Source organism: Stigmatopora nigra, chromosome 10 (genome assembly GCF_051989575.1).
Source record: "Stigmatopora nigra isolate UIUO_SnigA chromosome 10, RoL_Snig_1.1, whole genome shotgun sequence".
In the NCBI taxonomy this organism is placed as follows: domain Eukaryota; kingdom Metazoa; phylum Chordata; class Actinopteri; order Syngnathiformes; family Syngnathidae; genus Stigmatopora; species Stigmatopora nigra.
In genome coordinates this window covers 11,675,351-11,963,708 of record NC_135517.1, presented here as the reverse complement: position 1 = coordinate 11,963,708, position 288,358 = coordinate 11,675,351, and the positions used below count along the sequence as shown (strand labels likewise).

Below are 288,358 nucleotides of genomic sequence, written 5' to 3'. Positions count from 1 at the left end.
TCAATGAGTCTGTAGTATGGTGCTTTACAAATAAAAGACATAATCAGATAGCAACAGACAATAAGAAAATCATCTGGATCAATTTGAAAGAATTTACACATTGCAAGAGCTTTGAAATCTGCTGCTGCTCTTTAATTGTCTGATGACCAAACTTTGAAGTGATCATGCAAAGCCATTTCCGTATGATGTACCTGCCGATAATTGCAAAACGTCTCTATTTTACCTTTAGAATTTGATCAGCAAGGTGAACACATGTTTAATTAAGACAATGACACATCACCTGTGCCTCTAATGCATCGCCCTAATCAATGATGTCATCTTCACGCCCCTATTTTTAGTCAAATCCAGAATCGTTGTGTTTTTGCAGTGTATTTTCACGCTTGCTTCAAATTCTTAGGACACGTGAGGAAATCAAGATGCCCAAGAAGAAAGGTAAAAAGGGCAAACGCGTAGGGGATGACCCCCTGCTGCGCCCGAAGATCATGAGGGAAAAGCTGAAGAAGGAAGATGACTACGCGGCCATCAATGTCGTCAAACTGAATGATACCCATCGCCTGGGCCAGCGCTCCAACCGCTGCGAGGAGATCAAGGAGGAGCTCACGGCGCTTCGGCGTACCTTTGACCGGCGGGACCCCAACCTGAACAGGGCCGTGGAAGGCTTCACATGCAGCTTACAGAAGATGGAGCGCCTCTCGGCGCAGTCGTGGCGGGTGCACCACGAGCATGTGGAGCGTCTGCGTGACATCCAAAAGAAGCGTCTTAAGTTTTTACAGGAGCAATGGGACCTGGGCCAGGACGCCTTTGCCACAAAGTTGGAGCTGCTGAGCCAAAAAATGGCTACTCATTTCCTGCAGTCGCGCATTGGTTTCGAGGAGACCCTGCTCCATCTGGAGCGTCACCACCAGCAAGCCTTGGCGACTATCCACATGCTGTATAGCGAGCCCATAGTGGCCCACTCGGTGTACGAGAAAATAAAAGCCTTTGAGGTAGAGGAGTGCTTTTTGGACCTGAATGTGAAAGTCCTGAAGAACCAGAAAGCTGATAATCGCTACTACTATGATATGGAGAAAGTGGAGGGCATGGAAGACAAGAAAAATGTTTCACTGACCACTGCAAAGAAGAGTGTGGCTCTGTACAACACCATTCTTGAGACTCAGTCTCGTCTGGGGACCATCGAGAAAACCAACTCTGACATGTTGGCTAAGCTGACTGAGGCAAGGAACGACTCCAAGGCAAAGATCCTCATGCTTCTCAACCAAATGGCTGAAAACCGCGTCCCCATCCAGGTCATGATCAAAAAGGCAAGTGTAAACAGCAATGCCGCCGCCAATGGCCTCAAGTTGATCATTGCTAAGGGCGCCCGGCTCCTGAAGGTGGCGGAGATGTGTCGCCATTTAGAAGCGATGCAGAAAGAGGAACTGGGGTTTTCCGAAAAACTCGCCTCAGATTCCGAAACGCAGCTAGCGGAACCGTCGCCCATGTACGAGTTCCCCGAGTTGAGGAAGCGCTACAACAATGCACAGCTACACGGAGATCTCCTCAAGATGCGCTGTGAGCATCTGCAACAGGAGAATCAACAGTTGCAGCTGCTCAAGCAACAACGCTTCCAAGCAAAGACCGTCAACCCGGACACGCACAAGGGACCCCACAATCCCCTGCGGGTCATTATGGCCCCCATTATGGAGGAGAACGCCCCCATACAAAGGCACTCCGTTGTCGAGGGAGTGCGGGCTCTCAAGTTACTTAAGCTCAATAAGTGAATACATTCTGGAGCATTAACTCATTGGCTGTCATTGTTGGCAATTGGCATCCAATCCTTTGGTGTTAGGAACTAACACTTTTACATTTGTTTTGTTACCATAACAAAACTTTTCCCCCAGTAAATTCTAATGGAACATCTTTCATTTTCATAACATCTCTCTCTTATGTCATTAATACTAATATTTTAGTGTGTGTGTTTGTGGGTATAACTGACATCACATTGTTTTTGTGTTTATTCATTTGTCCACTCTCAAATGTCTAAGAAATTCAATGCATACTTAAATATATTACTATAAACATTTTCTTTACATTTATAAAATATATGCACTTAATTTGTTAAATGTTTTGAAATCTTTTAATTTTCTTCCTATTCGTTTTTCTGCAGCGATTGGTTTACGTGTCGAGAGCGACTACTAGTGGTGAAATGAAGAAAAAAACAATGTTTCCCTAGCGAGGCCACCTTTGCCAATTTATAATATATAAATTTTGTAACAATTTGGAAAAGGCAAGAGTGTATGCGTGAAAGGATATTTATTTTTCAAATAAAATTAATTTTCTCTTGATGCAAAGCATCACTGTTACCACTGCATTCCAACTGGAACATTATGTCGCAAGAACCCGTTTCTAGTAGGAACATTTTTTTCGAAACACAGCTGGCGCTTTTGGATCCAATCTTCATGAAACATGCCGAAGTAAGTCGACGTTCTTTATGGGCTAATTCTTAATAATATTACTCCGATCTCTCAATAAACAGGCATTAATATTTATCACCAGTAAAGGTAAAGTCTTGCATATGAAAAAATGAATCAAAGGGTTCCCTTTTTAAAATTCGAGCTTCGTTTCGGCGCCGTCTAGTTTCTGGAATATAGCTTGTTCCAAAGGCATTGAATGGAAACACGTTATTCTTTATATTATAGGAATTGATTAAGACGTGCATAATTTGCTTGCTTCATCGTAGTGTGATCAGATATTAAAGATTTTTGGAATATACGTTCAGTTTTTAATTAGTACTAAGACTGGACCAGAGCAACGTATCTTTTGTGGTTTCAGACGACCTGAATGCAAAAAAAGCCCAAATTACTCCGTTTAGACTGGCACCTTGTCAAAATTAATAAAACGTACACTATAGTAAAATAGTAAATATATTAAAAAAACTAACTGCCTATCATCATACAATGTATGGCATAATTTCAGCACTATTGGGTTAAGTTAAACTGGAGGAGTTGAACACTATAATGGCTTCAGAAAGTAGAGTATAAATAGTGAAGAAAAGTGAGTAATTATTTTTTGTAATGTAATTTCACAGGTTTTACTGTGACTACTGTGACACCTATCTGACACATGATTCGGTAAGTTAAACATCTTGCTTTCCATAAAAATCTATGAATTTTGCACATCTGTTAAATACACTGTTTCTGTTTCTTCAGCCATCGGTGAGGAAAACGCACTGCAGCGGGAGAAAACATAAAGAAAATGTGAAAGATTACTACCAAAAATGGATGGAAGAGCAAGCTCAGAGTTTGATCGACAAAACCAGTAAGGGAATTGGCCCTCCAAGATTCCATTTGTGTCAGGGATGTTTGTATTAGAACAAATATGGAATACCTTTTTTTTTTGCTTCCCAACAGCGGCTGCTTTTCAACAAGGCAAAATACCCCCCACGCCATTCACCGGTGGTCCCCCTCCTGGTAAGGCACCACAATGTTTCTATCACAACTAATTTATTATAATATTACTCAAGTCATACTTGCGTATTTTAAATGTAAAAAAAAAGAAAACAAGTACAGTGGTACCTCTTCATACGTTCTTAATCCTTTTCCGGGACTGAGATTGTATGTCCAGCTTCTCGTAACTCGAGCGAATGTTTCCCATTGAAATGAACTAAAAACAAATTAATTTATTCCAAGCCTCTGAAAAAACACCAAAAACAGGATATTGGATTGGAAAAACATTTTTATTTGTTCTAATTCACCATATGTTGACAAAGTAACAAATAATGAGTGGTTTAATAGTACTAAAATGTGTTTATTGGCACTGCAAACCGTCCGCCCCGTGCTCGTAGATGCATTTTATACATGAAAGAGATGCGGCAAGACAGTGCCAGGGCCACCTGGCTTAGTCGCATCTCTAAATTTTGATCGTATCTAGGGCGAATTATTCGATCAAAATTGTCATCATATTTCGAGTATTTCGTAGGTAGAGCTGATTGTAGGTCGAAGTAGCACTGTATTCTACTCTAATTGCAATGATAGATTTATTTAATTGATCGAATAGTAGATATGACACCAACTGTTTTATTTTTTTACTTTGGAAAATAATGACAATTTCCTAATTCTACATGTCAACTTTATTCCAATCCACTTTTACAGTTAAAATGATTTCAAATTAATCTTTTTCTTGACTGATCACAAATATAATTATGGATTACTCGACTATGAACATGATTGTTTGTGGCCACATTTGTCTGGAATGAAAAGTCTCATTTATTTATCTTGCTTGGACACAGGTGGTCCACCACGTCCAGGCATGCTGCCCACACCACCCATGCCCGGGCCTCCCATGATGCCTATGATGGGACCTCCACCTCATGGAATGATGCCCGGTGGACCTGGTATGACCCCTTCAGTTTCATTCGAGTTGCATTTTTTGAAATTCTTAATTCAGGGAGGTCAATTTAGAGCAACCTGCTCTATTTACATGAAATACTACATGCAGACTGTATAACTTCGTCGTGTTTACAAACAGGAATGCGGCCACCGATGGCAGCGCCCATGCAGATGATGCCCGGACCACCTCACATGATGCGTCATCCTCGACCCATGATGATGCCAGTCAGGCCAGGAATGATGAGACCCGACAGATAAGAGCAGTGTTGTGTATTTTTTGATGCTGCTGTTGAGCATTGTTGCCACAAGGTGAAGCCCGCAGAGTGTGATAACACACCGCCTTCCGTTTTACACTTTTCAACCTTCGTCTACTGTCTGTTGTGTATTTATTCCTAATTATCTTACGATTGATGGTGATAGACGCCCAATCCATCTTGACTGGGACGCCGATTGGCGAGTGAGCCCTCCTAGTTGAAGTGGATTGCTTGTCTGTCGCCACCAATGGCAACCAAGGAATAATAATAATTCATAACAGAAGCACAACCTTGCAGGCTTTTGGTGTTTCCTCACTCTGCAGCTACACCTATTAGAACATTGGACTTATTTTATGATTATTTTGCTTTTTATATTCACTGCTTTGAAAATTAAAGTGGTCAATTAAAACCTTTGCCTGCTAATTGATATCTTACCTGACCAACTTATTTATGTGACAAATCGTTTTTTTTACAAAAGCTTTACTAAACATGGTAATTAAAAAAAAAAACCTTACTAAACATGGTCAATTTTGAAGGAAATAGCCTTACTAACATAGTCTTTTTTTAAGAAAAAGCTTTAATATACATGGTCAATTATTAAAAAAAAACATTTAATTAAAAAATAACCTTACTATACATGGTCATTTAATAAAAATAAAAAGCCATTGCTTAAAGCATACTGTCAAGGCCTTCGAAGTGTTTTTTCCCCTACTAAGTAGTATTTGGCATTCTTTGCGTTTCAAATGTTAAACTTAAACTTTTAATGGAGTCAGATGTCCTGGAATAAAGGTGAGTTGATGTAAAAATGCTACTCAATATTTGTTAAAAAAATGTGTGTACTGACATACTGTTTTATAGCATCAAGCCTACTGAAATGTCGATTCTCCACGTCATCTTCAAAACAGACATTGAGTTGGGAGGACAAACCACCTCGTGGAGCGCGGTAAGTAAGCCACCATCGTATATATATATGTATTTGTATGCATATGTATATATATATGTATTTGTATGTATATATATGTATGTATATATGTGTATATATATGTACATACATGTATATACATGTATGCATTAACATGTACATACATGTACATGTATATACATATATGCATATACATGTACATACAAGCATATACATGTACATGCATGTATTTACATACATGCATATACATGTATATGCATGTACATGTATATACGTGTACATGCATGTACATGTATATACGTGTACATGCATGTACATGTATATACGTGTACATGCATGTACATGTATATGCATGAATGTTAATACATGAATGTACATGTATATACGTGTACATGCATGTACATGTATATACGTGTACATGCATGTACATGTATATACGTGTACATGCATGTACATGTATATGCATGAATGTTAATACATGAATGTACATGTATATACGTGTACATGCATTTATATACATGTACATGCATATACATGGACATGCATATACATGGACATGCATATACATGGACATGCATATACATGTACATGCATATACATGGACATGCATATACATGTACATGCATATACATGTACATGCATATACATGTACATGCATATACATGTACATGCATATACATGTACATGCATATACATGTACATGCATATACATGTACATGCATATACATGTACATGCATATACATGTACATGCATATACATGTACATGCATAAACATGTACATGCATAAACATGTACATGCATATACATGTACATGCATATACATGTACATGCATGTACATGTACGTATATGCACGTACATGTACGTACATGTATATGCATGTGCATGTACGTACATGCACACGTATATACATGTACACGTATATGCACATACATGTACGTACATGTATATGCATATACATGTACGTATATGCACGTACATGTACGTACATGTATATGCATGTGCATGTACGTACATGCACACGTATATACATGTACACGTATATGCACATACATGTACGTACATGTATATGCATGTGCATGTACGTACATGTACACGTATATACATGTACACGTATATACATGTACATGTGTATGTGTATACATGTACATGTGTATGTGTATACATGTACATGTGTATGTGTGTACATGTGTATGTGTATACATGTACATGTTCATGTCTATGTATATACATGTACATGTTCATGTCTATGTATATACATGTACATGTTCATGTCTATGTATGTACATGTTCATGTCTATGTACGTACATGTACATGTCTATGTATATGTACGTACATGTTCATGTCTATGTACGTACATGTTCATGTCTATGTACGTACGTGTTCATGTCTATGTATATGTACGTACATGTTCATGTCTATACATGTGCGTACATGTTCATGTCTATACATGTGCGTACATGTTCATGTCTATACATGTACGTACATGTTCATGTCTATACATGTGCGTACATGTTCATTTATATACATGTGCGTACATGTTCATTTATATACATGTGCGTACATGTTCATTTATATACATGTGCGTACATGTTCATTTATATACATGTGCGTACATGTTCATTTATATACATGTGCGTACATGTTCATTTATATACATGTACGTACATGTGTATGTATATACATGTGTATGTATATACATGTACATGTGTATGTATATACATGTACATGTATATGTATATACATGTATATACATATACATGTACATGTATATACATGTACATGGACATGTATATACATATACATGTATATACATGTACATGTATGTACATGTACATGTATGTATATACATGTATGTATATACATGTATGTATATACATGTATGTATATACATGTATGTATATACATGTATGTATATACATGTATGTATATACATGTATGTATATACATGTATGTATATACATGTATGTATATACATGTATGTATGTATATACATGTATGTATGTATATACATGTATGTATGTATATACATGTATGTATGTATATACATGTATGTATGTATATACATGTATGTATGTATATACATGTATGTATGTATATACATGTATGTATGTATATACATGTATGTATGTATATACATGTATGTATGTATATACATGTATGTATGTATATACATGTATGTATGTATATACATGTATGTATGTATATACATGTATGTATATACATGTATGTATGTATATACATGTATGTATGTATATACATGTATGTATGTATATACATGTATGTATGTATATACGTGTATGTATGTATATACGTGTATGTATGTATATACGTGTATGTATGTATATACGTGTATGTATGTATATACGTGTATGTATGTATATACGTGTATGTATGTATATACGTGTATGTATGTATATACGTGTATGTATGTATATACGTGTATGTATGTATATACGTGTATGTATGTATATACGTGTATGTATGTATATACGTGTATGTATGTATATACGTGTATGTATGTATATACGTGTATGTATGTATATACGTGTATGTATGTATATACGTGTATGTATGTATATACGTGTATGTATGTATATACGTGTATGTATGTATATACGTGTATGTATGTATATACGTGTATGTATGTATATACGTGTATGTATGTATATACGTGTATGTATGTATATACGTGTATGTATGTATATACGTGTATGTATGTATATGTATATACATGTGCATGTATATGTATATACATGTGCATGTATATACATATACATGTGCATGTATATACATATACATGTGCATGTATATACATATACATGTGCATGTATATACATATACATGTGCATGTATATACATATACATGTGCATGTATATACATATACATGTGCATGTATATACATATACATGTGCATGTATATACATACATGTAGATACATGTACATGTTCATGTCTATGTATATAAATGTACATGTATATACATGTACATGTATATACATGTACATTTACATGTATATACATGTACATGTTCATGTCTATGTATATAAATGTACATGTATATACATAATGTATATACATGTACTAGTATATACATATACATGTATATACATGTATATACATGTACATGTTCATGTCTATGTATATACATGTATATACATGTACATGTCTATGTATATACATGTATATACATGTACATGTTCATGTCTATGTATATACATGTACATGTTCATGTCTTTGTATACACATGTATATATACACATGTATATATACACATGTATATATACACATGTATATATATACACATGTATATATATACACATGTATATATATACACATGTATATATATACACATGTATATATATACACATGTATATATACACATGTATATATACACATGTATATATACACATGTATATATACACATGTATATATACACATGTATATATACACATGTATATATACACATGTATATATACACATGTGTATATATACACATGTGTATATATACACGTGTATATATACACATGTGTATATACACATGTGTATATATACACATGTGTATATATACACATGTGTATATATACACATGTGTATATATACACATGTGTATATATACACATGTATGTACATGTATATACATGTATGTACATGTATATACATGTATGTACATGTATGTACATGTATGTACATGTATATACATGTATGTACATGTATGTACATGTATATACATGTATGTACATGTATGTACATGTATGTACATGTACATACATGTATATACATGTACATACATGTACATACATGTACATACATGTACATACATGTACATACATGTACATACATGTACATACATGTACATACATGTACATACATGTACATACATGTACATACATGTACATACATGTACATACATGTACATGTATATACATGTACATACATGTACATGTATATACATGTACATACATGTACATGTATATACATGTACATACATGTACATGTATATACATGTACATACATGTACATGTATATACATGTTTATACATGTACATGTATATACATGTACAAACATGTATATACATGTACATGTATGTACATGTATATACATGTATGTACATGTACATGTATATACATGTATGTACATGTATATACATGTATGTACATGTACATACATGTATATACATGTACGTGTATATACATGTACATGTACATACATGTATGTACATGTACATACATGTATATACATGTACGTGTATATACATGTACGTGCATGTACGTGCATGTACATGTATATACATGTACATGTATATACATGTACATGTATATACATGTACATGTATATACATGTATATACATGTACATGTATATACATGTACATGTATATACATGTACATGTATATACATGTATATACATGTACATGTATATACATGTATATACATGTACATGTATATACATGTATATACATGTACATGTATATACATGTATATACATGCAATGTATATACATGCACATGTATATACATGCAATGTATATACATGCACATGTATATACATGCAATGTATATACATGCACATGTATATACATGTACATGTATATACATGTACATACACGTACATGTATATACATGTACATGTATGTGCATGTACATGTATGTGCATGTACATGTATATGCATGTACATGTATGTGCATGTACATGTATATGCATGTACATGTATATACATGTACATGTATATACATGTACGTGCATGTACATGTATATATTAGTTGCGTTATTTTGCTAGGTAAATGAAGAATCTGCATGTATTTAATTCAAGGACATTTATTTTTCAACACAAAAATGTGCCTTTTCAGTTGGATTCCTGTAAGTCCTCCAGCAACTAGCCCTCAGGAAATGGACAAGAAATCCTCCTTGGCGTTGGAGTTCTGGAAGAGGAAAAAAGTCAAGGGATCAAGTCCAACAATATTATACTGTGACTAATTATGTAAAAAAACTACTGTTAGGTATTTTCAATAAAAAGAATACTTACCAGTGCTGTCTTTCTCATAATATTACTTAGCTACCATTCTCTTTTTTGCTCAGTCAGCAGATTCTATCTCACTGCAAAAGGCAAGCAACAATAATGCCACATGAGGGTTAAAAATTGAATTATTTGACATACTCTGCAATGCTTTTTCTTGTTGTCTGCAGTAAATGACCCAGGTCTTTCACTCTAGTACTCAAGGGCTCCTATCCAGTCTTTTTTCCATGTCTTCATCAACACAAATCAAATAATCAAGTTCTTAGGCAGCTTGCTCATGAGTTAATCATTTGAGTCAGATGTGCCAGGAGATATGGAAAACATACTGGATAGGGGCCCTCAAAGACCAGAGTTGGCGATCACGGGGATGTTGTGTCAAAGACTGACCTATGTCCTACAATGTCCCCATACACCAGTAGTTTCACCGTGTCAGCTTTTTGGGGGATGGTTGTCTTGTCACCTTTCTTTGGCATTTATTCGGTAAACTTGGTAGACCCTGAAGAGAAGAAAGATACAAAATGAGTTGATTAGTATACATTACATCAGGGGTAGGGAACCTATGGCTAAGTAGCCATATAGCTCTTTCCATGGGTGCACATTACTCTCCACTAATCTAAGAGTATATATGCAAATCCCTATTGAGAGAACTGAGTCCTCAACACACCAATAGTAGTGACACTGGTGTTTAACTTCATCTAGCACCACTTTATTCATAATTTAGTTATTCATTAATCTTCTGCATGCATAATCTCATTGATGCTGATTGATTAGCAACAGCATAACAATGTTGTCAAAATAAGACTGTACTTTACATTTTCATATATTTTTACTTTTCAATTCTGAGAATGGGTCTCAAGAAATAACATTATACACTGAATTGTTTATGGATATCTCAGTCAAAAAGGTTCCTGACCCCTGCATTAGATGGAAAATATTAAAATAACCTGAGACACAGGTCCTACCTCATCCAAAACTTCTGCCTTGGCTTCTTTATTGTTGTCAAATTTTGACAGCTTCCGCCGTCTCTGTGGCTTTAAACATCTGCAAAACACCATAGCATGATTATAAAATTGCTTATCTAAACATTTTGATGCAGAAATGACCCACATAATTTAATCCTGGATGAGTTTTTCAGTCAATCATGCAAGATCAATTCATCTTTTTAACAATAAATATTCCCCAAAGTCATTGTTGTTTCAGTTTTTCTCTTACACGGAGGGAAAATATTGTTATTTTCCTATATGTTTAAACTAGAGTAAAAAAATGACACGTGCTATTGTTGAATGAATGTCTTACTTGGGCTTTATCAAGACCACATTTAAAGATAAAAATGATAAGGTCCTAGCACTGAGGTCTTCCTTTAATAAAGTGAAGGGAAAATAAGCCCAGGGTTAAGGTCTATACTTTATAAGTGTACTGTTTATTCCTTGCACTTATGTGGGTGAGTTATCCACATGTTGTTGCTATTAAAACAATTCAATATCAAGCCACTTTGCGTTTTCATTCAAAATTTGAACGCATCAATGAAAAACTATGCTAATCGAATAAGGCCGTCAATACTGAACGCCGATAATTAATTAATACACAAATAGAGAAAAATAGATAAACTCAAAAATGGAAATAAAAACTCACTTTGCTGACAAACAGCTTGTCGTGGCGTCGACAATATGCTCATTTTTGATGTATGCTGGAAGTCTGTGCTCGTTGAGGATCTGAAATACAACGGAATTGTTGCTTTTTAATCATATATATAGAGATCGAGGAAATGCAATGTAGCCAATTGGTTTGCAAACATTTTTCTGTGTGCATCCACGTTAGGGCTACATCACGCCATCGAAGCATGCTCGCGTCAAAAAGCACTCTTAAAATGAGAACTGGAGTTTCGAAATCTCCAAAAGACAACATACCGATTGCACAGGATTGTCCTGTAAGAAGTTTATCAAGTATTTATTCGGTAAATCGCCACTTCTGAGTTGCTCCACTCTCCACACGCATGCTGGTGCAGGCTCATCCGCCATTTTGCAAAATGGCGACGATTCAAACTCCGATCTCGGCCACGCCTATTAAAGATACAGACACACAAAAACATTGTTTTCATAATAACGTGTATTAGTCAATGGCAGGTCGCACATTTCACAACTATACTTCCACGTCTGAATTTACCTAACCCCCAATAACTATTTTATGGCAATGAAGCATTTAATGCAGCTACAGCTGTGACACATAAGAAGCATCAATCATGAACTCATTAAATTGAAATATAGTCATAAAAAAGCCTTACTATACATGATCATTGAAAAAAAAGTACTGTACTATGTCGTTCTATTAAGAAAAGCCTTACTATACTATGTCATTTAAAAAAAAAGCCTTACTATACTATGTCTTTTTTACAAGAAAAATAGCCTTACTATACTATGTCTTTTTTAAAGGAAAAAAGCCTTACTATAATATGTTGTTTTTTTTAATGAAAAAGCCTTACTATACTATGTCGTTTTTAAGAATAAAAGCCATACTGTACTGTCGTTTTTTTTTTTTAAAAAGCCTTACTATACTATTTCATTTTTAAATAAAAAAAGCCTTACTATACTTAGTATAGTAAGGCTTTTTTTATTTAAAAATGAAATAGTATAGTAAGGCTTTTTAAAAAAAAAAAAACGACAGTACAGTATGGCTTTTATTCTTAAAAACGACATAGTATAGTAAGGCTTTTTTTCTTTAAAAACGACATAGTGTAGTAAGGTATTTTCCTTTAAAAAAAAGACATAGTATTACTATGTCTTTTTTTTAAAGGAAAATACCTTACTACACTATGTCGTTTTTAAAGAAAAAAAGCCTTACTATACTATGCCTTTTTTTAATGAAAAAGAGCCTTACTATACTATGTCATTTTTTTAAAGAATGAAAGCCTTACTATACTATGTCATTTTTTTTAAGAATGAAAGCCTTACTGTACTGTTGTTTTTTTTAAGAAAAGCCTTACTATACTATGTCTTTTTTAAAGAAAAAAGCCTTACTATACTATGTCTTTTTTAAAGGAAAAATACCTTACTACACTATGTCATTTTTTAAAGAAAAAAGCCTTACTATACTATGCCTTTTTTTAATGAAAAAGAGCCTTACTATACTATGTCATTTTTTTAAAAGAATGAAAGCCTTACTATACTATGTCATTTTTTGAAGAATGAAAGCCTTATTATACTATGTCATTTTTTTAAGAATGAAAGCCTTACTGTACTGTTGTTTTTTTAAGAAAAGCCTTACTATACTATGTCTTTTTTAAAGAAAAAAGCCTTACTATACTATGTCTTTTTTAAAGGAAAAATACCTTACTACACTATGTCGTTTTTAAAGAAAAAAAGCCTTACTATACTATGCCATTTTTTAATGAAAAAGAGCCTTACTATACTATGTCATTTTTTAAAGAATGAAAGCCTTACTATACTGTCATTTTTTAAAGAAAAAAGCCTTACTATACTATGTCGTTTTTTAAAAGAAAAGCCTTACTATACTATAGTAATAAATACATAATTCTATCAAGCCGACAGCTCTTCCATCCCATCCCACGATGGAATGGTTGGTCAGAAGCGTTGCCTCTTCTCCCAGCACTTTTGTCCAGCTCCAGACCTCCGGCGGAACCAAGGTGTTGCTCCTTCTGCTGCGTTTTGTAACAGCTAGTTCCATGTGTGTGACAGCGTAGGCATGGCTGGCTGGTCTCCCGAAAAAAAAAAAGAAGTGGCCGAAAGATGCCAGGCTAACAGAACAAGGAAAGTTGTAAAAACAGTAAAGTAAAAAGTATAAAGTACAAAGTAAAGTAAAAAGGAATGTATTAGGAAATATTAAAATGTCATTTAAAAAATGATAGAAGGGCTGTAAAACATGAAAAACATAAGAGTCTGACACCCTTGGTGCAGAGCTACTGCCACAGGCACCCGCTTGAACGGCGCCATCTTGGCGAATGAACGTTTGCGTAATAACAGTCACATTTAGCTTTTACACTGGATAAAAGAAATGTATAAAAACAACACAATGCCTTAAGTTCTAAAGGCATACATGAAGAGTTCAGTCTTCAAGTTCACTAAAGCACATTTATAGAAGGTCTGGAAGAACAATAGGTTGAAAAAAAGAAAAGAAAAGGAGTCATTTTGACTCAGGAGCTTCCGTTGAGGCTAGCTGATCCTGATCGACCACACACACAACTCTGGCTTTCACCTTCTTGTTGGAAGATATGATAAAGTAAGGACTGAGAAATGCATAGCAAGACGAGCAGAACACCCTGATGTCCGCCACCACCGGGGACACGTTGGCCTCGGTCAGCATGTAGATCCAAATCACGTTATCGACGCCAAAGAAGAAGACATACAGCACGACCAGGGTGACAACCGTTTTGGCCGCCCTGATCTCTGCCGGATGGGAGCGACGGACACCCCGTACCTGGTGGCTGTGACGATGGAGGAGACGTAAAATGTAACCGCTGGAGACCAACATCAGGGCCACCACAGAGAAATCCCTCCCAGAGACGATGACCCCTTGGACAATGTATAGCATGCTGTCTCGGAAGTCCATGAGGCAGAAACCCAAGTTCAGCGTGAAGGCGGGCACCGTGCTATTAATGTGTGGAGCTGTGGAAAAGAGAAGGGCGGAAATATAGATGACCATGTTCAAAAACCACAGCCCGGCAAAGGTGGGAAGAACCAAGGAAGGGAGGCGAGACTTCATCCAGGAAAAGCGAGAGGTGGAAGGGGCGATGGTCAACGCCTGGAACACACTGAGCGTGCAGGTGAGGCAGATGGACAACGCCCGGCCGACGCGGTAGCCGTAAATTACCAACTTGCAGCTGCTGTCACTCAGCAGCTCGGTGAGCCCGAACACCGTCATGGTCTGGGGAACGCAGCGGATCAGCAGGATCATCAGGTTGGAAAAGGCAAGGTGGCATAGGATCATGTCCACGGGAAGAAGCTTTTGATCGGTGTAGAGGATGTTGGCGTATGCCAGGAGCACCACCGTGTTCCCCAAGATGCCGATTCCTGTTTGCAAGAGGAAGGAAACACCTTCAATGGCCTTACACAGGTCCATCTTAGCTTGACCTGAACCACTTGTTTGACGGAGAAGCACAAATGCTAGAAATGGGCCGCTCAAGAATCTCACGGTTGATACCCTGAAACAATTGATCACCGCCTAAACCATTCTTAGAGGAGGACGGATACAGCACAGAGGCTGTTAACTCTTAAGCAAGACAACACTTATAGCCTCTAACATCCTTGGAGATCTAATTTGGCCAGAGGTTTGGCCAAAAAAAATCCGCACACTGAGAAAAAAACAATTGTCTCTGTGGGAAAGTAGCCTAGGGAATACTATCAATATCCATTTTTTCCAATTTTGAGATTTCTCCCAATGAATTGTATATTATGCAGCACCAAGACTTGATTTAACCAAGGTGAAGACTTTTGGGAGCCAAGGGCAAAGACAACATCGAGAAAGAACCAAGACTGAGTTTTTGGGGAGTCCGAGACATGACGGAGTGAGACTATGTCAATTCCAGAGAAATCCTGAAAATGTTTATGCTTGTCAGTGATTGACAGAAAGATTAGTACCATCATTACCAAGGGCTTCTTTTTACTTTCACATTCCTGATATTGAAGGCTACCATGTGTTAAGTACCAGACCAAAGCAGAACCCCTACTTCCTGGGGTCGAGACCAAGATTAGACCAAGACATTGAAAATGAACTTTTAAGCTGCTCTTGATGTCAAAACATGACCATTTTCTCTCCTGGAGTCAAAGTGGAAGCTGTATTGCAAGACATTTGAACAACCTGGGATTAACAAACAGAAAAAGAGCAGATTTGCGGAGTGTTGAGGGCAATGTATTTCGATTTAAAGGACAGAAATAGCAGAAACACAAAGCTGAGTAGTGTTCAAACAAGTGGCCTAAGCAGACTGCAGCTACCTTGGTGTAAAAAAATAAACTACAAAAAACTTCCTTTTACGGTAAAACCAAAAAAAAAACCAACAGTTTCACATTATAAGAATAGTTACCTGCACACTGGCCCATGCAACCATGTTACGAATACTATAATCACAAAAAAGATACTGCATAATTTAGGAGTTAATTTGCCAAGAAAGTATTTAAAACACTGCAAACTGAAAGACTTACAAAGCTGACAGGCTTGAAATTGTTAACATATTAGCCGCCATTAATAGCAATTACAATAAGTTCATTATAGCTGAGCCTTCTCAGTTAAAATAATTTATTCTAAAATCTCCTAAAGTGTTATAATAGCCAACCCCAAAGGTGATAAGTTAATTGAAGCGAAATAATCGGACTCGTTTAGTGACGCAGAGGACCAAGACAATTAGTGGGATAAGTCATCTGAGGGCCCACTTGGGGACTACCTGTTGTTATTTTTCATTTAAACTTCCACTTAACACGCAATAACACCTAACACGACGAGGTGAATTACATTTCCTTTGCTGATCATTTGTGAAGTGTTTTTTTTTTGTTTAAATGAAGCTTATTTTCTCTTGGGAGCGAGTTGTTATTTTCAAAGTACCAGTACGTTGAGAGCACTCATTAAAATGGCAAGTTCAAGCACGTCCTCCACAGTGGACTGCCATCGCAATAATTACAATCGAGGGTGGCTGATTGATATAAACATGATGCAAGGATGCAAATCATTAGTCGGGAATGTGAAAACTCCCACTTGGGACAACAGCCATTGATTGAGCAAACAGTAAGGAAACGTGTGATGGCCTGTTGCACAAACAAATGAGATCTAGTGTTTTTAAAAATATGAAAAAAATGCCTGCACTTTGCAATTTTTGTATCATTCTAACAGTAATCCCTTGATTTTTGCATTTTCACTACTAAGTGATTTTTTTCTCTATTCTAATTATTATTATTTTTAAGTTCATAAAAATGTGAAAATCCACGCCAAAACTCGTAAGTGGAAGCCACTTTTGCTACTAGGACTCATTTCTGAAAAAAGTTATGATAGGGGTGACCCTACTTCGCAATTTTTCAATGATCGCGGCCGTGTTTGGTCTACATTAACCGCGATATTCGAGGGATTACTGTATTGCAATGCATTGAATCATAGTGCTTTAGCACCACTACAAGCTGATCAGAGATTCTACTCATTTGCTACAGTTGACATTGCGACCATTGACTGGTCATAAGAAGTGTAAATCATTAATTTTATAGACAACTATACCAATATTTCCAGATATTAACAATTCTGGTGTAATTAAATTAAATTGCCTGTTTTATTTATCGTCATTTAGACTGCAAGCTGCACACAAGATATTCTCCAAGAAAACTGTACTTATTTATTTATATACAAACTGTCTAAGAAATAAACATTAAATGCAGGCGTCCACAGCTTGCAGCCTGTAAAAATTCTAACAATAATCCATGGGGTTTTGAAGCAAAGGGAAAAGTAATGTGTTCTCATCTGAAAATGTCAGTATTATGCATTTTCAAGTAAAGCATAAAAGATGGAAAGCAAAATTGTCATGTATTTTGATGTTCTTGAATCATTTCATTAATTGAAATTATTAAAAAAAACAGGATATCTAAAAGATGATGTTGATTGATATCCTGCATTTTGGAATGTCAATCCAGATTGATTACATTTTTATGATAATTCATCCCCTAACCCTAACCCAATTAAAATGGACAGGGAAACTATTACCCCGAACGGTAATTTCAGCCTATTCACCCTACGAGTAATCTTTGTTTCCAACGCATCACTATATCATTTTGACCAAAAAAAAAAAAGAAAAATACTAATGTAGCTTTTTCCAATTATATTCTAGTAGACAACTTGGACAGTTTTTTTAAACAACGTGTTCCTGTCAACTGATAAAATAAGATGCCATCCAACTCTGAAAAGGGGAGGGGGGGGGTCAGGTTCAAATGGATCAAAGCATAAACTTGATGTAACTCAGCAAACATACTGTATAAACAAACCTGTCACTATGATGAATCCGAGGGGACGGAAGCAGTCATCTGCATTGATCTGAAGTAATTGGATGCTCGGGCGACAAGCGGTTATATAGAGGACAAGCATAGGGACTCTTTTAGGAGGGGGTGATACGTCGAGGTCCGGGTAGGTCCTCCTTGTCACTGGCGGCTTTGTCAGCGGATGCGGGGCCGGGACGGATGCATTAGTGGAGTGGGTAACTATGATAATTATAGGAAGGACTACAAAAGACAGCCTTTTTTTTTTAAATTGACGACTAATCGAAAAAATGATTGGGACGGATGCATTGGTGGAGTGGGTAACTATAATAATTATAGGATGGACTACAAAAGACACCCTTTTTTTAAAATTTTAAATTGACGACTAATCGAAGAAATGATTGGGATTTTGTATTTGTTAGAAATATAACAATTTCGTTTTTAAAAATTGTAAATTCCAGACAATTTAAACCAAAGAAGGAACTTTCTTTCCCTGAAATATATACAACTATTGTTGTTATAAAACGTCCTTTTAAAAACAAATATATTTGCCTGAAATTATACACGTACTCTGCTGAAAATACAAGACTCAAAATGTGACAACTAATCATGAACGTTTTTTTTTTTTTTTAGCTGAATGTACATTTCTTTCCTTAGGTACGACTATAATTTTCAATTGCTTCTATTTTGTTCTCAAAATTTTTAATTCTCGGATTGTTACAGATTGAATCTAAAAATGCACATTAATATTCTCCAATTTTAACACTAGTTTTTCTTTTTTAAATATGTTTTTGATTGCTCTATATCCTGATAAAATATTGACACCTTGATCATAAAAATGAGCTTTTGACATAAGGTTCCTTTCTAATGTTGCAGTAATTAAATGTCAACTTCAAAATCCAAAGACTTATTTTAAATGTTAAAAAAAATACTGTTATTTTGTCAAAGAATGCCATCAGAGGAGTTGGTGCGAGGGATGCTGTACCTGTCCTTGACGGTGGTGGGTATCCCCGGTAACCTGGCGGTGATCCTGGCCTTCCTATCGGCGCTCTACCACGACAGACACCTACTGGCAGCCGACGCCATCGTGCTCCACCTGGCCTGCGTCAACTTGAACGTGGTGGCGGTGCGTTGCCTCCTGGAGACCCTGGCGTCCTTCCGCCTGGCCGAAATCTTTGGCGACGCCGGCTGCAAAGGCGTGATCTTCATCTACCGCACATCACGCTCCCTCTCCATCTGGCTCACCTTCGTCCTCAGCGCCTATCAGTGTCTGAGTGTGGCATCCCCCGGGTCATGTTGGGCCAACGTCCGAACCAAGGCCGCTCGCTACTTGGGCCTGGTGTTCCTGGTCCTCTGGTTGATCAACACCTGCATGTCTTCCGCCGCCGTTCTCTTCTCCATCGGGGCCAGGAACGTGTCTGCCTCGGCCCTCCATGGGATCAACGTCCAGTTCTGCATGGTCAACTTCCCGTCAAAGCTCTCTAAGGAGGTCAATGGGGCCTTTCAGGTGGGCCGAGACGTCGTGCCCATGGCTCTGATGACCCTCAGCAGCCTCATCATCCTGCTGTTCCTCTACAAGCACGGCCAACAGGTGAAGGGACTACGCAGCGGCAGCGGGTCACAGCGGAGGGCGGCCAAAGCCGTGGTGACCCTGGTCACTCTGTACGTGGTCCTCTATGGTGTAGACAATGGGCTTTGGGTGTACACGCTCACCTTTAGGAAGACCATGGGAAACTCGCTGGTGTCCGATCTGCGCATCTTCTTCTCGTCGCTCTACGCCGCGCTCAGCCCGCTCGTCATCATCGCGTCCAACAGGAAGGTCAACGGCAGGCTCGGCTGTGGTGTGAGGGTCAAAGTAGTCAAGGAGATGTCCACCAATATGTCCAACATTTCAGAAACTGCAATGGAACGAAAAAGTACGTGAATCAAGTGGAAGGTCTTTGATTTTGTGCTTTGATCCTCATTATAATCACAACGTTTAACAGTCTACTTAAAGTGACGCTGCATGGATAACGATGTCACAGGGGATGTAATTAAACCCATGGAATGCTATGATAGCTCTCTTTTGATGAAAATTGAAAAATATATATTTTGGGTGTGATTTTGTTGAGATAACCCCTTTTTTTTTGATTTTGTGTGTTGGTTCATTAAACCACATATTCATATGAACTGCATATAATGAATTAAAACCTTTGATACTATAAAATGTTCACAAACTTTTTTTTCGTCCCGCTGTACACAGGAAGAATATTATATAATGACTTGACTTTACTTTTAGAAACTAAAACTATTCTTTGACTGTTATGTTACAGCATTAACAAATTGAAAACAATACTACTATTTTACATTCTGCACATCAAATGCAGTACATATCTATCTTTAATTTTGTTATGATTATAGTATGTTTTTATAGAATACATTTGTTTTGTTATATTATGGCAACTTCTGGTAATTTAAAAAAAATAAAAGATTGAAATAAGACTAAACAGTTCAGAAAATGAATGAACAGGGATCGTGTATTTTTTAATATAACTGCAATGCATCTTAAAAGTGTATTTATAAAAAAAGTCAATTTTTCTAAAAATAATTACATTTTGATTAAATAAAAATAATTTTTACTATTTTCTTTCCTTTAGAATTATCAGCAAAAAAATGAAAAGAAAAACTCAATAGGAAATGAATGCATGAATCAGCATGTTTGCATTTTGGCTTATTATCAGCAGGAGGCGACAACCCTCAAGAAACAACAAAAAAAATATCTAAATTGATTCTTGCTGTTTTTTATAAATTTTATTATGACTTTATTTTTTTTAAAGATGTGCACCAAATTAAAGTGCATTAAACTAACTGAAACGATTATTTTCCCCATGAAGTCATTCTTTATTTTTCTCCCTTTCTTTCTATTTTATTGTATTCAAGAATATACATTTATTTGATTTGCTAGCAACGATTCATGATACTTTGCAACCTCCAGTTATATTGCAGGTACTTTTGATATTAAAAAATCTGGGAAAGTATTATCAAGATCAAATATCTTTAATAATAAACTAAAATGACTGCAAACAAATTATTTTCCAATCAATTTGTAGCATTTTAGGAATATAAACAATCAAATTCTCAAATAGATTTTTGGGGGGAATCAGGCAACAGCCACTAGATGGTGTTCAGGCACAGATTTTGATATTTTATCTGTTGCGTCTTCTTCTTCTGATCTTTTCTACATTTTATTTCCTTTCTGACTAAATTGAATTGAAGGATTTTCCTCAACAAGTCGATGGAGTTTTGGCTGTGATCCAAAAATTCCTTTGAGTGCTTGTGCAAAACTGTTACAGACACAAACATAATCATGTATCTCCACACTAAAGAAGTCCCACTTCCCTCCAACTTAATGATCAGCATTGAAAAAAAAAAACAACAACAACCACAAAGCATTCTTCAAGATGACAAGTTCCATGTCTCTTACTCTTCAAACCACTGAAATCTGGTTGGCACAGATAAACAGACTCCGGTGGAATGAAGGATAAAATACATGGAAGATTCGTAGAATTCACGATTCCACCTGCATGACTAAGAACCCCTGTCAAAACAGAATAAAAAAAAACAAACAAACTCATTATTAAAGCATATTTCGTTTACAACATGGTTAAAAACTCCCTTCAAAACTTACCTGGCTGTAAACTACACACAAAAACAACAGTAACAGTATTACACGGCTAGACAAGAGGCTTCTTGGACGACGTCTCAGTAAATCCCGACGGCCGTCTGTTTACCTGTGGCAGGTACGGCCCGTTTTGTCCCCCGCTTCCACCAATGATATGGCGGCAACAAGAGGAAAACCCGCCCCTGAGCTGACCCACACTCCTTCGGTCCTGCCCCAATGAGCCACACCTAAAAGTGTTACTCTGGAACAATCCTGAGTCGATGTGTGGGTATTTTGACATTTCATGGTCAGAAGAGCTGGAAAATGATTGAAAATAGGCAAATTCAGCTCATCTTCAATTAAATTTTAGGGACTACGTGACAATAGAACCTTCAGATACAAGTGGGAAAAGTTTTTGGGGGTACATGTCGACCCCTCTTTGTTTACTGTTTGTACATGGAGACAATATAATAATATCCCCAAGCAAATATTAATTATCCCAAGGAAAGAATGACTCACGATAGTGCAGTACTGACAAGCCCAGTGTGGAGCTAAGAATAGGAGAATGTTTTTCTATAGACAGGTTGTTGCTGTAGAGTTAATAGTTATTATTTTTCAACAAGCAAAAACACAATACAATTTTTTAAAATGAAAATGGCAGATTTTTTTGGAGTGAATTTATCACTACTGTCATTAAAAACTGCATTTCAAATTTTCCAATTAAAATTTTTCTGCTGACAAAATATTTACACTTTTTCTTTTTTAATTATGATTAAATTGTTTTTAATTATGATTAATTATGATTAAAAGCTCAATCAAGTAAATTTGTATTTTTAAAACAACTTTGCCTTTAGTCCAAACTTTTTTCCTCCTCAATATTTATTTATTAAACAAACTTCCTTTTTAATGATCATATTATTTTTTATTAAAGTTGCAAAATTCACTCTTGTAAAATTTTAACATTTATAGCAAATTTCCTTGGTAAAATTAAGCATCACAACTTGCAATAGTTGTTAATATTGTCATTGAAATGTTCTTTTGATAACTAAAATAAGCAATTTTTAAAATGTGTTCTTCTCTGGCATTATTATTATTATCATTATTATCATTATGAGCATCATCAATATTATTATTATTAGTAGTAGTATAGTATTCTTTAGAACTTTATATATCATTGTCCCTTGTAGTACATACTTCTATTGAATGTCATTTTCTGCACCCGTTAGTTACCAAGTACTTACAAAAAAACGACACCAACTTTTTCATAAACATGTTAGCTTTTAAATAAAAGTGAACGCTGGTTTGCAATGGAGAATGTTTTTGAAGCACTTCCTTGTGCGCTTTGACTGTTGACTCGCTTGTCGCGTTGCAACTTGCCTGGAATGCACTGCGAGCTCCATGTCTCTCAGGCAAAGCCAACAACACAGCAACTGGGGGGAAGGGGCTCATTTCATGCCTTTTCTATCGTCACCAAATACCTGCACTTCCACATTGTCGCCTCCCAAATGCCGATAAGCATTAAACAGCAAAAAAAATCTGACATTATGTGGGCATTTTTGCATGAGTAAAACCACCAAGCCACTAACAAACAAGCTTTACAATGTTTGTGATCTATATGAGGACCACACTTGAAGGCCTGGGAGTGGCACCCCGAAGGCCTCGGGGGCTTGGCCGGCTGACAGGTGCGAGCGAGGATGGGGGAGGAGAGTTTGGTGGAGAATTGCAAGAACGGGCATGAGCGTCTTGCCGAAGGAAGGAATCGTGAATCATCGTGAAAGGAGCGCCATAAATGAATTGCCTTGAAAATCCCTCTGAAGCTAGCGCCTGGGTCACTGAGTTGAATATTTCAGTAGAGAAAATTGGCAGTGGTAATCACAAGGGAGGGTTCTCACTGGCGTTTTTGCACATGATCCAAAATGTCCCCGAGGTGCTGTTTTTCTCTACCGCGACTTGTGACTTAATTCGGCAAAACACTTCGATTTTAATCTCCTACAATGATTTTTGCTACATAGACATGATTATCTGACTTGATAAAACATGTATTTTAGCATTGTTTTGTTTGATTTAGTGAATATCAAGTGGTGTGGATTTAAAAGAATCTAAAAACTATACTGTAGCCTGTTGAATTGTGGTTTTTACAAGACAGAGATTATGCTGTGTGAAATAACAATTTTCTTACCTTTCTCAGTTTTGCAAAATGTAGAGATGATTGCCATTCATTGAACTTTGTCCATGGATTTTAAAATTTTCCATTTCCCCTGAAGCAAAAGAAAATACATTTAGTTTTACAAGAGAGAAAAGAACATTTGGAGATACATGCTTTCAAATTCAACTACACTGCTAGAATAGTCTCATTTACATTGTACTCAGATGTACATTGTGCAGGTAAAAAAAATGTATATTTCACAGTTTTTGTTTTTAAAATACAATTTAACACCCCTCTTTGTTTTATGTGTAAGAGGGAGAAAACTTTGAGTGAACATATTATACACACATTTCCCTGTGGTTAATGTATGTAAGCATTTTAGTGTTATTAATGAGATTGAAAAAGGTAGTATAAACCTAATGTATTCTTCCCTTTCAGTGTCAATCATATTTCCCCTTACAGAAACAAATCTTTGCTAGAAAAAATAAGTCAGCTGAACAAAAAAAATCCAATGGAAATTGGAGAACCAAACTTTTAACACTACTAGGCTACTGATGCCACGGAATTTTCCACAAGTGTCTTCTCTCTGAGCCACACTGTGGAATGCAGACAAGACTCAGCAAGTCCAACCGAGAGCGGCATGCGGGCAAGAAGACTTCAAGACATTGCAGCATCACAGAAGGCCCTGGTGTTACACCTCAAGCCTGATGCAGTTGTGTATTTTATGCCTGTGTATACACTATGTACTGCCTTCAGGTCACCTGACTACAGCATCTGAGTTACTGGCGAAAAATCGATTTAAAAAAAAAAGCATGAATTAATCTGCCCAACACTTGTGTGTGGTATTAATTTGTCTGTGAATTGCCGTGTATGGTGTACAGCGACATGTCTTGTCAAAATTATGCAACAGAGGCATGAGTGAATGCAACATCCTTGTTGTGTGTTGAAAGTTAGATTGAAAACCCGAGTGCAAGTTATTACAGAAATCCAGTTTTAGAATTTTTGCGGGAAGTTGTTCAAGGAGAAGACAGGAGACTTCGAAAGAAGACGGGCAAGGAGAGAGAGAGAGAGAGAGAGAGAGAGAGAGAGAGAGAGAGAGAGAGAGAGAGAGAGAGAGAGAGAGAGAATGCCATCTATTTGCGATGAGCGGCGTTGCAATTAGGGAGCATCTTGGGAGTTGAGGCGCTTCCAAGTACTTTAGGGTATTTTAAATGCTTTATAAGTGTTTATTCTGAGTGAGGTTACTTAAAAGATTTAACAATAATTCATGTTTTATGATGCTGACAGTTTAACTCAGGAATGCAGTCATTTCTTTTCTTGACTTGAAAATCAGGAGGTCAACCAGTAAATCTGCAGCTGCGTTATAACGTCCATTTTTATGTCTCGTTGGGCTATCAACATCTCATCAGCCATCAATATTAACACTCACATCTGGCCCAGTCGGCGGGTGGCGAGACCCTTCCACATTCCAGAATACCAACCCGCGGCCAGTCCATTTAAGATCATTAATGGTAGAGGATGGCGGATAATATGACCTCACATCTAACAGAGGCGATTTACTTGACCTCTGTCGCTTTCCAAATGCCTGCGGTGGGTCGCTCGGCGGGAGGTTGTGTGAGGAGGGGTCAGCCTCACAGCTGGGTACTCAAACACTGTCTTTTGCAGAGATTTTTTTGATTCACTGACCTCAGAAAATAGATCTGATGGGTTTGACTTTCGGTTATGTCTGGATTGAGGTACCAAATGTGTGTATGTATAAGCATTACACTAAAACTGTGGACTACAGTGATGAGATAACAATTTTCGTCAGCATATTTTCTTTATCCTCTGCGAAGAACGAAGTATAGTTAACTGAGATTTGTGCACAAGGTATATCGATGCAATTATTCCCTTGTTGATGATGACCAAGGCGAAAATCTGGACCAAAAGCGTAGGCGGCAGGGGGAAAAGAAAAAGTTCATTAAGGGAAGATGGAGTCGAATTAAGCAGAGGGTGAGATGATAATTAGCGCTCATTGATCGAATACTTGCATCTTGGACTTTGAAGGGGAATGGGAGTGAAGGGGTGGGGGGTGGTCTATTGCTATAGCCGGAGACCTCAGTAATTAGACATCTCTTCTTGTGCTGTGAAGGATGTTCCATCCATTAAAAATGGGAAGTGATTGATCAGTGCATTGCTGTTCGAACGCTGGTTGGTAAGTTTGGCAGAAACTCAGTACCGAAATTCATACTTTCTTTGAATAAATCCTTTCCTATTGCCAAGCCACCTTGTGGTGATGTGATTATTTTGCGTGGATTTGTTGGGGGCAGCGTGGCATTCATTTCAATCTGGTGACGGTAGGATTGTGAGTGTGAACGGTCGACTGACAAAGATAAACAGGGATAAAAATGAATTAATTGTATCCTTCAATTCTGGGCTGTTATTGTTTACCAGGACTTCTACCTTTAGATTTAGTAATTTACTACAAAAATAATGTATTGAATAAATAATATGATGATTAAATTCACATTCAACGCCCTGTGAGGAAAATGAATTTCACACCCTTAGAAATAATAATAGTGGCACTTATATTAGTTAATCATTTGGCTTTATATGGAGAACTAACGCCCCCTTGTGGAGTCGCTGCTAGTAGAAAAGCTGCAGCAACATTTTGAATTAAATTCTCCCACTTTTAACAAATTGCTTCAGATGTTGCATAAGCTTGAAATGTGGCCTGCCAGAAGAAACTAGAAGAAAAAAAGCATTTAATACTAGTTTTACATCAATTTAAACCTGTTTTAAAGTGACTTCGGGACACAGGGAGTGAATTCCGACAGATGAAATACTGCAGGAGACATTAACAAGGTGTGCGCGTTCACGAGAAGCAGACAGAACATGGCGAGGGAGCCAAACAGATGAGGACGCAGCATTAAAGAGACACCTCGCCAATGTGAGCATGTGTTCTCCGGAGGCCTTCAATGTGTCATGGGGGCACGTGTGCTATGACACTGCCACTTGCTGCCGCCGCGTGGCAAATGGACTTATTTAAGGCGGTGACAGCAACTAAGGGGGCATTGGTTTCGACCACCGTCGTGAGATTCGAAAGAAGGTTTACAGTAGGTCAGGCTTCTCCGGGAAATTCAGACAAATTAAAAACTGGGGGAAAAATGGAAACCTTTGACATTTATCACATGGGGAGTCCGCAAAGGTCATTGCTTGCTTCCCTTTACTCGCCTCATCCACTCTGGGCGTGTTATTGGCGCAGCAGAGGGGCACCCGAGGGGGGGAGTAAGGAGCCCTGATGTCGTACATTGACAACATAGGTCAGAGATGCGGTTCAAGCAGGATGTGGAGCAGATTGTTTTCTCTCATTTGCACTGACTGTGTTTTTTTATAGTTTTGTTTTGAAGGGGGAGGCCAACTATGTGAGCAAACACTCAATGCATTTAGATTTTTAAGATTTTTCCTCATTTGTCTCTACATTTTTTTCTTCTATGTCACCCTTAATGAGACTAGAGGGAAATAAAAGTAACCTTAACCTCCACATGGACATCACATTTTCATATATTTTTAATGAAGGAATAAAATGACTAAAAATGGGAAATAAATATATATTTCTTGGTAGGTCGATCAACTTCTACATTTCCACATCCACATAGTACAAATTGTTGTATTTCCGTTTAACTACATGACTGCATCTGAGACAGTTAAGATTCCTCTTCTGTTATCTATCAAACAAACTACTTCACAAACATGAAGGGCAGTTTTGACGCTCTGAAACGTACAAATGCTCGCTGTCGCCATAATGCATCATTTCGTGCCACAAACGCCTCAACCTGCATGTCCACTAGACCGCGACCACCTCATCAGAATTTTAATATAATTCCCATCAGTCATGACTGGAACATGTTCAGGCTTTTCCGACGGTGATGATGCAATTTACAATGCGACCTGTCGCTTTCTTGTCAAAATATTAACAACTCCAATAAATCTTTTACCTGCTGGCTCCTTCCAGTTAATGGAAATATAATAGAAAGTAACATGCTGTTCCCCCGATAGTCATATTTCACTAGAAGTTTTCCCCATAAAGTTTTTAAAGTCTACATCATACATTTTAAAACATGCTTACACGAGCAATTTTCTTGTCCTTCTGAAATAATAAAAATAAGTGGAAGAACAACTTAAATGGCCATTCAAGCTGATGCCAAATGTGGAGGAACTGCGTTCATCCCAAAAGGCAAATCCCCCTTTTTGCCTTTTAACATAAGCTTCCTTCATTTCCTGCATATTTGAAGTTCACCAGAAGGAAATGATTTTGCTGTCAAATGTGAATCCCTTGCAACACGCTGTCGGGCGTTTGATATTTCAGGTGGGGTCTCAGTGACATAGAGAGTACAAAAATGTGCCGGGTGGCTGACGGAGTAATTATTTTTCCAGGAAGGAGGAAAAGAGGGACATGCTGTCAGATGTATGCTTTCTTATTTAACACTGACAACCGTGCGAATACTGTATTAAGATTGCATTGCTGAGCGCCGCTGTCCATGGTCCTGAATGTGTTTGCTTTACATGATTGTCTATCATTGAGAATCTGGACTACAAGTATCTCAACACAATATACTTGGAAGTAAATAAACATCAACAATTACAGTCTGGACAATCTGCCAAGTCAAATATTTGGACATCTACCAGTTGTAAGGGAAATTGTTCAATTTTAGTTAGTAACACAGTGGCTGCTATGGACAGCAATTGACGCTTGAATGGTTTGAACTGGGAGCAAGCCAGACTCTTGCCGTTAAAATGGATTGGACCTTCAAAGCGAGCCAGTACATCCCAGTTAAAATGGATTAGATGTGTATCATTGTCAATCCTAGCAAACCAATGAATTGTGTGCTACTTCCAAAAAAAGGTACACAATTTGAAAATGCAATCGAAGTAAAGACAATTTAAATATCTGAAGTGAAGCCATCACAACTGGTGCTTATAAGTTTTCAATCCAAGATCAAAGACGAAATTGGAGGTCCAATCAGTTTTAACTAGGAGCAAGCCAAACCCTCCCAATTAAAAAGGATTGGACGTCTATCACTGTCAATCCTAGTGAAGCAGTGAATTATGTGCGATAGCTAAAAAAAGAGCTACACAATTACAGCATTCAAAAGAAGTGAAAACACTTGAAATCTGTGAAGTGTAAATCTTCCTAAATCCCCTCCAAGACTAAAGATGAATGCCGAAGCACGGTGCTATCCGGCTTCCGAGCTATTTGCGCCGCACATTAAAGCCGAGCGTGTCGGTCGCGGGACGACGAGATGGTGAGGTTTCCCGGCGAGAGGCGCCCTGCTGGGATTTTATCTGTGGCACGCGTGCGGCGGCGAGCAGGCGCCAACCCACCAAAAGACATTTCTGAAGAGCTAATTAACCACACGTGGTTGTCAGCACACCAACTGCAAATTAAAGTCAAATATTTGCAAATTGTATCTCTCACCCCACTTATTTGATTTTTTTAAGCTGGGTATTTTGCACACAGAACACAAAAAGATCCAAGCTGAAATCCTGCAACTAAGATTCAAGCCCAAAGCCCAGGAACAGTGGGGCATGAATGCTAACCACTAGCAAATCATGTATGTACTACCAAGCACTCCATTCCAGCCCACGCTTCAGTTCATTTAGTCTTTTCCTGCTAAATATTCACATTTAGACTACTCCTTTCTCTGACAAGAAAATGCCAATTTACATAGAGCGCAAAATACTGCTTTCATCTAATAAGGCAAATGCAAATGAGCGCCAACAAAGAAGGTCAAACATATTCAGAAGCTTCAGTTTAAAAGAGGGCGAAAATGAGCTGCGGCTTGTACTGCATTTCCATGTGACCTTTAAGTGGACAAATTATAGGAAATTTAAATTGCTTCTTCATGTGATGGCAGTTGTGATTTTTTTCCAGAAAGACATTACAGTCACCAACAAAATCAAGGGGAAAAATTACACAGAATGAGAAGAATAGAAAATTGTATCGGTTAATGCTGTGCAAATTAACAAGTTAATAAGAGTTAATTGCTTATTAATTATAATCACCCATTAAAATCCCAGGCATCAAGGACCCTTTGTTAGGTTGCCAACCAACTGCTTGATGACTCGACCTTCTTGGCTCCTCCCACAAGTGGTGAGCCCAAGCGGGTAAGGGAAAACGCAACTCGTCTTTTGTTCTTGTCTTTTCTATTCTTTCTCTGGTTCCTCACCTAAGAGTTATTTACCATGGGTGACCCTGCTAGGGGCACAAAGCTCTAAAAGAAATAGCTCCTAAGATCATTGGGACTAACAAACCCCCAACCAAGATGGGGGTCTAGGTAACTGACTTAATGTGACAAATTTTTTATACGCCTCAACTTACAATTAAATTGTTAAAAATAATCATGGCCTAACCGTAATATTTTCTTAGTGAGCCAATGGTATTTGACCAAATTACACTTGTTTGGACTGTTAAAATCCATCTAGTTAAGCACTCCAAAAAAGTCATTTAGACACCAGAAGTGGGCCAAACATCTTATACACAGAAGTATTTTGTGGCCTTAACAGAACAAAGTAATAGCAACACGTACTGATGACTGACAGATCAATCGCTCATTATTCCAACCTCAATTCCAAGCATTTTAATTTCCCTCCAAAAAAGCTCAAAGGTACTTATCTTAAAATGTTAATGTATAATGTAGACAACACAAAAGACGCAGTAGGAACAAGAGACGGCATACATTCAGTAATTGTTTTCCCTCTTCTTTCGTTTGATGAATATCTCATTAGAATGTGGCAGAGTTGGATAAAACCAGGTGTTTAGAAGCGATTGTGCAGACAAAAGGAGCATTTGGAGAACCCTCTCCAGGCATTTTCTCCTGTGCTTTGGAGTGAACGGTTTTAATGGCCTTCCTGTGTTATTCTCCAGTGTGTAATGACGGCTTGATTGGGGCTGATGTCTGCTTTCATTGACACACGGCCCACGTGTTGTTATGGTAATTTCCATGCAGTAGATTGCATCTCGCCGGGTGGCTGGCCGTTTCGCTCGGGTGCAGTCCACCCGTAGGGAGAACATCATAATGATAATGAAGCTATAAGAACAATAGTATGGTGTGTAGATACAGTGGGGAAAATACGTATTTAGTCAACCACCAATTGTACAAGTTATCCTACTTGAAAAGATTAGAGAAGCCTGGAATTGTCAACATGGGTAAACTTCAACCATGAAAAACAGAATGTGAAAAAAAACCCTGCAGAAAATCACATTGTTTGACTTTAAAGAATTCATTTGCAAATAATGGTGGGGAATAAGTATAAGCCAAAAGTTAATTTCAGTACTTTGTTATGCACCCTTTGTTGGCAATATAGAGGCCAAATGTTTTCTGTAACTCTTCACAAGCTTTTTACACACATGTTGCTGGTATATTGGCCCATTCCTCCATGCAGATCTCCTCTAGAGCTGTGATGTTTTGGGGCTGTTGTTGAGAAACACAGACTTTCAACTCCCTCCACAGATTTTCTATGGGGTTGACATCTGGAGACTGGCTAGGCCACTCCAGGACTCCTTATTTTCCACACGGAAATAAATTATTTAAAAATCAAACAATGTGATTTTCAGTTTTTTTTCTCTTTCCACATTATGTCTCTCATTGTTGAGGTTTAACCATGTTGACAAATACAGGCCTCTCTAAACTTTTCATGCAGGAAAACTTGCACAATTGGTGGTTGACTAAATACTTATTTGCCCCACTGGACACCGAATAACCACGGCAGTTACCCGAGCAATGAAGGAAGCCGGCGAGTGGTCCCCATCTTACTTCCTTCCAGGCAGGCAATTCAAATTGCTTTACACAGAACATAAACAAGCGAGTAAACAATATAAAGTTGAATGATCACCTCAGCTCTGTGCAATTTACATCCGACGTCCCACCGCAGACTTTTCATTGGTCATCAAGGCCAAGACTTTGACTACCTCTTTGACATCCAATAATGTTGCTGGAGATTGACTTTCGACCTTCATTCTTAATCTTATATGGGTGAGTCTGAACTTACCCCGTAAACCATTTTTTTTGTTAAACGCATCAAATTGAACAAGGGGTTGAAGCGATTACTACTTTACTATGCCGCATCAACATTTAGAGGTTAAATATGATGAATTGTAATTCAGCCCAAAGCATCAAAAGGGAGTTTCCTGAGAAAAACAGCAGAAGTCCTAGTTTTCTTGTTGCAGGGAGTTAGCATTGGTGCGAGGGTCAACAGTTTAATGTGAAAAATGTAGTGACTAACTAATTTCGTTGTGATGGTCTGATTTAATTGCCTTATACCACTTGATGGGTCAACAGGCACTCTAAAGACACAATAATTTGTAAACAAGACATTGAAAAATCAATTTCACATTCTAGATGTCCTTTAAAGAGCTCTTCTTAGAATGCTTTATGCATAGTGTACATCCAACAAGTCAATAGCAAATACACATTCTCTATAGCCACTAATAATTGGGTTGTCTGAAGGTCCTGAGCATCTGCACACAAGAATCCATAATACAGCCCTTTTACTCCAATGAGAGTCACAAAAAGGTCTATAGAATAGAGTTTGACCTTTACTAAATGAATCATGACATCACAAAAAATTCCTATGGGAGTTGAGACAATGAGATTTCATTGATTTGAGTCATCGTTAGATTGAACTCAGTTGTTGTTGTATTTTGTGCATCATAATATACATACATTTATGATCGTTTGTAGGGCTGGAGTACTTTTACTACAGACTCACACTATTTTACCACAAGAATAAGTGAGCTAGCTAAAAAAAAAAGCAGCGACTTTGCTTCGAAGGCACCATTTGTTGTTCCAAAACTTGGATGTACATGACAATTCAACATGATGGGCACCACATCCCACTATATCACAGGGTACAGATATCAAACTAGATGGTCATTTTCCTTTTTACCCCAGAGGAAAATAATGGAAAAAAACTCAGGCAGACCAAAGCACACTTTCTCACTTTGTCAGACAATTTTAGGTGAGCTTTGCTCTCAGAAAAAAGCGGCTCAAGTGTTTTAGTAGGTTGGTTGTGTAGTACGGATTGCACAATTGCATGAGTTTTTACTTAAATGTGGAGATTAATGGAAGTAGTCAGTGAAAATAAATTTCTGAAGTGTTCTTGAGCCAGGGTAGTATTATGCTTTATGAATTAATGCAGTTTTTTTTCATCTATTTTATATTGAAGCCTCACTTGAGGGATCGAAGGACATTCATTCAGTGGTGGGTTTTAGCTGGGTTCTCTTAGCCTTTTGATGATATCATAAAATGTAGATTATGAAGGACTTTCCTTTTTACATTGAGAAATGCACTTAAAAAGTCAGACAATTTATACGTGCAGATTTACTCAAACTGGGGAACTTCACCTTATCCTTCCATTTTTTGGGGTACATGTTGCAGGCAGCTATAAAAAAATGAATAACTATCTTATTAAGTTTTGCAAATGCTTATACTTCATTTACCGTTTACTCATTGTCCCAACTTCTCTTTCACAAGTGTGCACCCTTAACAACGATTCATGGGATTGCACACGGTCTTAAACTACTTCGCCAACTGCTGTGATGCATTTAATCTGACACTGTTACGTTGCCCGTGCACGCCCCACTGACTCGTGCCGGCAGTGAAGAATGGCATTATTATTATTATTGAGTGCGGCTAATAGGAGCGGCGCTCATCCGTCCTAGTGGGCTTACTAACTCCTCCATCAAGGTCTCTTCTGCAGTGCACAAAGCGCTTTAAGTCAGATGGAGGACATCTTCAATCACCCTATAGGCGTAGCAATATGGTTCAGTTTGCATTAGTACGTAAGACATTAAAGAAAATTGAATTTCTAATTGCATGTATATGAATAGTTGGTTCTCAGGTGTGGAACTAATAAAGTCATTCACCACCATTGACGGCGATTTACTAGATAGTCTCTGTTGACATTGCTTAATTTTAGATATAATACTTATTTAATTAATGCTATTGACCTTTTTAACGCATGACTCTGTACCCTGTGATGACATCGCCTGAGCTTGGGCCAACATATCGCCGCCGCCATCTGCTCGGCCCTCGGGGAGTCCTCCGGTCGCCCGCAGCTGCCCGTCTGACATCCTCAACTCTCGTCTATGTTGATAACGAGTGGCCGACAGCTGCCCGATGGACCCCATGAGTCTCTTTACGGAAATTGTATCCTCATCCATCCATCCATCCATCCAACCACGTTTTATAGCACCTGTCCCACCTGGTTTGGGGCGAGACAAGGGGGGTACACCCCAGACTGGTCGCATATAGACAAATAAGCCTTTACACTAACAAGAACGGGCAAACTAGGGACTTTTGTGAACTGGGGATTTAAAATGAAAACCTGAGGATTGTAGGCTGACACACTAACCACGTGTTGCCCAACAACACAATTCCTCCATTCTTGATAATTGCGTGACATTATTCCAAACATGTAATAGATATTAGTACCAATTTTGCACGTTACTGCATGATTAATATTCTGCTCACATCCTGGAATTTTTACTATCCGTGCCTCCACTACGCAGTTACACAAATCAGCCTATAGATAGCACTGTTCCAAAACAATCTCAATTCTGCTTTCGCATATGAAAGAAAACCGAGAGTAAAATGTATTCAAAATTAAAGCCAAGGTTAAAAACATAATTGTTAAAATTGATCAAAAAAACTAATATGAGTAATATTGTCTGTTGATATGAGACTTGCAAAAAATACTATTAAACATTTGTTCTTCATTCACATTGACAAGGTTTAACCATTCAAAAACCATGCTTTTCACACACACAAACGCACGCACACACGGACACACACACACACACACAGACAAACACACGCAGACACATACACGCACTCACACACACTAATGCACATAAAATCCGACTCGTCCAACCATAAAAAATAAGCATTGCGACGCCTCGAAGCACAGCCAGAGGATGACGCCATGGGAGGCGTGCACGTTACGTGAGATGCACATGAACCAAGCCGCGTGTGTGCGCGCACAGAGAGGAGAAAAAGAGAGAGAGACAGAGAGAGAGGGAGAGAGGGAGAGAGAGAAGGATGAAATGTTGGCTACGGGGAGCATGATCAATGCCACAGCTAGGCGGGAGGGTCACTCGTCGGAAGAGAGGAGGATGCTCGCCACTGCGCGCGCCACTTTACCGGGCTGCTGCGCGTAAAAGTCGCCAAGCGTTACCACGCGGGTGCACGCTGACCTGACCGGACCAGACGTCCCCATGCGCGAGTCTCATCATCTTTCAATGTGAGTGCCCCCCTTTTTTTAAAGTTAAGTGTAGATATACATGTATATATGTGTGTGTACATATATATACACATACATATACTAATATATACATATACAAATATATATATATATATATATATATATATATATATATATATATATATATATATATATATATATATATATATATATATATATATATATATATATATATATATATATATATATATATATATATATAATATATATATAATATATATACATATGCATTGAAAAGTTTGGAAAGGGGGAACTGGGCTGGGTTTGGTGATTATCTAGAAGGATTAATCACTGCTGGGCTTTGTGACTGACACTCACTGGGAAGGAGTTAAAAAGCTGGACATGCAGTCGCAGTGCCAAGCTCCACAATGTTGACCAGTGCACGTGTGTGCCATGTTCATTTAGAAGGGATTTGCACCGCTTTGAACTGGTGCTCTCTCTCCTGGGTCGGCCTTATCTGGGCGGCCAGTTGGAGCCGATTCTATTCTTCTTCCTTCTCTTCTTCTTGGACCCCTCAAGAGGGGTTCGAGCTTCTGCTGGGGAGAAGATGGGAAGCTCTGGAGCCTCCGTCGGTGAGGCGCTTTTATCGGGAACTTGCTAATTTTAGAATTCAAATGATTGGAAATGGCCAAGAGAGATGAAGTTGGATTTGGGATGAATTCTGTTCATTGAGGGGAGTTTGAGGATGGATTTGCACTGCGGGTCCAAGTCAACAATTATCATTTCATGGCTATGGGAGAATTTTATGGAGAGGCTGTTTTCCTACATTTCGAGTTACATTTAATCAATACGGCTGTGCTTTACCAGAGACGTTAAAAGGAGAAAAATGCTACAAAATAAATAGAATCTAATTTCAATTTTAATGAGACATAAGTAATCACTTTTAGATGAAATAATTTTTCAAATTTAGAAAAACAATGTCATTATTGTATAGAAATAAAAGCTGCCATTTTTACAAATAAAATAATGAGCTTACCACTTTAACTTATTCATAGTGAGCATTCATTTCCAACCTTTCCTGTTCAATTGGATTGGTGCCTATTGCCATCCGTTGGCCATACATCATTTAAAGAGGTTACAGTTGTCATTTTCACCCAAAAAATATAGGAAGTAGTGGCCTCATTTTAATAAGAAAAAAAACATATATCTATATGTATATATATAAAACCCTTTCTATTTATCCATATGCTGCCATTGACGGTGATAGAGTCCAATTCATTTAAATGGAGAGTTCAAAAGATGTTTTTTCTACCATTTTCACTCCCATGAAAGTTCTAATTCAAAAAACTCCCCATTGCAATCCAAGAACATTTAATTACATTAATTTTTGTTGTTCCGTTAATTAGCGCTGTGCTCATCAATTGTGTTCTTATGAAAGTTACACAATGTACAAGACAAACATCATTCCCAGCTGAGTACACATTGTTTGAATAGAACTGATAACTACCCATCAATTTGCAAAGAACGTCTCGAAAAGAGAGTAAGTGGACGTACATGCAATAAAGAGCAAAGCAATCAAGCATAAAAAACAGCTACTGTTGGATTGCCTATCGATTTCTCAAGGTTTTCTCCCCCCTTGCTGTCATTCCTTTTCCTATTTTTCGTTAATTCCGAGCACACAATTTTGTCCTCCTGACCCTGGAGAAGAAGCTTGATGACTTATGTGGGGGTAAAGTCCTTGAGAACATCTGTCTGTGTCAACCCTGGTGGAGACGCTATCTGTGTTGGCCGTTAACGAGGCCGAAAAACAAAACCAACAGAAAGGAAGCGCCAGATTACGCTCCAGTTCAATCAGTGGCATTGATGCAGTAGTCATTCAAACACGGCGGGGGTAGGTGGGGGGGGTGCGATATGGGTCAGCAGCACAGGCGAGTGCATTAGGGCATCAGGCGAATTAGTGTACGTAACACAATTACATGGTCTATGAGCGCACAGCCTCTGCTACTACTACTACTACTACTATCCGGAGACCCCCCGTCCCACTCTTGCCCTCCGGAGCATCCACACCTCCCCCTAACTACGAGACCGCTGCCCACCGAGAGGCTGATTAAACACGACCGTTACGAGGCTCCAGCCCAAAGAGGAAGAGGAGGAAGAGGAAGAGTGTTGGCGTATTAGCCTAACATTAGGTACGCCTGCCTAATTTCATCGCAGACAATACAGGAGATAGACTTGTTAACAGAAATGTTGGGCGGAGGGAGAATGCTCATGGAATTGTGCCATTTTTTTATGTGCCAGTGTGATTTCAAAGAGTGAGAAAATAGGTTCATTAAAGCAAAATGTTTTTTTTTATGTGAATTATGTTACGTGTAGGCATGGTAAGATTAAGGTTAATTGAATCATCCAAAAGTTTCACAGGCTTTAACTAAACCAGTTTTTTTAACGTGTGACTGACCTCAAGGATGTCTTGGAGAAAATTGCCGCATTCTCATAGTTGGACGTGGACTCCAGATGACAAACGAGGTCCATGGCAGACATTACTATATTTTCACCAATGATTATGGGACTCTGAATCCAGATTGCTGAAAAATACAAAGAAGGAGTAATGTAAATGTTGAACACTACCAGCCCCGTCATTCAAATGTATAGAACTACAATTGTTTTCAATGCAAAATATTAGTTAAGAAACATTTGATAAATCATGTAACACATTTTTACCCCCAGGTTTTATATGATAAATCCTAGTTTGTTCTCATCATACTGTTTTCTTCCTCCAAAGTATTGGGTTTGTAGTCACGATTTTGAAAAATCAAATCCACTTTGTAATTCTTTTATCTACATAATTATTTATAATACACGTACATTGTTGTGGAAGACAAAGAAATGCCATATCCAAAATATTTTCTGCATAACCACCACCACCACCACCACGTAAAATCGGAAATTTTCAAAATCACCTCTAATTGGGCAAAAAACAAATATCTATCTTTGTAATGGCTCATTGTCATTTATTTTGCGAACAAAGGAACACAAATAAAACGATTACAACACAGGGAGAAATAAGTGACACAATGTCATAGAGCCTCTGTTGGGTTTGAGTTGAATAAAGTAAGCTAAAGTAAGAGTGATGCAATATGACTCAAGTATTATTGGACAGGAGGACCATGCTCTTGTTCCATTTCATGCAGTAATCCCGAAACCCACGAACATTGGCTTTCGCAGTTTGTTTTTTAAAGCAGAATCACTCCCACACCACAGGATTCTCTCAAGAGAAATCCGATAATCAGGCCTTAAGAATCCTCAAATTACCTTTCATTATCACATTGTTTGTAACCCACTCGGTGTAGCGTACAAATCTAATACGACAAATGAAAAATGAATCCTAAAAATATTCAATAGTGCAGCCCTAACAAGAATTCATCTCTGACTGCATCAATAAAAGAAAGAATCACTTCCTTTGTAGAGGTACAAATTTTCTTGATCGGAAATGATGAGAGGATGTTGATTTGCTGCGCGGAAGGAAGTAACTCTCCAGGCAGACGAGAGTTTAGAAAGATGGGGAAAAAGATGCTGACAATGACTGGAAGTGGAGGAGGCAGAACAAGAGAGAGGTGGAGACGAATGAGAAAAGGAGGGAACAGCAGGAAGGAGAGAAGTGAATGGGCAACTCACCTGCCAGATGGCTGCTCTGGCTGCTCAGCACGCAGCCAGCCATGCATTCTGACAAAACGTCATCGCCAAACACAATATCCATATTGTCAAGTGTTGTTCGGAGTCAGACAAACAGTGCCATAACTTTGGCGAATGCGTTTCGTGATGGGAAACGAAGAAACAATATGCTCATCATCAGATAAGAAACAAAGTAGAAAACCTAGATAATTTCAAGAGCAACTAGAAGGAAATAGGATGGTGACACAAATATATTTTTTTCCTAAGTATTTCACACAGACTTTGAGTTCATCCCTCGGCGAACGTTTCAACTCGATGAGCAAAAGCGAATAACAGATGCCTGACATCCAAGCTCAAGTTTTTAAATTAAAAAGTAATGTTTTTGGATATTTATGGAATGCAAATATTGGTGCTGTGCAGCTTCTAATAGAAATGGAATCCAAATTCCAGAAATATTTTTCACTTGACGTTTTTTGATCAACTGGCATAGAAGCGCCATTGAGTGATAATAATCATAATAATGACATTTTCCCTGCTTTTCAGTGGCCGTTAGGATATGAAACCCTGTGTGGTGACATTTGAAAACTAATTCCGTCATTTTAGCCACTGGAGTCTCATGAGAATTTAGCCGGATTTTCCCTCAAAGTCATTTTAATAATTGCATTGACTTTAAAGAAATCACTTCTATGATTTGAACTGTGTTGTAAATGTAGCATTTTGAGTGCAAAAAATGCATTCTCATTTGAGCTTAAATTATTTTTTTAAATCCAGAAATAGTTCTGAAAAGATAAATGATTTGGGGATATTTTTAAAAAGACAGTGATTTGCTTGTCCTGTGAACTTAATGAGGATGAAGCGGTTAAGAAAATGAGATAAGATGAGATGAGATTTGCTTGTTTAACCACCTTCTCTAAGTTTCACCGGATTGTACTTTTATTGTCGTCAAAGCCAGTGCATGCATGAGTGAATTTCATATTTATTTTCCATGCTGGCAATCTAAAATTCCAACTATTATTATACCGTTTCTAAAAGTTGAATTTGCACAATGTCTAAGTAAAGCTTACTTTCATTTTTGCAATGCATTAGTTTTATAAGTAGAAGGAGCTTTTTGTGAGGTTAAGAGATCTCCAAACTTTCATCTTTATAAATTATGAATGGACCTCAAATCAATGAAAAATTCAAGACTGCCTTGTAGCCAGGAAAATAAAAGCGACCTAGTGAATGAGCTTGGTTGTCTTTCAGTCTTCACATGATTTGAGGGTTGTTATTGTTTTTTTTAATTTTTTTTTTACATAGGTTCAAGATTTATAAAAGCGAGTCTTTGAAACTTCATAGAAGCATCTTTGTTCAAGAAAATGATAAAAATGTTACACCACTTAGCTCTAGGGGGGCTTTAACATTTAGATCAAATGAGTAATTTGTTATTTACCGTGCCCATGAGGCCATGCTAAAATTTGCTTTGATAGGCTTATGAGAACAACAGGAAACTGTTTTCTTGAAGCAAGAATAATAGTTGGCATTGTTCCTACAGAAATAAAAATCATGACAACATTGTTTTTGGACCCCTCTTAGCATTTTCAATGATCCAACATTACGTTTAGATAACGCCGCCTTAAACGGTCAGATCGATCAGAGGTCTTTCTTGCGTTCCCTTAACAAATTCAGTCTCAGCCAAAAATCAATGGCACACATTCATAAAGCAAACCATCAAAGATTACAGAGAGATGCCTCACAGCTGACCATGGGAGATAGTCACTTCCTCATTAGCAGCCAATCCAGTTGGGATGTCCGCTCCAAGAAGACTACTGACAACTCGGTGACTAAATCCAGCAGGGATTTATTTCAGTCAGTTACTAAATCAAACGTCTGCTCATGTGGGTCCAGCGAATGACAATTTTATTTTTAACAGCTGTGCTTTTCATGAGTTGCCCTTCGAGACTATTGGTCAGGGTCATCCAACTTCCCCAAATTTTAAAGCACTTCAGAGATTTATAGGAGAAAACGTTAGTTTGGGAGTGAAATTAAGGACAATCTGGATTCGGCCGAGCATACCAGAGCGACTGTCAGTGGAGATAATCCGGGTTGATGCGTATATTTGTACAGCCTTCGGATGAGTGGCCGCTGTGGTGGTGTTTGCCATTCGGATTAAATGTTAAAAATGGTTTGGGAGCAGCAGATGTTTAGTGGGAAAGCAAGTATGCACACTATTTGCCAATTTATCTATCCCTAACTTCATAAAATGTCTTATAATATAATAATATCAAACTAGCAAAGTATCACTGGGAAAATATTATAGGAGTATTACATTGTCTTTGGCAGTGACCGCAGTATTGCTAAATGGGTGGGTTAAACTTGGATGTTTACACCTTGATGTTCAGATATGTTGCTATCTTACAGCAGAATCTTTGCTTCAATTATAGTAATGAGATGACTGAACTGCCATTTTGAGACTGGAATCTGTTTGTTTTTAGTATCTTAGCAATATCTGTTTAGTTGGGAATGCATTGTGATACTATTAGTATCCTTAATTAGTGTTGGAAATGTCATGATATGATCATTATCATGGTAAGGGTTCTCAACTCTAGTGTGTTAAGTATATTTCTCAAGCATTTCAGCTACATTACATTTTCGTGCCCCCCAAAATATAGCTATTGTCATGATGTAAAAATAAAATATGGTCACCTGTTCTCTGTCTGATACAGATTCTTTTTAAAACTACTTATCTCAAAGTGATGATCAATGTTGTATTTCCATTGATTGATCTCTAACATCCCAGTAAATGTCTCAATCAGTATTGGGACAAAGACTCAAGATACTCTCACTATTATTGTGATACTATCAGGAAAATTGGTTTTGTGAATTTTGCCTCATGTTATCGTGATACTAATCATAAATTAGCACTTGCTTGCTCTCATTTTTAGTTCCCTAAGTCTCAAAATGATTCATCAGCAGCTGTAGGGTTATAATGTTATAGATTGTAAAGACTCAAAGCCAGCCAACTCCAACCTCCTCTTGTTGGACTTGCAAAACCACACCAAAGAAGAACAAAGCCAAGAAGGTGCACAGAGGTTTCATCAGGATAAGGTGTTTGATTTTGCTTGCGTGTGGCGCTACTGGATTTATGGATTTATGGACATATGCGCGTTGTGGCTTCACGAGGATGCACAACAGCAGCGAGTTTGATTATTTTTCCTCGCTGGGGTGTAGTCGCTGCCAAACGTAATGGATTTCCCCCCGGCAGGCCCCGATGATTTATGCATGCAAAGGCAATGTGGCCCAGCGTGCTCGTAACCGAATCAGTCTGGGTGGAAATGTATCGTTGTTCAACATGAGAGTAGACGGTCAAAAAAAAAAAAAGAAGTAAATCTTAAGTCTCTTAGTCTGAGTAGTGACTGAGCCTAATAAAAATGGCTATTAGAGAGTTGTATTAGTCTAAAGAACGGCTGCTGTAGTTCTCGTCTTCAGATCGAAGAATGAGAGATCACGTTTCAGGATCTTTCTAGGATTACAACGGGATTCTACACCAACGCTATAATGTCCCTGAATTTGTGCACCAGTAAGAATATATTAGGTGTCTTGCGATTGGTAGGCGACAAATACTGCCCAAAAAGTCAGCTCGGATAGAATTCAACATACATATATACGACCCTAGAGAGGCTAAACAGCTTAGAAAATGGAAAAAAAAGGGTTGAAGCTCCAAATCAGATCGTGGGCCCTAAAAATGCCTATTAACAAGTTATAGCTATTCAAAGGACATTTACTGTCATTCTCATCTCCAGGCTGAAGTAGAAGAGTTCATATTTGAAACCCTGGCTTTGCACTCCCTGCAGTGGCAGCGGTTGCAGATCAAGTGTGGCAGGGACCTCCTCGCCTTTGCCTTTTTTGCTCACACTTGTGCACTTAAGAAACATTAAAGATGAGGCACGCGGGGCAGCTGATGCAGCAGGTGATGCATCACCACCACAACCACAAATGCACTTCCTCTCAGTCCTTCCCCTTTGCTGAATTATAGAAGAGTCTCGTTGGGTTTTTTATTACAAAACCGGAGGTCACTTTGACTTTCCATTCTGTCGCTCATCGCGTATGCTAGACGAGGGGCCTCGGCGGATGGAAGAAGCCCGCTTGAGGTCACCATTAACTGAGGAGGGCCGACAATGAGATATATGGATGAGTGAAGAAAGGGACGAGAGAAGAGCCACGCACAGCTAAATCAGACTGCTGCAGCAGCCATGCCCTTCATCTGGCCGCCTTTTCCTAACAGCAATTTCAGATACAGTCCTGTATCTGCATGTATAATGCATGCGGGCACAGATAATGGCATGCTATGCTGGGGGGTAGGAGTTGGGAGGGGCGGGAATGTTGCCGCCTGTGTTGTGGCGATGTGTTGGAATTGTCCCCCCGTGTCACATTTGCCTCGGCCCGGCTCCCTTCGAGCGTTCTCCGCTTATTAGCAGCCGAGCGCGTTGCCATGACATAGTGCCATTTTACCGCTCCCGCCAGACATCCGCTGCTGCTAGTGCGTTGAGATTAGGAGCGAGGGCCGGAGGGTTGGTGGGGGAGCGGAGTGGAGGGAGTGGGGGGCGTTTTTGTGTGTTTGGTGAAGCTCTCATAGTCTGTGCTGACCAATAAAATGCCGCTGCTGGGGACCGAAAAGGCAATCACAGCCTTTATTTGTAGGAGAAAGAGAAGAAAACAAAATCACTGCGGAACATCCAAGTGTGAAAAGCCATAAGCGGATAAAAGACTCTAAGTGCAAATGCATTGTTTCCATCACGTGTCATTAATCTGTTGATGCATGGTTTCAATCGTAAGGTATACTGTTGTTTTGATGAAAATCCTTTACACTAACATGTACGATACTTGTATCATGTTCCAATGATTAAACTTGGATATACATATTGTCACACTCATTCACAGTACCATTAATTTCACAATTTTCAGATGTGTTGGGAAATATTGTAATGTGGAGAGTGGCAAGTATGATTTGTCACTATAGCAATCCCCTGTTCATAACATGTTTTGAATTCCAGACCCGAGCATAGTTGGTGATTGTTTTTGTAAATATTCCGAGCCTTGAACAAATGATTTAATAAACAATAGACTTTGAATTGTAGTGTCACAAAAGATGACAGTACTTCTAGAATCAAAGGCATGCGAAAACTTGCTAAATCTCGCCACAAATATTATGTCCCTGAGTCAGCAAGACGCCATTCTTTTTCCATTCGGCAAAATCCTTGCGAATATGCTTCACTAACCCCAAATGGACCGAATCGTAACTTTCATCTTGAAGGGTTTATTTAGCTGTCTACTCGTTGCTAGGCAGAAGTCTTGGTAGCTGAAAAAATATTTGCATCTAACAACCCGTGCCCACTAAGCCGTTTGATTGACAAACTAGGGTCTGACGGCACAGAGAGCCGACAGGAACAAGAACAAGGCAGACTCTCACGACAGGAATTAATGGGGATTAAGAGGCGCGTCTTTTCATAGACTGTTAATTTCGCAATTGAATCACCACTCTGTATTAAATATAAATTTAACACCCTGCTACCTTCAATGCAGACTGAATGCCGATGAAATGAAAATGAACCATGGACCAAATGTCCTGAATTTCATAGTGCAGCAACAATGCATATACTATATATCCTATGGGGCTGTCTGCAGTGTGGTATTAAAGCTACACATTATGTCCTCTGAGGGTTGTGTGTGTACACATACACAGACTTGTTTGGCCCTGGCAATAAAAGTGATGGATCTTGACAATAATATATATATAAAAAAAAGAAAATGCTAATTTTCTAAACAAACCTGTGTCTTTTGCCTTGATTCAATCTGCCATTCGCTCTAATAAAGACGCCATTTTCATGCCCCAATTCACATAACGCAAACCCAAGAAGGTACCAGTCCGTGCAGTTCTTATACGTAGCCCGCCTCGACCATGTTTGACCTACTTCTGTCGGTGCAACATTGTAAACAGATCTGCTAATTGTCTTCATTTATTCATTTGGAAGTCAAGTTGTGTTGCGGCTGGCAGACTCCCAGCTCGCTCATGTGTAACGTGTACAACCGCTATGCACACACACTCACTAGCGACCGCCATCGTCATGTGTGGATTTTGAGCAAAATCTCAACAGGAATATCCCATTGGGCCGGCATTGCATTCACATTTTATGCAAGCTCAGGCAACCCCAAAACTTTCATGTCAGGAAGAATGCGAGTCCTTTTACTGAAAGTGGACATTCTGGTAAAAAAGATGCCCTAATTGGGCTTGCGACAAGCTTTGGAAAAACTGCAAAGAAATTAAAAACAATTACAAATTCGCAAAGTGATTAACATTTTCTTCCATCAAATTTGAGGACCAAAAATGGGAGTAAATAGCCTAAGAAGATGAGCTGTGTTTACCTATCAAAAGTCCTTAGCCACTATGATTCATTCAAATAAACTGGCGTTTGACCGACATTATTATTTATGGACAATCGCATGGAGTATCTTTTAAACAATGTATAAGTTAGGTTAAAAAAAAGTATAGCATCTCAACTAAAGTCGGTGTTCTTTGCACGCTGGTCAATAAACTCAAATGATCATTATCGGTCTTTGTCTTGCCCATAGTCACTGGGGCAGAAAAGTGAAAAGATAACTCGGCACACAGCGAGACCTTCCATTGACCATTTTGAAAAGTTAAAAACAAGCACTATTGAGTGGGAAAAGGGGCTGTTTTGTGCCCGACCACAACCTTGTAATCATGAAGATACAAGTTGTTGTGATGGTTGTAGTCCGCTCACTTTTCCGCCCCCATGGTCTTTTGTTGTTATTGCTTCGCCCAGCCTCATAAATCGAGGCCAGGTGAAAAAGCTGAGGGGAAAAAAAAGAACTTTTTATTTTTTGCTACTCTGATGCCTATGACACTGACTCGCTTTGTTGACTAAGTGTTTGTCCTAGATGTACTCTACATATTTTAGTTTTGATGTATATCGTTCTAAGTGTCCCACATGGACAAGTATTTGGTCCATTAAAATCGAGTTTAAAGAGACATACAATGCTTTGAGTGAGGGGGAAAAATGATGCACATGAGCTAGCAAACAAACAATGCCTACACCCGCCTTTTTTGAGAACATTTCAGTTAATCCCTAATAGCAGATGGGCCAGAACAAATGAACCCAATGATCCCATTGTTTGAGGAATGATTCACAACAAAGTGTCACAACTGACAACAGTTCACTGAAACCCTGAACTATATATTTGGTGGGTAAGGAAGGGTTGGCATTTGGGTAAGGCTGATCTCTATCCAGGTCGAGGGGGTCGTGCTTGTGGAACACGAGTGGCTTGAACTGTCTCCCTTCCCCCTCTGAGTGATGGCGCCTAGTCCTCCCTAGAGGCATTGGCGAAGCGCGTACTCTTGTCAAACGTCTGGGCCGGAGCGTGTCTGAGTGGCGAAGCGCCATATTCAGGCGGAGATGTGAAGAGCATCTGTGTAATCCAGAGTAAACAGCAAGCGGCATGACTGCCTGCTTTAGACGTGACCAGTGCCGGGCAAGGAAGAATGGATGAAACGACCGCGGCGGCACTTGCCACCAGCGATTCCTATTTTATCTTGTTTTTCTTTTTGTTCTGCTGTTTACTGAATTCTCTGAGGGTTTAAAACGCAAGATGCTCAGCACTGAGTTAACCTCTAGGGGAGCACTGCTACAAGTTGGCCGCTTCACACACTTTATTTCTCAATCTTTGACTTTCTGATGAGTCCATTGCAAACTTAAAAAAAGACACCACCTGGTATAAAAAATGCTATCGCCATCTCAGGGAAACAAAACACATTTTACCAGGCGAAGCAAACTGGAATCTCTCCTACACCCTTGGCCATAACCTGAAAGGGTACTGTCCATGTCCCAGAAACTAGGCTCAACCTCCAGCCCATCGGAGTAGAATCTCTTTAATTTAACCTGTTTTGCATAGTCTCATTTCTTGCAAACTATACACTGCTCATGCTTCTCCTAACGCGTATTGCATCAACAAAGAAATCTGAATGGCTACTTATTGAACTCCTGAATATAAAACAGAGTGTAAACAGTAGCTCAACCCCCATAAAGACAAACAAAGCATTGATGGTACTAGTCCTGCGGCAATGAGTATACAAATATTCATATCAGTATACCGTACTATATTGGTCGCGTACTGATTTCCTGCACACAACCTCCTCTCATAGAAGGACAATCTTGGGACTTGAGTTTTTTTTGTTCGTCTTCTTTTAACAAGCCAACACTACATCGTTTATAGTCACACCAGTTAAGCCAAAGGGCATATAACTGAAAGAGTACCGATGATCCCTTGAGATAGTAAAAGAAATAAGGTAGCAGGCTATCAAATGAAAGTGGTGAGAAATCAACAATGAAGCTGATTCAGATCATCATCTGCCAGCAGCAGCCTTAATACTGTGAACTTTGTAATGCCTGAAAAATTCAAAAGTCAAATGGTTTGGGCCATGTTAAAAGATTATTTGCCGACGTTTATTTTTTTCCAAAGTTCATTAAAATGATGGTTCGTCCTGAGCTTACTTACTCAGCAGATGTGAGCAGGGTAGTTTTCCCACAAAGAGGACATACTAGGTTCGTCAGACCGTAAAAAAGAAAGAAAAAAAAGAACTTAGTCAGGCTTTGGAGGCCAATTACTGGCAGAGGTACCTGGCGAGTGTGCCAAAAAATGAGAGGCGCGCGTGCGGCCTTTAGAGTCACCACAGGGTGAGTGTGGTTGTGACAGATGGACGGGAGGTTCTAGAGGGAGCCCTGCCAGATTAGTGTCGGTCCATTCGCTAAGGTCCTGGATCGTGCTCAACTCAGTGGGACATCCCATTTGACGTTGCATCCTGACCTCCACCCAAACCCTCCCATTTTATCAACATGATTGTCATCATTTAACCTCTACTTAAAACAATAAGTACCACTAAGAAATAGGATTTTGACATCCAATTTTTGAAATAAGAGGTTGGCACATTGAACAAGTGGTTAACCACATCTGCCTCAGAGTTCTAAGATTGAGGGTTCATTACCTGGTGGGTCTGAGTTTGCAAATTCTTCCCGGGCCTGGGTGAGTTTTCTCTGTGTACTCCGGTTTTCCCTAACATCCCAAAACAATGTAGGCTGGTTTCAGTAAAGGCTAGCCAGCATGACAAAAACTGGGAGAAAAATGGGGGTCTCCACCTTTAGGAGCCTGCTGATGCATGATGACACCCCGACAGATTTAGGGTGATGGCATGTTTGGCAATTTATAGTCTGTCTTCCTGGGTAGGCACTTTTATCACCTCTCTTTAATAGACTTTAGTATGGCAACTGTGAATGCCAGTATATCTGCAATGCCCGTCTGTGCAGTCACTCAACATTCATCTTTGTTTGGAGGTTAAAACCTGTTTGAAAGCAAATTAACTCATTTTGCAGCAGACACAGCCAGACCCAAGTATGCTTGTTGATAAGAAAATGTGGGCACATCATTCACTGCCACGTGTCCGATTCATCCGAGCTCATCCCGCTTCTGAGGGGCATTGTTTGCCAGCCCCCTCAGGAGATATCTACATAAAATATGATAATGAAATTAAAACGGGAAGTGCTGGGCTGATGCCGCCTGGTTGGGAATCTTTAATGACTCCCAGCTATCCCTGGAAAGAGGCTGATTAATTTGGGGAATGTCGGCTACAGTGGAGAGTGATTAATTCCTCCTGGATGCAGCTACTTAAGTGAACATGACAGGGTGGTAGGGATAGAAAAAGACAGCCCCGAACATAGACACATGAGGAATATCGGGTTGCTTTAATAAGCAACCAAAAGAGTCGTCAGGCACAGCTAGATTGTGTAATTCCTTTGTTCCACTAACAGGCAAGCATTCGTTTCCCTAAATGGGGTGGTGCATTTTATAAGCCAGCTACGGAAAACATGAAGCTGTGTCTTGTAAATCTGATGAAAAACTCCGAACAAATGATAACTTGTTTCTGTGAGGTATCGTGAGTCTGACAAAGCACAAACAGATGGGAAAACAAGCAAAAGTGCTGATGATAACCTAAGTAGACTTAAAACAAGGTGGGACTTTAGAGCACTTGATAAAAGAAATGTCATAACTCTTTTCTTTCAGAGGAATGTGAGGTTTCCTGGAGAAGGACGACAAGTTCTCTGGCATTCACCTGGCTGACACACAGTCTCTGGAGGTTTGTTGGAGCACCATCTTTCTGGGAGCCCAACGGAAATGGGAACCTGCTTACATAAAAGATGGACTTATAGCTGCTTTGTTAAGGTTCACGGCCATCTGAAGGTCATGTTGCGCTTCGTAGCCCTCGGGTTGATGACGGTTTTCCTCCTGAGTCAAAAGACAGCTGCTGTACAGACTTTTAACATCTTCCAGTCTGAGCAGCGAGAGTGGTCCCTCAACCACCTTGCAGTACATCAGTCCACAGGGGCCCTCTACGTCGGTGCTGTCAACCGCATATACAAACTGACGGCCAACCTCACACTCTTGGTATCCCATGCCACAGGGCCAGAATTTGACAACAAAGCTTGCTACCCTCCTCTGATCGTCCAGCCATGCTCGGAGCCGCTCGCCTCCATGGACAACGTCAACAAGTTGCTGCTCATTGATTACTCCCACAATCGTCTCCTGGCTTGTGGCAGCCTCTACCAAGGTGTTTGCAAGCTTATGAGGCTGGACGACCTGTTCATCCTTGGGGAGCCTACTCATAAGAAAGAACACTACCTATCCAGTGACACCCTAACAGGGACTATGTATGGAGTGGTGGTGCCTTCACTGGCTCAAAATGCCACACTGTATATCGGTACCGCAGTCGGTGGAAAGCAGGACTATTTTCCAACTATCTCCAGCCGCAAGTTGCCCCAGGACCCAGAATCCTCTGCCATGCTCGACTACGAACTTCACACGGATTTTGTATCGTCGCTGATCAAAATCCCCTCAGACACCTTGGCGCTTGTCCCGCATTTTGACATTTACTACATCTATGGCTTTGATAGTGGTCATTATGTCTACTTCATGACTGTCCAGCCCGAAACCCCAGAAAATGGGATGCCGTCCGGGGGTTCCCCTGGTGATCTATTCTACACCTCCCGTATCATCCGCCTCTGCAAAGGTGACAAGAAGTTCCACTCCTATGTGTCGCTTCCTGTGGGCTGCGTCCACCGGGGCGAGGAGTACCGTCTACTGCAAGCTGCATACCTGTCCAAGGCCGGCAGAGTCTTGGCCAAGACACTTAACATTGGCATCCAAGATGATGTGCTCTTTGCCGTGTTCTCCAAGGGCCAGAAGCAGTACCACGACCCATCCGATCACTCTGCACTCTGCGTTTTCACCATCCAAGACATCGACACACGGATCAAGGAGAGGCTGCAGTCTTGCTACCAAGGCGAGGGACACCTGGAGTTACACTGGCTATTAGGGAAGGACGTGCAGTGCACCAAAGCGGTAAGTGGCCATCTCCATTTGGAAATTCCGCGATACAGTAGCACATTAATAAAAAAAATGTTGCAGGCTTTACAGTACATTTACCAAACAACCAGCATTTGCAATTTAAATATTGAACACGGTTGACACTTCTGCTGTTCGGTCCCACCGAAGGGTTAATCAACCCTATGCCACAGGATAATCACTAAAGGTAATCGTTCACAAACAACTGATAATCCGGCTTTTACTAACATTGATCAGAAGGGGAAAACTAGGGGTCAGATTTGTTGATTATTAGTATGTGTAAACCCAGCTTTAGTAGGTTTGATACCTTCAAGTGGCAAATCAACAGAGGACTATGAACCAGCATGAGCACACAGACATAAATGCACTCTTTGTTTAACCAAAATTACGAGTTTTAGTTGTGGAATCCCAAGAGAGCAGAGGGCTTGTAGAAGATTCAGCCCACGGAGCTAATCACAGTGTGCAAGAAGCTTTGATTTCATTTGGGGGGTTTGGCCACCGACGCCCACCTTTCTCTAATCCTCTTCCACTCCCCTCACCCCCGGCGCTCTACTCGTGTCCCTGTCAACACCGCTCAAACCCTCGCGAGGATTCTTCTTCATCTTCAGAAAAAAGTGCCTCTATCGCTCATGTTCGTGACTATGCCTTCAAAAAGCCACAATTATGCATAATGATGCTTTTGCAGGAACGAGCTGAAAGCAATGATGAAAACAATCATATCCATTACCATGCGGTTTCCCAGCATGCCCTTTGATTCTACTATGCTATCAAGCAAATAGGGTGTTATTCAAGTCAAAGCAGCTGAGGCGAGGTGTAACTACATAATAGCACAATAATTAATCTTGCTGTGTCGTTAACCTCGGGGACCAAATAAAACACAATGGCTCGGTCTTGATAACTTATCATTACATCACACGTTTCTCAGTAAAAGAGCTACAATTACTAAATCTAATTGCATGCTTTGTTAAATGTTCTTTAGAGCACAATAGCAGATTTTATTTGTAAAATTAATACATGTTTGTTCTGCCTTATAGAAACAAAAACAAATATCAATCTACAGACGGCATGTTTCCGAGCTATCCAGTGTATTTCAAGACTACTGATGAAATCTTGATTTGGTGTAATAAATTTGAAAATGCCTCAACAAGTTAGTCAATTTGAACAAAATTATTGATTACAGCTGAGTCTAATGAGACCAATCCATTATTGTCATGGAATGCATTCTGCACAAATGCCAGCGGGGGAAATTATTTCAGAATTTTTATAAATAGTGCACTTAATTCAGAAAAAAATTGTAATAGTTGGGTAGTGTTTGTCCACTTGACGTCTAAATGAAAAAGAACATTGAAAGAATAATGTTTTGAATGAATGAGGGGATTCAGCATGAAGTTGTGGACAGTTTATCTACACTTAACTGAAAAACAGCAATGACTCAAAACAATATACAGTAATCCCTCGATTATCATGGTTAATGTAGAGTAGACATGGCCGCGATAATTTAAAAATCGTAAAGTAGGGTCACCCCTATTATAATTACCACAATACATACTTTACTTTTACTTTGTTTTTTGCACAAGTACACAAGTCAATTCATCAAAGTGTATATTTATTGAAAATTACAACTAGAAACATACCAAAAGACTACTAATGTATTAATATCTATTAATCTATATATGGAAACATTAAATACTTTAAATGCTGTACTCACTGAAAAAAATCCTGCACTTGAAATAGCAAAAAAAAATCAGGTTAATGTTTGTAATAATTAAAAAAAAAAAACACGATGATTGTATAATCCAGCCCCCTTTCGGCGAGGTATACAGCTTCGCGTTCGGGATTAAGCAGTTATAAAACCACTCATTATGGAGAGCTTTCGTCATCCAAGCTTTTCGGTTGCTCATCCCGTACACATGCAGCACTGCCTCTTTTTTAATTTTTCGAACCAACCCTTGCTTGCTGAAAATTCACAAAGCTCACTGGTGGCACTGGTGCTTGACTGAGGCTCGCATTCAGAGTCTTTGTTGGTAGCTAAACTATCATACAAGTTCTAGGCCTAGACCAAAGTAGTGAATCCGCGATAAGTGAAGTCACGATAATCAAGGGATTACTGTAGTTGCAATTTAAGATATAGAGAGATGATCAGCCTTCCTTTCTTTATTTTATCATGTATAGTACAATATACTATTGCTACCAATAAACCTATTGCATTCTTCCACAGTTACCAGTATTGTAAAGTAACTTCAACGTTTTTTTTTCAGTTTCCTTGTTCTTTGTTTTAATAGCATATATTTACATGATGAACATACTTTTAAAGGTTTGAGTAAATAACTTCCCACTAAACACGCCTTGTCAGTACATAACAGTAAAAATTGATTTGACTCCAAATTAGGAAATTATGCCAGCAGCTACTTAAGTTGAGCAGCGTGTAAAGCAGAATAAATAACATGATCGCTTTGCATGCAGCATTATTTAATGCTTTACCAGGCATCAAGACATGTCTGGCACTGCTTATTTGTGTGATGTAGCATCAAGTGATCAACAATCACAGAGAACAGGTGCAAAATGTGCACCGCCTCACTCATATTATCATCATGGCAAATTTGCCACCGTTCATAGTCGATAAGCGCGGCTGGCAATTGGCGTTTGAAGTTTCTCTTTCAAAACCCGGGGGGAAAAAGAAAAAAAAAACGTTGCGCTTAACATGGCAGAGCTCGTTTCTTATTCACACGTGTCACTGCTGATTTTTCTTCCATTTTCCCGCTTCACAATTACGCTCTTCTTCCTTCCACACATCTGTCACCCCCAATCCGCTGTTCTTTCACTCTACCGTCGTTTTACGTTTATCTTCCTCTCAAACTAAAATGTGGCTGTTTGAATTATTTCACAGCCATGCTTTTGTTTCTCTGCTCACAGCCCGTCCCCATTGACGACCACTTTTGCGGCTTGGACATAAATCAGCCTTTGGGGGGCTCACAGCTGGTGGCAGGCCGCACGGTTTACAAGGAGAGCCGCGAGAGGCTGACCTCAGTCATCTCTTATATCTACAATGGACACAGCGTGGTCTTCCTAGGCACCAAGAATGGGAGGCTTAAAAAGGTGAGGAAAAACACTATCACTCCTTCAGTTAGAAACATCCAGTCAAGAGAATTTAGAGATTAATTTCAAAAATATTTAGCCCCAATTCAAAACATTTGTGTAACATGTGCACAAGTGCCTTTTATCCTTTGGCATTTGAGTTGATTAACCATTGTTCAATGAGACTAATGAGATTTTTAAGCAGCCACTTATTTATCGCCTTGTTTTGATTAGCCTCCCGGTCACTCTAGACAATTTCTTACATTTCAGAGCGCCGACCATCTCTTTTGGTTTTGTCTATTTAAATAAGGAGCAAGAGTCACGTGCAAATGGAAGGATGTTGCACTAGACTTCAGTTCAGCTAGTTGAAGGGGACTTCTTAAGAAAACATAACTTCTTAAATGTTAGTCTGCATAATGTTGGGTCATTCATTCAACCCAGTTCCCAGTGCAAATAAGGGCCCAGCTCACCATACACCTGCATGCAGTTCCTCAGGAATGTACTTTTAGAACTAAGACCTCCTGAGTGCACCGTTGCAAAATCACATTTAAAAAGTAAAATATGAGCCACCTTAATTCATGGTAAAGAGAGTGCTCCAATGTTGCTCTTTAAAGGAATGAAAATATAAAACGAAGTAATTGTCTTAATAATCAAGCGGAAAATACTACAAATAGAACGCATTCCTCCAAATGGCAAGAACTCCTTAAAGCAGCCCTACAGTCATAATATGACCCCTTTACTGAATGCAGTGCACAGGAAGCTGATTAAGCCCATTGTCCATCACATGTCATTTCAAAAACCCACTGATATTACAATTCTAATCCTTCGGGCTTCGAGCTTTCATCCAAGTCGATAGACTGGATGGCACCTTCCGGGCTTGGCTCCCCGCAGAGGCAAATGACTGAGGAAATGTGGGACTGGAGAGGACTGTTGTGACATTAGCCCAAGGAGGGTTGGGGGGTTCGGTGGGGAGGGGGCCTTATCGGAAGCAGAAGTCTGTCTGATATGTACCAGGGGGTGATTGAAAAAGACAAGCTGAACTGGAGAGAATGGGACAGAAAAAGAGAATGATAAAAAAAGACAAACAAGCAACGGCATGTAATGTCACGGAAGGGAGGAATACAAGCCCAGATGGGTGATGATTCAAAAGAGATAAACAAATTAGCAGAACATAACAAATGGACAAGTTTTGTTGGTTGTTGATTGCTGGAATGCTTTGTCCAAAGTTATATACAGCCCTCGCAAACCTGACTCACAAAAAGTGAGTGCCAAAGAAATGTCGAAATGACTCAGCACTGAGGAATATGGCATAGTATTCACCGGGCTTCATTTTTCACATTTTTATGTTACAGCCATAGTGGCGGAATGAGCTTGTTATATATGTGATGTGTGATGTTCTGAAAAAATATACAATCATTATAACTACACTCATTCTATTCTGAAAAAAAGGAATAATACATTTACATTTAGGGCCAGTTATTTTTTGCGGTCACCCTGTATACACAGTTGACTCTGTAAATTGGGAAAAAATAGTCACTGCGAACCAGAGTCAAATCCCTCCTCTGATTGAAAAACTCAAGTAGACTCCACTGGATTCGGGCAATACATATTGGTCAAGTGGTCGTTTATGAAAATACATGATCAAAGTGACTAATTTCATCAAATAATTTGCTGTGTACAAAAACACTTAATATGTAGCTCAAAAGTAGTTCAGGATGTATACAAGCAGCCTAGCCATTATTGGACAAACTTGTTGTGTGGGTGATTATTATGTAAATGCCACCAGAATGACTTGCTCACAGCCACATGAAATGAGCCAATAAAAAATTTACTCGGGTGTTTAATTTCACACTTAATGGGTGGCCAGGCACTCTAGAGCAGGGGTGGCCAGGTCCACTCTTCAAGAGCCCCTATCAAGTCTGTTTTCCATATTTTCCTCCTCTACCACAGTTGAATCAAATAGTCAACTCCTTAGCAAATTGTCCAGAAACGTAATACCGATTCAGATTATTTGATTCGGAGGTATGTTAGGGTTAGGGGTTAGGGGGTTATGGAAAACAGACCGGATAGGGGCTCTTGAGGACCGGACTTGGCCACCCGTGCTCTAGAGAGCGAGCTCATTGTCTAAGAATAAGTCCAACTTCCCTAATATTTCCTCTCACATAGCATACCAGAATTCAGATTTTCAGCCACATCAACTTTACAATGTTCAGGCAGCTTACCTCCATTTCTTTGTCTTTTAAACCTGCCTCCTCTCGTGTGTATTTTATCTTAAGTGCTCTGAGTGTGAGTCTGTCCAGGCCAACGTGTCCTATTACACCAGCAAAATGTACGATCATGATTCAGACTCCCAGGAGCCCCGGCGGAGCACAGTGGGGGCACCTATTCAGTCTCAATCAATTGGTCCCAAATGGACGGGTTGAGTGGAAATGGGCTGTGACAATAAAAAAACCTCGCCATTGCGTTAGGGTCAACTCAAAGGTCAACCCTGTCACTGGGAGGGTGTACCTGAGTTGAAAGGTCACGTAGGCTAAGCGACAGTCCCTCCATGAAGAGCATATGGATGTATCTATCAACATCTCGCGGCCAAGTCGTTCCGGTTGTGCATAAAGCAGGACATTTCCGTCATCGGGTCATCCTAGATGGTGTTGCATTTGTTTCCTATTTGGGAGCTTGGTAATATGACCCAGTGGGTAAAAAAAGGGGATTGTAATGAGAAGTTACCCATGTGTACAAAGTCTGGCCTGAGAGTAATTTGCAGCACAATGCACTGCAAGGCTTTTATGGGCTTTTGAGTTCCAGAAAAAAACTCAGCCAATTTTGTACTTTGACTGGTTTTCAAGCCCCACATAGTATTGTGTTTTATGACAATGTAAACATAGATCCAACTCATTTGTCATATCTCATCTCATCTCATCTAGAACCAAAATATGTTTCTATTTAATGGCAACACAATGACTCTCAATCTTTGGATTCTATTTGCTGATTTTACCCGTCATCAGCACTGAAATGGTTAAAATGGAAGCCAGTTTGCAAGTCACTAATGTCACTCTTACAACAACTTGTTAACAAAACACTAGTGATATCCATTGGGAATGTGCCAATGATGACTTCACTGATTTAGTTGAACATTAACGATGATTTGGAACAGCTGTAAATGCTGCCGAACACACTGGTGGGAAAACTATGCGCCGGGCGGATGGTCCTTTGGGAAGCAGTGGTTTCCTTTGCTAAATCAGAGCTGAGTGACTAAAAGCACATTTCTTCATGTATTCCTACTGCTACTTGAAACTTAATACTGCAAAAAGCTGACCTATCACTTCATGTGGACTTACTGGACCTGACGTTTGCTTTTTGGGACGGCTTATCCATTTTTAGAGCAATGTTACAAAAAAAATGCTTTTTAGGATGTCCTCTACAAAAAAGGTTGTCAAGTAATTTTCTGTAGCTTGCGTTTGTTAGTATTGCCTCTAGGATGGTCTCACTGGAATGTTGTGCTGGGTTTTTTCAGTCATTGCTTTTGTTGCAATAGATGGCCCGTTATTATTGGTTGTGATGTCACCCCATAATTGCTGCAACCCGACCTGCCTGGGAAGTGATTGCAGCAACACCAGTTAGACAAACTACATGGTTGCTGGTCATGGCTAAAAATGTTCTTCTCATTTTTCGTCTTTCCCAAGTACGACAATTTTAAAATGCAAGTCAGGGTATAATGACATATTTAGTTAGGTTAGCCACAGAATAAATTCAACTTGTAAGTCACGGTACCACTGTGGCCTATTGGTATGGTTAAGAGCATAGTGTTATCAAGTTTTCATTGCTTGTTTGGCCACGCAGTGCGTAAAAACAGACAAAAGAAGAAAAAATCCTGGGTCCATATCCTTCTGAAAGCAACCATGGAATGACTCCATGTCTTAACCTTACCTATGGCGACCTCAGCACATAATGGCCACATAATTGATTTTGGAAGGGGAAAACGTGACGTTGCAGCACAATGAAGCCTGGTTGGACCACCATGACAAGCCGAGCGCGGACCTGCCAATGTATGCTGAGCGTACTAATACGGCCCCATGCTGCTCTTTGTCAAGATGTTCTCAACATTTTCCGACATTGCCGGCTGCCGCAAGCATAGCAATATTTTCAAGCTATCCAAGTTTAATGAGTCTATGGCCGGGTGGATTTGAAAAGCTGTCCTTAACACTCCCGGCAGGTTCTCTCAAAAGCGCACGCACACGAATATAAAGTGATGGATGAAATAAAAATGGATCAGACAATTGTCTTCATTTGAAGCGAGAGCTTGAAATATAAAGCTCATTGAATAGACCGAATCAGTCAAAAGCGGGCTAACGAACTGCTTCCCGGTGTTCGGGATTTTTTTATTTGCTCCTGTTAGTTTTCTGGGAGGAAAAAAAGAAAAGATTGACTTTACTTATACAGCAAATGACCAAGTAACGACTTGTAACTCAAAAACCTCTTCACTTGGTGAAAGTACCATTATATGACATGTACAAAACCTATTTTAATGCTCTCTTTGGCTAACTCAAAAAGCATTGATAAGTGAAGGCACGGTAAACTACCTTGTTGATTCCATAATTGCCTAGGTTAGGCAAGATGCAGGCTTCAGGGGCCAAATGGACAAGATTGAGGACAACGAAGGCAACCCACAGGAGGAAAGGCTTGTGATTATATCAACCCGAGATGATCCAGCCAAGCTGAAATGCGGGCTGCTAATAAAGGAGCCAATTTGTCACAATACGGGAAGGTGTCCATCTCCCCGCTCTCAGCCTTTCATCATCGCTTTCCATCTCCCATGTGCAGTCCCGCTAAAGGGAAGTGCACGAAAGAACCTGAATGCATTGGAGTGAAGGCCGTGCCAAGGAGCGAGTATTGTTTCACTGCCATCATAGGTGGGCCCTGGGAATTTGGCAACAATGGAAGTCAGTGGAGATTTTTTTAGGGGGGGTCTGGTGTGTGGAGTAGAATAGGAAACAGGCAACAGGAAATGCTGGACAGAGAGCATGTGGAAACACAGAGGAGGTATTGGAAGTTGATGAAAGTATTTTGGAAAACTGCCACAAAGCTGAAGGTCAAGACAAACTGACTGCACCATTTTCTATTGAGTGAAGCTCAGCACAAAAAAATAAAACAATAATTGGCCCAAAATGTGTTTCCCCAGTTTGATTGACCATGAGAATCATGGTTTCTGGGCTGTGAATAAAGCATTGTTATTTTCAATCTGCTCAAATTCAGAAAAGGCCCGAATATTGAATGTCCGTGTGTATGTGTGTGTGTCATTGTAATGCAGGAATCTCCATTTCCCACTTAAAACAAACCTCTGGTTTGGTGGAAGGGTGGTTCTTAAATCTTGGTGGCGATATGGTTGTGTTGTATGCTGCTTTTGTGATCCAAAATACCGCACGTGATTATTTATCTTTATCCCTTCGGCATTTATGTTGCTCATTGATAAGTGAGAAATTGCTATGCGTCAAACTTGTTTCAACCAGAACAGTAGGCGGCCTAGCTTTGTGACTGACTCCCATGCCGGGGAAATGATTATCGCCGTGTTATAACATACGTCTCCACCTAAGTGACCTCAGCCTTCCTCATTGTTCATTAGCTTGGCTCTTTTCTCATTAGCATCCGCGTGTCCCTGATGGATATGTGGGTTAATCAATGTGCGCTCTTCTCATCCACGATGAGACCATATGCACAGTTAGTCAACCTTAAAGGTGGCCAGTTGTCTGAAGCTTATGGCGGCATACACCCTATGTCACATTATCAAGTAGACCCTGAGGGAGCATCTGGGGATGCTCGCTGCCATGAGTATTTGCATGAATACTGGTTCGAAACAAGCATTAGTTTCTAAAAAACTATAAATGATTTAACTAATTGAATTACTATACAAGTTCGCTGGAAAAAATCATGTGAAATAAAAAGAAAACACTTGCTGGAAAGAGTTGCTGAACAAAAAGATGGAATCGCAGACTTCCTGCAACTATCAAGCCAAAGGATATCATTTGGCATGAACATCATTTAGGAATAATACCCAAGACTAATACAGGGAGTGTTTAGGAACAACTTGCCCGATTCATCATACCCTTGGAAGGCGTCATTGGCAGGCGACTACATACTTGCTGCTTCCCTTGTGATATCAAACGGCAATAGGGGAGCTTTCGTTTATCCAAGAAGCTACAGCCAAATAGGTTATAATGCCAGCTGTAAAATACTCTGTTCGTTCTTCATGGTTTTAACCAATTGAAAGTGTTGTCCTGGAGTCACAAACAAAGACCAAGACTTCTATCTAAACCGAGGTAAGACCAAGATTTTTGGCTGTCACGAGTAAGACAAAACAAAGACCAAATGTATACATTTGTGTTCAAGTCTATGTGGAAAGAAATGCAAATATAGTTCAAAAATGTGTAGGTCAAGCTAATGCAGCCTCCTGGGTATGGACAGGAACATAGGCAGACAGAGCCTTTTTAATGAGACAGATTGGCAGTGATTGGTCGCACAGAGTGCTTCAGGCCTCCTGGGTCACCATCCTTATGTCTCATTTCTGTCAGCTGTGTTTAGCTCTCAGACAATGAACAGTCACATATGGACTTTTTGAGGCTTGAACAGCTTTTGACAGATAAACATAGTAATCATCTACTTTGGCCTATTTGCATGTGTCCCCTAAAAATCTAAAGCAAAAATTAATTCCAAAATGTATCCCAGGTGTACAAGAGAGATTAAGTTGCTCGTGTGAAGACTGGGAGTCTGAAAACAAAGTTCAAGTGACATCTCAGAAGTCTGGAGCGTGTTTTTTTTGGATAAGAGAGCTAGCCAGTGAACTCTTAAGATGGAGCTTGTTTGCTTAAGGCTCAGGTTGCATTTGTGTTTGTGGAAGCCATGCTAATCGGGTCTCTGTATCTATTACAGGTTTTGCAGTGGAATGTGACTCACAGGAAGGAAGTAGTGGTTATTGGCTTAGACATTACTCATGGATTCAGAATATATAGCCGTCAGCTGTAAGGGACTGGTGAGAGGAATAGGGAAAAGCTCGGCTTAAGTCGAGAATCCGGTTGGATCTGGTGTGGCATCAAGTGGACCACAAAGGTTGAATTTATTAAAAGTGGGGATGTTTGAGTGTAGGTGCGGATTCTTTAGGCTGTATACAATGGCAGGGACAGACAAAATATTGCCAGATATTCTGGTCAAGCTCTATCAATTTCACAGGGGAAATAATCAGGCCTGTACACAATTTAAGGTCTGGTTGTCAACTACGTAAGCAAAGTAATTTTTTGGGATATATTTTTTCATGACTCACTAAACCCCTGGATGGACTTGCATTTGTGTAGAAAATGATACTGAATCGCTGGTTCGAGGCCATTGTCTAGCACAGCAGTAATTTGCAACCTCTATTACACCTCCTACCTGTTATCCCAACACAAGGAAACACATGGCAAGCAGAAAACATATGGATTTTTGTTTTCCAGATCCAAAGAACCACTGATGCCATTAATCATTCATTTCAGTGGATAGGGTTACTATGAGATGCAATATATCTGAGTTTTGACTACATTTTAAACAAAAGAAATACTATGGTGTAAAACAAGTGACTGACACATACAAATAAGGTAGAATTTCAGTAGAGCGTGCACAGCTGCCTGGAAGGTGCTGCGGCATGACGGATTGATGAAGTTTCATGATCCCAGGAGATTCAATCATGTAATCAGCCCGTATTGATTGACTGTCCCTGTTCAGAGAATGCCGCTGTGGCGCAATGCTTGCCAGCCTTGGCAAGCATTCAAAGCCGTGATTCCGGGTGGCTTCAACGCTCATGCTGAGAGTAGCGACATAATCACAATGCAGAAGCCACGCAACACCAAGCACAGTTGTCAGACTTTTTGTATTTCTTCTAATTAAAATATCTGAGAAATTAATGTGTCTTCACTGTAATTGCATTAAACGGTTAATGATCCAGCCTGTAGTGAATTTAAATAGGGCTTTAACCCGAGTTTGCATTGCTAATGAGGTTCTTGGTTACATTAATCAAGATTCAGTCTCAGAAGACAGTGGTGGAAGTAGTAATGTGCAATTGAATCAATTTTTAAGGTACTTTGGAATCTCATTTCTTATAGAATTTGTATTGTTTTTTTTTTGGGGGGGGGGGGGGGGGGGGTTATCTACTGGAGGTTGGATGGCAAAGCCTTCAATTAACTACATCTGTTCTATGAACCAAAAGGCACACTTGAATCCAAACAGCTTGCTTATTTTAGGCCAAGAAAAATAAGGTTTGAAGGAATTCGACGCAGCAATCATTTGTTTGCTTGACTAACGATTCAACTTATTGATTCCATTTATGTCTCAATTGACTGATGACACATCATGCAAGAAATGGGTTTTGGTTCTGAACTTTTTCGATATTGCGTCAAGGCAGAAGCTATCTAAAGTTTGACAATAGGATAGCAGCTAGGGAGACTTTCAACACTTTTAGCTTTAGTTTCATCAAAGGAGAATTATTTTAGATGGACAGCAGAAACATCTTTTTTCATATCATACCATAAAATACAACCCTGGACTGAAGCACTTTTACAACCTATTGAATCACTAATTCAAAAAGCTAAGCTTTAGTAATAAACCTACCTCTAATTTGAAACGCCAATCATGAGCTCTCAATTGGAACTAACATTTTTAAATAATTTCAATTCAATTTTAAATCTAGCATGTCAAATCCAGTTTAATGTGCTTGAATGCTTTGTCAAATCTCATCAGATCAGGTGGTAATTAGGTATGCACATGTAGGCTCTTACTATAAACATCTGGTGTGAAGAGACTACATTTTCAATACCCTCTCACAAGCTTGTTGGGTGACAAGAGTTTTGTTTCCATTATTTTGCAGATCCGCGTGGACGGACTGTTGGACGCTGGAGTCTTGTATGAGACGGTGACTGTGACAACAGACAACACCCCCATCCTACGAGACATGGCTTTCTCGTTGGACAAGACCTCACTCTATGTCATGTCTGACAATCAGGTAAGACAGAAAACATCCAAACTGATAAATCATCTGGAGAGCATTGGGGCCTGAAAACACAGTCAAAGCCTTCGTAGAAACACTGCAAACTACTTTCGATTTGCGAAAAGCCTTGAAAAAGAGATTGCAGAATCTCTTGGAGTTGCTTTTTTTCCAGTGACTGAACATCAATCAGCTTATTAGGTCCCTCGGCATAGCCCATCATATCACCAACTTTTCTATGTGCGTTTCGAGGTACAAGTTTATGAATTTTAGATAAAGAGATTCCTTTAGATTCCTAAACTGGAAATTTGAGGAACAAAACACATGAAAAATTCTAAGGAGACTTCACTGAAGCTGTATCCTCGCTCTCATATTTGAATAGCCCAATATGGAAGAAACTTCCTTTAAAATATACCCAGTTGTGCAGTGAACATTGCAAATTAACTTGAGGAAAACAAATGTGTAGATGAGCACAAAGACAACCCAGAAATGGGAATTTATTTACAATCCTCCCACCTGGGGGAAAGATGTGCTGCATGCAGGGTGGGCTGAAGAAAGAATTGTCGAGGATCTAGGCCAGGGGTGGCCAACCAGTCAGAGACCAAGAGCCACATTTTTAACTGTGTTACCGCAAAGAGCCACATTTTTTACTGTGTTACCGCAAAGAGCCACATCACACAGATTTATTGTAAATGTCACACACCAGCATAGTAATGACATAAATTGACTCCTACAGTACTAACAGCACAGGCCAGTCATTATCAACAATGAACATTGTGTGCACTGTCTCACACAGACAAACTCTCAGTTCAACCAAGTCCACAAACAAAAATATAACAATTTACAATAGCGTTTTTCTTTTTCTATGCATGTTACTTAGTAGGACTTCTGTCATAAAATCAGAGCCTATTTTTGCGCAACGTTCGCTCCTTGTGAGCTGTCATTTATTATGAATGGCTTTTAACTAGCGCGTCCACCACGTGGGTGTACACCTCGCTCTCCTATTGGCTGCTCCCGGCTGAGCACTCTCGCCTTGGTCTGCCTCGCAGGAGGTGTGGCTTTTTCAGCCGACGCTCGATCTTTGAGATACTTTTTGTGTGCGCGACGCTGTTCATTGTCGCTTCTGGTTCACGGGAGCTCTCCCACTCTGTTAAAAACGTTTACTTAAATGACCTTGCTCCTACTGGGAAACTTTGAGGTATTTTCATCCCGAGCACATGCGCATTGGACGAAAATACCGTATTGAACTCAAGCGAAGCGCACACGCAAATAAAACACAAATACAAACTTTGATATGGACGTAAGAGCCGCATGAAACCGGGCAAAGAGCCGCATGCGGCTCGCGAGCCGCGGGTTGGCCACCCCTGATCTAGGCTGTTCGTTGAGGGATGGTCTTCTGTTCTAATTACTTATCCATGCGGATCGACTTAAGAGCGCTTGCATCTTTAGTACGCAGCACACACACAGTCGAAAGAAAACTATTACAGGCTTTCTACGTGCAGCTTGTAACACCCTACGACTTTTCCTCACATGGCCTACAATCACGCAGTCGTTTGTTGTTGTAGTCGTGGTCGGACATTGTATATTCCCCGTAGTCGTTGAAGATAAGAGCGAGCAGCAGTAATCACTTTCCCACTGCCATCAAGTGATTATTTGGTGGCTGAATGGCAACGTGAAATAGGATTAAGTTCTGCTGCAGCCTCGAAAAGCTTCATGAGTGCTTTGGAGTCAGAGAAGTGTAGCAAGGGTTCACAGACTTTTTCTGGTCAAGCAACCTCTTAAACGGAGACAACATTTTTCAAGAATGTGACTTTAAAGTATCAAAATGTATTGCAGAGCTTTGCAGAGAGAGTGAAGCTGCGGATGCCAACAGTATTGTGTTGCACCGGGTCTTCTAAAACAAATCGAGGCTGCTCTTCCTTCAGTGTGATAGACTGGAAGAGACAAGACATCACTTATTGATGAGTGTCAGTCGTTCAAGGAGAGATGCAGTCTTCCTTGGAGGAGGTGGGCACAAAGCGCCGACCGCCATGTACAACCAGAAAAAAGAAGCTAGCCAACTTCCCACTTCAACTTTGCCAGCCTTACAAATTTAATCAACCTCACTCTTTGGTATTTTTTTGCGTCTTTAGTATACTTTTAGAATGTAGCCTGCAGTTAAAACTTTATTTTAAACCCTAATTCAGTCCAATTGGAAACACGGCCTTGTCTTGCGTTAAACCCTATTTCAGGGTTCATCTGTAACCTTAAATCATTACATTGGTATAAAATTCCAATTTCAAAACCTGGTTTGAAGCGCCATCCCAGACTTGAAACCCTATGTCACCTTTTCCCTTTAGACTCTCACCACTGCTTGGTTATAGATTCCACAGGGAGAGCGCTTCACTCCTTGATTCCCTTCCACATTTTCCAGCAGAGATGAGAGCTTTCTGATTCCCTGCGAGCCAAACAATGCAGACGGGGAATGAGGAGGGAAGTATGAGCAGATTTGGCTGAGTTCAGCCGACCCTCGTGGAATAACAATGAGATTGCCGTCTCCCGCTGAAAGTTCGCGCGATGATGAAAAGAGAGCGAAAAATGTTCGGTGGGCCCGCGTCGTCGGCCGCAAAAAAAAACATCATCTGGATAGGACTCTCGATACCTTCACGTTGGTTCATCTTATCGCCGTGTGCCTCCAGTTTGATAACTTCAGAATAAAAATAAAAAAAGGACACGATAACCTGGCTGAGTGTCAGTCTGTGTACTATGAAATGATGGCAGACTCCTAAAATCTTAAAGAGGCAAGAAAAGTGCCAGAAGGGTTTTCGGAGGCAATCGTCCCGAGAATCGCTTGGCAAAATGTGAAGTCTGCTGTGTTGTAATGGCATCCATCTGTCCTCTTCTGTCCAACGCTTATAATCCAACTAGCGGAATAAAACTCACAATTTTTCAGTGCATCATCTTTTCTCTTTAAGATTTGTGGTTAGTTAGGAGCCACAGAGGTTGGACAATTAGTATGTGTTTGGCAGTGTAGTCTAGTATTTATTATATAAAATGATCCACATTTTTAGAGTGGACCTTCATTCTTTTATATTACAAAGTTTTATCCTTTTCCATTGGGGACTTAGCCATTATGGGTTCACTATATCCTGCTCTCTTATGTCTTTGCAACCTAAGATCGTGCCAATAAACTGAAACGGGAACAGAAAGTCTGTCACACAACGCCTGTCATCAAATGCTTAGCATCAGCACTTCTCGTAAAAAGATCCGGTGAAGTTGAAATAATGACACTTGCAACACCATCAGTCTTATTACAGGAAGATAAGACTCTACTAAAAGTGAGGTTTAAATTGCCCCTCAAATTTACCAATTTTTTAGAAAGGATCAGAGACAGGATTGTTCATCATTTGCGGGGCTTTTTCTGGGTAATCAGTGTAAAAAGTGACCAAGTGAAGGTCCGCATCTCAGAATAATCAGCCTACTCCTGATTCAGGTCACTTGTGGAACCTCTGTACACACAGTGAAGAAATTATTTCGACTAGTCATAAAATCTCTTCATATTTATCTCTGCAATACATTCATAACTCACTGCCAGCACATGTAAAGGAACTGATACATAAATCAAATGCCGATCTAGTGGACTCAAAGTGGACTACCTCAACACTGCAGCCACTTTCTTTGCATCAATGTAGTAAATTGAGTTAGCAAGTGCAGAGACTTCTTGGTTGGATGCAGTAAGAGGCGACCATTGTGTTCTCCTACAAGCAAAGCTGGTCAAGCAAGCACTGCTTTTATTTAATTTTCTTATTATTCCCTGGCCGAACAGGCAATGCAAGCAATTTCCTGATGTAAGCAATCACAAATGAAGAGTGCATTAGTGTCTCCGGTACGCTAATAGCATAAGTGGGCGCTCTCTAAGGTCCGTGTTGGCAAAATGGATTAGTTCCTGCACACCTCACACAACCACACACACCACATAACTTTATTTCACGACCCATTTGGTTCATTCCATTAACAAAATGAGTTTGCCCCATGGGAGGAGTTTAGAGATTTAAAATCCCAATCTGATGCAGTTGCAATAATACAGTATTTGTTGTGGTTTGGGTCATCAAATAAAGTGAATAAATGAAATATGCAGCATTTAGCAAGGATATGTAGCCTTAAATGATGGTCAATATTATGCTTGTATTCTATACTCTACAGATTAAAAAATATGTAATGTTATAACAAATAAAAAAATGTCATCTAGGTATGCGCTTTTTTTGCCGGATACAACATAATTCATAAAAAAATAATAATTTGGTCAGCTAAGATAAGCAACCCTGTGCCCCAGTTTGAGAACCAATTGTAAAAAATACCATGGGACTCTGATTAGAATCGATTGATTTTCACGAGGTACGGGAACAATGCCAAACGTCGGGCAAGGTCACATTTTTATTTGCAGAAACATCCGGACAAAATAGAAGGTCAACATCAGAATGCAGCAATACCTACAGTGTCGACCTCTGTCAAATATTTTGGTACGCCTGCAGCTTTTGATTTATTATAACTTTTTTCATTTCCTCTATGACAATTGAGGGACCAAGCACAAAAAGCTGTTGAGGAGTCACAACACAGACGAATGACGCACAAATGAATGTGCTGCAGTATAATAGTCCAGCCATGAAAGCGCTATCTGGGGTCTATTAACTTGTGCCTACAATTCCAATGCTCCAGGTGGGTTAAAATGAGATTTTCATTGCTTGGAAAATAAAAACAATTGTCTTCGGTTCTCCTCACTGAATGAGTGCTGTCATTATCCAAAGCACGCTCTCGTTTTACAGCATTTAATGGGCAAGGTCGTGTCAAGTCAAGAATGAGCTCCCTTCCCTGAGGTTAAGAAATTGTAGTTTTGGTTTAACTTACTGTGTGGGTTGCATTTTGTTGGCTACCATGGTTACAGTGCACAATACATGCCAGATTTGACCCGCCGTTGTACATAGTAAATGTGAACCATATAAGTCTTTAGATGTCTCTTTTGTCCTTGACCACCATTATCTTCTGTCTATTAGTTTGTTTTTTTGTTGCATGTCACATGAACACAAGTATCAAGGTTACACTTTTATATTATGAATAGTTCAAATTTTAATGGCTTGGGCATCTGGAATAGCTGCACTAAACAACCAATTAAATGTTTTTCTATATACTTTTAAAAGGGTATCTCTAAGTGAACTATTGTCATACATATTGGCCCCTACACTGAGTTCACTAGGGCACGATTAGATGGTGAGTTGGAGATTACACTTTTTCAACAGTCATGGAAGTAGGGCTGCATTGGAAGTAGGGCTGCATTCATAATCGAAGAGTGGTTATTGTAAAACACCATAACATTATGATTATAACATTTTGGGGAAAAAACAAGCTTTGACATCCAAACAAAATAGCACACTGATTGTTTTGCTGATAATGTCTTATCTGAGCTACTATTTGGAAGAAAACCATTGAATAAGTAAAATGGGAAATAGTAACAAAGAATACTTTAATCATGAATCCGATTTCCTGCTCATCATCTGATTTTAATCTTTGCCAATAAACAACAAACAAACCAGTGAACCCTATAAAACAGAGCTGAGAACGCAGATAAGAAACCAGACTTTTCACACCAGCTTTCTGGTTTTAGGTGGCGCTCGTACCAGTGGAAGCCTGCGAGCAGTATGTTACGTGTGCAGAGTGCCTGAACTCTGGTGACCCTCACTGCGGTTGGTGCGTCCTGTACAACATGTGAGTCTGCAAACACACAAACACCTACGAGTGCTTGCGTGAATACATACCCCCCCCCCCCCCCCCCCCCATGCATGGTGAGTCCAAGGGATTAAGGCAGGGGTGAAATTATTCTACAAAGGATGCAGGTGGAACCTTGCAAATAAGGGGAATATAGTATAGTATAGGCAGGACAATTATTATTTTTTTGGCAGTAGACAAATACAGGTAGAACATGATTTGGCTATCACAGCTGTTATTTCTAATCAACTCTTGTCCCCCTGAATATAACTGAGGCATTTAACAAATCCTGGACCTAAATATAAGACCTTGGATGAAGGCTAAGTCCTTGTCTTAACACAAACAATAGACCACAGACTTAAATTGCAATTCTGGTCCGAGATCTTCGACATATATCTTACCCTAGGCCTAAAAACTAATCCTTGTCCCATATTCTAGACCTTATCCTTGTCTCGACCTTAGTGCTATTTCTAGATAGAGACCTTAGACCCTAACACATTTAGTTCTTTCAGACAACTAGTGCTTGTGTAGTGGGCCAGAGGGGGGCAATTGGGGATTAGCTGGGCCATCACAGCGGGACCTCAGTGTACCCACGGGAACATTTTGGATCCGACAGAGCCAACTTATCTCTCTCATCTTAATTATGTGACCCCCAGGTTAGCTTGCATAATACCTCGATATGGAGCATGGGGATTGAGGAGATTAAACGCCAATGTTTTGCAAGATGGCCCGCAATGTTTGAAGTTGACCTGAGCTGGGAGGGATTTAGCACCGTTTCATGGGGACATGTGTGTCTGTGAGTCCTATCTTGATGAGGATCGGAATCCCTTTAAATTGCAGCTTTAAGTGTTGTACATCACAGCTGACCTCCGTGGAAGAAAATAATGTTTTGTTTTAATCTAAATTAACTTATTTTTTCCCTGCTGCCTTCTGCCATGTCTAATTATATGAATTAATGCTGTCCACTTATCACTAAATTGCTTTGCCGCCATTCCCTTAAGTGAGCCGTGATCCATCACTCGGCAGAACAAGGCCACTTTAACTTTCTGTCAATGAAATACACCCGTTAGGATTTCAAGCAATGCTCAAATAGCTGAGTTTACACCACATGCTAGTGCTAAACGGACAGTTCATATGCCCCATTCCTATTCTTTGTGCTCTCCTTTTTTTTATCAGATATTTTCCATATACAAGTGACAAATAAATTACAAATAGTCAGTCTTCACACTCACATTGACTTGCTCTCTACAATCTGCGTGTTTATGCTCTACTCACATTGATTGGCAGGTGCTCAATAACCACTGGATTCTTATCCGCAATTGGGAGCAGTCGCATTCTGATTTCAACATAGCTATATATCCAATGCCTTTAATCCTATTTCCCATGACTATCCTAATTAGATCAATTAAGAGAAAAGCATAGCATTTATTGTGTTGTCTGACTAATGTATATATAGGCAAACGTAAGCATCAAATGCATTCAAGCACAAGGACTGTTTCACTGTAGTCAGGGTTTAAGCTACACGAGAATCAGGCTTCTGAAAAGCGATCAAGCCCAACTTCTTAGTCCATGTGTCTTAATACAACTGAGACATCTAACCAAGGCCTTGAATGAAAACCTTACACTTAGTTCTTTTTTTGTGGAGCATTTTCTTAGAGGCTAGAATCTGAGATATTGTCTAGAAATGAATGGACACGTGCTGAGAGGACTGCTTAGCGATGATAATGGAACAAATTGCCCCCATCAGACAAATCTTAATGAGTAAAACGGCAACATGAAAAGAGTATTTGGTGTGCGGCACTTCAGCTGATGAGCGGTCGCAGGGTGATGCCGGCTGCTCCTCCTCGCATCCCCTGAGGAGCCCGGCTGCCACAGAGCTATCACCGCTCTTCCATTCTACCCAACCTAACGCCGTGTAATTACAACTGAATGGTCTGAGCTTCGTGAGCACCGTTGGCACCTTCTGGAATCTCATAAATTGGCACCTACCCTGGGCTTTACGCATTATAAACGTGATCATATACAGCAGCAACACGTTAGTCAATGTCCTGATTCAATTGAGCAGTGGAGCTGAGAGATACTTGGTGTGTTTTCAAAATGCTTTCTCATTATCGCCGAACTGGTCTTTTGAATTGAGGGTGCTTTCATGATTTTGGTTAAAAATAAAAACCAATTTCTACAAGTGGAAGTATTCAAAACTGGTTTAGAAAAAAAGAAGAGTACAAAAGTGGGGCACAAAGGTGCTGCAACACAAATGAGTATAGTCCCCAAATGTCTAGATGAAAGTAGGAAGCATAAAATTTCCCAAAACAGTTTGCAAAGATGAACCATTAAGCCAGTACTAGGGATGTATAAAAACATCTGCATTGATTTGTTGGACAGATGCTCAAGGAGAGATCGCTGCCCCAAGGCAGACGAGGCCTACCGCTTTAACAACAACATTGACCGCTGTGTGAAGGTCATCGCTCACCCGGATAGCATCGCCGTATCTGCCCACAGTGTCCCAGTAAGTCTTTCCTCGTTCGACTATGTCCCTCGATTAGTCTTTAGAGCCTGTTTAGCAAACACCTTTGGCGTTTGAATATATAATCTGCACGTCATCTACAGTAAACGCAAAGACTGTCTTAGTTTTCAGACTAATTGACTAGAAAAATTGAAAGCATCAACACAAATACAAGCAAATCTTGCATTTTCGCTTTTGACAGGTTAACACACATACAGTATATTCTATAGTACGACCTCAGATATGACCAATTTAAGATGTTAACTTAATCAGTCAGACAACTTAACATTTCTCATCATCTCCAGGTCTGTCACCTCTCATTCAGTCCTTTGTGAAATACGGCGAGACAAGCTTTCTGACTAATTATGTTGTGTCCGCATTTTTTCTAGCTCCTGCTGGAGGTGAACTATGTCCCAGACCTTTCGGCAGGAATCACATGTTCTTTTGGGCAACAGGCTGAGGTGGAAGGCCACGTCAATGGCAACAGGGTCATGTGTCTGTCCCCAGCAGGGAAGGAAGTCCCACTGATACCAGAAGGGCAAGGTGTGTTTAAAAGAAGTGTTTTCCAATTTGTGAATGAGCAGGAATGAAAATTAAACGGTTGGCTTAAATGTTCAGGAATGGTATTGAGAGGACCTCAGCTTATTGCATTTGATTAGCATTCATCCGCAGAAGCGTCAAATATTGCAAACATTACCCAATCAGTCTACTTTAACTTACATTTAGACAGCCATTCCAGTCAAGATGGATTGGACGTCTATTATTGTTGACCGCAGTGAATGAGTTAAGACGGTACTACTGTGCAGCAAAAGTCTAATAATGTAAAACCATGTGATTGACCTTTTATTCTGTGGTGGTGACATGCTTTTAAAGAAGCTTAACCAACTACTGTGTGTTTGTGTGAACAAATAAGTGCTATGTTTAATGGACTGTAAAAATGGCAACTTGCGAGTGTGCATTTGCGAATATAGAGTCCATAGGATGAAGTTAACTCTCGCTGAATTCACAGTTCAGTGTTGGAGACTCAGAGTTTGGATGTGATACATGACCATGCTATTATTACTAGAGACAGCTATGATTTGTTTGTTTAATATGCAAATAGTTTGTCCTCCGAGTGCACTAATCCTCTCAAGTTTTCACCTTTCAGCAAAAAGCTCTATGAGAAAGGCAGACGGCAGGTGGTTCTTTATAGTGGCAAGATAAAAAAATGAATATTTTGGTTTTCTTTAGGCACTCTCTTTTATCATCTTTTTTTTCCTCTTTTGTATATGTATATCTTAATTCCCTTTTCATCAATCTTCTATCTTTGATCATAATTGTCACATTTTTGTCTAATGCGAGTACATTGTGACCATTTCACATCTACTAAGCTTAGACAGTTGTAAAACATGAGAAAAAAACAAAACCTTCAACAAACTACGATACACACAATTGTGTTGAAGTACTTCTATAAGTATAGTACTCCAAAATAACCATGAATTTCTTGCTGACTTCTCTGCTAATTTTCTATGCATGCTACCATATCCAAACATCTGAATCGTTAAACTTTATGTCCAACAATTAATGAATGTGGCTTACCTCTTTACTGTCAGACTGGGCTGGCGTGGAGTTACGACTGAACTCCAAGGAGACGGGTCAAATGGTTGCCAGCACAGAGGTGAAGTTCTACAACTGCAGTACGCATGACATGTGAGTCCAGCACTTCAGGGTTCAATCACTAGATGGAGAGAGTAGACAAACTCATTTAGGCCATGGATTTAATGATTGTTGCTTAAGAAGTGACTCTTGGATAAACTCGAGCTACATGTGTCAGCATTCATTTTAGCCAACATGGTGCGCTTGTCACTGACTGTTTGTTTGGGATTTTAAATTGGTCGCTGTGTCGCCTATCAGATAGTAATAGAAATAAAGAAAAGCAGTTTTTTAGAATAAGCATATAAATCTTATTTATTTTTGTGTAAATTAACAATTCCCCTGAGCAGTACTCTTTGATTGTTTTGTTTGTTGTAAGATAAGCAATAGTGCTCACTGGTCTTAAGTACCTGGAAGGCAGAACAAGCAATGTAGAAATTTAAAAAAGAGTTTTCCAAATGCTCCATGCAAATAGATAAACACGAGGAGGGACTTGGATTGCTGCCATTACGTTAATAGGATGGCATTAAAGTAAAGTAAAATAGCACCCATGAATGCCATGAAACCACACTGCCTGATGAGGGACAATGGTAACGCATAGTTTTTTGGTGCCAATGCACATTTAGGATAATGCTTATCCCACAGAAATATAACAGCAAATAAGATGTAACTTGTAGTGCATGTACGCAGATTAGTTGGCTATTTGAAGCAGACCAAAACTAATGGGTACCACTGTATAACCTGTTGGAATTTGAGTCAAATACACACAATTCAAACAGAACTTCCATCACTCACTAAATTAACATTAGCCACAAGCTCATAATAGCTCAGATTCTTGAATACAGAACAATGTTAGTATTGGAGGTTGCCTTTGATTGATGAGAGCGTTCTTAGTGAAATTAACCGGCAGTGGCAGAGAGCACACCAGCAATGCTAAAGGGCTCTTTGAGTGCGACATAAATACGCTAATATACCCAATCAAGTCATTAGAGCGAGCAGTCGGGAGCTCATCATACATACACGGCCCTTCATTAGCGTCGCTATGACCCCGACGAACTTCCGTGATGAATATTGCACGTTCACAATGGCTGCTGACCTGCAGCAACCCGTCATTAATAATACCAACGGCACAGCAGCCAGGCAGCTGCGGCCTATTAATACTTCACCTCACCCCACGCGCATAGACACAAAAGAAGTCTCTCTCAGCCTTGTAACCCCCACCTTTTCTGTCTGTACACAGCAAATTTGCAGGTATTCCCATGCTACACTGGCCCCCCTGGCAGATAATGATAATACAATAAATAGCCAGCAGTACATTTATTGGCATTTGTGGCTTGGATGTATAACATTGCAGAGCTGATTGTGTTTTTATTGCAGTCACCCTCAATATTTTTTTATATTTCAAGGTCGAACTCAGAAAAGAAGTCAAACACCTCTTCTAAATTTAATGTAGCAGTTTATGGTAACTTAAGTTAACACGATTTTGTTGTGGGTCAAGATGAACAGAGCGGATTTCTTTGCGGATTGGCCCTTTTTCGACAATTAACTCATTGAGTACCATTGATAGCAATAATTGTCAAATCAATTTGAGCTGAGAGTGCTAGTAGTGCTCATTCAATGGGAGAAAAGGGTATCTGGCAGTGGTCATTTAGAGGCAATAATTAAGCCAAGACACAAGTCTCATACTACTATTAAGGAAATAAACAATATGCCAATCACTGAAAAATATATAAGAAGAAAATGCTTTCCGGCCAAGCTTCATTTAGAGGTATTCACATTGCAGACAGATTTGATGCTTGGATTTTTGCTTCGAAAAAAAGCTACAAACAAAACAAGAATGTTTCCCCCTGTAAGCATTTATAGCAAATTAAAATTCTTTTGAAACAACATAAGAGCAAAAAAGCTCATGTTACATCATCTGCAAGCTTTTGTTGTCTTTCCAAAAAGAAAACTCATTTTCTTCTGCAATCTGCTCCCCTATTCATCATATTATCTGCTTGTCTATTTATTAATCCATCTAGCTCTGTGATGCATTTAACTTGCATTTGTATTATTGTGGGATATTAATTTCTCTCATTTGCACTGTTTTCACTAATGAGTACACTGTCGTGCAGGTGTCTCTCTTGCGTAAACAGCACATTCCGCTGCCACTGGTGTAAATATCGGAACATGTGCACACATGACCCGAGCAGCTGTTCTTTCCAGGAGGGCAGAGTCAACGCATCAGGGGTATGTATGTAGGAGGTATCATTAAAATGCACTGATACTTAATGAAAGCATACGTACTGTCTATATTAGTCCCAATATTTACAAACATCATATTCAGAAATAATGGAAATAAAAGACCTGACAACCGATCCTCATGAATCCCTTCTGAAAACAACACATCCAAAGATAAAAAAAAATATTTACTACCACTGAACAAAAACTATTTTTTGAAAGGATTTCACTAAATATATATTTGGAGAGAGACAGTTTTATAGTATCCAGATTGTATCATTTGAAATGATGAATTTCCAGACATAAACCCAGAAAATGAATCCCCAACTCATACATTTCACAAACATAACTACTTGGATACAAGTGTGGCTTCAATGTGCAGTCAAAACTTGCAGGCAGAACATGTATTATTAGGATTAGAGATGTATTTGTCACTATAATCCCTCAGAGACATACTGAAGTGTGCGTTAATACAGATGATGACAAGCAGACGTCGAGATAGATGACAGTGACAGATTGTTAATATCCTGTGGAGAAACAGTTATGTAAACACATCCCAGAAACGATGAGAGCAGACTGGCAATACATTGACATCATGGACGGATATACAACATCAAGTGGAACCACTTGTTCTCATCTGTTTGATTTAGAAACCTTAGAACCCATTTACAATATAGAGTGGTTTCTTGATGTACAACAGTTCAACTTGCCTACACTTTAACCACGCTTTGAATACACGTGCCAATTCAACTTCTAACTTCATACGTATTTGCCTCTTTCATATTAAGGACTGCCCCCAGCTCCTCAATTCCGGACAAATCCTCATTCCTGCCGGTGAAGTTCGACCCATCACCCTAAGAGCCCGCAATCTCCCGCAGCCACAATCAGGGCAGAGGGGCTACGAGTGCGTGGTGAACGTGCAAGGTGTTGTCCACCGCGTTACGGCTCTGCGCTTCAACAGCACCACCGTGCAATGCCAGAATAGTTCGGTATGGATAGGTTTTTTTTGGATCATTTTTTTATCATAAACTCACTCACATTCAATTCAAGATATATTTTAATATATACAAGACAGGCTCCAGCACCCCTCCAACTTTCAGGAGGTTAAGCAGCATGGAAAATGAATGAAGAAAATACAGAAGAGGCAGAGAAGGACAAAGCTAGAGAGAGAAAAAGAAAGAGTGAGGCAGAGAGAGAGACAGTGGAAAATGAAAAGCAAATAAATATGTTCCTTGTGTTTCACTGAGACCTTGTCATGTAAACTGGTGGTGTCAGAGCTAGGGAGCGAGAGCGATAGGCTGCAGATGAATGCAGGAGATGTCTTCCCTTTGTTGCGCCATTACAATGCGAGGCGTGTCATCTGCGACAATGCATGAAAAGGGCATCGTTCGCCGATGACAGATGGTTAAAAAGCCTCTCATTTCTGCTGCCCTTTCATCCTCGCTTTCCTTCTTTCTGTCCTATTTCCGCTCACGCCCGTTTAATGTTTTTCAGTACATGTACGAGGGCGTGAAGATCAGCGACCTGGCAGTGGAGCTCTCCATCGTGTGGAACGGCAATTTCATCATTGACAACCCCGAGAAGATTAAAGGTGCCTTTCCGCATTCGTCTCAGCCTATGGCCCAGAGGCCAAGGGACTCCATCCACAACAGTGCGGATAGATGGGTCACTGGAGGGCACCTCAAGGCCCAGCTAACGGCTTGCAGGGAAACTTCGCAATACCAATAAGTGCTTATCGAGTAATAGTGGATAGTCATTGGTCTGTCATTGGGGGTGAAAGATGAAGCGCACATTTGTCCAGTTCGGTGACCATGGTTGTACTGTCAGTGTTATCAAGGACAGATAGTTCTGACTTTCAACCAGGTTAGCCTGGCAGGTTGCATACAGTAAGCAGGCATACATCTATCTAAAACTACATAAACTACATAAAACTGAAGGTGATTAAAATCTCCATATTGGTATAAAGTGAGGCAAATAAGTATTTAGTCAACAACCAATTGTGCAAGTCATTCTACTTGAAAAGATTAGAGAGGCCTGTAATTCTCAACCTGGGTAAACCTCAACCATGAGAGACAGAAAGCTGGGATAGGCTCTAGCAGCCCCCGCAACCCTAGTGAGGATCAAAAAATGAGAAGGAAAATGAATGAGGGCAAAAAGGCACTGCGCCGCAAATAGCACTATTACTGTCCTTGTCAGGAAATATATCTGATCTGTTTTTAAAAAGTGACCATATGTATCTCCTACAGTGCATCTGTACAAGTGCAGTGCCCAGCGAGACAGCTGCGGCATGTGCCTACGGGCAGAGAAGAAGTTCCAATGTGGCTGGTGCAGCAGTGAGGGAAGGTGCACCATGAAGCGCCACTGCCCGCCCATCTCGCCGTACGCCAGCCGCTGGCTTGACCTTTCTGCTGCCAATGTCAAGTGCACCAACCCACGCATCACCGAGGTCTGCCTGGCTATTTTGGACTGTTGTTTGTTGAAAACCTGCCAGAGGTATAACATGAGTCTGTAATTTTAGTATTAACCTATTTGAATGGGCCTCTGCGTGTGGCAAATTCGCAAGTCAACTTCAATCTACCATTCGCTGTCTCGATATTCATGTAGATCGGCGAAGCATGACAAAGTTTGGATGAATCTAGCTTAAGTGAATCAATGCCAAAATGTTACCCATTCTTAGGGAATCTCATAAGCATTTTTGCACGTGTGCAATTTGATGAATCTTGCAACTAAACAAGACAGCGGAGGTGGTGCGCAAGGTAAACATCGTGCTTGATAAAGATCAGCGTGTCATGAGCATATGCATTAGCATATTCATGATTAAATATTAAAATCTCCTCACATGACTGCCGGAGCTCATTGGAGCCAGATGAGGAACGGAGAAACTTCAACCTAGTCAGGCGAAAGGCCAGATTATATCATTTGCATCAAGTACTATAGAAGAGAGAATCCATTAGAGAGATGTAACTTCCAGACCCCGAGTTATAGCTATTGTATTGGATCTTATTAGGTTGGGTTTACCTGGATGACAGTTGGGTGAATTCAGGTTGTTTACGAAATGCGTGACAGATCTCACTGTCACAAACCACTGTTTCATCCGCATGAAGATGGCGAACGGGTCATGTGGCGAAGACGCGGCAGAGCTGGCACTTCAAAGAGCTGTGGGCCTTTGATGTCCCACTCGTATTAATAGCATTTGTGAAGGAGGCGCGGTGAAATGAATCGAATATAGTGTTCCTCTGCTGGAAAGCACCGCCTTGGCAAGGCTGCTGATCTGCTTTGCAAGATGCTGAAATGGCTCCAGCTAAGGCGGTTGAGTTAAACATTGGAAAGGACTCCAAAATAATTGAATTAAAGGCGATAAAGTTTGTAAACTTAGCTTTTTAAGAGTTGTATACAAATAGTTGGGTCCCTGGAGTGCTTGCCAAACCTTCAAGTGTGAAATTACAAATCCAAGTAAATCTTTTGGGAGTCTGACACAAGATTGTCTCTGTCTTCCATCCATAGGTTAGCCCAGTTGCCGGACCCCTCGAAGGCGGCACACTAGTCACCATTCAGGGCCTAAACCTCGGCCTGTCTTTCTCTGAGCTGGAGGATAATGTGAAGGTGGCAGGAGTGCAGTGCGTCCCGCAGGAGGAGGGTTACATCACTGCCGAACAGTAAGGGATTTTGTTCTTTTATGGCACGTTTATTAATCGCTTTTGCTTTGAAATAGAATAGTTAGTCATATAGTATTCATATCCTAAATGTACTTTTACCATACAGCTGAAGATTGTTCCAGGCCTAATTGATAGTACAGTATTTGTCTGAAATATACAGACACACTCCATATAAAACTACTACCTACTATGAAGAGCAATGGTAGAAACCTACTATGAAGAGCAAGAGTAGAAGTGTTCACTTGTGTCACACCCATGTGGGGTGTGAGCGTTGTAACATTCTCATTGTTTCAACACGTACAATTTTAGGGCAACCCTGTATTAAAGCACGGCCATAAATCCATGCATTTCTATTTTCTACAGAGTTGTGGGGAGTGTTGTCATAGGTGGGGATTGACTCCATAGAGTCAATGGCGAGAGATGGACGGCGTTTGTGCTAGCTGCTGTTAGGAGGCTGCCGGCTCTGCCGTAATTGAAATGCGCCGCATGTAGCTGACTGGAGGGACAATCTGTTGGCCATGTGTTTTTCTTGCAGCCATGTAATGTGATTGGGCTTACACTGCAATGCTTTCAAATTTCTATTCTTATCTATGTATGTACATTATAAATACATATACATACACACACACAAATATATATATATATATATATATATATATATATATATATATATATATATATATATATATATATATATATATATATATATATATATATATATATATATATATATATATATATATATATATATATATATATATATATATATATATATATATATATATATATATATATATATATATATATATATATATATATATATATACACATACACACACACACACACACAATTCATAGTGCACTGTAAAAGACTGCGCTGTTATGAGACATTAATTTCAACGCAGGGGCACTTATTTAATGGGGTATTCATGGCACGTTTTATCTTATTGACCCAGCAGACAATATGGATTTATTGTGGAAACTCGTACGTTGTCATGACAACTGTAGGTAATGGTGGGCGGTGATGGTGCTGCAGAGGGTGGAGGGGGGATAGTTTATCATCTGAGTTGTGGAGCTGTTTTCCATTAGGAAGAAAGATGGTCTTCTACATTGACCTGCAACTTTTATGAAAGCAGCCTCAATCACAGCAGCCAGCAGCCCCTTGGGAATTAGTGTATTTGTGTGTATTTGGTGTGTTCATCTTTAGACACAAATCTTATTCCGTTTAGTTTGTATTCTTTGGGATGGAAAGCCAAGTTCAAGCTCCTGTTCCTGTGCTATGTTGAGAGTTGGCCAGCTTTATAAATGGTGTGACACTAAGTAAGCCGTGTATAAACACAACATAGAACTGTGCTTGTTGTGAGAATTGACATCCAACTCCAACTGTGCCGCAAAACAAAGGTTTTTGAAACCATGTAACTGTGTTAGTAAATAATAATTACAGTCACACAATAATTAAGGGCACAAAAGATTAGTAAGAATGAAGGATTTTGGTTTAGAAAAAGGCTTAGTAACCAGGGTTGCTTACCAAAAAAAACATAACTAAACACATTGAATGGTGTATTGAGGTACGTGCTTGAATTTCTGTCCATATTTCTGGTTCTGTATACCAGGATCGTGTGCGAGATGGCTGCTGCCACTAAAGGAAGCAAACCGGGCCCAGTCAAGCTTTGTGTGGGTGAATGCAGACCAGAACTACGTGCCCAGTCCAACCAAGTCTACTCCTTTGTGGTAATTCAATGTTCCAATCAATCTCTTCTATCTATAATTATCACATGGAGAAGGTGACAAGAGAAATCTTGATTGGTGAGCTCACAGAGATTGTGAATATTGAGTTGAAGTAATAATAATTATTTAGAGGCATGTCACAGTTCAAACCCGTAGGTCAAAATCACAAATATTTGGGGAGAGATGTATTTTGATTTGTATTTCTCAACAGACCCCTTCATTGCTGGCACTGACCCCAGGCAGAGGGCCCGAGTCTGGGGGTACCAAGGTTACCATCGTTGGAGAGAACCTAGGCGCTGGCAGTTCTGTCACTGTTTACTTTGGCAACCAAACATGCGAGCTGTACAGGTTAGCTAATTACCGACAAATTGCTTGGTGCTTCCTCTATTTTGTTTGCAACAAACCTATATCAGACAAGTAAAAATGAATAAATAATGCAGACATGACGACCTAATTGCAGGGAGTATTGTCATGCGTGTCTATTTAAAGCTAGAAATGCCTGGCAAGGGTGAGGCAAGGAGCCATTAGTTTCAGCTACTTCTAATTACACTATTCCATCCCTAATGTGTCAGTAATGAGGAAATGGTACAGGCTATAATGAACCCTCTGCCCACACAAGTGCCAGGCTTTCTGTCTGTCAAAAGCTGAAGGTTTGCCACAATCAATGAAGGGAATAAATCTCCCTCTTTGCTTTCACCCTCAACAGGAGGACCACATCAGAACTTGTTTGCTTCTCTGCCCCGTCTGTGACTGGAGCAGGGCTGGTGCAAGTCAGTCTGAGAGTGGACCTGGCCAAGGTTCCTGGTAGTCTATCCTTTGAATATATACAAGACCCCACAGTGCAGCGCATTGAACCCCTGTGGAGCATCACAAGGTAACACTAATAAACAAACTAGAGCTTGATGTTGCTGACGAATTAAAAAGAAAACAAAACATATTTCCTCCCTTTTTCCACTGTATTCACTGAAAAAAACAACCTATTTGGAATAGAAGACTGATGAAAGCCTCAGATCTTCACTATCTGAATCGTGACCAAAATGTTAAATGTAGGATGATATTGCTAAGAAATGTAAACAAAAAATAAAAGATAGATGCATGCACCAAGCGATAGAAATCAGGCCTGTAAAACCACAAGTTCAAAATCAGAATTTAACTACTAATGGACTCGTTGAACAGGTTTCTAGTACAATAGATAATTAATTAGAGAAAAAAAGTCATCTTTGTTGCTTTCTTTCGACAATTTATGCTTCAACGACCTTAACTTTAATGTTTTGAGTAAAATGGAAGAAGGTTGGACTTGTTAAAACACCAAATGACATCACCACTATTAATAATAGTTTCAACAACCTTGGATCGTGAATGGAATGGTTTCAGAAGTGACTGACAGTCTTGAGAAAATGAGCGAACACTGGCCTCTGCTAAGATATTAATCACATTTGCTATCTTTTAAAGAGCCAACAGTTGACAACCTTGGATTATGTATTTTCTCCTCATCTCATTCGGGCCGCCCTGGATTATGTATTAAATTAGTGTTTTCGCCAGTTGACAGAAGAAGCTAAAATAACATGTAAGGAGATGTCAATTTAATGGTTTCTTCCATTTCTCTTCCATGCTTTTCGCCTTGGGACCTTTATAGATGTCTTGGTAGATTCATTGAACTCACAAGATTTAGAAAAAGTGTGCACAAAGGGGATTTGCAAGCAGAGCTTGCAGGCAAATCCCTAATTTTGGTTGTATAATGTTTCATGAATGGTTGTAGCTAACACAACTCACGTTTGTGTGCTGAATATGCTTTTAATTAGACAAGCAATGCAAAGTGAGCAAAACGCAAGATAAAAACAGGCCGCGGGGTTGATCAGAGATACAACAACAAATCTCAGTAGTTTTACAGAAATAAAGCAAGAATTTTAATTTCCTATATATTTTATTGAACTTTATCAGCAAGGAGTTTTGCAGAGATGCTATCAAGACATCTCTTCTGGAATCTATAGTCCCATCATGATCCTCTATAAACTGAGCCATAGATTTCGAAACACAAGCAGACAAAGTTTTTGACACACCCTCTGACTGGAAATGTTCAATTTTCCTTTGGGTTTTCACACATTGAGCTGTGAGATTATACCAGTGAACAGGTTATGCAAAACATCATCGAGCATGTTATGCCCGAACCGATTTGTAAACAAGCAGCTCCTGCATAGACGCGACTGAAGACAAAAATAGAAGCCAGCTGCTTTCCCTCATTTGAACCAACATGCCCACCCAATAACAAAGAGCGCAATGCTTTGCCAACTTCTCCAAAGATCTACTCCTGCCACTTGTGAGGAAAACACTGGGCTTGAAAACTTACAAAACCAATCTATACTAACCCTAATTAGCAAAAGACTGCAACCAATAATCACTGTGCTCTCCTCTCACGCAGTGGCCACACTACGTTGACTGTGACGGGCACCAACCTGGATGTTGTGCAGGAGCCACGAGTCAGAGTCAAATATGGCGGCCACGAGTCCGTCAATGTGAGTGTGAGAGTGGCGCGCTGCAGTTAACGCTAATGAAATTGCTTATGTTTGATCAATGATGATCGAATGAGATCTCAAGCTGCGGGAGATTCACTGCGAAGCCTGCCATTTACGCATGATTCGTTAGATCTTATTTGACCTGTGCTGGGTTTTTTTTAATTCATTTTCTCTTTAAATGAATTATTTAACTAATTGGACCCATAACGTGGGTGCAAAACAACATAAGATCCCATAGCTAACGCTGTAACTACATTGCACTTTGCTACTATGTGGATTTAATGCCTGTACATAATTTTTCACTTGAATCATTTCCCATCAAAAGCAAATGCAGTTCTTCCTGGCTTGGCACCAACGGCTCATGGTCTCGATATATGAATTTTCATTGTAGGTTTGATTGGAGGCTTTGTCTGGGTATAAGAGCCTAAACCTAAAAATGTATCATGTATAGACAGTGATCTGCTTGGAGCCAATTAAATGGTGTGTTAATGATGCCTGCCCGAGTTTTGAGCTGCTCAATTAAACTACACATATGACAGAACTCCAGGCAGAACCACGATCTGAGGGAGGCTTATAGTTGACCTTTGACACACATCAACTTCCGAGAAAGGGGTCACTGTTGAATTTAATGAGAGTAGCAGTTCTATCGTAAATATCTAAAAAACAGCGTGGACAGGAGAAAATGCTATGAAATACAATGAAGCCAACTTGAAGCCAATCTTTGCAAAGCCAAGATAACCACCAAAAAAAAATCTAAATAATTCACCCTGCTCAGTTGAAAATGTAGGGTCAGACCGATTTTGAGTAAATTTTAATGAAGAAATAATGAGTTGGTGACAAAGGCACCAGACATCTTTAAGTTCTTAGTTATCAGCAACTGGAGAATGGGCTTTCTGCAAGATAAATATCAATGATGGGTTCAATACACCAATACCTTGAGTAAACAAAAAACATGCTAATTGCCTGATTTTGCACAACACTACCTGCAAAACTAGTTTATTGCGCAAGAATGTCAAGTGTTTCCCCTTACAGTAACTTCATCTTGAATCTATCTTGTGCATAGGTTTGCAAAGTGCTGAATACGACCACCATCAGCTGCTTTGCGCCATCACTGCAGTCTGAGTATAATGGCGGCCAAGTGGAGAGCGTCAAGCATGTTGATGAATTTGGCTTTGTCTTCAACAACGTCCAAGCTCTGCTCACCTACAACAATAGCAGCTTTCTCTACTATCCCAACCCTTACTTGGAACCCCTTAGCCTCTCAGGCATTCTGGAGCAAAAACCTGGTGCACCCATAATCCTAAAAGTAGGTTAACGGTTATTGAAGTGTGCATTCAACGTATACCCTTACTGGTTAAGGAAAACGTTTAATTCGGTGTCAGGTACATACACAATCAATTTGTGTTAGATTAAGGATTTATCATTTATAGCTACGCAGCAATTCTATCAACCAATAAACTATGACTTTGCATGCCATCATACATTGTTTCATCCAGCGACTACAATCTTGTTTGGAAACAGCATTTGGGAGTTTACTTACACACACTGTGTATACTGCAAGGGCATGATGAAGTTGTTAATTTTCCCTTGGTTAAAAATTAAAGTAAGAAAAATGAGGTTTGACCACCCTTTTTGATCAAGCAAAACTGAGGAACAAATATTGAGCTGTTTAATGCTTTTCTCATCAGAAATGACAGCCTATTTTGGTCATGTACTAGTGACGTGTCTTCCAGGGATCAATAAATTTAATCCCATTTCCTCATCTTACATTCATGGTTCAGGCTCAAAGCATCAGAGGCTGCTTCCTCTGTATAGTACATTTCCTCTTACAAAAAGCCTTCTGGTCCAACAACACATGGTTATTTTTTTGGGTCTTGCATCATGTTTTTTGTTTTATAGTTTCATGAATTCAAATTAATCAAATGCTAAACTCTTTGAAAAAAGGATTTAAGGCTTATGTGTTAAAGTAGGACTTTTGAAGGAACTGGAAACACCTGATAATCTGGCAGTACATTCTTCAAGAGAACTGATGAATAGAATTAGCAAACATTTGCATGCTAAGCATTTAATTGAAATTGGCAGACAGTAAACAACATTGAATTCAGGGGGTATTTCACTTTGAAAAATAGGTTTTAAAGAATTAGCCCAGATAAATTATCACAAGGATCATTTATATGCTAATACAATTCAGCAGTAATCAAATTAGCAGCCTGAGGCCATAACTGCTGAAAAGAAATGAAAAATCTAGCTGGTGTTCCGCATCATTCCATTCCCCTCTTCTTCCTGACGCAGGGTCGTAACCTGGTGCCATCGGCTTCAGGCGGTGCCCGGCTGAACTACACTGTGCTCATTGGGGACACCCCCTGCTCCCTCACAGTGTCTGACACCCAGTTACTCTGCGAGCCACCCAACCTCACTGGGCAGCACAAAGTTCTGGTCAGTCTAACGTGTCACTGTCTGTCACTGCATCTGGTTGCTTGAATGCCATGGATGTGGGTCAGTAGGCATTTTCCGTGTTTGTGGGTCGACAAAGAGATTTGTCTCTTGTCATTGTGTGTCATTTACGGTCGGCTAGCCAGCCAATTGCAGCAGCACATTGCCCCACAGAATTATTGACAGGCGTCTTTGCAAAATTTGGGGAGAAAACTTGAAAACCACAAGGGCAACACAATAAATTTGCAGCCAGTTTGAAGTTTTCATACAACTACAAGGACACAGGCTATGCCAAGGATCTTTGGTTGGCTTTTATTTATTTAGCTATAGCATCTTAAATTTTTATCTTTAGAGCGTACTTTCCTTTTTTCCAGATAGCCAATAAAGCAGGTCGAGTTTGTATTCCTTTGAGGTTTCTATTGCTTGCATTTTAAAAAAATAGTCAAATCTGAATTCTTCTGTAAAGGAACAAAATCCACAGTTCATTGTCACCATTACCACAATGTAAATGAGTTTCTCCATATTAATAATGGTTTTTGCAGCTGTGATTAATAGTACAGTATAATATGTTACCTAGATCACAGTATATCTCAGCCCAAATTTGTAAGTGGCAGATAAAAAAGTCTACACGCACGCTAACTCTTCTTTGATTTGCCCAGGTGCAAGTGGGAGGACTTCACATCTCTCCGGGCGAAGTACACATCCGTTCAGACAGCCTACTCACACTGCCTGCCATCATGAGCATCACTGCTGGGGGAGGGCTGCTTCTGGTGGTGGTTGTCATTGTCCTGCTCGCATACAGGCGAAAATCGCACGAGAATGACCTGACATTGAAGAGGCTGCAACTGCAGATGGACAACCTGGAATCTCGTGTTGCTCTGGAGTGCAAGGAGGGTGAGCACTGGCAGTCAAATAAGCTAAGCATCCTTAAATCATCATAAATGCTAAATGTATTTCTGTGCAGCCTTTGCCGAGCTGCAGACGGACATCAATGAGCTGACAAGCGACCTGGATCGAGCTGGCATACCGTACTTGGACTACCGCACTTATGCAATGAGAGTTCTCTTCCCAGGCATCGATGACCACCCTGTGCTCAGAGACCTGGAGGTATATTTTCAAATGCTGCGCATCTCAACCTTAAGGCTATTAAATAACACAGCGAGAGCGAGTGTTCTTGGCAGCAGCTGTCAGAGATCTGTCAAACAGAGCGACGTAAGTCAATGAAGGCTGGCACTTGGAAGTTTGTCTTGGGTTTGATTCATGTTGTAGCACCTGGCAGTTTGCAGCCTCACCCAATCTCAGCAGTTCAGTTTAGTCAAACCGTTCACCGCGACTTCCCCCATCTCTCAAAAATGTTCAAAGGTTAGATTTCGTAGTTATTTTAAGACCGTGATAGATGTATTTTTCGCTAATAAATCCTGTTTAAGCATTTTCAGGAGAAAAGCCAGCAGGTACACTGGGGGAAAATAACTTTATAGGTACCTTTTGATCAAAATGGCTGAGCCCAATATATGTTCATTTAACACATTTAAATAATCTGCCACTGATTTGTTTCTTGGCAACCAGCCCTGGGCGTTACTTAACAGTTTGACGAAAAATCTCCACAACTGGGATCTACATAGTTTTTGCAAATAAATATAAAACAAACATTCACTTCTATTTACACAGTCATTAAATTTCAAGTAGAACACTTTGTCAAGGCACAGTGCGAGACTGCAAATGTGTCTCTATCTTGACTGCAATCTGTTGTGTCTCTCTCCCGAGACAGATTTAAGTTGCGGTGGTATAAATCAAAAGCTTTCCGTTGAAAGCCTTTGCTTTTGTTCCCTCGGTAAAACGATCATGCAATTTCATCTAATGAGCACGATGGGCTGATGCGTGCAGGTGCCGGGGAGCGGACAGGCAAATGTGGAGAAAGCCTTGAAGCAGTTTGCGCAGCTGGTGAACAACAAAGTCTTCCTTCTGACGTTCATTCGCACGCTGGAGCTGCAGCGCTCGTTCTCCATGCGGGACCGTGGCTACATGGCCTCACTCATCATGACGGCGTTGCAGGGGCGATTGGAGTATGCCACCGACATTCTCAAACACCTTCTCTCTGACCTAATAGAGCGCAACCTGGAGAGCAAGAACCACCCCAAGCTGCTCCTGCGCAGGTATAGTGCACTGAGAAGGCACTCTTTAAACAAGACAATTGCACTGACATTTAATGATACACTTTAGAACTTAAAGGACATGCATGAACACGCTAGTTGCCTTTTAAGAGGGAGGACGCGCAAGCCAGCCTTCACCGGGAAGGCAGCACCGGTCTGGTGGAGTAAACAGTAAAAAGGGCTTTTGGTCAGACAGTCTCGCTGATACTCCGCCATTCCGGACAAAGACAAGTCCAAGCCTTTTGTGAGCAGAGACCAAGACATGACAGAAACCAGTCTAAGACTTTTGGAATTTGACTAGACCAAGACCTTCAAAGGTTGGTCTCCAACATTTACAACAATATAGATAACTATTGGCCTCATCTCAGTCCAGCACCTCCCCTTGCAATTCTGACGGATGAGTAACTAGGTCAAATATAAGGCAGACTACTTTCGCTTCAGCAGTGTGAAAAAGCTAGTCGGGAGCCCTAGGCAACCGGGCGCATGAGCAGACAGGTGAAAGACAGCGGCAGTTCCATTGATGGAAAAAGTCAGGGCATACTGGGACAGGATGACAACCTAATGGGGGAGAGCAAGTACAGTGCCAGAACAGTCCTTGTCAATCTTGCTTATCTTCCATGTTCCACTCCTGAAATATTTGCCTGCTTCTTCCATCCCTACCTTTCCTCCTGCCTCTTTGGTTATCACCAACCTGTTTTCCCAGTGGCTAGGCCGGCCTGCTGAATGCTTAATGACTCGTTTCTTGAACACTGACAGTGCCGTCAATCTAAAGGGAACCTCATTAAAAATAAGTAAACACGGTGCAAAGACATCTGGACACATGTTAAAGCAACTGAGTGGTGACACAGCTGTCACTCTTGCAGACAATGGCATTGCAGAGAAGGAAAAGACCACAAGGCAGTTGCTCTTCTGAGGCTCAGCAAGTGGATTTAGGATTCAATTTTCATCCCACAGACTGTGCATGCTGTGTCCATAGGCTTCAACATTGTCAGACTCTTCTTTGTTGATTTATACAAAAAAATAAACCAAGTCAAAGTGCTCAACTGGAAATGACTTTTATCTCTTTGTGCCTCACAGAACTGAGTCGGTGGCAGAGAAGATGCTGACCAACTGGTTTGCATTCTTGCTTCACAAATTTCTCAAGGTAAGACATTTTTTCACTCGGCAAAATTATTTGCCAGTTATTAGAGTAGCATCTGTGATGCTAGGCAATGTGTTAATGTGACGCAACTACTTGCTTCCATTCAACACAAAAATTAGATCAGGTTTTACCAGTCTCAACATATTTTCCCCAAACTAATACACTGCATGAGATTACCAAACTCATCCACTAGGCATAATATGTTTTGTTTATCGCAACGCTGAGAAGCTTATCGTCTCACCTCATCTACCGATTTCTTTCTTTTGTGTTTCTCTCTTTCACATCTTTCTCTGTAATCCACAATGTGGGCGCCTGTCCAAAACAAAAAGGAGTCTGCTGGCGAGCCCCTTTTTATGCTCTTCTGTGCCATCAAACAGCAAATGGAGAAGGGCCCTATCGACGCCATCACTGGCGAGGCGCGTTACTCGCTCAGCGAGGACAAACTCATCCGACAACAGACTGAATATAAAACACTGGTAAGTGAAAAAAATGAGGCAAAGACCCTTCGTTCCCACATCCTAAAAAATAAGCACGGGAGCGGATTGGACACTCTAAATTGCCCCTTGGTATGATTGTGAGGATGAATGGTTGTCTGTCTCCTCTTGCCCTGTGGTAGGCTGACAACTAATTCTAGGTGACCCCGAAAAAAAGTCTTCTCAAACTGAGATTTTTCAATCTTGCAGAATGCATATTGCAATGTATTGGTATTCCCCATAGGTCACGATGTCAGTTTTTTACAACATCGTTCAACCCTACTCCATGCACAACGTACATTTACAAAAAGAATATGAATGGACAGGACGTGACACCGGTGTTAACATATTGAATCCTTGAAGGCTATAACAGAATTTTTGCATTAACCTCTTGTCGATTAAGAGAGCATGACAATGCATTCCTATGATTTTGCGCCATTCGCATTCTTTAGCAGCTAACACTTTGCACAGCATCATTTGCTTTCTCCCACTGAGCTCCTTTCAACATCTTTGAGACTGTGAGGAGAACGGGCGGGAGAGATGGGGGTTGTTTTGTTCGCAGAATGCAAGAGAGTAAGAGGTCATGTCACTCACAAACAAAGAGAAAGAGGAGGCAGGGAATACAGAACAAATTGGCATTTAGTTGATGCAGAATACAGACTATAAAGCACTGTTTCATGAACACCATAATCCACTCCAAACTTTACAGATGGACCCGATAAATGTATTTTTTACATTTTGTATACACAGTGCCAAATTTAAGATGATCTTGGAAACACAAAATAAAACAAGTATAATCATTTTACAGATACTGGATTTAAAGTATCTTAGATTACATGCCCATTGATGTCAATGCAAAGGAGGATAAAAATATGGATACAGATATAAATCAGGTACTAACTGCATCTGCAAATTTGAGTGCAGCGTAAATTTGCAGATTGGATAAGAAATGTAGTAATATGTATTAAAAGGTAGAGACTACAAATCTCAACTAAAGCTAAAGAATAGCACAATAATATAATGTACTACTATTATTGGTGTATCAAGCAAAAAAGAAAAGAAAAATGCTAGAGAAAAAAAGATTGAACACAATCATTACATTTCATTAGAAGTACAAATGTGTCAAATGGATTGAAAATCCACCTTTAGAAATATACTTTGTATTATTATATTAGTAACAAGATTCTTATTAAATATTATACCAGCATGTTCCCTAAACAAAGTATGAACAATAGCAAGCAAGTCTAATAAAAGTGACAAAGGAAACTGCTGCTTTTGATTTGAGTTGGCTGCCAAGGTTAGCGAGCGCTTTGTCTGACATTTCTACAAGAATTCAAATATACACTGACAGTCAGGGCTGTGTTTTTTTTCCTTGAGGAATTAATCTAAGTGGACAAAACAGAAGTCTGTGTTTGCAATGACAATCAAAGAGGATGGAATCATTACAAAAAAATGACTCATAAGTGCCCCAGCAGTTCTGGCAGCCTGATCGGTAATTCACTATTTTTTTTAGCAATGCTGATGGGGTTTGATGGCTCGTTTAATATGAGCCGGCCTGTTTCACACCAGTATAACTAACTTTTTCCAAAGGCTTAAACTTTCCGCTGGTGACAGGATGACACCTCTCTGATCACGGTGTCAGGCAGTCGAAGAGTGTCTCATTACTTGTTTAAAGCCCCTGCCAAAGCTGCATAGCCACATCCCGTAGGTGTGAAATTACATTTCTGCCCCTGAGATCCCCTCTACCGGGATACTCTGGAGAGGACAGCTAATGAAAAGGTCTTAGAGGGTGAGTAACAGCCGCTTCTTTCTCTCCTCTCCTGTATGGCCAGACGCTGATCTGTGTAAACCCCGACAACGAAAATAGCCCAGAAATCGCAGTCAAGGTGCTCAACTGTGACACTATTACCCAAGTAAAAGAGAAGATCCTCGACGCCGTGTACAAGAACATGCCCTGCTCCCAGCGACCACGAGCTAACGACATGGACCTAGGTGAGGTTCATCGAAACTCAGAATTCCACCAAGAGCCTTTGTAATGCTCCGATGACATTACATAAGTTGATCTCAAGAGTGGCATTGATGTTCTTGAGTCCCAACCATGTTATTGCAAAATATTGAGAAATCAAAAGAACAAGGAGTTTGACACCCATGGATGTGAGACCCTAGATAACATTTAACAAGCAAAATATTTTTTTTCTATTCACGACACAGAGTGGCGTCAGGGCAGAACAGCTCGTGTCGTACTTCAAGATGAAGATATAACCACCAAGATTGAGGGTGACTGGAAAAGACTCAACACGCTTCTCCACTATCAGGTGGGCAAAAAATAAGTCACATGAATGTAAAGTATGTACTCTAAAGTACTAACTTTGTTAGGTAGCTGCCAGGTGACCTTCGATGTATTTACTTTAAAATCATTTTAAGTCGTTGCTCATATGATTCATGAAGAATTCATGAAGGACAAAAAGCATTACTCAATTGTATTCATTGCATGCTGACATGTTATTCCTCTGAGCTAAACATAAGTAAAAAGTCAAATGTTCAGCTTTTTTTTGCGTAGGTCGGGAGCCTTGGATGAGGTTTTTTGTTTCTTTGTTGGCCATATTTTGATCTTGACTCACGAATCAAGAGCCAAATGCAGTCAAATGAGCTCAAACGGCAAGAACACGCTAACAGGAGAAGAAATTACTTTTTCTCATCTGGCAAATGCAGTTTTGCTCTTTCAATATTTATCTACCAGGAGAAGAAAATTAGGTTTTATATTTTAATGTATACTATATTATGCATTTATTTGCAAAAATGGAATACACCCAAGTCAACCTTCAAACTAATTTCATTGATATAATAATAATAATTATAATTTATTGTTTTGTTAATCCAATAAAAGACAAATTGGATGTAAATATTGCTGTCAATTAGTTACACATCGAAGCCGAGTATTAAAGTCAGGAATACTTGATTTGTGCCTTTCTTTTGGGGAGGTAGCCTAATGTACGCCTGGTAAAAAAATCAAATGTTTCCTACCTTTGACTGGCCTTCCAGGTGACAGACCGGTGCGTGGTGGCTTTGGTCCCAAGGCAGATGTCATCTTTCAACATTCCGTGCTCGGCCAGTTTTCCGAGGAGTATCAGTAGATATGGTCAGTACTGTAAAAGAAATACAAACACTATTTGTACAATATAAGGGTTTAAGTGGAATTTCTAGTCAAGCAGCTAAATGTCAAGGTTGGTCTGCTATACAAACAACAACATGAAACTGAGGAACGTATATGATTCAAAATCAATGAAGGGGCGCAACAACATGTCCAGCATGGCAGTCAAATCAAGAAATACCATCACTATGTTCACAGTACATTGTCAACCATTCAAAGTTTTACAAATGGGAAGGCACTATAGTCTTTGGGGAACAAAATGCCAACTGCCTATCAAACTCACATTTGACCCTATAGGCATGGACATCCCTTTCCGGTCCACACCCACCAGCCCCGACAGCCCCCATTCCCGTGTGCCAATGTTGACGCCAGATCTAGAAAGTGGGGTCAAAGTTTGGCACTTGGTGAAGAACCATGAGCACGGCGACCAGAAGGAAGGTGACCGAGGCAACAAAATGGTGTCAGAGATTTACCTTACAAGGCTTCTGGCGACAAAGGTAAGTGTCACAAATACTGGCGTTCACAATACACCTACTAATCATTTGCCTTTCATGCATTCATTCATTCATTCTCGGAGCTGCTTATCTTCACAAGGGTTGCTACAATAACAGGCAGTAGTGGGGTACACCCTGAATTGGTTGCCAGCCAATCGCAGGGCACTAGCAACTAACAGGAGACTTAAGAGGAAATAACAACCATGCAAGCACAAACTCATGACTATGAGGCAATGTTGTCTTCAGGGCACGCTGCAGAAATTTGTGGACGACCTGTTCGAGACACTCTTTAGCACAGTGTGCCGGGGCACCGCCCTACCGCTAGCCATCAAATACATGTTTGACTTTCTGGACGAGCAGGCTGACAAACACGGCATCTACGACACAGACGTCCGCCATACCTGGAAGAGCAACTGGTGAGTGGAGTGTTTTTCTGGAGTGAGCTTTCAATCAAATGTCTTTCGTCGAAGCAAAAGTATCAAAATCAGAAGTACCTCTTTGCTGCTGCACTACATAATGATACCGATGTTTACGTTTTAATTATCATTGTTTCCAGCCAATGATGTAGATTTTAAAACACGTTTACATCAACACGGTTCTGATCCTGGTTTGAACTGATCTATTCTACCATTACACTGTCGTTACATTCACTGCTATTTCACATTATACCTTTATTCTCAGCCTTCCCCTGCGCTTCTGGGTGAATGTGATCAAGAACCCGCAGTTTGTCTTTGACATTCACAAGAGCAGCATCACGGACGCCTGCTTGTCTGTGGTGGCCCAAACCTTCATGGATTCTTGCTCTACCTCTGAGCACCGTCTAGGCAAAGATTCACCCTCCACCAAGTTGCTCTACGCCAAGGACATACCGCACTACAAAAGCTGGGTGGAAAGGTAGAATGTTATGTTCCATATGTTGCCCAGCAGTTTGTAAATAAAAATAAAAATAGAAAATGATTCCAAGTTTCAAGGCATATAATTATGACATGCCTAAGGATCATTTGCATTCAACTGTTTCAATTTAAATTAATTAGTCCATGATATACTAAAAATACAACTGTTTACTACCATAGCTGTTAATGAAATGTTTTTTAAACAGGTGGCATATGGTCAAAATCTAAGGTTGCCAACACCTGGACCAGTCAATGCCCAAAATCAAATACAAAAAAAATAATAAAGAAAAAAAAAACGAAAAGGAAATGATTGCATTCTGACAAAACAGAACTCTGTCTAAAATAGCATTGACTCGATCTTATTCTCTCAAACTGTTATTCAATTTCCAATAGCAATACTCTTGAAACCGCTCCCACTTGAGGAAGTCTATTTGCGGTAACACATCAGAAAAGGAAATTGGTGATATTGATTAGAAAACAATCTCCATTCTGCAAAGGAAAACGAATACATTGGTTATATGCTGATACCAACCTATCCAATATCACTACATTTGAGTTATGTTTTGCGTTCTAAAACACCCCAGCGGGGTAAAGTCTTATATGATGTTTCTGATGAAAAAGGTGCACGTGGTTGGTTGACAGCAAAAGGTGCAAATAAAATGCAATTACACACACAAACCCACGTCAAAAAAACTGAAAACACCGATGAGTGGAGTTCCAATCATCCCACTCTAGCGCCTCCAATGTAAATCACCCACTGTGCAATGCTTTTAGTGCTTTGGCCTGATTTGATGGGGAAGATTGGTCATGTGTGATACATAATGTGTGTGTCTCCTCTTGCAGGTACTATGCTGACATTAACCGCCTGCCAGCCATCAGTGATCAGGACATGAATGCCTATCTGGCTGAGCAGGCACGCCTCCACTCCAGCGAGTTCAATGCGCTCAGTGCCCTCCATGAGATCTACAGCTACGTCAGCAAATACAGCCAGGAGGTGAGGACAAAAAACAATGACAATGGAGCTTGTTCACCATTATGTCATCTCTGCAACTTCACACACTGACCTTAAAGCTCAAACATAGTCCAACCTTGGTCAGTACACAAAGGCCATTGACACAGTTTGTCTTATATATAATCAACACTGACTTTACGATGGAATTAGCTTTGGTCGGTGATAAATTAGGGTGCATTTTGACCTGTTTACAAATTCGGGAATTCGGGAGTCAAATCCATTGTTAACCAAGGCGAAGCTGCATAGTGAAAACTACACACAGGTCAACATGGCATTGCCATTGTGAAGCTTTCAAAAGGAATGCTGCTGACTCAAATATGCCTAAATTATTTTCTTTCAGCCCCATTACACTAAATTTTCTCCAATGTCTGAGTCCCAGGTGAAATCAAATTGATTATCTCTGTAAGTAATCGAAATATTTTTGCTAAGATCTACTCCTACTTTGGCAAACCACAAAATTGTATTTATTGTCCAACGTTTTTCAACCCATTGTTTTTAGTACAAATTCAGAAGTAAAATGTTAAGGTGGCAGGACTATAAACAGCAAAAAGTCATCATTTATAAGCCCTACGATGTTTGTAATTCATGTTTAGTAAATCGCTGAAGTGTTTCTGGACTGTCTCCATGGTAGCTCAGCCAATTTACCAATCGGCAAAGCATCCGGTTGTCAATGCCCTGTTGCCTCCCTCAGCCATTGGCTGGACACAACACTGGCTGCAGGCATGTGTGCTCTCAGATAAGAGTTGGCAAATATTTTCAGTGTATTGAATTGAAAAATAAACAAATAAATAAAGCATCATTCAGGCCAAAATGGTAAAAACGATAACAGTGGCAGCTAAGGCAACTAACATTGTGTATGTGACATTCATGTGTGTTAGATCACGGAGGCGCTGGAGCAGGACGAGCAGGCCCAGAAGCAGAAGTTGGCATACAAAGTGGAGCAGATCATCTCAGCCTTGTCTGCCGAGAGCTGAAACACATGCCAACGTACATACGCACACACTCATGCACACATGCTGTACACGCAGACACACAATTTGAGCATATGCTGAGGTGGAAGAGGACAAGTAACGTGCGCACAGCAAGTGCACTCAAATGTGCACGCACCTCATATGTACGCCTGCACACAAACACACAGAGTTTACTGTATGCAGGGAGGCTTTCAAACTTTATGGACCTAATACAAATGACACGCACCAAGACGTGCATACATAAGAAAACACACGAATGGCAGATCATCCCAAAGCATGATGTTTGTATTCAATGCCATTGTTAAGTAACCTGCATTCATTGTATTGCGTGAACTGCTACACCCCGCAAATGAGCGGGGGTGCGCTTCTCGGTGGACCGCTCAAAGAGAGCATGCGGACAATTCATCACCAAAAGATAAAAAAAGAGGTGCTATTATGAGATGAAGGTACAAACGCTACGCGTCATAAGCTGGATTTAACGTTGCCAATAAGTATTTTGCCAACAGCAGGTTCACATTTTCTTAAATCAAATGTGGTCTTTAGTTTTTATCCCATTTTGTAGAAAACAACCTCTTACGTTGGTGAAGCAGCAATTTGTCACCGGCCAATGCCAAGGCACATATAGAAAAAAACATTCACATCAACACATCAACACGATGGAAAATGTGGTTTTCAAAAAACTCAAATGCATGTTTTTGGAATGCAGGAGGGAAAAAAATTGTAAAGGTTGGGTTCATACTTTTTTAAAAAACATCACTGGTTGATTTTCTCTGATCTAATAGTGTAATGCTGTCATTACCAATTAAGTTCATTAGAAAAAAACTCATGCGGTTGGGATTAGTTTATGTATTTATATCCTTTCAATAACACTAATATTGATGGTGTTAATGAGTGGGAAATGAACTTGTAAGTCAGGTGCATAAAACTCAAATGCGCGACTGCAGCTCAGAATGTATAGGGATCAAAGACAAGACGTACTGTTTAAACACTTAACAAAAAAATAAGGACAAAGAATTGAGCATTGTCCAAGATTTCAGCAAATCTCCTGAGGTACAAAAATAAGCAATTCTCCTGGTATATGTACCACACAGCCTCCCTTTCCTGCCTTAAGAAATCCCTTCCTAAGTACTGTTTGTTCAGTTATATTTTAGTTTCAGGTTCCATACATTTAAATTGTGTCAATGAATTATGTCTAGGGCAGCCAAGTGGATGAGTGGTTAGTGTGTCAACCTCATTGGGGGACCTGGGTTCAAATCCAGGTCAGTCCACCCACCTGTGTGGAGTTTGCATGTTCTCCCTGGGCCTTCGTGGGTTTCCCCCAGGAACTACGGTTTCCTCCCATATTCCAAAGACATGCTTGGTGATTGGACACTCTAAATTGCCCCTAGATGAGTGTGGATGTGTGAATGGTTGTTTGTCTCTTTGTGCCCTGTGATTGGCTGGCCACCAATTCAGCTTGGATAGGCTCGGGCATCCCCCCCCCCCCCCACCCCTTGGTTCCCCCCGACCCTAGTAAGGATAGAGCGCTCATGAGATGAGATAAGAATCACATGTAATGCTTTCAGGTTCAATACATTAAAATTTAGTCTTCATGAATTATGTGTAATGCTACTTAACAAGGCCATAGTAGAGATTCAAACCAAGAACCTTAAAAGCTGTGAGTAAAAAATGTCGACCAACAACAAAATGTATTCATGTATGCTTTTCTGCTTTGGTTCAGACCAGAGAACAAAGCCATAAGAGCCATTGTACTCTCAATATTCTCACAATGATATTTCACATTTATATTATCATAGGCTCCAGCACATAAATACATCTATTAAGACATTGTATAGTATGGTACAGAAAGTGCAGTATGAATAGGACATGTGACGTGATCTACAGAGCACTAATTCAGTCATTAGAAGATGAAGCGAGAATAAATTGCACTGAAGGAGGATGTGTCATCAACAATGGTAAAAGGCCCATTGTATAGGCTCTTTCCCTGTTTCATCAGTCATTGTTTACATTGTACTTGAAATGCACCAAGTGTCTCAGACAAGCACACCTGTCGCTCCCGGGAAGTAATTTGGAAAGACTAAGCCGAATGACGGGCCTGCTGTCCGGTTTCTCCGATAAAGCCACTTTAATAAAAGTGACGTGGACAATGGAGCTGGAGAATGTGATGCGATTTTTAATTTTGGAGTTGTATATGAAGTTTAGAGAGCTTGTGCCGGATCTAGGATGATGGCTGGCATGTGTGGTGGGCTCATTAGCCCTATTTTGTGAATTTGATGTTTTGCCACCTGACTGCACTTCACTCGCTTCACATTACGCCCTTCTCCAACTCTGTGTAATACCCTCTTTGATTTTGGACCTGACTGCTGTTGGTCTTTTTTGCTGCTGTATTTATAGAGTGCCATATAGAAACTTATCACGATGAAACTGTCGGTCCAAAGCCCATTTGGGATTTCGGTTTTGTTCATGACGCACCAAACTGTGACAATGGCTAACGTGTCTGTGTGCTTGATCACGCCTTTTCCTGTGGAGGACTTCTCTTTGTCTTTGTTGAAACCCCCTTCAGTTCACTACCAAAAGATAAGAAAAGCCTCCGATTCCTGTTAAATGTTGAAATATGACAAAGGACCCATGTGTTTCCATGTGTGATTTGATAAGTTATAAATGTGTTGTGCAATAAACTGTCATATGGTTTTTTTAACTATATATTATTGTATAAATATTGTATATAAAAAAACACTCCTATTTTGCAAGCAAAAGGTTCACTTTTTACTGTTGTTATACATTAAATTGAACAGCTGACGATACTCATGTTTGCCTGTTTTCTTTTGTACCGATAATTAATAATGAGACTTTGTGTGGCTCCAGTTTTTTTTTACCTAGGTCTACAATGTCTTCTGTGTCTGACTTGCTACTGCAATCAGGGAAATTTCCCAAATATGGGATGAAATAAAGTTCTAATCTAATCTAATCTATTTTAACCTCAAACTCATTATAAAAAGAACAACATACCATAAAACTGACATTGGAAATCTTCTCACCGCCTCTGATTTTTAGCCAGTCTCAAACCAATCTCGGTACTGACTGTCCTATTATTAAAAAAACTCAATGGCAAGCTGATTCACTTGGGGGGGTTATAATTGGGCGTTCATTGAAAAGGCACCACGTGACTGTCATATCTCTTACATGTCCACAAAGCCTTGCAATGACACTCTACTGACATGACGAGAGAATGAGTATGAGATATTGATGCCTTTGGTCTATAATGGGCACTGGGCACAATATTTTAGTTATGATAGGGTAGTAACTACTTAACCCATTCACTGTCATTAACAAATGTAAAAGTTTTAAGACAATGTTTTAAGACATGGAGTTAGATAGTGGAACAAACAGTAATTGTTTTCCAAAAGACAAGAAATACTGCTGCTGACTGGGATTTATTTTGATTACAAACACTTAAGACTGTGCTTAAGGTGTAGCAGTGTCACAACAGAAGAGCAAAGCTTGTAAAACAACAAAGAAATATGCTGTAGAAAATTATTAAATCCCATTGAATTGAAAAACGCCTGCAAGCTTCCTGGAAAAGAAAGGAATAATTTGTTGTACTCCAATTGTTGTGACAATATTTGGTGTGGCATGTGTGCAGCATGGAAGGACTCCTTTGCATTTGCTATAAGGAATTCATTATTTATGTTTATCCCTGAGGGCAAGCAGAGCAGTAGGGGGTGATTGGATGGTTTTGTGCGTATTCAGAACTCCAAACCTGTGTGGATGCAGCTCACGAGATGGAATTTGAATTTTGTGAGTATAAGCCTGCTCACAAAACTACACTATAATACAATACAAAACAAGGAGTGAAAATATGAATTTGACAGGTTGTTGACAATTATTAGCTGGTTCAATGATTGACAGTAGACTTGCATTTCTGCAACCAATTATTGAATCCTTTGCATTAAAATTCACATGTAAAAAATGATTATTTGATTTTATGCATAATGTATTGTAAAAGCTTGACATCGCAACTTTTATTGTGAGAACGGAGGTCTTTTGGAAAACTATGTCTGCAATGAAAGCATGTTTACAATTCAGTATTATTTCTCCTTGACAAGTGAGTTGCGTTTGGAATGTTGTTAGGATATATGGACATAAAAATAACGTAGCCCCAAATGTTTCCCCTATGTGATAAATTGTACGTAAAAGTCAGGTGCACTATTTATCCACCACCAGCAGAGAGAGCTAAAAAATCAGCATCAACAAGTTGATTAATACATTTGCTTTGTTTGCTTGAGCAGCGTTTTCGTAAATGGTCCTTGGGAATTGTGGACAATTCTGGACAACATGATCACTGTGTGTACAAAACAGGCACTGATAAAGACAACTTAAACTATGCAAACACACAGGGCCTAGGCCTTTTTTCATTTTGCCTCTCCTGTACAATCAAGCATTACTACATTCCCTGAAACGTTGCCCGTGCACATCCTGCAGGCTGCTGAGGTCTGCATGCATCAGCCTCCTGCCGTCCTAATTAAATATGCATGCAGCATTATCAGGCTGCACACGATCAAACAGGCAGTACGCCGAGTGAGTGTTTGTTCACGCCTAGGACAGGAGACAGATGTCCAAATCAAGAAACGCAAATCTCTAACGGATCTGCCGTACAACTCCCTCAGTGCTCACAAAGCTGACAATTTGCCCCGTTGGTTTTGTAAATTCATCAGTGATTGTGCTTCATCCTTCACATTTGCCTCGATACATCCTTTGGTCCAGTTCCATTAACAAAATATTTAGTGACGTCATTGTACATTGTCTGGCAAGGGAATTGTAATATTGCATACAGATGCTAGAAATCTAAACACTGTTGATTAAAGAATTCCATTAGGATGGAATGCATCTGTATGGTTGACTACTGCCATCCCGTGGATGAAAAAATTGCTAGTTTGAGGGTGGCTCCAGTTTGAAGCAAGAATGTTTACATTCTCAAGGAGCCCATCTGAGAGGCTGTGTGGCTGTGCCTGTTTTGCAGAGCCTTGTGGAGAGTCCCATAGGTCCTAAATACTGACATAGTCATGATTCACCATGATAAAAGGAACATTCACTCACAAAGTTTATGATGGCTTCACTTCCGTTCTCTGGCTTGCACATTAAAACGGTCATGAAGACATCACCGCTTGGACCAGACAGAGCGGTAATGGTATCCCCCCCAACCCCCCACCCACCCCCCAACACACACACACACTTTGCCCACCCACTTCCCAGATCCCCCCTCATTCCCTCTGGAAATCACTTCAAGAAAGGCACCCTATGAAGAAGCTAATCTAGGAACTCTACGAGATTTACAGCAAAAAATATGAAATTCATTTTTCAATTGTTTTTGCCTGAACAGAAAACAGATTAATAGGTTCAATTAAGCATTAATAAGAGCATTACAGTGGTACGTTATTGTTCTGGGTGGCCAAGTATTTTGCTTTCCACTGAAACATCGCAATGTGAGAGGGTGGCTGTTTTATATCTTTCAATGTAGATTGTCTGCCAGAAGCACTCGAATATTCCGCTTGCAGGTTATTGAGCAAACAATTGAGGAACCAAATAAAATAGTCAAGATTTATATGAGAAGAAAAAGGGCAAAGGAAACTGTATAAAGAGTAGGTACAATGCAGACAAAGTCATTTGGTGACATAAGCCATGAGTTTTTATCTCTTAAGATCGAAAGCCAGTCAGATGTTGTTGTGTGTTGTCTCTTCTACAATCTAGAATCTAGACAATTTGAGTGCTTCTATATGACCTTAAGAGTCTCTAATTGGATATCTCAAGTCCAAACAAAATTAAAACAATAATTCACTGCTGGAGCAATTGCACTTCTGCTTTACTGTGACGACCGAGAGAGTTTGAGGCATGCTTACACACTGTATTGATTTTAAGGAACACAAATTAATGGCCACTACGCATGTGATTCAGAAATGTGTGGCATTATTAGGCCAAGACTAGTGGGACTTGGACAGTCTCTAGTGGTATGCGAGAGAATCACTTTCTAAGTACTTTCAGAATTTGAATAGTCTAACTTTGTCTTTTTTGGCTGTAAATCTACAATGGCAACAAACTTAAAAGAGGAAATTGTATTTCATCCTGTTGTTTAAGATTGTATTGACAATAGTTACTCATAAAACCTATGAATCTGCTCCCATTTATTTATTCTCTAATTGAGAACAGAAGTGAACCCCAAAGAAATAGAGCCCCCTGCAACTGTTTATTTTTGAATCCCTACTGTCCATTGTAATTGTGTAGGCCAGACTTTCAATCTGCTCTGGACTTTTTCATCAAAAGCGCTTCTGTGGCATTTGACCGCATGGCCATGACTTCACTCCCCATGACCCTTGTGATGGTTCACTGGTTGGCATTCCATTTCACATTTTCAACCACTATCCTCTAAAGCCTGGGAGGACCCCAGGAAGACTTAGCACTCATTCATCATCGGCAAAGACCATATTCTAGTTCTGCTTTCAACACATGAAGTGTTATTCCTAATATATTTCAATTAGAATACAGAATTGTATCCAAAGAACACCATACCCACTGTGAAGCATGGGGTTGGAAACATGCTTTGGGTCTATTTTTCAGCAAAGGGACCAGGACGACTGATCTGCGTAAAGAAAAGAATGAATGGGGCCATGTATTGAGAGATTTTGAGTGAAAATCTCCTTCCACCAACAAGGATATTGAAGATAAGACGTGGCTGGGTCTTTCAGCATGACAATATCCCAAACACAGCCAGGGCAACAAAGATTTCAAGGCCCTGGAGTGGCCTACCGACTCTCCAGATCTCAACCCCATAGAAAATCTGTGGAGGGAGTTGAAAGTCCGTGTTGCCCACCTACAGCCCCAAAATGTCATTGCTCTAGAGGAGATATGCATGGAGGAATGGGCCAAAATACCAACAATAGTGTGTAAAAAGCTTGTGAAGAGTTACAGAAAACATTTGGCCTCCTTTGTTGTCAACAAATGTTACATAAAGTATTGAGATAAACTGTTGGTATTGGCCAAATACTTATTTTGCACCATGATGTGCAAATAAATTATTTAAAAATCAAACAATGTGATTTTCTGTTTTTTTTTTCATCCACATTCTGTCTTTCTTTCATGGTTGGGGTTTACCCATGTTGACAATTAGAAGCCTCTTTCATCATTTCAAGTAGGATAACTTGCAAAATTGGTGGTTGACTAAATACTTATTTGCCCCATTGTAGTAGTTCTTGGCAGAGAAAAAACATTGTACACTTCAGAACAAAAGAAGAGGTACGTGTGCGGCATAAAAACAAGCAGTGAAAGTCAAGGAGCAAGCAGGGGGAAAAAGTGACTAGACAACTTACAAAGGTTTAGATTCAGAGTTTTGGCTTCATGTGAACTGAAGTGCAAGCACAAGAGCTCAAATATTTCTCTCGAGACACTTCGTCATTTCATGAGTGCATTTAGTTCATTGTCTTATTATGTGTTTTACGTAACCATGAGGGGTCAACAATAAGATTGGGCTAACGTCCTCTTAAATTGTTACAACTCATCAAAATAAGTGCCACACAGATGCAGAGATCGCAGCTGGTCATAGAAAATGTACAGCAGGAAATTAGAAAAGAGGTTCCATGTTTGAAAACAGATGTATAGAAAAAGGTACTATGGACAAAAAAAAGTCTACACGGTTGTATTCACTATATGCATGTGGTCAACACTAACCATTGTGTATACTTAGGAAAATCCTTCGTGGGGTCGTGTTAAAACTGCACACTGGTTAGGTGACATAGCAATAAAGGCAATCTAATAATTTGGTTAGTCTAACTTAACATACTGACCATGTAAACACCTGACCAATTTCGTAAACTAAAGCATGTGTTTGGACCTCAAGATCTGGCCAGAATCTTCACAATTAGAAATTTTTCTCAATCCTAAAGTTAAGTTATATTTACTACAATCTGACAGGAGGCTGTAGTTTTTAAGAAACAAAGTAACTGCAACTATTAAGTAGGCAATAGACTAATTAAATGTTTTACTGGGGCGATATGACTGATGCTGTCCAGCTGCAGCTGCCATAATCGGCCGCTGCTTCCCTCTCACTCGGGTGGGGGTGGGTGGATGTCGAGCAAAGCTCTTCTAAGTCACGGTGAGAGGCCAATTGGCCGCTTGAAAACCCCACTGTTTGAGCTGGAGTTTGGGGTCTTGGTCTGCTGGGAGAAATGGAGGAGGGGTGGCAGAGGAAATGGGGAGATGGGACGTGGGGGTGACGGCCGGTGGTGTCCGATGTCACAACTGTTTTAAGACAAGATCCCCGTGGTCAGCTTTGACTAATTGTTGTCTAAAAGGGTGGGATATTTTTTAACAAGTCATTTAGCATACTTTCACCAGTGCTTCCAGATGTGTAAGACCATGAGAACTGAGAGACAAATTCTCAGTTCGCAGGAGCGGGTCAAGGAGGTGGGAGTTGGTGGTGGGCTTTCAAGGCCCTCTATGGAAGTGTGAACCATTTAAACGGATCCTGTGGTGTCTTCAATCGTGGTCCTCGGCCACCGATGATTGATGTCCTGTTAGAGGGCAGCTAGCTTCAGGCTACAGAAATGGATTAATAAGATTACCATAACACTGAGTTGCACCTTTGTTAGTAGTGTGATATTGTTCTCGGCAGTCCATCTCTATAACCCTGGAGTATTCCAGTCTTTTGTTAGCAGTCACCTTTCATTGTGTTCTGGATTACTGCCCCCATCAAGCGGGGTTTGCAGGTCAGACGCTCATTTTCTACACCAACAAACAAAAGAATGCCCAACTGTTGAGCAGTTACAATGTCTGTGTATGATAAACGTGATAGGTATTTGCAAATTGTGGTACGTTTTGGAAAGACACTGCATCCTAAAAAAAGAATCTATTCTCTTTCAGCACAACATCTGCCTTGATTCAAGTTGAGGGGTGTGGCCGTAAAGTAAGGGTTAAAGTCACCAGCAGGAAGACGGGTGCAGGGCAGGGCCTCAATGAGGGAGGGAAGGAGAGAGAGGGAGCAAGGGAGGGCTGTATAAAAGTGACAGAACACAAGTGGTGCTTTATCCATCCTGCTACCAGTAAGAGGAAAACTTTTGCTGAACCAGCTTTACTTCCACGTTTCCCTCCATTTTTGACCACAACAGTTGGACGCGTGCACATGGCAGCATCATCTCCACAGAGAACAGGCCCCCTCCTTATCATGCTGGCCTTGGTCTTTCTCCTTACCAGTTCATTTTTGATTGGTGAGTACAGCCTTTAAAAATGACTAAATGGAAGAAAATCGGAGAAAATAGTTGAGCTACAGCGAAAGCTGAGTGTGTGTGGTTGGCAAGGCGGGGGAAAGTTGGAGAAGTTGGAATGGACTTCCAGTTTGAATCCAGGTTTTTAACCCTACAATTTTATGCTGCCTGGAATGCAAACAAAAGATCTCATTCCTGATGTTGGATTACTGTAGAGTTTGCTAAGATTTGGAAAAGTGGTGGTTTTGGGATGTTTTTTCCCCTCCAAATGGGGCTTACCAAGGCAAACAAAGGGATCATTTGAGTTATCACTACAAGACAGACACATTTGAATCCACAATGATTATTTGAAAAATGAACAAATATTCAAGGCTTTTTTCAAAAGTTTGAACTCCTTTCACTATCAATGTTCCTGATTTTAAAAAAAACTCCCTTTTAGAATATAATTGGATGGAACATCAAGTTGTATGTTGAGACTTTCGTCAGCAATGAAAGTTGATTGATAGAGTTGAACTATTTGGAAAATTGGATGAAGCTCAACTGAAAAACTTACATAAATGTCGTTCCAGAAGGATGCACCACCATCTTAATTTATTTTCCTCTTCAGCATTTGAGGGTGATCTCATCAGAGATTTTGTTAAGTGCACACTGAATTTTGACCTATTAACTTTTTGTTCCTAACGCTGCTTCTATTGAGTCCAAATTCTCTGTCGAGCAACATTAATGTTTTCACAGAACCACCACCAAATAAGGAAATAAACACCTTAAGAATAATCAAACCCCTTTGAAAAGGGGTTGCCTCAACTCAGCTCCTGCCAGGTCATTTGATTAAACTCTAGTTCCTACTCATTAATCAAAAGAAGAGCTGGAGGGTTTTTTGCAAATAAAATGTGAGAAAGCCAAGTTTAAATCAGTTTAACTCCTACATACTTTATCACATTGGAGCTGAGACTCAACCGAAGCACTAAGTTGTGGTCTTAAATTAATCACACACTGAATGACTTAATTCAAAACGGGTGTCTTCCACTGCTCATGAGCTCATCCACGGGAAACAAATTGCTAAATAGACATTCTGGAACAGAAACATTTTGCTTTTGAGAGGAAATGTTTTAGTCTATATTAGTTTCACATGCAAAGAAACAGAATAATCTAAAAAGATGAATGCAACTAGGTATAAAACTTCATAAGCATGGCAAATCCCTAAGTCTTACCTTACTTTTGAACTAAATATATGCTTAGTGAGATGGATTAATAAACCCCACTGAATTGTCTAATCGACGGATTAGGCTAGTGCTGCAGCTTACATAAGCAAGAAAGGAGGGTACTAGTCAATGAATGAAATTTATGGACCTTAGAGAGTGCTATGGTTACCGTGACAAATGGTGAGGAGGAGATCTGGTACCATAATGGAGAGACTGCCGAGGGACAATAAAAACATTAAACAGGCTACTTCTTTAAAGAATGGGAATATAAGAAATGGAGATTTCCTATGTTTGGATGGACCACCTAACATATTCCACCAATGAACCACAACAGACTGTAATGTTTGTGTGCACTGTGAAGTGGTTTAGAGTGACTATTTAGCCCGGCTGCTTAACCAGCCCTAGGTAGGAGCTTGTAATTAGGTTGAAAATTGTTTGTGTAGCCACTATACGCAGATGCAGTCTAAGATCAATGTCAAAATACCAGCAATACAGAAATACATTGGGATTACAGTGAGGTACAGATTTTAATTTAGATTTTTCATTCATTCATTCTCTGAATTGCTTATCCTCACAAGGGTGAATGAAACCAGAGCTGCTTTTTTTCTGTTTTCTAACAGTCAAACCCCCACATCCTTTCAATAAGGTGTGGTATGTTAAAGCGTAACTAAAGACTCCTGCCTGTTATTTGGTTGACAAAGTCATCGTCTCAGTGTTAACAACAGCATTGGAATTAACACCATTCCTTATTAACTAATTTGTTGCCGTTGAAGTTGATACACATCCAAACCATTCGAATTGGGAGGGGCTGGCAATGATCATTCACTGGTAGATGACAATGTTAAATTCTTAAAACACAAAAAAAAGTTACAGACTCCTCATATGTAGCCCAAGTGCACTCATGTTGAGAGTCTTAATGGTTTGTTACAGTCAATGTCAAAACTGGATGCATTTCCTAGTGTTCGTTTTTCTGAAAATGTATTATATTTCAAGTTAATTCTGCACCAATCAATAAATAGCCTTAGGCATCAGACACATGCCTAAAATGTCTACCTACACACATTCAAACCAATGTGTACTGGATTGGGGGAGGCTGGGTTACAACAAGAACATGGCAATTGAAAGCAGATGTCACATTTCCTGATTGTGGCGCTCAAAAGCCGTCACAGCACTTTTGATAAGCAGCCCTCGGGGTCGGGTTGGTTGCAGATGGGTGTCACCGGGTGAACTACACGCCGGGCTTGATTGAAACCATGAAAGTTCGTTGTTTTCCTGCCAAGGGGAGAGAATCGGGTGGCTATCAATTGCTCTGACAGGAATGAAGGGGAAGACGATGATGGGTGGGGGGTTCAGCATAGTCAAGATACTGGGGTCAGTAGCTTGTTGTTTCACAGAGGGTAGAATTGCAGTGCGCCCATAACCCAGAGGTACGAAGCTTTGGTGTCAAATTCCTCAGTATACTCTTAACTCTCCAATCCAAGTTCATTTAGAGCATCCAGATATGAAATTACAAAGCAAAATAAGATTTACTACTTATTTGATAGCTATCATCTTGGAAATGATTGGGAAAGATGATACTTAAGATGCTCAGAAAAATCTATTGAGTCTTAAAGTTAAGTGAATCAAAAAGAGAGGCTTAGATGGAAAAGAAAAATCTCTTTGTTGAAAAAGAAGGAAGACTGAATGGCGTTGCAGAATGTTACGCCGATTAGAAAGGGCATCGCAGAACCTAATTGATGTCAGAACATTCACACAGCTTTTGATGCATAGAGAAACCATGTTGTCAATTTTGTTATATATATCTTCAATTGAAAAGGTCAAAGTTTTGACCACTTGTGACCCGCCCTGAAGCATGAAGCAGTGATTTTGAGCAACTATTTTAGGCCATCAGTCACATCTTTTAGCAGCGGTTAATACAAGACCCAGCATGGCCTCTGGACATAGTGTATAAAAACCATCAGTTCACAACATAGGGGTCTTTATTGAAATGGTCACAGTGGGTTACAATAGTTCCAGTGTTGACAATGTGATTTAAAATCACCAAGCAAATAGATTTTGGACACAACTGGCAAACCTAAATGGGCCTAGAAAAATAAGTGGCTTTGTTGCTATAAAATCAGCAAAACCTTCAGGAAGCTGTTAGTCCAATGAAGAATGCAAGTTACACATTATTTGGCACGAGGTAATGCAACGGGGAATAACCCATGTCTAAATGGGAAAAGAAAAAAGAAAGGCCAAGTTTTTGGTAGCTGTGGGAACCGTCCTGGCTTGGTCTTAATTTGGCCCGAGTAGTGAAATAAAGAACATGTGTAGAACAAGGAGATGGATATGGTGCTCCTCCAGAAATGTTGCACTCCCAAACGAAAGAGGTGTGTAACTCAGAAGATGCCTGGGATTAGCAGTGCGTGACTGGGAGAGGGCGAGCAGTCGGCAAGGGGTGTGAAGCCGTCAGGCTTCTAGCCCGCCACATTCCTTCATCCAGAGTCCCAAGAGATGGGGGAAGGAGTGGTGAAGGGGGTCTTCAGTATGGAATATATCCAGACCACAGCAGTCCAGTGAATTGCTGTCTTGTGGGAAAAGTGTTGAAGTCAACAAAAGGGGTCAAGGCTGTTTAGAACCATGATGTTACTGGAGGTTTGTTTGCTTTTGTACAATAGGACACAACTAGTGATCACAAAATGTTCATCCCAAGAAATGGCAGTGAGTTTGGGAGTCTCAAGAGCCACAGTCTTGTTTGAAGCAGAGTACGTTGGAAACTTCAAGGTAGCTCAAAATCCCTTCTGGGTTGCTCGTCAAACAAATTTGTCTGGAAGGCTGTCTCCCAAAGGGAATAATAAAACTACTCTGCTTTAAAAAAATAAAAAAATACATTCAACCTTATGACTACAGAGATGAACAAAAAACGAGAAGTTTCAGTTACATTCTGGGCCACATTTGACTCATTCATTTATAATAAGCACCCTACAACAAAGGGGGTGGTATTCATCAACTCAAATCTACCATCAAAATGTCAATATGGCAGCATGGTGATATTCGTCTCAAAAGTCACACAAACTTAAAACGTCAGACTTATATTTTGCAACATCACTAATGGCAGTTCTGCTCACCCAATAAAAGACAGGCCCACTACACCTCACTGGGATGGAGCAATCAGAGCTGAAAGAACACATTTTATCTTATAAGCACTCAGCTACTTGAGCGAGTCACGTTTGTATAACACAAATGCAAAATTTATGCACAGGCCGTTTTCAAATCTGTCCCTTTTTAGGTAAAATAAACTAGCAGGCCACCCAGAGACAGAAGGAGAATGGCAGCTGTAGACCTATAAAAGATAGACAATCAAGGTCAAGGCATGATCGTCCTCTCATGGATGTAATTGGCACAAGAGTACAACCCCTCCATTTGCAGTTGTCTAACTATGGTTAGCACCTGTGAGATCAATATCTTCCAAAATAACAGTCATGCCATGTAGAAGTTCCAATGGTGATAGAATTCATTTTAAATGATTCTTACCTGGCCTCTCAGTAAAATGGAAAAAGCATATATCGCCGTCAGTACCAGCAAAGGAATTAAAATCAACCTGCATATACTATACAGTAGTTTATGGAAGGGTTTGGTTACTCCTGACTAATTGTATTAGTTTCAGTCATCAATTTGTCTTTCATATGTTTAGCAACTGTTTTGAACAACCAAGGTTGTCATTTTTAATGGAGATTCAAATTAGAACACAAACTGCAATTTATATACATTTTTTTCAAGATTGCATATATCTATCAAAGTCCAAGGGTTGAAAAGTTCACACACCATTTTTTCACATGACATTGATTCATGCTCAAAAAGGCCTGTGTATGTTGCAAAATATAGAACGCACGTGCTCTCCAGAGCAGATCCGTACAATATAATGAGCAGCTGTCATGGACAGTTGCAAATACAAAGCATGCCAAAGGGCTAGATTCGTGGCCTTAACACCTGCTCTCATAAGACACGCAACATGGCACCTGCTTGTCACAATGATATACCTTGTAGGAGCAATGTAAGCAATGTGTCACATCAGTGAATATTATATTCTATAATGAGTAACCAATAGCACCTTAGAGTTTTCATTTTCTCAACATTTATCAAGGACCAACACCATAAAATGTCTGACAAATAGGACGGATAGGTATAATTAGGATTGTGAGCAAAAGCAAGCATGGAATAATTGGCTCATTGACCACGATTGAAGTGATTTCATGAAAAAAACTGCAGAGGACAGAAAACGTTTAATCCAATTAAACAGATTAAATTGTATAAATGTTTTCTGATGTTATATCTAATGCCTCGTGTTAATGAGATAATAGTACTAATGCAATCCTATTTCGGTCCCTAGAGATGTCCAGTATATCACTGGGATTTATGGCAAAAAAACACCATAAATCCAATAGCAAAGAATGCAGCCAGGTTTGTGACAGTTTAAATTTAAGTCAACATCTAACTGATAGCCGCATGTGAACAAAGCGGCAAATAATATGACAATTTACAGAGTGCAGGAAGCAGCAAAAATAACAGTGAGCGAGTGGGTGAGAGTGTAATGAGATCTGCAGAGTTGATGCATTATGGGAATGTTTGGAAAGTGAGGTAATGATGGCGGGGTTTTTGGCAGCACAGCACAAATCTGGGCAACAGGAATGCCTTGTTTTGGTTTGATCGCCGGACCCTCCTCGCTGCAATTTGACCTGTCACGCCAACAAAAGGCTTCAAGCACACTGCCAGCATGTTGTCATTAGGGGTGTGGTTCCAAAAAGATTCAACAAATGCAACGGAAATATCCAAAGTTAGAAATCAAACTCCATTTTAGCTTCCTAAGTTATGAGGGAAGGACTGGAAAATGACATAATGGCCATGTCATAACTCAAAACAGTTGGGAAAGTATATAATGGTGGTTTATCCCTGACCATTCAATCAAGGCATCCCCAACTAAGTAAGAAATTACTTCACAATCTAGTGCCAAATATACAATGAATGCAAATATCATCACACAAGTGTAGAATGCATTTTTCTTCCAGGTTAGGTTTGCCACGGAGAAAACCAAAAACTATCTTTATCGCACATAGAAGCAAATCAAGACTATACAGACCTACCGTTTGATTGACAGAAGCTGCACTTTATCTGCAGTGAAAAGCTTTTTTTTCTGGTAAAAAGCATGCCGCTGTAATAATAAATATTTTCACACTTTGGCATGAGTCCACAAGTTTTGCTTCTGGCATGTTCAGATTTTCCTGGGAAGCACTCAGCGTGTTTCTCAGTGGGAAGTTGGCTGGCAGGGTTATGTCGCCAAGAGAAAAGGTTTATTTGCAGAAGGCTCCAGTGGAGACGTTCTTTTTTTTTTTTACTACACTGCTGCCCATTGATTTAAGGTCTTTCTGGGAGATCCAACTCTCTCCTGGCTTTAAGAGCCAGTATTGTATCTTGCACACCAAGGAATGCAAAGCATCTCATGTAAAATCGCTTTACGGGTCTAATAACGAGATTTAGCAAATTAGTGTACATTAAAACAGACAGTTGTGCTGTTGTAACTCACCATCTCTACCCAGTACCATGTGAGTATTTAAAATTGATCTGGTATGTTCTAAATTATTCTTTACAGCAGGAGTTAGAGCACAAGATGACGTCACCACGGAAAAAGCTACTACAGCGGCGACAGTGGAACAGTTGGAAGGACACATGAGACCAATGACAACTCAAGCGCCTGGTAAATTGGAATTACACTCTGGGAACTCATCTCTCTAGACTAATTCAAGTGTGACCTAAGGTCTTAATGTGGGAAAACATAAGCATAATAAAATGTAAAGCAGTTTACATGCATAACTGCTACAAGTATGCATCAACAACCTCAAAAAGTAGGACCTAGTCCAATATATACAGCACTATATTTCAGTAAAAATGTCAAGATGTGAAGTAAATAATTATGCCTTTTTGCTTCTATTATAAAAACAGACATATTACTGGCTTTGACAGTGAAGTTGAAACATTTACAGGTTAATAAAATTAACTGAATTTTGTCTTCTAATAATAAATGGATGAAAGCAAAAGTCGTATAATTTGGAACTTAAACAATGGCGGCAGTTACAAATACACTGTCCTAAAAAAAATAGCATTTTCAGTCCACTATGCTACTTATTTAAGATTTAACAACCTTATATGAAGCTTTCATAGATTATGGCCTTAGTATGGGGTTGAACATTAGCATTTCTGAACTTTTTTCAATATCAATCTTCTCGTACATATATAATCACCTGGCTCTAACATAAGCACGGCCTCTACCTTTTCTGTTACATTCCCTCCTCAGGAACAAACAATCAACTCTTGGACGTTGTGATGGAAACTCTAAACACCAATGAACAGATTACACAGGCACCATCAATGGGACCAGAGAACAAGAGAGAAGACACACCCGTGTCCGACGAAGACAGCGCTGAAGGAGGACAAGTGATATTAGATGTCTCCGCAGATGAACCGCAAATCCAGGACCAACTGACTGCCGCACCACCTCCCCCGGTGAGAGGTGACGGCGCGAAAAACATTCCGGAGGTGAGATGTCACAACATCAATGTGAACTTCATAGGCAATAAGCCTTTGCTTGAGTTCCCACCTTTGTGCACCCAATAGGGTGATGTGGTATGTGTGGGAAAAGACGCAGTCCAGGATAAAAATGCTGTTAATCTGAAACTCACCCAGTCTTCCAATTGTGTAAGTAAAAGCAGTATATTTCATAAGCACCAACTATTTATCAATTCGACTGGCATATTTCATTTTGTTCAATTTACAGAAAAACACCAAAGTTAGGATTCAAAGCATTCTAGAAGAGTTGTGCGGCGAAGACTGCAAACTCGAGCTCTACCAGGAGGACAACACAGACCAGATACTTGTATCTGGACAGTACGTTGAAGGTCAGATTTGTGGATTTAATGATGATACATAATACATTTGTCTACTTTGGCTGATGCTCAATCTGAACAACAGTGGGAATGGGATTTATGACTTAGGGTGTGCCTCTCTTGTCTTGCAGATGACGTGAAAGGCATGGTCAACAAGTTCAACAATGACAACATCAAAGACAAGGTAAAGAAACCAACAAGAAAAGATCAACAACAAATCCACTTAATGCTCACATCGCTTTCTTTTATTTTGATGATCAGGCTGGTGTGAGAGAGGCTGTACCTCATTGGAGGAAGAACTCTAAACTAGTGCTGGTTTCCCTGCTACTGACTGGCCTGCTGCTGGCTGCTCTGTTGGTTGCCGGTTATTACTTTAAAAGCCACCGCAAAAATTCCAAAGGAGTTCGACTGGTGAGTAGATAAAAGGACAGTGACATTTTTAGAAAACATTGGAGACATGAAAACAGGAAACCAAGAAAAGTAACCTCAAAGTCTGTGAGGTTCCTCTTTAGGTCAAAATACCAAGACCCAAAAGGCACTGGACTTGATGCCTTGCCCAGGTCACTACTACTACTACTACTACTACTACTACTACTACTAGCACTGCACAATGGCGTCCTAATTTGAAAGTGGACTCACAAGCAATTGCACATTACCGTTCTACCAGGTGTTCTGCAGGGCAGATTTCTTAGAGAAACTAAATGTAATCAATTAAGAACAACGTGTGTCCAGCAACACATTTCAAACATTCATCACCAATATCGCAGACAAAAAAATATTACAATATTGAAAGTGCAAATGGATTGTGAATGACATTTATAACTCTCCTGTTGTCAGTTAAACACTAGCAAGGAGATGCTCAACTCAAACCTCCACCATTTAGGAATTTCTTTCCTTTTTAATATTACATCTTGCCATGAGGTGACACATGGTTTCAGTTTGTTTTTCTCACAAGCTCGCGACACCATCTTTTATAAAGAGTTACCACATGGGGTACGCCCATTGGACTATTTTGATGGAACTGCCTTTGTTCAAGGCCCCAGTGACTTCATTCTGCACAACTCCATCCCGAGTATCATGTATCATTGGCGGACGTCTGAACTCATAGAACCAGCCACTCCCCAAAAGTGAACGCCTTAATAAAGAGTTAGTGTAAGGACAGCATGTTAGATGACCTCCCAGTGGACATCATCCCTCTGAGTTCACACAGCTGAAAACCATAAACTTCATTAAGAAAGAATGCTTTTATTTGCTTTGGTACTTTGCCTACACTTGCAAATATATTCTCACTTCACACATTCTTGCCTGATTGAGTGTTCTATTTGAACAGGAAATTTAAACATGTTTCACTTGGTGAGCGGCTTTGCTGTGTGCTTTCCACAGGCTGAGTCTTACCAGGTGGATGAGGAGAACCAGGCCAATACCCTGGTGTCCGTCGCACCACTGCCTCAAGATCCTGTTGACAAACCCGCTGCTGCTAACGGAGAATCTCCACCAGAAAATGGGACCAATCCCGCCCCGACAACTAATGGCCACTCTGCGACCGGCCAGACACCGGTAGCAGACACAGAGATGTGAATCTTGACACCCCCTCATTTTGCCCTCTGACCTTCAACCACTGGTTTTATTCTACAAACAACCACCCTTTTTTGCCTTAAAGGCTTTTTCCATGCTTTGGAGAGAACAAAAGTCTTCCTTCTCTACTAACTCCACCAACTAGGACAATGACGACGTCAGTGAGGTTCATGACATTGATGACAATGCCTGTAATGTGAAAAGTTCCGTCTTTCAAGGGGAGCCTGTGTACGACGTATTTGGGACATAAACTGATCACTGTGGGCCTGCCTTGAATTTGCCTGCACACCCTACCTTTAGACTTGTAGAAAGTTAATTAAAAAATGTCAAATATGTTCCGTTGATCCTTAACATTAACCTTTTTTTTGTCATGAAAAGGTCTAATGGTGCCACATAGACCAGGCTTTATATTCTTGTACGAAGGTTTGATTTGAGATTCACTTAGATTTTTTTTGGTAGTTTTGTTTGTTGTCGTGGTACTTTCCGATCCCATTTTCTTTTCGCCCCGACCTGCTTGAAAGCTCATTAAAACAATCAAGTGTACTTATGGGCCTTCAGCCGATAATAAATGTCACTCAATATTTACTAGGATAAGACAAATTTGCTGCAGTTAAACAAACATTGTTGATAGAAAGATATTGCATCCCCGTAGCAAATGGCAAAAATGTATACTATAATGAAGTGGCATCACAATGAAAATATTCTTTGCAAAAAAACATGAACAAGTTAACCCCTTACAGCAGCCTTCAAGTCAAAATTAAATTGGTAAAAGTATTTTTGACCATTTGTGTTTGCATGATGACTTTCAATAAGACTTGTGTTGTTTTTTTAATTTTATTTTTTACTGACATGTATTGATCTGTTTCCACTTAGTCTGGCCAATTTCAAAATTGATTTTTTTGTTTCTGTTTGAGTGTGTTTGTTTGTTTTTGTTTTTTAATTCGTAATAAAGTGGAAAACCACAATAGTGTCAGTTGTTAACAAGTTACTTCATGTAAACTGCAGCCTTCCTGTGCGGATTTTAGTTTTTGCATTATGATATGATTTGCAGAATTTTACTCACCAGGACCATCCTGAATCCCCCAGTCAGTTTGCTTGAGCCATAGAAGCATTTTTCTGCAAGAAAATTATAATTTTATGCATGGCACCATTTTTACATGCTGCAAAATAGAAATAACACGTGGTCACATCTGTACAGAAAATAATTAAAAATCAACGCAAGTAATACAAAATATATATGCATGCATACTTCGAAGGGTAATTATTTAAATATTATTTGAATAGTTAGCAGTAAATAGTTGGCATCAAAGTTGAAAATATTTGACGCCAAACATTTGGACAACAAATGTCTATTTACGGTACTATTTAGAACTGGATTTATTTTTTTTCTCTCAAAATAACATTAATGGCGAACAATGAGGGAGCGATCAGTTTTCTCATGTATTTTGCTATTTGATATTGTTTGATTTCAAGGAAATTAAACAATAAAACTTACCTGAACCTGCTGAAAGTACGAGGCAGGAAATGAAAATGACATCATTACCTAGCCGGAACGTGCGCGGCGATGCACTGTGTTCACTTGGAAGTGATCCGACTCTTAGAATTCTAATAGAATGACGTACATAAAATGCAAGAGAAATTACCAAACTTTGGAGCCATGTAGTAAGTGTGTTGCCAAATGAGTCATAAATAAGTAAATAAAGTCGTTAATGCTAACCACCCCCAGAGTGGAAAAGGGGAGTACATACATGGTATAATATTATCAGTTAATTTACTATAATAAAGACCAATTTTGGTGAGTACACTGCCCTCTTCTGTGGAAAATAGGGCGTTGCATTAATACAGGCAGTAGCTGCAGGTAGATAATAAATGCGTAGGTTAGTATATAAAACAATATCCAGGTTTTGGAAGTTGTTGGATAGTTGTTAAAGACGGGGACGAATCAATGCAATGTGTTGTTATTTTCTGGCATTTAACTGACACTTTCCAGATGCAGATTTGTTTCTTCTCTGCAGACAAGAAGCCAGTCAATAATGGCGATATTTTTTATGTCATTTGAAATAGGAAAGAAAGCTGTGAGAAATAACAAAACAAAAAATATAATAAAACATATCTAATGTTCTGAAATATTGTCAATCAACGCGCCGTATTTAGCAAAGTAATACTAGTTTGTACCTCTATGTTTCAAACGTCCACTGACGTCACAAATGTCATTGTTGACATTTCCCGTCAGATTGCTTTAATAGTTATGTAAAAGCACTAGGGGACCGATCACGACCAAAGGAGGTGCTTTACGGTAAATCATGGCGCCAATCACCACGTGACTCGAGCGATGTTTGTAAACATGCGTCAGCCACATGTGATTCCGGTGATGACGCCTTGTTTCTCAGAGCTCCCTGCCAATCAGCGCCCGGGGGAGTGTCGGTGGGCGGAACCCTCGTCGCTTGCGCTATGGAAAATTGTTACTGTGGGATACGCCGCAGATAAACGTGCGCTCCCAGGGCCGACGGTGGCGGCAGAGGGGACGATGGGGGAAGGCCTAACCTGCGAGGGGTCGCCGGACGACCAGTGACATCCCACCGGCTTGGAAAGAAAACAACCTCGGCGCCTACCACGTACGTTTATTTCTGTTATTACAATACAAGAGCGTCATCGCGCTGCGTAACACCGCGTCGAGAATACCACTAAAAGTAGTTCCTATAGCTTGCGCGAAGTGCCCCCAATAAAAAAACCGACGCAGCTACAATTTGATTCCCCAAAACGTCATTTTAAATCCAAAATAACTCATTTTTAACACATCGACGCAACAAGAATGCCCACTGCGGGCCTTGAAACCAACAATGTTTTGCCTCGGACTTGACAACAGGTAAACGAAACTGCGTCAGAAGTGTTGAGGGTTGAGATCCAGTGGGAATTTCCACCGGGAAATATATAGCCACATCGCGTCAACTTGTGTGCGCGACTCGGCGTCACAAACTTGACTTGGGGCCCATTCGTGGAGGATGAGAGCGATGTAAACAAAACGCGTAATAGCAAAAAGCCTCGAAATATAGGAATAGGATGCTGCGCAAGAGATTGGGCAGTGCGTAATCAGCGGAACAAGATCGTTCGTCCATGTTACGCAGTTAACAATTGCACAACATTGACGAGTCAACACCATCCCCTTTTACTTCTTACAGCCCAATTAAAGCGGACACGCCATTTTTTAAATCTATAACATGTCTGATTATTTTAGGTATAAAGTCTTCGTTGGAGAGGGGAAGCGTCATAGGCGTGGCGTTTCAGGTGACAACAACATTTTGCTGCGTCATAAGCCGCCGAGAGTTCAACAATAATCTGGCTCCTTTTTAGTGCGCACTTGATATGATGAAATACGTTACAGCTGTGAAGCTCAGGGGGGCGCTGTCGAGTCGCCCCTCGCCTCTCTTCTCCTTACAGAAGGATGCTGGCATTCGATAGCATATGATAAATAAACAGATGGAGACAGAAGCGATGCAGATGATTCCATTCAAAGGGGATGAGTCAGTGGATGTGTTTGATGGGTTGGTGAATCATGTACTTTGGACGTTAGCAAGAGCACAATTCATTGGGGTATTTTTTATGCTAACACCCATGTATAAATACATTAAACGCGGTAAAATATGGGATGTTCAATGGAAAGTCAAAGGTGTCAAAATACAAGTTTAGTAACTTTCAGTGATCATGGCGGCTATGAAAAGAATGCGCTGAGATTGTTGATGTGTACGCAATGTTCCTAAAACAAAAGCAAACATAAAAGGACAAGCTAAATCAACTAAACTGTTGAACAGTGAGTGGTGTTAAGAAACTGATTGAGCTGAATGGCCAATTAAATCTTTGTATATCCCACAGGACTTGATACCAAAATTTACACAGGAGATGGACGGCCCCAGTCGGTAATGTTATGATATCATCCCCACTTTTGCCTATTGGGCTTGACACATTTAATTATCACTGTCAACTCTTCCAATTCAAATAAATGTGATGTGTATCACTGTCAATGGCAGTGAAACATGGTTATTCCCTGCCAGACCTCATTTTCAATGGATTCAACATATGTCACTATCAGCTAGCATTTGTAGCCATTGTTTTTTCCCCCGCATTATTTACACATTGACTGCGTTTGATTGATAAATATATCAATTAATCATATGGACTGGGAAGACATTTGAAATGGAAAAATATACCGTTTTCGCAGAGTTAATCCAACCTTTTTGACTGTGTGACATTATAGATCATGCGGACGATCACGGAAGACGTTCACTCACCTGCCGCTGACTTGTTGGAGAGTGCCAAGATGAATGTGCTTCTTCAAATCTCAGAGGTAAAAATGAAACCGTGCTCACTGTAACAAAAGACAAGCAAGAATGTGATTCATCCAAGACAACAACAGAAAATAATGAGGAGAAAAAATGCAGTCTTTTTTTGGGACCGGTGTACTTTTCGAGGCTGACCAATGCAACAAGTGACCCACTTTCAGGGATAAGGAAGCGTGACCTCAATAGTTATTTTGCCCTCTCACCGCCAAATTAAGAACAGGCCCACTCGCAGAAGTGTCGTGTCATCTTAGGCAGCAGCCCACAGCGATGAGGCTGTTATGATGTATCATTCTAATATGATACATATTTATGAATTTAAGAAAATACTGCCAATTATTTAGTGATTTAGGACTGAAACGGTTAAAGCCATCATCCTCGGGAAAATCTTGGGTAAATGACCAAAGATGGTAGGGTAGTAGGTGAGATATTCTAAAATGAAACCCAGATCTCACTCTACCATGATGATGATGATGGTATATTAATAGAAAAATGAGGCAGCGTTTGTTCATAGGTATCATTAGCAGCTGCCAAAATGGGCTAAAAACAGGAATGGAGCTGAAAGTGTCTCGTTGCCTGAGCTGTTTTTCCCCCTCAACCATAATTAGAGCTTGATCATTGTTGGCGAAAATATCAAGAGGAGAAAGCTCTTGGATCTTAAATTTGGGCGGCTTGGTGGTTGAGTGGTTAGCGCGCTGGCCTCACAGTGGGAGACTCGGGTTAAAATCTAGGTCGATCCACCTGTGTGGGTTTTCTCTGGGTACTCCAGTTTCCTCCCACATTCCAAAGACATACATGGTAGGCTGATTGGACACTCTAAATTGCCCCTATGTATGAGTGTGAATGGTTGTTTGACTCCTTGCTGCCCTGTGATTGGCTGGCTACCAATTCAGGGTGTCCACCGACTCTGGCCCGAAGTCAGCTGGGATAGGCTCCAGCACGCCCCATGATACTAGTGAGGATAAAGCGGAAAACATTTAAACTATAAAACATTGTCAAGTAGGTCTTTTTTTATATGTAATGTCAGACAAACACTTGATGGAAGAAATGCATCACTCTAGATTTGAGAGTTACAGATAAAGGTCATTCTAGCCTTAAGGATTTTTAAAGGGTAAAAGGGTCCCATGACAAAAGGAGGAACCCGCATTAAAGGTTCATTTTCTGAACATTTTAACATTAATCAGAGGATAATTTCAGTCTACTAATTGTAAAGCGCAACCTTTTTCAATACAGAAACACACATTCGTCTGATGAGTTTGCTTCTCTCACGCCTGATAAATTAGGACCTCTAATCTGTAAGAGGATTAGCCACCTACACTGTTTATGTGCACAAACCCATACACATAACCAGGCATTAGGTGTGCCAAGTAATTCGAATGTGACTCAATTCGTGACAATGCGTTTCATCCAATAGCTGTCCATCCAGATCATAGGGCACCTCAGCTAGGAATGGAGTTAACATTTAAGAACAAGAAGTGTGGCTGCTACTTTAAAAGAACAAACAAAATGACAGCAACTAGGAATAATATGATAACATTTGCTTTGGATGATGAAAAACAAAGAAGCGAACATTAGATTAATGATTCAATTTGTCCCGGAAGGACATTGAGGTTTTTTTTGGATTAAGTACTCTGTTATAGTCAGCGTGATCACAACAATCTGGCTTTTTCTGAAATGTAAAACAGCACTTTTGAATGAGGTTTCATGCAAATTTGGAAAAGGACACCCATGTGGAGTAGGTAGTACGTATATTCTATTCCTGAGCAAAGTTGGCTGTACTTTATCTCAGCGCAGTCGCACTTTAACTTTTGCAAGTCTTTTCTGAGCTACCGAGTCTGCTACTGAGCTTGAACATGGCCACAAAACCTCCCAAAAGGTTATCACAGGTCAAACCTCGCTAAAAATCAATATGAACAACCATTTTGTCTCCGACGTAATGCAATATCCCTTTTTACCACGAAGCCATCCAACCAATTCGGCATTAACGAAAACAGCGAAATGGAATATTGATGATATTTCCAAAATAATGGCTGTGCTCTCATTACACGGCTGTCAACAACGGAAGCCCATATTGACAGAACACCGGGAATGAAAGAACAAGCATCTGTCAACGCACACACAGAAAAGATTATTTAATTGGCTGCTATTTACGGGAATAGATGATCAATCCGTTCCGAAATGAAGAACTGCCAATGATTTCGATGAATTTAAAGACAGTAGTGATTTAAAATGTCCATTTGTGTTTGTTTTTCAGAAAAGCAGTTGTCGGGGGCCATTAACAGGTGGTAACCTCCCCAGGGTACCGATTTCAAATGGTGTTTTAGAGTCTAAAATCCCATCTAGCACCATTTGAAATCGGTGTTCTTGAGCAGGAACAATCTTCAAGAAGATACCAAGGATAAATTAGGCAAATTGTGAAGCCTCACCAAGGATGACCGTTTTCCTCTGGTGTTCAGAGTTGCCATCATGTCTAGCACCATTTGAAATCGGTTACAATGGGGAGGAGAGCTCGGCTTTGTGCTTCCTTGTAACGCCAGCAGGGAGCAGCTAAGTGCTAGAATTCATTCAGACTTGCACTTGACATAATGTGCTTGTTTACATTCTATTTTTTTAAACAGTTCAAATGGAAACATTGAATATTACTTCTGTTGTTTTTAAATGACCACTTTGAGCTTATTGTAAACAAAACCAAGTATGTTGAGGTTAATTTAAGTAAAAAAGTGTTGTTTAAGTAATTAAGTACAAAAAATAAGTCCGAGGTAAGTGGTATGCGTTTTTATTTATCACCTATATAAAGGGGGGATTTGTAAATTCTAATTTTTCCCATTTTTTTGTTATAAAATGAAGTTGAAAGTGATCCACAATAAATGCTAAAATGACTTATTTTGTTTATGCTCACTAAAAACATTAAACCAATGATTACCATCATTCACAACTTGTTGATTGATTCATTGTTGCTATATTTCTGGAGACATGTATTTTTAACAACCATGGAAAAATAACAAAAATAGGGAACAAGACATGAGTCAGAAATGAACATGAATCACTTTCTCCCCCGCAATTTAACTTCATCCACTTACACAAACAAATACAACCACCAATGCCACCTCATGCAGAAACTGCCCCCACCCCATTTAAATCAAAAGAAAAAAATCCTAGCAGGAGGTTGACGCCACATGTCGTTGCCATATCAACAGAAACCAGCTCTCAAAAGCCACATTACCCAGTCCATGTGAGTCACAGGGAGTTCCCCAATCAAGCGTGGCCAGGGAAATGTTAGTCAGACTTTTCCCTAAAATACGCATGGTCGTTCGTCTTACCTGACACATTGACTGATGTCCGTCCTCACTGCGAGAACTGTAATCACAGGCAGCCCTATAAATTAAAAAAAAAAGGTTAAAAAAACTTTACTAATCCTAAACTTGTCCCAAGACCTCCAGTAGCAGAGATTTGTTCAAGTTTTTCCTCTTGTATTTGACCTTTACAGCTTGTAACTTGTTGTGTCTTCAACCTAGACATCTAGTCTACGCGATGGAATTCCGTTTTGTTTACCTTTTGTCAAAACGTATCATTTCAGTGTTTGCTCGTGAATGCTCTTCGTCTTATGTCACGGTATCAGGTGCCTGTGAGTCAAGGTAAACATAAAGTACATCAGTGCATTTTTTTTTTTTTTAGGACACCCTCCCACTGGGAAGCACCCTCCTATTAATAAGAATCAATTGTCAGATTTTCTTTCCAATTAAAACAAAAACATCAACTCAAGAGTGGGCTAATGACATGAGTAAAGAATTTCTCCTATGTCCATTTTTGTTATTAATTCCCATTTTTCAGGTTTGTTAACAACAGTCTTTTATGCAAAAATTCAAACATGTTTTACTTTTGAGTTTATAGCACCTGAAATTACCATCATTCACTCCAATTGAATTCCTGTAAAAATGACAGAATAATAGGCCTTTTCAATTTCCTGTTGAGAAAACAGGATGCAGAATGGAAGTAAAAAAAAAAGGAAAAAAGGGTCAGTTGAAGCGTCATTATTCCATTACTGATTTACAGTCACTGTCATTGCGTGTTGACTTTTAAAGAATCACACTTTACAGCCACACCCTAATAAATCATTTTGGGCTGCCATGTTTTCCAAACATTTATAGAAAGAAGAATAACTCCCATATTCAGACTTTCATTGGCTGCGTTAATGGGCAAGATTAATTTTTCCCATTTTTTTTTGACATTTGCATATCTGTAAATCAATCCGTGAATTTCCGTGATTATTTAGTTTTGCTGAGATTGTGCACAAGACACAATCCCAGTGACGATCCTTGTTCTTCCCAATACTATCATTGTGTAACATTTCCAATTCAGTTCTTTTTTTGGATCTATGAGTTGTCTGTGTTGAATGTCTTCATTTAAGCCAACAGCCAGGAGCTGTGAAATGTGTCCAAACTTGTGTTAGGGTGGGGACAGCGACTCACCGATGAAAAGCCAGTGACGTAAAAAAGAGGAAGACACCCCCCTTGATACCGGGCGGAGGAAACACCTTCTTTTGGTCAATCACAATCAATTCATGTTCGCACTTGCAGTGCAGCAATCACATCGAGACAACCATTCTCTTCATCCAAACGAGAATTCCATGTATGGTTTTCCTTTTTCTTCTTTTCTTTTTTTTTGTAAGTAGTTCAATCATTTCCCTAATGGGTCACATCACTATGTGGTCCCAGCGGTGCAAGAACTGCACATAAAACACAGTTTGTGCAAGCCAGCTGGTCTTCTGCGGCAAGCAAACTGCTTTTTAGTGGTGTCCTTTTAATTGCAGCTTAAAATGACTTGTTGAAAAATATGAGTCGCTTTTTCCCCCAAAAAGTTTCCAACATATCACCACCACCCCTCCTTTGGGTGGGGTTACTGTATGTTTCTTAGTTTCAGTATGAAAACATCCCCAAATGCCTCTTGTGTAACACACAAATGAGTGCATATTCTGTCAATGAAGACCTTTTCTATCAATTTGCCAAAAAGGGAAAAAATATGCACTGGTTTAACATAAAACCAGATCTGGAACGTACTTAAAGGTAAAAGGCTTCAGACTATTGTGCATGTATTTGCAATCAGGCATTGAGAAGCTTGAAAATGCTCAACTTGGAATGTAATAGAACCTTATGGATTGGATGTGTGACTCCATTGGTGGCAGCCAATGAGTTAGGCACTCCAATATTTTAGTATTGCACATAAAATATGCAGAAGGTAGCTGGCGTTCTGCATTCCTCAGCATGAAAGTTCTTCATTATCCGTCATGGCCAAGTAAAGGAGGGGGGCTCACAATGAGGGGCAGGAACGTGCACGGCAAAGAATGCAGCTGATTGTGTCTTTTATCAGCCGCCACCACCGTTGGAGTCAACAAACTGAACCACATTGTGGAGAGAATCGTCCGCACCCACTTTCTCACACTAAACACATCAGTCTACTCATTGAAAAAGGTCTGTTTAAGTTATAAATATACAAAAACAAAATAAAAATGACTTGGCAGTAAATAATTACAACTTTGAGGCAAACAAAGTTAAAAAAAAGTGCTTGATCAGTGGACATTCCTTGGAAACCACATTGATATAAAAGAATGATCTGCTTTTGAAGTGCAATATTAGTATTTAAATTCCCCTTTGCCCTTTCTTCCCTTCAGAGGAACTGTTCCAGTGTGATGGCATGTCCTTCCTGGCTTCCCAGATGCTTGTCAGCTGATTTGAATTCTTCTAACTAGAGGGCAGACAATAACAATAACAAATATTGAGAATTCCTCGTCTGCTACTGGAATTGATTAATACACTATGCATAGTTTCACCCTTGGGAACATAATCTGACATCTGATACCTTTTAGTGAGGCGGGCCTCCTACGCATTTTGGAAGATAAACAATTTGGGCTTCAGTTCTTCACTGGTGTTATACGAGCTAAAAAAAAGAAAATACGATAACACACTTGCTCCATTGGAAAGTGTAGTAATATAGCAAATATACATATACATATATACACGCACAAGATACACATGCATAGACACACAATACACGCGTATACACACGATACACATACACACATGCACACACATGAATATTTACACACATATATATATATATATATATATACATATATATATATATATATATATATATATATATATATATATATATATATATATATATATATATATATATATATATATATATATATATATATATATATATATATATATATATATATATATATATATATATATATATATATATATATATATATATATATATATATATATATATATATATATATATATATATATATATATATATATATATATACATATATATATATACATATACATATACACACACATACATAGACAAACTCATATGTAAGTAAATGTAACATACCCTTTCCTTTTGAAGAAATGCCTATGCAGACAGATCGCCCCAATGGATCCAACTGTATACAAGCACAAGTTTTATTTTTCTCAAATCTTACTAAGGGTGTCAGATAATGAGTAGGTTACCTATAGATAGGAACACCACGCCCACTATAACGAGAAGATAATCTGAAAGACAAATGCAGCACATGAAAACAATGTGTGAGATGTAAACATTCAACGTATTGGGACTCAACTCACCAAAGTCCTTGTTGCGATGTCTGGCCTTGTCATGTATTTCTGCAAACAACGGTTGAACAAAACATGTATTCATTCATTCATTTTTCTGAACCGCACTAGGATCGTGGGGGGTGCTAGAGCCCATCCCAGCTGACTTCAGAAGAATTTGAAGTACTTCAGTATTGTGATATATTGTCAGTATTTTGGAATTCCCTATTATTATATAGCATAGTGGGTGAATGCAGGAAAAAGACTTCCATGGTATTAACTAGCATCTAAAAAAAATGTGTGTGCGTTTAGTACCTTGACGCATGGTGACTTCTGGATGGTGCGTGATAATTTTATCTTTGGGAGCTGCTGCCTCTGTGCTTGATGGGCTTGATGTGCTTGCTGTGCTCGTTGGAGAGGCTGACGTCGAAATATCTGGCAATCGTAGAATATTTATAATGTCACTGCTTTGGATTAACATAATTTGTAAATGTTTTTATTTCTTTATTTATTTATTTGTTTAACTTTTGCAATGATCTTTTGTCAAAATAAACCAAGTCAGTTCCAGTGCACACATTTAACTAATACACTACCACTGGAAAAAAAATATAGGGAAATGTGTAATGTTTATGCTTGTTCAATTTGCTCATATTATGGTCACTCTCGTTCCTGCCCTCTACAGGACTGGAGCAGAGCAATATGTACAAAATTGCCATACCTTTGCATTCAGGAGGCGGGGAATCATATCCACCCGTCTCGCTGCATTGGATGGTGGCGTTTCCGGTGAGCACGTAGCCTTTGTCACATTGATACTTGACGCTCTCGCCATAGGTTGGTGGGTCAGATGAAGCCCAGAAATGCATCCCGTTATCCACATTTAAAGGCAACTTGCACTTCCTAACTGATGAATGACAAAAGAAAAAAACAGCTGCTGATGAAAATGACAAGATACTAAAAATGATGTATTTTTGAGTCAAATAAGCAGATAAGAGATAAAGTGGAGAGACTTACTGAGACACTGGCTTTTTCCCACCCACCCATTTCTGTAGCACTGCCAGTAGCTGGTACCCCTCATTTGATAACTGTGAAAACATAAAAAAAAGAAGTGTGTCTGGATTGGAATATATCAAGATTCCATGTGACTTTGTTCATTCAGATTTTCATGAAAGAATCCTACTCAAGTAGGATTCATAGGATTTGTCAGTTAATGTATTTTCGGGGATCCCAAAGTGGAATATTTTCTGTTACATATATTATATTGATTGGGTGAGTTTGAATTGATCAAAAATCAAAACATCACTTATGATCATCATCTTTTAGATTTCCTGTTTTGAATTAAAAGCTTAAAATATCTTAATAAAATAATTATCAAAACATTGCTTGGTATTTTTTTATCACTATACGGGCAACTATAACCTACGTTGTGTCTATATTCTACTATATCAAATAATGTGAGACTGTCATATTTAAAAATGTTGTATCGATTTGATTAAAAATACAGAGATATTTGTCCTCCCCATGTTAACTTACCCTTTCTCGCAGGTGACTTTCGCAACGTCGCCAAAGAGGGTTCCACCAGTGGTGTTAAAGATCATGTTAGGTCGAGGTCGTGGGACTTCACAGTTGAATTCTAGGGTTAAAAAAAAAAAAAAAACAAGGCTGAGTTACTTGTCGAAAAGTCTAATCACTCGTCTTACATTTGTCACTCACTTTCGCAGATGATTTCAATTGGAGTCCAACTGCCATTTTTGCAAAATATGGCATCCGAACTTGGTCTTTTTACAAGACCAATACGACACACTAAGGTGACATTGGTACCTTCTGGAAATTGATTCATCAAGTACACCTCCTCAGCCAACACAGACGTGTTCCCTCTCTGAGGCCTGGGACACTCGGCTAGATGAAAAACAGGCCAGATAGCAAGAAGACATGAATACATGGTACGAATGACTCTAGGAATGATTGGAGGGGAAAAAAAATCTTGAGTTTATTAAACCAAGGAGGGGAACATTTGGGAGAATCTTTTGGAACAGACGCACTGTTGTGGTACCACGAGGATCTGCGCTCTCATCTATTTACAATAAAGGAGTGGATGAAGGGCGGGCGGTCTTGTGGATTTTGATTTGGGAAGAAGGTTTTGTCTGGTTGTTTATGGGCAAACTGTTACCTCAGTGAATGGCCTTGATGGCTAAATACAATGTTATTTTAAGAAAATAAATACCTTGTTATTGAAGACTAGGAAGATTAGGTTTTTATATGTAAAATTGTATTGTGTGTTTTCATTAGCATTTATTCGTTTCATACATTTATTGAAATATTAAAAATATATAAAAAAGACAAATAATTATAATTAAAATAAGTTGTTAATTAAATAATAATAATTTCGATGTACTTCTTTTGTAGTTAGGTTTTGTTCTTAATTAGTACAAATAATCACTTGCTATCTAAAATGTAATGATTTGTATTGTGATATTATATTACAAAGTGTTTGTTGTAACTTAAAGGTTATTTATTTTCAAAGTCGCAGCTATGAACTGCGATGCGCGCTTTGACCATTGTAGTCTGATTGTGATGATTGTAATATATTTTTTTACAGCACAAACCAGCAAAAAACCAAACCACACACAAAAAAAGACATTTCCCCTAAATTATTATTTTCATTATTATTATTATTTTCATTTTGAACCAATAAGACCCTGGCTTTACCTAAACCTCTGTATAATATTTTCCAATATCATCTTTACAATTTTAAAACAATAAAGATCAGAATATGACACCCTCAAATTACCATAATAATTAAATGACCTACCTGCTTTTTTACAGGTGTTGTCTTGTTTCACTTTTTTAATTTGTCAAATGAAAAATAAAATTATTTTTCTATGGGCTCTATTGCTTCTTGATCCTTTTATAAAAATGTAGTTATACACTAATATAGCATTCTGCACATCATAGAAAACATTGAACAATATAATATTTTTCTCTTACCTTCTGATCTCCAAACTAAAGTGTAGGAACAGAAGAAGAAAAGAAGAGATGAGATATTCATGTGTGTTCCATTTGCCAGTCCAAAAATCAGCTTCATGATTGCTAGTAATCGAGGCATGCAATATTCACACTGCAACTTATCCAGCCGGCGAATCAGACAGAGATGCTTGCTCCACGCTCAAGTCCTCCCTAATAAAGGGAGGCGATTCTTTTACCTCAAAGGGACAGGAAGCATGCAAACTCTGCTTTCAAAATAAACCAAAAGGATAAACAGAAGATCATAGTATATGAGCTGTTGTTTTGATCATATTAAAAAAGAATAAAGTGGCTCAGAAAATCAAGAAATACTATTCAATATTGCATATTTACAAAGACATTTGACAGTGACATCAGGAATTAATAAAAATCTATATAATAAAACAGGTTTCCAAAATAAGGCCTGCAGCAAATGATAAAAATATAATTAAATATGTATATACTGTGTTGCACTTCTGATCTACAACATTAGTCACACCAGTCCCCCTCCATTATCTTTACAGGGTAATATTATTCTGGTCAGTCCCACCCAATAAAGATAGTGTTAATCCATGTATGTAGTCTTTTTTTAAACAGAATTGAAACTCAAAATGAATCCAATCCAAATCCAAAGCAGATTTGACACACTGGAAAAACAATTTTAAATAAACATTTGTAATTTAAAAATCTATACATATACACTTCTATAATGTTTCCTCTTGTTTCGGATGTGATTGAAAATGTACTTTTTAATGTCTTGCATACAAAGACTCAATATTGTTGGTCCACCTTTGAATGGTAAACACCAACTAAATCATTTGTCCGTTTCTCATGTGCATGATTAAATTGGTCATGGTGTCTGTTTACAATCATCTGCGATGGTCCAAATTTCACAATCTTTGGTACTAACACAATCCAAAAACTCAGTTTTACTGTATATACTGTATATTCCAGGCAGGAAGTACTTTGACTAAAAGATTTGTACTTGACTTTTCTAAAACCCTAAACAATAGAAATGAAAATACTTTTTTGTGTTTTTTCCCTCTCTTGCATAAGACTTTGCCTTGCATTTGAATTATGGTTAAGAATCTCGGCAGTAAAAACAGATCCCCCTTTCTTGTTTTTACAGGCTTGCATCTGACGCAAGAAAAATGGGTGTGGCCAATGGTGGAAATCATAAAGGGTATTCCTCCTTTGAATAATAAGGCAGGGAAGCCCTTGTTATTCTATACTTGTAATTCAGGATTACACGCATGAACCCCATCATAAAGAGGTCTGCTGAAGAAGTTTGAAAGGATGACAATGGCATTGTTCCGACAGTTATAAGTTTGGGTTATTGTCATGGATACATTCCACAACTGTCAGCAAGAATGGGGCCGGGCCTAATCGGCCAGATGCAGTCTGGTGTGAATTCCAAAGGGAGGTTCTCTACGTCACATCTTATTGTTGACACTTAGGAGACAAGCAACCATGCACGGTATCTCCCTGGCAACAGGGGATCGCATGCTTTGGGGTTGAAGACTCATTTGGAAAATTGAAGGCAAGATTTTTTAGGGGATAGGTTAGAATTTGATTTCATCCCGTATTCGGGAAAATTTCTTGGTCGCAGTAGCAAGACAGACACAAGACACAGAAGACATTGTAGACCTAGGTAAAAAAACTGGAGCCACACAAAGGAGGTCCACAAAGTGGGGGGCCTTCTGCAGACTGAGACTGAGGTTAATCGGGTTAATCGATTCCAAGCAATTAATTGGGGGAACAAAATGGCATAGCAACTGGCATATTTGGCTTACAGTATATAAAAAAGCAGGTGTGAATCTTGAATGTTGCTTCATTTAGCGCAGTATAATTATACTCAAATCTTTGAAATTGTATGTCCAATAGAATTAGGTTTATGATACAGTGGTTGTAAAAAGTCTTAACACACCCCTGTTGATTAATTCCAGGTTTTTTTTTGTTAAATCTTTAACAGTTGTGATGTAAAATAACCTCAAATCTTGGAGTTCCACAAGTTTGCATACCTGCCATAGGAATTAAGGTTTTTTTCTCCCCTCAGATGAAACCTGCAACCATTTAAAGAGGCTCTGGTTAACCCCAAATAACATTCGACATTTCTGGGGATTAAGTGATTTTTAAAAGGTAAACATTCCACCAAAGGCATTTAACCTGGTTACCGACATTCCAAAAAGTTAATGCACACAGATGTTGGATTTGAAAATGGAAAACAGAAAATGAGTGGCAGGGTCTTTTGAGAGCGTTTGCTTGCCACATGTTTAGGGGGGGGTCAAACGTTTAGCTTGTGAAAAATGGCTTCTCATTTTCTGTTTCCATCCTATACCCGAATAAAAAAGGCTTCTGACTTACCGTGGAAAAAATTGTTCTACCTCACTCTACGATGAATACAACCAATAATAGCTTGGTAAGGCTACTCCTCCATGTGGTGCAAAAGATGAACTACAAAAATATTACTTGTATACATATTTCATACTAGGTTTATGCAGTTTAGGAAATATTTTGACCATTGGAATGTTCGACTCTGACCACAATTTTCTAAACGATGTGCAGTTTCATAAAACTGCACTTGAGTAGTCATTGTTAAGAACACAAAGTGACCATTCAAGCGTCTCATTTTCTACTATGTACAGATATGAATGAATGAATGAATGTGTTTCCGAGAACAAAGGTTCTTCTCTTCAAAATCGTGTCAGCTATATATTAAAGTGTGTAAAATTGCACATCCATTGGGGAAATCCCAACTCTACAACTCCAACATAGTAATAGTACTTTTAAAGAAAGCAAAATTAATGTTTAGCCTTGTATTGCATAGACCAATGAAAAGTTAATGAGCCACATCAGTGCTCTAAACTAATTTGATTTGATCTACAAGGCGAAAAGAAACACCCATCCCACATTGGCATTGGAAAAAGTGAGTTACCATGACAACAGGCTTGCCTTTCACAGAGGTTAATGAATTTTTTTTCTTAATAGACGCAAATAACGTCAGTCTAAAGGCTGTCTTCAGTAAAACTTTATTATTCAGTGCATGAACAGAACACCATGTCAAGATCCTTTTTTGAAATATCATTTCAAGCTCATTGGCTGCCAGTGACCATAATAGAATGGATGTCTTTCTCTCTATCTCTCTGTCAATGGCAGCAAACAAGTCAAATATGCTCTTCCCTATTTTTACATAAAAAAATAATGGGGCAATTTCATGAATAGACCTCTTTTTTTTCTATTCCTCTGATCGAGAGGTGAGCGAATATTTAGAAAGGTGCTGTACAATGTACAAACATTTACATCTACGTTTCCTACGCCATGTAGAAGAGAAGCACACAGATTGTTTTTCCTACCAAAGCGATGCAAGGCCACAGCATGATACAAGGATGAGAAAATAAGAGCAAGCGGATAAACAAAATTAAGTGTTTTGTAAGCAGACTGCCCTTTTGCTAGATACTATATTGCACAAAAACGAACTCCAACGTCCTTTCCATCTGGTATTTGCTACAACGCTGAAATTCCCTGAGCCTGAATTGTCGCCATAGTTGACGTGGAGCCGCTTTGACAAAAAAAACGTGAGAAGAATATTAACTTTGGAGTCAAGGACTCTCAGAGAAAATAGAAAAATGAAACATCTAGAACGCATTCAGACTATGTTGAGTTTTAATTCATCTATTTAACAATAAAATATAAATTCTGGTTGAATAAATCTTAAATATAATGTCTTCATTACAGTTCACTTTTGCTTAAACAAAGGACTCAACTCGTTAAGTGTGTTAAGTTAAGAATAATTTATGGAGTGCTGTATTGCACTGCATCCATTTCATAAATAAATCTCATTTAAATACTTCAGAATTGTGCACAATTGCGCAAAAATATTTACTCTTACAGTGCCTTTGACTCTAATAGACGTCCAATCAGATGCCAGCAGTATGTGGCTCTTTTCATTCTTATACTGTGAATTCAAACTAGTTTCTCACTAGAGAGACGTTCAATCCATCTGGACTGTCTCCCATGTCCATATAGATTGGACATCTAGTATTTCAGTCAATAGCAGCCATGTAACTAAAATTTCAATAACCATTAATAGATGACTTGATGAGGCCGCATTAACAAAATGTTAAACACCGAATAATAACACACAGGAATCTCAAAACGTGAGACAAACATTCAAAGCAGTTCTGCGTCAACGCGCGTCTCTTAAAGCTGAAGCAGACGGCCAGAATAAATCGCCGCACAGATGGGGGAAATATGCCAAGTAGTCAAAAAACAGCACATTCCCATCATTCTATTATCTCTATTACCTCTAATATCTCATCAGTAGGGAGCGGCATGACTTACAACTCATACATAGATTGGCATCTTCACCGTAACACGTAATATAATCGCATTGGCAACAAATAACACATTAAATATCTGCAGTTTGTTATGCTACAGGTGGGATAAATGCTGTGCAGTGGAGTTAAGTAGATTCCGTTTTTTTTTTTGCAAAACATGACATGACATTCATAGATAGATTTATATATCTATATATAAATATCTATTAAAATTCACAAGGAGACATGATTGAAGAAACTAAAAACGTTGAATACGGCGGTTTTTATGTGTGACCTCTAAGTGTCAAGACGTACAAAGTTTTCGACGCGAAAGAACACAGGATGCCGCCAAAATGGCTCTAGTAAAAACATGTATTGGCTACATGTGCACGCAGGAGGAGTCCTGGGTTTGACACTGCCCCCATTCCCCCCGTTTGCAATTTTCCGGTTTTATTACTATATGTTTCATTTGTGAGCTGTTCAATTTGACTCAGGTGCTTCTCGAAAAGTGTCATAATAAACTATGACACCTTCCAAAGGCAATGTATATATATATATATATATATATATATATATTGTTTTGGTGATGATGATCGAATTGAATAAACTCTCACATCAAAAACTTTCACCTTTCAAAAATTGTATATTACTATTGTTTTTGTGCTTTACAAACAGAAATACCGTAAACAGCTATGCTGGATTTCAAGTTGCCCGTTTTCAACTACTTTCACTATTTTAAAGATATCATCTCTTCTAAATGAAACATGTCAAAAGGAAAGGGAGTGGCGGCAACTTTCCATAAGTGACCAAACAAAGGTCAGAAGTTAGTTTAATCTAATAAAGGATGGTTGCCGAGGACTTTAAAAAGGCAAATACACCCCATAGCTATTTTCCCATTTTATCATGTCAAATTTTCTTGAATTTGAAGTAGCTATGTCAATATGTTTGGAAACTTGGCTAATAAACGGGACAATCACAAATCCAATATTACCATTTTTGAGTTCGGTGTAATGCTGGAAAATGTTTGACATGTACTATATAGGGTAGTGTTGCTAAAATAGCAGTTAACATGTCTGACTCACCATCAAGGGGACTCAAATCTCGGCTCAGCCTTCCTGTGTTGAATTAACAGTTGTCTGTTGGTGTGCTAATTGGGGGAAAAAGGTAATGGTAATTTAAGAATCAAATCCTACTTGTGGGTCCCTCCATTCGTTGTCATGAATTATTCTGGCGTATGGTTCTTAGATGAATTTAGGAGTAATGGGGGCTACTTTCTTGGAGCAAAAGTCTTATCTCCATAGGTTTGTACGGTCGATAAACGACATGTCAAAAAGCACAAGTTTCTGGTCATTTGAAGGATGCGAATGGGAAAGGGTGAACAGTCTTCAGGTAAATGTGGGGCGACACGGAATGGTCGTCAAAAAGAAGGATCGACTGCATGCAAAATAGAAAAATAGTCCTTGGTGAGCTTCCCTCCTTGCCTTGCATAATGGAGGAGGTGGATGTGATTGGCACAAATTCACATGGAGAGATGTTTGGCCTTTCCAAGAGCAGCGAGTCAATGCAGGGGATTTGGGGGCTGCTACATGCCATAGGTACCCCCCCAAAAAAAGACTGGCAAGGATTATAAAATGGTCATCGGTTAATACTTTTAGTACTTTGGCTGGAAGCGCTCAGAACAAAACAATTGGCGGAGGATGTAGTGTTCTCCTACCAGAAAGGGTGTTGGAGAACCTCGGCCTGGGAGAGGATCCGGGCTTGGCAGGGTACTTTCCATTCCCCGGGGCTAATGGGGGTCCTGGGAGAGACCCTTGGGGTACTGGCGGTCACTGGTTTCGCCGTACTTGGCGTGACAAGGGAATCTTTGAAGTAAATGTCATTCCATGTCTTCCCGTCATCTGCGATTTGGCTGCCGTTGACGTTTCTATGGACGGAGATTCTCTCGCTCGCCCTGCGAGTTTGGGACTTTACCGGAATGGATTTCAAACCAACTCCACTGTCACTTCTTCTGGAGTCTTTGTGTCTCCGGATAGCGTTCGGCCTTGCCCTCTCCCCCAGGCTGAGCGACCGCGTGGGTGCGGGCTTGCCTCCGTGAGACATGGCAACAGGCGCGCCTTTCACAGTCCGTCCAGCCCTTTGAGGCCCGTCTTTGGCTTGGAATTCAGGCCCTCCTGTTTTAGGGCCAATCGTCAGTGTTCCTGGCGTCGTCTGAGTTTTTGCGTCCCATTGCTCGTCCTGCTCCGTTACTGAGCTCAAACCCCGCGGTCCTTGGGGCGAAGACGTACCGCCTAGGCGGCGGGAGTGCTTGGGACCGCCGGAGTGAGGAATGGACTCTAAGATGGCGGTCCCAATGAAGTATGGCGAGGTCAAGGGTGATGTGTCTGAGAAAAACACTTTTCTAGTGGCGCTGGAGGGAGAAATGTGTTTTTCACCTGCGGGAGACCACATATTCGCTAGTCACAATAAAAGTCGTGGCTGAGCAGATTTGAGGGAACATTTCAGAGTAGTCAATAGTAGCTAATACGTTCATGTAAACAAATAAAACACCACCTTATGAATTATCGCATCTCATCTCATTTTCCAAGCCGCTTTATCCTCACTAGGGTCATGGGTGGTGCTGGAGCCTATCCCAGCTGACTTCGGGCCAGAGGTGGGGGACACCCTGAATTGGTGGCCAGCCAATCACAGGGCAACAAGGTGAAAAACAACCATTCAGACTCAAACTCATACCTAAGGGCAATTTAGAGTGTCCAATCAGCCTACCATGCATGTTTTTGGAATGTGGGAGAAAACCAGAGTACCCGGAGAAAACCCACGCAGGGTAAAGTAGAGGACCCTGAAATTTTCACCCGAAAACTGAGCACACCTTTTTTGAGCAGCTAGTGAACCCACATAGGTCTATTAATTCTGAGCTAGCATAATGAGGAAGCAATTACCAAGGTAGAAAGAGAAGATGCCAGGAAAAGGCATGTGAGGATGTTAGTGTTGATGCTCAGTGTAGTAGCAGACTGTAGAAGAAGCTGCACTACCTGCATGAGGAGAAGAAGAAGAAAGAGATTAAGTAGAAAAGTGAGCTGGTTCTCCATTGGCAGAGAGAATTGAGTACAGTTGGCGTCCCGAGACTGAGCTTGCAAACATCGACGGTCATCTTTACGGGAACGAAGGGGGGTGGGTTTACAGAAATGGCGTGATCTGCGGCTTCTCGTAAAAAGTCTCATTTACAAAGCACGGGCGGCCCAATTGCTTGCATAAAAGAAAACAATTTACTCTAGCAATAATGGATGCATTTAAATTACTGAACAAATGGTGGGAAATGAATCGTTTTTTTTTTTTTTTACTATGATTGTTTAACGGTGCAAAAAGAATTCAATTTTAAACACCTTGCTCAAATAGAGGCCTCACTTTTTTCATTAGTTACTTATCAGCTCACACACATTAACAAGAATAATTGCGTGGCTAATTTGCGCTCTGTGGCAAACCAAACGGGCATCTATGTTAATAAAAAATAAAAAAAATAATTTAGCAGTAATGGTAATAATAAAAGCCGCTCTTTCAGCTACAACAAACCAAAAATATGGATCATAATAAGAATACATAATTATGCATATTCAAAAAGTACAGTGAGAAAGAAAAACAACAAATATGTATATGAAGGGATATTAAAAGAGTTGCCTTTTAACAAGCACTTACCACCATCTTGAGTCAGACCGGCGCCTGGTCGGAGCAGCAGCGCCACTTTGCTCCCTCCCCCTTGAATCAGCTCGATGGCGCGCGTGTGCGAAATGCCGCGGGCCGGCTCGCCGTTGATCTCCACAATCTCGTCTCCGACCTAAAACACACACGCCACATGTCGGCCATTTAGGGTACTTCCACACTTTTAACAAGCTTGGTGGCGGAACAAATTCAATTTTTATTCCTAGCCCGAGCTGGCGAGAACCACTAATAGCACATACACATAGCCTGAGGAAGCCTCTATTAATGGAGATGACACAGTAAGTACGTCGATCCGTCATCTCCTAATCACATTTGACGTTCCCACGTGTGCCCGCAGAGCACACAAGATGGATTCCCCACAACGGGCTTCTTTTCTTCTCTCCTCTTTGCTTGTAACAATATGATAATTACCTCTCGGCATGATAATTGCATTAGTTTATGATAGGCTTTGACAAGGGCTCAACATATGTTGGTAACAGGGGTCTGATTGTGGCTTTATACCAAAGGACACAGTGTGAAAACAAAATAAATAGACAACTGCTGTCCTTTGTCAATTAAAAAAAATGTGAATAAAGTCTTGCTGGAGTGGGTTGAAATACCAACACAAAAATACTACAAGAAATAATACAACTCAAAAATAATACACAAATAAGTATGCCTTCACACCAACACAAAGGCAACTAATTACAACTTCAATTATAACAACTAATTTGAAATCGATATAAATGAGATAACCATCGTTTAATATCGTAATTTAGCTTTACATTTTGACTAATTGCCCAAATATTCAATGATTAGTCGATGATTGAAAAGCTTTGCGACTCACGTGAATCCGTCCATCCAGCTCCGCCGGGCCGTCCTCAGCCAGTCTCAGTATGTAAAGACCCATGTTGTACTCTGTTCCCCCCCTTAGGCTAAAGCCAAAGCCTCTGGGACTCCGGTCCAGTTCAACAGTCAGACAACCCTAAAATGCAACATAACAGTACAATGTGTGACTCCAATGTCCCTATGTTGTGGCATCTTTGTAAATGGGCCGACTTCAACACAAATCCTCAGGGTTTAAATTCAAGTGTGACATTTAAAGGTCATTGTCACCTGGTTTGGTCCCGTCACACATAACGCTCCTTGCTCCACCGGGATGTTTTTGTGTTCAGACCAGGAGATGCCATCTCGTTTGTCCTCCAGGTCCAGGTTGAAGCTGTCACACAGACACAAGCGCAAGCACATACATGCACATTGTCAGCTGGACACGGTGTACACGAAAAACGCTGCAGGCGTAACACTGCAAGATCCATTATGCAAAGTGAAGAAAAAACAAATCCAATGCTCGAGGCTCAGTCGGCCAAGGCAAAGCGGTATGGTGGTTTACAGTTGAAATGACAACCCAATTTGTCATTGCCTATGGTTGGAAGTATTTGGCAGATTTGTGCTTGTTATATTTGGAAAAACAAATATTTAAATGTTTTTAAAAAGTGAGAGCTTCTGGAAGGCATCATATTAAATTATTTACCGTTCGTCCTGGAGAGCTGATCGCGATCCTAAGGTTCGGTGCTGAAGAGCTGGACTCTGTCTAGCAGAACTGGCACCAGATGGAGGACCCTTGTACTCTAAAAATATTTGAGATTCTAACAGTTAGTATCGTCAAAGTCATTATTCCAAGTAAGGCTGTCAAAGTTAATTGATTAACAAACAATGAATCGCCGGACCAGGTGACATTCAGTCAAAATGAAACACAAAAGTAAAATAAATATAAACAGACAGATTTTATTCAAGGGGGCAAACCTACCATCCTCAGGGACCACGGTGAGTGTGACCACGTTGCCAGCTTCCTTGATAAGTTGGACAATGTCATTGTGTGAAAGCTCCAGGATGGAACGACCGTTGACGGCCGAGATCCGGTCACCGACGTGGAGCAGGCCGCATCGGTCCGTCGGGCTGCCTTCGATAATGCGGCCAATCTTATGGGGGATCACTGGAGAGGAAGGCGGATAGACTGTTACAAAACATTTAAACTCAGAACAGAAGTAGTATATTAACATGGGTTGGCAGTCAATTGCTGTCGTAACCAATGAGGTAAGAGTTATCAATTGATGGCACACACACTGAATGCTGTTTCAACAATAAAACTGAGTGAGTGACAAGCTCACCTCCGTATGGAGGTCTACTCTTGGACGTGAGGATGACAAATCCAAAGCCCTCGATGTCTTTGCGGTGCAGCGTAATGTCAAAGGACTCGTGATCCAGTGCGCTGGGCATGGGCAATCGAGGTAGTTTGGGGGAGCCGTTCACCAGCGTTGGTGCCCTTTCTTGAGCCTCTTCTTCTGTGCCATCTGGGTGGAATCAAACGATTTCAAAGGGCGAAAGGGTTTATAAAATGACCTATGACCTCCCTCACCTCTGTAGATGACCTTCCTGCGCACGGTCAGCATGACTTGACCATTACGAGCAGCGTTGGTCATGAGGTCGAGCACCTGCTTGTGCGAACGGCCCTTCACCATCACGCCGTCAATGCCGATCAGCTCGTCTCCAGCCCGCAGGCGGCCATCTTTTTCCGCTGCCCCATTTGGCACGATGGCCCCAATATACACCTGGGGGAACACATTCTGGCAGGGGGTTAGCACTTTTCAACCTAACTGTCATTTAGATATCTATCAATAGGAATCTCTTATGACAACTTTTGTCTTTGATTTGAAGTACTTTTTGTCAGTATTTAGATATATTTTGTGAAATACCCATAAACCACATTTGGTGAGTATCTATGTATAACCATACTGTCTTTTAGAGCTTTTATTGATAAATCAATGCAATCAAATTACTTTGATTTTAAACCAAAAATACCAAAACAATAAACAAAAATCTAACTCATAATACCATTTCCCTCAAGTACATGTACATGGATGTTATCATTTTATTGTTTACGTTAATGATCTGCATACTTACTGGCTGCTGTGGACCATCTCCTCCCAGAACACGGAAGCCAAAACCTGTTTCGATGTCCCTCTTGAGGGACACATCAATGTCTTTGGTGTGGGGCTCTGTGGACGTTAAACCGACAAGTCAAAGGCCATGTCTTTTATGCGTGGTATTTAGTTGCCCAAAGTGTAGCAATGGTCTTACGTCTGCTCTCCAGCAGGGCTTTGGATTTCAGATATAACTCAGCAGCATCCCGCTTGGGCGAGTCGCCGGCAGCGCGTAGGGTGCTTGTGTTAGAGTGGTAAGGCAGTGCCTGGGGGGCCGAATCGCCAATTGCGTCCAGGGTTTCCGTACTGGCCATCATTTCCTGTCTCTGCATGGATGACATTTAGACAGATAACGTGCATGTCTTGGGAAAGTGGTGAAAACATGGTAGCCCCATGTGAACCAACTAATCGATGACTTTCGCGATTAGTTGACTAATCATATAGCCAACATATTTAGGTAAAAATAAGCAAAGAAAGGTCTATGGTGGCTGCTCCACTGGAAATTTCAAGATATTTTATTGGCCAGTCCTTGCAAGAATTAAACGTCTACTATTCCCACCAACGGGAACGGATGAATTAAATGCAGCACAGTAAAACCTAACAAACACATTATTTCCTACGGGACTATGTTGAGAATTTTAGAGGACGGCGAACAGCAATGAGCACTAATTATGCTTCACTTTGAAGAGTGCACTGTTGACAGAGGCAATAAAAGGTATTTTATCAGATAAACAAAGTGCACGTTTCACTTTGGTGCAATAGTTAAGAGGGCTCTAAACTGCAGGACTGTAATTTCCCTAAAGATTTCACTTGCCTCTTCATCCCGAAAGATTTTTCTTCTTTTTTTTTTTGTATTCCAAAGTTTTGCTGCATTAATAACGGTACCCTACCCCAAAACGGGGCTCATCCATGCTTCATTAGTACAACAATCCCCTGACAATGGCCGCTAAGATCCCCCAAAAATGAAAGAAGAAGCAATTAAGACTTTTCCAGAGCGAAACAAAAGGAGGCGCGCAGAATTTTAATCAATATTCACGTCACTGTCATTTAATTTGGCGGCATGGAGGGTTATTAGATAAATGGAGGACAACAATGGATATTTAACCCAGTGCTAGAGGAGCCCACTCCCCCCAACCCAAACAAAAACATCTACTCACAGGCTTGAGACTCTTCACAGGCGACGTTTGACCTAAAAGGAGAGAGAGAGAAAAATCTGTCAAGCTCGCTCTCATTCGCCAGATGGCACTGCCTTCCCGAGTGGTCGTGAAAAAGCAGTTCCCACTTTATAGACCCCTTGATGGCTAGAACAAATACACAAGTGAATGAAAATAATGATAATTAAACAAAAAAAATCTATAGAAAAATAAATTGAAAACTACAAAAAATGAGTACCCATAAATCATTTACATTTAAATTGAAAATTAGAATGTGCAAATTATATTAACTAATTAAATCATCTAAGAATTAAAAGTACACTTGGTTAGAAAAAGAAATGTTTTCATTATATAGAAGATAAAAGGAATTTAATGGTTGGCAACAAATACATGGTGCTGCCTTGCGCCTGTAGTTGGCTGGGATAGGCTCCAGCACCCCTTACGGACCTTGTGAAGGAAGATAAGCAGTACGGGAAATGAATGAGTGAAAAATTAATTCACAAATACACTCCTTTTCAATCATTAAAAAACATGTTCACTAGTAATTTAATTATTTACTTTGAGCTGTATAAAAAATATATTTTAGGATTTTCACATTTTTAGCTGTACCTTTAATGTAATTTCTACATTAAGTTTTGTTCTTGATCAATACAATTCTTAAATGTATGCCACCAATGAGTTATGAATTTATGTTAACTCATTGGCTTCCATTGACGACGCGCTGCGTCCGATCCATTAAAAATGGGAAGAATGTCCATCTTCCCAGTTCAAATGGATGGGATGTCAACTAACATTCCCACTGGAACAAAAAGAGTCAAATGTAAATTCAGGCATCCAAGAGTTAAAGATAAATGCACGTAGGAGTAGTAATTTGAGACAGATAGACTGCAAACGCTAACAAGACCCCTGCACATATTAGCGGTGTGCACATTATTCACTGACCGCTAAATCCACCCCTCACTCCTTCTGCTTGTACGCCCACCCCGTTCCATCAAATTGTTCCCTGCAGATCATCTCCTAAAGGCGGCCTTGCTTTGGCATCCCTTCCCGACCCCACTAACTCGATTAAGAAGCCCCAGGGACCTTGTAGTACTGGACTAACACTTGGCGTGACGAGGGGTTAATGGAGCCTGATGGGAAAGTGGAGGAGTAGAGCTGCAAGCAGGAGGTGATAGATGGTGGGGGTGATGGAGAGTAATGGGGTTAACAACTGTGTTTAGCAGATCATGTATGTAATGTAATATAGTGAGAGATTGTTTTAATCAAAAATGGGCAACTTCAAAAACAAATGGATCTTTTTTAGCTGATTTCTCAATCCTTACAAAACTAAGTGAAAGTTTCCAAGGTAAGAGTTTATTCAGAAATCTATTCCAACCAAATTGTCTTCAATGATGCAGTTTTCACTTAAAATGTTTGATGTGACATTCTGTTTTTGTTGTGTAGAATCAAATGTAAAAAAATGGGAAAGAAAAAAAAACCCATTTTGGGGTCTAGAAGAGGTTCTGACAAATTTGGGTCACATCACGGAATTCCATGATAAAATAAGGATCCTCCGTACATGACAAGGGCGTGATTAGGTACGTACAGCAGAACCTAGAGCGACTTTGCCTTTGACAAGGTTTAGCCACGTCTTTTTTGGGAGCCCTACAAGAGCCCTAGAGGTCCACTGCTGATGATCAAAGCAAACCCATTTGAGAATTCCCCGACTCATGCATAGAACCCCCCCGGCTCTCGGAGACGACGGGTGCGTGAAGAAGCTCCTCCCTCTTCCCACAATCACTCTTAAAACAGCTCATCCTCACACTTATGTAATTCCCACTCTCCCCGGGTTGTAACACTGCATTACGCCTTGTTGTAAACACAGAGGGGGGTGGGCCACGGGTTTTGCAATGCTTTTATACACATGCTCCCGATGACTCAATCATTAAATTGTGCTCGGGCAATCGAAAACAAAGAGGCAAAAACATACTTTAAAGTCTTCATAATGACACTAAATGAAATGAAGTATAGCACAGCTAAATTGTTACGTATTTCCAAGAAGGGTTCTAGTTAAAGAGTTCTTTAATGGACAACATACCTCCTCGCAGCACAAGCACGTCGACCTCGCTCCCCACTGGGAAATCTTTGAGGATGTCAACCACCTGTGCGTGGCTCAACGTCTGCACATTCTGCCTGTTGATCTCCTTTATGATGTCACCTTTCTGAAGGCCACGGCACCACTGGGCATCCAGGATCATCTTCACCTTCTGGCCCAGTGGGCAGTCAGCGATGGCGAACCCGAAGCCGCCTGGCCCCTTAATCAACGGCACGCTGACCAACTCCGGTTGCAACATTGCCGTGGCTGACTCGCCCTGCCTGCCGTTGGGCAAGGTGGCCACCACCGGACGACCGCTGGAGTCGGTGGTGACGTAATGGAGCTCCTGCGAGGAGCCGTGCAGGACGTCGCCTTTGACCAAAAGAGGCTGCCCGTTGATGAGCGGCACGGCCGTCACCACCTCGCCGCCATGCAACCCCGCTGAGGTCCGGCCGGTCGGAGGAGGGGGCGGCGGCAGAGGGTCTTCGCTGTCCAGATCTACGTCCGGGGGAAGCGGGTAGCCGCGGCATAGGACCATGTCAACATACTGGTTGACGGGGATGGACTGAAACATCTGCACCACCTCTGGGTGGGTCTTGCCCAGAACGCACAAGCCATTAATCTCCACGATCACATCACCTAAAATGCAAGAAGAGTGAAATCAAACACTCCTTTTGAAATAATCCATGGTTCATCAATATTCTCGTCTGCTATTGCAGTAGCGGCTCCTTCATCGCCTCCCACCGTGGCAAGGTAATGTCAAGTGTTGAGAAGAGCAAGTACAACACAGCGTTAGGCTAATGCTTTTGACGGCGGTCCCATTAATGATCTTAAAAACTGTCGGGGTTTCATATTGCTATGGAGCAAGAACCTGAAGAGTGCTTGTAATTTGACTGAATGTAGAAGCATGTGTTGATTCTAACACTTTCACCTTTGGTTTCATAGCTATCCAAGATTTGAAGAAGACTGATTTTTGGCTATAAAAACCTACAACCCCTACAACCCCAGCTTCAAATACAAGGTTTTATGTGATATCAAATGAGAAAGATAAATCTTTTTAGAAATTGTTTACATCAGTGAGATCTAGAAATAGTACAAAACGAGCGATTTTATCTTCTTGAGTGGGAAAGTAAAAACAACAATGGTCAAAGGTAATGTTACAACACAATTAAAATTAATAATATAAATTGTTTTAACTTATATTGAAAAAAACCCTTGAAGCCCACCAGGCTTATAAATCACTGGGAGAAACCCTGCATCTGCTATTGTACGTAATAGGCTTTTCTTGACACCATTTTACTTTGCGGAATTATTCTTAAGGTTTTTTTATGCCCTGTTTACCTTTTTGTTTCATTTGATTTGTTTGATTTTAATGTCTGTGTAAAAGTTTGCTTGGTTTATGATTTTCTTACCGGATGCCATTTTGTTGTCGTGGGCAGCAGGTCCATCACTGAAGACATTTTTCACTTGCAGAAACTCATCGGTGCGATCCCCTCCGATTATGGTGAAGCCGAAGCCCTGCGAGCTCTTTTTCAGCGCCGTGCGGTACATGTCGCCCTTCAACTGGTTCGGGTTGGCCGTGAAACCTGCTGTGCCGCTTTTACCTAGGGAATAATATTGGAATATATTATTTCCTGTTGGTGGCCTTACATTTTAAGTGTCCAGATGGATTTAGTCCACAAGACTATGTGGAGTAATCGAGACTATAAATGTCAGATAGACTTGTTTTCTTTTGTTAGTGGGTAAACCATCACAATCACGTGAAAATTGGCCAAGTTTTATGTAATATTTGCACAGAGACATAAACATTTTCCCTGTTGAATTTTTAGCGTCCTTTTTTCAGAGTGCTCTGTCAGTTTACGAGCAATGTGTGAGGAATTTAAATGCCCGCGCTCTCATTCTATCAAACGCTTGAGCAGTTAAAAAACATCCAGTGCGGACGTGTGCGGCAGCCGGCGAGACCGCTTTATCGCAGTGGACTTGGGACTCCAGATGTCCGCACGCTGTTGCCGTGCGAATCAAGCGGCGCTCATTTGCATAATCGCATTCAAATTGCTTGATAAACTCAGCGCGGATTTTGTGGTGCTGCCTACTCTGTGAAAATGACAATTTGACCGTCTCTGAGGGAGTGGAGGAGGACAAGAGTTAAATGGTAGAAGTTGGTACTAGGCAGTTATTGTAAAGTGGGTGTCTCAACGTTTGGGGGCAGACATAAAATAAAACATTTTCCCTGCACCTTTCTGTTTCCATCACCACTGTAGGAAGACATTTACCTGACACAATGGTGGCTACTGTGCACTCTTAAAGACACCTTAAAGAGTGAATATAGTCTCCGTTGAGTACGACACTACGATAAACAAATAAATGTGTATACCCTGTACACAAGGCCCAATTTAAACGCTGCAAAGAAGGCTTACGTACACAGGGCTGGATGATACAGTGTGTGGACTGGAATTAAAGCAATTGAATTTATAGCTTACTTGGATGTACCAGTGGTGTATTTTTAAATGTGGAATAGCGGGGAAACGTACAGATGCAATACAACAAGTGGGAAAATATGGATATGTAGAGGTGCAATAGTACAAGAAGAATAATATATATGGACCAGTAGTAGTGGAAGTACATAGAAGAAACGTGTATCTGTATGGAATACTAAATGTAGAACTTTAGAAAAAAATATGCTATTCCTTCTTTGGTCAGTTCCTTTCTGTTGATTACGTGGCGTTTTCGGTTCCCTTCCTATAATTTGGCGTAAAATGAAATAGTAATTGTCGAATAGTCGGGGGATGTGCAGTTGCAATAGTACAAGAATAGTACATATGGAGCTGTGCAAGTGCAGTCATATGTGGAATAGTAGCGGTATGCATGGGTGAAAGTTGAATGCAATAAATAGTACATGCAAAACAATTATGGATTGGTTGAATAGTGCATGTACATGTGGGAGCCAAGTACGATAGCAGAGTGGAACAGTAGGGGAGTGTATAGGTGGAATACTACATTATATAAAGTAGGTATTAGCAAGACTATGTATTGATTTAGTTATAAATGTGCGATAAAACATGTTGGCCATTAGTCAGCAGGAGACACAGAGGATTTATAGGGGATGTGCATGGAGTATATGAGTAAGTGTAGGGATGCACCATTTGGAGACTACTATGTATATGTTTGATAGTGTCCACACATGTCCTGCATGTCCAAATGCAAAGTTTTATAGTAAAGTGTCATTGGTGAGATTGTGATTGCGTCACAGTTGTGCAGTGATGAGCCCGTCAAGTTGCATCGTTGGCAATTGGCAGAGCGAGAGCGCTTTTCATCAGTCCCCACGTACCAGTGTGTGCGAAAGGGTGCGAAAGGGGGATAGCGGCTCGTCTGATTATGCTTGGTCCCATCTGATGTGTTGTTCCGACAGATGTTTTGAGCTGGCTCCGAGCCCAACCCTGTGCCCCCGCATGTATTCACACCCGTGCCGCCTTAATCCCCACATTTGCGAGCAGCCTGTTACAATGTAATCCACCAGACATCCATCCTAATGGACCGCTCCCTGTGTTCAAAGCGACACGGCAGCCTCTCTGTGGTGCGCCAGTCTAAAGAAAATCATTAGCAGGTGTTTGAGACAAACAACTCATTTCAACGAGCTTCTTTTTAGTTAATTGAAGGTCGCTGAACTATGGAAACTTGCCTTCATGACAAAAGTGCCAAAGGTTGATTGGAAGCTGAAAAAGGCTGAAGCAATTAAAGTACAATTAGCGAGAAGAAAATTAATGTTATAGAGCAGCTTAAATGAAATGAGCTTTTTTTGTGGGTTGAGTAGGCAAAATCTTGACTGATATTATTACTGGAAATATACATTGTTTCATTTTCTGTTTCGCTCATCCTCACAAGGGTCATGGGGGTGCTGGACCTTATCCCAAACTACTTTGGACAGTAGGTAGACCCTGAATAAGTATATTGTTCAATTAATTATGAATAAATACGTTAAATTGTTAACTATGTTAATATGGTTATCTTAAACTGTGACTTATTTTCAACATGACCGTTTTACAGTATAACGATTTCCACCATTACCAAATGTTTTCCTGGATTGAACAAACACCCAGAAATCTAAAATTACACAATGAATATGTTTGCCTACTAGCATGAGAGGAGGCAGTCTTCTGGATGGTGGCCATCCCCTGGCTGATCCTTTTCTTAGCCTCCAAGACTGGATTTTCAAACTGGGTTTTCTGATTGATGTGGCTGCAAAAAAACAAGCAAACAACATCTACATGACACACCATATACAATTTATATGCATGCCGAGCACGCTCCCCTGCAGTCGATTCCGTGAAGAATACAAAGCCGACGGCACCCGTAATTATTTATACACACATTAATAACACGGAGCACGTACAACAAGGCATGGCCGCCGACCTCTTTCCTTAATGGGATTCATCCATTTAGTATTGTAGGAAATGACCCCTCCCCCTCCTTTTGCTAAGGGCCTGAATCCCAAGCTAAATTGCCTGTTGGCCCCCCGGCAGAGGAAGCACTAGCTATTGCTCCACAGCGAGCAAACAGTTGTCAAGCTGAAGCTCTCCATCTATCTCACGTCCATTTTACCTGTCCAAACAACATTTCAGCTCTATCGCGGCTATCTTGCCGTCTTCCTGCTGATGGCCGACCAATAAAACGCAGAGTGCTCACTTTTTTTTCTCCCCTACCTAATGTTGGAGGGAAAAAATCTAACAATGTACTCAAAAACCGGTGAAATCATCTCCTGTGCCTTCAAACGTTGTTACAACAGCCAGGAGCATCCCCATTCAAAATGGACGCAATGAGACGCGTGCTGGATTTCTGATGTTTATTTTTAAACATTAACATTCCATGACACACAAACAGGATCACGTGCAGGCTCGCAACGTTGCCGCTGCTGCACAGTAACGACTTTGCAAGGTTTTGAGTCCTCGTGGAATGGAACATTAGTGGAGTACAACTATGTCAATGAAGTGCATCTTATTCTAACGCGAGTATTTTTTTATTTGTATTTGAGTATATGAGGTTCAAGTACAATAATGTGTTTTTTTAGTAGCGCATATATAGTATGCAATATGAGACTCAGCATCCCAAATTTGCTAGTTGCGGTTTTTGGGGGAATGTTGCTATTTGTTAAAGACTCAAGCAAAGCAATTTCCAGTACACAAATATTATTTTCCTGCTGCAAAAGTGTGTTCCTTTACTTTGCACATAGTTTGAATGCTTCATTACAAAAGTCTTATTGTGAGTTTTAGTAACTATAAATGACTAAACTCTACCAGCAAATGTACTGGAATTCACTGTAACATTATGCATTTTAATTAAGTGAGTCTTTTTCATACCCCTAGAGGGAGCCTGTGATCTACTAGTGGTATACTAATCACACTGCAATAAGATAATTCGGAAATATTTTAGTGTTAAATATTACATGTCTAGAAAACACAAATGTACTCATAGTAGCAGTATATGTGAATGTATAGCCTTCCCTTTTATAAAACAAGTGCAGCACTATTACAATAGAAAATGAGGTGGCTGCTTGAAGTTTATATATATTTATACAGAAGTATATTGAATTGAATGCTTTTATGGTGTTTGTGTGTGGCTACACTACTATGCCACGTGGTACACGCCTCCTTTTGAATGTGAACTGCGAGAAAACAATGCACCAGGGCGTACAGTATTACATCATGCTGGGGAATAAGCCATGAATCAATAAGACTTACTCTACATAGTATGTGCCATACTGCGGGTCTTCAATCTCCTCCCAGCCGTAAGGTAACTCTGCAGAGAGAGAGAGAGAAAGGGGGGGAAAGGAGACAAGAGCAAGCGTGTTTAGAAGGCAAGCGTCAACAGGGTCTCGTGTTGTTTGACTTGGAAACATCCCGGGATCATTTAGAGAACATTTGGAGCAAGCCTGCTTGGCTGCAAAGCCCCCGATGAACAGATGAGGTAGAAGAAGGGAACAAAGGAGGGAAAGAGAAAGGAGCTGTTCATGCAAGAGGAAGCTTTTCAGCGAGCTTGCTTCTCCTCACTCTACTGTAATAATCCATTAGGGGGAGGAAAAAAAAAAAACAGGCCGGGAGTGTCCCACTGGTTCAATTCAAGCTTCGGGCGCACTTAGGGCTTCTATTACATCCTCAAAATGTGAGGTCATGATTGAAGTTCATCAAACTGAGCTCAAGAGCAGAAGCTGTTCTTTAGTTGTCTTGTTTGGACTCGTAAACCTGACTGATGAGTTGTTAAACCATTGGTGAAATTTACTGCAATCAACACATGATACAGATTCACCAGCCACTGGCTTTAGGGTAGCACTGTGAATTCATGGTTGGCACTGATGCCTTTTAGTTCCAAGGTACAGGGTTCGACTCTCATATAGGCTTTACAATGTGTCCGGTCTTAGTCAATCAGAGTGGCTTGTCTCATTTCCTTTAAATGTGGCTGACTAAAATGTCTTGACGGAAAAAGGATGCAGCAATCCATTAATGTCTTGAAAATGCATTTGCCAGCATTTTGGCCCGTGGTTGACTAAAACAAAGTGCCATAATTTGGAAAGGAATTTATAAAGGCATACAATTTGGGGGGGGGGGGGGGGTGTAAATGACGTAAAAACACATCTTTAGCGCTAAACGAGTTAGTGGATAAAATAACTCAAAGAGGGATTTCCATGGTGCAGATTTATCAAATAATTGTTATCTACTTTTTGGTAAAAGGTTAATTTGGCCAATGATGACTTTGTGCAAAGACCATTGGTTTGGTCTCAATTTGTTGATGGCAAAAAATAACCAAAACTTCAATAAGAGAATAAATGATGCATACTTTGTGATGTCAGTGATAATGTGGTCGATATATGCAGTACCTCCATCCTCACACTTCTCAGGGGGCTTTGCCTTCTTGGCCAAGCGGGGGTCCAACCACGTGGTCGTCTTAGTGTTGTGACTGAGGGGCACAAAGAGTAGACATTCATAAAAAGAGAAAAATAATCCACCCACAGTAATCCCTCAAATATTACGGGTGATTGTGGACCAGACATAATCGAAAAATTATAACTATAACTATTTTTTCTTCAATGCCGAGTCCTATTAGCAAAAGTGGCATCCACTTACGAGTTTCAGCGTTCTTATGAACTTTAAAATTCTCTTCATAAATGTAAAATAATTGATAGCATAAAAAAAATCGTAAAGTAGTCAATTCCCGATCAGTGAACGATAATCGAGGGATTACTGTTTTTTCTCTGGCATTTCGTGGACGAACTTTATCAACAAACTCACTCAATGAAGTAGACCATGCCCGTCTCGGTGTAGGCCATCTCCCAGTTGAGCGGAAGCGGCTCTAGGCTATCGTCTCTGGGGAGCGAGCTCCAAGTGCGGAAGTCCATGGCGCTGCTGGATTGGGCGTAGCTGGGCACGGCTCGCCTCCATTCCGCCTTGTGGTCTGCGCGGCGTGGATCACAAATACAGGAAATGATGAACAGTTCATTGTACGTACACCCGAAGGCTGCTTTGCATTTACAAGTGCATACAAGTGTTTAAGCTTATATGTGCTGTATGTGAAAAGTCAAGCTTGGGATCTGCAATAGCAGATATGCCACTTCTCCACCAAATTGGCCATTTGAGCCTGGCAAGCCTGCAGACTTACTCAGTATGCGACTTCATTTTAATGAGAAACTACTTGACAATAAACATGAGACACACACTAAAAGCTTTCCTGGTTCCTGTGCAGCCTCCCTCAGATGCGTTTTAAAAGGAGTGTTTTTATGTGGCACACTCACTACAGAGAGGCTACCAAAATGTAAGATGCAACGGGGAGAAAAGAAAAAAAAGGCTGTATTAAGATTGTGTTTTAGGTAACTTAGTTGGACAGAAAACAAGCATCATTTGGAAGAAAAACAAAGAGGGCAAAACCTGTATATGAAATTGCTTCAGACACTGTGGGCAGACATTTGTTGTTTGAATTATTACTGTAATATAACAACATTACAGGCAGTTTCTGACCTGAGCGGAATATAATAATCCTAAAAACATGCGAGTAACAATTTGACGACTTTTTACAAGAAATGTCCATCTCGTAGTGGTAAAATCAACCAATCTGAGCCTCCGATTGTGGTGAAAAGGTCCCTCGGCTTTTTCCTCTGTATATTTAATGCATGTATCAGCATCGATCCTCAGTGCCCAATTACGATTTTTTTTTGTCATGCATAATTAAATAATTGTGGACTTATTATTTGCTGTAGTCTCAGAGTGTCCAGTAGAAGGTTTGTGTACCTTGCTTTTAACAGTTGCCCATTTAGATCAAGCAATTCATTTTGGTACAATTTGCCAGACTTTACAGAAGGGACATGAACAGGTCAGTAGGGGTGAAGGCATGACACTAGCAAGTCAAGAGCTAATATTTTCCACCATGAACCTTCTTCTCAATTCAACCATAACTTTGTCCATCTATGGCCGCCCTGAGCTCAACAGACAACCAGTCAGTGCACAGCTATCGTTTGGTAGCCATAAAAAGCACTCCAGCACTCACGCGGGTGCTATTTTGTTTTGGAGTGTATATTTGGCTTCAAATATGAGCACCTTGTTGGATAAACACACACTGGATTCGTGTGGATCCTCGGTACAGCTGAGTAAGCATCAGCATGAGCGCTCACTGTTCGAACAAGGTAAAAACAAATAGAAAGGATGAAATCTGCTTCTTTCTTTTTTCGCCCTCTGCTTTAAGCCGAATTCCTGTCTGGTCAGTGTGAAGCGCTTTCACCATGTTTAACGATTAAATTGAAGGGATAAAAGGTATGTCATTTTAAAAGGCACCTCTGCAAAGGTTGAAAACGTGGTGCTTATGTTAATATGTACATGCTTCAAACATTCTTTATATTAGCATAAAAGGGTATTTAACTACTGATTGTGTACATTGGTGAGCAGGTCTAGCTTTCACTCAAAGTGCTTAGAAGAACACTTCCAAGGACTTTGAGTGGAGTCATTAGTCCATAGAGGAACACAAGTACGTGTTCAAGAAAAGGTTAAGTGCTCATATTAAAAATAATACCCACCCCACTATTCCATATTTGTATCATGTATGTGCCAAGCAGGTGCTCGCCTTTTGAGTGGCATTTGACTAATTGGCTGTCAAATTCATTTGTGTGGATCGATTCCCTCTTGCAAGAATAAAAAGGATATGATCTCAGATGCCTCTGTTATTGAAAGCTGAACTTTGGAATACTTATTGGTGAACTTATCATTTTGGTCCTTCGAGCCGGATATGAACCAGCAACCTAAGGATCAATCTAGTACACTGACAACAAAAATAAGTTGGTACGTGAGCACCCGCTTTAGCAAATCGGACCCAGCTGTTCAGATCGAGGTCAGACGAAAATGTATTTTACGTCCAAATGTACAATTTCCACAAAAAAAACTCTTTCCCCTGGGATGACGGAGATAGACAGTTAGACTAACGCTGCGTGGCTCCTCCTGGCTGGAGGACGCTTAGAAGACAATATGGTCGCAAAAAGCCCGTTGATTTCGCCTTACGCGGACATACTAGGCAAGCCGTTGACCAGCGGTGGCCTTTCGTCGTCGTCCTCCTCCTCGGGCACGGCGCTGTCCTTGCGGTCCATCTTGCTGACTGACGTGGTGCGCTTGCGGGGGACGTCACCACCAAAGTCCTCGTCAAACAAGACCTGATCCACCAGGTCGGGTTGCACTAAGTTGGGCTCGGCGGGGGGTTTAGGGGTCCCGTAGAAATTGCCTGGACAAAGAGTGAGACAAACATTTAATTTTCAGCTTACAGACCTTTAAAACGACAGATCGCTGTCATTGCCAATGAAAGATAATCCTTCACTGCAAGGTTAAATCAAAGTCTATTGTTGTCAGTGGCTACCGATGAGTTAAATAGAACAAATTCCACTAAAATATGACAAACACCGATTGTGTTAAAAATGTATTGCTATCCCCCTGCCTGACATAATTCAGAAAGCAATACAGTTCAACAGACAGAATTAATCCTATTTATTTTTTCTTGAAAAAGTATTTTTGACCTTGATCAAACAACTTCATCTAAAAGAAAAAATCTTCATGGGAATATAAGGCACTCAGTACAGATGGTGTTAAGATGATTGTATTTTTCAAATAACAAGATTTACAAAAGCTAAGACACGAGCGAGATAGTCTCGTCGCTGGCGCGTCTTCCAAAGCGTGTAAATTTCACGTCTCTTAACCTGCTCCTCCTCACGAGACACGCACCACAGAGCTTTGGTGACTCATGTAACATTAAAATCACTCTTCTTGGTATTTGCCAGCTAATTACACTGTTCATTGAATATGGCAATTAGCTCTCTTCTTCATTTGCCATTTTTCCCTCCTAATGAAGAAAACCATTGTGTTACACGCCATAAATATTGAGTCAGATAACAGGAGTGAGGGGGAGGATTGGAAGAGGGGGGTGTCTGCAGTCTATAAAAATGAGGATGCTTGTCTAAATGACGTGTTGCTGGATGTGTTGAGCTCCATTTATTTGCAGGTAATCCATTTGCAAGGTTGACTATTTCCCTCCCATAAATGACCAGCAAATACGTAACAGTGGGCTTGTGCTTCAATTCCAATTTTTAAGTAGATGAATTAATGAAGAGAGAGCGACACCGTTGGGAAATGCAACATAATTAGCCTCCCGCACCCCAGCCAAAAATCCTGTTTTGCCACAGCTGCACAAAAAGTCAAAGCTTTACATGTACTTAACCAGAACACGCCAACGTCACTGGCCTTTAGGAGCTGCATTTATCACATCTTTTTATAGCTGCTTGTACATTTTATACTGACATCCTTGAAACATTGGCACTTACGTGCTTTCCATTGCCGAGCAGTACGATGAAAGAGGGTGGATGTATGCTCGGGTTCTAGCTTAAATGACAACCTATGGAGACTATTCCATTATTCATTGGCCAATATTGACAATCATAGACGTCCAATTTGTTCGTACTCGCTGAGACGGCAGTGATCATTTGTTATATACAATGAGTTGGACATCTCGGTGAGTAGAAAGGATTAGATTCTCTTTTTTAATCAGAAAAAGTTTCCTATAACTTAATGACTTATTGTTGAGTTTATATTATACATAAATATATAATAATATAAGATACTGTTATATATTATGTCAGTTTAGTTTACAATGACTTTGGTACTTACACATTATTTTTACTTAGTGGCATATTAAATAAATGTTTTTTGAGAAATATCAAGTCACAAATTACATTTAAGGTTAAACATCTTAACATGTTACATAGCAATGATCAAAGATAGACAGAGAGGTTGATATTTTTGCCAAAACGACAAGCTGTGCTGCGACATCATCTCTCAACCGGTGCAGTCACCCTGAAATGGATTGGCTGCTCTAATCTGTCGTATTAGGCCTCTTCTGTGAGACTCATCTCAGTCGAGCTCCTGGCACAAATCTTTTGGTCAAACAGGAGAAGCAATAAAACCATCCAATTGACAGTGCGGCACGATTTTTCCTTTTTCTTTATTTTCTCTTTATTGTGATTCCCAGCCTGCGGTTCCCTGATTTTTCTAGCAGCCGCAAGTCATGGTGTGTCGCTCGCTTGCTAATTATCTGTGGTTACAAATGAAGTTTCCGCAGTCATAGTAGATTGTATGTATAGTATTACCGTCAATGGGAGTAAACAAGTTGCTGGAAACCATGACTGAATGGATGGGAGTAAAGCAACACCTTCCGGTCAATCCAACTTGGGTTTTACGAGATGGTCGCATTTTTCAAAAGGTGTCTTCATTAGCGGGCAAGAAGATGGAAGACGCCGCTAGCTAATTTACCGGTACACGCTGACATTGATCAGTCACGCTACCTGTGTGATTAATCAAGTACTAACGAGTTACACGCGGGGACATCAAATGTTTTCTATAGGTAGAATAAATAGTACTCAGATACATTCAAGATGCAACCAATAATTCCAAGGAGTTCTTGTAGGAAGACTTGGTTTTGCCTGGTTGCCATAGTAACAATGGCTGGACTGACCACTTGGGCGTACTTGGGCGTAGGGAACAAAACACCCCATTAAAGATCGTTCTCACCCTGCATTTAATCATGCCTTGTGGGATACAATGAGGGTCAGCGTGATTAATAAAACAGTGTCGAAGAGGGTATTTAAGAGAAATTATGCGTATGAACGGTGACTATAAAAGCGAACTGGGGTAAAAAAAAGAATGCAGAACATGATCCATTAACATAATGAGCATCCAGGCAAATCACTGGAGACTATTAGCGAGACTATTAGGGATCTCTCCGAGCCCCATTAGGCCGCTACCTTGAGCACAGTTTAGTCAGCGGGAAGCAAAGGCAATTGGTCGGCTACGCCACGAGGGGAGCCATAACCATGTTGACCTGTGACAGAACCCAACTGACCTTGTTTATTTTGCTCTTTTCCACTACACATGAAGCTGAGCTCAAAAAACGGGGAAAGGAGTGAAAGAGGAGAGTGGGAATGGAGAGCACCAGTTTCTTAATGCGATTAATTCCACTCGGCATTGGAGGGCAAGGAGCTCGACGCTTGCAGCTCAAGCTTGTGCTGACTGGCTTTTAGAGGGAGGAAAAAAAGGGTGGATAAGAGATAAAAGGCTTGTTGAAATACAGAACACTGACACCTTCCCTTCTTGAGAATATTTAGTCAAAAGAATACTGTATACCATAAAATTTGGGCTATAGATCGCAGACAAAAAAATTCCCAATGAATGGGAATCGAGCATATTCATATAGACACATATATATGCCAGTGAATGCATAAGTTGTAATGGAGTATAAATTATACAACATTATACATTAAGGTAAGAGGAAAACAGTCAAAATAAGCATCAGTTAATTTTCTGTATTTTTGGGATTAATCTAGGATCTATGGTTAAGTATGCCTAAGTCAGAACTTAGATCCAATTAAAATACTAAAGGACAGGGGTAGGAAACCTATGGCTTGGGAGCTACATGTGGCTCTTTTGATGGGTGCTTATGGCTCTCCGCTAAACTGTGAGCTAAAATCTGGACACTATGACTAGTCGCTTTAATCTTACATTTTTTAAATAACCCTTTCTGCATGCATGCATGCATCCCATTGATTAGCATCAGGTTAACAATTTTGTCAACATAATTCTGGGACTTTTTCTACTTTAAAGGCAGTGAAATAACTACAAAATGCAGGCGTTTATGTATTTTGACTTCTAGTAAATTCTGATTATAGCTCTCAATGAATAACAATTGAAAATATGAATTGTTTCTGGCTCTCTTTGACAAAAATGTTCCGGACCACTAATATAGGATGACTTAAATAAAAAGTTCCATCAAACAGCTTTTTTAACTCCCATTAGTACATGAGGCAAACGGTGGCTCGCATCTTGAAAATTCTGTTCTTATCTCAAGGTACCAGTATGGCCTCCCTCGTTATTGCATCTTCTATGTCGGGTCAAAGTTTTGCTATGCTTGAGCTGGGAGGTGACAGAATACCCACTGGGAGTAGGTGGCAGAAAATTTATCACATAGATCAGAGACTGATGGAGAAAGCTAAGCCGACTAGCTCACAGCCAGCAGTGCACCTTGCCGGTGGCCACACACACACACACACACACACCCACCAACACACAAGGCTTCATACAGCCTTAAGGCGCTTTTCTGGCTGGAGGAGGATTTAGCTTTATCTTTTTAATTCTCCATCATATGGCGAAGAGCGGCGCTCACATGCCGGTGCTGAAAAGGAAGGAGGCGAGACAGTTGGTCCATTCAGGTCGCTCTCCAATTGTCAGAGAGAAAAAGCAAAAGGCTCGCTTTTTTTTGGCCACAGTGTGGATTTGCAACGCCAGAGAATGCACTTTGCTCGATGTGAGTAGGCAGATTATCATGTTATTGCTGTAATCATCACACAATGTAAGCGAAATCCCGTTCTAGCTACCTTCCATGCACCATTTGGCAAGGCCTCTGAATTTAAAGGAAAGTGTCGGTTATACCTCTTTAGCCATGTTGTCACAGACCTATTGTGGGAATTTAGAGTTGTGGAGGCAAGGGAGAGCCTCGTAGCCACCTGGTGTGCGACAGCGTAGCCGGCTGCCGGGAACAGCAGGTCGGCTGGTTTACATAAGGTCATCGTGCAGCGCCACAGCTGCTCAGCACGTTCCCAACAAACACTACGTGAAGGCGAGCCGCCTACCTTAAATGAATCGCTGCATGCTGCACATCAACAAAAGTGTTTCAGAGACGCTGACTAGCTACGTCGACAAAAAGAGTCAAAATGCGAACATACTTCACAGAAGCTAGTCAAACTTGAACAGAACTAAGCTCTACCCGGTATGAGACAGAAAAACGGAGTAGAGTTGTACCTTTTGGACCTGTTAGAATTAACCACTCTTCAACTGTACTCCCTAGTTATTTATAAGTGTGACTGCACTTACCATCGTAGGTGCCACTCTCCAGGAGAAGGCCACTCTCCTCCAGGATCCGGAAGTCTCCCAGGCTGATAAAGTTGTAGTCCACACCGGGCACCTCCCCATCCCGGGGAAGCCTGGTCGTACCTGTGCAGGGGGAACAAAATAAAACAATCGTTCAAATCTGGCATTTAAATTTTGAAACCAACCAGCAACAAGCTCTAATGATACTAAAAGTGAGGTTATCGTTATTGAAATGTTGCACCCGACAGGGACCAAACTCATTGAGCGCAAACCAATCGCCATTGCCAAATTCAATGCAAATCTCCATCACCCAAATGAAGCTTTTATAGCGGATCGCTTCATTCACTTCAAGGCCATCTGAAGGCCAGAGTTGCCATTGAAGCCCCTCACACTTTCATTTCATTCATCATGCCAGATTTATGCTATCTAAAATTCAAACAGGACAATCAGAAAGTGCTAGGAGAAACACATGTCTATAATGAAAAATATCTGACACTATTTTCCAATCTCCGTTTGCATTTCTTAGTAATTATGCAGAGAAACGACCTTGGCCTCCTGTGAACAAAATGTACAGCGAGGGGGGGGATACAGATCCTTCAAACTGGCCTTTAACATCAGCTGTTCAAAACATTGAATAGCATTTCTTGCTCAACTATGACAAAAACAGCTGCAAAAGAGAGAGGAATGAACCCATTAAACTGCAATAATCATTTTCCCATCAATGTTAGCGAAGAACCTAATGTTGGAGGTTTCTGAAAACTGATCACCATCGAAATATCTTGTTATTCTGCTCCTCTGTGAGCAGATCAGAAAACAATTTCTTTCTCACCGGTATATGCATGTTGTTAACTCTTGATTTAATCATGTTGATTCCTAAGCAGCTTCCTTGATACTTTCCAAACTTGCCACAATTAATGGGGAAGCCGAACTGATTGTGGCAGCCTGTTAGCTTATTAAGTAACTTTATGTCACAGTTCCTGTGTTTTAGTTTTGATTTTCCACTATTACATCCCTGCTCTAATTGGACCGTGACGGCTTCTCTGCACCCCGGCAGATGATTAAACGGCCCGTTTGATAGCAAGACAAACATCAGAGAAGCCTTCTTTTAGAGCTTCTTGGAAATTCGCCTTTTGTGTTATCCGAAGCGCTTGACACTACCTCTTGTCATGTGAGAATGCCAACCCGAGCTGCTTCTCATTAGCGACGTGTGACTTACGACTCGCTCTAAAAAAAAAAATAGAATGTACCCCCGTAGCCCAATTACTGGAGCCGCCGTGGCTGCGTACCTGCCAAATATCTCCCTCAACCATTATCTCACCAGGCCAGGGCAATGCTCCACGATGGGCAGCGACGTAATGAGGCCTCGTTCTAGTTGGGTGCTTTGGGCGAATAAGAATGGCACAGGTGTATGCACACTTCACTTCTTTGAAAGGAAAATGTCCCAATGACGAATTTCCGAGACACTTTTCAGATAAATCGTAGATGAAGGACTCTAAAAGAGCAACCTACAAGATTTGCTCAGATATTGAATTGAAGTTGTCCACTTCAATATAGTATATATATTTTTATCTGGGTTGCAGTGCCATTTCTGGCCTCCCATCTTATATATTGCTCCTTTTCACATTTTTTTTCTACCTCATCATATTCATGGCATCACACATGATCTATGGTGTGTTGGTGTGTATATGAGAAATCTCAAGCCGTGTGGAGCTTGTGTCTGATCTCTGCAAGGATCCGGGGGAGCCACTGAGCTCTTAGAAGGCCCGGGAAAAAAAAAAAAAGCTTTCCTGCTTTTGTCCTCTCCGGAATTATGCATCTTTTTTTTTTTAAATGAGATGGAACGTGCCCAAGGAAGGCTTAACACGGGCACACACACACACTTTTTGTCAGACCTTTGCTCTGTGCTTCTCTTTACTCGTTACTTTCTCTGCAATTTACATTCTTAAGTTGTTTTGTTTTCTCAGGCGACTTAGCTTATGGGCTATTAAAGTTTTGTTCTCACAACAGAAACTTGAAATGGATGAAAGGGCCTTTGGAAAAAAATGGGAAAACTAGTGAGAATGACACTTTAAACCCAGCAATTTGGGGCTTTAGCTTTTTTTCTGCATTACATTTTAAAGCAATCTCTTTGTATAGCCGTTGTATTGTCCTACAATAGTGTTTTGCATTGACTCACATTAATCTTAATCATAGTGTTCACATGGCACAATTCAATATTCTATTCCATCATGCTAAAAAACAAATCATTTATGTTTTAACTAAACATTGCAACATAACAAGAGACGTTACAAAAAGAAAATGGACCATTGAGCCCACTCTAGTACTCGTCTATTTTCATTGATAGTATTGATTCATGTCTAAAATGTCTTTTCCTGTGTCTGTATTCTCACCATCTTGCTACTGTGACAATGAAATTTCCCGAATACGGGATGAATAAAGTTATCTAATATCTAATGCAATCTAATTTTACCCAAAACTGATTGAACCAACCTGATGGGCTGATTGTCAAATTTCACATTCAACCACTATTTCTTTTCAGCGTCTACGTTGATTTTTTTTTGCTTTAATGTGGAGCTGCAAGCCGAGCGCTAAACGGCTGCCACCAAGAAATGATGGGTATAAAATAAGGCTGCCCAAAGGTAATTGAAACAGAGGGGAAGGTGAAGAATGAGAACATGCAAGCGTGTGACAGAAGCCACTTCCCGCTTCTCCCGCTCATTACGGCAGTCATTCAAGCCGGGAATTAGGGTCTGACTCGCTGGGGGTCCCTTGATGAACGGCGCCTATGGGCCATAAAACCTCAACAAGCACCAATGCCCAACACGAAAAGGAGAATGGAAAGCGTGTACGCCGTGACACTTGAGGACGTGCTTGTGTATGTGTGAGATTGAGCTGAGAAATGGATCATTTGCTGTGTTTTTGCCTCAGAAAGTGCTTGCTCAACAGCTTTGCCAGAAAAGATACTGCATTATAGCAGATCCTCAGAATTTTAACGTGAATTTCAGAATATTGTTAATGTCGCCTGTCAAACGAATCCTAAAACAAACTAAATTACACTATATATACAAATTATTCAAAACCATGTTTTTTTTTGCCTTAGGAAAGTCAATTCATCTTAACTCTAATGTAAAATGTTTTCTTCACATTCTATTCAGTTCTCCTTTTTCTGGACTGAACCTCATTACAACGTTAACAAGTTAAGAAAACCAGTCTAAAAAAAACCAACTGAAAATGGCATGCTTCTTTGTATACAGCGTACAATGACTTTAGATAAGGCATGATCTGTTTCCGCAAGGTAAAGAAGTTTTAGGGAGGTTGCTGAGATGTCCTTGCAGTGGTTACTATGGTGACAAAGTGCTTGAAGAAAATGCTGCTTGAGAAAGTGACGGTGTTTGAAAGCTGTGAGAGGTATGGGGCTGCATAAATAGCCACGACAAAATGAAAAGGTGACAAACCATTTACGCCATTGGGTTCTACATATTATGCGTTACATGTACAGAATCACAATAACATCTATATACAAAAGACACGGGAAAAAAATCCCCAATTGTATATAAATTGAGTCAGGCTGAAATGCTCGATGAAGTTTAAACTCGACAACCTAAATTTTGACCACAAAAGAACCAGGCTTTACATGTGAAAATCTAAAGGGTTCTTTCTGTGAAATATAACTATAGTAAAACAGCCTATCGAGAATCCAACTGACCTTTTAACTCACCTACCACTCAACTCAAAATCTATAGGTCCAAAATGCAGACATTTAGTTTGAGACAAAAACTATTGTGGCTCTGGGTGGCTAGTAGAAGTAATACGGATTAATTAGGCCAAGCAAGTGAGCCAACTTGTGTCGGACATCAAGGGAAAATCAATCACACGCCTGCCTTGATGGAAACAACCAGTCAAAGTTCAAACAGATCAGTTGAACCAAGATATGTACGTTTTGTTCTGACCCTAAAAGCCAACCATTATTTGTTGGCGATCATTCAAAACCAATTTTGTCCTTGCTTTGACTTTAGAATCAATTTATGAAGGTTTAAAGAGCAGAAAATTGCAAGTGGCAGTAAGTGCAAGGATGCAAAGAAATATAGTTTTTTTTGCAGTAACTTAGGCATAATTAGTTGGATATGATTCAAAATCAATGGTCTTTGCTTCAGAGTTTTTCATTATGATAAAATGAAAACAAAAGAAAGAGTGCCATTATCAATAATTATTGTCTGGGAACTTGTACCTCAGAAATGTTTAATTGTATTCAAAATCCATGATAAATGTTAAAGACTAAAATGGAATTGTAGAGTTGATTCAAAAACTCACAAAAGAGTATTTTTTTCAGATATATTTTTTAAAAGACCAGAAAATCGCAACTGGTGAGTTGCCATTGATTTTAACTCTCAATGCCACCCTTGAAAATGTGTAATTTTGCACCAACCTGTCAAGGTCTGAAAGACATTTGAAAGGAAAAGTTTCATACAGAATTATGACTTACATCCAAAATCACAGTGTCTAACAGTTTCAAAATAAATAACTCTCATTGTTTGGGACAATAGACATCGACAAAGAAACTAATATAATTTTATGATAAAGTAAATGCATTTCCTTATCGGTTATTAAATGTAGTACAAAATGGACGGCTTTCGGCCCTGGTTGAAAGGGCATATTTCCACGTGCTTTATATATTTTAAGACATTAATAAATAATTTCCTAATATTTTCTCTGATTTTGTGTTAGCTCACATCTTTCATACAAAATTGGGAGACCTTGACCAATTTGAAAGGGTTTACTTGATAGTTGTGTGACGACCGTGGAACAAATTAGAGAATTTACATATAAAGTACCTCTACTTACGAGATCTTGAAGTTACAAAAAAGTTAGAGGTACTACTGTAACAGGAAAAGTAGATATTTTGAGTGGTATTACAAGACATCAATAATTCAAGTATAACTGGCATTTCAAGGGATAAAACACTAAGTTATTTAATGTTTGCTCATTTTAAAAGATTCTTTTTTTTTAACTTGTAATTGCCAGCCGTTTGCAGATTATTTTAGCTAACATTTTGTTTGACGAAATCTTAAGAAGAAAAATACCAAATATCTTTAAGCAGAATGAGTGAATAAGGTTGAATTTCATAGTTATAGTTCAAGAGCATTTTAAAGCATTGTTTTATATCCATTTTTATAAACTGTGTAGTATTATTAAATCCCTTCAAATGAGTGTTATTAACAGCACTCTTCTCTGTGGTGTGTCAAATTTACAAGGAATGTTTTTCTTTGCGTTGAGTAGAAAACATTAATGTCAAAATGAAACAAAATACTGATGGGTTAACGGTAGCTTTGTTGTCTTAAAGTGTCCACAACATGTCAAATGTGTCAATGCAGTAAAAGAATTAAAAAACATGCATAAATATGATAGACTATCACTTAGGATAATAATTTGCAGATGACACTCTGCAGACTAATGTGTCGGTTAAATTAACAGCAGGCAAAGTCACCTGAAGCCAAGTATTATGTATCAATTAAAATTGTGTCCAAATTATCAACACATCTCTAAATTGGTTTAGGATTATTCTGTCAGACACAGTGATAAATGGATGGTTTAGGGTTAGGAAAAAAGCACATTTGTAATACTTACAAGGGATTGTGCGCAGGTAAAGGTTGTCCCGTATGATCTGCTGTAGTTTGTGGTCCAACGAGCCCTTCTGAAACTGCAAACTGAGGTAGTGGCGAAGGTCCGTGTTCAATACTTTGCCTGTAGAGAGGAGCGAGACGGACACATAACGGGTCAATACGACACAGTGGCACACCTTCGGAAAAGAGTTCACGGCCAAAAGAGAAATCAATCACAGCCTTGTCGTCTCATCAAGGCATCAGCGGTGTTAAAGATCACGCCATTGATTTGGTGATATCATATCGTTGACTTCCTTTCTGCATGGTTCTCCTAATTGAAAATTCAATGCAGTTCTATGAAAATGATGGAGTGTGGAGAGCTTCTACCTAACAGACGGGAATGTGATTGAAGAGAAATCAACTACAAGTGAAAATATATGTAGGTCATGAGAAATTGTCTGTTTTAGCCATCGAATGGACGCTGATCTCGTTAATAAAAATGTTCCTTCGTGTTCTTGTTGATTGGATCAAGTTAAAAGCGTGACGTGATGGTTACATTTGTGGCCACCTGTTCTTACAATAACATTCAAATATTCAAAAATTTCATTTGTCCACAGAGAAATTTGCTGGAATTTTGTTCTCAGCTGTGATAGGCAAGAAATCACACTTGACTTCTTCTCATTGTTTTAACAAGCTCATGAACAATAGAAAAACTGTGAAGCGTATTAGACTCCTTGATTTTTTCTCTAAAGAAACAGCAAGTTGCTGCAACGATTCGCGAAGCTGCAGGGAGAGGCTTCTAGCTCGTCATGAAGAAAGCAAATCTTTCTCAAGAGGAGATCTGCAATGTCTGCTTGGCCTCTATCGGCATCTCCTGACAGGAAGAAGAAAGCCGCTTTTAAAGCGTTGCATTTTTAGAGAAATATATCAACGCCATTTTCTTTCTCCTTCCCCTTTGCAGACCAAACGTACCTCAGCAGGACTACTGCGCCATCACGTGAATATATCTCAGCAGGACTTAAGATGATGTAGATGTCGTGTACGCTCTGATGAAAACAGCTATGGAAGCTAGATGGAATAATGATGAGCTCTGGGAATAGTTCTATCAGCTTTTTCCACCCTCAAATCCTCTTTGCCACTCCTCATCTTGCGGGAGACATCCCAAAACAGGCCATTATTATGGCAGAAATCCGATTATTTTTGCACTTTAAAATGCTTCCAAATATCGGACGTGGTAGAAACACCCAGCGCGTCCGTAGGCTTCAGAAGTCGCCGCGACCCACGAGAGATGAGCGAGCGATGCTCGGCTCCTCGTTGAAGGCCATCGTCACAGCTGGTCAAGCCGACAAAGGGAAGGGGGGGGGGGGGGTGATATAACTGAGGCCCAATCCTGCAAAGGCATCGTAAAGCTGGCCCAGAAATATTGCTCTTTGTTCCAATTCAGTTTGCACGCATGGGAGTTGATGCATGAAACAAAGCTATTCGAACTTGACACTTTCATCAAGGACTTCTACAAAGTCTGCTTCAAATTGGTCGGGTTCCCTTGTCTCAGGAGCGCCATTTTCGGATGCAACATGACAAGGCGGGGGTTGAAACGTCTTTGTATAGACTTGATTTGAGGCAAAGCTTTAAGTTCTTTTGGCATGTTTCGAGCCCCTGACTATTTTCCGGCTCGTGACTGGTGGGGTTAAACGTGTGTCAGGAAAACTACGTTAGACTTGACATCCTCAATGGATACATCAGAAAATTCAGTACATGTCAGAAAGCTCCTTCAACGTTGACTAGACTGAAGCTTTAATATCTAACTGAATTAAGTATGGAAGCACCTTTGGGTATTTTGCTCGTGTATACATACATAGATACCGCCTTAAATGAAGTTATGAATGTTGATCTGAGCATGATGAAATATGACGGCACAGCTAGAAATAACTCATGAGGGAAAGAAGTCAAAAACAAAGTATGATGAATTTGAAATGATAGGGTGTTTGTGTACATAGGAATTCATTAATACTGTAAAACTGTATATCAAAACATATGGAAACAAATAGATTGCATTGGTGCTCACATAGCTGGACAATTCCTGACTAGCTGCCCTTTTTTTCAATTTTCTAAATGGCTGCATCCTCATTAGGATCACGGGGGTGCTGGAGCCTATCCCAGCTGACTCCAGGCCAGAGGCAGGGGACACCCTGAATCAGTGACCAGCCGATAGCAGGGCACAAGGAGACAGACACACCCATACCTAAAGACAATTTAGAGTGTCCAGTCAGCCTACCATGCATGTTTTTGAAATGTGGGAAGAAAGTGGAGTACCCAGAGGAAAGCCACTTAGGCCCGGAGAGAACATGCAAACTCTATACAGGTGGACCAACCTGGATTTCAACCCAAGACCCCAGAGCTGTGAGGCCGATGTCCTAACCACTCATCCGTCGGGCTGCGAGCCATCATTTGTGAGCCAGAGATATAATAATTGCAACAAAATAAATAAATCGTTTCTTAAATCATCATTCAACTTAGAGGAGCTCCATTGTGTCAAATAATACCCTCTGAACAGCCAAAATCCCATGCTTTGACTAGCTGCTGACAGATTCTAGAAAGGAATGAGCAATAAGTAGCAAATGCCACACAGAATATCACTTTGCATTGTTGGCACATGGTTGTGCAACGTGGCGCCTCGGCGATGATGAGCCGCCAGTTGTTAGCCGTCAAAGTGGCTGCAAAAGAGTGGCATTTGGATGCCACTATGCAAAAAACAAAACCAAAACAATAACAAACAGCACTGCAGCAATGTGTTCCTCCTGCAGTGTGTTGTTGTTGCTGCAATCGCGGTGGCCTGTCAGCGACCGTTAGTGATGCTGTCACATTTCCCGAGTGGACTCGCTCATCTTTTCCCCCGCAGATAACGCCGCTATTGTACCAGACCTCATTTTTCCGCCGACAGTGCCTCAGTGGACTCTGTTGTGGCCATCAGACGCCGTAGCTGTTTGTAGCCTACGTCTTTGAGGCCTGGGCTGAAAGCCAAGATGCCCAATTTAACCAAAAGGGAACAATTACATAAGTGAGTTTGGGTCTACATATATATAACTGAAATTACATTGTGTGTTGTTCTCCTTATTAGGGAGCCAGATGTTTTGAATTATGCTCTTATGAACACACTTAAATGTCTTATTGTCAAATTTGTAATGAGACATTTGAATTTTGGGGGGGAAGATTCAACTGAGGAGTAACAACAAATGAGAATTTAAGTCCAATTCATTTGAACTAGGAGGGCTTGGCAGTGAGTCGCCATGGGTGGCAATAGAAATCCACTCTCTAGATGTCGAGGGTCGAGTGGGTAGAAGGAGTTGACTCATTCACAACTAACTATCTTCAATGAAGAACTCATTTACTGGGCGGCCCGGCGGCTGAGTGATTAGCACATAGACCTCATAGTCAGAGAACTGGGTTCGAATCCAGGTCGGTTCACCTGTGTGAAGTTTGCATGTTCTGCGTGGGTTTTCTCCAGGTAATCTGGTTTCCTCCCACGCTCCATGGTAGGTTGATTGGACACTAAATTGCCGCTAGGTATGAGTGTGAATGGTTGATTTTCTCCTTGTGCCTTGCAGTTGATTTATAGAGTTCAATGCAAACCCCCCCCCCCCCCCCAATTGAATTGGATTTAAAGTCTGTTGACGTCAATAACAACAAATGAGCTAGTGGGTAAATTGTTATAATGATTTTGGCTATTAATAGAGTTTGGCAAGTGAGCATACGCACGGTGTCCGTTACGTCATGAGTGAGGAATTCTCCCTTGAAGCATATACGGCGTCCAGCGGGTGTTCATTATTTGAGTCATCTGCTTGTCACTTAATTACGTGTCCGTGGTGGAAAGGGACTATGCCATCAGCTCCTGCAACATTTTGTAGCACACCGGCTTATTGGGAAAGAAGGACACCACGGGAAGGAATCCTTCTCAATTTGAATCATCACCTCTGCTTTGTATTTTAAATAGAAAAACACCGAAGAACAGCTACTTTAAAAAAAAAGAAAAATTAATCTGCCTTTTGTGATCTGTTACAACATACTTCCATCCCTCATTCTTTGTCTCTTGTACAAAGAAATAAATTACAACTTTCTAAAATCAAGGCATTACTTGTTATTCACCCTCTATGGATATAGGTCAGATAATATATAATTCCTAACGGTAATGAAAAATATTTTTTAATAGTGAACTGTAACTTTAATAGAATAATGATACATAGTACAGTGTAGGAGAAATTCAAGTGTATAGTTTTCACTGTTTGGGATCTCAACGTCAATAAAATGGAACTTTTTTGGACCTACGCATTCATATTTCAATTCAAAAATATGAAATGAGCCTAAGCAACAAAATTTCATGCATCCAAAGCTTCCAATCAAACACTTGCACAGCTGCCTTTTAAATCCCTAATATTCAAGCACTTTCCCCATAGTAAAGTGCATGCAGGTAAACGCTTGGCCAACAACCAACCACTGCCAGCTCCATTGACTCAGCGCCATCCTATTCGCCCGTTTCTCCTCTAACCCAAACCCCCCCCCCCCCCCCCCCCCTTGGCATCCCGCTCTCATCGTCCACATTTCCTCCACCGTAGCCTAACCCCCACGGCCGACCGTGGCCATCTTTAGGGACGAGAATCGCCCCGGGCAGCTTTTTGAGTGACAACTGCATTGCAGCGAGTCCTGTTACAGGGGCTGTTGAGGTGTGGGCGAGGGCCAAGAGCGCCATAAGCCTCGTTTATAATCTCACACCTCAGCCAACACCGTCGAATGGATTCACTTCACTTTATGTAAGCGGCACGCAATGGCGGGTGGCGCATCCTGCAAGGAAAAAGGCCCACTGGACACGCTGCCGCGCACAACTGGCCGATAAAAGCAAACTGGCAGTCATCTGGCACGCTCCAAATCTCCATAAACACACAATTTCACCCTTTTTTAAAAAATCCTGACAAATAGCACCTTTACCTTCACATACCGAAAAATTTTCTATGCACATTGTCAACTTTGACCTTCATTCATGTCATCTTTTTTGTATAAGCGGATAATAACACATTTCCGGCCCAGCGAGTTTACAAGTAGACACTGTGACATCTGCTTTGCACTAAAGTTAACTAACCATATGCTACCTTGAATCTATTCTTCAGCACTGGGGAAATGGCAGCGCAACCTTTCTAAATACAGTTAAAGGTTGCATTAAACTAACAAAAAGGGGCCACTCAAATTTTTTTTTATGGTGAGATCACAATATGAGTTTTAATGGCTTGTGTACAAATAGTTGGAATGATTGAGCAAGATATTCTGTGCTAATTTACATTTCAACCTGGTTTATGCTGGCTAAAGTATGTGCTCAATGTTAAACCCACAGATTGAGTCACAGTGGTCCCACAAATGTACACTAGTTGACTGAAATGGAATTTCTATACGCTGTCCCCACAAATCCCATTTTGTACTGATAAGAGCAATAAAATGTAGAATCTGCCTTTTTTCTGAGTTAAATCCAGATTCACATTAGTAAGCATGGTTTAAAGCTACTATACTTCATTCAAAACAGTGCAACTGAATCTTTTGGAACAGCAACTACACAAAGACTACACAACTACATGCAACACAGAAAAACAAGCAAACCCATAGTGAGATGTGTTGTTTGCAGATGGGTCGTCCTATCCCAAGCTTGTCGCCACATCGTGTCAGCATAAAAGAGAAGTCGTGTTTTTTTCCCCGTTCTTTTAATGCCAACTACAAGCAGGGTTTAATTATTAAACGTGCGAGTTAGAGACAGGAACCGCATTACATATTGAAATGAGGTGGAAGCTGAGCAACACGGTGACAAAAATCCTATCCGCTACCATCTTGTACATGTAATGGTACGACCTCGATACCCATAATGCATCGGAGCCATCTTCCAAAAGTGGGAAAATATCCTAGGAGTGTTGGGAACATCACCTTTAAACCTGTATTTAAGGAATTACTTGAGTTAAACGCTTGCAATTCCTTGCTGAGGAAGTTGCATTTTTAGAAAACGTCTAACTGTTTCATCACATAAGTCAAGCTACGATTTCATTGGGTATTCCGTTTGATGTCTAATGAGTCTGCAACAAAAAAAAAAAAAGAGGCCCGAGTCATTTCAAACCAAAGATATCTGTCGCGAGGCGCTTCCCCATTAATCCGGCCAGCCGAGAGGGAGCGATAAGACGAATATATCGGATTTTATCTCGGGATCAAGCTACAAAAGACTGTCTGTGGCATCCATCTCGCAGGAAGCGGGAAGATTTCATGGCTTCCTATTTTCCTCCAGGTGAGGTGTTTTTCAGAGGCTGATGAGGACGGCGATGCCATCATGCCCGTCATTTTGGAGACAGCCAGTATCTGGCTAGCTCGATTATTAAAAAAAGAAGAAGAAATAAGAGCAAAAGTAATGTGTGAGATACTCCTGTCAGATTTGTTATGTTACAGGTGAGCCACAGCCTATCTCGAGTGAGTTTTTACGAGTTGAAAGATATCTCAGAAATAACACAATTTACTTTACGATCTTACAGATCCCTCTGATGGATTGCAAAAAAACATGATGAAGCTGCCTGCAGTGGCATTTACGATAAAGACAGCTAGAAAGAAGAAAAAAAGTTCAAAAAAGTATTTTAAAAAAACATCACTGGTCTGTATGTCAAATTCAAAATGACTGTCAAAGATAAAAATCAATTTTCCTCACATCGAACTGGGAAAGTTGAGGACTTGTTCACAACAATCAAATTGGAGTTATTTAGCCTATCTACCTTAACTGTTCAAATCCACAAGGCTATAATTGTTAATACTATGTCGTATACCAATGTTAACACTTTCCTACCATTTCAAGTGAATGGAGGTCGTGACTAAATTTCAAGTGAAACAGGGTTTGTTTGCCATCACTAAAGACTCGGTGGATGCAAAAAGGTGCAAGCTCACTGCTTAATTCTCCTCCCTGGGCTACCGGCTCCCTTTTACGTTTTTTTTTTTCTACCTCCTTGTCATAAGAACGTCATTATTGTTGCTACACCAAAATGCAGCTAGCGCGCACTTTCTTCTTGAGTGAACAGAGAGCATTGTGGGGGCATCTTGGGAAAGTGCATCGTGCATTGAAAGAGAAACAGAGCACAGATGTTTAACACACACACATTCACATTATGAATGCAAGACTATTACAAATAAATGAGTGCTCTTGTCAAATGAGTTCACACAATGCAGATTTATGCTCGGTTCAAACTTCGGTTGTGGGAAGGTTACATATATGAAAATATTGAAGCAAAACTGAATTTTTCTGTGATTTTGGGACTATAAATTACACCTGATTATCAATTAAACCAGCCAAACAATGAACAATGACTAGAAATAATCATTTCAGCAATAGTTAACTGAAAGGTGCATTTTGGGGGGAGAATTTTTATTTCATTAGGAACCAATAACAAATTGGTCCCAAATGGACATCAACAGGCTAAAAAACTGGCATCTGTGAACCTATCCTATATATATATAACTCACAGCTAAGTATAAATCGCAGGTGCCCCCAGAAAATAATAATAAAGTGTGTCCATAAAATATGATGAACTATACTTAACACTGGAAACAAGCAATTGTACCTTTGCCCGCTTCCAATGTACAGTAGTCTAACCAGCAAAGACGACACTCCCTGGTAAATAATAGCATTCCACTTCAACTATCATCTACGCTCCGCTTTGCAGTAACGAGAAGCTCATACAGCAGCTCATAACAAAATCGTTAAAGCGGCGGAAGGACATCCCAGTAACTCGCAGGGCACCATCTTAATCCCCTTTTTAATAATCCTTCTGCTTGACAGAAACTGCAGATCAATTTGTAACAATGAAGCCAAAGACTATGCCGCCATTCTCACAGTACGAGAAAAGCAGCTGCTCATAAGACGTACAGTGGCTGCGGAGTTAGTGGATCCACGCTTGGGGATGAAAAGCTCAAGTCCGTCATGAGGCCTTATCGACTTCAAGTGGTTCCAGTCGAGGGGTCTGCAGGGAAGCGGACGGAAATGTGCTTCTAATAGGCAAAAGGCTATGGGAGTTAGTGGGAGAGATTATCAAGTCGGACTGGTTATCAAATCGGCTGGTGAACAGAGCTGCCAACTACTCAGAAATTTCAGGATCTTACCCGGAAATGCAAAGCAAACCAATTTTTTTTTACCTAGGTCTACAATGTCTTGTGTGTCTTGTGTCTGTCTTGCTATTGCAACCAAGAAATTTCTCAAAAACGGGATGAAATAAAGTTCTAATCTAAACTCCGGACAACCACCCTAGAGTCTGCAAATCCACAAAAAAATGTCACTTACATTTTTTTAAGCAACTATTTCGGAAAAGTACCAAATTTCCCAATGAAATGCCTCAAAATTCTGATCATGGCTGCGGCTTCCGCCATCTTTATTCAACTGCACTGTAAACCAGAAGAATTCGGAAACACGAAAGCATTGTGAATCATCCGAGTTACAAGTTCTGACCAATGATTCATCTTGTGCGACTTCAGTGCATATTGATTTTGCATGAATCGCATTCACTCCGGATAAACTCCGGAAATGGGACGAGGGTACTCCTGAAATGGGGTCAACAGGGGTTGGCAGCTCTGCTGGTGACTCTAAGCCTGTACGAATATGATGCGGTAAATACAGGATGTTAAATTCCGTTGCATTTTTCTGGCTTTTCACAGAGCGCGCCCATGGTTGCACGCAGTTTTCGGTATAATTTAAAATGAGATGCCCACGAGGCAAATAGTGAGGCCTTCTATTAGCGAGGTAGAATAAAAGCACACCATTCATTTTGAAGTGAAGGAGGCTCGCTGCGAACAGTAATTGAACTTGAACACTGTGGATGATGCAATCAGTCTTCCTACCTCTACTGTACTTCCCGTCACGTTATGCTCGTAAAGTCATTATGTCTGTCGAAAAGCCCATTACCTCAACCGAGCCTGAAAGAGCCAAAGCGCGAGTTGTAGAATTTTTGGTTTGATTCATTTCTAGCTATTAGGATTGGCTTACTGAGCAGGTGTGGGACCTTGAAAGTTCTTTCTAGATTTTATTAAGGTGCAGATATTACAGGGGGGAATCTTGTGTTACAGCCATCACATGAAAAAAACCCAGACATTTATTGAGGCTGGATAAGATAGCAGGTTAAGTTTTGTCTTGATCTCAGAACATGGCATTGATTTGTAGAGTTCTGTCCAATAGAGTGATGTTTCAAACATGCAGGCCAAATATACCTTACCTTTTATGCATACAAGTATATTGTATATATACATGTATTTATGTATATTTATTAATGTCTAAAATGTATTTTCCTGTGTCTGTATTCTCAGCCACTTGCTACTGTGACAATTTAATTTCCCGAATACTAATCTAATCTAATTTTAGCCACAATGGCAAAATATCCACCTTTATTTTACAAGAAAAAGTCTCCGTTTTTGACTGGTAACTTTTATGTCTTTGTGATTTAGTGTAGAAGACAAAACTGTATAGTTATAAGCGTGAAGTAATGGAAAAATATTGTGGCTGTTACTTTAGAAATGGCTTTTTTTAATGTTGTATTGTGTTTGGTTGAAATTGTGCTCAGATTATTACGGAGAACATGAGCAAAAACTTCCAGAATCAGAGCAAACCTATGGGGTTGTACATCTTTTCTCCAAGTAGGTCTTTCACTAACAGGCTGGCTCATGCATGTTCCTACAAGGAGGATGACACCAGGCCACGAGGGGCATCGGCTCTCAACTCGCCAGTGATACAAAGGCTGGTGTGGATCCGCGTCCACGCGTACTAGTGGTGCAGAAGTCAAATTTGACAAGTCTGCAGCTTTGGTGAATGTAGTTTCCCATGAGAGGGAACAATACTGTCAAGGCTGGAGGGAGGGAGGAAGGGAGATCGGGATAACGTGGGCGGCCGTGACAGCCCGGCTCAGGTGTGCGCGGTGACCCGTTAATAAGATCTCGGATGGATTGTTCGCTGAAAAAGATGGAGATGTGGCGCTAACTCTTTCATGGATCAGGTGCAACACTACAGCGGAGTCAAGCGTGGCATGACACGTGACGGCGTATGTGCGGAAGGAAACCTCATGATTTTGTTGATAAATATACCATTTGATAATACACTTAATCCACCATACTCTGCCAGATATGGACACAGTCAAAATGATAAATACTGAATTAAATTTAGGAAATTGTTGTTCACAGCCACCAAAAACGATCAATGTCCTATTTTGATTAAATGAAAACTAAAAGTGAAAGACAGATGAATCAAATTTCTACTTGAATTTCAATCATGACCCATCATTAGCCAAAATGCTCATATCCACTTGGCATTTTTTCACTCCGATTAGAGGCAACACAAAAGATGAGCTCTGGACGACTCACATTGATTGAAAAATTGCCAACAAATAGCCCAAATTTTCCTCGATTACTCGATAGATTGTTGTGCTCCTCCAGTCAAGTCTGTGCATAATCATTGCAGTCACTCAAATTTGTAGTGGTTGAAAGGCCAGGTGTTAAAAGCATGTTCACATAAAGCCCCTGACCACAAGACTAGAATCTGTTGTTTTACTGTCCACATGGCCCGTTAAACAAGACACGCACGTCCATTACGCTGATCCTACAAGACACACGACCTCAGGTGTTCAGTTGCCATCGCCTCATTTCTCACGCGGACAAATTATGTAACTGATTCGCCATGGCAGAAGTGTCCAAACTTTTTTCTCCGATGACTGCACATCGAAGAAACTGAGGCTGAAAACAGACATTCTTAATTAAAAATTAAATTAAATACAGTTTTAGTATCAACTCATTGACTAGCATTTACTGACATATCTTTTTTTTAGTCTTTAAAATCAAAAGGTGGTTATTGGTGCAAATCTTTGACAAGTCATGTCACAAACACTATGCAGCATTAAAATCAATGTCCATAATCCCTCACATCTCTGTTGTTTAAATGACCTAATCATTCATGCATGTATTCATTGAAATATTTAGGTCCAGCACTGTCTGCTGTTGATTCCAATCACTTTAAAAATGAGAGCTAATGATTGTTTTCAGCTCTCCTAGTTAAAATTGATTGGCCCTCTATCGTCATCAATGCTAGGCCATTTTAATAAATGTCAAAACCAAACATCTTGTTTTATTCCATTTGGTCGCTCTACTGATAATTGCTTACTCGCAAAGGCAAACCCCATCAGTTGTTACTATAGCAACAGTGACATCACATCACGACTACACAAACACAATCGAGTAGAAGAACTACACATGCAAAACTCCCTACGACCCTATGAAAAATAGATTCCGCAGATATTTAATATTGCACATAAAACCACTGTTTGTCCCGTTTTCTATCGCTAGCAATTTAAGGATAGTGCGACAAGCCTTTGAATGACATTACATCTGTGCACTGACCTAAATACATCAGCAAATAACGATTCATTCTGGCCATTTAAGAAATGAAAACCATTTTGCCAAATGGGAAGGTCCAGAGATTAGGTTAAAAAAGTATTATAATAATATTATTATATGAGAATTTATGCATGTGAGTATGTGTTGTTGTACACTTTGGCAATGTACCATAAATGCAGTATTTTGACAATTCAACACTAAATATTTTGTGATGGGTGGCCCGGCAGCTGAGTGGTTGGCCTCACAGCTCTGGGCCCTGTGTTCAAATCCAGGTCGGTCCGCCTGTGTGGAGTTTGCATGTTCTCCCCGGGCCTGTGTGGGTTTCCTCCGGGTACTTGTACTAGTATGACTAAAATGCAATACACTATATTTGGTGTTTTTTTTGTTGAGTACGAGTGGAGTACAACTTTTTGGAGTTTTCATTGACTAGACCCAGTTGTTGTTAGTGCCTAAAATTGAATAACTATCTAAAGACAGTGAAAGACTAAAACGCCAGCCAAAAAAACAACATTGATCAATAGTGACGAATGCAATGGTTGTTAAACACACGAAAAAATCGGCATCAGCACCATACATCCAACAATGAGTCCCAATAAAGCTAAAGATGTTGCATATCAACTGCAAAACTCAACAAGTGCTCCGAGACCCAGCAAATCACTCAGCTTGTGCTTGATAACAGGGATTGTTACAGCCAACTAATTGCCATGCCTAGTGATTATCCTTCGTAAACATAGGAAGAAGCTGTAATTATTCCTTTCAAAGGGAATTTCACATCGCCTACTTCGGGGCGGGGGACGCTTGGTGGCTTTTATATCCGGGAGGTCTGCTGTCAAAGAGGGAGGAAGCATTTTTTTATTATTATTATTTTTTTACCAAAGCTATGATGAAGCTTCATCGACCACAACGCATTGGTGAACATGTGCTATGGAGCAGAAACTAACAATGTACACGAAAGAATGTACACACTGTAATTGTTAAGTCTTCAAATGTTTCCAGCAGTAAACCTGCAGCGGGGGACTGCTGACATGTCTTTATAAATTATAGAGCAGATTGAATGGTAACAAAAAAAGGATGGGGAGGCTACCTGCATGCTTCCTGATGACGAAGGAAATCACACTGTCAAAACACTTGGATCATCAGGGACCACTTTCTCCACCTGACGTGAGACCGCCCTCTCAGAGTTACGATTAATATTTATGGATAGCGAAAAACACGCCAGCGATGGGCACAATAGTTAATTTAATCAAGTGTAAGCGAACTTTCCCCCGCCCGCCCTAAACGCCCACCACCCCTCCAAAAAAAAAAAAAAAATCACACCGCTCTGACAGATAATCCGCTTTCCCGGAAACGCTCGCAACAGGATTAGCCCCCGAAGGGGAGCCGGGATGCATTTTACAGAGGCAAGTGAGGGAAAGCAAACAAAGTGGGAAGCAAACAAGGCGGAATAGAGGAAGTGATCGAGAAGTAAGATATGTATCGAAGAGTAAGAGAAGATAAAAAACACATTAAAACTTCAAGTGCACTCCCTTTGCCAAGGTCAATGTGGCAAATCAAATGTCAACTGTCGCTATGCTGTGAAAAATACAAAAAAATGTAGACTATTAGTAGAAGGTCAAAAATGTACTTGACAATTTTTTTTTCAAAAAGTAAATATTTACCGCAAAATACTTGTGTATAGACGCAATTTTGCGAGACATTCCAACCAAGAGGCATTTCGTGCATGGTGAGGTCACGCCTTAGTAACAATGTGTGCATTGCATCCAAATATGATTTATGGATAAACACTTTCACTTCAATGATTGCATGCTGCAGTTGTGCTTGAGCTTGCTCTTGTAAGCAATATAAGCATTGAGAAAAATCCCATTTTCTATTTTGAGATACGTCTCATGTCATCTTGGGTCATTTTCCATTATAGTGTCATCTTGAATTTATTTTTAAGTCATGACATAGGAATTAATTTTGAATAAGATGACATCTCAAATGCACAATGCGCCTACCTGAACTAGGTGTTATTTATTCCTCACAGGATGTATTTTGAAGTTTGTATTGGTGCAAGAGAATCTTTGAACTGGTTACTTGTGCAACTATAAAAAGGAATGTCAAGTAAAACTCAAGTTACTATGCTGCATTTGCAATAAGCTGAAAGTAATCACAATAAAAATTATACAGCGTGAATGAAATAACATTTGAAGGCCAATTGGGGGATAGACAATAATCATTTATTTAGAATACATTTTTTATCTGATTACACGGGAAAGGTGATATGAATTAAAACGAATTAAACACCACTGTATTTAAGTTTTTTTTTTAAATGTTCGCTTATGCCGATTAAATCGAGGCGCAAACGATAAAATTAAAATAAGTCATAACAACGATTTGGGGCACATTTGAAGGACAGAGAGTTACTATTTTATTTTTCAGACTTTAACCACCTTGATAATTTCCTTTGAGTGGCAGTCAGCTCACCATGCTGTTCCTCATTAGTGTGTCATGAAATTGAGTGCTTCAAAGTTGCCTAAAATAGGAATATATTCACTTTAAAATATGGAATTCTATTTTCTCTTTTACCTCATTTACGGCGTTACCACAATCAATAAGTTACCTTATTTACTGCAAGGCCTAGAAGTAAAAAAAAAATTGGATGTTTGTTGCAGTTAAGGGCAGCAAATGAATTTGGGGGTGTGGCAGAGGAGGGCCTAAAGATCTAGCGCTTGCTTGCTTGATTAAATTCTTCCATTCTCAGCCTAATGCCCCTGCCTTGAATTATTCAATCCAAGTTGGGTGGAGGTGGGTGTGTAGCGGCCAGTTTGCGCATGCTACAAGATGGCTAAGTGTGTTAGCTAAAAAAACATAATGCAAGGAAGCCCGGCCATGCATAATAGAGGGAAAGCCAGGGCTAGTGGGCCCCTTGTCGAGCAGGGCACCATTAGTGGGGAGGAGGGTGGAGGCGTTGGCAAAATGGCCATCATCTTATTCCGGGGCGCACTCGGTTGAAAAGCCAAATTATGGACTGACACGTTTGTATTCATTACCTTTGGATGGAAGACGACAAAAGGATTAGGAAATCATTAAAGGCCACAGAAGAGAAAAAAAATAATGTTTGCCACTAGTACTAGACCAAAATGTCGTGTTAAAATAAAGTGAAAAGATCTCTATCCTAATCTCGAATTGTTCAATCAATTCAGATGTATGCTTCACTGTCACTGCACTTTGAACAATTATTTGGAATCCTTTCTTTGTAGGCAGATAAAAGAAAAGATGGCGGTAGTGGTGTTGGCAAGGGTGCAAGATTGGAGAATACAAACAGACAGTGTGTAAATAAAAGCATTCAAATGGAGCCCCGTTGCTTTTAAGCATGCATGAGCCCGTTTTTGAATTAGTCTCCTTGATCTGGGACAGATGACGGCACGGACAGAATATGAGATGAGGACAACCCAACTCGTTTTTTAAATATTATTCCCCATTGGACTTTGTTCCCTGCTATCTTCAGATGAAAAATTGAACCAGTGATGACCATATGTTACCACAGTGCGATGTCTAATGGTCCTGGAAAGTTAGTATACGATTCTAAAATGTATACAAATATAATCTACAAATCAAATCTGTCGTTTCATCATAGATTCAAAATAATCATAATAATTGGCGATCTATAAATGAATGTTCTCAATTTTTTTTATTGTGAACCGAGTGTTAATTTGACCAATTACATTCAGTATGTAGCTAAATCAATAAGTCAAAATACATATCCTCTCGACTTGTAATAGCCTTGCATCAGTGTGTATTATTAAAAAGTATGCATCTATGTGTATGTGTTCATGATAGGCAGCCACAGGGCTGTGACGCAACATGTCATCTTGTCACAGCACGACACTGATGCCATCAGAAGGGTCCACGGGAGGTAAACATGATGTCATAGTTTACCAAATATTTACTAGAAGCCGATTGAAAGAGGGCGAAATAGATTTTCTTTAGGGCACGAGTACAACTGTGACAAAACATGACAAAGGGCGCAATGAAGGCAGAAAATGGCGACGCGTTTAGAGTAGGGGATCCATTAAAATGATAGCGGGCAATCTGTTGGCAGACAGGAGCGGCGGTCAAAGATGATGGAGGTGCCCCTCGACAAGTGTTTGACAGTCTGTGAGAAATTGAACGAGGGAAGAAAAAAAGCATGTCACCACCCTCAAAGTGGCAGAGAAGAGTTTGTTGGTCCTGCCGAGTTCATTAAGCGTAAGTCTGTCTCGGCAACAACGCTTCTAAAGCGAAACAGGCGGTGGGAGAAGAGAGAGAAGAGACTTGCTTGTTCTCACACTGTGTGTTTGCATCCATGAAAGTGTGTGTGCATGTGTGAGGGAGAGGAGGAGGAAAACAGACACAACAGGATGTGTTTTTCAAGTGCCAGCAGCATCCTTTTTTTCTTTTAAGTAGGGATCAGGTACTTGCGAGACTGACACCCTATTAACTAAAGACTTGGAGTGAAATGTGTGTAGCGTACATTAGCTTGATTAGAGTTAATCACTTTGGATCATTACAGGGTGAATTACGTTGCAATGGATCAAAGTACATTTCTGTGAACAGAATAGTAGCAAATAACAGCAATTCAAGAGCCGTAGAGCCATATTTGTTTGAAGTATTTTGGATATTATACTCTCATCCTCTGCCATGGCTCTTAATTGCAAAGTGGGAAAATGAAAGAAACATTTTACTCTTCCAAGAAGAAGCGCCATAGAAAGTAATTGAGAAGCAGTGATAAAGACATAAGACGCCATCTTACCTCCATATAGATGATAACCTCATATTTTATGTATGAGTAATAAAGTGGAGTGAGGAAGTGATAGTTCAGTCGCATATTATAGTATTTCCAGTTTTGATGGTTTTAAAATCAAAATACTATGCCATTAAGAGTCTATTAACAATTCCCCCACCAATGCCCCAAAAACCAAATGGGCTGCTATTGATGTCCAGAAAACCAAACCACTGCAAGTCTCCATTAACTGAACCCTTTATCACAACATTCTTCTTAGAAAACACTGTGGTGAATAACGACATACTTGAAATAACGTAGCGTTGAACTTTGGCCTGATCCTGTCAACGACCAGGTGTTGACTCTCATCTCTTGGTCTTCTTGATGCCCCCCCGATCCTCTCAAGTTTTATCTTCCTTCCTTTGCGCTAAAAAGACTAATCAGCACAGCGGATGGAGCTGCCACGGGCACTACGAGAACATTTCAACGAAGGGAGATCAATGGACGACATCAAAAGGCACGGTCCACGGCGGCAAAAGGCCCGTGAGATAACGCTTGCTTCTTCCAGTGCATTTTTCATCAGATTATCCGTTGCCGTTCCGCTCGTGGCCATGCTTGGAAGCTTAGGACCACTTTTTAATGAGAGTATTGGATAGCGAATCAGAATCACATGTTCAGCAGCGGGAGATGAACGCACACAGGTGAGTTGTTCTTGGCGTGATTCTGCAAATAGGCGGGCGAGCACTTTTTTTTCCTCCTCTCTACCCCATCTTGCTCGTCCTTTTGGCTCCATTAGAGGTTCATCCATAATAGACGTGCTGCTAATTAAGGGATAGTTTCCTATTCCCAACATGGATGGTAGAGTAAGCTCTTTCACTAAAGGGTGGAGAGCGAGAGGAAGGCGTTGACATGAAGAAAATTCTTAAGGTGCCAAAACCGGGGGAGGATGAATGTGCATTATGGGATTTGGGAGAAGGGTGACCTTTTGGTCCGATGTCCAAGATACGATGGAATGCCACGCATTGCACATGGCGCGTGACATTTTCTTTATCGGTGGGCACATCACCAGACTGGAGAAGTTGAGTTAATAAAGTGCTGCAGATTTTTTTTGTTTTGGCCTTTTTTTTCCATTTCACGTGATGTATCTTTATTACTTCACTCAGTTTTGACTCAAATCTGTGCACCAAAGTATAGCACTTACATGGTACTCACCAGGGATGCTAATTATTTTTGAGAACGAATCCACTCTTTTGCTTTGAAAACTAAGGGAATTATTCTTTAAGACCTAAAAAACAAATGTTGGTAGCTTTAAGCCAGACAATATTTGTGGGCATTGTCTCATCTTAACTTCTCATTGAATAACATAAAGGTCAAATCCACTTTGGCACATAGAGTTGGCAGTTATAATTGGCAAGTTCTTGCGTTTCCAAACAAAACTTTTGAAAATGACAAGAGGCAATTGACTACGACTAGGAAAGCGGCTTGACCACATAGAAACACTCAAAGAGGTTCAATGACCCACTAAGTCTGACTTTGATGACAGCAGGAAGGTCCTGCAGTCGTGTCTGGAAACACTTGGCAGTGAAGCCTTTTGCCCATCCTACAGTTTCCGATCAATTTTTCCTGACAAACAGCTTGAGAAAGCGTCGGCAAGAGAAAAAAACAACAACTGAAAATATCTAACAAACAGCACTTCAATAATTACAAAACATACCAATTTGGTGTTCTACCTAATTAAATTTTGTTGGTCCATCAACGTCAGAGATTATCAATTCATTAAATGGCTTTTAGTCTATTAAAATGGAAAGCCAGTGGACTGCCATTCCCATGGTTACTATAACAACAAAAGAGAAGACAGTTTCGAGCGAGATGCAGACAGCAGGGCCAAGGCACGTCTTTGGTCCCGGAGCGCCTGGCCACGTCATTAATTTTCCTTTCAAAATTAGTAAGGATTGCTATGAATTAAAAAGCCATTTCATGTGCTTGGTTTCGGCCAATCTGCTGGACACCAGATAATAAACACTAACCACCAATTGAAGATAAACCTAGTTCCCAGTTGCATTTGAGTAATTCATTAAAACCAGCCCCAATAAGAGAAGGAGATAGATATCAAGCAGCCGTGATCCTGAAATAGCTTAAAAAAATTGATGGTGTGTCATACTCGTGCGACACACAATTACACCTGTATTACGGCACATAATGGGCAAATAATTTAAGAACACTTTTTTAAAGAAAGGCATCACTTCCATCTACATAGACACGTTACTAACACTAGACGATGTTTTAACGCAAAGTTTCAGTGATTACCTCATTAACCATCATTGACAGAGATCGACGTCAACTACACTGCAACCGAGATGGAAGGCTAACATTAATGGATCATGTTTCACTGCCATTAGCCTCGCTTGATGTCCAATCCAATTTGACAGTGATTGAATGCTCGCAACCAGCCCTCCCAGTCAGATTGGATTGGATATCAAACACCATAAAGCGGCAACCATTGAACTTGGCCCGAGATTCAGATCATTTCCACTGAAAAAAAAACTGTTTAAATCCATCCATGTATTACCATAAACAAAAGGCAGCAAAAAAAGGGGTCTGGTTAACCAGAAGGTTCATCTTTTCAATTAAAAACCTGACGCTGTCTGTAAAACAAACCATTCGTCAAAAGGGTGACACAGCGGCATAAAAGAAAGGTGAGAGAACAAAGTGTGTCAGCAGACGCTTCTGGCTCAACTTGATAAAACAGAAAAGCATGACATCAAAAAGAATATATTCCGGGTCGCCTGGGGGCATTTTCCACAATACTCCAATCGCTCAACTTTTTACCACGGCAAACTGTCACCTAATTCGAGGCAGATTTTCACAGTGTCTTTTATTCATTTGGCCGCTCGACTACAAACACAAGGACTCTCCAGCGGATGAAGAATTTATTCCCGACGCAGACGAGCAGGGTGTCCTCGCCCACGCAGAAGCAAACTCGTCCTTGTCCCCTCTTTGCCACTGAACGAGAGACTAAACTTCTACCTTCTAGTGGCGTACTTCCCGCACCGCCTTCATCACAACGCAGTATGAATATTTCAGGCTTCAATCTCGCAGCCGGATGTCTCGTCACGGAACATCTCCTCCGCCAGCCTACGAGTCTTAAAAGTCTACAAGACGCCAGTTGAGGAAAAGCATCAAAATGACACCTGTTTCAATTCATTCTCTGCCACTGACGATGATAGATGTCTTATCCCTTCAAACTCTGAATTTTTCCATTGAATTAGCATATTTTTTGTCATCCCTCAAACATTATTTTTCTCGTTTTGTGCATGCACATAAATCATTTGACTCAGTTTGCACAAAACATGTGAAAGAGTCGGACTCTCCTCTAGATTGAGCTGCAATTAAAAACAATACACGTCCAATCCACTCCAACTGAGAGCAGTCACTTTCTCATTCGTTCAAGTGCATTGGATATTTATTGCCAACAATGGCAACACCTAATTAAGATGTCAAACATTTTTATAGCTGTACCTAGCTTTGTACTAGCTGTCTTCCAATTCCTTTTGAGGGGTACTGTCCTAATTTTCAATATCTTAAAAAGGGGAGCCCGAGGCGGGAAACTCCTTTCGTAGCATTTTGTTTCACTCAAGTTGAACATCAAGCCTTTAAAGTCCTACGGTGGCTGCCTGACCTACTTATTTATACCACACATACACATTTACCCAGCAATCTATCACATCTCCCTTAGTAAGACATGGCCCCGCTGAGTGTGGGTGTATACCACCTGCAAAGCAACAGATTCCCATATGGCAAAAGACGAAACAACTATGTGCACGGCACCCCCTTTACGCCTGTGTTCTGTTGATGCTGTGAGGCCTCTTGGGAAGAACGCGCTTGCATACACAAACAGATTGTTTGCCTGTCACTTTACTCATGCCTCCTCAGTCATTTCTGAAGGGACACAAAGCATGCTTACTATGGAAATATGATATGAATACATGACTCCCTGTGGTAGATGTTTGTGAAAAATATCTCTGGATTTAAAAAGTGACATTTAAGGACATCCTGTGTCATAGTAAATCATTGGAGGGTTTGGCTTTGGTTACCATGACAACCAGAAGTGGTGCAACAGGGCTGACACAGGCAATCAAGTGCTTCTACTATTGGGAGCAGAACCAAAATGGGGGTGAGTGAGGGGGGAACCGAGGATTTGGGGAAAAAGTGGATGAGTATTTTTACTCATGGGTGCAGCACTTCAAACATTAAATTAAAGGTGAAAGAGTTTTTTAGGGGGGAAAAACAAAAAGAGTATGCTGGTTAATGCACATCAAAAGCCAATCAGTTTGGTAGTAACAAAGTTTATACAAACTTTTCTCATTTGTTCTCCTTCAATTTAAAGAAATATAGCATCAATAAATCTGGAAAAACGCAACAAGGAGTAGAAATAGTAATACAGAAAGGGATGTTTGTATTCCAAGACCCTTAGTTGACATTTTAACCTTCAATTTGATCAGGTATGCCAATGGTTATATTTTAAAATGATCATATTGACAACATTCCAAGGAAATCACAATCCATGGCAACTAATGCACAACTCTGTGTTTATGTAGAAATTTGTGTGTATGCATCCAACAAGACTACAGTTCTGCTTATCGTTGGACTTTGACATAATACATATAGGTCCTTTTGCTTCCTTAATGCAATGTTAAAATAAGTTAGCCAACAGCAGCTAAAATACACGTTGGCGATTGGCCGCTGAATGGGACATTGATGCACAGTAGGGCTAATGAGAGTGTCTAATGGGCCATTGACATTTGTGCTTAATTCACGGTGTCCCACCTGAGCCCAGTGTGGCCTGACAGCTGAGGAAGAGTACGTGTGGATTCAAAATGACATTTTTCTTCACCTATTGCTACCTCAACCTATTTTATCTTCATTTGGACTAAAAGGATGTCAAAGTTTGAGATTGAGGCTTCGGATTTTGCCCGAGGCCTCCAAGGGCCCATTTTCATGTTATGCGTGGGATAGCTATGAAGTATTGAACAAATTAAGTGACTTTTTCTTGCTAAGGTTTGATATTAACTCTGGTTGTAGCACAATGGTGCTGGAGAAATGTAGATTAACATTTCTTCTGATTGACTTTTGAACTCCACTCTCAGCAAAGCCTTCTTGTCAACAACATGCAATACTTCAACGATAAAGTAGCTCATCTTCCTCTTTCTACACCAGACAGACTATAATCTATAATGCATGAAGCCTAGTCCAGTGGCAGCTGCTAGGAAACGAATCATATCCGATATTCTGCAGCAAATACCCTATTAAAACACAGCCAATAATCTTTAAAGCATTCATGTTTGGTACATATGAAGCCAAAAAATGCTATCAAAAGTATTTTATCAGAATTTCATGAAATCCACCCGAACAATGTGAGTAACCGTGACCAGGATAACTGTCATGTTTGTTATTTGATCATACAATAATAGTAACATCTTTTCATCTCGGTGCCATTTAATGGGGAATCGCACTACTCGCCCCCTGCTGATTTTGATTCCCCAAGTTCTTTGAAGGTAAACATTCAAAAAAGTTCTCCAGCCGGAGGCATTTATACACGACCGAATGTGCAAGTGAAATATATGTCAGATTGTTTGAAATGCACAGCAGTGGGCCGCCTCCAAACTCCCCTCCCCATCCTTTTTTTTCTTCTCCCACAACTATGCACAGGAGAACATTGTCAACTTTAAGTAGGTCAAAATTTCTTTAGTACGAGAGCCATGGAGGACAACATTGATGGATGTCAACACCCACATTTGTGTGTGTCACGTGACATAAGGTTGGTCGTTAACGCCATGCCACAAGAACATCTATGTAGGGGGTTACGCTGTGCTCCAACTCACTACACGGTGACATTTAGAGTGATAGTTGCAATTAGAGCTCATTTGAAATACTGTGCTACATTGATGTAAGCATTTCGGGAAGTCAATTTAATAAAATTTCAACATCTAAAGTAAAACGAAACTCTTCAGATAATAAAAACTGCATCAAATAGAGGGTAAATTCAGAGGGTCAAGTCCTAAACTTACACACATCTTCCTGGCTACCAGTAGTTCAAATTTGTCCTCTGTAGAGGACATTTGTAAACCTAAATATCTCTTACCCAATGCATCCAATTGTATCAAATCTAACACATTTGTACTCTATTGAGGACATTCAAAACTTACCAATGATACCAAATATTTTTGCAGTATTCCAAAAATTGGAGAATTTCAAAATAAATGTGATTGGACAACATTTTTTTCCTGGTAGTCAGGAGATTATTAAGGAAAAATTATGATATAACAAGAGGGTCAAGTAATAAACTGGATTTATTAGGTGTATTCATAACCACACCTACTCAAGAATTTCTGTGTTGGGACTGACTAAAGGAGTTTAAAGATTGCCTGTACCTCAAATTTTGACCCCTACTAAAAAAAGTTGGGACACTCAAATATCAAGGTGCCACTGTATTTATCTGTACCGACCTGCAAGTGAACCCCACCCCCCTGCCTCTAGGCTTCCCGCCTACTCCGTGTCACGGCCCCCCCGTCGCAGACGTAAGGGATGCGACTCTGAATTTTATCCGTCTGGACAGGCCGCACATTGAGGTCACGGAGTTCGCCGCCACGCAACGGCGAGGCATAACGTAGCCCGAGGAAAGGCTGCTACAGAGCTCGTCTCAAGCCAGGCGGGGTTTGGAGGTTGGGTTGATCGCCATTGGTTATTGATGGCAAATGTGTGCGACGCAGTGAACTGAGAGAGGAATAGCGGAAAAGGGATCGTTTTAGAGATGAGGTCATCAGTTTATAACAAATTTCTGCTCCTCTGACAATTATGTAACCAAATGTGTATGCAAAGAATTTGGTGGTGCAGTAAATTTAAAGTGATCTATTTACAGTTTTAAAAATTCACCAATCTGGCCATCTGATCCTTCTTAGCTCACTCATTTATTCAAAGTGAAATAAGTGAAGTACTTAGTGTGTGACTCTACTACATAGGTGTAAAGGACAAAAAAACTATTAAAAAAATTACAAAATCTGCCTATGCAAGAGTTAGAAATCATGGTTAGCTCCTTACATTCACTTGAGCAATTTTGTGAGGAAATTTAGCTTATTATACCAGTAGTTTACCATGCCATACTTTTCTCTCACACGAGTCGATTTGTGATGAACAAATGCTACTCTTACTCCATTACTTTGTTACTACTAATTAACATTACACAAGTATTGTTGCAATTAAAAAAAATCACCAAAGATGCTTCAAAAAGAATAATAAAGAAAACAAGTTCAGTTGAAAAGAGGTCAATTCAATCCATGTTGTCTTCCCTCAGACTTCAAATAAGTATGTTACATTCACACATTTATAGAAGGTAGTATGAGTGTGTTTGAAGTGTAGGAGGACGCCCGAGAAATCTGGGAAAGACCCGGTGCGCAAAATCTAGTAGGACGGCAACTAATTAGGCTTATGCTTTTGCTGGCAGGCCAGCGGCTCGTTCGCTCGCACCGCTGCTTGTTGATTTACGCACCGTCCTCAAGGACGATTCCGTTTCCTCTGCTGCCTAGCTGGAAAGAAACCCAAAGCTGGTTTGGTGCCATCTTGTTGGGGAAAGCACGTCTCATTAATGGCATTCCCTTAAAGTTGTCTTGCTAAAAGTCAACAAACTCTGGTTTATTTTGGTTGCTCTTTGGCCTCAAATGGCCTGAGTAGACTTGTTTCTAAAGGCATAATAAAATTGCTCTTAGTTAGGTCACTTGCTTCTAAGTTGTATGAAACAATCTAAATTAAAAAGATGAAAAAAGGAAAATGTATAATTTAATAAGAAAGCAGTATATAAAATTCTAATTTCCTCTCCCATTTTCCGCATTTTCAAGCCTATTAAACAATTTCAATCAAGAAATTAGGAGCGTTTTATTCCATTCAAATACTGTCATGTTATGTGTGTTCCTGTCCAAACTCGATTAAATCTAAATTATGTATAAAAACTGAATGAATTCCATTAAAACGAGGGCAGTGTGAGCATGCAGGAAGTATTTCCAAAAGACCTATGTCCACTATATTTTAAGAAGAGCACCTTAGTTCATGTCCGGGCCGCTTTTATGCGCTGTCACCAACAATAAATGAAATCCCCCGAAAAGCTGAGCAAGGCAAACAAATTCAATAAAGCTTTGTCGCTCAGGCTGTGTGTCATTTAGTGATATTCTCTCTTCTATGCCACTTCTTTCCTCTTCAGATAGAAAAGCATTATGCCACGTTTAATAAATACTTGTCGACCTCTGCTACCGAATGACAAATGTGAATAGCAAACATACAAGTAACGATTTTTAAAATATGTATTTTACTTAAATGGCAACAAATAAAGCAATATTCAGAAGATAAGAAGGTATTTTTGAGTTGTGCTTCCCAAATTCCCCGCAGCCCCAGCCGTCTGTTTGTCATCCTTCACCAACCAGGAAGCAGCTTACTAACCAACAAACAGATGGACACAAAATATGCCTCGCCACCATTTGTTCTACAATGGCTACACATGCACAACATCAACTAATTGGTTGTTGATTAAGCCGCCTGATGGTGTAGAGCTTCACTCGTCTGACTTGGTTCCCGCTAGTGGCGGTATGATTGTGCATTGCGAATGGTCGTCTGTCTCTCTGCATGCCCTACGGCTGACTAGCGACCAGTCTAGGGTGTAGTTTGCCTTTCGCCCCAAGTCAGACGGGATAAGCTTCCGATAACCCTTACAAGGTTGTTGATTAATCATTTCTGGAAGGAATTGAGGTTATATGGAGTGAGCCACTGCGGCATGGTTGGCCCCGGTCTTAACTGGTTTGTTGTTGAAAGTGGTTGGCTCCAGTCTTAACTGGTTTGTTGTCGAAAGTAGTACAGCCTGCTTTGGGAAGTGTAGCTACAATTATGCATGCAAGGGCTGAGAAGCCAGAATTTGAGAAGTGTTTTCTGCTGTCCAATTACGGCCAAAGCAATACAAGTGAATGTCTTTTCCTCTCATTCTGTCGTGGAAAGGTATACAAAGTTGGACTTTATTTCATTGGAGTAAATAGTCATTTTACGTTGCTCGCTAACAAGATTTTGGTGAGTCCAAATTTGCATCTTTCTAAAGATTCTTCCACTTAGGGATTCAGTCTTGAATATTATTAAACCAAAAAAACAATTTCCGTCATGACATTTCAGTCTTTTCCATGTCCTCATTAAGAGGTGGTTCCCCCCTCTGGGGACCTTGAATGTTAATTATGGATGACTGGACTCTCTTGCGAGTCTTTAGGGAACAGTTTAAGGAAATACCTTTTTGTCTTTTCCCGGTGTATAAAACGTGGCTTATAAAGTAAAAGGTGCGCCTGGATGAGTTTGCTCTAAGGAACAAGTCCATCAAACTACCAAACCGCCCTTGGGATGAAGTGGCAGCTTGGAAAAGAGCCAGGTAGTCACACAAGAAACAAAGTAGTAATAATATCACTTCCGTGTGTCTAAATTACACAAACAGTTGATACGCTGCTTCCTTCTGCCGGCCGTTTGTGCAAAGTTAGCGGATGATCAAACGTCTCGTTACGCATAACAGCAGATGCCATATCGTCACATGAAAGCCATGGGAGAAAAAGTGGAAAAGGACTCTCTGACAAATCCAGAAGAACAAAAAATGCAACCTGGTGACAATTAGGAAAGGCAAAATGATACCCAGGCGATAAACATCACATTGCATGATAAAGACGGTGTTTTTTTTATGAGGAAATAAGATATTAAATGGATTATAGGACTTTTTACTGTCTGTTGTGATTTGCTCATTCTACTATCAGTCACTATTTTATGAATTAGAACTGCCTAATTCTTTACTGACTTTTATGAAAAAGCCTCAACCCATTTAAAATCTAATAATATTCATATATCATAGCACTAAACAAGAACCGCTGTGGAAAATTATAATATAAATGGTTTTAATCATTAACAATGATTGCGAATAATGATCTAAAAAGCCACAATTTGTTTCATGATATCTCTAAGACAGCTTTGAAGCATGCGCTGTAATTATTGTCAAGTATCCTTCACGTGAGCCATCCAATTTCTGTAAATTCCACAGCAAATTAGTAGGCGGGTGCTGGGATTCATTAAAAGGTGCAACAATAAAAAAAAAAAATAAGTTGCTCTTAAGGATTATTCCTTCCTGGGGAGATCAAAATCCCACCCGCCGCTATCATTACTTTTTATTTTCATATCTCCACTCTTTCGCTCACAAGGACATGATCAAAAAGTAGCTGCCGTCCTGGCGAGCCAATAAAAACACAGCAAAAAAGAGGGTGGTGCTCGGTAGGTTATACAGAGAGTAAATAATGAGCAAAGAGGCAGAGATGTTGCCAATTTCATCTTGGAGCACCTGGGATTCATAACACAGACGCACATATTGCTCAAATATTACTCTTCTCCAGCAAGAATTGCAATATTCACATTTGGTTTATTTGTTGCCTTGCAGGGCGACGGCATAAACCTTTTAGAAATGAGGCTCATTTATCACTTTAAAGGCCTGGACTAAGGGCACTTGCTTGGGAACTGGGGAGGAATTAAAGCAACTCTATCTAATGATGTCGGTTTAAAATAGAAGCTTAAAGAACATACTACACTTTTATATCATTGCAACAATAGCAGCCCTGTTGATGCTTAGATATCATAGATGGCTTGTTTCTTTACTTTGAGGAGAATATTTCAAGACACTGCCTGCTATTGACGTCAAATCCTTTTGTTCAAGAGTGGCCAAGGTTTATAATAAAAACTATATATGCACAATTTAGTGGGCATAATTTCACAATGATTGACAGATATATACATGTAATCAAATTATTATTTCATGCTGTCAAGAAGTAATAGAGACAATTTGATAAGAATCTTATCAAAGGCATCCCACAGGGTTCAATCTTAAAGCCCTTTCTGAACTTTGACCATGATGTTTTTCGGACTGTAATGGATGCCCTATCCCCTTTGAAAGGTTCAACTGGATTGGGCATTTAGTAGCTCAATCAATGGAAGCCAATGAGTAAATACTACAAAGAGTTAGGGTTATATGTATATACATAAGCACCTGTGAATGGATATTGTATATTCCGGCCGTATGCATTTACACAAATTTAACCGGAGCGGCCTGGCGGATAACATCTCGGCCTCACAGCTCTAAGGTCCCGAGTTTAAATCCAGGTCATGTCCATCTGTGTGGAGTTTGATTGTTTTCCCCGGCCCTGCGTGGGTTTCCTCCGGGTACTCTGGTTCCCACCCACATTCCAAACACATGCATGGTAGGCTGATTAGACACTCTAAAATTGCCCCTAGGTACGAGTGTGAAAGTGCATGGTTGTATTGGTCTCCTTATGACCTGCGATCGGCTGGCCACCGATTCAACGTGTCCCCAGCCTGTTGTCCAGAGACAGCTGAGATAGGCTTCGGCACCCCCTGCAACCCTAATGAGGCTAGAGTGGTTTGGAAAATGAGATGAGACAAATGTAATCTTCCTTTGGGTGGAAAAACTTTTCTCTGATACATTTTAGCGGCTTTGACGTATGCCCCGGAGAGTGCGCAAGGACTACGGTTACCGTGGCAACAACATACTTCTTCAGAGGCAGAACAGAAAAGGGGGGCGGCAGGAAGAGAGGAAGAGAGCGCTCTGGTTGCGTGGCAGCTTGTTCCCCGTGGTAAAAGGAGTGCAGCGGCGGAGGAAGATGCATAAGCACGCCGCTGTCGGCCCCGTTGATGAGAGCTCATTAACCATGCGGAATCAATCATGATGCTAGTTTAGAACAGGCTGCGTTATTATCGAACACGAAGGCAGGTGTGCATGACTGAACAGGAGCGACATTGTGAGGGTCCACACGCAAATGCCTCATAATCAAATGTTTATTTATACTAGATTTGTCTGTATGCTAAATGCAGAGATTAACTGAACTGTTTTGTCGAGAGAATTATGGGCACTTTGGTTGACTCTTGTCGCCAGGGGCAACGTAGGCTTACATACATTCGGACACTTCTAGAGTTGAAACCCAACAGCAAGGCATGAAACATATGCATATAGAGCTGTTATCTATCTAATATTCAGACGCTCTTACTCAAATAATGTGACTAAAATTCCAAAAGCAACACACAATGTGCTGCTGTTAAAACCTCATTCAAAATTATCTATAAATGTCAACATTGATCCAAATGACGCTCCATGCTGTTTAATGACAATCATTACACATCGAATATTTTAAGGACTTGCTTCTTGCTGAGTCTGGATACAGATCGGGAATTATCTTAAAGTCAAAAGGTAGCCTTAGAAGAAATTTGTTTTCTCAACAGTAAACACGATACTATTACTACTACTTGCGATCAATTAAATGCAAATCGTACTTCACCTTCCAAAAGTCATTTTGTAATAGATTCCAATTTAACCATGACTCCGACAAGGGCAAGATCATACAGATGTCCTCATTGTACACAATAAAGGTGAAAGATGTGGCATATGAGTGAACAGTTTTGCCTTCAGCCTCAGAGATTATGAAAAATAATGTAGAAGATCAAAAGAGCTAAAACAGCGCTTGAGACTTGACACTGACATTGTCTAATGTTTTTCCTAAAATGAAGGGTGGCGATACAATGGTGAACTCATTTGCTGTGACTGCGATAAGACATAATAGCAAAGCATCATTTTGGCAAGACCTCTGAAGAACAGCTAGAGACCATCCGCCTGGATCTGACTGATACTTTTTAATCTCCGGGATGAAATAGAAAACAGCGCCGATACCTGTCCGTCCTCTCTGTGTTAAAATGCCACTATAATCGCATGAAATATCACACTCAGTTGGTGCTAATGAAGTCAAAGATCTGCAGCTCTGAGCAGCAGTTCCTCACAAGTACAAAATCAATTAAAGACAAACAGATGAAACCGAAGCCTGATTGTGCACGTAGGAAACATGTTATCTGACTTTGATGAGTTGTAGGAACTCTCTGGTGTGGTGTCACTGGGTTCCATAAAGACTGATTACATTGGAAGCCGAAGGTTGCTCACGCTGCAAAGTGCCGTCAACGAGCAGGCCTAAGAGCGCCGACCGACCACTTAGTGCTGCTGGCTTTGCTGGGAGAATGATTAGAGATGGTGAGTGCCCAGCGTGGCCTGACTTTGCAATATATGTGGACTTGAGTGCAGCGGGTGCCAAGGAGCTTTATGACAAAGCCAAGCACCTTGTCACGCTGTGTCTCTTCATGAACCTGCATGACTTGCAAGTGAGAATTAGCCTCGACGAGTGAAAGAACACATGCTAATGCTATTGTTCAATCTGTTTAAAGGCGTGAAAATGAGACCTGCAATTCCCATTATTTGAATAGTTGAGTATTCTGGCCATTATTTTTTTCCAGTAATCAAATTGAAAGACGATTAACCGTAAAGTAAAAACTAATCGGAAAACTACGGTGACAACATGATTGTCTTTTTGGGAAGCAGAGGGTGCCATAAAAAATAATAATAAAAATACTTTTTTTTTTGTCTTTTAGCAGGAAATATTTTGTGATTCCTAGAATCCTTACTGAAAGCAAACTGATTCTCTTTACAGTAATCAGAATCAAATGTGTACATTTGTGCTTTCGTAGCTACGTCGGACATCTCATGTTAAAATCTTAAGCCCAGGGTAACATTTAATATATGCGCCTAATTGAAAACATAATCGGTTCTGTCTGACCCTAATGATATTTCACTGCAAACAGAAATCTTAAACAATCTTGCACATCTTAAACATCATAACAATCATTTTGGCATTTCCTTATGACCACCGGCAAGCCGGGGCAAGAATAAAGGGACTCCCTCGTATTCCCACTCCAGCCCGGCAGCCGCCGTTCGCCTCAGCCTAATGCGATTACGAACATTGACTCAGAAGTAGATGGAAGCAATTAGTATGCTGTCTGCCCTCAAGAGCTACGACCAATGCGGCACAGAAGCTTATTACCAAAGAGTCACGTTCCAGAGTTACCATGAAAATGCCCTGGAAAATCCAGTTTTAACCACGAGTACTCCAGCCAAAAATAACCCGTTTTATGATCCTAGTCAGAAAGTCTTTTGTCTTTGGTGCACAAAAAAAAGATGGACGTACATTAGCCAATAATGCTCCGAGCGAGCTGCATGAATTTAATAGCCGCGATCAATGTTGGGATTGGGAGAAATTCCCAGTAGGAGCATGATTTGTGGTGCACTTCTATATGACAAGTCACGTAGAGCAGGGTACTATTGTAATGCATCACATGGGAATTGATGCGACAGAAGCTATTCATGAGGAAAATACTGTAAAGACAGCAAATATCATCAGGATGCGCCAGACGAGAAGAGGACAAAACAAACAATTTTGACGTCTGACTCCTCCATCCTCTACCAGACGCTCCATTATGAGTCAATTAGAATAACCGTCAGACTGAATCAGCTCTGTGGGCACAGCTCACACTGTTAATATTTTCAGACAAAAAGATTGGGAAACCGTGACTCTTAACAGAGCCAAGTGCAACTGAACAAAGCACCTGCTTAAGGGTCCTCCAAAAGCAATTAACCAAAAGGGGAACAGCACTTTTTCTATTTTGCAGTATTTTTTTAATGGTAGCTATTCAGGTTAAAATAAAAAAAATAAAATGAGTAACATCATTTTTGGAGAGTCTTATTCAGATTACATTACATCTCAAGGTTGTTTGATAACATATCAAACAATGTGTTGATTTTTTAAATTCGTAATTGTCCAGCTATTTAGGCATTAGTTTGCATCTGTTTTACATCCATTAGTAGTGGAAAACACTTTTATAATTCAAAGCACTGTGTCAAACAACTGCCCTCTCCACTTGTAGCATCATTTCATTTGAATTCTTAATTAATAAAAACGAATGCGTTCTTATCACCCAAAGCCTCATATGTATCTGCTTTGGATTCAAGACAAACTGAGAATCTTCAAGTGAAATAAGCCACAGAGCCTTGAGAGGTAGAACGAGACCCTCTATGGATCGTCCCCTTTACGCGATTATACGGCCGCAGTACATCATGGTCAACAGGTTCCCTTCCATCCAGTTATCTTGCTCTAATCCATGCAGTGTCTCTCCAGTTCCTGCTTTACCCAAACACCTGACACGGCCTTCTCGTCCAGACCGTGTCGGGCGGGAGATTACTACACCGTATCTCTGGCCAGAGCTCACTGACCATAACCTACGTATAAGAGGAAAGTGCCGTCCCCTGGCTTAGACGACTGTGTCTGGAGCTAGCCGATAGGCAGTCACTGCTGTGACTGCTCTGAATGTTTTCTGTGCTTCATCTGTAAAAAGCGATGGTGTAAGTGCAAAGAGAGCTGGGTTGCTAGATGGCCAGAAAGGGAGTCAGAAAGACACTTTTCCAGCTATAAAAGGCCAACAGAGTCAAAGGACCAATCCAAAGCCAATTCAGGTGGATGGCATTTCAGTTCTCTGATTTTTGTTGTTTTATTTAGACGCTGTCTGCCTCGCCATGTGGTCTATTTATTTCCAGAGTCGGTCTAATTATTCCAAGCCAATCGATTTATATCGATGCATAAACCCTTCACTCAGTCACACTAGCAGCCCTTAGCCCAGCCTCTCGGGGCACAGTAGCCAAACGATCACTTTGAATTCTCATCACTTGGTCAATACTTGAGTCGAGTTGCCAACGAATCAGGAGCTGAGTTCATCTTGTTTTTGGGTGCCACAGATTTAGGGAGATGCAGAATCAATAAGTGAAACGAGGTGCCAACATGTGTCTTTGATAACAAGCGTTTTGCTGGTCTTCCTTGCGGGCAAATGCTTAAACCCGCATCCCAATACTGCAACTGTTCTGTCAAGAACATCGGGTAACTATGGCAACTGCAGCCAAGGCACACAAAAAACAGACGAGTTAAGACAAGGCCGCAAAACGCAAGGAGAGACTCGGGTGCACTTTTTTTTTGGACTGATTAATTGCATGTTAAACTTATAATAAATAATGCATCCATATTGTTTTACCAGAATTTTTTCTGCCTGTCAACTGTAAATATTCTACAATTTGAACTATGACTTTTTTTTTTACTTAACCACCCATGACCTGGCATCTATATGTGTGGACATCACGTTTTTGGTTGTCAAAGACTACAATGTGAAATTATGGGCTACAAGGGCTTGGCGTCCACTTATGATATGGACATCATTTTTCTTAGAAACTACATCATGTAAAAAGATATTTTTTTCACTTATCCTGTCCCAATTAGCCTAAATATCAAAGATAAAATAAAATGCATGCCTTTCAAGGTCTTAGGTTAAAAATGTCATATTAAAGAATAAAACTCAAGAAAACAGTATTTTACACATTTTAACTTTCTATTCAAGAGTCTTGTTTAAGTGGCATTAGCAGCCCTGCAAATGTTTATTGATAGTTGACTAAATATCATTGTTCTTGCGATTAGTTAGTTAATCAGCTCACAAAAACAAATAGTTGTATTGTTACAGTACATCAAATAGGATTGGGTACTAGTAAATCTTCAACACAAATACAAACAATCTGCTGAGAGTAGTTGAGCTACTATAATGACCATATAATGACTACGAAATTATGAAACTGTACAATTTTTTGCACATGAGCACATTTGTATATCCCAAAATATTTACTATTAGGAGGCTCAACAAATTACATTAAGTAACATGGAAAAAATCCCCCTATGCCCCACAAAAGTAAGCACGACTACTTGAATCATGAATTTTGACACTTAACAGTCATCATCCATCACTTAGATGTTGCTACACTCACTTTTCCACAAAGCGACAGTAGAGCCAGAGGAAGGTCACTGTAAAAGAGCCTTCCAAATATGCTTTTATGGGATTAAAACGGTAACTTTGCAGCTACTTGAGGGATGCTATCTCGCTTGTTAGAGGATTAAAGGTGGCAACATCTGCGTGTGCATTCATGCACGGTGCCGGCAAGGTGTAAACGCTCCTCCTTGCGACGCCAATGATGCTAATGCCGATCCCCGACTACTCTGCTGGGAATCAAAAACAATAACAACAAATCTAGTCAAGGAGTCGATCTTAACTCCGAGTAACAAAGAACGGCGAAACTCGGTGTGGCTGGTTTATTTGTGGCGTGGAGAGGAAATGGGAGACGGGAAGTTGCGGCTTTTGACATTAAAAGGCCTCGACAGCGCCCATCATGACAACCTGAGAGCGAGGCGCGACAAAAGGCGATGATGATGGCGCCAGTGTGGAAGTGACAGGTGTTTAGTTCAGAGTAGTTGGGGCTGCTGAATCAGAACATCTCCCAGTTGTTCACTGCGGTAAATACTGAAAAAGACTTAATTGACGTAGGCCATGGGTTGTGAGGAGCCCTGGTTAAAAAAAATGTAAATCATTTTCAACTCTTCTATTCACTGGAATTTTGACAGTTTCCCAGAATTGTAACGAATACGAAAAGTAAATTACATTGGGGAGGGAAGTAGGCCTGAAATTCTCGTTGCAAAGCAGGTGTAATTAGCTGTAATAGCACAAGTGCACTTAGAAAATCTATTGCTTTTGAAGGAAACAGGCAAGGAGGATTAAGTAAGCGACAACCCGCTTGACAGCCCCGGTTTTGGCGACTTGGCACGATAGCAACAACAACAACAAATCATTCAGATGCTTTAAAAAGGCGAGAAAATAACTTGACTACCGACAGAGGGAAATTGTTCTGAAACTCGGCCAAATAGCGCGCACACTTGAGCAGAGTTTGTGTGGGCATCTCAGAGTTCCCCTCACCAACATTGGCTGATGAGCTCACGAGGGCACGTTTGCCAAGTCACAGCTTGTCGGTCTTAACAAACAAGAGACGGGACTGCCGCATATACTGTATCGTGTCAGATACTAAATTCCACTAGATTCTTGGCTGGCGCAACTATTTGGGTTGCTAGTTTACATTGAGTTGGGGAATAATCAATGACTACTTTATTTATATAAATGCTGGGGCTGGGCAATATGTCTATAATTGTTACTTGCCAGATTTTAGGTGGATTTCCGTAATCAAATGAAGCCAATGATAGTCGACCTTTTTCAGCCAATCGTCGCTTGAGGAATGAACCAATTTGGAAGAAAATGATCAAAAGTAGCAAAAAACTGATGAAAATTTCATTGATTATTAAGGTGGTAGCTACTACTACTTTTAAGTTGTTTATGATAAACTCCCTGTTTGTAAAAGCTGAACTGTTTGTTAAAAAAAGAACCTCGCTGAACAATCGCTGAAGTTTCATAAATATTTAAAACGCATTCATGAAAATATATCAGCAGATGGAAAAACTTTGGGGGGAAAAACCGGTTCACTTATCTTTGGCTTACCCTGTTTTTTTTTTTTTTTTTATTGAAAGTAACCATCCGCTTCAATCCACCTTTTACGCCTACAGACGGTTGGGTGATCATTATATAATTCACATTTTCTGACATGTTCACTGATGTATATCGCAAGAGGAGTTGTTAATTTGTCGGGGAAGTAAATGCATAGAAGGATCAAAACAATGTATAATTTTGTTATTTATTGCTCTGGTTCTTTCTCAAAATTTGTGAATGAATTTTTTCGTCTAAACACAAGTTTAAACATAATTCCACTACCAGTGCCCTGGCATAACCTGACCAACTGTTATTTCAGAGTTTTACGATACATCGATCTGGATTGATATGTTCTCATTCCAAATGTCTGTAATGTTCTCAAAACTAAATACCCAAGACAGCAAATTTGTATATTGTATATTATTGCTTTCGGTCCGGTGCAATTGTTATATGAAATCGATGAAGTCCAGAGAATCAACATATCAAATCTTCATGAAATGTACACCTTACTGTCAACAGTACAGTTACAGTACACAAACGCCCAGGGGTCCTCAAACCCTAATCTGAAAAGTCCTGATTTAAATGATATTTTACCAATCCGGCAGCTGTTCATTGTTTCCGTGTTCAAACGCAACGCATGGTTTGGGGTAGCAGTACCACATGGGGGAATATTCTATTTTAACCACATTAGCCCGCTTGCAATCACAACTGTTAAATACCCCCTCCCCAACCCCTCCTAGCATCGGAAAGGGAATTTGAAAGCATTTGCTGCCCGAGGACACACTTTTTCCTCATAACCATCTTGCAATCTATAAACGCACACATGCACGCGCTGTATCTCTAATTTCCCCCCCATCCATTTTTCCCTTCATCATCACTCTTCATGGAGCTTCCCCTCGTAGTGCCCGCAGGCCGGCGGCTTCTGGAGAATCTGCCGGGTGGGTTCGGGCGTCTCGAGTTCACGTGGAATTGCTAGAAAATGTCACAGTCGGAAATAGCTGAGCTGACAAAGAAAGGGGGAAGTGGCACACTGCTGCTAATGCAGGAGGATAAAAAAGATGAATAGAATAGGACAACGACATGAAAATGGACTGAAATTGGATAATTGAAGTGAACTGAAGTAATTCGTCTGAAACAGTGTGAATGGAAGAGTTCAACATCAACTACATTAAGCAACTCAGTTCAACAATCTGTTAAAACTGCACCATGTTACAAATATTCATTAATTTGCCATTACTGTCCTTTCAAAGACCATGCAAGAGGAACCCTGGAGAGGCCTGGAGAACCCTGGAGAACCCTAGAGACCCCTGGAGAACCCTAGAGAACCCTGGAGACCCCTGGAGACCCCTGGAGACCCCTGGAGACCCCTGGAGACCCCTGGAGAATCCTGGCTCATATTACATACAAAAATCAATGTGTTCTGTCTTTGTGGTAAATAAACCTATAATCAATGAGAGTATGGCTCTATATGTTCCAGGGAACAAAGGGCATAAGACCCCTCACATATTGGTGGAAAATGAATAGATTTCTTGCTTTGACAATGCAAATGAATGCACGGCAAGTACGTTTGTTCTTTCCTGGTTTCATCTCACAAATCAGAGAGCCACTTCTTCAAAAGGAGCTCAGGTGAGGTTTTGGCAGGCGGGGTCCTCGCAGTTTTTTTTCAGGCATTCATTATTTAGCCCGTCTAAAAATACATCACAGGGTGCTTTCATTTTTTCATTTTTTTTTTTAAACGCAGCCCAAGTCGCTCGATGTCATCCAAGCAATGTTTTGATCACAAATGCATGCGCAGTTTTCATTTGCAGTGTATGTATAAAAGATTCTTCATTGTTTACATTTGCCTATTTGTAGACAGATGGAGGTGAGCGCGCCTTGCGATTTAAAAACGGCGTCCGGGAAATCAAACATTTAGCGGCTCGCATCGCAGATTGGACAGCACTGGTGGTTAATTTTCTCAGTGCGAGAAGAAGTCAACTTCATTACTTTGGCCGCCGCAAATGAAGCTTCCACAATCTATTAAGACGTTCTTCTCGAGGTGGTGATGTCGTAGGATATGAACCCCAGCTAACGAGGGCGAAAGGCCAAATCCTGAACCGAACAGTCACTAAGTAATAATGAAGGCTATTAAAATTGCGTAGTTTCTTTCATTAGATTAGGGCGGCCACAAATAATTATTTTGAAAGGGGACTAATCGCTGATTATTTTTGTGAATAATAAACTAATCTGTTCATATATAAATCAGATGATAGTTCCAGTTCAATCATCTTTTCCTTTTCTTAACAAGTATCAACACAAGGGTCGCATAGGGCGGTGGAGCCAGCAACAAAAAAACAAGTACATATAAGCAAAAGAATGAAATAAATTGACACCTGCCCTGCAAAGACCACCACTTGACTAAAACAATACCTTTGGCTTCGAGAGGTTTTGGGATCAATAACCGACATTGATATTTGCCTGAAATCCTACGAGCGCCCCCGCCCTTCCGATAAGGTTTGCTGATCTTTGTTTTCCAACGTAGCTTGGCTCGAGTTTGTGTTGGCAAACAGATCAATGCAAAACCCACGCGGAGCAAACGCAATTGGAAGAAGGCCACCGGCACGTGCGAGATTCTCTATCTATCTCCCAGTTAGGGCTGCCCACTTTACTTTTCCTGCGGAAGCTGTCCGTCACCACTTCCTTGCCCCCTTAAAAGAACAATTTGGTACATAATAGAGCATGCTTTTGCATGTGGAGGATCAAGAAAGGCCTGTCTCCAAATCTACAGCAGCTCAGGAATTCAGTTAAGATGCGCAACAGACAACCTTTTATTCATTTCGGGCTACTTTTGCTGGAGGCTGCCGGCACGTGCATGTGGGTGCGCCAGTTCAGCCACCTCCACACACGTCTACGAACACACACACACACACACACACACACACACACACACACACACACACGTGCACCCTCCGAGCGTAAGCGTGCATTAAGTGCTGCGAGTAAGAAAAGAAATGGCTTCCCTCTTCGCAGGAATCGCTTGACTGAACTCTTCTTTGACTGCAGGGCAAGTGCTTGGACACACACCAATACCTTCCCTAAAGGTTCCTGTGGCCATCCAATTGTGAGAGTACACAATACACCCGCAAGTGTCTATGGAAGATGCAGTCAAAGAAAAGAAGGCCAGCGGGGAAAAAGAAAACATACGAGGGAGCACGCTTGAGTGGGTTTGTGACCCGCCACCTAGAATTACCCCGACACTTGAACGAGGTCCCGAATGAGGCACTGCAAGATTGGCTGCACTTGCTCTAATGAGATTCATTACGGGAGCCACAGTACGTCAAAAAGTTGTCCTTGAGAAACATGTCCATGCTTGAGTTAAACTAATTTGGCTAATGTGGAGTATTTAGAGTCTTACTGAATGAGTATTGACTAAAATTAGCGAGTTCAACTTGTCTTTCGAACTCTAAAATGTTCAAAAATTCCTAAAATAAAAAATTCATAAGCTCCAAAAGCAACCCCATTCATTTCCAACTGTACATTCAACCTACCACTATGATATACATCATTCAATTTTCACTGTCACAGAATAACACCACAACAAAGTCTACTTTCACTCCTATTGACTTGAAGAACTACAAAATAACAACTATGGTCATTAGATTAAATCCAAAATCAACAGGATGTGACTAGGAAATACACAGAAATAAACATACCCGGAGAACGTGTAAAAACTACCACAGTGAGGACCCAAAATCGAACCCTAGCACTGTGAGGCCAACACGCTATCCACTCATGCGCCGGGTCACCTATATCATTTTACACCTGCGTGGTGTAAAACTAAGAAATAACGTTCTTTTTAAAATGGTGCATTTACATTTAATATAATTCAGATGAACCAAATCAACTGAACGACCAACTTCTGTCGATAACTCCCACATTTTTGGTGGGAAGGCTGTTTTTGGGGTTTGTTTTAGTCATAATAATAAAACAAGATGGCATGACACTGCTAAAAACTTTCTTGTGGAGTTTATCAGGACGTCAAGAGAACGCATCTGGAAAATGTGAGCCGAAACCTAGCTCGGCCACCTTCGCCATATGATGACAAAATGACTTTTACAGTGGAAGAATTATGCCCGTGCAAAAAAACATCAAGGGGTTCTATAGCGCGCTTACAGGTTTAAACATGTTCCGCTGGAGGGATTTAAACCGGTCGGAGGAGAAAGGCACTTCTAAAGTAAATGGCGCCAACACCTCATCATCATGACCAAACACTTGAAAACAATGTGAAGGCGACGTACGTGCACAGACACGACGTGGAACTCAGCCGTTACTGGTCAAAATACAGAAATGAATGGGAAAACATGATAGATAGACTTGAAGAATTTGGACAAATTGGATGCCAACATTCAAATACAAAGTCTCTGAGGAGAGTTAATCCATAAAGCTAAAACATCCCTCAAAAATGTTGACAAAAATTGTCACTAGAGGGAGTCAACAAGTTGAAAAGGCTCCCAAATACCGCAATTGTATCTTTATTGCTCTTGCAGCATAGTTTTTCTAGTAATCGACATGACAAATTCCGGTACAAATTAACATTTCGCCGCAACCAAAAGGGCTGAAGTCAAAGACTGCCGTTGATGGTGATTGACGTCCAATTTGTTTAGGCTAGGAGGGGATCCAAGTCATAATGCATTAGATGTCTTTCCCCATAAAGGGCAGTGGATGAGTAAATCTGATGACAACTGGATATGCTCTCTATGTGTGGGCTTACGCAAATATGCGTGAACATCTGCAGTTTGCCTGGAGCCCCCCCAAAAAATCCTGGAAGCTAATATAATCTGTCAGGTTCCAGTCCCCAAGCTGGCCATGAAAATCAGACGCCATCACGCATCATACGTGTTGGGAAATGCATTTAACTCATAGGTGATGATATTGAGAAGGATACAGGTTGGATACATGCAAAGTAAAAACTTCTGGAAGAATAAAAACAGACAGGAATAGACACGAAATGGTATTGGGCGTGTTAGTACTTTACTTAATTACTTTCACGTGAGCTTGTTGTCGACATCTTGTTTGATTTCAGTTGGATTATCTAAATGTCCTGGCATGTTTTGTAGCAGACAGACCAAAAACTGCTTTCCTGTCTCGGAGGATTTTGCGGGAAGGCCAATATTAACATTCCCGTGATATCAAACAAGCCGATAAACATGTCGCAATCTTAATATCAGTTTGAGTCAAAATCTTACGCCTGTCAAGCATTAGGAGTAAAACTCAAGTTTGGCTATCTGGGAGAAACTGCGACTGGTCAGACTGGTTTGGCGTCGAGGCGAGGATTCCATGCGTGCCGGCGAGTTTTTGCTTGACACAATAGCGACTTAGTTGGAAGTGTTTGACAAGCATTGAACTTTTGCATTTGTGGAATATTGAAAAGAAAACTTGGGCTTGGCAATTTGTTCCAGGGATGAATATCTCAATAGTTATTTCCAATACGTGTATTTTTTGTTTAATACTAATTTTAAAAGAATGATTCAACTAGGAGTGGCATTAAGAAGCTCTCTTATCAAGTCGAATGACAAGTTTCTGCCAAGGTCGTTGTTGTTGCTCTTGTGGACACTAAAATCGAAGTCCTACCACTAAAAGATCAGCTGGAATCATCTTTTTGTGTGAAAGGCACAAAATTGGTCAGCTAGTAAATACTCTATTACTATCAAGACTAGCGAAAATACAAAGTTACCCCAAACAAACAAGTTTTGGGTGATGTTTGGTAGCGCAAAAATGAATAAATTGGCATCGATACTTTAGACAACTTCAACTCACATAAGCCATGTTCAAATCTCCAAAAAACATTTACAATATTCACCTCCGTGTATTTCTTTTATGGTAAAGTTCTCATATAATTTCACCTCCTTTTTACTGCCATGTTATAAATCAAATGTAAACGACAAGTGACATCTGGAGAAAGTGCTCCGAACAATTCATTAATTCTGGAGCGCTTCCAATATGACAAAAAAAAGCAGTATTTCCACGAAAAAAAAGAAAAAAACGACTGAATAGGCAGGTGTTGACTTTAATCCATGTCTAAAAGAATTTATGATGACAGCAGCCAAGTTATCATCGTGCTAAAACATATGTAAAAAATGACATGACTCCCCGTGGGCGAGTTGTCGCGTCAAAAAACTGCTGCCTCATCCTGATCAAATGTCTGCTTAACCGTCAGTGAATAATTAGCAAGAGCATCCATTACATAAAATGAGACACAAAAGGAAAGACACACATTGCATGAATTGTGGCCGGTGACCTACAAGACTCGGACCAGGGTGTCCTTGAAGCACGCGGGGGGGAAAACTTTGACTGCACCGTTAAATTATATTGGCCACTTTGAACAAAAAAGGCCGTCGGTGACACCTGCGAGTGCGAGTTTGTCCGCTTTGGACACTGCTGACATATAGTAGTCGACGGTAAATGTCCTCTATGGACATGTGACGTCAAGCTCCAAAGGACAAGTGTAACATGGTTTGTAGCATCCCCTACAATAAAGGAAATGTATCAAGCCCTTGACCTTCTAAAAGTACTAAAAGTGACTTTCGTGGTTGTTCATGTATACATAAAATACGAATAACCTATAAAATGGCAGTTAAAGTTGTCATATCAGTACGAGAAAAACCAACAAATACTTGAATAAAATCGTAATATTAAAAGTGAATTGAAGTTGTGCTTGTTAAGGAGTAAAAAAATCCCAAGATGCTTTGCAGCTCCTCACTGTTAGTTGGAATTTACCCACACAAATGCAGTTACGCAATGGCGTTAATGAGCGCCACGCGTCCGTCCATCTGCTCGCCCCCTCGTCGGCCTGTAATCAGATTAAGCGGCTGGCGACCTCTGTTGACCACGGGGGTCTTGTGGTGCACGCCAGGGCTTTAACGCACCTGCATTAGCATGAATCAGTGACGAGTGGGCGTCCGGTCATGCGGGTGCTACCAAACAGACAGATTGGCGTGTTATGCGTGTTTCAAAGAGGTGTGATACACAGCATTAACAAGTCTGGTGTTGACATCAACATTCCGTGTTGGTGTCACATGACATGTCGACAAATGACGAGTGTTATATTGCAGTGAGAACAACAAAAAGATCCGGGAGACACGCGTGTGTGATATAAATGAGCAAATTAAATATTTTTGATATTCCGGTGCTAGAGTGGACCACTTGTGTTATGGATACAGATAGGAGGGATGTGTGGTTATTGACAAAATGACGATTACTTTGTTCAACGAGACATTTGCGACACTAACCCCGTATTTTCTTCTTCTCGCCAGGAGTTTGCGATTGTTCAATGTAGATTTAACATGTGCTTGTACCTTTGTGGTTGAATGATTGCAGGTTGAGAATGTGCACAATTATGTATGCAGCAGATTCATCATTTTAACGATCAAAATACAATTAATTGGCAGCCTACATAGCTCAAAACTACAGAAGTACTTAGAGAGAACAAATCAATTCAGCCTAAGCAGACAAATTCAAAGCATCGCCAGTTTTGTTTGATAAGTTGTGTCTTGTGAAATCCAACAATATTAGATTAATAGCACGAGTACACAAAAAAATCCTTCATTTATAAATGCCGCCAGGGTCCGCGAATACAGTTAAATACAATAAATGATTTCCATTACTATCTACAGTGAGAAAAATGGTTTTGTTCGCACTTTGAGGTTGTGCTCATTGAACCCAATTTTCAGCCACAATGGCTTGCGCAATTACACCGGGGTGACAAAAACGAAACGTCGCCTCTTGTTGACTCTTAGCACCAGCCTCTGGCTCATCACCTGATGAAGGAGCGCTCGGCAAATCCGCCGCTACTCGGGTGGCGCCCGCCGCAGTCGGTTGTGATGTCTCATTGGCATTCAGCCGCACGCTTGCTCAGGCGGCGAACTCGAAAGCTATTAAAATTCCACCGAAGCCGGACGCTCTTCGCTGCCTAACGTGCGGACGCGTAGGAATACTCGACGGATGCCAGGCTGAGAGCATTGGTTCAACAAAACCAGAGGTTTAAACTTCCACTTTTCCCATTTTAAAGCATTTTCCTGCAAACTTGACGCCATTATTTCGTCAGGCGATTGCCACAAGGGGTGTTAGTTGATGAAAATTGGCCACCCGGAGAGTGTAAATCACATCAGGCCATCGGCGTGACCGGTTTGTGATGAGCCGCATCCCAGATAAACCCCCCCCACTGGTGCCCAGAATGCTAAGCTGTTTGCTAATCACCTTTTGAGAGGACAGCCTAATTCAGATGTCAAGGCCCATTACCTGTGAGCGGTCCAGAGGTGACCTGGCTCGCTATCCAGCGGCGATAAACACTGCTGGGAGGCTCGCACACATCTGGATGCGTCAAGAAAAATGGCCGAAAGGAGCATCAACCAAATTTGCAGTCATTACAATGGACTAAAGCGGTTTCGGTAGAGGATGTGCGGGCCTTTCAGCTCTGCATATAGATTACGTCCTTCCACCATAGCAAGGGTCAGTCAAACGCCATTGCTTGGAATTCGTTCATTTTCCATTCGGGTTATCCTCACAAGGGTTGCAGGGGTGCTGAAACTATCTGAATTGGCGGCCAACCAATTGCAGGGCATAAGGAGACGGACAACCAACCATAGCGAGGTGCCATTTGGAGTATTTTGGCAAGCATAACTGCCATTATTTTAGAGTGAAATCAACTCTTTCCCATTGTACTGTGAATTCCACTTTTATAGAGCCATTAGGCAACTGTAGCAAGAATAATTAGAATTGGAAAGCAAGATCATGCTCGTGTAAACGTTTGTTTTGTAGCCACATTACGGCGACCACCCAGCAGCCTCCCAAAAGCGGGCACAAGAGGAAGCCGGGGGACTCCCAGCAGCGTTGCATTGTGAAGGAGCACCTGCAGGGAGCGGCTCATTAACTCCGGCATTGAGTCCTGATGCTTTAATTGGTCGGAAGGACTTGTTTAAGCACAAGCAGCCATCTCGAGCTTGTTGCGGTAATTGCTCTGCAGAGGCTCTTAACATCTGATCGGAGAAACAAACAACTTTTAGATGTGGTATGAATACCGATATCAATGATTCGAAGATGTGAATTATCATGACATCAACTATCAAAAATTAAGGTTGAATGTCAATGGAGGAAACTGTTTGATGGCAGTTTTGACCCATTTTCTATTCATAATGTATGTTATTTGATGGCAATTTTCGTCCCACACATTACGATAGTATCTTATTTAGCATTACATCTGCATCTGGGGATAATTAAAAGAGAATAATCTAGATTAATCTTTTTTTTTCAGATTAATCATGACACCAATTCAATAAACCATCATCAGTTCCTAACAGTCAAATGCAAAGGACAATTAGTTTTGACCCGTACACATTGTTTAAGTGAAATTTAAATAGATTAATCTAGATGAAGTTTTTTTTTTCAGATTCATCATGACACTATTTCAATCAACCATCCTCACTAAAGACCCTCACCATCCAAACAAATAAGAATTCAGTTCCTAACATAGTCAAAATGAAGGACAATTATTTTTGACCCGTACACATTGCGTATGTGAAGCGCAAACGGCCGACTAAAAGCTCGACAGCTGCCTGCAGGCATATTGAGGGGGAGCTTGATGAGCAGGGCCGCGGCGGACAAGCGGGCTGCTTATCAACAACGTGCCTTGAAAGCAACAGCGGCTAAAGAAAGGTCAGGCGGCCGCAGAGAGGGAAATAATGCAACAAACATTTCTCACTATTTGTGTCTGCTCGTGATAACAGCGGCGTCAAATAGGCTCGTTTGTTATAATCGCTTCCAAATGATGTCACGGAATAAATACTGTCATCAAGGGGGGCGGGGGGGGGGGGGGTTTGGGGGGGGTCATCCAATGTCTGGGGTGCAAGAGAGTGCGGATTTACTGAGCAGAGTCCGCACGCCAGTTCATTTACATAATAATGAGGATATGGGTTACTTTCAATGACAGTCAGATACAAATTCAATTTGTTCCGATAGACTCAAATCACTTCTGTCTGAAATCGGCTATCCCTAAATGACATTAACACACCGTCAATGGCAGTTAATAAATCAGTCGGTTTAGCCACCCACTGAAGAACATGAACAATATTAATGGCACTCTATCCTATAAAGAGTTTTAAAGTACATAATGAAGTTCAGAACAAAAAAATTATGATAAAAACATTGACTAAACTGAAAGTTCTCCACTTTTGAAACTAAAGAACATTATAGAGGAGCCAGGGGGAATCAAAATTAAACCAAAAAATAATGAATGAATAGGGAGCAGGTGACTAACTGCAAATTAATAGCTCAACAACATGTGGTTGCATTAAAACACAATTGTGCGATTTGGCTTCTGAATTCATGACCGTGATTTTTCATTTCCAAGGCGGCATCCTTCACAGGAAAGACCCTCATTATTGCCACGGCAAAAACTCTATAAACGTTATAACGCTATATGAGATGGTTAACACTGACACACACACACAAAGACAAACTGCTTTGCGGGAATTCAATGTGATGAGAATGTCAATGTCACGTTATGAGGTTAGCAAAAGAGAAAAGAAAATCCTCATGGACAGTAATAGGAATTAATTGTTAATTTTACATAAAGACTGATCCACCATAGAGTTTTTGATTGCCATAAGCCCACATACATGCAGAATATCTTTTCTGAATGGATATGAGCTTATGAAAATCAAAAAGTACAGGTTGAAATTAAGTTCTCAGAAGTACTTAAGAGCCTCAATTTATTTTCCCTTCTCTCAATCTAAAGCTTGGCTGGATATAAAATGTTTTCCATTTACAAAATAAAAATGAAAAGGTAATAACTGTAAAAAGCCAGAAATTGAGATGTCCCATTCATTTTAAAAAAGCACTTAGGTAAGAATCACTGTTCAAATAATACAAGTGTCAAAAAAAGAGAAAAATAGACATGAACGTTATTGCCAAGACTAACAAAAGAAACAAATTTTCCAAAATGTTTCATGTGAAGCGGCTTCATTTTGTAAAAAAAAAAAAAAAATCCATTGTCCTCTTCCTAGCAAAGAATATAAAAGATAACACCAGATTTTTTCCTTTTGAAAATGATATTTCTTAGGTTGTCACTTGTAGTGAAAGGGTTGAAAGAAAACCTTCAATCTTTCTAAATTCCCAATCATTTCATTTGGTACATTTCTGATTGCTTTACACCAATTGGGAATAAATTATGGATTATGCGATAATCCAATGAAAACGCAAACCATCTATCAAACCTGGAAAATTCTAGTCATTTCCAAGGCTAGAAGCAAACAATAGCAAACATGGAGCAAGCTTATTTGCAGCTCCCTTGTATCTTCGGGAGCCTCAGCTGGGTGCAATGGTGCAAATAGACTCTAGCAGCGTGGATCTTTAAATAGAGGCGTCACTTCTCACTCAATCAAAAAGTAGCAGAGAGACACCAGGCCCGTCCGCGGTGTCGAGTCTCAGCAGGAACGTCTTTATCTCCTCGCGTTAAGCGCGGCCCTTAGAGAATCCAGCACGAGGCAGCGTGAAATGTTCAGGTCGATTCCCGCCTACCGTGGCGCGGAGGAACTCGACGAAGAACGTCGAGGAACATCTGGCGTACCCTGAGAGCCCGTCTGCCGTCGCCACAGCTGATACGGCAACTCCGTCCAAGTGGGGAAAATCCACTGGCCGGCTCAATTATGCAGGAGATGTGAATAAAAGATGGGGCCGGCTCGCGGGGACGTATACGAGACGTGGGTTCTCTCGCGGGTGTGCCAGGGCCGTCAAAAGTGAACGACCCAACCCGAGTACATATGCTCTCGTTCTCGTACGTCACACATGTGCGCAGAACATTAGCTTACTAAGTATCAAGGACTAAAAATATATATTTTACTAACTTTCACGTAGGATTAATCCTACGTGTTATTTTAATTTGAAAATATTGTCACAGACGCATTGATTCTCACTTTAGAACCTCGCTACTTTCTCTCATTGACTGTCTCACAACAACCAGTATCCATGTTTCAAGATTGTCCCTACATATCAATCAACTTCAGCGAAATTTTCCCCTTAGTAATGATTGTAATTCCCCTTAAGCAATAAAAACCATACAAATGCAACGCTACAAATACACACACACACACACACACGTAGGGCACAGTAAGTCTAAAAAGTACTACAAAGCAGGTGTGTTTGTCATAAATACTTGGATATTGATACATTGTTTAAAAGACATTGCTTACCTCAAAATTGTCCAAATCATCTTTGAGCATTTCGACAGTAGTTCTTCTAATAATTCTGTAGGGTTTTTTTGTTTTTGTTTTTTATAAAGTGTATCATTTAAATGCATCAAAATGTTTTCAAACTCATGCTTTTGCTTGGGAAAGCAGTGCAATGAAATAGTTGCGTTGTGTTGATGGTGAAACACAAACTATTGTTGACTATCAAAACAATGGTTTCTTGCCATTGCCAACTAATTAGAAACCAATATTAGTCATTGTTCTACCTGACCACAAAAAACAAAAGATTTCCAGAGTTTTTTTCTGAGGAAAGGAAGAATTGTTTTACATACGACCCAACAATTTTGGGGAGACCTTGAAAGAGGAGCTCTGCTTGTCTTGGCTGATTGCAATTCCACTTCATGCACTGCAACACTAATCTTTGGTTTAGTGGGCTAGTAAAGAGTCCAAACAACACACGCACGTTTAGAGTTGGCTTGGCATCTCAGCTGCTCTTTCAAGACACAATTCCCGCACATAAGCGAGCCAGACCATCTTGCGACGGCCACAGTAAAGCCCCCGGCTCCTGAACGGTCCGGCTGGATGGGGCATCCTACCTTATTATCTATCAATGTAGCGATGTCAGAAGCGCTCACGCCCCTCTGCACGTTTCCAAGCAGAGCCATGGAAGACTTAATTAGGCCTTGTTTCTAGGCGAGGTAGTGCACTTAGACTCTGTGTCTCCGAGCAAGCCACGTCGCCATTATTGCCATTATTGGCGTTCGATCGCCCTGGAAACGTGAGGGGAACTGTGTCGTTGCACGGCTTTGGATGACGGAAGGTTTTAACTCATTGGACGCCGCTGACAGAAGAAGGATTCATCACATCATGGAAAGAAAGATCTAGTAACATTGTAAAACGACATTTTCTTTTAACCTCCCCCAAAAAAAATCACTGGTAAACCATGTCAAAGTTATAAAGTCATCATTGCCATTGAGTACCATCTATTTCAGATCTGTTCTTGGCTGCCATTGACATCGATAGATTAAAAAAAATTAATCTACTGATGGTTGAAGCAAAGCAAATGCTAAAAAATCAGTTTTGACTTTGACCACACCGACTTTTCAAGATGACTGATAACACAACCCTTTAAAAGGACACACATCAAAATGCATTCCATACCATTGACAGGTAAAGACGTCAAACATCCACCCAGTCCATTTTGACTTGTAGTCAGTGGCAGTGAAACAAAGTCCCTCACTGCCAGCCTCCCAGTTAAGATAAATTTGACATCTATCAGCGGCAGCCAATGAGATCGGTAAAATGTATGTGGCAAAATCTTACTAATTATATTTTGTATCTCCAGGCAGAACAAAAAGATACATATCAGGTTCAGGGAAGACTTAAATTGTGTTTTTTTAACTATATTACTATAGTAACATGAAACTATGATCACTACGCTGCACATGGGTAAAAAAAAAAAAAACATTTTCAGTTGATTCTAAATACGAGCTCTTCCAATGAATGAATGCATTAATTGGCATTTCAACGGCTCTCAACGGGAACAGCGATTTGAGACACGAGAGGATCCACAGACGGTTTGGAACGCGCAACTCGGGGCATCATCACGTTTTGCTCATTATACAAATGAAAAAAAAAAAATACATGTGTGGTATATTCAGGGATGTCCTGACTCACCGGGTTTGACGGTCTTGAGACGAACAGGCTCCCGAAAGTGTCGAATGACGGCCAACGTGTCCCGGTTGGTAAGTCCACTGACAGGCGTCCCGTTGACCTCCAGCAGAACATCGCCGTAGTAGGGCAGCTTCCCGACGTGGCACACCAGCACGTCCAGCTTCATCTGACCCAAGTGCGGGAACTGACCCACCTCAGCGCCCCCCAGCACCTCCACCACGGAGCCGAAGTCGCCCAGGTTGCCCCATGACACGGCGCACTCCACCACCTTCCCGGACCAGTGTTTCTTCTTCTTCAAGGTTCTGGACATGATGCCTTTCAGTCACGTGCCAAAAAAACAAAAGTCGAGTAGAAGCACGTTTTTTTAGGTGCTCTTCTTTAAATGTCACGGCCTAATGAAGCCGATCCAATGAATCTCCGGCCCGGTTCATCTCCCCGAGTCATTCCCACCGGTGGAAGGCGGAGTGGAGGCTCATCGGCGCGGTCATTCCAACGAGCGTGAGGGCGAGCGCTTGTGCGTAAAACGCCGAAGAAGCGGTGCAATCACGGCGTCGCTCTCCTCCGCGTTCAAATGACAAATCGAAGCAAAAAATAGGACGGATCGGGATCATAAAACGACGTCCGATGAAGATGCAGATGATCCAAGTTCAGGCGAGAGACGCCGTTGTGGACGCGTGCGATTCCAGTGCGGCTTTGAACGCACCTGGCTCAGCCGAGACTCGTTTCAAAACGTTACGCCCCCTTTTTTTAATCGTTGGACGCACTGACGCCTTGTTTGCATTTGCACGGGCGCTGACGATAGCGCCTTCTTGTGGACAATGAAGGGGATCGAGTGACAGTGTCCTTAATTTCACCTTAAAATTCATCAATTTTATTTGATAGTACAGAGTGGAAACCATTATCGTTGCTACCCTGTTTTATCATAACGACAATTGCTGCATGTAGGAAAAATACGAACGCCGTGAAAAAACTAGGAGTACAGCAAGAAAATCATTGAAATGATATTTACATGCAATAATATAGAAAACAGATGTCAGTCAAAACATGTTGAATCAAACTATGTTATAATGCAAAAACTAAGATCCATGAAGAATGCCTAGTGATTTAAAAATTAATTCATTAAGTATTACATTCAATACTGAGTGCATAAATTAATTTATTGTAGGTATAGAAAATGACATCACTTTTGACAAATGCTGTCCATCAAAGGGTTAAAATAAAACATGCCCATAACTCAAATCATAAGATCAATCGTTGAGAATTGGCTGACTTGGGTTACGATAGCTATGAAAAGAATTGAGCTCGTACTTCGAAGCACCACAGCTAAAAAAAAGTGTGCCAAACGTGATTGATGAGGCCATCAAGGCTTGCATAGCGCCACCTATTGATCAAACAAAGGAGCAATTTCCTGCTCCAGTTGGCAGATTTGTGTTCAGTAGGCAGAACGCCATATTACACCCTTATTTTTGGGTTGTCTGCATCTAACAGCATCGACGCGCATACCCAAATCATTCATGAATTATTAGCACTTGTCTCCTAATCTGCAGATTTGCCTTATTTTCCCATGCAAGTTTCATGAGCTTGAGCATTCATGAGACATTGTTTATTGGATACAGTTCTGTAGAAAGGTGCTGAAGAAGTGGTTTATTAGGAGAATAAAGAATATACAGTAAATGTCATTCATTTTTTTCTGCTTCAATGATAAACGGGGGTACTTACGCCTCAGTGGAGCAGCCTGGTGTCAGCACTCTTGACTCATAAATGTCATATGTCAGTGATGTCATCATAAGCAGTTCATTAAAGGTGATGACAATTTAAATAATGTTCTTTTTTTGGGCATCAAACTAAAGTATAATTTTCTGTATGTATATATGCTCAGACAATGTGTATTATTGTCAACGACTGCATAACAAGATGCTTTCTTTTTTATTAAACATGCTTTATACAATGTACAAGGTCCAAAAATAGAATTGGAAATAAACTTCAAGAATACAAAAAGCAGCACAATAGCCAGAGCCTTTTTTTTTTTACTATAATGGTAAACTTTGGTTAAAAAACACAACAACAAAAAAAGTGGCATTGAGATGATAAACAACATAATGTAGGTCACATGGAAATGTACAGTAAGTATACAATGTAAAGTGATGTCATGTGGCTCCTTTAGGCTTACTTTTGAAAGCATTTCAATGTAAGACACAGAGATGTTTTGAAGTAGAACAAAAGAAACAAATGAGGAATGTGTCATTTCCAATGTCATTTAAAAAAAAGTAAACTTTTCTTTTGAAATGTAAATGCACATAAGGCTTCCGTGGTTTGACTGCTTACTAAAACAAGCACTGTGGTGGGGAAGGAAAGACCCTCTGTCGTACCATTGTAAATCTGTGAGGGTTTACATTAGGAAAGTACCAATTTGCGACAAAACACAGAAGGACTTTGAACAATAACGTCCGGGAGCGGATGAACAAATTCCGAGTGCAAAATGTGATGTAAAAAGTTGACTAGCAACCAGTCCAAAGTATAGATGAATTGACATACATCAGAGTGGCTAACATTTCCATATCTTCTTCTGAGGTTTAATTAAGTTTCAGTGTTCGTTTGTAAATCCCACCAGAACGTTCCTGCGTAAAATAATGAGTACCAAACCTATTTTAAAAAGGAGAAAAAGCATCAAATGTAAGCTGATCGATTACTAGCCTGTACATCCGTGTATAAAAGCATACATTCTACACTTTTTCACAGTGCCAATGCCATTTCTGTACAGGAGGACTGTGGGTTCAGGAATAATAAACGATCACCATTAAATTAAGTGCCTGTGAGAGGTGAAGGGAAAAAAGGATCAGTGCGGGTGTCACCTCAATACAGAGGACGCTGTCATAAAAAATAAAAATAAAAAAAGAAGACGATTGTCAGGAAAAAGCTCCTCCCGCTCCATAAATGCTTGAATAGGAAGGTCGAGAGTCTTTTCCTATGTAATGGTGGCATCAGCCTTCGGTTGTGGTGTGGTCGCTGATATCTCACGGACACTCCCGTGCGAAAATGTCCCTCCCGAATTTACATTCGCTACGTCCACGGGAGTGACGGGTGGAGGATGCTGCATAAACACTCCGAATTGGGAGAATCTTTGGCAGAGTGTTGAAGGAGGTAGTGGGTGCAGAGGGAGGACTAAGTGGAGGTGTGGTCTATGTGGGTGCAGGGTGGTCCTGAGTGTTAGTCCTTTTGGGGGGTAGTCTATGGATTTGCGTGCTTGCCGGCGTGTCCCCCGCTGGAGGAAGTGTTGTCCTGTGAGCGGTGGGGCCCCCTTGAGGTTTGGAGTTCCTCCTTTCGCCCCACAAGGAGTTGCTGTGGAAGTCTGAAGAGAAATATTCAATTAGATAAGAAACACAATTTTAAATGGGAATTTCTTTTTAACAGCCTTGATATTGATGCCTAGTTAAAATAAAATATTTCACTCAGAGTTGACTAATTAACTTATTCATTGTGAAAGGTGCTTATCGCCATCAATGGCAAGAATACACACTGTGCTTATGAGGAATCTAGTTGTGAAACCCTACTTTTGCAGGGAAAGGCAGAAAATCCGTACTTGGCATGAGTCGAGGCAGCTTGAGGAAGCGGCCGTTTATTACAAAAGTGGCAGGACTGCACACTTAAAAAAAATATATAGGGTGAAAAGTGCTCTGTGATTCATATTCCCGGAGGGATTTTCTGAAAGCATTGGCAAATTGGGAGGGGAGGCACAGTATGTAGCCTTTAAATTAATGATTAAAAAGTTTTACAAAGCCAAATTACCCTAGTTTCATTCCCGAGCTTTCAAAGAACTTCATATTGATCTCCTTTTTGCTGCCTAATGGGAAAAGTCTTGTTTATCAAGCGACAAACTATTTAAATGGATGAAATGTTTGAAATTATTAATGCAATGCCAACACCACTCATACATTTTTCATGAGCTTTTCGGAATTCTTTTTCATATATTCACTGAAATTACAATTGAACACAACAGAGCTGAAATCCACTGTAAAGGGAAGGCACTGTAAAAAAAGAAAGAATTTAGCAGTGTACACATCTTACCGCAGTCATCCATTGAAACTCGGCTGCTCGGCCTTTCGGGGTCCCGTCTACCGAAGAGGTGCTCCAGAGCGGCGTCTTCTCGCCGAGCGCGCTCACCGTAATTCGGCGGCTCTTTATCCGGCACGTCCTCTTCGCCCAGGTAGGCGTACGGACAGTAATCTCGCGTTCGAGAGTAAATGTTGGCATTGTCGTAGCAGTCGGAACAGATGACCAGGGAACCTGCTCCACCTAAATATAAAATATATGCTAAAATGATTTCCTTCCATTTTTTCATCGCATAACATGACATATAGGTGTAATGCAAAAACTTCCTTAGGACATCCGTGTGATTAACAAACCTGATAAGGCTCCAGCTGGTCCATCGCGAGCCTCCCCGGGCTGGAATCCGCCGCGGCCTGCGAACAGAGAACCCGCTCTGCAGTGGAGCCGGCCGTGAGCGTCCGTTTCTGCTTCGCTGCTTGCGTCTCCATAGCAACCACCTGGGATGCAGACGGGAAGGAGTTAGAGAATCGCACCACGAAACACTAACTCATCAGGTGCCATTGACGAAATAGTATTCATTTTGACACAGAGACAAGATAAATAAGTGTGTGTGCTTTGGAATAAAGTGAACTTACTGTCTGCACTCTTGTGAATGTATCCATTGGAGAGAGGAGGCATGAGTTGTTGGTGGCTGCCAGCTTCAGAGTTGCTGTAGCCTTCTGGAGGCTCTGACAAAGTCCCTTGAGAGGAAAGGTAGCTTGGGATGTCTGGCGGCAAATTCATCTCATCTGGGGAAGGAAAACAACATATTTGAATGCAAAATGGTTCAGAATTGTTTGGTTTCTTCCCATGACAATAGCCTAGCAACACCATTTGCAAACCTGTGTTGGTAATGCTGTAGTCTTCACTTTTCCTGCGCATGTGATAGATGACGATGACCCAAACCAGCGAGGTTCCGACCACGCAGCACACGACTACGATCACCACGATGCCCATGGTGGTCCAGCCGTCCTGGTCGTACGCGGCGCCGGTGTCGCAGTTGGGCGACGGCGACACGCCCAGGTAGATGTGTCCACGCTCGGTTCCCAGCGTATTGGACATAATGCAGGTGTACTTCCCGGCGTCGCTGTGGCCGGCGTCCACGATGATGAGGAGCTGGTTGGCGGCTGCGAAGAAGTGTCGCTCGGTGAGCACCAGCGGCCCGTCGTCTTTGGTCCAGTTCAAGCGAGGGGCGGGGCTGCCTCTGGCGATGCACTGAAGCACGGCAGTTTCGCCTCTCGCCACTGTTCGGTCTTCCAAGGGCCGCATAAACGAGGGAGTTTCTGAAATAGGGGAAGAGGACTCAGACCTGCCTTGTAATAGCGGGATTGTCGACCGCAAAGTAGTTGTCGGTCAAAATCAAAAACTCACCCAGGACAGTAAGAGTGGCGTTGGCTGACAAGCTGCCAGCCGCGTTCTGCGCCGTGCAGCTGTACACGCCCATGTCCTCCGCCTTGACTTTGGCGATGAAAAAGATGTCGTCGTCGGGCATCACGTGCATCCTGCGCTCGCGGGCGGCCGGAAAGTCGGTGCCGCCGTCTTTTTGCCAAGCAATCTGTGGCGAGGGGTGGCCCTCGGCGGCGCACTCCAGCCTGGCCATGGTCCCGGTACGGATTGTCAAATCCATGGGGGTTTTGAGGAATAACGGCAGCTCTGTGGATGCATTGGGTAAATGTTAGACTATTGTGCTTATCTGCTGGACTGCTAGGCCAAACCGATAATCGGCTGATTAAGGTAAAAATGAAACACCAAAAGCTAAATCAATAAATTATATCACATTTCAAAAAGTTAGGGCAAGGGGTCGACTGAAAAGTAGGTTGGTCAAAAATTGGCCAACGAGTAATCCTTTATAAAAAAATAAAATCGGCAAATATCGACACTCAATTAATCGTCAACAAATCTGTCGTAAAACTGTTGCCAACAATCAATGACTCTTTTGATTGAGATAATCCTGCAGTCTCAACGCAGTATGTCGACAATTAAGGTAGTCTTCTAAAAATATTCAATAGTGACATGCTCACCATTTACAGTGAGCTTAGCCCTGTTGGAGTAGTTGGCGCCAAAGTGGTTGGACACCACGCACTGGTAGCGGCCCTCGTCGGTAAAGTTGACGTTGAGGAGGTGCAGCATGGTGGTGTAGATGAGCTCGCCTTCCTGGTACCGGGCGTAGTTTTGGACCTCAGCATCGTATAGCACCTCGCCATCTTTCCGCCACGCCGTGCTCATGGGTGAGTCGCTGCTGCTGGACGCCACGCAACTCAGAGTCACGTTGTTGCCGCGCAGAGCTATCGATGTTTCAGGGTGAGTGCTGATTCGAGGCTTGGGGAAGTCGTCTGTGGAGGTGAAAAAATTGCATTATTGCGTTGCATTTATATGATATGGGGGGGGGGGGTCTTTTTAAAAAGTATGTATATGTATATGTGTATATGTGTATGTGTATGTGTATGTGTGTGTATATGTATATGTATATGTATATATGTATATATGTATATATGTATATATGTATATATGTATATATGTATATATGTATATATATGTATATATGTATATATGTATATATATGTATATATGTATATAAAAAATAAATAAATAAATAATGTGAGAGCAAGAAAATAACCACAAACTGAATAACAGGAAATTTCATGACAACAAGGTGATACACAATCAACACTGACCACAAACAAAGTCATCTAGGTTGATAGAAAGGACATCTTGACCGAGCAGGATGACCGGATGAGCGCAGAAGGCGGTGACGGAATGAAAGAAGTGGCTATTGGTGACCCAAGGTCCAAGCCACTTCATGTGACAGTCGCACAGCAAGCTACTCGTGTTGAGGATACTAGAATAAAACAAAAAAATGGATTGGGACCAAAGTTCTTATTTTTTATGAGCTAAAGTATATATTTTTAATACTTACAACACTTTGAGCTTCGTATGCAGCAAAGCCTCTGGGTGTATTGACATGATGTCATTTTTACCAAGATCCCTGACAACATACACATAAAAAAGGTGGTTTGCAAACAATTGGACCACAATAAATCAATGAAACAACAGTGAAAGTCCTTCAATACAGAAGCAGCATTTCACTTACAGGTGCTCCAACTCCTCCAGACCCTCAAAGGCTTTCTTGGTGATTGACTTGATTTTATTCTGTTGTAAGTTGCTGAAAAGCAAAAGGTTGGACAGTGAAGTTGATGCTTGACAACCAACTTTTACTGAAATAAATCCCAACAATTTAGTGGGTGTTCTCACAGTGTGTTCAGCTTCTTCATTCCATCAAAAACACAAATGGAGTCTTCAATGGCCCAGGAAATTTCATTACTGTGGATGTCTCTGTCAAAACAAAGGTCACATATTGGGTTAGAAACACAAATAAGGCCAAACTTAAAAATGATAACACCTTACACCTTCCCCCTCTACAAGACAACCCCCAAAGTCACGCTATCAGTGGACTTGTGTTTCGACAAGTGGGGAATGAACTGGCCCCTCATTTGTCCACAGACCATGCGGGACCGAGCTCCTTTTGTCCGACCCTCCTCACGCTTGGCCACTTCTGAAAGAACTCCTGCATTCTCTCAATTCCCTTCTTACATGAACGCACCCATGCTGGCATGTCAAGCTTTTGCAGCTGACCTCCTTCTCCTGTCGCAAATAACGAGTTCGCAACATTCCCCTCACAGGTGGATATACGATGACGAGGCTACATTTTTTGCAATTCATTCAATTTTTGCCATGGGAAAGGTTTGGCCTATAATTGCAAGATTTTACAATTGTTGACAATCAGAACCTGGACAGAATATTAAAAGCAAAATCATCTTAAAAACTAGATGGAGTGTTTGGTGGATGAACAGTGCAGATGACAAGAAAACAACAAGATGTTGGAGGATTCTAGAAAAAGAGTGTGGATTTAAACTGCATGGTTCAAATGCCAGTTCATATTTTGCACTTTCAAGAGGCACGAGAAGTGAAAAGGCAAAATCTGTCAATGGCATTGCATCATAAAAGCAAGATCAGAAAAAAAATGTAGGTCAATTTCTGTGATCAGGTTCTAGCGTATTTCCTCAATCAAACATGACGTTTTTTTTTATAATTGGCCACTTGGAGCTTCATCTGCAGTGTAAATCCAGCCTAAGGTGATGATCGTGAAAACATGAGAGCAACACAGACCATATGAGTGAGTGCAGACTTGAAATTGTGAACATTTCTACCGTTATCCTCTAATGACTAGAGAAGTGCTACACACTAAAGAGTGATGCAAACAAACCTGCCATCTTCCTTCAGAATGCACAGAGATTAAAAGTGAGTTATAAAATATTATTTCTTGAAATTGCAATTATGTCAAACAAAAACAAATATTCAATAAGACATGTTTTCTTCAGCAGTTTATGGTGAATTACATAAAGGATGGCTCCCGGACTTAATGGGTTATTCTTAAAACATAAGGTCATACTTACAGTGTGCGCAGATTGGCCAGGCTGCTAAACACCCGCTCCCCCACGTGGCTGATGGAATTTTCGGCCAGATTCAGGGTCTCTAAGAGACCCAATCCCACAAAAGCGGTCTCCTCCAGTCTGGTTAGATGATTGAAAGACACGTCCCTGCAAAAAGACAAAAAAATATTTACTACCATTGATGGCAATTGACATCCAAATGGTTTAATTGCGAAAGTTCGGGAGCGAATAATATGCAAATAATGTAATTCCAAATGAATCAGACGTCTTCGCTCGTCAATGGCAGTGAACGGAAATGAGAACACACTCACAGTTCCTCCAGTTTTTGGCAAAACTCCCAAGCGTCTGGTCGGATGACGCTCAAAGCGTTCTGGCTCACTCGCAGGATACGCAACATGCGTAGGCCGTATAGCCAACCTTTGTTCACCTCCGTTAGGTTGTTGTGTTGAAGTTCCCTGAAAGAAAAACTGGGTTTAACAATAGTGTTCCAATTAAAGAGTTGGGACGATAGAAATTATCTACTTACAGTTCTTCCATGTTGATGAGTCCAAAAAAGGCTCCATCCATGAGCTTGGTGATGCCATTTCGTTGCAGCTTGAGTGAGCGCAACGAGTCCATCCCCTTGAATGTTAGGCTGTCCACAATCTTGATCTTGTTCCGCTTCATTTCACTGATCAAGTCATACGGATGTTGCCGTGTTGTTGATTTTTTTTCCTTTTTTTTGCATCATTGAACATCTGAGCGTGTGTACTCATCCGATGATACTTACAGAAACTGCAGACTGGAAAGTTTAAAGACTCTGGATGGAAGTGCTGTCAATCTGTTCCTGTTGAGCTTCAACACCAGCAGGGAGCTGGAAATGTTGTCAAAACAACCCGGCTCTAGGAGGCTGATCTTGTTATTACTTAAATTCCTAAAAGGAAACATTTTTTTAAAAATGTTCTGCTCTTGCCGTTGTGCTTTAAGCACACAAAACTTGAGGACTTACAGATACTTCAATTGCATGGAGGGGAAGGTTCCCATCCTGATCTCTAAAAGGGAATTGGACGTCAGGTCCAGCGTCTCAAGAGACTCGTAGGGCAGCAGTTGATGCATCAAGAGCTCTGCGATGTGGTTGTGTATTCTAAATCATGCAAGACATATGCAAGTGTGAGTCAAGATGGAAAATTGCTCTATTATTTATTCATGTTTGCAGATTAGAGAGGGAAAATGACGCAAATAATCTTCAACTACATGCGTAATTGACCATGTATTACCACTTGGATGACTCTATGGAGGATGAGAGAGATGAAAGGTGATTTAATTTATTTATACTTACAATGACAGTGATGAGATGTTGGCAGAAGCTGCACCAAGGATGGGGAACATTGTCAGGTCATTGTGGTTCATTGATCTGAAACAAAAGTTAAAAAGACATTATCGTCAATGGTTGCCAAACTTTTACATTAAGTACTAGCCAACAGGTTTGATTATGTTAAAGTATATCTAATATTGCAATTTGAGCTACTGTGACATCATGCAACATTGAAAACTAACAATGCACTGAAACTAATGCATTTCTGTTGATAGAGTGAAAATTAAATACAATAAATCTCAATTAAAATATAGTCTGACAGATTTATTTTTCAGACACTGGAGAATTGAATTGATTGATGTTACATCTAGAGAGAGGAAAAACATGAATTTGATGTATTCATTCTACTTTATTGTTTGTATTTAGTCTGTTAGGGTTTTTTTCCCAATATGAGAGCATTTAATAAAGTGAACAATGTTCATATTTCATTATTTGACGTCAGTTATCGAGATGCTCTTCCAGTTTGGAGCAATTTTAGCGCACCCATGTTAACTTAACAAGCCACTTACACTTGGCTGATCCCTTCCGGAGCGTCCGATGGAGCCGTCAAAAGCCGTTTCCGATCGCAGTCCAGCACCCCGATCTCGTCCGAGGTCGTGGAGCAGGAGCAAAGAGCCGGACACGACTCGAAGGCCCATGCATTCACACTGAGAAGCACGAAGACGAAGGCCGAGGGAAGGGGACAACATTCCGCCATTTTAAATGGCCTCCAGCTACTTAGCTATTTCGTTTTACTTTACTATTTCCTAATCCTCCAGTCGATGTGATCCCGTAACTTTTGTTTGGTCAGGCAGAAACTTGCGTGAACGCCATGATATAATCCTGGTTTCGATCGGAGCTTTTAAGAGGAGTTTAGGCCCAGTTTCAGCCCAGCATCTTGGCACTGATTCTTCCTTTTCTTCTCCTTCCCCGTGCTTGGAATTCCTTCCGCTCAGATCTGGACTGCCGACACACAAATGCAACTTTCTCAAGCGCCACGTTTCTTCCATGCCATGTACGCGTCCGGTTGCTTTTTAGTTATTTAGCCAGGTTGTTCAAAAAGATTTGGCATCATTTCGGCTTCTCGATGCGTCCATTGAGAATAACAAAAGCGCCCGATGTTGATGACATGAGATATTTCCAGGTACCACCCCCTTTTTCCTTAGGAAAATCTGGAGGATTCTATTGGCTCAGATAGAAGTTTGTCAAAGATGTAGGCGAATTTGATTGGCCGATGTAATAAATAGGTATTTTACTAAAAGATATAAAATATACTGTAGTAGTATTTCTACAGAATTGTTGTGTGAATGATTTGACAATTCAAGTTTAAATAAATAGAAATGTTTTGGTAAAAATGTGTCCATTGAACCAAAAATGGGAAAGTTGTTCTCTTTTTTTTTGCAGAATGGTATGTTTTACCATTAAATAAAGTATTGTCCAGTCCCTAACTTTATCCAAACTAACTCCATTAGCAAGTATTGGTACTACAAGTGCTTGTGTTGGAATTTAAAAGCAAGTGCCAAAAAACACATTTTTGGTAATACGTCCACTCTGCAGCAGCAATTAACCTTTGCCATCCTTCCCAGTCCAAGCGAATTGGACGTTTGTCGCATCAATGTCAGCGTATGAGTCAGTGTATAAACTGCAAAAAAATGTGACCACAAGAGGGAGCTCTTGGCTCAAATTGAACCTTAGATTTTTTAAATGTGTACAGAACAAAAAATAAAATAAAAACAAAACAAAAAAAACAGCAGACCGTAATAGTTGTCAAAATAAAAGTATGAAAGAGTTAGTGACTATTAAAATGTATATAACATGTACAGTGGACACCTCACTAATAAGCGGATGATGGGCCTGAAAATGAATGAATTTTGGTTGAGTACTAATGTATATTTTACCGAATAGTGGGAGCAGATAATTAATTTAACTGAGAATCTGGAAGAAATAAAAATATGGTTTATGTGTATTGATCTTTAGAAAAGTTGGCCTCCTCTAAACTTTTCTTCCCAAGTTGTGTTGACTGTAAAGTCATTAAGATAAGCAATTACACAACACAAATCAAAAATCAAAACTGTCAGAATTGAAGCCACGATTAAAGCATACAATTCATCTTCTGCCAAAAAAATAAGGGAACCAAAATGAAAAAAAGAAGGTGTGCCTTGAGCGTGCATATACAGTAGAGCTGGCTTTGCACTCCACCTTACTCATTTTACAGCCTAGAAAAAACAGATCACACAAAAGCAGTTAAGTCTGCAACAAAAAAAAGCAATAAAAACTACTGCTAGTAGCCATGTCTCTACAAAGCTCTTCCACTAATGAACACAGAAGTTCAGAATATCAACGTACTCTTCGCCTGGATCCAGAAAGGCCACAGAAAGTTCTCTATGTGCAAGGAACCACCTTGAAGGCGAACCTGGGCAGGTAAGCCGCGGACGGGTGTGAAAGCAAATTATATTACAGAGATGCATTATTCCTATCTTCTGAGGTTCGATTGTGTAATATTAATCCATTAGATGATCATACTCTGTGATTAATTAGACTTTGCACTACTAGATTAATTATAATCATATATTTTTGTATTCTAATAAAGTGGTGTTATCCTAAATAAATGACCCCCGTCAATGGTGGGAGGTAATTCAATTCCCAGAGCAAAATTAACACTGGCCACTTTAAAAATACCGATATATTTTAAGGGTTTTGGAGGAATGTATGTGTATTTTTATGAAATGATGTTTATACAGTCATGACTAAATATAGGGATAATACACACTTCAAAGGTTTATCTTTAACCCTTAAAATATACCCATCTTTAACCTTTAAAGCAGGGGTAGTGAACCTATGGCTCAGTAGCCATATGTGGCTCTGCATATGGCTCTCAGATAATCTGTCAGTTAATATATATGGTTATTTTGAACACACCAATAGGGGCATCAAGTTGCTACATCTGGCGCCACTTTAATAATATTTTTTTTAATTAGATGACTCTATACATTCCGTGATTAGCGACAGCGCCATCTGCTGCATATGGACAAAGTCCACCATCCGAGTAATTTAAATAAACCACTGGACAGACACTAATATACACAAGTGAAGAGTAAATAAAACCTTGATGTATCTTAGTATCAGAGTATAGAGTAGTTTAGGAAATAAACAAAGTAGACTCAAGGTGAATGAGAGGGCAGGAGAATAAGCAATACTATATGTCACGTGACTAGCGTCCACTGCTTCGACCAATCGCATCTTGGGTTTGAAAACCTGGTTCGCTCCCACTATTGCGCGTCACTTTTTATTCTCGAGGAACTGCGTGTCCGGTTCAAGGTTCAAATTCACCGGACAGAAACAATGTTTCCCCCTCGCACTCTCAGACTTGATCATGACAAAAGTGTAAGGGTCGTTTACGTGGTGGGATCAACGCTTCACGTGGCAGTCAACAGGTAAGTCTGGAAAAAAAAGCACACCTGGAGTTATGTATATTGCGCATATTAGGTTATTAATGATGCATTTTACTGTGTTGTCCTCTGCATGGTGCCGTTTGTTTCATTCATTAAGTGCAAAATATGCAAATAAACTGCACACAGCGGTGCTTAAATAACTCAAAACATTGAATATTGTTAAGAAAAATGTGAGGACATTATTTTTCGTTCATGGAATCTTAATTTCTTAATTGAAAATCCCTTTGTCGTTGAGATTTTGGGCTGCCTAACTCATCTAAAACTCAATTTCTGAGTATGGAATATTTTTTTTACTGTTTTTGCATGTTGACACGGAATGCACAGTGACAAGTCAATACACACATGCTGCTGTGGCCCACAGAAAAACAGGCCGTCTATTGTTTCCACTCAAACACCAGAGACTTTGTTGTCCCGCATAATCTGTCATCCAAACGGCACCCGACACAGCACATCCAAGTTGAGACCGGTTTACCGGGAAATTTCAAAATTAAATGATGCACACACATTCACGGCTTTGGATTATTTTTCTCCAAGAGTATCTATCACCCGCCAAAGGGGCTGCATGTCCAAGCAAATGGAAGAATGCTACAATCAAGTCAGGGCACGTTAAGTTTAGAATGTCCCGTATGGGGGCGAGTTTCAGCTTTGGGATAAGTGAGAGGAGATGGTGTTTTTGGGATGAGAGTGTCTGTTGTTTAAACCATAGGACGGGGAGGGCCCAAATGCACCTTGAATCAGGTTAGGCAACAATGATGCTGGTTTAACATCCTTGTTTACTCTGGGCTTTATGGTCTCTTTGAAATGTGGAATATTAGCTGCTATGTCAACCACCTACTATCTACAACAGTACTCAGCAATGGTGCGAGACGAAAGCAAACAAAGACAAGAATACATTGAGGAAACCATGCAGGGATGGGAAAGGGTGCAAATGGGTGGAACATTTCAGTAGTAAATGGGGAAGAAAAACCAAATCCTTCAATTTCTCAGTTTATTTTCCTAAATGGACCAAAAATAAATGTCATAATGGTGTTAACGCATGGATATGAATGTCAATTTAACCAACTTGTAAACCAGATTTGCTCTCTATGATGACAAGTACAACACATTTGGTGTCGTAATGGTTCGAACCAAATTAGCTGCTTTTTCCAAAATTTAAGAAACAATACATCGAGTTGCAAGTATCAAATTCTGTCAAATGTGTTTCACAGGAGTGCACCCCCAAACTCTGCATTCTTCTCGGTGAAATGCACCCCCAACGTTCAGTACAGCATTGCCCCACCTACCCAGGCAGCCTCTCAACCTTACCCCCACTCTTTGGATGGGAAGACAATCCTGCTCATTTCGATGAGCAGGGCCAGCGAACATGAGAACGACAGCAAGGTAGTAGGACAGTAATGTGAGAAGGATGACATTAACATTATGTGTAAACCTGCTTTTTTTTTCAATCTGCAAGCTGTCAGTCCGATACTACGGACAGAATAAAGAAGTGTTAAGCACTGCCATACTGCACCTGACAGCACTTGGTATGCCAAAAAACAACCAACTCTTATGCAATGATATAACAGTATTGCGTGTCAATCAAATTAAATCGTTTGTGATGCAGAGATCTCTCTTGATGTCGATGCCAACCGAGATGGGGTTGTAGAGCGAAACAACCCTGATAAGGTGAGTTCATATGGAAATATTAATACCTACAATCGACGTCCAATCCATTTGAAATATTGGTGATTTCATTTTAAACTCAGGAGTCAAGTTTTTATAATTACTAGTTGGCTAGAATGCAGCAACGATGCAAATTGTGTAACGATGTTCACTGTGCGTGACAAAATGAATGTGCTGATGTATTTACAAGTCTATAAATCCTTGTCATATATAACTCGCACCAGCCCCCCTCAAAAAAAAATGCAAATACAAGTTGTATATGTCGCATTCCTGACCAAACCAGGAAAAACAAGTGACATATACAGTCTGGGCATACATAAAAATTCTGAATCTCTAAAAACAACACAACCTTGTCTGCATAAGCATAGCCATCAATCAATCCAGAGTCCATGTACTTAATAATTTTTCCAGAGAATAAAAAGATCTCTAAATGCGTGTCGCAACAAGATACATCGAGGTGTGCACAAAAAGTATGCTACATCTCTCAACTATGCATTACCTGAGGGAAATTACTATAATTACTGCACACAGCACATTTTAAGAAAAAAAAGAAAAAAAAAATATATATATATATATTAAACTCAAGTTTTGTTGACTGTAAAGTCATTAAGATAAGCAATTACGCAACACAAATCAAAAATCAATACAGTTCCCCCAGAATTAAAGCCATTAAAGCATCCAATTCATCTGCCAAAAAATGAAGAAACCAAAATGGAAAAAAAGGTTTGCCTTGAGCGTATACAATAGGGCTGGCTATGTACTCCACCTTACTCATATTACAGCCTAAAAAAAACAGATCACACAAAAGCAGATAAGTCTGCAAAAAAAAAAAAAAAGACAACAACAACTCCTGCTACCAGCCATGTCTCTACAAAGCCATGTCTCTACTGTGGATGAGATCTGGTGTCCTGGGTTCAAATCCAGATCGGTCCACCTGTGTGGAGTTTGCATGTTCTCACTGGGCCTGCATAGGTTTCCTCCGGGCACTCCGGTTTCCTCCCACATTCCAAAAACATGCATGGTAGACTGATTGGACACTCTAAATTGCCCCTAGGTACGCGTGTGAGTGTGCATGGTTGTCCATCTCCTTATGCCCTGCGATTGGCTGGCCACCGATCTAAGGTATCCTCCACCTCGAGCATGGAGCCAGCTGAGATTGGCTCCAGCACCCCCACCCCACACTCGAGACCCTAATGAGGATCAAAAAATTAGTTTTTATAATTAGGTGATGAGATAAGTTAATGGACAAACACACTGACGAACGCACACACACATTCTAAGAAATAGTACTATGTATAGATAGCTATTATCTGAAAATGCTGGAATAATCCAGATAAGTAGGAGTAATACTGCTGAATCTTCTTACTAGGGGTCTTGGAAGTGGGGTCCTAATGGGCATGGAGCCATCCTATTGGTCAACTGTGACTCGGAGCGACGTTATTTAAAAAAAATCGACAGTGAGGTGGACCAAATCTCCAAGTTGTCAGGTGAAATAGAAACATTGTACTTGCCTTTTTTTTGTAGTCTTTGTCATGTTTTTGTTCTTCCCCGCAGATCTGCGTGACATGTCCAAGATGGTTCTGCGGACACGAGGCCCCGCCAATCTTCCACCGGGCTACAAGCTCACTATGCACATTTCTCAGGGCCACGCGGAGAATGTCAGGGTTTACGGGCCCAAGCCTCACTCGTACGGAAATTTACTGTGTAAGTAGAAAAAAAAAAACCTGAGGCATTATGAGTCACATGAGCCGTTGAATTTATCATCAGTGTTTTTGTATTTGAGCTGGATTCTCGGGCGATTTTACCCGAGTGTTGACCAGCCAGGTGCTGTCCGGGGAAGTCCCATACCTCGGGGGTGTCGCCGAGATGACCTTTTACGTGGAAGGACTAACATTTCCGGACAAGGACTTTGATGGCCACATCTGTATCAACCTTAGCCTGCTGGAGCCCATTTGTCAAGTGAGAAAATCTTTTGTGAAGAAGAAAGGTTGAAGCTGGAAGGTTTTGTTTATATTTGATGCCATAAACCAAATCTGTTATATTGTTTCACATTGGAACATCCACCCAGACAGTCAAACATATATTAACATATAGCTTATGGATGTTTTTTATATGCACACTTGATCTGATTTCATTCAAATGGTAAAAATATAATGTTTATTTATAAATGTGAACCTTTAAGGATGAATACAGGTAAAGAATCAATATGAATGCAAAGAAAAATTGCATTGGGATTGTTATAGCGGAAAAGGTCCACTTTGTCTTTTTATTCTAATTATTAAATATTAATAATACACTGCTCTGATCAATATTAGCTATTTTTCTAATACCAACCCGTCAACAGGGTCTTCCCGAGACCCCAATTTTCACAGACACTGTCATGTTCAGAGTGGCACCATGGATCATGACGCCAAACACTTTACGCCCGATTGAGGTGTTTGTGTGCAGGTAAAAAAAAACGTTTAAAAGTAAATACTTATTCTTTCCTTGTCTTGCAAAAAGATGGCCGCATAAATCCCATTTTTCTTTTCTTCCTGCGAAGCACATCAGATAACTTCAGCTTCCTGAAAGGGATGAAAAATCTGGTGGCAAACAGTGGCAACAAGCTCAGAATCTGTCACGAATACATGAACAGAGGCGACCGCTGGATGCAAGTGAGATAACGGAATCTGTTGTTGTTTGTCTTTTTAGTTCATTCAGGTGTCAAAAGCTTAAAAAAAAAAAATAACAAAGCTGCCAGCTGGCTGGGAGAAATGCCAATAGTGATTTTATGTTCCTCTCGTGGCAGAATTCATAAGCAAAGAAAATGTCGATTTATTTGTAAAATAAAGCTGTAATCCCCCCAGGATGAGTTGGAATTTGGGTACATCGACGCACCACATCACCGCTTTCCCGTGGTCTTGGATTCGCCCAGAGATGGAGAACTTATGGATTTTCCTTACGCTGAACTACTGGTAAGTGACTTGGCTTCTTTCCTGATTGCATAATGTGAAATATTAAAGTAATTATTTGGCATTGAATGAGATTCAATCCATTTGAACTGCTGGAATTGGCAGATAAATGTCACATTACATCCTAATTTTTCAGTCCATCATAGATAAATTCTGTAAAATTGACAGTTTAAGATGCTATAGGTATTTTTTTCCTGTACTTTACGATGTCCCCATTTTTTTCAGTATTTTATTCTAAATTTGACAGTTATCAGCATAAACTTTGCAAACAATCCCTCAGGGCCCTGACTTCGGCTATGTCACAAAAGTGGCCCGCAGAAGAGACGTGAGCAGTCTGGACTCATTTGGCAACCTGGAGGTCAGTCCTCCTGTCACAGTAAATGGGAAAGAGTATCCGTTGGGAAGAATCATCATCGGTGTGGCATTTCCTACGTAAGCTCATTTTGCTTTGCCTTCATTTTGAGAATAGACACAAAATACACTGCCATTTCTTATTTTTTAGTGCTATCAAAGGACGAACCATGACCCAAGTGGTTCAGGACTTTCTGTGGGCGCAGAAGGTTCAAGAGCCTGTCGCTTTGTTTTCTGACTGGCTTGTCGTCGGACACGTGGATGAATTCATGACTTTTGTTCCTGCACCAGACAGAAAGGTAAAACCAATATTTCTCCCAAATATTATTGGCAGTTCTGCTTGGCAGTTTGGGAGAAATTCTATTTTCTTTTTCAGGGATTTCGTCTGCTGCTGGCCAGTCCCGACGCTGGCTACAAACTATTCCGAGGCCTAAAAAACAAAGGTCATGGACAAGCTAAACTCTTTGACGGTAGGTCCCTCCTTTTGGTTAAGTTTGTTTTTGTTTTCTAGCAGTGTAATCTTCCCTCCAAAGGGCTTCGTGACGTAAAACCAGTCACGGTGGATGAAATACTACATAACGAAGCCTTTCAAGCTGAAAACAACTATGTTCAGGTGATTGTTTGAATTAGAGAATTACCGTAGAAAGTTGAGATGATGGTTTCTTTTTTTTTTTTCTTGACCAGAGCTGCATCGACTGGAACCGTGACGTGCTGAAGCGCGAACTGGGTTTGGACGATGGGGACATCATCGACCTGCCCATCCTCTTCAAGTTAGAACAGAACATCGACCATGTGTCCCGAGCTGTGGCCTTCTACCCGGACATGGTATGGATTCATCATCATGTTATAACCATAAAGTTTAAGATTGTCATGAAAAGAGTTTGTGTATTTTGTTCAGTTATGTTATAACAATCATATTCGCCCGAATATAAGACGATGTTTTTTGCAGTGCAATAAGACTGAAAAAGTGGGGGTCACCTTATTTTCAGAGTCTAGACATCGTACTCATTCACAACTCTAGATGACGCTAGATAGTTTCAAGTCGTCTTATATTCTGGGCAATACAGTATGTCTTTGACTGTTTTGTGTTTCTGCCCGGTAATACCTTTTTCCTTTCAGGTGAACATGATTGTGCTGGGGAAAAACCTAGGCATACCCAAACCATTCGGCCCCAAGGTGAACGGTCGCTGTGCCTTGGAGACGGAGATGTGCTCTCTCATGGAGGGCCTGGGTCTCAACTGCACCTTCATTGATGACTTTGCCTCTTATCACCGACTCCTGGGCGAGGTCCATTGTGGCTCCAATGTGCGCAGAGAAGCATTTGACTTCAAGTGGTGGCACCTGGATATGTGATTTGATCCTGGGGCTGGGAAACATCACCTTGACACTCTTAAACATCATTAAACATCTGTCTTTATTTACACTCAATTCGCAAGGCAAAACTCTATTTACAAGCGTGTCTTTTTCACAAGCTGACAAGAACAGAAATATACAATCAGTTGAACACACAGCGCACTTTTTTTGGACTGTCCAAAGCACAGGCCGCTAGACGCATGGATGTGCCATTATTGTTGTGCCACATGGAGGCGCAAGCCATCTACGCTTCAATTGGGAACTTTACTCAAGTCAAATTCCAAAGTGAGAATGAAGAATTCCTTATGTGCCTTGCGTGTTACATTCAGGAACCTCTGAAAAAAACGAGCGCTCACATCACGCGACACAGTCGTCTGTAAAGGCAACCTCAACAGGAGTCACAGTGTAGTTCCAAAAAATGACAAAAACCTTGGGGGGATTTCTTACAGAAATACATTTGTGCATATATTTGCTCTCCAAATCGAACACTGCCTTCCAATACTAAAATATCTGCAACTAATAGAAAGTTACAGCAGCATTACAACGACATGGAACAACGAGTGATATGATTTCCAGAGAAAGCATTTACTTCTAAAAAAATGCTGTTCTCTAGTAGCAAAGCCTGGATTTTAGCCAAACTGCAACAAAAACTTGCATGGGCATGTAACTGAGTATGCCTTAACATATTATAATTTGATTTCAAATATCTTTAGTGTTATTAAAAAAACGATATAAAAGCAGAAAACGAGCTCCCTAAAAGTCAATTTGACAATTTTTAGACTAAAAGACTGCTTTTGATGGAATGTCTAACATATATATTCTGCAAATACACAAAAAAATGCCATTTTACTGTTAGTTACTAGTTTTCAATGACTGTTGACATATTTTTGAAAGGAGTGTGTACTGGAAGGATGACGAAAAATGCTCAAATAGCTTCCCATGTACCAAACATTTGACACTTGGAGTAAAAGGAAATCCACGTTGTACTTTGTACTGTTACGCAAAACTAAATAAAATGGGAATCACAACTAACGTGGCACCAGACTTTTGTTTTTTTTTTATCAAGAAGACTGTCACCGCGCACAGTAGCACTCACACAACAAACACAAAACAGTTGAAAATGCTTTGTTGCTGGTCGAGGTACTCCAGTTTTTTTTGTCTACATAGAGAAAATGGTCTACCTTTTTTTATGGACGTGTTGATTTGTGATAAATGCTTGTGTTGTCTTTCAATCCTGTTGGAAGCCAATGTGATGAATGCTGTTGATTCCTCAGATGAATGTAATACAAATGAGTCACACTGCTGCTCTATAAGGTCAACAAATGAAGCATTCTGTTAAAAAAAAATGACCATCTTTCAGTTTCTCTCAGTCCAAAATGTTTTAGACCTTCAAAAACCAGGATGAGGTCGCTCACTGACACACAGCTGTACAACTTCCAAAGTTTTTTGAGGGAGCAGGAATGACGACGACCTGACGTTTACGTCTTTGAAACTTGTGAAGTGGATCCGTGCGGTACACTTCCAGAAAAGTTCATCAGGCCTCATCCATCTCGATCGGTCGAGGAGCCATCGATGCATGATACCTTCACAAAGAAATCTGCCAAAAAAGTAAAACTTTTCACACTGGTAAGGGTGGATTTGAGCAGTTTTTCTCGTAAATAACCATTAAAGTATTGTTTATTTGGGTTATATTTCTTGGATGATCTACATTTTCAAGTTGGGGAAACTAAAGAAATAAAATATTTGCCTATATGGCAATGCTCCATTTTCATTCCAATACCAAAAACAATGCAATATATTAATTACATTGTGCAATATTTTAGAATTTACCTTGCCAGGACATGACCTTTTATATTTTTATATTACCCATTTATGTTTTTACTTGGAAAACACACTTTGTGGAGTAGCACCACCAATTTTGTTTAACGCAGCCTTCCATAATGACAATAAAGGCTTTTGATTTGATTTAATTTGATATTTCAGAAAGACAGAAATCTCTCAAGACCACCTCTTTAAAAAACCTAATCATCAGTTCTACAAGACACTTACAAAGAGCTTATAAAGAAATATTATCTGAGTGAGTGAGTCATCTGGAAGTAAAACCTACATGATATATACTTATCTAAAAATAAAACAGGAAAAAGCTCAAGCGAAAAAGAGCAAAACATCAAACCTGATAATGAACGTGGACACAGCAAGTCAGTCGGTGGCATCTGGCTAACAGTTCTGCGTGATGACATTTAAATATCAGCGTGTAGTCATTTTAGAGAGAACAATTGAACTGTCTTTATACCGAAGATTTGTGTTCCAGTGGCGGGCGCTCTGACCTGGAACCACTGTCAGTGGCTTTCGATGCTAGAAATGAAATACCTGTGTTTATCATTTATCTTCAGTATAGTATTACATACTGTACTGTACTCACCTGTGAAGCCAGCATGGCTCGTGTCGGGGGAGGCCTCGTCTAGCGAATCACTCTTTTGTGGCATCGAGGCTGACGCATTTTCCTGCACGAAAGAGAAGAAACACAGGTGAAATTAACACAGGCTTTGTACGACTCATTGTTATTCATGCCTGTATACTGGGCACTAAAGTCTTGCAGTATTTTTCAGTGTTTTTGTACAAAAAAAAGGTTGAAAGAGTCATTTGTTTAGCAAAATGGTCCACTGGGTTTTTCCTAGTGTTGCATCCAATGGGCACACATTCCACCAGGCACTCACCAACCCCGTATCGTACTCATCGTCGGCTTCGTGCTCCTCCACGACACTGGCGAAGCTGCTGGCATTAGATGAGGAACGGGAAAGATCCTGAGCTTCTGGGATTGACGGCGCTCTGCAACACATGACCAAGCTACACGGCCTACGTGACTATGACCTCTCATGAGACCCCCATTTAGCTAAGATCTGTTGTTCTTTGTTAAAATGAGGAAATACCTGTTCTTTGCAGGGGCAAACTCAGGAGAGCTGTGATTGGACGAGTTGTCCGATCTAATTTCCTGGGAGATGGGGCCGCTGTCGGATATCCTTTGGGTACACGGTGACACGTCCCGACTGTGGGGAGACAGTGTAAATTGAAACATAATTGGACGTCTAGCCCCATACACTTGAAATTGCAGATGTTGAGTGAGATTTTTGTATTTATGTCAGATTTTATGCTGAAAATGGCAACAAATTAACAGCATATTCATTCATTTCAATGGAAGAAAGATCTCCGTACCTCCTCTCTTGGACTTCCTGGATGTTCTCGATTCCAATGGCACTGCTCCGCCGGGAACTGAAGGGTCCGGACTTTTTCCTCGTAGGGCTTTTCCCGGGAATAATCAGCGACTACCACGTGGGGGAAGGACACGGTCAGACACACTCAAAGTAAACATAAATAATATTATGGTGTGAGTATATATTTGACTCTCTGTATAGAAAATGTTATCAGTTTTATCGGGAGCGCCAAAGAAAAACACTTTTAGGATGCAAAAAAAGCTACAAGTAGCTGTCAAAGCACAACATTACACAGGAGTTACATTAGCTGCAGCAATAAAAAGAAGAGAAAAGACTTGATAAGAAGGGAGAAAGGAACATGAACCTCTTCTATTGTTCCTATTCCTATGGCGCTGCCTCGCCGGCTGTATTTACCGGGACTTTTCCCCGGGACGAGCAATGACTGAGGGACACAAAGGTTGCACGGGACGGGAGAGAAGAAAACAGGTGGCAGGTTGAAAGATAAAAAATCATGTAACATTGGAGGTTCTCATGCATACGAAACATAAACATACAAGCATTATGATCATTCAATAGCAACAATTACCATTATTATTATTTGTTTTAGCAATGTAAAAACATGCACAATATAGTGAGGCAACAAGCACAATCTAGTCAATGTCACATGCAGCAGCACACACAGGAGAAAGGGAGTCTGGGTAGTCAGACAGCCGCGTTTCGATCATTATTCCCTGTTCTTAAAACCTGTTTTGAAATATGACAGTGTCGCACAATAAGGTTGGCAGGATGACATTATAAAAAAAAGTAGAAATAAAAAACAACGGAACTAGAAGGTGGCAGGTTTTGATTTGAAATCTGTTGGACTCATAAGGAAGAATTAAATGTCAGGGTTCTGCCTTATTTCAAATGTCTAAATTCTATACCTTTTTCTGGACTTTAATAAGAATGACTGAATCACCTTGTAGATATTGCGTATGTTGTTGAAGTTGATTTGATATAATATAACAATGAACACGTTAACAAATAAAAAAAACTGGCCTTAATATAACCATGTCCCAAGGGTGGCATAGTAAGTTAGATTTCTTTCGCTTTATCCATTCAGGCAAAAACAAAAATGACGGAATGGTGGATTTTTCACTTCAAGAACTCTTTAAATTAGGTCACTTATATCTCAAGGCACCACTAACTATTTATGCACATTGTGTATACATCCTCTTAGATAAATGATGTTGAAATATTATTTCCCTTTTCTATTTGTAGTATTAAATGCAGTCGTTTTTTTTAAACAAAATTCATTTGACCCGTAGGATCAATATTTCTTAGCGCATCATTTAAAACAAACAAAGAAAATTATTTGAATATTTTCTCAATAGCTGCAATTTCTATTCTTTTCCAGAACCAGATAAGTGCAAAATCCCACATGTTTTCATTAAGGTTGGGCAAGTTGATGAACTGGGAAACTCCAAATTAACACACTAATTACCACAGTTAATCATTTTAATGATTTAATCGCATAGTAACATCTGAGCCACCAAAGAAGATGGCTTCATATGATCTTTAAAAGATTTAAATGAGAAAACTGTGCCTCAATACAAGACACAAGCTCGCATAAATTCAGAGTCCTGCCAATTCGAGTGGTGGGCCAAACATGCTGGCTTGCTTCCTATGTGCACAAATACCCAGCCAAAATTGCCACATCACTTCTATGTGAAAGGTCTTTTCTTTTTGCTGGTCAGCTTCAGAGCAAAAACGTAGTGGTTGTTTTGTATTGGTGGACGGACTGGTTATGTTAAGCTGTGATGACCATATGTAAAAGAACCCATAATTTTATTCGTAGCTATCTGCGTACTATATCTAAACCTTACTACTCACTAATGTCATGTTCAAGCTTGCACGATCTGAGAACAAGAAAATCCTTTGGAACAAGACCAAGAGAGAAACAAGCTTAGGCTAAGAAAAAAAACTCATGTTAAAGTTGCAGTAATTTACGGGGATAGTGGAATGTTAGTTTTAAATGTTTTTAGTTTGTTTTTTACTGCAATAATATTGATTTTCAACTTTTGGGAGTCGAGACTGAGTCAAGACCTTCAAAATGTGGTCTTGAGAGTTATATTTTTATATTACTTATGTTTTTACAGGGAAAAATGCACTTTGTGGGGTAGCACCACCAATTTTGTTATACGCAGCTGTGTATAATGACATTAAAGGCTTTTGATTTGATTTAAAACATAACTACTGTACATGCCATATAATTTAGGATTATAGATTGTTTGGATAATAACATCACCATTAATCACTGATTTTTAAAAAAAAAAGACAGTTGCCCAACCCTAAATGTCATGCTTTCCATATTAATTGAGGAACCCTGACATGTGGGAAAAGTAGTGTACTTGTAGTGTATCCTGCGCTTGAGCACAACACGCTACTTACAATGCCGGGCGTTTTGGGGCTCTCGGCCAGATTGTGGGTAAAGCTGCCACTGTGACTAGTGGAGACTGTGTTTGACTTCTTGTTACTGAGGCCCATGGCGTCCATTGACTGGCTTCTGCTGCGGATGACCCGCTATACAGAAAGAGATGAGGACACACCGTCAACCAAAGGGGGAAAATGATTGGCATCATTATGGCTTGCAGCATTGGGCGAGGGGATTCTTGGATACTTTCCATAGGAGCAAGTCCTGTGTGTGGGAAAGCCGGGGGTGAGCTTGTAGACACAGCGGCAGCTTACAGTGCTGCCTTCATTAGTGGAAATGTTTTTATTCTCTCAAAGTCATTAGTGGCAATGGCCATCCAATCTGTTTTGACTCTTATGATAACTGGCAGTGAATGAATTATAGATATGTGGGGTTTTTTAATCAGAAATATTTTTTGGGGAAAACCTGGAAACTGCTTCAACAATGCACAACATATCTTTATCTAAGTGTTCATCAGGCAGACAGAATCAGAGCTCCCGCCGCTACGATAGCGGCGGCTTGGACGCGCTCCCACGACCCAAATGGATGGATGGAGTGTGGCCAGTCGGGGCAGAGAGCCTCGGGTACATAATGTCAAAAAAAAGGAAAAAAAAAAAGAGAAGAAAGAAAGAAAAAAAAATACATCCGTCGCTAGCCAAGCGAGGAAATCGAGAACCACAGGCCTGGCCCTTTGAGATACAAAAGCCATTTTCTCCGCTTGGCTTTGTCAAGAACGAATACCCAGAATCCCAAAAGACATGGGAGGCAAAAAGCATCTGCAAACTTCCTCATTCTCACTCATGCAGTTGAGGTCGTGCCTTACAGGAGGCGGGGAGCAGTAAAGCGCTGTACCTTGAAGGATTCGAAGAAGCCGCCTCCTCCTCCACCACTTCCATTCTCCAGCTTGTCTTCATCCCCAACTAAGCCCATCATGGCCTGGCTGTTGATGTGGAGTTCTTCGTAAAGGGTCTCCAAAAGGGCTGAACGTGTACGCTCCTGAAAACCATGCAAATCTTCACAAATACTCTCTGGGCTAAAATCAGGATCGATAACACTGAACTAGCAATAGGAACTTGGTCTACCCATACATTTCACAGTAGTGAATGTAATGCATAAAGTCTTCTGTAATTTCAAGTGGAAGGGAGAGCGGGTCACAAAAGTTACTTTTGGACAATAGATTGTCTACATTCCCCTCCTTAAGACAGTTCTTTCTACTTTGAAAAGTAAAATATCAAGGACCTCGCCTCACCTCCAACTTGGCAAACTTCTCCGCCTTGTAGCAAGCATACTCAGCATTGATGAGCTTGGTGAAGAGAAACTCTCGAAGCTCTGGGCCCTAAAGAGTGACAATTATACTGAAATGGAAATGTACCCAGGGACTTTGGGTTTTCTCGTCAGCATGACGCCATTTTACTGACCTTTTTAAAGATGGCCGGGTCTGGCAGAGCTGGCCCGAAGAAGGGCACGTCATCTCTTGCTGTCACTGACACCTGATTGGGGGGTAGGTGACATCTAAAACAAGGCAGACCTTCAGAGACACACTCTCACGGGAGAAACAAACCTTGTAGGTGACATTTTCCGTACAAGCGTCCTCCACTTGGACCACTGCGTAGGCGTGAAGGAAGTTGGATTGGATCATGTCGGGGACGAAGGGCGTATTCTCATCTTGGAACACGATGGCCACAATGTCATTGCCTATGTGTCTCTTCCTCTGTAGCTGGAATTGGGACAAACACATTAATCTTACACTTATGAGAATTTCAATACAAGCCCAAAAGGCATTTGAGAACGAAACAAACCTGAACAGGAATACAAGCACTATTATAGGAGTCTTGACATTTTAAATAGCTTTAGGCTAAATTTATGAGCAAATGCAATTTTATGCCCCTACAATTTTGATCTAGGACATCATATTCTTGTTGAATTTGGCTCCCTTTAAATGAACTGTTTTCAATTGAAAGCAACATCAGAGGCTGAAAAAGGAACAAATTGTAGAACAGTGGCAGCCTCATCAGCGGTGACTTTATTGGCTGTCATCTTTCATTTGTACATATGCACATGATGCGGCCATGCGAAAAACACGTGTCTCATTTTCTCCACGCAGATGAGAGCGCCTGGAACGGCGAGTGCGGAATTGGACAAAGACGTGTAGCGTCCTCCCAAAGTTGTCATTAGAAAAGAGCAGACTGCCACCAAGGCCGAACATTGCCAATTTGGATTGGCGCCTTCCTGCATAATATGCAATGTGTTCTCAGTGTTTTAAAAGGCAAAAGGAAAGAACCCAAATGTGATAATTTCTCACATCCAGTCATATAAAGCAAATAAATAATCCACTACACTTTTGTCTTGTCCCTGTTCCCACAGCGAGGCAACTTTGTCAATTTCACCCTGTCCTTTGCTTCAACAGCAGTGTATAAATAATGTAGTAGTTTTTAAATCTATATACATTTGAGAACCAATGCCCGAAAAGAATATCAGAAAAAAAAGTAATAGGATCTTTGCTCTTCTCTCTCTTACATTTTCTCCCCCCCACAAAAATTCGGTCCATGTGACATATCCTCCCATTTGATAACAGAGTGGAGCGTTACCATGGCAACAAACTTCCAAAGCACCAAGGTGGGAACATGTTACATGAAGAACACCAGTACATAACAGAAATCCCATTACACTGCGGGTCAACCCAATGTGTCATTTACTAAATAGTGTGGCAGTACCTGCTGTGAATCTCCCTCGGTGTAAGGCAGCTTAGTGGAGACGTGGAACATGATCTCCTTGCCGTGAAAGCTGGTGTAAACCGATTCTGTCCCTGTTTGTCCGTGCGTGACGTCGAGGCCTCCTCGAAATCTGGGAAGTCACAATGGAACGAGTCAGGTATTGATGCCAGGCACAAGAATCCGTTACAGGGTAAATATAGGTTGTAAATTGTTTTGGCTTTGGTTTAGTCATGGCTAAGCAATTGTAAACCATTCTTATTTACTCACATCATACTGTATTTTGATGCTCTGAGGAAAATGGCACATGATTTGAAATTTGGCCTAAAATAGTGTATTCAATTCCCCATATTTTTTTCTCTGTGCAATTTCCCACATTTGCCCTTCATTCCATTTGATTAAGGGTTTATTTATAGGTGATGGATAATCGATAGCAAAGTAAAGAAAGGCCAGTAATGTGCTCAAGTGCTCTAAACAGAGCTGAAAATAGCCACAAAAAGGTCTCCTATTGTTGGGTGGAAACTGCAGATGAAGTGATGATACTATCATATTTTGCAGATTATATTGTGAAATGATACACGTGTGATAATTGCTGTATTTCACCTTGGCCTTCAGCACTTAGTAGTGAACTTTCTAGCAGCCTTGAAAGGAGCATGAGGTTAAATGTCTTTGCATTTAGTTAATGGAGTAATAAACATTAGCAGTCAAAGCAAAGTGATCAATAATTTGCGTGGGTGGGAGAAGCTATTGAACGGTGGTAAGCATTAAATTTCAACCTCAGGACTTGCAGATATCATTCAATTTGATGGTTGCTTAAAATGAAATCTGTTCAAAATCAGCTTTTGACACCCATCTGACAATGGTGCCAAAGATAAATAGAAATGGATTATTTAATAATGAAATTACAAATAAAAAAAATTAGACTAGACCCGTTTTGCTTCATAAACAGGAAAAAGACGGACTTTACAAAGCTTAAACTCACCCTTTAAAATCATGCAGCTCAACTTTTTGGCCGAGAAACTCCAAGAACTCAACGAAAGCCGGACTTTCGTCCATGTTCCCAAAGACTTCCTCCTCTGTGGTCTGCAAAAATCAACACAAGATCATCAAGAACACCAGTTAAGAGCAGAGAGGCCTCTTTGAGGGGGAAAAATGGTGAAAAGCACTTGCCTGACCAAACTTTTGATAAATAACGCCAAACTTGAAATTGTTGTTGATCACGTGCTCATCAAAGGTGACAATGAGCCGTGACGCCTATGGAGGAGATGATGGAATCCATCAAACAAGACATTATTTCATAGTCTCAACATTTAAGGAGTCACAGGTAAAATATTCTGTGGACCTTAAAAGATCTGTTAATCTGTCCTACTAATCTGTTTGGCATGCAAAGACTTGTCTTTTTGGAAAAGACTTACCTTTGGGTAGAGAACTGGATAAAAACGATCCACGTTTACTTCTTCACATACAAGCTGCAACAAACAAAAAAACAATTTGGATTAGAAAATATAAAAATATTCGTGTTAAATATATATATATGAGTTTTCTTACCTTAGCCATTTGTACAACATTGGGGAACTCTGTGAGGCAGGAAATGGGGATGACATCATGGTAGGTTCTTAACCTGGAGCTGAAAGTTAACGACTAAATATTAAAATGGAATTACATAATCTTCTGTCTGGTCAAAATGACATCAATGAGATCAAAGGTTGATGTAAAAAAAAAAAATCAAAAGTCAGTATAATAATATGTATTAAAAACTGGATGACATTTGTGTTAAATGCAAGTGCAGTCCTAATTTCACGATGTTTTACCAACTGAGCAAGTACAATTTATTTTATGGTTTCTACAGGATTCAATGAAAAGTTATCAAGGCCACAAAGTTCTCTACAGCACAAAAATACAAAAAAAAAATCATGGAGTGGGATTCAAATCCATGATTCTTAATTTATCACCTCCCTCAGTTAGAACTAAAGAACAAAATAATGATGTAGGCCGAGTGACTGTAGGATTGCATCATCTACTTTACAAGGCCGTTAAAACAAAGGCAACGTTTTTTTTCATATGTGGAGTAGAAAGTCAAAAGAATTCATCATATGAGTGAGTTGCGGGGGCGCTGGTTCGCAAAAGTACGATCATTATTTGGGCACAATGTGGTAGTTGAGTCACATTTAAGTCAACAACTCATGCCGAAGGGCTCGTGTTGGGTTCTTTTTTTTTAAAACCTATTTAACTTTTCTCATTTAAAGACTGTGTGGAGAGTGAGTCCAAGTCAGGCTGTCATTCCACAAATAATATTTGTAATATATGTTGATTTAAATAAATGTTCTGACGGTTACGCGAGATAGAAGTGGAAAAAAATGAACTGTAAAATAACTGTTGGGTATGGGCTGATATTTTGGCAATCATAAACTGAATCTGAATTGCTAAACCTGAATTAGAAATGCTTGACTTGAATAGGTAAATATGAAACTGCATCTGAATAACGTAATTTGCAAATCATTATTCTGTTCAGCTCATAGGTTGGGAGAAGAGAAAATAACATTTTAAGGGATACTGCAGATTTCTTTGGTACTTTTTTCCTCTTTTTATTTAGATTTTTCATGTTTAATATTTTGTGTGTAGATCAGTTGAAATTTAAAGGATGGCAAGAACAATGTCTTCAAATTCTGGAATGACTGGAATACCTAATTTCCCTGTTGTGGGATCAATAAAATATATACCATATGAAATATACCAATGAGTTTGACTATATTGCGCTTCTGACACTTAGCTAATGCTTTAGCAAGATAGACACTAGATAATTTTGTTACTAATGATATCTCCGAAGAGTGTCCCTCAAATTATTAAAGTTCCATAATAACGTTCATAAATGCCCTGCAACAAAAGCAGCCGGAAATCCCATCTCTTGAAGGGCGAATTAATGTGGACAGTCAGCTAACAGCTTGTGGTTGGTCAGACCAAGACGGGGCCATTCTCCCCGCAGCAGTACCCTTTATGACCAATTATATCCAGAGAATGAGTTTTTGAAACGAATCGGCCAATGGACACCAAAACCGCTGCGTTTCCTCTGTGTCATTATCAATGTCTTTTGACCCAAGTTTGAGCACGGGGGGATGAATTTCACACCAAGTCACCTGAGCAATCTTTTTTCCCAAGTTTGGCAGTTATTATTTTATGTTCTAGTCTTGAAGAGACATAAAAGAGTCGACAAAAGCAATGATTAATTGACGTGTCCAGAGTTGTAGCTATTAAAAAGTACTATGAGTGGACGTACCGCAACATCAAGCGCAGATGCTCCTGATCCCCGATGACGTCGTACTTTAATGAGAAGACCAAGTTGCCCAGGGCGGCGTCCATGGTGTAGTAATTAAAGTGCTCCTGGGTGAAAACAGGCAGAAGGTTTTGTCATGCATGCATGACCTGAAAAGGGATACTTCAGTGAGGGAGGCTATGATCACAAATAGAGAGGATCTTCAGAATAATCACATTTCAAGTCGAGCACATAATTATCATTTAGTGCTGTTCATCTCATCTCATTTTCTGAACCGGGGTGCTGGAGCCAATCCCAGATGACTTCAAACCCGAGGCGGTGAACACTCTGAATTGGTGGTCAGCCAATCGCAGGGCACAAGGAGACAAACAACCATCCACGCTCACACTCATACCTAATGGGCAATAGTCCAATCGGCCAATCGGCCTACCATGCATGTTTTTGGAATGTGGTGGGAAACCAGAGTACCCGGAGAAAACCCATTCAGGCCCGAGGTAAACATGCAAACTCTACACAAGTGGATCAACCAGGATTTGAACCCAGGTCCCCCACTGTGATGCCGACGCGTTAACTTTGGTATATTCTGAGAAAGTTTCTTATTTGTATAGCATAAAGTTAGCTCACTTTGCCCATGAACTGTTTCCTGTAGATCTTGGCGGTACTGTTGGTTTCGAGCTTGACATAAGAGGCAGGGCATAGTGGTTGCTCTGCTTCCGGTGTCACTCGAAGCTTGTGATTGGTCCCCTCAATCCAGTAACCTCCAAACTGGGGCAGCAGGATGAGTGGGAATGGGCTACTACGACCAAGAACCTGTGGTGGACGATAAGGATGAAGCCAGGAAAATATCAGTTGACTTTGCCAGAGACAAATGATGCATTTTATTTCCCCGTACCTCATGAACGCTGGGATAAGGGATGTAGTCCTCTTCTGTCTGTAGAGACGGAAATCAATGTGAGTCAAATCAACTAAAAGATGCTTCATGTCAAAAACTTACACGAAGCACCATCGCATCGGCACTCGACAATTATGCCGCTTGACGTTTTTCAGGGTCCCTTGTCTCACCTCTGCAAACATGATGCGGATCACTAAATGCAAGATTTTCCTTTCTAATGCAAAGACATCCTTAATCAGCTTCTAGTCTCTCATTCGAATCCAATGGAGTCATTTGAAAAATGCTTTTAATGAGTGAGAAACTAGTTAAGGCATTCCTTACTTTAGCATACATGACTGAACATTCATTTCACTACTTGTAAAGTTTCATCTTCAATATTACTCATTTATTCTGGTGTCGGTGATAATGCATGTCTGCCCGTCGGTTTTAAAGTTCAAGGAGAGATTGAAGAAAATTGTGCAACTGCAATGGGCTTTGTGAGTCCTGTATTCCAGCCCTCTACATCTTTAATTGCAAGATTAAGGTCAAACTACAAGGGCACCCGCAATGTTTATGTAAGAACCCAGTTCCCAGAATTTGTAATAAAGTTTTACGATTGGCAAATAGCCGCCACATTTCTTAATGTCAATAAAGCTGAAGGTAGTATCTCCATAACTACGACAACAATAATGATGATATATCATAGGAGATAGGACAACACTTTTTCTTTCCATTACAAAATAAAACAATGAAAAGTTGACATCAGCAGACTCTGTCAACTAAGTATCATGTAATTAGAACATATACATTTAATACAATGCTGTTTAAAAAAAATGAGCCCATTTCTTAGGAGACTCCCTGAGCAACTTTAATTGGAGTTTTTAAAGACAAATGACTTTGAGGTAGGTGCTTGCAGCTGTTTACCCTGATTGCAGAGTTTGTTCAAGACTTGGCTACAAAATCTGTTAAGCACCAGTGGTTTGGTTCAAATCTCATTTAGTACATGAAGTTCCACAGAATTCTATTTTAGGTTCTTGCTCCTCTGATTGGATATAGTGCCACTCGACTTCAGATTGAGATTTACTGGAACACATAAAAGGGAGTACAAATCCTATTTTCTGGCTTCACTCCTTTAGCTGCAAGTGCACTTGAAATTTCATTTCAACTTTCTGCCTTTAGTGGTCAAATGTTAAAACATCGAAACACCTGAGCCCCTCAAAAGGCAAAAGGAAGTACCTTGTGTCTCCCATTCCAAAAATATATCCCATCATTTGCCTACTTCTCTGGTTTCATTTCTTCCCTCTGAGGTTTCTGACAGTTTTCAACTTATGTTCAGCTTTTTCACATTGACAAAAAAAAAACCTGTGCAGAGCCAATGTTGAATTCCAGATTCATAACGTTATCTAGTATGGCAGGTCAGGTATAGTTACAGCCAGTGAGCACACTTAAAAAGCCCATTTTACAGCTAATAAAGGAAAAGGTTCATCCTACATATAACATCCATCCTGGATGTGTTTCCGTATTGTGCTCAGTGAAGTGATGGAGGATTTGTTACTCACTTTCAGGGGCGGAGGGAGGGGGCATCTCTGCTCGTCCATCCTGCAACCCTGCAGACAGGATGAAGAGCATCAAATGTGAAGTGAACAGGTGATAAAAAGACTACTGAAGCAGCTTTCAAATACACAAGCTCAACAGAAGCATTTTTTTAGAGATGTCACAGTCATTCAAAACGTAGCAGGAAGGTGTCAGATTAATCTTTGTTGCCTGTGACTCATGATCCCGTTACGTAAAGCCAATCTAATGCCTGGAGAGGAGGTAAAAGATGCTACCAAATAAGATAAACAAAGGGGGAAATGCCAAACTCCAGAAGTCATTACGTATAACTGCTGCTTTGGACTGAAAAGTGCCAGGAAGGGATTTCTCTCTATTGTAGCTATTCTTATTCTGCTGAATAGTTCCCAAAAGCCTAGAGTATGTCTTGGGAGTAGGAAGGAGGGAAAAAAAACTGTGCCGATCAGTAAACTCTTTGTGTGGAATGCCCACAGCGGGACTTGGAATGCAACAAAAGTTGATGTTGATCTTTTTGGACATTGGAAAATATGAAAAAAGGGAATAGAGGATGCTGTGAATAGAGGAACAAAAAAACAAAAATATATGAAACCACTATATGCAATGCTCAAGTTCTCCGAGAGAGGTTTTCTATTCATGGCTCCAACACTCACATTTGTCATTGGTTATGATTTAAAATCGGAGGCAGTAAGAAAGTAAAGAAATCTGGCTATTAATATTTGTATTATTTCATGTAATCCTGTCCTTTCATACCTGGCCCACATTAGGAATACACAATCATGGTTTCTCAACAAATTTGAACCCTTTTCAAACCATTTCTATTAACAACACAGACATTAAAATGTTCCCCTGTTGTGGTATTTAGTTTTGCGTAAAAAAAATAACTTGAATTTTCACACTTAATTGCATTTCATACATGATTGCGATATGAAAGAAAAGCAAAAAGGTGGTATTGGCAATACACATAAAGTGGAAACTGCGAGTTACAGTGATACATATGTTAGAGCTGCAGGTTGTTTGGAATACTAAAAGAGCAGAAAGTGTAGACTAGTGCATCAAGGGAAGGATAAATTGCAATTCAGGTGTGAAATTCAGAGAAAGGCGTTTGATTATTGCTAGCGGAAGCGTCGGGGTTCAGCTGGCGAATGGCCACTTACAGTACCTGCATCCTCTCGATCATGGCAAACAGGTCCGAGCTCTGAATTGGGGAGGGAGATAGTTGACACAAAACAGTTTTAGACTTGTATTTACATTATGACGCCCTTGTCTTCACTCAACCTTTATTATGGTCTCGAGGTGCTTAGGCCTGTTTGGAAAATTCTTTTCAGTCATTTTTCAGTCCATTTTTGAAGTAACTTTTCTAAGAATGTAATTGAAGAAGCTGATCTGACATCGATTAAAATAGGCGAAGTTTACATTGAAGAAGTTTAAAGTCTTTACTCCATAGTGACAAATGTATATGACGGAAATTTTGTTAAACTATGTGAAATAACTCTGTACCAAGAATATAGTACTTGCTAAGAAATGCAGACAAAACCACTACGAAATACAGGTGAGTTTTATGACTTTTGTGAAATGATTTTGTCATAATTAAGGCAATCCTACACATTCATAGACGATCACACACCTTAAATATATGAACACGAATGCCTGCATGCACTTTATGCACATTAAATTAGCTCCGACCTTAGGAGCCGAGTGCATCTGGCCCGCCGCTTGTTGCGTACTCAAGCCGATTTGTTCACCATGTAACACAAGCGGACTGAAATGCCAGACTGATGTTTCCACATGACGTCTTAAATTTACTAAGGGCCATTGCAGGGGCTTGTCAAACACACATGCACACAGACTGCATGCACCCCTAGTGTTTTTAGACCCTGTCATTGGTTCATGCCCATAAAGGAAAATGACATCAGTATGAATGGATTTTAGATTATATAAGACTGAGACAGAACCATCAGTGTCAAATGAACACATTGATTGAATCCACCTATCAGATTCAGAAGTAATTTAAGTAAATGTTTTGTAATGTTTTTGTTTGATGGTGTGCCATATTTTCCCGTTTCATTAAAGGCTGTACGGCAAAGTATTAATATTTTGCCACGCTGACATTTTGCGTCAACCCGCGACCCATATTTTGGACCTCGGGACGACCTCTACAAGCCACCTCGCAATCTCTCATGCTCCAGTAACCAATGAACCACAAGCACCTGCTCTCTCCCCGCAGGAGGTCGGACGAAACAAGATCTAAAACGTCTCATCTGGATTCAGCGGTGTCTTTCGACCTTTGAGTGGGCGAGTGCAGAAAAGATACTCACATCACTAAGACATCTTCGTTTCAGCAAAGGTCTGCGAGGGGCGCTGTGGAGCAGCGCGTATGAGAAGGTGTTTGCCATCATCTTGGCGCAAAGATGTCAAGTGCAATGAGTCTGACAGTCAGAAAAAAATAAACAAATAACGGGGGAAAGTTGAGTCGCAGGAGTGTGTTGGCGTGCCAGCCGTAAGAAGTTGGCGTTAAAATGCGAGGACGGGATTCTACTTCCTCTTTTTTTACAGCATATGTATTTGTACAGCAGGAAATTGAGTAAAATGAGGAAGAACATGCACCCACCAATCCACGCTTCCCCTTTTTCTTTAATCACAGTATAGGAAGATTCATCTTCCTCTCAGCAGCAAACACAAAGGGGACCTCTTAAAATGAAAGGTGTCTCTCAAACCTAATTAACAAAACATCGTTTCATTTAGCCCGATGTTAGAGTATTTACATGCTGATTTCATGCAAAGTGTAATTGCACAGTGGGAAAACACTTTAATGCTCCACTTTAAAAATGCGCCTGGCGCTGACCTTGATTAGGCCTAAGTGTTTTTTTTCCAACTTATTTATTCATTTCAATTAAATCTGATCCCAAGTGTTTTGTTTTTTAAAAGTTTGAAAACACATTAATTCAGTAAAACTCAGAAACCTTGTGGAACCTTTTGTAAAACTGCATGGAACTGTCCAATCCACCCTTTTTGCTTTATAATTACAAATTCAATGAATATTAGCAAAGGGAATGGCTCAACTCAAATGTAATTTTATTACTATTTCAAAAGCTTTAACCATAGTGCCAATGTAGCCTTCAGAATCCTACTTTATTGACTTCTGGGTAGGTCTGTATAGGTATACTTATGCATCAAGACCAGAGATTTTGCAATGGGAAGACAAAAGGTGCAAATATTAACTCATCGGCTGCCATTGAAGGAGTTCCAGCCCACTTATTAATGTCACAAACTGAGATAATCTGTATGTATTAACACAAATAGTAAAATTAGGGGAAAAATATAATGCAAACTTGTTTGTTTACAAATAGGAACGGCTCTAAGATTGAACCCTGCGGAATACATTAACCAGTTTCAGTCTGCAGAAGCTCCCACCTTGTGGACTCCCCGTGTGTGGCTCCAGTTTTTTTACCTAGTTCTACAATGTCTTCTGTGTCTGTGCTTGCTACCGTCTTGATACTGCAACCAAGAAATTTCCAGAATACGGGATGAAATAAAGTTATAACCTAACCTAACCTAACCTAAAAGGAATGAAGGAAAATATATCTTAATTTGAGAAGTGCACTTGTGTTCAAACAGCTTGACTTTACAGTGCTTCATTCAAATGTAAGTTCCTTGCGTCAAAACCATTGCATGCAAGAATTCTACAAAAGATCATAAATATCCATGAACTACAGCCACATAGCTCCACCAGTTCATTAAGTCTGCAGCTTGGAAAACTTGCAAATAATTTGCATCCGAGGAAATGACTGACTCAGCTCCACCCTCACTACCTCGCTGATGCTTTCAGGGTTATTCTCGTCGTCAAATAGAACCCAGACATCAAAGAAAGGCAATCAATGGTCGTAGAGCTCTGAATGAATCCACAGGGCTACATTTGCCAAGTTAATTGACTCAGAGGACAACTCTTAAACAGGTGGCCACCAGAAACAGTTCATTAAAACCAGTCTTGTAATTCCACTGCAGTGAAAACTGACAAAAGAAACTTAAAAATCAAGTTGGTTTTTCCAAACCTCAATGTCAACCCTATTGTTAAATAGCTCTCTGAGTTCCTTTTAAGTGTCGGTGTCTTTAGAGAAACAATGTCTTTGTTGGGTCCAGCTCAATTTAGGGATCAAAAGTGTTTTTATTCAAGAGCAAGCAGCAGAAAGGCCTTTCATCGCTTTAGACGGTGAAACTTTGATTTAAAAAGACGGACTGGATTTAAGAACAGCAATCACACATAACACAGACATCCACATAAACCTCCACATAGAGACAGCAAACCAGTTGCTTTTTAAACCATTCAATTCTTAATTTGTTGATTTCAATTTACCCGGGGTGCCATTATAATTGGGGATAATCAGAGTGACTTCCTAGACAGCCCGAGTATTTTCCGTCATTATTTCGATGCATTCCTAATGGAACAAGGCAGAAATAATATGCATGGGATACTTTGGCTCCAAGAGCCGGATGTCTATATTTGTCTCCCAAGTCTTTGACAGAGTGCGCAGACCCTGTCAGACACTACGAGTGTCTGCCAAATCCGCTTACAGGAGCTGAGGTGAGGGGCATTCACACCATCTTTCACCCGAACGTAATAACTCCGGGCTAGAATGGCAATGACTCAGAGAAAAACCTGAATTTGAGCTAAAAAAACAACAACAGACTTATGGAAAGACAAAAAAAAGTTCTTTTTAAAGAATGTTTTTGAACATTAAGACAATAATATACATCCAGATTACTAAAGAATAAAAAAGAAATGCAGATTATTTTCTTTCCTGCTGAAAGAAGACAATTTATTGTTACATTTCATATTTACATAACCATGATGCTCAAGAGCTGCGGGTAAAATGGTTTTGCTGTTCCCAAAACAGCTGTCAGGATATGAATTAATACTATTAAATCCATGATTATGTTTACCGACATTTTCAAGAGCTTACACTTTAGAAAGTGCAATTTCTAGTATGCCAACAATTGACAGGTGCATGCTTTTAGTCATTTATTCATATTTATTTGTAATTTCCACACTGTGAAGAGTGCTTGATTATCACCATCTGGCTTCATCTATCTGTATCTATCAAAGAATATAGTCCTGTCTTTTCTATCAAGAAAAATGGTGGCTACTTTGTGTTTCTAGCCACTTTATATCCTTTTCTTTCTGGTAATTATCTTGGTCTGATGGCAATGTGATAAACATTCCAAACAATAAAAAGTTAAACTGAAAAATAAAGTGAAACTGCTGTCTAAATTGTAGTTTTTTGGGGGTAGAAATCTTTAGATACAATACAGTTTTACCTCAAAAATAATTCAGAAACTGGAGAATGACCCCAAAAGTAACCCACAAAAAACAGCCAGTTTAATGAATACAAATTAACTGCTTTTCTCTGAAGTTCTTCTCATACCAACTCAATACTATGTATGCAAAAACAGAAATATGTGCACCAAATGTCTGAGCACCAAAAAAAATTCCAACAAACCTAATAAAAGCATTAAAAATGCTTGTTAGTTTTTGTGAATTCAATTTCCTGGCTGTGATTGATGAAATCCCAGAATGTCCTCCCGGGTTCTTACCTGCGAGATAGCGGGAAGAGGTAGCAGTGGACTGGTATATTGAAGTGAGCGCTCTACTTCATCAGGAATGCGAGGGATCCTTCCATCGTGCTTCCTGTGAGCAGAGGAGGAAAGATTAGGACCATTTGAGTCTTGATAAGTCATACTTAAGATGCTACAAACTGCAATTTCCTGTGAAATGGCCCAGTAGATTGTCACCTGAAACAGAGGATGTCAGAGAAGTAAAAGAACTCTGCGGTAGGTTTTAGTTTATGTAGTGGTTCACATAGTAGTTTGTGCCCGGGGCAGAAGAGATATTTTAACACATTGTATTTATTATAGTGGTGTTCAGATTGATTAATATTACTGACATTGCTCCATATTGACTGTGATGAGCGCAGACATGAGTTCTAGAAGACCTAATGGGTCAGGAACTAGATGTTTTGATCATTTGCCAGCTGTGGCATCCTCACCCCATTATTGATTTTCTTGCCTTTGATCACAGAAATGGAAACGATCATATTTTTTTTGGACTCCATCATAGATAACCACCCTCTGTTTGGATTCATGTTTTATTCATAAGCAAGTTGAAAAATCCCCCAGTGGTAACAAGTGAAATAAATTAAACACTCACAGGCATCACAGCACTTTTTAACTGGATCCAATTGGACATTTTGATTGTTTTCCCCCCTACACATCCACAAAGTTTGCTTTTATTTTTTTAATCAAAAACTTTAGGATCTCGGTGTCAAATGGAGGCAGAACTTTTGAATGAGATTACCAACTTCTCCTTTATTTTTCCTTGTGTTTCAGTGTGGGTGTCTGAAACAGGCAACCCAAACAATATTACGTGACGCTTTGTCTCACACGTCAGTCACTGGCTCGATGTGGCGACCCATCTGTCCGCACATTCTGTGCACAAACTGGCAGCAGAGGGCAGGGTTTCCAAATGACAGCAGGGAACAACCAAACCAATTGGATTTTCATATTTCCACCATTCTGTTGTTTTGGCACATGAAAACCAGGATAAAATGGGAGGTTTTAACAGATTAGACTGGAACGCTACACAAAAGGGTTCAATGAAAATCTCCCTTCATCCTTATTACTATTACTAGCACCATGTTCCATCCATTGGGACGCATTTCCGTTGCACATAATTATAATCAATTGAATTTTTTTGATTTAATCTTGCCGAAGAAAGCCAGTCCCAATCCACTGTTCAGAGCTGCCCAAATGTCACCCTGAAGGCTGTAAGCATTTGCATGTTTATACTGTCAGCACACTTGTTGTACAAGGAAGATAATGGGATCAAGCCAATCATAATACATTTAATCTCTCGGTCTAGCCCAATACCTGATGTGAAAATGCTATTCGGAGACAAAGAGGAATAAAATGGAAGATTAAGAACTGTATATTCCATTCACTTGGAGTAATAATAAGCAATAGGCTAATAATTGTAACAGTGAAGGGTCAAGGAGCACCGTGTCCATGTCTTTTTGACCACACTATATGCAGTCTTTCCATTAGCCAACAATGACACAACACTAAAAAGTGCTAGGCTGGAGGAAGATAGGAAACTTGAAGGCTCCGTAATGGATAAATCACAGTCATAATCATCAACTAATTACCCACCGGCACCAAAACAAATCTGGTCACAATTCTGACGCCGTCACAGATGTGGCAAGCACTCCTAAAGGGAATTATCTAATTACTTGGATGAATATGATGGCAGCCATTAAGTCCAAATGGATGCTGTAACAAGGGGCTTTTGTGCTAAAAACCCAATAGAAGAGAGAATTGTCATGCAAGCTTTTTGTGATGAAATACAAAGATGGCAAATTAATTCAACTCTATGCAGGTAGCGAAAATGAAACCAGGAAATTGCTGTGTATTAAAAAGTTGAGGGAAATCAGGTAGTTACCCTATAGTCGCAAATGGGGGGAAAAAACAACTTTCCCGGTTAAAAGAGGATTTCAGCGCCGATTTAGCCCTCTTTAATATGATGTTAAATTAACTTAATACTTAATAATTCCACAGCTAACGCCAAAAAAAACCTACTTTTGTCTCATGAATTTATTGGCAAGTCGAGATAGTTATATTTATGTTGAAATCTGCTCAAATATAGTGAGTTCTTTCTGCACCATTTAACAATAATGGCAAAAATTAGGTGTTTATCTTAAATAGGCTTTGTTAAAAAGGGGGCTAAAATTGCCATTTGAAGCCAAACGGCAACCATCCTGTGTTGTAATTGGATTTTTATTTTGGGACAATTTTCTCAAATAAACATGCTTTCTAAATTTGCACAAAAAAAGCCAAGATAGAAAAAAAAACACATGATTGGTGCCAAGCAGCTCAATCGTACATCTTCAATGGCCGTGTGTCTGACCAATGAAGCCATCCGGACATTATTTTTCACATTTGGAATATTATCCACTGCTACGCACACATGCATCCGTCTTGAACAGTTACCTAGCAACTCAATCTAACCCGCTTCAACGTCAGAAAAACATGCAGGTTATGAATGCTGGCTCTGATAGAGAAAAGTGTAGTTTTAGTCAATGGAATGTCGCAGAATGAATTAAACTGCACCAAAAAAACATCCTAAAAGATACAAACAGCGCAATATGAAAACATGTATAATATGATGACATCCTAAACAAGAAGTGGGCGTTGGAAATGTTTATTGGCTTTTCATGTCACCTGTAGTATCTGTAAAAATTGTCAACTGTAAACAAAAAAAAAAAAAATACTGTTCCTGTCTTCAATGGAAGTCTTGCAATGTAAATGGGGGAAAAAGGTGAAAATTGCAGACGGATATTTCCAGGAAGCGACTATCTAATTGAATACATTAGCGGAGTGCATAGCAGTTCGTGTCGATGTCAGTTTTTTTTAGAATTACAATCAATTTTGTCATTGGGACTAGCAAAAAAGTTCAGTCATAGCATTTTTCATAGTCAAAATGGAGTGGCCATCTATTGTCCTCAATAGCAGAATGAGTTAATTTATGAAATAACATTTAAGTCACTGGAAGAGGAGGGAGGTGTTTCCTAAATTTGAGTTTGGTAAGTCATAGTACACAATACATAATACCTGTTATCCCTATTTGTATTATTATTTAGACACTGCTCTCTAGTGGCCTGAGGAAAAAAATCTCCAATTATGATACAGCATTTTTTCCCCATTTCATGTTTGTATGATTGTACCTAAACGATTAACTTTTCCTATATATTTGGTGGATGTATTTTGCGAAAGTCGGCTCACATAGTGGCGAGTTATTTCTGAATGCCAAAGTTACCGTGTGGTCAATTTAAAAATGGTGCATTTTTAGAGCTACAGTAGTTTGTAGTAATGAATCAAAATCCTGGAGGCTCCACCTGTGTGAAGTTTGCATGTTCTCCCCGGGCTTGCGTGGGTTTTCTCCAGGTACTCCAGTTTCCTCCCACATTCCCAAGACATGTATGGTAGGCTGATTGGACACTCTGAATTGCCCCTAGGTATATGTGAGCGTGAATGGTTGTTTGTCTCCATCAATTCAGGGAGTCGCACGCCTCAGCTGGGATAGGCTCCAGCACCCCCTGCGACCCCTAATGAGGATAAAGCTGTTCAGAGTGAATCCAAAGTACTTAGTGACTTTTGTGAACGTCTATTTGAAATATCCAATGATATTTGTGGGGAGAAATGTTTTAAAAAAAAGCCAGCATATTGATATATTTGACTGTCAGCGATTGTTACCATGGCGATGCGCACCGTCAATCAACTGGGACCCGAGGACTCTCTCCATGCCATACCTGGCGTCACTCAAAACCGGCCTGGCCGCGGCTGACGTCCGTGACGCGATCGACGTGCGAGCACGAGACTAACAAAATGCGCCTTTCATGCGGCACTTACGAGCACGCGGTACTTTATTACCGATAAAAGCGATGGCTGCGCCGCCGAGACTGTGCAAAAGACGACGAGGACTTTAGTGGACGCTCATCAAGAGGAAGGAGAGATGCTCGCCACTTTAGAAAGCGGCAGCCGGGAAGATGCTAGCTGCTGCCGCACCAAAAAAGGACAAGACAACGAACGAGCATCTCGAAAAGGTCAGCTTAAGTTTCGTGCTGCTCCAAAAGGATCTCACACCTAACACCACATTCACAAAAGAGGGACTCAATATGTATTCAATACTACTCCTCATTTAAAGTTAGACCATGGTGCAGTTATTTAATATACACACAAGCAAGTACATGATTTAAATATGATGGGGAAAAAACGAATACTTGCCCAAACTATGTGACACTGCTATTGATTCAATATCAAAAGGTGTGTCCATCAATATAATATTGATTTTATCATTCAAGGTGGGTGAATTCTCAAATGGGTTAACTGGAAGAGTATTATTCCAACAATGTTACTCAGATTTCTAAAGTTTGGTGAAATATTTTATATCTAAAGTGATAAATAGGAATTCTGAATTTTAATGTTTTAAGACAGTTTATGATTATATTCACTAACATCTGACATTTGTATATCAACAGAAAATGTTATCCATTTTTGTTCATAAACAATATCATAAAGACCTGATTTTAAATGTTTTTATGTCTATGCACAGATATATCACGAGTACAAAATAATTTAAAAATAATATATAAATGATCTTTTCATTGGGATGTCATTTTTTAATCAAAAAAGTTCAATCATTTTGATTGTCAAGGATGAAACCAAATATGTATTCAAGAAAGTGATTTATCAACATGTCAATTGATCTACCTTTACCTACTGTGAAAAAAATGTAAGAATAGAAGCACACAATAGTAAAGCACTCCGAAAGAATTAAGTTACAAGAAATAATGGCACATTTGACAAAACCACAGCAGAAACTGAAATCCCAAACAGTGGTAACTGAAAGCAATAACACCACCACAAGGATCTATAACATTAATATTTAAATTGATACGTCTACCAGCCTGACATTCTAATGTAGGAGTAGGAAACCTGCGGCTCAATTGGCCATATACAATCACTAATTCTATGTAAAATAAAAATTTTGAGTGAGCTAACTGTACTCTCTTCCATTTTCCAGATTTTTCCCACCCAAAGATTCCAGAAGGAGCCGCTAAAAACCAGAAACAGCCAAACCGTAGCGCACCGGCAGACCTCCCTCCCCTCAAACAAAGCCAAACTTGGGTTCCCGCAAATTCCCATGACTCAGCAGAAAACCATCTCAACACCAGCACAACAAGTCAGTAATCAAGTGTTAACAATATAGTGTTGACATGGTTTCTAAACGCTACACATTGCAGCAACAAACCTGATTAACCCAAAAGTTGAATTTCCCTCGAACGCTACCAAACAAAACAACAACGCAACAAAACCTCAGACAGACAAATTAAATGGTCAAAGATTAATAATTGATACATTGATGAATAAATGTCAATCTTAAACTCTTTAACTGCATCTCTATGCAGATAAACAAAACCTCTTCCAGGAACAGAATCGTTACTTCCTTGTCTCACTGCAGAACTCCCGAATGTAAGTGCGTCCGGGAAACTCTCCACTGAACTTTTCCAATAGCGTTCCAATAAAAACTTCAACATTGTTAACAGCGGTTCTCCGAGACACCAAGCGGTGCCTTACCCCATACGAGCAAACCGAAATCAAGGAATACCGCCATGTTTGGTATGTGGGAGAAAAGGCCAAGAAAATGCGGCGCTCCAAAGACTCTACGACAACATCGGAAGGCGAGTCCTTCGACGACTCCAAAGGATTCTACAAAGTGGTGAGTGACCACTAACGATCAATTCTTACCAGCATTTCAGACGTACACATCTACATTTTCTGAACAATACAACAAACTGATCATTTCTCAGAGGGCTGGAGACCACCTGGCCTACCGCTTTGAGGTGCTGGGTGTGATGGGGTCGGGATTGGCCGGAAAGGTCCTAAAATGCAGGGACCACAAGACCATGACGCTGGTCGCCATCAAGGTCTTTCGTAACACCACTGAGTAAGAACTTCCATCATATCAGCATAGAAATTTTCTGTTCTGTAGAGATTTATTGATCAACCCTTCAACTAAATAATGTGAACCATTGCAGCAAAACCACACAAAATTGGATTTTTGGTTGCTAATAAGGCAACTTGCCAGTAGCCAACAGTTATTAGACATGGTTTCAACCAGAGAATTGACATGACTGTTTTCACAGAGGTCAAAAGATGGCACAGACAGAGTTGGACAATTTAAAGACCTTACAACGGCTAGACAGAACCAACAAAGCCAACATGGTCCACATGAAGGAGCACTTCTACTTCCGTAACCATCTTTGCATTACTTTTGAGCTATTTGAGTAAGTGAAACACTTTGCTGGCTTTTCATATTATAAGACCACATTAATTAATGCAGTTGTTTTAAAAGAAAGGACCTTCACAAAGCCCTTGTGGAGAGCAAACTGCGACGACTGGGCGAGGCCGACATCAGAAAATATGCCATCGATGTGCTCAAGTGTCTGAAAGTGCTCAAAGATGTGCAACTCATCCATGGAGACTTAAAACCAGTAAGGAAATAACAGCAATAATTTGTCTAAAAAAAATACATGATGCTCATTGAGTATTGATATGGGAGGCACATTTATGGACAAAGGAGGCTGGTAAATACTGCATCTAGTTTTACAACTGCAACTGTCTCCAGGAGTCGTGAATAACAGCACTAGTCCAATGAAAAGGGGAACATTGACTTGGCAAGTGAAAAAAGTGTTGCCTTTTTGATAATGAAAACACTAAATATAGACCACTTTACCCAAATAAGTTGTTGCCATTAAGTCGTAATGGTGCTGCCAAGAGAATAAACAGGACATCTTCAAATAATTTATTTTTGTTTGTTTTTCTGGCAACTTGAAGAAGCATGTTCTCAATTAAGTACCACTATTGATAAACAAGATGACTCCAAAATAGAATCTGTCCCTCCTGGAATAGTTCTGTTGTCTTAAATGAAAGTAAACATTGCAAAAGCCTCCAGTACTGAGGAATCATCCATATTTTGGCTGTATACTGACAAGTAATTGATCAAACCAGTAAATGAAGCATAACCACAACAATGTTATGTAAATAACATGGATCAGGGATTTAGTCCGGGGGGCCACTCATTCTCAAAGGACAACAACCTAATGCACCATGACTAATGTGACATCAAACTGGTTATCATTAGTTTGTAACTTTAATCACAATCTTGGATCATTTAAGGAAAATATCCTATTGGACAAGGAAAACAACGCAGCAGTAAGTGACTTCGGTGGGAGCATCTTTATGAGAGGTGAGACTACTCGACGGTGAGACATGAGTCCAATAACGCCACTTGCAGACATTTTACTTTAAAGCCGTTGGAGAGTTCCAATCTATCTTAACCTCCCACAGGTCGACCGACCAATCAGACACTACCGTACATGGCTCCGGAGCGCCTCCTCGGCAAGTGTTGCACCACCGCCTCAGACATGTGGAGCCTCGGCTGCACGCTGGCTGAGCTTGACTGGGGCCTATTCCTCTTTAAAGGCAAAGACAAAGGGGACACTTTCAATTGTATAACAAGGGTGAATATGATGGAGCGCATAACAATTGAGATTTGGGCTGACGCCATTGTTAGGATCTTGATTATGAGACTTCCTTAGGTCCTGGGCCTCCCACCAATGGACTTAATGACTGCGGCGAGTCGGAAAAACTACGGTGTTGGTGAGGTTTAAAAGATTGACTTAACCAAATATTTGGGGCAAGAACCTCATGACCACATGCTCTTTTGATATCCAGACGGCACAGATACTGAAGATAAGAAGCCACCGAGGACTCCATTGTCGACAAGACTGAAGTCCAAGAATCCAAAGTTTCTGGACTTTATTCGATGTTGTCTCGAGTAGGTTCATTCTTAATACACCATAAATAGTGTACACACTTGTATGACAGTCCATTGCTGAGCAGGTATGACGCAACAAAGCGACTCACGCCAGAGAAAGCTATGCGACACCCTTGGATCAAGCAGGCCACCAAACATACATGTGAGTAAACTGCAATGCCACTTCTTATGTAAGGATAATAATAGGAATAAGTGTCAAAAGGGTTTACAGGACTGAAAATATTGCAACTTAGTATACATTATTAATGATGATGTTGATTTTACAACTACATTACTGGATATATACAATGTAGGATACTTGCCTGTTTAGTATTCTACAGTTGTCAACATTATTGACAAGGTGTATTTTGTTCTGACAACTTTTACTCAGATAACAGACCGACAATAAGCAGTTTACTCAAGAGAGAGAAGATTCCACCGCCAATGTTGCAGCCAGTGCCACAATACAAATAAGCTCCTGAGATCAACAGCGCAGACGGAATGGAAATTTAACGACAGGCTTATTCCTACATCTTGACAACGCCCAAATTGACAAAACTCAACCTGATAGTGTTTTTTTTCACCACCTTTGCTGTCTGGCATTATTTTGCCATCAACCAACTTGAAAAAATACAGTACTTTACACCATTTTTAAAAAAAAACCTTCAACATGGCCTGTTGAGTGGGTTGTCCAGTCTCATCCGAATGAGCTGCTCTTCACGCCACCACTGCAAGGCCATCGCTAAAGCATGGTTTTGATCGCCATCAGGAAGAAGAAGCGCGTGTGTCCATAAAGACAGATAGAATAAGCACATTTTCATTTGCGATATTATGTAAGTCACCTGCACCTCTGCATAATTCTGTTAAAAGTTGAGAATCACCCAATCTTAGAAATAGGCAGATGAAAGTGATTGGGTTGTCCAACTCTCACTTAATGAGTGGGCCGGCGCCCAGCTGTTTGTACACAAGCAATTAAAAAGTCAATTTTCCACAAAAAGTGCACTTTGTGCCTTACGAGACTCACGCTTAGTGTATTGCTTTAAGATTGTCTAGTCGTCAGCAGAAAGTTACCAAGACAGACAAACCTTTTTAAACTATAATTAATCCTGTGTAGCCAGCAGCTTCTTCCACAGAGCACCCGTGGGTCATTAATCGACGATAAGAATTCCAGCTTTTGTATGCAATAATGGTGCGTAGGGTTTCCTGCTATAGCTGCAAATGAGCAAAGGAAGGAAGGGAGGGAGGTTGAAGGCTAAACGCGCCGCAAAGTGAATTTAAAACACAAATGTAATTAGGACGACAGGTCGAGCTTCCCCCCGGGTGTCGGCAGACGGCGTGTTGCGGCGGCCTTGACCTGTGAATTTACAAACTGAGACAAAAAGGTCAACCAGTGGACTACGTGCCAATGAAATCTGCACTGCTTGTAAAGCATTTACAGCTTTCGGATTGAAGTAGACAATCTTAAATTTAATATGGCGTGTGAGGAAAAATGTTGCTGATGGTAGAAATGGTTTCTGTTGGGTTTCAGCTGGAAGTTGAGGGGGTGGAACAAAAATAATAATAATAGAGCTTGTTTCCAGCAGCTGTGAATTTTCCAGGAATATAAATCACCTCCACACAGCCAAATATACCATTACCTGCTTGAATAGCCATGGAATTATAGTAATTAATTGGGCGGATAATTTGCTTCATTTGAACCCCACTTTAAACATTTATACATTGTCAAGTAGAAATTGTAATGGAACAGAATGCACTCACCGGAGCAACGATAATTTTAAGTGGAAGAACTGTTGGTACGGCGGACAAGTGGTTAGTGCGGCGGCCTCACAGATCTGCGTTCGAGTGCATGTTCTCCCCAACCTGTCTGGGTTTTCTCCGGGTACTCCAGTTTCCTCCCACATTACAAAAACAAGCATGCTCGGCTAGTTGACACTAAATTGCCCATAGGCATGAGAGTATGAACTGTTGTCTGTCCCTGCGATTGGCCTAGCACCCCCCGTGACCCTTGTGAGGAAAGATAAGCGATTCAGAAAATGAATGAATTTTGCACCGTGTTTCATTAACTAATGCAGTATATGATCCAACACAGTACTGAAAAGTGAAGATATTTTCATATGAACTATTTTTTTCATATAAAAAGTTTTGAACACTTTTTGAACAAAAATAATAAAACTGAATGAAGCTATTCTCTAGGCTTGCAATGAAGTAACATCTGTAAAAATCCAACATTACTGGAGGCGAATGGCTAACCCGAGGCCACATGCAGTGTGAACATGACTAATGCGCACGCTGCGTTGCTGCGGATGCGCTCGCTTTACTTGGCGAATGGCAGGAAGCCGCAGGCGCTGCAGGAGGAGTCAGACATCATCGCGTCAATGCCCGCCACGCTCGAGTAAGCTTGTCCATTAACGATAGACTAACTTGGTCCATTAGAGCCAGCTAACGGGCTTTCTCGGGCTGACAGCGGCCCAAGTTCTGCTAACAACAATGTTTGTCGGATCATCACTGAATGGACTGAAAAATGAGAAATAATTCTTACATTTCCAGCCAGGAAATTACAAATGGCTTTGATTTAATGGGTTTTTGCTCTAAGTGCAAATGGGATGAATTATTTTCATTTCTGCTAGTTATTGTCATCTTACCCGTCATTTCCTCTTTTGGGTTAAGTCATGCATTTTAATAATTCCTCATCTTAGAAGAGCTTATATTTTCACAAAATTAATTCTACTCAAAGTCAGCGCTCTGCTGCTACAGTCTGTCGCTTTTTGTTGTGGTGTCAATGCATGTGACAAGAATCCGGTATTTTCCATTCTCACCTCCGGGTTGTGAACAAATGTCACTGTCCCAATCCTTTTTAAACTGGGATTTGCATGGACGGCGATTTTCCGACATGTTGTGCACATTGGCGTTGCTCTGTAATGCAGTCACTGAACAGAACATCCACGGTTCCTATAAAAAAATACTAATTATTTTGAAAATTGTCAAGAATCAACAGCCTCTGTGGCACTTTCATTCATTTTCCATTCCGCTTATCCTCCCAAGGGTCGCAGGAGTGTTGGAGCTTACTATCCCAGCTAACTTTTTGTTGTAGGGGGGACAACACACTGAATTTGTTATCAGCCAATGGCAGGGCACAAACATAATTGGAAAAAAAATCAAAAATTGTCAACATGATTGACAACGTGTATTAAAATTTAAAAAAATAAATAAAAAAAGCCGAACTTCTAGAAATTCCACAGAGGAAAGTCTGAACCTAGCAGGGATTAAACCCTCAATTAGAGAACTGCAACCACAATTTTGACAAAACCTCACACCAAATAAACATTATTTCTCCAGCTACTGCTTGTCATATTACAACTCGTAGTCAATCAAAACGTTGCCAGTCAAAGATGATTAACAGACTCCAAGCACTGCTCTTTAAACACACACACACACACACACACACACACACACACACACACACACACACACTCCAAGACAAAACAAAGATGAGAGTGAATTTGGCCTAAGACAAAACACAGTTGAGAACAAATTTGGCCTAAAGATAGTCAAATTACATCAGATGTCCCTTTCTGGACATTTCCATAAATCAGTGTACAGCAAAATATTTCATAGTAGACGTCATTCCGGTACTTTTGAGCCCTAAAAACAAGACACTAAAAGTTCAGATGTTGACCAGCACCCCACCTTATCCTAACCTGGCTGTTGAATTCCTTTAATTTCAAAATTAGCTCACCTCCACAGCAGACCAGCACTGCATCATTTCAAGTTGATACCCGCCCTCTTTGTGTCCGGCTTCTCCGTTGCCCAACACCTGCTGCAGCGAGGGGAGCGTCTTTTGCTCTCTTAGATGATACTGAGAGCATCCTCCTCTTGCCTTCCCTTCCTCTTACTCTGATTCATTCCTCCCTCCCTCCCTCCTTCCCTCGCGGCCCGCCTTCCAGAGCCTCCCACTGCTCTGCAATTTTTCTACACCCTCCAAAATGCACGCATCCTCGAGAATTTCACAGGTAGAAGGATCCCCTTTTCCCAAAGAGTCTCCTCAATAGATTAAAAAGCAATTGGTTGAAATAATTTAAGCTTGCATTGGTGGCAATGTGGTAACATGTTCACACACAAATGGAAGGACAAAGCTCATCTTATTTTTGGGTGGGAGGAAACACAAGTTGCTGGTGCTTATTCATCGTGGCTCAATATGCTTCCCGCCTGCCTCTCTGCACCCACACAAGCTTTATCGCTTTGCCTTGTTACAAGCCAGTATCCTGCTGACGGAAATGGACCGCATAGTGACCAACAAAGACTTTGAAGCAAGAATAAGATAACACCTTAAACCAAGCTTTTTATGTGCTACAAAGGAAGAAGCATTGAACACAACACGGAATATTACATTCAGGTTTGCCGACCGTTTTCTAAGACTCACAAAGTATTGTGATTTATAATTCCACATGAACATTTTACAGCAAATCCTCTCTATTAAACAATGGACATTTGTTCCTTTGGGAAAATAACAGATCCTACCCTTTCCATTCTTATATGTATTCAATATAATTGGTAAATGTTAACTGTATTCACCCAAAAAAATATATCAATTTGTGATTGCCAACTTGGTTAATTCCATTACCTTTTTATATACTATTTTTTGGAGCACTGGCTTTTTTTCTAATCTATAAAGTATTTTATTTGCTCTGTGATTTTACCTTGTGCTGAGCTACTGGAAATAAACAGAATAGACAGCCAAGCCCAATCAATAAGCTGGGCTGCAGGCATAAGTAGTAAGAAAGTCACATGGGGATGCGAGCCAAGTTTGGCGGCTGCGAGTAGCCTGATGGCGCTCCCTCACCCTCTGGTGGGTATAATGTTACAGTCGCAGCTTCTTCGGAATGAATAGGAAACACCAACATTGTGGTTTTACAACTCACAGCCGCAAGGTTAAGAATCAGGGATCACTGCCAGATGCCAAAATGGAGCGGATGTTTATTTCTGCCAATGGCAACCAAAGTGTATCTGATAATATTCACATTTTTGAAGAAAAGGAAGAAAAAATCTGCCCTGATCCATTTTTGGTGACTTTATTTGGGATTCTGATCTTTATCAAAGACTAAAGGGTGCTAAACGATTGTTTACAGTTGTTGAATTTGTGAAAGGATTGACAGCCACTGGGTTGGTGTGTAAGATTTTAAAATATTCAGGTTGGATTATATTTTAAGTTTTTACTAAGTATTTTTGTCCTTTTGCTAATGAAGATATGTGGTAGGGAATAAGCAGGTGCATTATAACAACATGTGCCGTGTCCACAATAAACTAATACTCCCTTTTCTTGTTTGTTTTCTCCTTGGAACAATGGTTTTAATATTAAGATGCAAAGGAGCCATTAGAGACTATCTAGTGAGGCGGAGGTTTCCCAATTAGTCGCCTCTTTAGCCTCGCTCTTTGTTGTTGAACAGTGACAAGTACTTTACTGCATAAGCGGGCCATGTTCACTTCAATTCTGCTATAAAAAAAAGTTGCCTACATGTATGTATGCATAGAATATTTGAATATATTTCAGGAGAAAGAAAATAGTGACGCAACAAAAGATGCTTTTCCAGGGAGTTATTTCATGGGCCATCATTGACGCTCCATTTATTTCATTTGGAAGGTTAGGGAGGACAATCATGTAACTCACTTCTATTTTTCTTTTAATCAATGTTGTTCTTATGTCTTTTTGACTAATATCTTTCTTCCTGTGTCTTAGCCCCCAAAAAATATTGGTCCAGCTATTATTGGATTGGAGGGTGTAACCTATAACAAGATTTCCACAAAAAAATATTGAAGAGAACCCACCCGAACCCAACCCAATAAATCATAATTAGCATAAGTAGTAATTCTCACCTATCGTGACATTATAGTCGACATGATTGTCATTTATATTTGTATGTGACAACATAGTCGTTGTAATTGTCTCACATCAGGCTCATAATGGGACCAACAGTTGCTGATGAACGTCATTCCACAGCCGGAATGACAATTAGGAAAGAAATGTCACGGTATTTAATGACGACGACCTCCTCCTCTTCCTTGCAGGAGGCGATAAAGGCGATGACAGTGCAGCATCGATGGCAATCAAGCTAATGAAGGGATTAATTGGCCAGACGCTCACAAGTGGGATGGAGACAAGCTGAGGATTCCAACTTGTACAGTTATGAATACCTAAAAAAAAATCGACCGCTGGCAGCGACCATTCGTCAATAAGTGCAAAACACAAGCTGTGGAGCAGCACATGTAAACAGAAAGCATACAAGTAGCTAAAATAATATCTCACTCATTTTATGAACTGCTTTATCTACACTATGGTCACATGGGGGTGCTGGAGCCTATCCCAACTGACTTCAGGCCAGAGGCGGGGGACACCCTGAATGGGTGGACAGCCAATCGCAGGGCACAAGGAGAAAAACTACCATTCATGCTTAAACTCATTTCTAGGGGCAATTTCAGGTGTCCAATCAGCCTACCATGCGTGTCTTTGGAATGTGGGAGGAATCCAAAGTACCTGGAAAAAACCCACATAGGCACGGGGAGAACATCCCAACTACACACAGGTGTGTGTATATACATATATATAAAACAACAAACAACTTGGCTGTTTTAAGGACGAAGTTGTAATGATTCATTCCATTTCCAATCATTTCAATGGGGAATATACTATTTGAGTTACAAACTCATATCTCAAAGGACTACAATCTTTTTGTAGCAATGAACGCCAGCCAGCTAATAGACGCCAACCCCCCTATTTGCGTCAATGAACCCCGCAGCTACGTCACACAATTTTCTTTTCAAGGGGATCCAGTCAAAGAAGATAGTCAAAAACCAGCAGATTAGCAGAAAAATGAACTGCGGCACTAATCTCTCATTTGCTTGAATGAAATTATTTAAAGAAGAAAAAAGAGAAGAGCAAGAAAAAGACAGGAAAGAATGATATGAAGCTTTTAAATGAGCACCGACGGTGCCAAGATGTAATGACTCAGTGATTATAATCAGCAGCGCTGCACTGTGAGGAGCGAGACACGCCCATCCTTCACAAGTTAAATATGGACTTGTCTGCAACATACAAGAAACCTTTTTTAAATATGAAGTCTAAGTCTAGAAAAAATAACCTCCTGAGGGTGATAAAATATGACTGTGAGGAGCAAGCATTCAAGAATAACCTTGTAGAATGAACCACGTACTTCATCTTGAAGAAATCGACCTTATTATTATCTGATCCAAAGTTGCAGCCTGTCACAATACAGATAGCATTTGAAATCAATAGGACTACTCAATGTATGTCCAGATAGCATCGATAGGTTTTTTTTTTTCCCAAAGCCAAGCCAACATTCAACCTCTTTTGTCCTTTAAAATCTATACAAGGGGAATCGAGAGGTCTCATCGGGCTGATTTAGATAGATTGAAAATTCCAAGACAAGGACAAAGTGTTGACATGACATCTCGTCCCAGCTCAGTTTATATATCCTACAATGATGGGCTGCCACTGACATCAATGGATATCAATCCATTCCGACTACAAAACCATGGCCTTGCCACTACTGGATGAGCTTGAGCTCAAGTGTTGTCAATATTGCAAATGTGTCATTCTCGCTACCTCGCGTTTAGGTATCGAGAGGCTGATGATGCTGGAGCGCCGGCTGGTATTATTAACTCTCCTCCATCTGCTCTTGTGACCGTGTTTAGTCACACTATCCGAGTTCCATGCTGGGAGGCTCCATTTTCAGCAGAACATCAAGTCCCTATTTACTGACTCATTTTGCATTGTCAGAGATAAATTTAGCAAAACCCTCCATACTTATTTTAGTGGACATGTCTATCATACAAGAATGCATGACACATTCCACGGGACCACGCATAAAAATGAATAGGAAGAGTTGGTCAGTTTGGTTTAAATCCATCCATTTGCTTGTACATTTCAACATTGATTGGACATCCATTGGCGTCAATGGTAGTGAATGAGTTTACATTGGCAGAACATGGTGTCAAATATTTTTAAAGTTAGTATGGTGCATACAAATTGAAGACAATTGATTCACAATGTAATTTTCTTGATATAAAATAAGAATCTTTTCATTAGCATATATCAGAAATTGTCCACTACTACCACATCTGCATTATAATTAATATTGATCATGGAAACTTCATTAGGTAGTTTGTACTATGCCATGGACTTACCAGAAGAAGGTTCTTGTCCTGTAAGCACTCTTCTCCAATCTGCAATAGCAATAGAACACAACTCATGAATATTTGTGTTGAAAAATAACCATCACATCAACTTCAAATCATCTTTAAATTCATATTTCCAGCACAGATTACCGGTAATTGGCCTCCAAAAATGACGTTTCAAAGCCCCCTCCTCTAGAGAACCACGTGGTCATGATCTGCATCGCCTTCTTCCACAGATTCCCACCCCGCTTATCTTCCCTGTTGCGTGCCTGCCTGCCAGCCAGATGCTAACTATCCTAGCTGGAATTGGTTCAAGGATGGGAAAGGACGACTGCCAAGTCTGGGCGTGGGAGTGTGAAAGTGACTGGAGGTAACGATGAAAGTTGGGGTCATGCTGTAAGCATTAAGTTAAAGTAGTACAATTGAACTGATATAAGTACTGTACTTGGCTTAAGTAAGTTACTTATCAGTCAGTATTCCCCTTATATGTACTTTGCTTAGCATTTCAATTCACTTGTTGCCTGAATTTATGACTAAATGTAATATTGCTGCAGTACAATAAAAATAATTGAGTCTAGTTCCTTTTGTTCCAAGTTAAGAATAATACTAGGGTTGAAAAACTACAATCTGCAACAGACACAAGAATGAAGCTAAACATGATGACAGTGTCACTGAACCAAGAAAGATTGAAAGAAAACAGTGCTAATAACAAACAAACTGATGACACACCGAGGAACACCTGGACCAGATGCTTGGAAGAAGCTGATTGGTCAACATAGGGGAAGGGGAGGAGTTTTAAAATTGTAAACTGAAGTAGGCAAAACTAATTCCAAAGCAAAGCAGACTAAGACATATTTAATATAACAAAGGCATTTCATAAATGCAGAATTGCCACTCATTAAAAGAATAAACCATGTTGTACTCATGTTTTTGTTCTATTTTTTTCAACACCATTATGCTTATTTTTTTTACTCTCTTTTCACTCTCTTACCCTGTTTCATCTGACTGCATTTCCCGATAAATATCCATCAAAGTACAATTAACCGCAGGAGTACCCGTAGAAAAAACACACAAAAAAAACCTGTTCAGGCATAAGGAGGGAAAGCACACAGCTGACCAAGCAGTCAAACAGGATGGTTTGGAAGGCGGGATCGGGGGGGTATTTGAAGAAACAAAGCCTTGTTGTCACTACACACAGTACAAGGCATTTAATCTTCTTGAAACACATTTTGTTTTGGAGCTTTTTAATCCAATATCACCTCTCTGCCATGGGAGGTGCCAGCTGCTGGCTTGGACGCTTGCATCAAGCGAACAATCACATGGCAGCAGTCCAATCATGCAGCACTTGCACACTCTCCCTAGACAGTAGACACTGTGGTATAAAAAAATCACATATTTTCAGTTTAATAACTGTAATAAAATGATTCGATTACGGCAGCTGCACTACTGCCTACACCATGTCTTTGTATCTTTGTACATTGACTTGTGGACCTGTTTTTTTTTTTTGGCACCATCACTTCATTGTTTTTTTTTAGTTGTAGTTTTAATGTGCAAGAATTTTTGACAACAAATGAGCATTTATAAAGAGCGTGTGAAGTTGTGAGCGGCTAACTTGGTGTTTATATGACATTTCTGTGTTGCTGCTGGTGGTCCTTTGTGTTTTGCATTGACAGTGAAAATATTAGCTGTCCAATCGGTGACCACCTCGTTGATGGCTAAGTGTTTTGGTGCTTAAAGCTTTTATCGTGTTGTGAAACTGCTGAGAAATAATCAAGAGATCATCACCTATCTGGCGTGCACTGTACAATTAGGGAAGAAATTATCTGTAGATGGGCAATTAGTAGGTCTGGAATGGTCAAAGTAATCAGCAAGAACATGAAACTCAGTGATGCTTCAAAAAGTTTCAGGCCATAGTTTAAATATCTGATTAATAATTTGCTAGTTGATTTTAAATGGGTGTTTCTTAGGATTCCGGGCAATATTTAACAAACGACTTCATAGAAATGAAGTGCCACTGCAGGGTAGTAAATGTTCTCTTATCACATTTTGTTCCCTCGTGTTCATTAAGATGAATTATTAGTAACACTATGTGCACGTGAGAATGTAAATTAGGTGGGAATTCCTTTATTAGTCGCTAGAAGGGGGCATTTAACTCATGATTGACTGGATTGAAGATCACAGATCATCCATCAGTCATGCTGTTGAATGTAATGGCAGATTTAGGTGTTAACTCGTAGTGATTATATCTTTATATCTTTAATTCTATGGTTTGTCACGATCATAACAAAAGTCATGTGACAATATCTCCTTTGTGTAAAAATTGTGAGAAAATGTTAGTTTATTATTATTAAACTACTACTGCTAAACCACTCACATAAATGTATGGCAGAGTCAATTACCTTGCTGTAAAGAGACATTCACTATACGGGAAACAAGTCATGGAAGCTAAAGCTACGCTAGCTACCATGCCATTAGAGCATTTAATGCAGTTTTTTTCAAGATAGCAAAGCACAACAGGTTACAAAATATGAAAGCTGAGCAAAATGATTTTTTTTCCATCTTACCCTCCATAAGCCCCAAGCGTAAGGCTTCTCCTCCTCTGAGACATCGTGTGACGAAGCTTCTCGTTCCGACCTTTATCTTTCTAGGCCTCCTTTTGTTTCTTTCCTTTCTTGTTGTCACCCTCATTGGTTTCGTGTGTGTGTATGTGTGCATGTGTGTGTGTGTTCTCTGTTGTAATTTAAGAATACCTCACCCCTCCTACTGACTTCCCCACCATCCATTGCCTGCCGTTATGATTCTATAGTGGTGTGAATGTGGAGGTCATACCGCAAAGGTCAATGAAAGAAAGGAATGCCGCTCATCATTGCCATTATTTCATTCACTATTTTAGGTATGCTGGTTTCAACACGTTTTCAAATCAACAAAACATGTAGACAAGCTTTGGTGTACATATAATAATGAAAAAAAATCTGTTCCTTTTAATATATTGATAGATACATTTTCTTTTGTCTGTAACACTGCATTTTTTCTGAATTGAAAGTACTCAAATATCTCATCAAACATGATTGATTGCAGCAGCCCAGCCATCAATACCCAGAGGTGGTAAATACTAACTATTAAATATGGACGCCGCATAGTGAGGTCACAGGCAGAGTCACGTCAAAGTGAAGCCAGCATAAATTAAGAAAATTATTACTTTGTATCAGCATGCAGTAAGCGATGTAATGACTTGAAACTTGACATTAATTATTACAAATTGGCATCACTAGGTAGCTGGAGGTAGAAAAACATGTATTGACCAAGTTTTTTTCACTGGTAATGGGGAAGACACATAGCATCATAAACATTTGATCTCGTGAATCTGAGTTTGTTTTCTAACTGTTAGCTCTCCTGTGTTCTTGTTAGTTTAACAACACTCCAACCTTTGGCACAAACTGCCACTAAACCTGTAATCACCCCCTCTGGATCATTGATTTTGCTCTGTCCCATTTTGCATCATCGGTAATGCCCCTGGAAACCCCCAGTTTACCTTTTTTGAGAGGGTATTTTATTGAGTGCAACTGGACTTGGGCTAGATGGTGGTGATAAATCAAATCAAAAGCTTGAGAGAGGACAAGATTCGGGAATGTGTCTCCAAATCACTAAGGTCCTCCTATTCCCTTACGGATTGAGCTGGACATTGATTAAGTGCGACTGGATCATTTATCTTTTACTTTGGAATCATCAAGTAACTCCTCACGTGAAAATTGACCTCGAGCAACGTGATCTACAAGGATTTTGTTCACAATACAGTAAGATTCTTTTTATAAATGTTTTCCCAAAAGAAAACACACTTATATATATATTCATTTATATATTTATTTATTAATTAACTGATTTATTACCTATATATTTACGTCTAAATTGTCTTTTCCTGTATCTGCATTCTCACCCTCTTGCTACTGTGACAATGAAATTTCCCAAATGCGGGATGAATAAAGTCATCCAATCCAATCCGTTCTTAACACCACGATTTACTACATTCATTTTTTTCAGGTAAGTAAGGCTTGAGGTAACGTGACCTGATAGAAAATTAGGCCGACCTCTCAAAATGTCCTCAGGAAGAGTAAAAATGTCAAGGGTATTTTTTTTTCATAGAAGGAGCATTGCCCTCCAATGACACAGTGACCCATCAAGTAGTAAACATAATAACATAATAGACTCCATCAGGTGCTTTTAACCTCTCTTTTTATACCATGAGGTTTCAATCATTTAAAATTAATAACCGTGCTTTTCCATGGAAGTGTAATGCGACTAAAAGAAGAAGCCAAGGAACTAAATCCTCTCACTGTCACTCATCTCGCCCTCTGGCACTCTTCCGATAATGACACTAAAATGTCACATTGCTTGTATTACCATGACTTCATCTTTTGTTGATGTCGCAAGTGCACCTTTTTCCGCTTTGCCTTAAGAAATGCGAGATTTTGGAGATTTACTTGGGTGAACGTGAAAGGGCAGTCGCGTTGTAATTAGTCTTTGTCTGCAGGGTTAAAGTGCTCCCTAGTCTTGACTTTGGAGACCAATGGAGGGATGTGACGGGAGACGGAAGGGTGTGCTAATGAGAGTCTGAGTGCTGTGAAATGAGGTTCACTAACCCCCTCGAAGCAGTGCCACGTCGGACTTTATACTAACAAGGCGCATCCAGAGCAAGGCAGGCTCGGGAGACGCAAGCTGTACACCACATAACTAGTTGGAATTGATTTGAGTAAGTCAAAGTAAAACTTGTGCTGAGTCAGCAAGAGAAGATCGTTCGATTACATCACCATCTATTGAACAAGCTGGTATTTTGCAGAGCCATGAATAGGTTGGTGAGCTGATACATTGTAAATCTGAAGTTGAGAAAAGGAACTTTCAGATCTAATGAGACAACTGGAAAGTTTGCAGGACAGTAGTTGAAGGTCGGGTCCCCACATAGTGCGATAAGAGACACTGTAGTATAGTCAATAACATTAAGTCTGCTGTGAATACAGGATTCTTGCCTATATGCAGGGGACCAGATACATTCAAAATGGTCTATACTTGGAGTTATGTATAGAGATAAAATGAGTCATTATCGTCATCTAATAAGTCATTCCACTAAAAGTAGAACGTTTTTGCTCAGTGTCCTGAAAGCAATGTTTGTGTTTCATTAGGAGGATATTATCAAAATGAGAAAAATAAACATTCACCTCAGAAAGTTTCACTTCATTGTGATTCAGGGTATATTTGTGAGTTGGCATGTATTTGAAAAAACAGCATTAAGGTTGTCAATTTACCATAAATGATAAAAATAAGGGTCATACTCTAAGTCAGTTTTTCTTTTTCAATAAACGGATGCTTGCAAATGACTATGGAAAATCAAACTCGATTTACTTGGCCATTTTTCATGAATATGATCTTGTTTGCTAACTTCAAAGATTTTCATTGGATTTCCAAAGTTTTTGGAGTTATGGAAAGCTTAAATAAAAGACGGGTCAATATGCCATCTTTCAATTTTTCAACCCAAAAGGTCTGAAAGCTTACATATCAGACTCAGATGATGAAAATACTCAGCGTGGCCGAGTCAACCAGAAGCCCAAGGCACCTGCAACATTGCAGCATATTTACATATGATGCACTAGGCCTCCGGAGTTACCGGAGGAACGTGTTAATCTTCAATCGTTGCGGCAGGAGCTTCATCTAAAGTGTCTTTAAGGCTCAGTGAGAGCCAATGGCGTACTCTTACGCTTCCTCCCCACAGGGAAACGGCCAGACGGGGATCGTTAAATATTTAAGATGCATACGCACGGGCCCAAGCGCCAGCAAGTTTGCAAGGACAACATACCGGCGGCCGGCAGTGTTTGCATTCCCATCATTGTCACACTTTCTGCAGAGTTTATTTGAATTTATTCGCCCCGCTTCAAAATCCACCCATGATCTTTCAATATGATCTCCTTTACAAAGCGATTTGAAAGGCGTCATCTGCGGCAGGAAATGAAATTTAAAGTTGTGACTTTCATCAATTGCGATTTAAATACGTGAGCCGATGAATGCAATAACGCTGCGGTGCTTTATTGATGAGCTTGCATAATTGTCTACGACAGCCTTGATAGCAGACGGCCTACCCTGGTTTTAACGATGGTAATCTACAATCTCTAGCTACAAAATTAGGCACACTCACTGAAAAATATCGGCATCACCGCACTATATTCATCTGGGAATTCGATTAATATAAAACAAAACTAAAAAAAAATAGTATAAATATAGATTTTGGCTCAAAATCCAATGATGTCATCCCAATGGACAAGTCCGCCTTGTAATATGGCCTGTATAGAAAAGTCTGACAAAGCATGCCCTTGAGAGTAGAGCTTCCTTGGCAATAAAGGCTCATTACAGTGATGAGAGACAAACTAATGGAGATGCTTCTAGGAATTACAAGCCAGGAAAGAAAGAGTTTGATCATCCCACACTGCCGATTGACATCCACTAAGCCGGAGAGAGAGTGGAGCAGACAGACGGTGTCCACAGTGAGGGGGTGAGACCAGATGACCGGCATAAAGACTGTATCTCCTGATTAATGTTCATGACTCTCATCTTGAGAGGACATTGATGCTCACAGAGGAAAGGCTGGTTATATTATACTGCATTGTATTTCTCATTGCACTCATATATTGCCAATGATAGTGTTGAATGGTTTCAATTTTGATCAGGAATAGTTCACTGCAGCAAGAGTATTTTGCAGTATTCTTGTCACAGTTGGTAGTTTGGACTAAACAAGCAGCCTGAAAGTGAATATATTATATTCTTATATTCTTATAATACAAAAGTAAACAAAAAGAGAGGGAAAACACTACAAAAATAAAGTACAAGTCAACTCTTTTCTTACCTTTGTGAACTTCAATCTCATTACTACAAAATTGAATCACTTCTTTTAATATTGCTAACACATTCAGTAAGTTTTATTATGATGCTTTTTAAATGCTTGACCATTTAAAAAAAATAGAGACAAACAGACATACGCAACTAAATACTAACTTTCAACTTCTGTTTCACCTGCCAGTGGAGATAATTATGTAAAATTATTCCTAAAGTTAGCAAAACAGCCACAACATATCCCAAAAATATCAAGCATTAACTCTTCCACTTACTCCCCAAAACTGACCTGGCGCCCCCTAAAAATACGGATGAAATGAATAATACTTTTATCATTATAATTTGCAAAGAAAGAGTTAAAACATTAAAACGACCCGATGGGGCCTAAAACTCTCCTCAGTATTGCATTAAAAAAAGAACAACAACAAAAAAGAAGGGTGACAATGAATATAATTGTATCCAGCACGGCTATTATTTTGTTCTGTGTTTTCACGTGGCTCGTTTCGATTTGTGAGCTGCACCAACCTAAAGGGAATAAAAGCAACATAAGGAGAGCTTCGTGATTGGGCCCTGGGAGCAATGCAGTCAGGACATAGAGGAAAGAAGCCGGAGAGGGGAAGAGGGGGGGAAAAATCACCCAAAAACAAATTTGGAAAAAAAATCATCAGGGCACACACACACACATCCTCCTGGGGGGAAGACAATCCGGAGCAAAGCCCATTAGGAGGAATAAAGGAGAGTCGTAGCAATGGGGATGGAGAAGGCTTATTATTTCATGGAAGCGCCACTGAGTTGAAGACTAGAGGGGGAAGAAGAACAGCCCTCCAGGCCACATTGGGGGATAAATGACTCTCCAGACAGACTTGCTTTCATAAACACTTTTGAGAGCGATGCCAAGATATCTAACGAACCTCACGGCTCTAGAGTCTAGACCACCTGAAGCTCTGCAACGTGTGGACAAACAGGAAACGAAAAGGTAACACACACACTGCATGAGTCAAAGATAATTCTAAAAATGCCATTAATTCTATGCCCTACGTGGGTGGGACAACCTTTTCTCTGGCTGTTATGAAAGCACAATATGAATAAAGGTGAGTTGATTTGAACTGGTTGCGCATTTACCAAAATAAGCATTCATACGCAAGGATTACGAATTTACCACACTTTTCCTGGCTGTATTTTCACCCTCTTGCTACTGTGACAATGAAATTTCCCCAATACGGAATGAATAAAGTTATCTAATCTAATCTAATACAATTTAATGAGCTATAAAAGCTTGCTCCCGGAGTTATTAAGCACTTACTATGTACATTTGTGCCAGTTCAATGCAACATTCAGTTCTCCATATATAGAATTTAATGATGATAATTTTCCACAAACCTCTACTCTGGAGGCCAACTGGCAGTTATACATAAAAGCTGGATTTGAACCATCAACCTAAGGATTTCTGGGTAAATTCTACATTCCTCCACTCTTCCAGCTGAGCTATCAAAATGTTTAATGCTGGGTAATTGCTTTTAGCACCGTTCTTAAATTATTGTCATTCATACTTGGTTTATAATAGCAACCTAAAGATTGCTATAATGTTTCTACAGTCCTAGGATCTACTAAATAAGATACCGAAAAGTGCAAAGGAATTTTAAATAAACTAGTGTTTATTTAAAATTCCTTTGCACTAATTAACAAATACCGATTGGTTAATTCCATAAATGTTCATTGCCGTAGAAATAAGTGTAGTAGCATGCAGAAAAATGGCCAATTTTTCACTCTGAATGAATTGAATGCAAGGATTAAGCCCTCCTGGACCACCATAAAGCCCACTTGAGTCAACAATGTCTACTGGGAAACAAACATGCTTCAAAGTCAGAAGGCTGATGAGATGGTAGCCAATGTGGGTCATTCGCATCTGATAAACTGCCATCTAAGTCAAGAGAGCGCGAGCTGGATGAACCTACTGTCTGTTTTTTTTTTTTTTTTTTGAATGATGGATTGTGTAAACAAGCTCTTGTCCGGGGGATAAAAATGAAAGGGTAAGCCTGACATTTAATCTAAATTAGTAGCAAGACAATCTTGTTTTACAGGATGAGAGGTGTGGTTGCATCATTTATTTATTCAGCCACCAAATCCTCCATTCGTTTATCATGGTTTATTTAGCATATATTTCATTTTGTCACCATCATGAGTGATTTTGTAATAAAGGCAAAAGTCTTTAAACAAGAGAAACTATATTCGGAGTCAAGTTTTAACAATAAATATTAGTCAAACATACAAAGGCGATAAAGTATAAAGGATAATTAATATGAGATAAAAGTTATATAGTAAATGTTTTCAACTTTTGCCATTAAATGTTGGTAAACGTTGAAGTTGTAAAATTGAAGCGTTTTGAAAATTAAAAAAGGATTCATAAATCTTTAAATGCGACAAAGGCGAAAATGGTTATTCCGCTGAATTGGACAATTTGTGTTACACTTAGGAGTGAGCACTTTGCAAAATCATTATTCTTCCTTCTTCTAATGTCACGTACTGTATTGCTTTCACATCTCTGGCTAGACCATTTATATTTCTTTTCACACTGAGAAAAAAATGCAGCCTGGCTTTTCATTCGTCCGTTGCGAGACATCCCGCGTTCAGCTCAGCGTGAATGTCGGGGTAATCTCCAGAAAAGTGCACATACATCGGCAAGAAAATAGCACTTTGGTGAAAAAAAAAATGACGATAAAGACAGCATGCTGAGATCACTGCTGGAGTGTCTAACGTCCTGAATTGTAGATTAAAAAGAAGCAAAAAACACTCCACAGGATCCTTAAGTCAAAAGTTGACACTGTCCAGCTATGCTAAAATAAAAACTATATATATGTATATATATACATAAATATACACATATATACATGTGTGCATATACACAGATATAGATACACGTATATATCTCCTATCTCTGCCAATCACAGAGCACAACGGCAAAAACCAACCAACAACTGTTCACGCTCAAAAGTTTGGACACCATTGACTTAACCATTCGAAGAAACAAGGCAGTTTTGAAACAAAATTAAGATACTATTCAAATACAGAGTTCTTGATAACATCAGAAAACCAATTCAAAGGCTTTACTTAAATTAAATCGTGAATAAAACTAAAGAAGAAAGGAACGTGACATTTTGCGTTGATAATAGTTCTCTCCATTTTTTGATGACATTGGCAAGAAGCAGGGGGCTCATGACTGTGCAAAAAGCATCTCTGCATTACGCTCTTAGGATCACATTTCTCGTACTCTAACATTGTCTCACGCACACACTCACACGATGATAAGTCCCCGACTCAATGTTAACGCGATAACAGCGACATCTCTCTCAGGAATCGTCAAATAAAGATGACATCCAAGCGGGAATCAGAAATTCCAGAAATAAAATCTTATCTGCATAAACTGCCTTTGAGTCTGAAGGAAGAAAGTGTTGGGAAGGTCTCCAATGTAATTTCCTGCTGCTACTCTTAAAAAATAAAAAAGTCTGCTTAATAATGCATCCCGGCACTCCATTAAGGCATTTTATTTACAAATTGACAAAGTAGCTGTGGTTGCTTGATGATTGGTTTTGCTTTTAAGCAAAGGAATCCCAATCTTCCGTTGAAATAATTGTTGGGCATTTTTGAGGAAATAACAAGACTTCAGAGAAAGTCAGTTTATTTGATGAACTAGTAACCTTTTCAAGTTTATATATAGTGGGTACTTGATTGTGTATATGCTAGAAGTTTAGATACTCCACCATATTGCAGCACCACGACTCAAACCCATTTTTAGGCAGCTGGCATGAATTATTACCAAATCTAATCAATTTTCTATCGTTATTGGCCATTGACGTTTGATGTATTTTGACAGCCATCCCTGCCGAAATTCCAAGTTCAAATTGAACGGATGTCTATCGGCAGCAGTAAAGTTGAAACATGATCCTTCACCGTCAAGCCATCACAGTACAAAAAAAAATATTGCCGTTGAGTGAATCCTTCAACCTCAGAAGGTGACCTCTTACATAAAAATTAATCAATCGGATTAAATTCCATCCAGCGCGCACAATGAAAATTCCCAACGACTACAAAATTCCAAAAGGGGCGGGGCTTGCAAGGTGACCGACTACAATCTTTGGCAATGTCACGATGTCATCAGTTAAACTGAACTCAATAAATCGTAAATCTTGTTGTTATCATATTGACTTTTTCCTGGAGGATCCGATTGGCCTATCAAAAATTCATCTTTCCTCTTTGGAAGAATTATTCAGTCAATTTTATCTTCGGATATAATGGGAACCTGTGACATGCCTGGCGGGGAGAGAAACAGGTGGTGGGAGAATAAAAGCTTCCACTTGAGCTACGCTGTTTACTTATTCAAGTGAATAGCGATTAATTGGGGTTGTGGAGTCTATTAGAGCAGAGTGGAACGCAGAAATTGACTGAGATATACTTTGGCTTATAGATTGCATATTTTCACTATATCAGAGCATAAGAGGCGTTGTATTATATTATATTTTGTGAAATGTGGAATGAAGCAACAAGTTATCAAAATATTTGTCAAATATCTTGATTTGTTGGAAACTAGACTATTGATCATGGCAGCCATATTTACTAGGCATACAATGAATAACTCAAAGTATAAAAATAATAAACCTACAGAGATAAGCGGCTAGGTTGGCAAGTGGTGAGCGCCTTGGCATCGCAGTTCTGGGGTTGAGGGTTTGATCCAAGAATGATCTTAACTGTGTGGAGTTTGCATGTTCTTCCCAGACTCGCGTGGGTTTTCTCCGGGTACTCTGGTTTCAACCCACGTCTCAAAAACATGCACGTTAGGCTGGAATAACACTCTAAATTTTCCCACCATAGTTAACTGGGATAGGCTCCACCAATACCCACGACTCTTGTGAGGATAAGTGGTTTGGAAAATGAATGAATAAGTCAACAAATATTTTCTAATGATACGGTGGAACATATTTAGAGTCACACTTAGAAGGAAAACTGAAAGTCATTCACTCAATATCATTCAAAGCACTGAATCTATCTTACTCGAGGTTATTTCAGCAGCAAAACACATTTTTGGGAGTGTAAAAAGCAGCTGCTTAGCATTAATCCCAGCACACCGCGGTTTGCTTTAGCTATCTCAAACACCACAGGAAGTGACCCCTGCCTAGTTAGAAAGAGAAGAGTGCAAATATATAAACAGCAACACAACAGCATATGGTTTTGCTTTCCTTTTAACACCAAGTTTATTTTAAACAGTCCAAGTTTGGTAAACACAAAAAATGGAATGAATTCGAATATATATTTTTTATCATATATCTGTAGGGGGTATTTATTTTTGTTGGTTAAAATACGATGCAAATTCATAGAGAAGTTCAGGGTGCACAAACAGTGGATTTTAACGGGGTCAGCACGCGTTGTGACTATCAATTATTACTCAAGTGGAGCCATTAAAATGAACGCCTATTGTGTTGATTAATGGGAACATTGACAAGCATCAGTCTGAAGCTTTTATGCTTCCATTTAGAACCGGCCTTGCACCTTTTGTCCCTCTTCAACAGTGGAACAGCATACAAAAAGGATAAAACATATCTATCTGGAAACTCCAAACTACTACTATCAGGATGAAAAATATCTCGTAGCACTTTGAACACGAAGTATTTGACATCACTTAAAGTCATAAGGAATCCACATGCCTTCTTAATCTGGGTGAGTTTTGGGAAAAATGATGGCTGAAGATCAATTATATTTTAAAAAGTGAATATAAATGCAAAATGTGTCTGACTAATTCTTTTCTGTGCAGAAAAAGGAGATAGCTATGAATTTTATGTCATCTGTCAACACGTTTCGTTCACACGACGCCTTTCGAAAGTATGGAACATTATTATTCGGCAAACAGCTCATTCGAATTCTGTCCATTTAATTTTGATTCAAGCCCAGATTTGTTCCTGGCGGGGAATGAAAAATGTCGTCCCTCTTTGATGAGAGTGTCCCGCTTCCAATTACACCTTTGAAAATGGGCGCAGGATTGCCTCAATCTCTGCTTTCGGTGCAGGTTGAAATGGAACTTGGTCGCTGAGAGGAAAAACGCCGTATAGAGGAGACAGGTTTGCAGGATTCGTGAGTACCAGAGTGCATGACGGCTGTCACCGGGGGGGTCGGTCGGTTGGGTGGTGTGGTGTGGGACAATCTTGAACTCCCCATACACCCGCCACTGCCCAAACTCCAGAGTACTCTACTCTTCTATGAATTCCTAGGTAGCTTGACAAATTTGTGTCTCGGTGACAGGCTGCTGCTGACTCGATTAAAAATGAAGAGGTTGCAACCTTACATAATACATTTAGACTCAGACCACTCAAATCTTTGGCCTTCTAGCACTGTGCTAGTTATCTAATTAACCCTGATTAAATTGGTCAAAAGCAAGTCGAATAGTACATAACTGAATTATAATAAGTAAATCATTGTATTGTTGGTTTTTGCTAAAGCTTGTCCAGTCATTTTTTCATCAACTCAAAATAAAATGTTGTCTTAAATTTAACCTTGTTTCACCTTATTGTGGGTCATTTAAATACATTCTGTATTTTCCAATATGGGATTAATAAAGTCCAAACATCAATTTGTTATATTAAAAATGATGGGACCAAAAATGTAATACAAAGCATTTAATCTCAATTTAATCTGAAGATAGTGAACTTTGAGGGAAATTGCTTTTTATTTTAACATCTTGATAAACACCTTTAATTGAGTCTATAAAGTGAGTAGAAAGTCATGAGCAATCAGATTAGTTTAGAAAAAGCTAAGGCTTTGAAATATGCACATTATTGCCAATATAGCAACCCATCAAATAATCCATATCCCTCACAAATTCCCTTTTGGTATATTAATGTTTTATAACCCCTTCTCTGATTTCCTATTTTAATCGAGAAATGCAGATTAAATGCAATGGGAACATTTACTGCAAGTGTAAAATCCTGCTTCTATAATTGCTGCCATCACATTCCATGCTTCCATTTGAATTAAACACGTTGATGTGCAAAAGCATTGTTATTCTGATTAGACTTTTTATTATCTAGATAGATAGATAGCTTGTAGTTTATTTGTGTAGTGCAACAAAATATAAAAGTAGCATAAACTATGTCCTGTCCTTTTCAGCGCTCTGGGAGTCTAAAATGTCATAACACAACATGCTATACATTTTTAATGAACTACAGCAAGAAAAGAGAAATGGAATTCCATCGATTGGGTGTGCAATTATGATATTGTTTATGCTGACGTATTTGTATCATTAGATTCATTTTGTATGTGACAAATGTATATAAAACAGTATTTTTCAAATATGATGCAGTAAATCATCAATTAATTATTATGAGACAATTAATTGGGTGTTTCTTTTCATCCATGATATTTAGTGCAATGTCATCAAATATGCAAAATACTAACTGTAGTTAGCACAGTGCCTGAATATAGTGTATTCTTGATGCATTCATGTCATAAAAGTAGTGCAGCACATCATTAGTACTCTACTGGGCCACTGGCTAAGGCACTGAATTCCAATTACCACCAGCAGGCCCCCGCAATAGGAATGTAACCAGCTTTCCAAGTCGCCCATGTTCCTTTCCAACTTGTGATGATGTTCTGCATAATGTGGCCGCAGAATGGAATGAAAAAGGAGGAATTTGTAAGAAGGTGCTCTGTCCGTGTCCAGTTGACAACGTGGAGGATAATGGATTCTTCGGCTTGGAAACATACGACATGACTGTCAGGCCGCATGTTCGTGGTGAAAAAGATGTGCAAAGAACGTGAAGGATTCATTAGAATGCTTTGGCAGCAGTGTAAGCCAGGAATAATAAGCCTGGCCTAAAAGGTGCACTCAGGAGGCGATGGGGATATTTCTGAACATAGCGCAGGTAAACATTAATGACTGACTAAAATTATAGTCATTCTGGGTTATGATGGTACAAGACTCGTCACTTCGGTATGTCACATCGGCAAGATTTCCATTCATTTGGACAAGTTTCCGACATTTGAAATTGCTGGATTTCTCCCTGCGGCAACTTCTTTAGATTGGCAGCCAATAATGTCATCGTCAATGAATGTAATGATACCTGTACAGCAGTCAATTTTATTTCAAAGTAACCTGAAACATATAATACTAAACTTTAGTCTCAATGTGTCAAGAAATGTTGACGCAATTTAACATACAAAACGGCTTCTCTAACTGCAATTCAAAAGTTTCCATACTGAGGAATTGAACTTGTCTATGCAGTGGATATTTGAGACATTTCGGAACCTTTACGTTAGAATTGTTACACCAGAGAACAATTCTAACTTGTCAGTTAGTCATGAAAAAAAAACGACCTTAACAAAACCACCTGAACTGCGACCAGGAAACGTGAGGTATCTAACAAACCACAATCCGATATGAACAAATTATTGCTTTAAAGCTGTGTATCACCATACCATAAGAAAAATTCCATGTATTTATATGTATATTTATACATATATTTATTTATTTATTAAATATATTCTACTTCATAATATCCAAATTTAAATGAAGACATTGCTTGTTAAGTCATTTTGTTTCTGGTTTCACTCTTTTTTTTGCCATATTCATCAGCTTGTGACCCAACACCATTCTCCTTTAGCATTGCTCTTTAAATGGAACTCGTCTGCCTGATTATTGCACCAAAGTGCAGCTCTGCAGCCAGCATAAAATATTCATACCCTTCATATTCAGCCCCTTGTTTGCTCTTCTTATTCATTCATATAGTATTAGGCCACCCTTCACTTAGCAAAGACCGCCAGAATTGATTGAATGAGAACAGTTAGTAAGTCATGACACTTAAAATCATCAGAAACTACACATTTGCAGACAATGAAAAAACAAATGTCGGTGTGTGTGATGGCAGAATTTGTGATGCAGGTGATTTGTGATGACAGTCAACCCCGTTGCGCCTCTTCGGATGAGTAGCAGATGCACACAGCTGCTCAAATAAAGTGTGAGCCAAATCCGTACGTGTCATTACCACCAATTAGGTGCAGGCGTGTCGCATGACATGGATGAATGGACTGAACTCCTTAATTGCTGTTTACTATGCCAGCCAAACTAAAGAAAAATCTAATAGCTTTGACTTTTTTCCCTCCATTTTATCACTGAATTTTGTTGTTAAACATGAATTCATGACCTCCCATTGATAGCAATAGACGTCATCAGAAGTCCAATCTATTTTGACTGTGAAGAGTGGCAGCGAAGGCTCATTCATTATGAATTGGACGCCTAACATCGGCATTGGCAGCAAGTGAGTTAAACAGGGTAAATATGGGAAAATATTTAATTGGAGGAGTGTAGGGAGCTCCATGTTGCTTTTCCAACAGTCATTTCATGGATCACTGAGGTGGCAAGGAGAATATTTACCCTCTCCTCTCTCTTTGATAGTGAGCCAGAGCATCATGCTAAAACTCAATGTCAGTTTAGGAAAGACTTCTCTCTTCTGGAAAACACTTAGCTCATAATACCTGTCGTCAGCTGCACTGCAGACTAATCTTTGTGCGTGACACTTGTACGGCGACCATGACATGACTGCTGTCAAGTCAATCTTATGCAAGAGTTTATCCAACATAAACTGTTGCCAGGCAGGTCATAGTGTATGAAGTTGATGTGATTTTTTTAGAAACAGATGAGGAAATAATCCATTCCAAGTCTTTGGTTGTGACTACACAAACATTTTTTTCAAACTAAGTTCTTGTTTTATTAGTAGACCCAGCATTTTTAGCGATATTTTCTAGGTGGTATATTAAATAAAGAAATAATTCTTCAATTTACATTTATAACACAAGGCCGCACTCCACTGTCAACTAGAATTAACATCGCCATGACTCCGATGGGGATGTGACGTGACCAAATCCAGATAAAAAAAGTACTTTTCTGCCACAACTATGACGGTTTGAGCCCAAAACACCATTCTGTCATCAAGCCATGCTTACAAAATTGTCCCATTCTATGACTTCCAGGCAAATTGTACTGTTTTAACAGTCTAGAAACTCAATGTCAGCTGACACAGTCAAGACAATTTTCTGTACGTGAACAATGTGTGTGCGCGTGCGTTTCCTGAACGTTGCTAGAGGTCACCCGCGGGTCACGAGAACAGACTCTCTTTCAGAGACGTTCACATTATCCGACAGCATATGTCCAAACATTGTGTTAAGGCCTTCTGCACATGCACATCCGTAGAAAACGTCCTCACACGCTGTCCTCCATATTGAGTCCATTACCATTTTGTCCTAGCCATTTTTTTGGATCATTAAGCAGCAACTAGTGTGCATTGTGGTGCAAAGAAATGTAAAATCCGGTCACTTGCAAACAAATGGCAGGCAGTGAAAAAGATTAAAACATATGTCAATTTGGGAAATGATTCACTTGAGCTCCGATAAAGTTAACTCAGACCAGAGTACCCTCATTCTGTGAATCACATGGGTGGGTGGTGTTGACCTTTGAATTGATTTTTGGGGATACCCCCACACACACAAACTACGAGTCTAAAAACTCATTTTGTAAACCACAGACAATATATATAGTTATTTAAACATTTTTTTCATATTAGTGTTGTCAAAATTAAAGCTTATGCCTCTCCTCATTTGACTCATTGCTTGCCATTGTAGTACATTCTTACTATTTTGAAATCTATTTATTCCATTGAAAATTCATTGTAAAATATGTATTCTGGCTTGCAGGATTCAAAGTGTCCACTTGTGTGGACTCCAGGTCTATTTTTTTTTAAATAATCACTTGCCTATTTAAGAGTTAACTTTATTTCCAGAGTTAAAGCTTTAACTGAGACAACACTAATTGTAAAATATGCATCTGTGGTTTACCGATATTGAAGCCAGCAAAATGTAGTGACAGGCAGAATAATTACATGTATTTCCACCAGATGACAAATGGAACAACTGCATCCACCTGTTGTCATCTATACAAAAGTGCACAATTGAAGCATCTCAACAGGTCCAGATTTCACACTGTGTAAGTCAATTGAGGCAAGAAAATCATTATTTTCAGCATGCTATCTAACAAAAATATCTCTTATTGCCAAGATTGCTTTTCTACAATCTCATAAATTCTGCTTTTATCGCCATAGCACGGTTCAGTTTTACTAATTCCAGATCATAACTGCTTTAAATTCTAGTCAAACTCCAAGCACTGTAGTCAGATTATACAAAAATAAATCAATGTTTGGTCAGGGATTTGGTTTACTTCCTAGCAAGAGCAAAGGAAAAAAAGAAGAAGACAACAGATTTGACATTCAAGAAAGGTGATGGGGCCAGTTTGCCTGGTGGGCTGCAAGGTCATATTAATTGCGTGTAGCCAGCAGGGAGGCCAGACACACACAAACAGACCATAAAAAAGGCCTTTGCATGTCATCATTCAAAGTCACACACACTCAAGCAATGAGTTATGGAATCCTTTCAATGAACTCATGGATGCGAAAAATACAGCTAGTTCCTGGAGACAACATGGATCCGATCCTCTACCCAAGTGCCCCTTTGCAAGCCTTTAAAAATACAGTAATATCTTGAGATACAAGCTTAATGCTTTCCGGAATTGAGCTTGTATGTGAATTTACTTTTATCTCAAATAAAAATTTCCCCATAGAAATGAACTAAATCCAGATTAATCTGTTCTCACCCTCAAAAAACACCAAAAACAGGATATTTTATCTTTTTCTAATTCACCACCATACCTATCTAGACATTATGAGAAAGTAAAATGAGAGAAAATTAACGGCAAGGCGCTCGTCACATAAACTTTAAATTTAACTTAAATGAACAATTACTATACACACACACACACACACACACACATACACACACACACACACACACACACACACACACACTAAAAAATAAGTTTTAATCTTTCGTTAGACTAAATTTAATTTTTTTAATTGTTTTTATAATTGTTGATTGATTAATTATTCTTTGAAAAGTTGAGAAGTTGCAAGCTGCAACATTGTTTCATTCAAAACAAATGTGACTTAAACCATGCTTCTAACTGCAGTTTAAATTCTACAACTGAAAGTGGAAGTTCTAAACGCTGAAATATTTACAATTATAGTCTAAAATTTGCTAGTTGATTTGATTCAGTTTGAGTAAAGACAAAAAAAAGTTCTCTTTTACCTTGCAAATAGAAGATGCTCTTCCTCCCAGTTGAGCAAGCAGGTGCACAACAATGATTTTAGTAGTAGAAGAAGACGAGGTGATGTGCTGTGGGGAGATGAGAAGAAAAAGAGCTAATGTGAGCTGCAGCCTGCAAGAGGAGGAGGGCGGATGCTCTTGCAGGTCGGCTCCTCAGTCCAATTGCTATTCTCCCATCCCTCTCCGACCCCACCCCCTTTTAAAAATGGTCATGTGTGTACCATGTGATCAGCGAGCGTGCAACCAGACCCATCCCCTTACGCTTGTGCATTAATTACACAGCACGATGCTGTGAGAATACTCGCAGTGGATTTACGATGGAAGCGGCAGGGAAGACTAAAACAGATTTTTTTTTTAGACTTAAGAACCGGGCTTGTTGTTACTTCATTGCTTTTCATTTTAGTTGGTGGAAGCCACTGTGGTCGTAAACTAAAAAGCATCTGTGAGTTATTCAGTCGATTGCTTCATCAAAATGACAATCAGTAAGTCGTTCGGTCGAGCATTTGGTCATTCGCTTGGTCGGTCTTACGCCCAATCTGTGACTCTGAATCAGTTGGGCATTAAGTAAAATTACGCAATGTCATTGGGCTCTTGCTTAAGCACTTTGTTAGACTTGAATCTGTCAGTCAGTCATGCCCATGAGCAATTCTGAAATTTCAGCAACTCTTTTTTTTGTACAACTCCACAGTGTACTTCATGATCATGACAACTACCCTACGTTGGGACTATATTTTCCCTTGCGTTGTCTTCTCCTCTGCGTGACCTGTATCTCACAGACCATTCATTTTGTGGCTGACATTCTGTGTCCATCAGCAATTTGACCAATGTTTCTCACTGCTATGATGACTTCTCCACCAGCTCATGTATGTACAGTGCCAGAGGTCCAATAACCCTTTGACCCTGAACAATATGAGCACTATTGAAAATGGAGGTAAACTGTGTATGAATGACCCTGAACTGCCTAAACAGGATAATACAGAAAAGAAAAGTTTTGCTCATGCAGTGCACCAGGAAAAAAAGGGGAGATCCCATGTTAATTTTTGCCGAAGAAAAATGAGGGTAACCTTTAATATCCCCGCTGAGGGGAAATTCAATTTGCAGTATATTTTTTGATGACACACAGACACTCACATAAAATAGACTATAAGCACAAGCCCAAACATTCACATTTTTTTTCCAGTAGCAGACACACCGAGTAGAAGAATAATTTTGATACAGGGAATACATTTACTTAAATCATAAGGACATTTGGTCCATTAAAATAATGATTCGATTCTTTAAATCTGTCTAGCGCATTACAAATGTCAACAATTATCATGTTCTGTCACTGCAGAGTCAATGAAGATAGGCTAATATTTTCACTTAGAGGTACTACAATTCATATATACCATATACATAACAGAATTTATTCAGTGTATGGATTGTAAAAAGGTGATTCAAGGTTTAACCGATAGCCAAAAAGACACAAAGGCTATTGAGGAAGTTATATTTTCCTTCAATTGTGATGAACAGATATGTTTCACAACTGACCTTCCAAGCACCTTCTTCCTCGTCTCCAAAGCCTTTTGTTCAAGCAAAACATTTCCTAGCGCCCAAACACCATCAAACAAGAGAGAACATCTGCGTCCCTGTCATTACCGTCTTTCATTGGCAATCAAAGTGAAACGCCGGTGCACAGAAAGATGCAATGAATTAAAAAGCAGAGTAGAGAGTCCTCTGTCGGCTTGCCTCCTTCTAAAAATGCATACTAAACAGCCCGAAGCTGTGGAACATCTCTTGTGTAACAGTATTATTTAGATGCATTTTAATGAAGTGTGCCCTTGGTCCTCTCACCAAATAGTGATTTTTGCATTCTGCTGCTCGATAAGGCCTGTGGCTGTGTGGATTTAACGCATTGGCTCCCACTGACAGCGATAGATATCCAATCCATTTCATCTAGCAACGATGTCAGTGAATAATCACAATTTCAGTGTCAATGAGTCAAGAGTCTTTTGGTTAACTCATTCATTGCCAAAGACATCCAAACATTTTTTTAAGCCTATACATACTTTACACTCTTGTTGATAGTGGTATGACACTATAAGTGTATCAGTCTAGGGTATACAGTATTCCCCTGTTTTTTTGCGGTACACCCCAAACTGATTAATTTTAAGACAAAAGATCGTCCACTATATTGCCAGACCTAACCAATCCTTTATGAATGTGCACTTGAACCATTGCCAAGTAGTCAAGCGTATCCCACTTGAGGGGGTGAAAGAGGTAACAGAGCATAGCATTATGAAATTTTGATGGCGACGGGGAATGGGGGGGGGGGGGGGGTGTAAGGCTTTCAGTACACGGTGGCCAATCCCTGGGCAGCTGAGGACCGCAGCCGCCTAAATGATGAATAATTCAGGAAACTTCCAGGCCATCCCAAATTGTAAAGTTCATCAAAAAGCCAGAAGAGAACCTGAGGGGGATGAAATCGATCCCGTCAAGTGGAACAACTATAATGTTATTGTAGGGATTTTTTTTTCTTGTCTGTTTTGTTTGTCAGTCTCCATAAATTGGCTTCCACAACTTCAACCTGCTGCTTGTTGGATGGTGCTAGAGAGCCATAACAGCCAAGACCAACAGACTCAAGGACAGTTTTTTCCCAAGGGCTGTCTCCATTATTCATCTTGAGCTCTGCACCTAGAACCTAATCAAGATATTACTGCTTATTTGTCATTACTATTATCTATGTGCTTGTTTGTTTGTTTATTGTTGAGTCCTTAGACCATGGAAGCAAAAACCATGGAACTCATCCAGGATTTCAAACAAGGCCAGTCTGCTCGGCTGATCTCACTTGGACTACTTATTTATTTCTTACTTGTTGATTTGTTGTTGTTATTTGTGCACTATGTGGTGAAAGCTTTAAATCTCATTATACTTAAATTTCTACTCAGCTTTTACCAGGTTCTCATAGCAACACC

The 288,358-nt window shown here is 40.1% G+C and overlaps 13 protein-coding genes and 1 long non-coding RNA gene across 35 annotated transcripts in view; 8 read left to right on the top strand and 6 right to left on the bottom strand.

Annotated features, from left to right (window-relative positions):
• LOC144203025 (dynein regulatory complex subunit 2-like) overlaps window positions 1-2,324 on the top strand; it is a 2,734-nt gene extending 410 nt beyond the window's left edge. Inside the window, exon 1 of the mRNA XM_077726212.1 lies at window positions 1-2,324. This exon is cut by the window's left edge and continues 410 nt beyond it. Within this exon, the coding sequence (XP_077582338.1) occupies window positions 417-1,760 (1,344 nt within the window). The 5' untranslated portion in view covers window positions 1-416 and the 3' untranslated portion in view covers window positions 1,761-2,324.
• Window positions 2,325-2,336: 12 nt separating this feature from the next.
• On the top strand, window positions 2,337-5,030 carry snrpc (small nuclear ribonucleoprotein polypeptide C). The gene is made up of 6 exons (XM_077726226.1): window positions 2,337-2,453; window positions 3,068-3,110; window positions 3,189-3,297; window positions 3,390-3,449; window positions 4,268-4,372; window positions 4,507-5,030. Exons 1-6 carry the CDS (start codon window positions 2,446-2,448, stop codon window positions 4,623-4,625), a joined length of 444 nt encoding a protein of 147 aa, XP_077582352.1. The 5' UTR covers window positions 2,337-2,445; the 3' UTR covers window positions 4,626-5,030.
• A 5,313-nt stretch (window positions 5,031-10,343) lies between these two features.
• LOC144203035 (peptidyl-prolyl cis-trans isomerase FKBP3-like) lies at window positions 10,344-92,076 on the bottom strand. 3 transcript variants are annotated; one of them, XM_077726228.1, is made up of 13 exons: window positions 91,954-92,076; window positions 72,562-72,700; window positions 38,004-38,130; window positions 24,338-24,416; window positions 20,232-20,416; window positions 19,764-19,970; window positions 19,504-19,706; window positions 12,468-12,620; window positions 12,193-12,272; window positions 11,523-11,601; window positions 10,948-11,056; window positions 10,570-10,640; window positions 10,344-10,465 (listed from the first exon to the last, which is right to left on the bottom strand). In XM_077726228.1, exons 8-11 carry the CDS (start codon window positions 12,576-12,578, stop codon window positions 10,982-10,984), a joined length of 345 nt encoding a protein of 114 aa, XP_077582354.1. In that variant the 5' UTR covers window positions 12,579-12,620; window positions 19,504-19,706; window positions 19,764-19,970; window positions 20,232-20,416; window positions 24,338-24,416; window positions 38,004-38,130; window positions 72,562-72,700; window positions 91,954-92,076; the 3' UTR covers window positions 10,344-10,465; window positions 10,570-10,640; window positions 10,948-10,981. The 3 variants fall into 3 exon arrangements, with proteins under 3 accessions (XP_077582354.1, XP_077582353.1, XP_077582355.1); XM_077726227.1 differs by having other exon boundaries at window positions 19,764-20,416; XM_077726229.1 differs by lacking the exons at window positions 19,504-19,706; window positions 19,764-19,970; window positions 20,232-20,416; ... (2 more) ...; window positions 72,562-72,700; window positions 91,954-92,076 and having other exon boundaries at window positions 12,468-12,780.
• ora1 (olfactory receptor class A related 1) lies at window positions 14,100-15,840 on the bottom strand. The gene has a single exon (XM_077726711.1). It carries the CDS (start codon window positions 15,631-15,633, stop codon window positions 14,698-14,700), a length of 936 nt encoding a protein of 311 aa, XP_077582837.1. The 5' UTR covers window positions 15,634-15,840; the 3' UTR covers window positions 14,100-14,697.
• On the top strand, window positions 19,342-20,442 carry ora2 (olfactory receptor class A related 2). Its single transcript, XM_077725571.1, has one exon. The coding sequence runs from the start codon at window positions 19,435-19,437 to the stop codon at window positions 20,440-20,442; it is 1,008 nt and encodes a 335-aa protein (XP_077581697.1). The 5' UTR covers window positions 19,342-19,434.
• Window positions 35,365-98,254, top strand: LOC144203013 (plexin-A2-like). The gene is made up of 32 exons (XM_077726186.1): window positions 35,365-35,587; window positions 49,328-50,662; window positions 53,579-53,761; window positions 62,625-62,759; window positions 68,380-68,480; window positions 70,863-70,986; window positions 71,373-71,526; window positions 72,576-72,672; window positions 74,730-74,844; window positions 75,624-75,824; window positions 76,330-76,426; window positions 77,082-77,281; window positions 78,340-78,491; window positions 80,105-80,222; window positions 80,431-80,567; window positions 80,926-81,093; window positions 82,639-82,732; window positions 83,796-84,038; window positions 85,025-85,168; window positions 85,825-86,059; window positions 86,130-86,272; window positions 87,050-87,318; window positions 88,393-88,459; window positions 88,786-88,932; window positions 90,762-90,921; window positions 91,141-91,244; window positions 91,972-92,068; window positions 92,378-92,577; window positions 92,821-92,990; window positions 93,256-93,468; window positions 94,311-94,461; window positions 95,358-98,254. Exons 2-32 carry the CDS (start codon window positions 49,439-49,441, stop codon window positions 95,451-95,453), a joined length of 5,739 nt encoding a protein of 1,912 aa, XP_077582312.1. The 5' UTR covers window positions 35,365-35,587; window positions 49,328-49,438; the 3' UTR covers window positions 95,454-98,254.
• Window positions 98,255-104,514: 6,260 nt separating this feature from the next.
• Window positions 104,515-114,605, top strand: LOC144202574 (uncharacterized). Of its 2 annotated transcripts, none has more exons than XM_077725409.1 (8): window positions 104,515-104,704; window positions 111,533-111,634; window positions 112,232-112,473; window positions 112,552-112,632; window positions 112,712-112,832; window positions 112,952-113,004; window positions 113,082-113,231; window positions 114,204-114,605. In XM_077725409.1, exons 1-8 carry the CDS (start codon window positions 104,620-104,622, stop codon window positions 114,396-114,398), a joined length of 1,029 nt encoding a protein of 342 aa, XP_077581535.1. In that variant the 5' UTR covers window positions 104,515-104,619; the 3' UTR covers window positions 114,399-114,605. The 2 variants fall into 2 exon arrangements, with proteins under 2 accessions (XP_077581535.1, XP_077581534.1); XM_077725408.1 differs by having other exon boundaries at window positions 104,516-104,704; window positions 111,530-111,634.
• A 2,255-nt stretch (window positions 114,606-116,860) lies between these two features.
• On the top strand, window positions 116,861-121,657 carry LOC144202576 (uncharacterized). The gene is made up of 3 exons (XR_013327510.1): window positions 116,861-117,010; window positions 118,648-118,737; window positions 120,984-121,657. It is a non-coding gene; the product is annotated as an uncharacterized LOC144202576 (long non-coding RNA).
• A 2,525-nt stretch (window positions 121,658-124,182) lies between these two features.
• Window positions 124,183-128,541, bottom strand: LOC144202575 (complement decay-accelerating factor, GPI-anchored). Of its 2 annotated transcripts, none has more exons than XM_077725411.1 (11): window positions 128,323-128,541; window positions 127,048-127,233; window positions 126,868-126,967; window positions 126,349-126,419; window positions 126,056-126,238; window positions 125,653-125,772; window positions 125,371-125,409; window positions 125,257-125,298; window positions 125,138-125,189; window positions 124,570-124,663; window positions 124,183-124,471 (listed from the first exon to the last, which is right to left on the bottom strand). In XM_077725411.1, the coding sequence occupies exons 1-10, from the start codon at window positions 128,438-128,440 to the stop codon at window positions 124,606-124,608; spliced, it is 969 nt and encodes a 322-aa protein (XP_077581537.1). In that variant the 5' UTR covers window positions 128,441-128,541; the 3' UTR covers window positions 124,183-124,471; window positions 124,570-124,605. The 2 variants fall into 2 exon arrangements, with proteins under 2 accessions (XP_077581537.1, XP_077581536.1); XM_077725410.1 differs by having other exon boundaries at window positions 124,586-124,663; window positions 128,323-128,537.
• A 2,808-nt stretch (window positions 128,542-131,349) lies between these two features.
• On the bottom strand, window positions 131,350-211,727 carry magi3b (membrane associated guanylate kinase, WW and PDZ domain containing 3b). Of its 2 annotated transcripts, XM_077725407.1 has the most exons (22): window positions 210,999-211,727; window positions 162,613-162,729; window positions 156,991-157,110; window positions 152,096-152,302; window positions 149,836-149,998; window positions 149,424-149,503; window positions 148,291-148,348; window positions 146,688-146,791; window positions 143,968-144,159; window positions 142,559-143,194; window positions 140,485-140,516; window positions 139,485-139,653; window positions 139,308-139,402; window positions 138,763-138,970; window positions 138,515-138,697; window positions 138,154-138,339; window positions 137,878-137,974; window positions 137,463-137,565; window positions 137,194-137,331; window positions 136,344-136,482; window positions 135,590-135,682; window positions 134,938-135,085 (listed from the first exon to the last, which is right to left on the bottom strand). In XM_077725407.1, the coding sequence occupies exons 1-21, from the start codon at window positions 211,303-211,305 to the stop codon at window positions 135,633-135,635; spliced, it is 3,384 nt and encodes a 1,127-aa protein (XP_077581533.1). In that variant the 5' UTR covers window positions 211,306-211,727; the 3' UTR covers window positions 134,938-135,085; window positions 135,590-135,632. The 2 variants fall into 2 exon arrangements, with proteins under 2 accessions (XP_077581532.1, XP_077581533.1); XM_077725406.1 differs by lacking the exon at window positions 135,590-135,682 and having other exon boundaries at window positions 131,350-135,085; window positions 210,999-211,726.
• A 1,157-nt stretch (window positions 211,728-212,884) lies between these two features.
• lrig2 (leucine-rich repeats and immunoglobulin-like domains 2) lies at window positions 212,885-222,004 on the bottom strand. Its single transcript, XM_077726910.1, has 18 exons — window positions 221,396-222,004; window positions 220,851-220,925; window positions 220,521-220,655; window positions 220,302-220,445; window positions 220,059-220,202; window positions 219,844-219,987; window positions 219,536-219,679; window positions 218,334-218,414; window positions 218,173-218,244; window positions 217,999-218,067; window positions 217,757-217,920; window positions 217,103-217,414; window positions 216,453-216,734; window positions 215,924-216,364; window positions 215,678-215,830; window positions 215,399-215,539; window positions 215,061-215,288; window positions 212,885-214,344 (listed from the first exon to the last, which is right to left on the bottom strand). The coding sequence occupies exons 1-18, from the start codon at window positions 221,581-221,583 to the stop codon at window positions 214,175-214,177; spliced, it is 3,087 nt and encodes a 1,028-aa protein (XP_077583036.1). The 5' UTR covers window positions 221,584-222,004; the 3' UTR covers window positions 212,885-214,174.
• A 1,086-nt stretch (window positions 222,005-223,090) lies between these two features.
• padi2 (peptidyl arginine deiminase, type II) lies at window positions 223,091-231,666 on the top strand. Its single transcript, XM_077725369.1, has 16 exons — window positions 223,091-223,286; window positions 225,526-225,697; window positions 225,771-225,840; window positions 225,921-225,982; window positions 227,349-227,466; window positions 227,534-227,683; window positions 227,763-227,938; window positions 228,324-228,427; window positions 228,522-228,633; window positions 228,826-228,933; window positions 229,211-229,362; window positions 229,433-229,580; window positions 229,658-229,751; window positions 229,815-229,894; window positions 229,966-230,106; window positions 230,401-231,666. The coding sequence occupies exons 1-16, from the start codon at window positions 223,156-223,158 to the stop codon at window positions 230,632-230,634; spliced, it is 2,052 nt and encodes a 683-aa protein (XP_077581495.1). The 5' UTR covers window positions 223,091-223,155; the 3' UTR covers window positions 230,635-231,666.
• On the bottom strand, window positions 230,677-287,134 carry rap1gapb (RAP1 GTPase activating protein b). 17 transcript variants are annotated; one of them, XM_077725358.1, is made up of 27 exons: window positions 286,935-287,134; window positions 285,387-285,473; window positions 250,313-250,406; window positions 247,039-247,149; window positions 245,883-245,918; window positions 244,711-244,758; window positions 243,173-243,211; window positions 242,905-243,090; window positions 242,284-242,387; window positions 240,558-240,636; window positions 240,425-240,478; window positions 240,180-240,263; window positions 239,992-240,092; window positions 239,013-239,142; window positions 237,860-238,015; window positions 237,717-237,788; window positions 237,548-237,634; window positions 237,151-237,294; window positions 236,277-236,408; window positions 234,211-234,288; window positions 233,848-233,957; window positions 233,565-233,681; window positions 233,352-233,490; window positions 233,057-233,138; window positions 232,928-232,989; window positions 232,808-232,860; window positions 230,677-232,231 (listed from the first exon to the last, which is right to left on the bottom strand). In XM_077725358.1, exons 4-26 carry the CDS (start codon window positions 247,117-247,119, stop codon window positions 232,852-232,854), a joined length of 2,130 nt encoding a protein of 709 aa, XP_077581484.1. In that variant the 5' UTR covers window positions 247,120-247,149; window positions 250,313-250,406; window positions 285,387-285,473; window positions 286,935-287,134; the 3' UTR covers window positions 230,677-232,231; window positions 232,808-232,851. The 17 variants fall into 17 exon arrangements, 15 of the variants coding, with proteins under 15 accessions (XP_077581484.1, XP_077581483.1, XP_077581482.1 ...); XM_077725357.1 differs by lacking the exon at window positions 286,935-287,134 and adding an exon at window positions 266,349-266,387 and having other exon boundaries at window positions 285,387-285,528; XM_077725356.1 differs by lacking the exons at window positions 285,387-285,473; window positions 286,935-287,134 and adding an exon at window positions 261,886-262,032.
• Window positions 254,139-259,151, top strand: LOC144202553 (dual specificity tyrosine-phosphorylation-regulated kinase 4-like). The gene is made up of 13 exons (XM_077725368.1): window positions 254,139-254,373; window positions 255,354-255,512; window positions 255,739-255,802; window positions 255,877-256,049; window positions 256,141-256,277; window positions 256,477-256,617; window positions 256,686-256,824; window positions 257,510-257,579; window positions 257,681-257,853; window positions 257,932-257,992; window positions 258,068-258,170; window positions 258,236-258,312; window positions 258,541-259,151. Exons 1-13 carry the CDS (start codon window positions 254,317-254,319, stop codon window positions 258,621-258,623), a joined length of 1,437 nt encoding a protein of 478 aa, XP_077581494.1. The 5' UTR covers window positions 254,139-254,316; the 3' UTR covers window positions 258,624-259,151.
• Window positions 287,135-288,358: the final 1,224 nt, after the last annotated feature.

What these genes read in the sequence shown, in the direction of transcription:
- snrpc (XM_077726226.1), top strand. An exon ending in GAGTTTGATCGACAAAACCA is followed by an intron (nt 3,298 to 3,389) that starts GTAAGGGAATTG and finishes GCTTCCCAACAG; the next exon opens with CGGCTGCTTTTCAACAAGGC. An exon ending in CACCGGTGGTCCCCCTCCTG is followed by an intron (nt 3,450 to 4,267) that starts GTAAGGCACCAC and finishes GCTTGGACACAG; the next exon opens with GTGGTCCACCACGTCCAGGC.
- LOC144203035 (XM_077726227.1), bottom strand. Translation starts at nt 12,578, where the DNA reads ATGGCGGATGAGCCTGCACCAGCATGCGTGTGGAGAGTGGAGCAACTC. An exon ending in ACAAGCTGTTTGTCAGCAAA is followed by an intron (nt 11,602 to 12,192) that starts GTGAGTTTTTAT and finishes GGTGTTTTGCAG; the next exon opens with ATGTTTAAAGCCACAGAGAC. An exon ending in AGGCAGAAGTTTTGGATGAG is followed by an intron (nt 11,057 to 11,522) that starts GTAGGACCTGTG and finishes TCTTCTCTTCAG; the next exon opens with GGTCTACCAAGTTTACCGAA.
- ora1 (XM_077726711.1), bottom strand. Translation starts at nt 15,633, where the DNA reads ATGGACCTGTGTAAGGCCATTGAAGGTGTTTCCTTCCTCTTGCAAACA.
- ora2 (XM_077725571.1), top strand. Translation starts at nt 19,435, where the DNA reads ATGTTAAAAAAAATACTGTTATTTTGTCAAAGAATGCCATCAGAGGAG.
- LOC144203013 (XM_077726186.1), top strand. Translation starts at nt 49,439, where the DNA reads ATGGGAACCTGCTTACATAAAAGATGGACTTATAGCTGCTTTGTTAAG. An exon ending in AGCTAACGACATGGACCTAG is followed by an intron (nt 90,922 to 91,140) that starts GTGAGGTTCATC and finishes TTCACGACACAG; the next exon opens with AGTGGCGTCAGGGCAGAACA. An exon ending in CATACCTGGAAGAGCAACTG is followed by an intron (nt 92,991 to 93,255) that starts GTGAGTGGAGTG and finishes CTTTATTCTCAG; the next exon opens with CCTTCCCCTGCGCTTCTGGG.
- LOC144202574 (XM_077725408.1), top strand. Translation starts at nt 104,620, where the DNA reads ATGGCAGCATCATCTCCACAGAGAACAGGCCCCCTCCTTATCATGCTG. An exon ending in TACCAGTTCATTTTTGATTG is followed by an intron (nt 104,705 to 111,529) that starts GTGAGTACAGCC and finishes TATTCTTTACAG; the next exon opens with CAGGAGTTAGAGCACAAGAT. An exon ending in ATGACAACATCAAAGACAAG is followed by an intron (nt 113,005 to 113,081) that starts GTAAAGAAACCA and finishes TTTGATGATCAG; the next exon opens with GCTGGTGTGAGAGAGGCTGT.
- LOC144202575 (XM_077725411.1), bottom strand. Translation starts at nt 128,440, where the DNA reads ATGCCTCGATTACTAGCAATCATGAAGCTGATTTTTGGACTGGCAAAT. An exon ending in TTTAGTTTGGAGATCAGAAG is followed by an intron (nt 127,234 to 128,322) that starts GTAAGAGAAAAA and finishes TTTTTCATCTAG; the next exon opens with CCGAGTGTCCCAGGCCTCAG. An exon ending in CATTTCTTCAAAAGGAAAGG is followed by an intron (nt 124,664 to 125,137) that starts GTATGTTACATT and finishes TCTTTTTTTTAG; the next exon opens with CTCGTATAACACCAGTGAAG.
- magi3b (XM_077725406.1), bottom strand. Translation starts at nt 211,305, where the DNA reads ATGTCCAGAACCTTGAAGAAGAAGAAACACTGGTCCGGGAAGGTGGTG. An exon ending in TCTCAAGACCGTCAAACCCG is followed by an intron (nt 162,730 to 210,998) that starts GTGAGTCAGGAC and finishes TCCTCTCTACAG; the next exon opens with GCAAAGTATTGAACACGGAC. An exon ending in GGAGAGTGGCACCTACGATG is followed by an intron (nt 152,303 to 156,990) that starts GTAAGTGCAGTC and finishes CTCTTTGTCCAG; the next exon opens with GCAATTTCTACGGGACCCCT.
- lrig2 (XM_077726910.1), bottom strand. Translation starts at nt 221,583, where the DNA reads ATGGCGGAATGTTGTCCCCTTCCCTCGGCCTTCGTCTTCGTGCTTCTC. An exon ending in CTTTCCAGTCTGCAGTTTCT is followed by an intron (nt 220,203 to 220,301) that starts GTAAGTATCATC and finishes TGACTTGATCAG; the next exon opens with TGAAATGAAGCGGAACAAGA. An exon ending in ACCAGCTGGAGCCTTATCAG is followed by an intron (nt 215,289 to 215,398) that starts GTTTGTTAATCA and finishes TTTTATATTTAG; the next exon opens with GTGGAGCAGGTTCCCTGGTC.
- padi2 (XM_077725369.1), top strand. Translation starts at nt 223,156, where the DNA reads ATGTCTCTACAAAGCTCTTCCACTAATGAACACAGAAGTTCAGAATAT. An exon ending in AGCGAAACAACCCTGATAAG is followed by an intron (nt 225,983 to 227,348) that starts GTGAGTTCATAT and finishes TCTTCTTACTAG; the next exon opens with GGGTCTTGGAAGTGGGGTCC. An exon ending in GAGGCGACCGCTGGATGCAA is followed by an intron (nt 228,634 to 228,825) that starts GTGAGATAACGG and finishes TAATCCCCCCAG; the next exon opens with GATGAGTTGGAATTTGGGTA.
- LOC144202553 (XM_077725368.1), top strand. Translation starts at nt 254,317, where the DNA reads ATGCTAGCTGCTGCCGCACCAAAAAAGGACAAGACAACGAACGAGCAT. An exon ending in ATTACTTTTGAGCTATTTGA is followed by an intron (nt 256,618 to 256,685) that starts GTAAGTGAAACA and finishes TTGTTTTAAAAG; the next exon opens with AAAGGACCTTCACAAAGCCC. An exon ending in TCCATGGAGACTTAAAACCA is followed by an intron (nt 256,825 to 257,509) that starts GTAAGGAAATAA and finishes GGATCATTTAAG; the next exon opens with GAAAATATCCTATTGGACAA.
- rap1gapb (XM_077725352.1), bottom strand. Translation starts at nt 266,560, where the DNA reads ATGCAGATCATGACCACGTGGTTCTCTAGAGGAGGGGGCTTTGAAACG. An exon ending in AGGACAAGAACCTTCTTCTG is followed by an intron (nt 250,407 to 266,348) that starts GTAAGTCCATGG and finishes CTCTGCTCACAG; the next exon opens with GAAGCACGATGGAAGGATCC. An exon ending in ACCCGGCCATCTTTAAAAAG is followed by an intron (nt 237,635 to 237,716) that starts GTCAGTAAAATG and finishes GTCACTCTTTAG; the next exon opens with GGCCCAGAGCTTCGAGAGTT.